This window comes from Ornithorhynchus anatinus, chromosome 11 (genome assembly GCF_004115215.2).
Source record: "Ornithorhynchus anatinus isolate Pmale09 chromosome 11, mOrnAna1.pri.v4, whole genome shotgun sequence".
Taxonomy (NCBI): Eukaryota; Metazoa; Chordata; class Mammalia; order Monotremata; family Ornithorhynchidae; genus Ornithorhynchus; species Ornithorhynchus anatinus.
Window position 1 is genome coordinate 49,778,126 of NC_041738.1, and position 260,536 is coordinate 50,038,661.

The 260,536-nt window shown below is 48.1% G+C and overlaps 4 protein-coding genes across 6 annotated transcripts in view; 1 reads left to right on the forward strand and 3 right to left on the reverse strand.

Annotated features, from left to right (window-relative positions):
- The window catches only part of LOC100077007 (arylamine N-acetyltransferase, pineal gland isozyme NAT-10-like), a 9,345-nt gene extending 9,312 nt beyond the window's left edge, over nucleotides 1–33 (reverse strand). For both annotated transcript variants that reach the window (XM_001508252.3, XM_007671645.2), the window contains exon 1: nucleotides 1–33. This exon is cut by the window's left edge and continues 139 nt beyond it. The gene's annotated coding sequence lies outside the window, so the exon portion shown is untranslated.
- A 25,388-nt stretch (nucleotides 34–25,421) lies between these two features.
- On the reverse strand, nucleotides 25,422–51,308 carry HSD17B2 (hydroxysteroid 17-beta dehydrogenase 2). The gene is made up of 5 exons (XM_007671644.4): nucleotides 50,857–51,308; nucleotides 40,673–40,885; nucleotides 39,649–39,834; nucleotides 26,911–27,048; nucleotides 25,422–26,109 (listed from the first exon to the last, which is right to left on the reverse strand). Exons 1-5 carry the CDS (start codon nucleotides 51,131–51,133, stop codon nucleotides 25,751–25,753), a joined length of 1,173 nt encoding a protein of 390 aa, XP_007669834.2. The 5' UTR covers nucleotides 51,134–51,308; the 3' UTR covers nucleotides 25,422–25,750.
- A 38,946-nt stretch (nucleotides 51,309–90,254) lies between these two features.
- SDR42E1 (short chain dehydrogenase/reductase family 42E, member 1) lies at nucleotides 90,255–104,112 on the forward strand. Of its 2 annotated transcripts, none has more exons than XM_029076154.1 (3): nucleotides 90,255–90,306; nucleotides 101,070–101,171; nucleotides 102,768–104,112. In XM_029076154.1, exons 2-3 carry the CDS (start codon nucleotides 101,104–101,106, stop codon nucleotides 103,873–103,875), a joined length of 1,176 nt encoding a protein of 391 aa, XP_028931987.1. In that variant the 5' UTR covers nucleotides 90,255–90,306; nucleotides 101,070–101,103; the 3' UTR covers nucleotides 103,876–104,112. The 2 variants fall into 2 exon arrangements, with proteins under 2 accessions (XP_028931987.1, XP_001508136.1); XM_001508086.4 differs by lacking the exon at nucleotides 90,255–90,306 and adding an exon at nucleotides 91,564–91,741.
- A 10,056-nt stretch (nucleotides 104,113–114,168) lies between these two features.
- Nucleotides 114,169–240,162, reverse strand: PLCG2 (phospholipase C gamma 2). The gene is made up of 33 exons (XM_029075533.2): nucleotides 240,107–240,162; nucleotides 235,605–235,870; nucleotides 194,247–194,390; nucleotides 191,560–191,653; nucleotides 188,515–188,562; nucleotides 180,366–180,450; nucleotides 178,183–178,266; nucleotides 175,695–175,738; nucleotides 174,926–174,998; nucleotides 173,192–173,293; nucleotides 171,529–171,647; nucleotides 168,559–168,644; nucleotides 165,992–166,112; nucleotides 164,818–164,986; nucleotides 161,615–161,719; nucleotides 160,015–160,104; nucleotides 158,369–158,544; nucleotides 153,752–153,952; nucleotides 152,532–152,651; nucleotides 148,597–148,777; nucleotides 146,687–146,755; nucleotides 145,043–145,152; nucleotides 142,191–142,287; nucleotides 140,974–141,040; nucleotides 139,208–139,365; nucleotides 134,587–134,689; nucleotides 132,680–132,889; nucleotides 131,474–131,619; nucleotides 126,852–126,966; nucleotides 122,663–122,830; nucleotides 120,439–120,527; nucleotides 116,437–116,621; nucleotides 114,169–115,449 (listed from the first exon to the last, which is right to left on the reverse strand). Exons 2-33 carry the CDS (start codon nucleotides 235,795–235,797, stop codon nucleotides 115,407–115,409), a joined length of 3,795 nt encoding a protein of 1,264 aa, XP_028931366.1. The 5' UTR covers nucleotides 235,798–235,870; nucleotides 240,107–240,162; the 3' UTR covers nucleotides 114,169–115,406.
- Nucleotides 240,163–260,536: the final 20,374 nt, after the last annotated feature.

Consider the following 260,536-nt stretch of genomic DNA (forward strand, 5'->3'; position numbering starts at 1 on the left):
CTGCGCTCTTTCCACTGGACTCCGATATGTCTCTCGACAGATTTATTAAGTTAATAGGGTAAACAGCAAAGGAGAGGATAGAGTTTCTCATGTGACTGGATTTGAATCTATTACATTTGTCTTTTAACAGAACGAACGAAGTCCAAAAGTCAAATATGTAGGTCCAGTGGACCGATGGTGCCATAAACTTGAGCAGAATTAATGCAGAGGGGTGTTTACGAGCTTCTACATTGCTTCCTGCAAAGTCATGGGTTAGCTTTGTGGGCTCAAAGAAATGACTTTTTTTGTTCATTTAGGATTGGAGGCAGTCATGGGGATGAGAATAAAGGTTAACATAGCTGTTTGTGTCTACTTCTTTTTTCTTTTCATGGTATTTCTCAAGTGTTTACAATGATCCAGGCACTGTACTCCACACTATACAATCAGACTGGATACAATCCATGTCCCACATGGGGAAGCAAAATGGTCTAGTGGATACAGCTCGGGCCTGGGAGTCAGAAGGACCTGGGTTCTAATCCTAGCTCTGTCACTTGACAGCTGTGTGACCTTGGGCAAGTTTATTCAATCATTCATTCATTTAATCGTATTTATTGAGCGCTTACTGCGTGCAAAGCACCATACTAAGAGCTTAGGAGAGTACAATATCACAACAGACACATTCCCTGCCCACAGTGAGCTCACTGCCTAGAAGGGGAGAGAGACATTAATATAAATAACTAGATGTCACTTACCTTCTCTGGGCCTCAGTTATCTCATCTGTTAAATGGGGACTAAGACTCTGAGCCCTATGTCAGATAGGGACTGTATCCAACCTGATTAGCTTGTATCCACCCCAACATTTGTTCATTCAATTCATTCAATAGTATTTATTGAGTGCTTACTATGTGCAGAGCACTGTACTAAGCGCTTGAAATGTACAATTTGGCAACAGACAGAAACAATCCCTGCCCATTGATGGGCTTACAGTCTAGTCGGGGGAGACAGACAAAAACGATAGCAATAAATAGAATCAAGGGGATGTATACCTCATTAACAAAATAAATAGGGTAATAAAGATATATACAAGTGAGTAAATGAGCACAGTGCTGAGGGGAGAAGAAGGAAGAGGGGGAGGAGCAGAGGGAAAGGGGGAAAAGGGGCTTAGCAGAGGGGAGGTGAAGGAGGGGGGCAGAGGCAGCAGAGGGAGCAGAGGGAAAAGGGGAAGCTCAGTCTGGAAAGGCCTCTTGGAGGTTGTGAGCTCTCAGTAGGGCTTTGAAGAGGGGAAGAGAGTTAGTTTGGCGGAGGTGAGGAGGGAGGGTATTCCAGGACAGCAGGAGGACGTGGGCCAGAGGTCGACGGCGGGATAGGTGAGAATGGGGGATGGTGAGGTGGGCGGCAGAGAAGCAGACCGTGCGGGGTGGGCAATAGAAAGAGAAAAAGGAGGTGAGGTAAGAGGGGGCAAGGTGATGGAGAGCCTCGAAGCCTAGAATGAGAAGTTTTCATTTCGTGTGGAGGTTGATAGGCAACCACTGGAGGTTTTTAAGGAGGGGACTGACATGCCCAGAGCATTTCTGCAGGAAGATTATCCGGGCAGCAGAATGAAGAATAGACTGGAGCGGGGAGAGGCAGGAGAAAGGGAGATCAGAGAAAAGACTGACAATAATCCAGCCGGGATATTATGAGAGCCTGTACCAGTAAGGTAGCCATTTGGATGGAGAGGAAAGGGGCGGATCTTGGCGATATTATAAAGGTGAGACCAGCAGGCTTTGGTGACCAATTGGATGTGTGGGGTGAATGAGAGAGCGAGGCAAGTCAAGGATGACACCAAGGTTGCGGGCTTGAGAGACGGGAAGGATGGTCGTACCGTCCGCAGTGACGGGGAAGTCAGGAAGAGGACAAGGCTTGGGAGGGAAGATAAGGAGTTCAGTTTTGAACATGTTGAGTTTTAGGGGACAGGCAGACATCCAGGTAGAGATGTCCTGGAGGCAGGAGGAGATACGAGCCTGAAGGGCGGGGGACAGCACAGGGGCGGAGATGTAGATTTGCATCATCTGCATAGAGATGATAGCTGAAGTTGTGGGAGCGAATGAGTTCACCAAGGGAGTGAGTGTAGATGAAGAACAGCAGAGGGCCGAGAACTGACCCTTGAGGAACCCCTACAGTTTGAGGATGGGAGAGGGAGGAGGAGTCCACGAAGGAAACCGAGAATGAGCGGCCAGAAAGATAAGAGGAGAACCAGGAGAGGACGCAGTCCATGAAGCCAAGGTGTGGAGGAGAAGGGGATGGTTTACAGTGTCAAAGACAGCTGAGAGGTCGAGGAGGATTAAGATAGAGTAGGAGCCATTGGCTTTGGCAAGAAGGTGGTCATGGGTGACCTTTGAAAGAGCAGTCTTGGTAGAGTGTAGGGGATGGAAGCCAGATTGGAAGGGTTCCAGGAGAGAATGGGAGTTAAGGAATTCTAGGCAGCGAATGTAGGCGACTCTTCCTAGGAACTTGGAAAGGAAATGTAGTAGGGAGATAGGGCGATAACTGGAAGGGGAAGTGTGGTAGAGAGAGGGTTTTTTTAGGATGGGGAGACATGGGCATGTTTGAAGCCAAAGGGGAAGAAGCCATTTTAGAGTGAGCGGTTAAAGATAGAAGTTAAGGAGGGGAGGAGGGAAGGGGTGATGGTTTTCATAAGGTGAGCGGGAATGGGGTCTGAAGCACAGGTGGAGGAGGTGGCACTTGCGAGGAGGGAGGAGATCTCCTCTGGAGATACTGCAGGGAAGAATGGGAAAGTAGAGGAGAGGGTTGAGAGCGGGGGAGATGGAGAAGGGGGAAGGGTGACTTTGGGTAGCTCAGACCTGACTGTGTTAATGTTCGTGATGAAGTAGGTGGCCAGATTGTTGTGGGTGAGGGTTGGGGGAGGGGGAGGAACAGGGGGCCTGAGGAGAGAATTAGAGGTCCGGAACAATCGGCGGGGGTGACGGTCATGGGCGTCAGTGAGGGAAGAAAAGTAGTTTTGCCTGGCGGAGGAGAGGGCAGAGTTAAGGCAGGAAAGGATAAATTTGCAATGGATAAGGTCGGCTTGGTGCTTGGTGCTCAGCATCTCGAGCATAAGAGCGAAGGAGGCGGACAGAGGCAGAGACCCAGGGCTATGGGTTAGTGGAGCGAGAGCGGCGGAGGGAAAGGGAGGCGAGTGAGTTGAGATGAGTAGAGAGGGTGGAGTTGAGAGAGGTAACCTGATCGTCGAGAGTGGGAAGAGAGGATAGGGAGGCAAGGTGGGGAGAGATGCTTTTGGAGAGATGGATGGGATCGAGAGAGCGGAGGTCTCTGTGGGGGAGCAGTACAGATTTGCAGGGGGAGACAGTGTGAGAGAGGAGGCAGGTGAGAAGATTTTGGTCTGAGAGAGGGATTTCAGAGTTGGTGAGGGAGGAGATAGTGCAGCGGTAGGAGACGACGAGATCGAGGGTGTGACCGAGTCGGTAAGTGGGCAGGTGTGGTGGAGCAGGAGGTCGGCAGAGTCGAGGAGCGATAGCAGGCGGGCGGCAGAGGAGTCACCGGGTACATCCATGTGGATGTTGAAGTCTCCGAGGATCAGAGTGGGCAGGGAGAAGGGGAGAAGGAAGGTGAGAAAGGGGTCGAGGTGGTTGAAGAAGTCGGAGGTGGGACTAGAAGGGCGGTAGATGACGGCCATAAGTATCTGGAGGGGGTGGTAGAGGCGGATGATATGGGCTTCAAAGGAGGGGAAGGAGAGGGAAGGCGGGGGAGGGATAGTAGGGAAGCGGCATCAGGGTGAGAGAAGGAAGCCGACGCTTGACACATAGTAAGCGCTCAACAAATACCATCGTTATTATAGGGCTCACAGTCTTAATCTCCATTTTATAGATGAGGTGACCGAGGCACGGAGGAGTTAGAGACTTGCCCAGGGTCACATAGCAGGCAAGTGGAGGAGCCGGGATTAGAACCTAGGTCCTTCTGACTCCCATCCCTCATCGTATCCAAAGTCAGCCGGCCACATCCGTTTGGGCTCAGGTAGGTGTCCTACCTTCCCAAACTGCTCCACCAAGCTCATCATGGTCCCGGGGGCTGAGCGACTCAGTTCTGAACAGACACAGCGATGCGACTGCACACGAACTTCCTCAAGAGTTTATCCCCCCCAACTGGTGAAGCAGAACCAGCTTCAGCGAATTACAGACGGATTCCGGGTAGTCGTCCTACTTCACCCTGATTACTGGATCTCTCTCTCGGACTCAATCGATATTGGATTTCCATCAGGGCCTCTGTGGTGATGGCATCACCCAGTTCACGGCGCCCCACCTCAGAGCAGGAACGCACCAGCTGTAAATTGATAAGACTATCAATATCGGGGGCCTGGACCATAACGACAACAATTATGGCATTTATTAAGTGCTCACTACGTGCCCAGCTCAGAGGTTGATAAAGTACAATCAGATCAGACAAAGCCTCTGTCCCACGTGGGGCTCAAAGGCTAAAGGAGAGGGAGAATAGTGCTTTAATCCTCATTTTACAGATGAGGACATTGAGGTACAGAGAAATTAAGTGGCTCAACCAAGATTATGTAACAGCCAAGTGGTGGAGGCGGGATTGGAAACCAGGTCCCCCGATTTCCAGACCTGGGCTCTATCTACTAGGTCGGGGTGCTTTTGTCCCAAACTCATGGCACTTTTGCTTCCCACTTGGAGATTCTGAGAGGAGGACATTCTGGGCTATCTCTAGTACAAAAAGTGGTTCAGTTTAAACTTATTTTGGTAATGACCGACTTGTTCATTCCAAGCGCTTAGTACAGTGCTCTGCACATAGTAAGCGCTCAATAAATACTATTGAATGAATGAATAATGGGAACGTCAAGGAAGGGGCATTCATCCCCAATACGCTCCCCAAGGCCCCTTTTTGGGTGAAGTTGGGGTGATCTGGCAGAACTGGCTATTTTCAGGCCAGCAGTCGTGTCCTGCCACCGGGCAACCCCCAGAGCCAAAACCTTCCCCAAAGTAAGGCCACAGACATCTCAGTTGAGTGACAGACACAACCGCTTCTTAAACTGTGGTATTTGTTAAGTGCTTACTATGTGTCAAGCAGTGTCCTTAGCACTGGAGTTAGATATAAGATAAACTGCTCAGACACAATCCCTGTCCCACATGGACCTTACAGTCTGAGTAGGAGGGAGAACAGCTATTGAATCCCCATTTTTCAGATGAGGGCCCCTGTTAATCGGTTAATCGGGCCAGATATAGGCCTTGTCCCCCATGGGGCTCACCGGCAAATTACAGCTATTAAATCCCCATTTTCAGCTGAGGGAAATGAGGCGCAGAGAAGTTAGATGACTCGCCTAAGGTCACGTAGCAGGGAGGTGGCAGAGTCGAGATTGGAATTTAAGTCCTCCGATCCCCGGGGCCCTGCTTTACCCACTAGGCAACAGTGCTTCTCTCTAGTTGCCTGGAGAAGGGTACCAGTGTGGCTCAGTGGAAAGAGCCCGGGCTTGGGAGTCAGAGGTCAGGGGTTCGAATCCCAGCTCTGCCACTTGTCAGCTATGTGACTGTGGGCAAGTCACTTAACTTCTCTGGGCCTCAGTGACCTCATCTGTAAAATGGGGATTAACTGTGAGCCTCACGTGGGACGACCAGATTACCCTGTACCTACCCCAGAGCTTAGAACAGTGCTCTACACATAGTAAGCACTTTACAAATACCAACATTATTATTATTATTAAATATCTCTTGGTGGAGGGAGAATTTATTTAGCACTTACCATGTGACGAGTACGAGTATTAAATCCTGCGAGGGAATGCATAGGTGGTAGCATGGTTTAGTGGAAAAAACAGGGGTCTAGAAGTCAGAGCACCTCATTTTTAATCCTGGCTCTGCCACTTGCTTGTTCTCTGACATTGGCCTAGTCACTTAACTACTCTTTGCCTCAGTTTCCTCGACTTTAGGGATTCAATATCTGTTCTCCCGCCTATTTAGACAGTGAGCCCCCAGTGGGACAGGGACTCCGTCCTACCCGATTAATTTCTATCTACCCCAGCACTTAGAACAGTGCTTGACACACAGTAAGTGCTTAAATGTCGTTAGCATTATTATTCCTATCCTTCTTGTCTTCTCTTATGCCGTCGAGTCATCTCCGACCCAGAGCGACGCCATGGACACATCTCTCCCAGGACACCCCACCTCCGAGGCATGGAGTGAATTCTCCGTCACCGCCTGAGACAATCCATCGCAGCCGTTCCTAGACCGACAGAACAGTCCAGCGCAGTGCTAACGTTTGGACCTGATGGCCCCATTGATGGGACATAATATTTACTTAGCCACTAGATGTCATTGTAAAAGAGCTTAGGCCCAGAAAAGAGGAATTATTATTATTATCAAGTGCTGTCGAGTCGTTTCCGATTCACGGCGATTCTACGGATCTATTTTCTCCAGAACGTCCTGTCTTCTGCCAGAATCCGAAATCTTGCTAACGGTCCTTCCGTTACCGGTGTTACGGTCTCTATCCATCTGGTTGCCGGTCTGCTCATCCGTGTTTTCCCTGGACTTTTCCTAGCATTAGTGTCTTCTCAGATTAGATAAACTGCTCAGACGCAATCCCTGTCCCACATGGACCTTACAGTCTGAGTAGGAGAGAGAACAGCTATTGAATTCCCATTTTTCAGATGGGGAATATAAATTAACGTTCATCTTCCCCAGTTAATCGGTTAATCAGGCCAGATATAGGCCTTGATCCCCATGGGGCTCACCGGCAAATTACAGGTATTAAATCCCCATTATCATCTGAGGAAAATGAGGCACAGAGAAGTTAAATGACTCGCCTAAGATCACATAGCAGGAAGGTGGCAGGTGGAGAACTAGTCCTCCTGATTTTGTGTCCAAAATATGCTAACCTAAGTCGAGTCACTTGGCCTTCCAAAGACCGCTTTGGCTTAATTTGCTCAAAAATCCATTTATTTGTTTTTCGGGCAGGCCATGGAAGACGAAATTAATGTTCTTGCCGTCATATGCTTGCTTGGTTTTCCTGTAGCGGGAAGGAGGAGAAGGTGAATAATTAGAATCTGTGACAGTGAGATGTTCGTGACATTTTCTGGCTTCAGGTGGTGCTTAATTTGCATCGGCTGGGCCTGGGGGGTGCATTCGATATTCATCCCATCCTCAATTCCACAGCACTTATGTACATATCTTTAAATTATATAAAATATAATATTAAATATTTGTAAATTATTCACATTATTGTCTGTCTGTCTCCACCTCTAGACTGTAAGCTAATTGTGGTCAAGGAACATTTCTGCCTACTCAGTTGTGAAGCAGTGTGGTCTAATGGATAGAACGTGGGCCTGGTAGGCAAAACGTTCTGGGTCCTGGTCCCAGCTCTGCCACTTGTCTGCTGTGTGACCCTGGGCAAGTCATTTAACTTTCCTGTGCCTCAGTTAGCTCATCCCCAAAATGGGGATTAAGACTGTGAGCCCCATGTGGGACACGGACTGTGCCCAAACTGTTTAGGTTGTATCCACCCCATTGCTTAGAACCATGCCGGCCACATAGTAAGTGCTTAACAAATACAACACAATTATTATTATTTGTCTCCCAAGCGCTCAGTACAGGGATCAATAGATACCATTGATTGATTGATTGATTCTTGATAGGATTGAACCATCCCAGTTTGCTACTCCCATGACAAAAGGCTTCTTGGAAATCTTTACTGTGTGGATTCTTCCAATTCTAGTATTTGCTGCCTCAGCCAAGACTCCTTCGTCCGAGCTCACCAGAGTATTTGCTCGCCCCAGATCCATTTGGTCACCTCACCTCCTCCCCAACGCTTCTGGGGCCGGCCAGGAAGGCGCAGGGACTCCTACAGGTCCCAGTTCTGAGCTAGGATGGTCCATCTTCTGTTTTTAAAGGGGCAACGTAGTTTTCGGACGGTCTGTCCCCTGCCAGTAAGAATATGGTTCCTTTATCCTGGTAAATAAAATGAATTTATTCCTGGTATCCTTTGCGTGCTTTATTTGTGCCGAGCACTTTACTAAGCACTTGGGAAAGTACAATGCAAGAGAGTTGGTAGATATGATAACAATAATAATAATGTTGGTATTTGTTAAGTGCTTACTATGTGCAGAGCACTGTTCTAAGTGCTGGGGTAGACACAGGGGAATCAGGTTGTCCCACGTGGGGCTCACAGTCTTCATCCCCATTTTACAGATGAGGTAACTGAGGCCCAGAGAAGTTAAGTGACTTGCCCACAGTCACACAGCTGACAAGTGGCAAAGCTGGGATTCGAACTCATGACCTCTGACTCCAAAGCCTGTACTCTTTCCACTGAGCCACGCTGCTTCTCTGATCCCCACCCACAAGTAGCTTACAGCCTACAGGGGGAGATGGATATTAAAATAGATTACAGATAGAAGAAATAGTAGAATATAAATATAATCTCTCATCTTTCCATCATACTTCCTTCCCTAAAGCTTATTCCCTAAGCATTTAGATACCCCCTTCTTCCCACCTCTCCCCAAAGAAAGTGCATACTTTTATACTTTGCTTGCTTCCCCTGTTTTCATTCATTCAATAGTATTTATTGAGCGCTTACTATGTGCAAGAGCACAGTTTTATCGTCGTCATCATCATCAGCGGTGTTTATTGAGCTCTTACCTTGTGCCGACCACTGTACTAAGCGCTTGGGAGACTACAAATCTACAGAGTTGGTAGGCCCATTCCCTACCCACAAAGAGTTAGCATGGCTCAGTGGAAAGAGCATGGGCTTTGGAGTCAGGGCTCATGAGTTCGAATCCCAGCTCTGCCACTTGTCGGCCGTGTGACTGGGGGCAAGTCACTTAACTTCTCTGTGCCTCAGTTCCCTCATCTGTAAAATGGGGATTAAGACTGTGAGCCCCACGTGGGACAACCTGATTCCCCTATGTCTACCCCAGCGCTTAGAACAGTGCTCGGCACATAGTAAGCGCTTAACAAATACCAACACAAGAGTTATCTGTAGCAAGTGTCTTTCTCGCTAGACTGTAAGGTCCTCAAAGGCTGGGATTGTATAGAGATACTAACTCTATTATTTTCTTCCAAGCACTCAGTACAGTGCTCTGCACTCAGTAAGTGCTCAATAAATACCACTGAAAGATTGCTCTTTATTTTCAGCTCTCAGCTTCCCCGCACCATGGCTCCTATGGTCGAGTTCGGCAGCTTGGAAGCGGTGCCTTGTGTTTACACAGACCTGGGAGGGGAAATGCAAAAGCTCTGGTGACAATGGGGGGTTCAGAGACTCCCCCAGTGAAACACTCTAGGTTTGGGAAAGCAGGGCTGCGAACCTGGGGTCACCCATGTGATATCACTTGCATCTCAATGTCTGGTATTTTTGAGACCTGTCAGTGGCCAGTCAGAGACCTGCCAGAAGCCACTCTTTGCTGAGACCCATCCCAGATTAAGAACAGGCTATCAATCAGTCAATCGTATTTCCTGAGAGCACTGTTCTAAGTGCTTGAGAGAGAACAATATAACTAAAAACAGATAACATTCCTGGCCCACAAGAAACTCACAATCTGCAATCTAGTGGGCAGAAGCTCCGCTATCAGTGAAGGCATGAGTTCAGCTGCTGGCCAGGGTGTTGTAAATCCACACGAATAACCACCCTGTTCCAGTCTTCCACATATTGGTCCCAGATAACCTCCTTCTACCTGAATCTGCTCACGTTTCAAAACCTGAGGGGGGCGGGGGGAGTCCAGGCCAATGATTTGCATCCAAATGAAGCAAAAAGGAAGGGGAAGAAGACTGCTCACTCAGTCTGTTAATGGTTAGGGAAATCAGAGATCAGAAAGGTTTGAAAGTTATGCATGAGGTATTAAAAAGTTAGGGCAGAGGTGAAATTAGCATGCAGCACTCACGGGAGCCACGGGAGTGTAGGAGAAGAATGAAATCCTTCGGAGAAGGAGAGAAGAAAAGAGGGGAGTGAGAATCAAGGTGGCTTTGAGGCTGCCTGTGGGGACGATAACTCCCTCCTCCAACACACCCAGGCCCTGCCACTTGGAAGTGAATGTGGGAATGATCCAGATATTCCAGGGCGTCCATGGTAACCCCCTTAGACACCCCATCAACCTCAAAGGATGCGCAAGCTAGGTCTGGGGCCGAGACTTTCCCACCTTCAGCTATTCCCTTGACGATTACTTGAAAACAGAAATGAGACTGAACTCATCAAAGAAACTCATCACCCAGAATTCATTCACCCGAGGTGCTCTAGAAGGTGTTGAACAAGGTGCACGGAACACAACAGCCAAAACCAGAGTGGGGATCAAATGGATCTCTGCCTTAGGCCCTTTGGTAAAGGGGACAGACACCCCCCTCCCTCCTACCAAAAGTGTGACTGTCTGGCCAAATTGGGACATCTGGTCACCTTGTTCAGCCATTTCCTCTCCCTGCTTTCAGGTTGAGGGCCCTGTATGGGTGTAGGCTAATTAGGCTGTGCTCCTCCCTTTCTCCACCCCACTTTCTCAGGAGGAAGCGACCCCAGCCCGGTTCAGGATTGATAGGGTCACACAAGTGAGGCGCCCCCATCTGGAGGGCCACAACTCGCCCCACTTGAAGGCCAATCCTGGTATCAAAAAATCCCTTGAGCAGTGTCAGAACCACAAGGGCACCACGCTCCTGGGAACCGAAAGAAAAATGTCGGTCCCTGCACTAAATGCCTGTAACAGACGATCTACCCATTATTTGGGGAGGAGGGCAATTGGGAGCACTCCATGTGGTGGGAAAAGTACATAAATCACTCCGCAACGTGTTCAAAGTAGCGGTGATCCTCCGAGTGACCGCAAAGACCGACGTTTGCATAGCGGCGGCTCCGTGACACGGAGCATTCTGCCTGCCCCACCCGGGGTAGTTGTCCTGTAGCGAGCTTCAGTGCTAGGAGGCGGCTTCCGGTCCAGTACTTTTGTTTATGATTCTGCCCAGACATCTGCTGGTGACGAGAGCCTGTAAAAGATGTTAACGGAAATGTTCAAGCAGTCCCTCAGTGTGGCTCTCCTCTTCTAGATCGGAAGCTCAGCTTTGGCAGGAAATGTGTCTGCCAACTCTGTTGTACTTTCCCAAGCACTTTTTACAGCGGTCTGCTCATAGTGAGCACTCAATAAATACCGATGATGAAGATGATGATGATGATGATGATGATGATGATGATGATGATGGAAGACACACAGAGCCAGTCCCAGCCTGCCTCACTTGTGGCTTGAAGGGTCAGACACTGCTATGCTGCTTTCAAGTCCACCTCTTTTTTTAACAGTATTTTCATTTGTTCATTCAGTTGTATTTACTGAGACTTACTGTTTGCAGAGCACTGTATTAAGCATTAAATGATTACTATGTGCCAAGCACTAAGTACTGGGGTAGATACAAATCAATCAGATCAGGCACCTGCCCTGTCCCACATGGGCCTGACAATCTAAGTAGGAGGGAGAGTGGGTACTGAATCTCCATTTTACAGATGAGGAAACTGAGACACGGAGAAGTGAGTGACTTGCCCAGGGTGACACAATGGGCCAGTGGTAGAGTCAGAATAATAACCCAGGTCCTTTGACCCCGAGGCCTTGACTCTTTCTAATGTTTGCAGCTTTCCAGAAGTCACCCCGTTCCCTGCCAAGCTGACATCGGGTCTGGCTGACCCAGTGGTTTCCCAGCAATTTGCAACTCTCTCCCAAGAGTTGGAGTTGTACCTCGCAGAATTTTCCAATGCTTTCTCCTGCCCTCCTGTCTTGCAATCCCCAATCCACCCATTCTCTCTCCCTTCTCCCCTAACCCTCCTTTTATTCCCTCAGCAACTTCTCAGGGTGGAAGGTTGAGCCAACTGCATCAGTCGGATTGAGAATCTTGCTTTTACCTGGGGAAAAGTGTTTGAAAACCATTGACTCTGGAGACCTAGGTTAACTGTTTATCTTTGCCTAAGAGAACAGAAAATCCCAAAGATAATGGGCTTATCATCAAAGGATGATCTTTACCCAGGTTAGAGAGGTCAGTAGATAATATATTGAAAAGCAGGGTGCCTAGTGAATAGTGCAGGGGCTGGGAGTCAGAAGAACCTAGCTTCTATTCCGAGATCCATCACTGGCCTGTTGCTTGACCTTTAACTTTTCTGTGCCTCAGTTACCTCATCTGTAAAGTAGGGATTAAGAGCGGGAACCCCATGTGGGACATGGACTGTGTCCAACCTGATTACCCCAGCCCTTAACATAGTGCCTAGCACATAGTGAGTGCTTAGCAAATGTCATTTTTTTTTAAAAAAAAGCCATCTTCCTCTGGAAGTTCCTCAAGTTAAAACACTTTTCCAGTTAAACCAGATCTCCCTCCAGTTTCTTCTATAGCAGTGAGCTACTTCACTTTCTATAGAGTTGGGAAGCGTGGGTTCCAGGAAAGGCGTAAAGTGTTGGCCTCTTCTCCCGCCTCCACCTGCGAACACAGCTTGTCGTGGGCAGGGAATGTGTCTACCAACTTTTTCATATTCTATTTCTCCCAAGCGCCTAGCACACTGCTCTGCATGCAGTAAGCACTCAATAAATACAACTGATTGATTGACTGCCCAGGATGAGAGATGGACAACGAACACTAGTGCTGAACTCTCACCTTGCCCATCGAGATAGTTAGAGGCCCTAAGCAGTGCTCAATCAGGGTAGGGGTTCATCTCCCCAAATAGTGAGCATTTTGGAAATATCAAGTTGGATGGTCAACCTGAAGAGTCAACTGACCTTAAAGCCAAAATGGAAGTGGAGGTAGAAAAGGAGGAGGAGGAGGAACAAGAGAAAGAGGAAGAGAAGGAGGACAGGGATGATGAAGAGGAGGAGGAGAAGGAAGAGGAAGCATAGCCTAGTGGAGAAAGCACATGCTTTGGGAGTCCGTTGGATCTGGGTTCTAATGTCAGCTCAGCCATTTGCTTGCTGGGTGACCTTGGCCAAGTCGCTTAACTTCTCTGTGTCTCAGTTTCCTGTTAGCCATCCTACTTAGATTGTGAGCCCCTTGCAGGACAGGGACTGTGTCCAACCTAATTCATTTTTACCTTCCCCAGTTCTTAGAACAGTGTTTGTTACATAGTGAGCACCAAAAAAGCATATTCATAAAAAAAAAACAGGAAAAGGAGGAGGAGAAAAGAGAACACCCTTACCTTCAGGGGTCACCAGGGGCTCACTCTAGCTAAGCCACTCTCTTTCCTTTCTTGTTCCTGATTTCCCAATCCTGACAGCCAGCAGACCGTGAGCTCAGTCAGGCCTCCATATTGAATCCCTCCTCCCTCTGGTTCCTTCTCCCCACATAATCTCTTTCCTCCTTAAATTCTTAGTTTCTGTACTGAGGATAGGGGCAGGAAGGAGCTAGGGGTTTTCATAGATAGCTGCGAGGGAAGGGGAGAAACAGAGAAGTAAAAAAGTGAGAGAAGAGGAAATGAGTGAGGTGACTGAGGAGAAGATGGAAGGGAAGATCGAAAGAGAGACATTAAATATTTGCCCCGATTCATTCGTTCAGACATTCATCCATCAGGATTTTGGGGGAGGCCTATTGTGCGTAGAGCTAGGTACAAAGTGCTTGAGAACGTAGAATAGAAATAACCCAATATGGTCCCTGTCTTCAAGAAGCTTAGGAGAGTTGCTGAAAGTAACTAGTGGAGAAAAAAAAAAACCTGTAACCCTCCAGGACACACCAAAGGGGGTGATGCAGGAAAAAAAGGAAACAAAAAATGATATTATTCAAAATTATTCAGGGGGAAAGCTGAAAGGAGTAGTCGGGTAGATTTACCTTTACTTAAGAAAATAGAATCAGAGAGAGTTCTTCAAGACATTTCACACCAAGAATCAGCTTTGCTGATTTTTGGAGGTTTAGTACCCCACAACCTGATGTTGGTGCGCTGAGCTTTAACTTTCTTTCTCCTCCCATCAATCTCTTTAAATTTTATTTATAGTCTCTCTACATTCATTTTTGGCATGAAAACTTTATCCTTTCAGAAAGAGAAACAGGCTGAAAGTCCTAAAGGGGTTTGACCTGGATGACCCTCCCTTCTGCTTTAAGACTATATATTGAGCTCATGCTATGTATAGTGCATGGTACTATTGCTTGATGATATTGTACCATCTAATTGGTTTATGATATTTACTGAGCACTCACTGTGTGCGGAGCACTGGGCTAGATGGTTCGGAGAGTTCAATAATGTCCGTAGATACATTCCCTGCCCATGAGGAGCTTATAGTCTAGAGGAGTCTAGAAAAATCTGAAAATTATAATAATTCATTCAATAGTATTTATTGAGCGCTTACTATGTTCAGAGCACTGTACTAAGCGCTTGGAATGTACAAATCAGCAACAGATAGAGACAGTCCCTGCCCTTTAACGGGCTTACAGTCTAATGGGGGGGATAATAATAATGATGGTATTTGTTAAGCACTTACCTTGTGGCAAGCACTGTTCTAAGCTCTGGAGAAGATACAAATTCAGGTCAGGTCAGTCATAGTCCCAGTCCCACATGGGGCTCACACTCTTAATCCCCATTTTACAGATGAAGTAACTGTGGCACAGAGAAGTGAAGTAACTTACTAATAATAATAATAACAATAATGGCATTTGTTAAGCGCTTACTATGTGCAAAGCACTGTTCTAAGCACTGGGGGGATGCAAGATGATCAGGTTGTCCCACGTGGGGCTCACAGTCTCCATCCCCATTTTACAGATGAGGGAACTGAGGCACCGAGAAGTGAAGTGACTTGCCCAAAGTCACACAGCGGACAAGTGGCGGAGCTGGGATTAGAACCCATGACCTTTGACTCCCAAGCCACATAGTGGCTCTTTCCATTGAGCCACGAGCAGACGAGTGGCAGAGGCGGGATTAGACTAGAGGTCCTTCTGACTCCCGGGCCCTTGCACTATCCACTAGGCCAAGCTGCTTCAAAATGAGTCGACAAAAATCTCTGAGTTTAGCACTCCTCCTTCCCCCCAGAACAGTTTACCACCCGGGGAGTTATATCAGGTGATTCTGGGATACTTTGATACTTTGATCTTCCCCATTTGAAAACCAGATGCTTCCCAGAATTTGTTGTCCTTCCTAGAATCACATTCAGCTCCATGCCAAGATCTTTCTCAATCAGTCAGTCGGTCACATTTATTTAGCATTTCTCATGTGCTTAATAACTGTACTAGGTGCTTGGAAGAGTACAGTGTAACAGAATTGGTAGACATGATCCCTGACCACAGGAGCTTACAGCCTAGAAGGGGAGAACGGCACTGTTATAAATCTATACACTTGTATGTAATATCCAATAATATTATAATATATGATGGCAATTATTAATAATATATAATATTCAAAATGTACATAAGTGTTGTGGGGTTGACAAAACAATCCAACTGCAAGGGTGGCACAGAAGGGACAGGGAGTAGAGGAAATAAGGGCTTAGTCAAGGAAGGCCTTTTGAAGGAGGTGGGATTTTAATAATAATAATGGTACTTCTTAAGGGCTAATTATGTGCCAAGCACCGTTCTAAGGCTTTGAAGGTGGGGAGAGTGATGGTCTGTCGAATGAAGGGGCAAGGGAGATCCAGCTCAGAGGCAGGATGTGAGCGAGGAGTTGGCGGTGAAACAGATGAGTTTGAGTTACTTTGGGTAGGTAGGGATTAGAGGAGTGAAGTGAGCGGTTTAGGTTGCAGTAGGAGTTGCGTGAGGTAACATAGGAAGGGGTAAGGTGATTGAGAGCTTTGAAGCCAGTGGTAAGGAATTTCTGTCTGAGGGGGAGGTGGATGAGCAGCGATTGGAGGTTCTTGAGTTGAAAGACATGGACTGGAGTGAAGAGTGAAATATGGACTGAAGGCAGAGAGGTCAGCAAGGAAGCCGGTGCAGAATTCAACATTGGTATTTGTTAAGCGCTTACTATGTGCCGAGCACTATAGAGTCCTTCCTTGCTTAGGATAATGGGAAAGGCCTTTCCTATGTCCTATGGCCTCTGTTCATCAACTAATGACACTCGGAAGAGAGCATTTTCCCAGTGTATGTTGAGATGGTGTTACTGCGCTCAGATCTGTGCCTGGGCACCATTTGGCCCCATAGAATCCTCTGCACGTGTGTCTAGCAAAAGCAGCATTATTACCATTGGAGTACTGCTAGAAGTACAGATAGCAGCAGAAATTCTATGGTATTGGTTAAATGCTGACACTGTGTGAAGCACTGTTCTAAGGGTTGAGGTAGAGCCCAATTAATCAGGTCAGACACCATCCCTGTCCCACGTGGGGCTCACAGCTCAGTTTAATGGAAAATGCCCAAAGCCTGGAGTCAGAGGACTTGGGTTCTCATTCCTACTCTGCCATTATCTGCAGTGTGACCTTGAGCAAGTCACTTTCTCTGTGTCTCTCAGTTCCCTCATCTGCAAAATGAGGATGAAATACCTGTTCCTCCCTCTCCCCTAGATTGTAAACTCCACGTGAGACAGGATCTGTGTCCAACCTGATGATTTTGTATCTACTCCAGCACTCAGAGTGCTTGGCCCATAGAAAGCGCTTAACAATCACCACATTGTTATTAGGGAAGGGTGGGGTAAAACAGAAACCTATAGAATTTTGTTCTAGTGTGTTCTACTCTATCTCCTCGACAGATCCAGCCTGGGCCAGCTAATTTTCACAACCAGAAGATGTTTTCACTCAGCTGGACACCCCCAGGTCTGACAAGGTTATCGGTCTTGCGTAAAGCGGGGGAGATGTGGAAATAGTGGGAGGATCAGAGGTTCAGTGGGTGAGCTGGTATGCTTTCCCAAGCCCTCGGGAGAGTTCATTCAATAGTATTTATTGAGCGCTTACTATGTGCAGAGCACTGTACTAGCGCTTGGAGAGTTGAACTGATCAAGTTTTTAAAAAGGAGAAAGTTGGTCAAGAGCTAATGCCAGTCAGGGCTCCTTTTGCCTGGAGCCTGGCCATATTCATTACCAAGGACTGAGCCAGATGTTGGGAAGTAAATGTGAATGTGGGTGCTTAATTTATTAACATTTTCTTTATTTGGCATGACATCCATGACTCTGGCTTTCTGAGGGAAAAAAAAAAAACTGCATGAACTGATTTTATTAAAAACTAAGCAAATGAAAATGCAACTTGAATATGAGGAAGGGAATCCAAAAGGGACATTCAGGTTAGGCTGTGTAAGTAGAGCATTTAATGAGCAGGTACCACATTTACATTCACGTAATTGCCTCCCTTAGCATAACTGCCCCACCTTGACTCTTCAGGGAGAAATAGATTTTTTGTGTGTGTTGCATAATTTGAAACAATGTAAGGGATGGTTGCCGGAGGAGGAGGATGAACATGTGACAGTGCGGCAGAGAGGAAAAGTCTCTTTATTTAGAGGGAGAAGCCAGGGGATGAGGAGAGTGGTGAGAAACAACATGACCTAGTGGATAAAGCATGGGGCTGGGAGTCAGAGGACCTGGGATCTACTTCCAGTTCTTCCACTTGCTAGCTGTGTGACCTTGGCAAGTCACTTAACTACTCTGTGCCTCAGTTTCCTCAACTGCAAAATGGCGATTCAATACTTGTTCTCCCTCCTGCTTGACTGGGAGCTTCATGTGGGGCAGGATTAAGTGGTAGTTACTCCAGTGGTTAGAACAGTGCTTGACATATATTAAGCACTTAATTACCATTTAAAAAACCCAGGACAAAGCAGCTGGTAGGGGGCTATTCACTGAATTATATGCAGCATTCGAAGGACGGCAAAAGAAGAGATGCAGTCTTTAGAACCCTATTACCTTCCTTTTCCTTCTCCCCTCTTTTCCTCTTCTCCCCCTTATTGCTAGACTTAATTCTTATATGACCCACACAATTGCCCCACCCACATCTGAATATGGGCAAGTCACTTCACTTCTCTGGGCCTCAATTGCCTCACCTGTAAAATGGGGATTAAGACTGTGAGCCCCAAGTGGGACATGAACTATGTCCAACCTGATTACCTTGAATCTACCCCCGGGCTTAGAACACAGTGGGGCACATAGTAAGTGCTTAACAAATACCATTAAAGGAGAATTGGAAATGTCAGGAAATTGTGTTATATTTGTAACCGATTGATTAATTGGTGGGGTCCAGGTGTGGGACCAGTGGCACCAGAAGAAGGCCTAGGAGATGTGTTTATCAGGACAGGAAGAGATCAGCTGTCTGCCTTGATGATAATGAAGCTCATCTGGATTTCTGGAAGCTCCTGAGTTGGATTGCAGTAGTGACAGAGCTGCAATCCATTTACCCCCTGGGAATCTGCTCCTCCAGGTAAAGTGTGGCACAGACTTCAGCATCAGAGGTCAGAACCCAAACATAATTGTTTGGTCCAAAATTACACCCAGACCATTCGTGCTACCTGGCTTTCCCTACAGGGAAACAGAGAGGTAGACAATATCTCTTCAGGGTCCTGATTTCAAGTGGCCTTAAGTGACCCAGAGACCCTGGCTGCCCCAGTAGCACTTTGTGTACTTTTCTGCTAAACCTCGGCCCATCCAGATAATCGAGTTACCTGGATATGTGGAGGCAGACCAGAGGCATGGCGTTTTTCCCTTACAGGGAAGTTCAGCGATAATTTTCTCAGCCAAAAAATACAAGTGGATTGCAGGGGCAAAGCCAGGCTATTTGCCTAATAGCTGAAGAAGGTGGAAAGAGCTCCGGGAAGTGGGTGGGAAAAAGTGGGTCTTTGCTCAGAGCTTCCCTGGGGGAGTCAGGTAAAAGGTGGGTCTTTGCTCAGAGCTTTCCCGGGGGATACCAGTTTCTGAGTCGATTCTGTGTATGTGAGGCAGGTTGTGGGGTTGTAGGACACCTTGATGGGCGTTTGATGGGACGTTAGGGTCCTCTCAGCTTCATTCACCCATGAGATGGACAGAACTGAGGCTACTCCTTGGGATTCTCTCCTCTTGGGTGTGGGGAAGCCACTGCCTGAACCATTCACCCATTTTTCTCCCCAAGGCTGGGGCAAAGGGTGGACGGAAAGCCAAATCAGGATTCTCTTTGTGGTAGGACAGACTCCAGTGAGCAGCTGACTTTGGGCAACCCTGCCCACCTTGGGCCTATTTAAACTCCTTCCCATCCAAGGGCCCACTAAAACATTGTTGAGGTTGGGATCGGGTTACACTCTACCGCATTGCAGTTCGCTTCAATTCTGGCCGAAGATAATCATTCAATTCATTCAATAGTATTTATTGAGTGCTTACTATGTGCAGAGCACTGTACTAAGCGCTTGGAATGAACAAGTCAGCAACAGATAGAGACAGTCCCTGCCGTTTGACGGGTTTACAGTCTAATCGGGGGAGACGGACAGACAAGAACGATGGCAATAGAGTGGAGGGGAAGAAAATCTTGTAAAAACAATGGCAGCTAAATAGAATCAAGGCGATGTACATTTCATTAACAAAATAAATAGGGTAATGAAAATATACACAGTCGAGCGGACAAGTACGGTGCTGAGGGGATGGGAAGGGAGAGGGGGAGGAGCAGAGGGAGATGGGGGGAAAAGAGGGTTAAGCTGCGGAGAGGTGAAGGGGGGTGGTAGAGGGAGTAGAGGGAGAAGGGGAGCTCAGTCTGGGAAGGCCTCTTGGAGGAGGTGAGTTTTAAGTAGGGTTTTGAAGAGAATCAGTTTGGCAGAGGTGAGGAGGGAGGGCGTTCCAGGACCGCGGGAGGACGTGACCCAGGGGTCGACGGCAGGATAGGCGTAGAATCGAGGTAGGAACAGCATAATGGTTATAATAACTGGCATTTGTGAAGCACTTACTACGTGCACCAAGCACTGTGCTATGCACTGGGGTAGAAATGAGATTACAAGAAAAGGAGACTGGATCCAGTCCTTGTCTCACCCGGGGTTCAGTCTAAAATCAACTCATCAGTCAATCAATGATATTTATTGAGTGCTTACTGAGTTCAGAGCTCCGGACAGGGTGGGGAGGGGCACGTAGAGTTAAAAGCGATCAAATAAAATCCTGTTGTAGAGAGGCGGGAGGATACGGTCTGTTGGAGCGAGGGAGAAAGGGCACAAACGTGGTCTTAGTCCATCATGGAAATGCAGCTGCATCAGGGTGGACCAGGCACCGCTGGCCGGTTCCGCAAGACCGTGTTTACCTCAGATGACACCAGGTGAGACGGCTCAGGCTGGTCTGGGGCTGACCGCCGGGGTGCTGGCAAGCGATCCAGTGGTGTCACAGACCTCCCTGGCAGCAGCCCGGGCTCTCTCAGCAGGGGAGTTCCCTGGCTGTGCTGGGGAAAGCCCTGGAAAACCTACTGTGGGATTAAACTTCCCCAGAGGGAAGAACCAGGATGCCTCTGTCTACCAACTGGAGCTTTAGAATTGGGGACCAATTCTTCCCCGGGAGAGCAATGATGCTTGGGGAAGCCAAGGGGCGTGGGGGAGGCACCGTATGGGCTCACTGGCTCGGGCTGCCACGGTGACTGTGACGTAGACTGTGGTGATCCTGGGCTGGGCCACTGGTGGGGGTGGGGGTCCCCCGTGGCCCAGGAGCCTCCAGGGACACTGTGGGGAGTGGGTTGGACCAGTACTCCATCTTGGTGACATCAGTGCAAGAAAAAGGGACCGGTCACTGTTGGTTCTTCTCTTTAGACCAGTTTGTCTGGAGAAGGTGAGCTGGGAAAGTAAGCCCAGACAGTCGAAACTCTGTGTCTGACTTCCTCACGGACAGTCCCCGACTTGTGGAGAGCGAGAACGGACTTTTGGTCCAGGGCCCACCAAACCTCAGAGATTTCTAGGACATTTGGGTTCCCAGCTGCTGGGAGGGAAGGAAAGCATCGAGGGGGGATTAGATGGGGGAGAGGACACCCACATATGGGCAAAGAATGGGGCTGGGGCCACACTCTCCAGGGGCACTGCCCTGTATTTGCAGAGAGTTTGCACGTATACAGTGCTCTTCCCTCCTGCTCAGAATTTGACTGTGAAACTGTTGTACTGTACTCTTCCAATTGCTTAGAACTCAGTAAATGCTCAATAAATATGAGTGATTGTGATTTACTCATAGGGACTGTGTCCAACCTGATTATCTTGTATCTACCCCAAGACTTAGACTAGAGTCTGGCACAGAGAAAGAGCCATAAAAATTATGGGAACATGTCTACTAACTCTGCTATATTGTACTCGCCCCAGTGCTTAGCACAGAACTCTGCATACAGTAAGTGCTCAATAAATACAACTGATTGATCGACAGTATTATCTTGTGTCTACCCGAGGGCTTAGTACAACGGGGTTATCTTGGAATAATCACAATACCTGAATGTGTCCAATCTGATTATCTTGTATCTACCCCAGGGCTTAGTTCAGAGTCTGGCACATAGCCCCTAACCAGTACCACAATAATTACGGGAGCATCTCTGCCAACTCTGTTATATTGTACTTGCCCGATCACCTAGCATAGCTCTGTACCATGACTGATTTGACTGCTTATTATATTCCTGCCACCGAGCTCACCACCGGCACACAAGCCCATCGTCCAGGCTCAGAAATGCCCCAGGTGCCCCAAAGCAACCTCCCTTGACCCAAGTCACTCAGTCAGTCAGTCATATTTATTGATTTCTTGATGATGTTGTCTTGTTTTGTTCTGTTTTGGTTGTTGTCTGTCTCCCCCGTTTAGACTGTGAGCCCGTTATTGGGCAGGGATTGTCTCTATCTGTTGCCAAATTGTACATTCCAAGAGCTTAGTATAGTGCTCTGCATATAGTAAGCGCTCAATAAATATTAATGAATGAATGAATGAGCACTTCCTGTGTGCAGAGCACCGTACTAAGCGGTTGGAAGAGTAGGATATAACAATACAACGGACACATCCCCTGCCCACAACGAGCTTACAGCCTAGAGGGGGAGACAGAAATAGAAGCTAGCCCACCACTCAGTGTGGGGTGAGGGCTGAGGAGCATCTACTCCTTCTAAAATGGCTAACTTTCCGGGCAACTAATTGGGCCCAGCCCATGAGCCATTAGGACTCAGCACCTGTAGACTGAGTCCTACCTATTCAGGCTCTTGCCATAGGCCGGTGAGTTATGGACCGGTCAGTCCCTGCCTGTACCTGCTCTCCAATTGACCGCACCCCCATCCTACGCCACTTACAGCCCCCTGGTCTCCCCCTGGACAGGGCAGACATTTTTAAATTGCTTGGGAATTCCTCCTCCATGGCTCATCGCGCTATCATCTCTTGAAAGAAAGCTTTCATTACATTCTAAACCCTCACTGCAAACCATAAAAATAACTCATTTCTATTGGATACTTCACCTATAATTTTTCAGATAAAAGCTTCGAGAAACACAGTGAACGGGAAGCGAGATGTCCATAAAAACTAATTGCTTTATTATTCAACAACACAGTGCATCAGCAGATCAAACTCTTGCTGAATACAAATCAGCATTGGGTAGGGTCACATAATACTTGAAAATGTGGTTTTCTTCCAGGAAAAAGGAAACAGACCGATAAATTCCCTGTGCCTAGGAAGAGAAGGGTGTTCTGTGCTCTCTCGCCATCCAACCCAGGCCAGGACACGATTCTGTGAATCTGGTGACCCCACAGAAGGAGCAGATAGTTGAACACCTCACCTTTACCAAAACCCCATCATCAGAATGATTTCATTCATTCATTCAATAATATTTATTGAGCGCTTACTATGTGCAGAGCACCGTACTAAGCGCTCGAAATATACAATTTGGCAACAGATAGAGACAATCCCCCCCAGTGACGGGCTACCAAGAGCCTGCTGACATCTCACAGACCGTTGTTCTAGAGGCTTAGAAATTTACAGAAATAATGAATCAGACAAATTCCTTGTCCTAAGGGAGTTCAAAATCTGTAAGAGAAACAAACTTGGAAACAATAAACAGCAAAATGTTCCAAATTCAAATTTTGAGCATTAAACAGATATGAGAACAAGTGATGCCTGCTGAGCCCCCTCAGATCTAAACCTTCACGTTTTCATGCTCATAGTCCAGTACATCATAGTTTTACCACGTTGATCTAAAGTTTATGCAGGCTTAGTCCTGTGAAGAGGAAGTCATCTCTGAGAGGGAGGCCAAGATCACAGAGCCCCCATTCGACCCATCACCTATTAGAATGCAAGCTCGTTAGGGATCAGATCTGTTTTTAAAGTGCCCCCTTATTTAGATGTAATAGATACCTGATGATGAAGATGTACTCAACAATCAACAAGGATAGATTAAATCATGAGGAGTCAGAAAAAGATAGGTCATTTTCTAAGACAAGGTAAAATTCCAGATGTCTTTGAGAACCCCAAATCATCTTCAATCATTTGGTTTCCAAAAATTGGATTGGGGTGAAGTGGGGAGAGGGGGTCGTCGGGGGAGAGGGTCCGCATCCCGCTTTCCTCCAGCATGATCTCATCAGACATTTTTGAGAATGCCAGGTATCATTTCACTAAAAGTATCCAAGGAGAGGGAGAAAAGTAGAGTAAAGCCTCTGGATCCCATTAAGGAGAATTCATTATCAGTCAGCCTGAAGGAAATTTATTCTGATTTTTCTATTTGTGAATATCTCTAATCTGGTCTCCTCCATTAGAATGTAAACCCCCTGTGAGCGGGGACATGTCTCATAATAACGGTGGTGTTTGTTAAATGCTTACTATGTGCCAATTGAGAAGCAGCGTGGCTTCGTGGGTAGAGTACACGCCTGGGAGTCAGAAGGCCATGGGTTCTAATCCCTGCTCCGCCACATGTCTGCTGTGTGGCCTTGGGTAAGTCGCTTCACTTCTCTGGGCCTCCATTACCTCATCTGTAAAATGTGGATTAAGAGCGTGAGCCCAATCTGGGAAAGGGACTATGTCCAATCTGTCTAATTGCATCTACCCTAGACTATGTCCAATCTGACTAATTGCATCTACCCTAGAGCTTAGAACAGTGCTTGGCACATAGTAAGCACTTAACCACTACAATTACTATTATTACTAAGCTCTGGCGGAGCTTCAACCTAATCAGGTCCCAAATGAGCCTCACAGACTAAGTAGGAGGAAGAATAGTTACTGAATCCCTGTTTTACAGTTGAGGTGACTGAGGCACAGAAGAGTTAAAAAGACTTGCCCCAAATCATAGCAGATTAGTAGCACAGCCTGGGTTAGAACCCAGGTCCTCGGACTCCCAGGCCCGTACTTTTTCCATTATACCCTCGTCATGCTTCTGTTGAACTGTCCCAAACATTTAGCGTAGGGCTTAGTTTAGTATTGACTTTAGTAATATTGTATAATAGTGTATAACATCACTACAGCTGTCACTATTACTACAATGATTACTACTTTGGAAAGCATTCGGGGCCTCCCACACAGGTCGTCGTCACTCAGTTTCCTAACACACTGGTTTACGCTGCACCCGTTTCGTCTGGATCTCTAAAGACTGTAGTTTCACTCAGCCTTTGCAAATCCGTGTGAAGAAAGAGGTCACAATTAGCACTTCCATTTCACAGATGAGGAGATCAAGAGAGTCCAGTGACTTTTCCAAGGTGAGGCAGAGGAAGCACCGGGATGAGAATCCACGCTTCTTGATCTCCAAGTCAGAGCATTCGGAACTGCGTCTAAACTGCCTTTCCAACTGATCCGATCCCAACTGAGTCCAAGCATAAGTCCATCATCAATGCACAGGCATCGAAGACAAGAGCAGAGCCTGGGCCAGGAGTTCTTTTTCCTACAGGGACCCTTCCGACCAGCTATAGAAGAGACCGTCGTAAAGACAGATCTCCTTTTCCATAGGTGGGGAAACTAGAGTTTCCTCAGAGCAGACCGTAAGCTGTTCTAGTCAGAGCAGGGAATGTATCTGTAATATTGTCGTGTCGTACGCTCCCAAGCGCTCAGTACAGTGTCCTGCACACAGTAAGCAGTCAAATACTATTAACTAACTGATCGCTTGATTAGGAGGACATTAACAGAAAGTCCACCGAGAGACCCTCTGCACCAAACTGAGAGCCGACTGCCAAGGCTTTCTTCATGGTTCTTGAAAAGTATTCTAGAGAATACTTAGAGAAGCAGTGTGGTTCAATGGAAAGAGCCCCAGCTTGGGAGTCAGAGGTCATGGGTTCTAATCCCAACTCCACCACTTGTAAGTTGTGTGACTTTGGGTAAGTCACTTAACTTCTCTGTGCCTCAGTTACCTCATCTGTAAAATGGAAATTAAAACTGTGAGCCCCCCGTGGGACAACCTGATGAACTTGTATCCCCCCAGCGCTTAGAACAGTGCTTTGCACATAGTAAGCACTTAACAAATGCCATCATTATTATTATTATTATTTAACTTCCCTGGGCCTTAGTTACTTCAACTGTAAAATGGGGATTAACACTGTGAGCCCGTGCTTCGCACATAGTAAGCGTTTAACAAACGTCATCATTATTATAATTCTAGACCATAAATTCCTTGCAGGCAGAGCTCGTGTCTACCAAATCTACAAGACTACTCTTCCAAGCATCTGGTATACTACTTGGCACACAGTTAAGCATTCAATAGATACCATTGATGGATTTTTTTTAATCTTAACCATTTTGAGGGTACAGGGGAGGAAAGCAGCACTAATACAACCTCACGGGAAATCTCTCTCAAAGGTGTCCACCCGACCGAGGTCCAACAATCTCTATAAGAAAGAAGGCTCCGTTCAGGTTCCTCTGGGAGCCTGGTTCCGTCACCTAACTCTACCAGCCCACCTCTCCTCAGCTTAAATCGATCCCAAGCCATCGATAAGGAGCATAGGTGCAAACAACTCATTTTGATAGCAAGTTCCATTTGATTAAAATAAATGTTCCAAATCTCTGATCAGTCTCTTTGGGAGTGGATCCTCGCCTAAAGTTTTTTATTTGGAGGATCCGGTTTTTGCAAAGCTTTGGGCACTAGTTTGAAATTGAAGATTGTCTTAATTAAGGCATCAGAAACCCAGATGGGGAAGAAAGAAGAAATACAGAGGAACAGATAAGAGTTTTTCCCCGGAGTGTATAAGGCGAAAGAATGCTTGGACAGGATGGCATGGAGAAGATCAAAGAGCACTGGCGAGAGGTCAGTTATGGGGTACTTGCTCATTGCTTTTAACAAATTTTTCAGGGCTTGAATATAGCCTATGCCATAGTCTTCCTTGACATCTTCTTGGAGGTTCTCCAGGAGGTCCTTTTCGAGTGCATCCCACAGTTCCGGTGAGCCATGGATACCTGCAACACCACACTCCACACGGTGAGCAAAATCACAAGAAGGGACTGTCCGGGACCCAGCATCACACCATCCATTTAAACAAATGAACCTAAACAGCCACAGCCCGCACGTGGATCCCGTGACTGATGACTGGCTAAGCTTTGGACTCATTACTAACTGTTAAATGGGTCTGGGGCGGGCGCAGATCTCCCAGTTAAAGACCCCGGGTTGGCCGGATAATAATAATATTAATGATGGCATTTGTTAAGCGCTTACTATGTGCCAAGCCCTGTTCTAAGCGCTAGGGTAGGTACAAGGTAATCGGGTCGTCCCCCGTGGGGCTCACAGTCTTGATCCCCATTTTCCAGATAAAATAACTGAGGCACAGAGAAGTTAAGTGACTTGCCCAAACTCACAGAACCGATAAGTGGCGGAGCCGGGGTTAGAGCCCACGACCTCTGACTCCCAAGCCAGGGCTCTTTCCATTGAGCCACGCTGCTTCTCAAGGCACAAAGCTTGCCCTTAGAGCGGGAGTCAGCAAGGGGACAGGGAAGAAAGGTCATAATGCATTACTTCGTCCCTTTCCTAGCAAAAGCCACAATTCCCCAACAGCTCCTCCCTGATGGATTTTGCCCTCTGGTCCTTGCTGCTCCGGGAAATAATGCAGGCGTGAGGGTTGGGCCTTCCGGAGACTTTATCTGAAAAAATCAAGGGACCGGTGGTGGTGTCACCATTGATATCTGAGGAGGAGCCTGTCTCTTACGTTGCAACCCACAGACCCAGTGAGACAACTTTGACCTGTCCAAGTGTATGCCACTTACTTGTTCTGAAGCCTCCTGGTTGAATTAACACTACCTTTACCCCCCATCTGGAAAGCTCCTGTCTTAATATGCCCGAAAACATGGTCAGAGCAGCCTTCGACGAGCCATACGCGCAGAGATATGAAAATGGGGTGGCTCCTGCAGAAGCGATAGAAACATGAGAGAGTTCATCCTCACCTTTGGCTCAGACAACGCAGTTTCATATCTACGATTTGAGAAGCGTCATTGCCTAGTGGATAGAGCATGGGCCTGGGAGTCTGAAGGCCCTGGGTTCTAATCCTGACCCGGCCTCTTGTCTGCTGGCTGATCTTGGGAAAGTCACTTCACTTCCTACGTCTCAGTTTCCTCCTCTGTAAAATGGGGATTAAGACCGTGAGCCCCACGTGGGACATGGACTGTGTTCAACCTAAGTAGTTTGTATCTATCTACCCCAGCGCTTAGTGCAGTGTCTGGCATATAGTAAGCATTTAACAGATACTATAATAAAAAAAAAACCCTGAAAAACAGAAAGACTAGAGCACTAAGGGAAAGGTTTCGGGTCTTCCCAAGGTGACCAAGCTGAATCCAGGGAAATCATGTGTCCCTGAAAAGAGTTTCATATGAGCAGTGGCTCATATGAAGGTGGGCCAAATGATCTTTATTTGTAAGTGCAGGTTGCAAAATTTGCACTTCAGGGCGCTGGCAAAGCGTGGGACTGTAATCGCAGTTCTGGGTGGCAGGGAAAATCATCAGGGAAGACTTTCAGCAGAGGAAATATTTACTTCAGCAGCAAGATTGGGTGCGGGAAGTTTTGCAGGACAAAAATAGGAGTGAGAGGGCAAGGATGGTGTCTCTCCAGGGAATGACAGCCAACTCGCCGAAAGAGATGGGACCCTGAATGGGCACCTTAGAACTCCAGGCAATGGCTGAGTTCCCCCTGAGGGATTTGGCAAGCTTTTCAAACTCTCTGCCTGTTTTCCCATTGGCCAACGGGAAAGATAGCATCCAAAGAATAATAACCTCAATCTGACCATCGTTATGACTTAACTTACTTCAATCAATCAATCAGTGGTATGTATAGAACGCTTAACCGTGTGTAGAGCTCTCTGTGAAGTGCTTGGGAGAGTACAATACAACAGATTTGGTAAACACATTCCCTGCATATAAGGAACTGCCGATCTAGAGTGGGAGACAGACATTAATATAAAACAGATAAGTTACAGACACGTACTTAAATGCTGGGGGGAGAGGGTTGGGTGAATATGAAGTGCTGAAAGGAGATAGATCCAAGAGGACTTAGGGGAGATGAGGGCTTAGTGGGAAAAGAGGGCTTAGTTGGAAAAGACCTCTCGGAGGAGACGTCATCTCAGTAAGGGTTGGAAGGTGAGCTAAAAGCACTCAATCAGTTCGCACCCTCCTACTTTACCTCACTATTTCCTACTGTAGCTCGGTCCACCCACTTCACTCCTCCAACACCAGCTGGCCTCACTGAGCCTCGATCTCGTCTGTCTCCCTGCCAACCCACCTCCTACGTTCTCCCTCTGCCCTGGAACTCCCTTCCCCTCCAGATATGATGGACCACCACTCCCTCCACCTTTGAAGCCTCTTGTCTGTCCGTCTCCCCCGATTAGACCGTTAGCCCATCAAAGGGCAGGGATTGTCTCTATCTGTTACCGATTTGTCCATTCCAAGCGCTTAGTACAGTGCTCTGCACATAGCGCTCAATAAATACTATTGAATGAACCTCTCTTCCAAGAGGCCTTCCCCAGTTAAGGCCTCTTTCTCCAACTCTCTCTCCCTTCCGCTTCACTTATGCAATTGGATCTTTACCCTTTGAGCCTTTGATAGTCATCCCACCCTCAACCCACATTATTTGTGTATATGTCCATTATGTGTTCATTTATATTAATGTCTATTTCCCCATCTAGAGAATAAGCTCCTTGTGGGCAGGGAATGTGTCTTTCCAACTCTGTTGTATTGTACTCTCCCAAGCGTTTAGTCCAGTGCTCTGCAAAAGGTAAGTGCTTAATGAATACCAATGATTAATTGATTGACTGATGAAGGGGGAGGGAGTTCCAGGCCAGAGGGAGGAGCTGGGCAAGGGGTGAGCAGTGAGTCAGACGAAATGGAGGTACAGTGGCCAGGTTGACGTTAGAGGAAGGAAGTGTGCAGGCTGGGCTGTAGAAGGAAATCAGCAAGATGCGGGAGGGGTGAGCTGGCTGATTGATTGCTTTAAAACCAAGGGTAAGGAGTTTCTGTTGGATGCAGGTCGATGGACCACTCCAGGTGGTTCTCGAGAAGCGGGGTGACATGAAAAATGATCAGGCAGCAAAGTAAAATGAGGACTGGCGTGAGAAGAAACAGGAAGAAGCGGGGAGGTCAGCGAGGAGGCTGATGCAGGAGCCAAGGTGGGCTAGGATAAGTGCTTGGATCAGCATAGCAGCAGATGGGATGAAGAAGGAAGGCAGATTTTAACGATGCTATTACCGTAGAACTGACCGGATCTAGTCACAGAATGAATGTGTGGGCTGAAGGAGGGAGATGAGTCGAGGATAATGCCAAAATTACAGACTTGGATGACAGGAAGGCTAGTGGCGTTGTCTACACTGATGGGAAAGACAAGGTGGATAGGGTTTAGATGAAAAGGTGAGAAGTGCTGTTTTTTGTGTTGCTTCTTGTATTGTGCTCTCCTGAGCACTTAGTTCAGTACTCTGCATGATGTAAGTGCTCAATAAATACAATTGATCAAGTGATCGATTCCCTCTGAGCCCAAAAGAGTGCAAAAATGTACCCTCCTGGGCATGGAGGAGAGAAGGCCGTGGACCGTTAAGAAGCTCAGCTCTATATTGGCCCAGTACACTGAGGTCCAGAGGAAGCAAAGAGCGGTTGTTGTCCAGGGAATTCAGGCAGCAGCCCAGGCGATCAGCCTGGATGATTCAGGCCTAAGACCCGCCCTCATTATCTGGGAAATTCAGGAAAAAGCAGTCTGTGCACCTGAACTGTCCCAAGATCTTTCCTTCGCCCACAGCTGTTGGAGAAGAATCAAGGGCAGCCGCCCTCATCCCAGCTCAGATAATAGCTGCATTACCAAAAGTGAAAAGTGCTTCAGCAGGGATCAGCTGGGATAATAATAATAATGATGATAATGGAGTTCGTTAAGTGCTCACTACGAGGCCAGGACTAGGGTAGATACAATACATTCAGATTAGACACAGTCCCAGGATTAGAATGCAGGTCCTCTGTCTTCCAGGCCCATGCTCTTTCCACTAAGCCACACTGCTTCTCTACTCAAGAACAGGAACAGGGAGAAGCCAAGTGGCAGTAAGTGGCAAGATCGGTCGTGGCTAAATCGGATTGCCCGTCCTCTTACCCCAGGATTTCAGAGGCCCCTAAAAGAATGAGGCCCATCCTCTCCTGGGACTCCCTCTACCTTCTTTCCCTCTCCACCCATCCCCTCTCCTCCCTCCGGACTGCCCTGGGTTCTCCACCCAGCAGTTCTCGGAGAATAGCTTCGGCGGCCGTGCAGCAGCTGAGAAAAGTCCCCTTTCCTGGCTGGTTCAGAAAGAAAGGTAGTTACAGACAGAGCAGCTGGGGGATGGGAATCATTATCAGAAGCGGAGGGGAGCCTGTGATCGAATCTCTAGAGCCTTGAGCATCCTGACTCCAACTTTCTAACAGCCCCGCCATCACAGCCCAGTGAGACTCCGGGCCTCGGAGTCAGGGGATCTGGGTTCTAGTCCTACCTCCGCCCCTTGCTGCATGACATTAATCAAGTCATTTCACTTCTCAGTGCCTCATTTTCCTCATCTGTAAAATGGGGATTTGATGCCTCTGCTCCTTCCCTCTTGGACCATGGGACAGGGGCTGTGTCCGATCTGGTCATTTGCATCCACCATAGTGCTTGGCACACTGTAGGTGTTTAATAAATACTAGGATTATTATTATCGTTAATATAACAATCATTATTCCCGGCACAGGCTCTGCAGGATACCTGGTGGTACATGGCCCCAAAGGTGTTACCCTCCTCCCCTCTTTGTCTCCTTTAGCTCTGGATGTTAAGATACGGAGCAATTTGCAATCAGAAAACCCCTTGCAAAAAATATGCTCACCTTGTGTACCCCAGCCAACAGATATCTTTTGACCTAGTGATGGCCTCAGAGAACCTAGCAGAAACCCGGAACCGAAGCTGTTTCTGGCACCGGCTCGATGGAACACTGGAACTGCTCATTGTAAAACCTCGGCTTTAAATGGATTCCCTGACAGCCTATGCCCTTTCCACGCTCCTTAGCTGTCATCCAAATTTATGGGTGAAAATTACTAAATTCATGAGAGTGAATGGAAGTAATAAAATGTGTAATGGCCCCTTATGACTTATTTCTCCTCTCCACAACCTCAGAGATGAATGAACCACTTGGGGTGGGTCCCTGTGAGGCGTGGGTATCTCTTGAGATGATTTATTCACATCCGATCCTCTAGACTGTAAGCATGTCTCTACTCCGTAAGCTTGTTAAAGGCAGGGAACGTGTCTACCGCCTCTGTTGTACTGAACTCTCTCAAGTCATAGTACAGTGCACCGCACACAGTAAGCGCTCAATAGACACCATTGAGTGATTGATCGAACTGCGTGGGGTGGACCGAAACCCTGGCTCCAAATGGAGGTGTCGGATAGGCTGAGCGTCATCCCGGGAGGGGCCTCTGTTTACAGAGACCACCTACAGCCTCCCCCCATGCCCAGATAGAAGCTTTTTCAATGGTGTTCAATTATGGTCGGGCAACCATATATTTGGTAGCCAAAAACTGGCCCCAAACCAAGGTGAAGGATGGATTGAAAAAAGGATCGAAAGAGGTCATATGCCCGGAGTCTTGCACCACATAGCGTGTCCCTCACCATGGGACACCTGATGATGGCAGGACCCATGATTGCCTGAGAACATTGTGGGTTTCTCCAGGTCAAGTGGGAGGAACACAAAGTACCTAATCCCCTAGCCAGGAAAGCCCAGGGTACCCTCAATCCAAAGTATACAGCCAGTCAAAACTGCATCCCACATGCACAAAAAAAAAATTAATTAATGGAATATAGCTTTTTTGTTGATTAAATATGAAAAGAAACTACTTCTGGTTGTGCCATTTGGTTCACCAGCTTTTTTATTTCCTCATGAGCCATTGTGTACGTGTGTTTCATAAATTAAGTACTCGTTTTGGAAATGTGGGCCAATTAGAAGAAGCAAACGCATTAAAGTGTTATCTTGCTGGTATTTTATCCAGTTCAACTTCAATGAAAACTTGTATCAGGAAATAGTTCAGTAGTACTGGGTGAGATGAAGAGGCTGGGAGACAAGGGGATAAAAGAGGTAATATGGTCTTCCCTCCTAGTTTTACAAAACTCCTTAATCCCTGGACAGTCTGTTCTTTGTACATTCAATAACAAATTATTTTCTCGATCCACCCAAGTGCTGAATCTGCAAATTCATTGCAGAAAATCTAGGTTAAATATTTACCTTGCAGCCCTGCTGGTAATGGGTTAAAAGCTACAGTATTTGTTTTAGAGAAGGTCAGCAGCCATGTTATTTTCAACTGAAAAACGTTTTTCTCTCTATTACTTAACCAGTCTTTAAAGGCTAATCTCCTTGTTGGCATGCAGCATGACCAAGTGAAAAAACACACAGTTCTGGGACTCAGAGAATCGGCTCTGCCCTTTGCTTTCTGTGTGACCCTGGGTAAATCACTTAACTTCTCTGGACCTCCGTTTCCTCTTCTGAATAGTGGGAATTAAATATCCGTTCTCTTTCCGGCTTAGACTGTGAGCTCCCTGTGGAACAGACTACAGTCCATCAGATTATCCTTTATCTGCCACAGTGCTTGGCACACAAGAATCACTTAAAATACTATTATTATTATAGTTACTGTGGTATCCATTATGGGAGTAAAGCAGGAGTGTGGTAATACAAGTACACAGCACATCCTCCTCCTCCTCCTCCTCCTTCTCCTTTTTCTAAAGGGAAAATTCTTTCTTTCAATAGTATTTATTGAGCACTTACTATGTGCAGAGCACTGTACTAAGCGCTTGGAATGGACAATTCGGCAACAGATAGAGACAATCCCTGCCCACTGACAGGCTTACAGTCTAGACAGGGGAGACAGGCAGACAAAAACAACAGCAATAAATAGAAGCAAGGGGATGTACACCTCATTAACAAAATAAATAGGGTAATAAAGATATATAGAAACGAGGAAATGAGCACAGTGCTGAAGGGAGGGGAAGGAGCAGAGGGAAAGGGGGGAAAGGGGGCTTAGCAGAGGGAAGGTGAAGAGGGGGCAGAGAGGCAGCAGAGGGAAAAGGGGGGAGCTCAGTCTGGGAAGGCTTCTTGGAGGAGGTGAGCTCTCGGTAGGGCTTCGGGGAGGGGAGGAGGGAGGTTGGGAGGGAGGGCATTCCAGGACGGCGGGAGGACGTGGGCCAGGGGTCGACGGCGGGATAGGCGAGAACGGGGGACGGTGAGGAGGAGGGCGGCGGAGGGGCGGAGCGTGCCGGTTGGGCGGTAGAAAGAGAGAAGGGAGGAGAGGTAGGAGGGGGCAAGGGGATGGAGAGCCGCGAAGCCCAGAGTGAGAAGTTTTTGTTAATCCACGTTCTAGACTGTAAACTCCTTGTGGGCAGGGAACACGTCTCCCAGTAATGTTGAATGGTACTCTCCCAAATGCTTACTACAGTGCTCTGCACATAGTAAGTGCTCAATAAATACCACTGATTGATTGCACATTCCAAGCACTTAGTACAGTGCTCTGCACATAGTAAGCACTGCTGAATGAATGAATGAAAGTAAAATATATCAATCCTGGACCTCCAAGGTCACCTACCCTAACAAGCCTCATGTCTCAGGTTTTGTTCATGTCGTTAATTAGCGTGCGATTCTATTTAAAGAATAACGCACCGATGAACCAACTACTCTGAAATCTTCACTACTCAGAGAGATGAACGCATTTCATTTTTATTATGTCTTCGCTCTCAAGGACACAGAGGACAAGTTTTGAGTTTCCCTATCAAAATAAAGAGGAATTTCTAACCCCATTCAATCACCGGGGCCATAGAGATACCCTCCTATTCCAATGACCCAACATTTCCCAAATCCCGCTTCTAGAACTGTGGAGTGAGCTGAAGCCGCTGATATTCACTGGGGCAAGGGGACAAGCATTTAACAACTACTGGCTGGCGCTAACACGCTCCCAAATCTGTAAAAGGACACAGGAATCGATGCCACTGACCAGTCCGATAATCAGTTCCGGACACCGCCCTCTCAACCCCCTCGAGGTCGGCAGGATTCCGGCGACTTCTGACCACGGCCGCTTCCTCACGGAAGCCAGCCAGCACGTTCCTCGAGACCTACGGTCCGGTCACCGCGAGGCTCGGCTAGCTGAATGGGATTCCAAAAAGTCTCCTTCACTTCCGCCATTTTGGTTTTATCAAGCGCCCGGCACTGTTTCGTCCTATTTCTCTCCAACTGACCTTGGACAGAGTCAAATCTCTGAAATAACTTGCTCTCCTATAACCCACTACCTGAATCTCATCCTTTTTCTTCTACGAGGGTCGCAGACGTTGCTTGACCGAGAAGCAGCGTGGCTCAGTTGAAAGAGCACGGGCTTGGGAGTCGGAGGTCATAGGTTCTAATCCCGGCTCCGCCACCTGTCAGCTGTGTGACTTTGGGCAAGTCACTTCACTTCTCTGTGCCTCAACTACCTAATCTGTAAAATGGAGATTAAGACTGTGAGCCCTATGTGGGACAACCCGATTACCTTGTATCTACCCCAGTGCTTAGAACAGTGCTTGGCACATTATAAGCACTTACCAAATACCGACGTTATTCAAGCACTCGGTACAGTGTTCTGCACACGGTAAGCGCTCAACAGTTATGACTGAACTGAACTGAATTGGAAATACTGTATTTTTTCTGCTGATTTTTAAAGTCCGTTGATAAATGCAAGGTGTGGGCTGCATACAAAGGCAGTTTCAGCTGAGAAAGCACGGAGAAGGCAAATTGCAGCGTGACCCTCCCAATATAGCTCTTATGATACAAAGTGCTTTAAGAGTAGATTGAAGCTTGATAGAAGACATTAGTGTTTTTGAGCATAAGCTTAGGCTGGGCTCATAATCAAAACACTTAGCCTACCCACTCAAAGTAGCATGGGAAGCTGAACGATTAGCCAATGTACTCAGCCAATCTGAACAACCCAAGCTTTTTCTCCTCGATGGCATATATTCGGGCCTGAAACATATGAATAATTACCTAAAATCTCTAATTCACATTGTTGGTAGAGATGCTAGCCGTAGCGACCCTACAGTAGTAACCAGAGACATAGTAATAATAACAATAATGATAATTTCGGTATCTGTTAAGCGCTTACTATGTGCCAGGCATCTTACTAAGCCCTGCGGTGGACGCAAGCACATCAGTTTGGACCCACTCCCTTTCCCACGTGGGGCTCCCGGTCTTCACCCCCATTTTACAGATGAGGTAACTGAGGCCCAGGGAAGCCAAGTGACTTGCCCAAGGTCACACAGCAGACAAGAAGCAGAGCCGGGATTAGAACCCATGACCTTCTGATTCCCAGGTCCAGGCTCTAGCCACTGCACCATGCTGCTTCCAATCAGTGCACATGGTCTCTCCAGGGAGGACTACCGGGGGGGCCAGACTGGAGCGATCCCCTCGTGCCAGGCTTGAGGGAAACGGGCCCTGGTGGCTGGCTTTAGAATCCAATCCTTTTCCCCTGCAGCCCAGGTGTCTACCAGCATTTCCCGAAGGGGTGGATGGGGATGACTGCGGTTGCCGTTCCGTCCCTTTTTCCCCTTCCTCACCCTCCTCATCAATTTGTTCCGTTTTCCCCAGCAAATCCACCGCTCTTCCCCTCCCCCCTCCCATTCCCACCTCACACCTGTCAGATAAGAGACCAATAATCAGTTAGGATTTGAAAACTTGAAAACACTCTTCTCTCAAATCAACAATAATGGGCTGCCAAGAACTCCAAACACTTTTCGGTTCCCTGAGAAGTGGGCACAAGTGGCAATTTTCCCAAAAATCAAAACAAATTCCATCTGCACAGGCGTAGGCCTTTAAAATGGAGTGCGATTAATGGCACCGGGGATGGGTATCAAAGTTGGAAATAACGCAGCGCAGTTCCCAAGTTATTTCTCTTTCTGGGCCTCTTTCGCTTTTTTTCCCCTTCAATCAGTCGATCCATCTACGGTAGTAAGGGTTTATTGTGGGCAGAGCACGGTACTGAGGCCTTAAGGAAGTACAGAAGCACTTGGGAGAGTACAAGGAAATTCCCCCTTCCAAGCAAACTCTCCCTAGCCGGTTGGCCGCATCTGGGAAGTCGGTACTCTTTCTCCAGAGGAAGTTGGAGCAAATTCTGTTGACAACTAAACAGGGCAGAATAAACCGAGAAGAAGTTTAACCTAGGAGACCATGGGATTCACCTCCATCTAATTCCTTTCCTGTCTGGTGAAAATTGGTCTGGCCAAACGGGAAATATCTCCCTGATAACGGCACCAAGGATTTGAAGACCTTTAAAAGGGGGATTTAACGGGGCGGTTTAGAAAGTCTCAATTAAATTCCCATCAAACCCCACGTCAACACAATATCACAGCACGAGTCCACCCACGTCCCCAATTTGGGGGAGAAACGGACACCCAAATCCACCTGACACACACCATCCACTCAAGTCAGTGAAGCCTCGCGTACGACGGACCGGCACCAACGCGCTGAGCTCCTTCTCCGAGCTGCAAGTTCGATGTGGGCAGGCAATGTGTCTGTTTATTGTTTCGTTATACTGTCCCAAGCACTTAGTTACAGTGCTTTGCACACAGTAAGCGTTTCCGATCACTGGCCCAAAAAAGCATTTTCCAAGTTCCGAGAATGTATTTGTGAGATTTTCTTTGATCTTCTTGCTCTAGACCGGGGACCCCAAAAGTCTGCATCTGTCTTGCTGGTACGGACACCAGGGTTAGGCTACCCTCCCGGAGCCCTGGTCAGGACAGTTGAACCTTTCGGGAGAGAGCCCCTCATCTTCTCTCCCAAACTCTGTCCTCTCCCTGACTTCCCTGTCGCTGCGGACGGCACGACCATCCTTTCCGGCTCACGGGCCCGCAACCTTGGCGTCGTCCTTGACTCGGCTCTCTCGTTCACCCCACACATCCAACCCGTCTCCAACACCTGCCGGTCTCACCTTCACAATATCACCAAGATCTGCCTTTTCCTCTCCATCCAAACTGCTACCGTGCTGGTACAAGCTCTCGTAATATCCCGACTGGATTATCGTGTCCTCTCGGACCGGGTTCAACCTCATTAGCTCATTTCCATCCCAGTAATTAGTACAGGGTCTGTTACATAATAAGTGCTTAACAGATCCCATAAAAAACTGGGTGGCTTTCAAGCTGCGGGGTTGAGGAGACACGAGTCATTGGAAAATGGAGGATTGTTCCAATCAAGTCACCTGGGTTAATGTGTGCTGTATGAGTGGCTCAGCGCACCAACTGCTCAAAATTTCCCTTTCATTTGACTCTTCTGCCAAAAATGTTGTTGACACCTACTCTGCGACTACCGTGCTCATGGGCCCTAGCAAGATACGCCGAAAGCCGTGAATCTGTTCCCAGCTGTCCTTGCCAAATTGGGACCTACTGACACCCTACTTATTTTTCAAGGGCTTAGTACAGTAAGCAGCATGACCTAGTGGCAGGACCACAGGTCTGGGTGTCAGAAGACCTGGGTTCTAATCCCAGATCTGCCACTTGTCTGCTGTGTGAATTTGGGCAAGTCACTTGACTTCAGTTACTTCATCTGTAAAATGGGGATGAAGACTGTGAGCCTGTATGGGATGAGAACTGTGCCCAATATGAATATCTCATATTTTTCCCCAGCACCTAGGACAGTGCCTGGCACATGGTAAGTGCTTAATAAATTCAATTTTAAAATAAATAAATAAATACCATTGATTGAATGATTTCTAATATTGCTGCATAAAAATCCTGCGAAAGAGTGGACAGCTCGGCGTACCTATCCATAATTGATTGTAATGTCTGTCTTCCCTTCTAAACTTTAGGTTCTTAGGGAGCAGGGAATGTCTCTATTGTTATATTGTACTCTCTCCATGCACTTAGTACAATGTTCTGCACACACTACGCGCTCAATAAATACCACCGATGGATTGATCGACAGTATCTTAGCTTTTGACCGAACCAATATATGCATTCAGCAGTGATGGCTAGAACGATGACTTGACTGATTGAGAATCTATACAGTTCTGGTCCAGACTATAGCAAGGTGGGGCTCTGTGGTCAGCTGGGCCGCATGGCCAATAATAATAATGTTGGTATTTGTTAAGCGCTTACTATGTGCAGAGCACTGTTCTAAGCGCTGGGGTAGATACAGGGTAATCAGGTTGTCCCACAGGAGACTCACAGTCTTCATCCCCTTTTTACAGATGAGGTCACCGAGGCACAGAGAAGTGAGGTGACTTGCCCACAGTCACACAGCTGCCAAGTGGCAGGGCTGGGATTCGAACCCATGACCTCTGACTCTTTCCACTGAGCCACGCTGCTTCCCAAATCTGAACGGCTGCTTAGCAAAGGCCAGGGGACCAGCCTGGGGTGGCGGGTGGGGTTGGCTGAAGGACACAGCTCAGCTTCTAAGCAGTTGCCCTTCCTAAACAGGGGAAAGCCATGGAGGGGCAGGTGAGGGTAAAAAGACCGGAGATCAGAAGATGAAAGTTTCTGGGAGGGTTTTTCTCCCGGATGGCTGGCTGCAGACAGGGTCAATACGCGAGGCATTCGGGTGGAACGACTGAGGTCCGGTGATGCATAAGAGTCGTGGAAAGTTTTGGAGAACCTGGATTCCAGTTCGTAAAGTGACACAAAGCGGGGGACATGTAAGTGGTAACAGAATTGAATTTTTAAATTATTATTATTTTTACAATACTAATAATAAAAATTTGACATTAGTCAAGCGATTACTATCTGCCAAGCACTGTGCTGAGCGCTGGGTTTAATACAACCCAATGACAAACACAGTCCCTCATTCATTCAATAGTATTTATTGAGTGCTTACTATATGCAGAGCACTGTACTAAGCGCTTGGAATGTACAAATCGGTAACAGACAGAGGCAGTCCCTGCCCTTTGACGGGCTTACAGTCTAATCGGGGCACTCAAGGTCTAAGGGGGAAGGAGAATAGGTATAATGAGGAAACTGAGGCACAAAAAAGTTGTGACTTCTCCAAGTCAAGGGGAAAAGCCAGGGAATAGGACCCAAGTTTCTCGACTCCTAAGCCTGTGCTGTCTCTTCATTAGACCCCACTGCTTCTAATGTCAAAGTAAGGCTTTTGCTTCCTAAAAAAAAACAAACACCAGTTGGCACAGCCCATTTTCAAAGAGCCCTCCAACTTCCTCACCAACTTGGGAAGTTGTTCAGTGAGTTAGGCAGGTTCTCCCCCATTGCAAAATAAAATGCAGATTTCCAAAATTTCAACCTACCCAGATTTCACTCAATATTGAAGCTAAAGGGCAGAATCCCTGCTAATTACCAAAGGGGACATGCCCTGAATGCACAGATGTAAATTTAGGGCTGGACTGAAACAGCATCGACTTTAGGTTGAAGCTGTTCTGTAGTATGGAAAATTTCATCGCCATGCATTTGGAAAGACAGAAATGAGTGACATGTAAAGAGAGTCTACGTGTGTTCGTGTTGACTAATCTGCCAGTTCCGAGGCCACTCACCTGCCATACTGCTCACATTTATAAGCCTCCCTTTGGCTTTCCGGAGTAAAGGTAAGAATGTCTTTGTGACCTCTATGGCTCCAAAGAAGTTCACCTCCATGCACTGTCTGAAAACATTCATGGAAGTTAATTCACCATCTCCTACGTATCCAATTATCCCAGCATTGTTGACAACTGCCCAAAGTCCTGGAGATGTGAAGGAAAAGATTAATTGGGTCTAGATTACATTCTTGGTTCATCCAGAGGTTAACTAAGATGGTTTTGACTCATTGAATCTGCCTCTGCTGTGCATTTGTGTACACACACCGGACCACTGGCCAAAAACGGGTCGGCAAAATGCCCTTTGACCTCTCTACCCTTTCAAACAAGTGGCCCCATTTCAACTCCGTGTCTCTGTTTGTCCACCCCACTTTCAGCGACAGATTAAACAAGAAAAGGCCGCAGAGTGATGAGCTAATAGTGAGGAGACACCCAGCCCGGAGGTCAGGAGAAGAGGCGATCCGGCCCATTTCTCGTGGGTCTGACTTAAAAAGGAAATGGGGGGCTCCAAATGTGGAGTTTGGGGAGACTGGTCTTCCTGGCCAGGTCAGCCTTAGACAGGAGTGAGCTCCAGGAAGAGACAAGAGGGGCTCTCACTTGGCCCATGGCCGAGAGCATAAATCTACTCTCCACTGCCTGGTGCATCTCTCGGACTTGACCAGCGGCCCAGGGGAAGTTGATCAGGGCACCAGGATTGGGGACGAACAGGTCAGAGCTGCTGGACGGGCACCCCGGGCACAGGGTGGGGGCTTCAGGTGGTGCATCTGGACAGTCGAGCTGGTCAGAGTGTCCCTCAACTTGGGGTCTTGACTGCCTCCATTCTGGGTAAAGAGTGCTTAAGAGGACGTAGATGATTAGCTGCTGACTTGGCTCGCTTCCAACCTGCAAATCATTCCTCCTTTCTTGCTCACTTCTTCGACACCCTTTCGGGATTACGTTCTGCTAAGGAAACGGCCCCTTGACCGGAGAGGTGCTGTTTTCCTACCTGTGTCCTGCACCTTTTCCAAAACTCGTCTGTAAGCTTCCTTCACCTGAGCAGGTTTGGTGACATCCATCTGGAGAACCGTGAGTCGCTCGGAGCTGCTCCTTCTGAGTTCTTCTGCTCCGGGTCCTCTTTCATTCAAAACACCAGCAAATACTATGAACCCCAACTTATCCAGCAGTTTCGCCAGTGCGTGGCCAAACCCGGAACCTCCACCTGAAATCCAGCCAAACAAACAGGCAGTGAGCACCATCATGCACTCCCCTCGCCCGGCTCCAGGAATTCCTTCCACCACCACATTGACTTCATGCCTAAGACACTTAAGAGGAAGGAAACATTAAAAAAGAAAGAAAAGCCAAAACCAACCATAAAATCATTCCTCTATTCTGAGAGGACGGTAAAGGCAGTAATTTTCCATGTTTGCCAACTGGCCAATTCGTTATTTGCCTTTTTAATCTTTAAAGAACAGGTGGAATCTGTTTCTGTGGCCACATGACCCAGGAAAGAGCATGGGGGAGGGAATCAACTAACCTGGGTTTTAGTGCCAGCTATGTCACCTACCTGCTGGGTGACCTTAGTCACCCAGAGCAGTCACTTAGCTGCTCTGTGCCTCGGTTTTCTCATCTGTAAAAGGGAGGTGAAAATCCCATTCTCCCTCCCTCTGAAATGGGGAGCCTTTGTTGGGGGTGGGCTGGGTGTGATCTGATTATCCCCCTCTAGTCTGTAAACTCGTTGAGGGCGAGGAAAATGTCTACTAAATCTGTTCCACTGTACTCTGCATACAGTAAGCGCTCAGTAAGTGTCACTGGACCTGCATCTACCTCCAATGCTTGACATATAGTAAGCACTTAACAAATACCATCGTTATCAGTCAGTTGTATTTACTGAGCGCTTACTAGCAATAACAATAATGATGGCATTTGTTAAGTGCTTACTTTGTGCCAAGCACTGTTCTAAGCGCTGGGGTAGATACAAGGTAATCAGGTTGCCCCACGAGGGGCTCCCAGTCTTAATCCCCATTTTACAGATGAGGTAATTGAGGCACAGGCAAGTCAAGTGGCTTGCCCAAGATCACACAGCAGAAAAGTGGCAGAGGTGGGATTAGAACCCATGTCCTCTGACTCTCCAGCCCGTGCTCTTCCCATGTACTGAGCTATTGAGAGAGTATGGCATAACAATGTAACAGACACATTCCCTGCCCATCACGAGCTTGCAGTCTAGAGGGGAAGACAGACATTAATATGAATAAATAAATAGTAATAATAATAATAATAATGTTGGTATTTGTTAAGCGCTTACTATATGCAGAGCACGGTTCTAATCGCTAGGGTAGATACAGGGTCATCAGGTTGTCCCACGTGAGGCTCACAGTTAATCCCCATTTTACAGATGAGGGAAATGAGGCACAGAGAAGTGAAGTGACTTGCCCACAGTCACACAGCTGACAAGTGGCAGAGCCGGGATTCGAAGCCATGATCTCTGACTCCCAAGCCTGGGCTCTTTCCACTGAGCCACGCTGCTTCTATGGATATGCATGGATATACATATGGATATGTCTACTTATGGATATGTACATAAGTGCTGTGGGGCTTGGGGTGGGTGGTGAAAAAAGAGAGGAAGTCAGAGAGATGTAGAAGGTAGTGAGAAGAGAGAAATTGAGGGCTTAGTCAGTGAAGGCCTTTTGGGGGAGGGGTGCCTTCAAAATAACGCTCTGAAGGTGGGAAGAGCAACTGTCTGTCAGATAGAGAGGGAGGGCATTCCAGGCCGGAGGCAGAACATGGGTGAGAAATCAGCGACGAGATAGATGGGACTGAGGTACAGTGAGTAGGTTGGCATTAGCGGGGCTAAGTGTGTGGGCTAGGTTGTAGTAGGAAAGTAGCGAGGTGAGGTAGGAGGCCTTAGCTATCCTGCCTCCAATTCCTAAATAGTGTCAATTACAAGGTCCTGATCACGTTGCCCTGGAAGTGACCGAATGGGCAAGAATGTTGACATCTCGCGACCTGGTTTCACCTCCTCCACCTGGTTTTTCTCTGCCTTTTCCAGTCCCACACTTTCATTGGCCTGTAGTCCTCCGCAGAGGAGGGAATGCACTGATGGAGACCCGCGAGACCTGTGATAATCCCCCATATGAGCTGTGGGCAATACTGGAATGTGAATCAGGGCGACTCCTTACTCGCTACTGCGTATCCCTCCCCATCCTATTGCCACAGGCTTTCTGCTCGCTGCTTCGGGGATCTCACTGCTGAAAGGAGGGCAGAACGAAGGTTCTCTGGTGCAAGTTTTGGAATAGGAAAGCAGCTCTTATCATTATTATTTTTTCTTTTTTCTTTTATTATTATTCATTATTTTTCTTTTTTTTTCAATATAGCATTTGTTAAGTGCTCAGTATGTGCCAGGTATTATACTAAATGCTGGGGTAGATACAAGATCATTAGGTTTTAATCCCCAGTTTACAGATAATAATGATATCTGTTAAATGTTCTGTTGAAAGCACTAGAGTGGATACAAGCAAATCGGGTTGGACACAGTCCCTGTCCCACCAAAGTCACACAGCGGACTTGCAGTAAGAGCTGCTTCCTATTCCAAAACTTGCACCAGAGAACCTTCTCTCTGCTCTGCTTTCAACAGTGAGATCCCCTCTCAGGATCGGACCTGGAGAATTTCCAGTCCTCTACCAGCCTCGACTATAGGAGGGAGAGTCACGCCGAGGCCTACCCATTCCATTCCTAGCTTGGGCAGTGGCTAGCGAGAAGAAGGCAATTGCTGCTAGTCAAAAACTCACCTGTTCTGGACAGCAGCGGCACGGAAGAGAGTCAAGGGTGGATACTCAAGTTTCCTGCGCGGAAGGAGGCAGTGGTAAACCACTTCCAGATTTTTACCAAGAAAACTCTGTGGATCCACTACCAGAACAATTGCAGATGAATTGGGGCGTTCTGGGAGAGATGCATCCATGGCGTCGTTATGGGTAGGAGATGACTCGACAGCAAAAGAAAAGACTAGTAATAATAATAATATTTGTTAAGTGCTTACTATGCGTTAAGGACAGTACTAAGCATTAGGGTAGATATAAGATAATCAGGTCCCACATGGGCTCACAGTCTAAGTAGGAATGAGAACAGAGATCGAATCCCCATTTTGCAGATGAGGGAACTGAGGCTCAGAGAAGTGAAGTGACTTGCCCAAAGTCACACAGCGGACAAGTGGCGGTGTTGAGATTAGAACCCAAGTTCTCTGATTCGTAGGACAGTCGTCTTTCCCCTAGGTCACACTGCTTCTCCAGCTCTTGTTCTCGAAGGAGGACGGAAGCTTTGCAAGGGGCCTTCATCTGAGCCACCGGCCAGCACTGGGTAGAAGGAGGGCCCTCGCTGCTGGCCTCTGAGGTGAAGGGGAGATGGCGGGCTGTCTGCCCGCCTGCCCTTTCTCAGCCACAGCAGGCCCTGGGCATTTAGGGCCTGGGCATTTACAGGAAACTCCCAACAACCTCCATAACTGAGGATCCTAGTTCCCAGGAGTATTCCATGATCTATTGACTTGTAACTTTGGTTGGTATCTCATAGCCGATACCCTTTATCTCACCTTTCCCTTCCTCAGTTCCTTCTCTCACCGTGATAGGTTTTCTTTCATTCCTTTCTCTCTGTTTCTTTCTCTGTTTCTCTCTCTGTCTCTCTCTTTTTCTGTCTCTCCATTTCTGTTTCAAGGATTGCGCCCCATCTCGCTCCCAGGGCAAGAAATCTTTCCCTGCATCCTCTTTTTTTTTTAATATAGCATTTGTTAAGTGCTTAATATGTCCCAGGCATTATACTAAATGCTGGGGTAGATACAAGATCATTAGGTTTTAATCCCCAGTTTACAGATAATAATAACAATAATAATGATATTTGTTCAATGTACTGTTGAAAGCACTGGAGTGGGTACAAGCAAATCGGGTTGGACACAGTCCCTGTCCCACCTGGAGCTCACAGTCTCAATCTCCAGTTTACAGATGTGGGAACTGAGGCACAGAGAAATGAGCCTAAGCTCACACAAGCAGACAAGTGGTGGAGCAGAGATTAGAATCCCTCTAGACAATAAGCTCGCTGAGGGCAGGGAATGTGTTTATTGTTATATTGTATTTTCCCCAGCGCTTAGTACAATGCTCTGCACACAGTAAATGAGTACGAGTGAATGAATGAAGTTCCTTCTGACTCCCTCGCTCTATCCTCCAGGCCACAGAGTTCACTCTGCAGGGTCCCCTCCCAGCTTCTCCCACTTGCCCCCTTCCATGGGACAGGGCCAGGAGTGAGACAAGGTCACCAATCCTCCAGGGAGACAGAAATCTAAACGTCTCTCCCGGGAGTCATCTGTCCTGACTGTGTCCCCAGGGCTCACATGGGATCCTGGTTCCTGGGGCCACCCGCCTGGCATCTCTGACTGACAGGAGAGAGATTAAAATCTTTCTGTTTGCATTGCATTTATGCGTATGGCTGCTTGAAATTTACAGCAAATACCGTGACTCTTGGCATTGAGTTGGCCTCATCAAATCCCTTCCGCTACAGTCAGCAGAATGCTCGGCTCATTATAGACTCAGCACTCTGGTTCAGCAGATAACTTCCCCCAGAACCCAAGAGAAAATCAAAAAACACTTGAAAAGAGGGGCTGGAAAGTTTCCTCCTCAACATCATGGGCCTGCAAGGCCAAGTGTAGCCTGCTGTCAGTTTGCCATCCAAGCTACCCCCCCCCCCACGAAGCTAAGCAGCGTGGCCTAGTGGAGAGAGCAAGGGCTTGGAAGTCAAAAGTCGTGGGTTCTAATCCCTACTCTGCCACTTTTCAGCTCTGTGACTTTGGGCAAGTCACTTAACTTCTCTGTGCCTCAGATACCTCATCTGTAAAATGGGGATTAAGACTGTGAGTCCCACGTGGGACATCCTGATTACCTTCCATCTACCCCAGCACTTAGAACAGTGCTCGGCACACAGTAAGCACTTAACAAATACCATCATCGTCATCATTTTCTCTCTTCCCAAGGATACTCTTCTCCAGCCACTTGGGTCTGTCGGAGGAGGCCAGTTGTCAATGCCACTTGGGCCCCAGAGTACATCTCCTGCCTTTTTTCTGCTTAGTGGTATTAATCGAGTGCCTAATATTGTACTAGATACTTGGATGAGTACAACAGAAGGACTCCAAATCCACTGTTTGATCTAGGGGTGCCCTAAAGAGATGCATCTTCTCCTTCCAATATTAGAATCCAAATGACTATGACCTTGCTGGATAGGGCCTTATCTTTTAGTTCAAGGAATTCTGTTTGCTTGTTGTTTTTTCCTGAGCCTTCTCTGTAACTTACTCCTGATAGCCTGAAAGGAATAATACAATCTCAAATGAAAATCCAGAGCAGATAAAACGATATCACTCTTATCTTACAGAAGTAAATTTATGTAGAATACATAGCAATACATGAAAAGCCTCCGCCACTTGTCAGCTGTGTGACTTTGGGCAAGTCACAACTTCTGTGTGCCTCAGTTACCTCATCTGTAGAATGGGAATTAAGATTGTGAGCGTCACATGGGAAAACCTGGTTACTCTGTATCTACCTCAGTGCTTAGAACACTGCTTGGCACATAGTAAATGCTTAACAAATATCATCATTATTATTATTATTACTATTAAGAGCAGCCTATGTCCTGGGGTTAGGGATCTAGAATTGGCAAAAGGATCTAGAATTGGCAAATATACACTATCGACATGGCCATGAATTTGCATGGCCGATATGCAAATCTACTTCAGCGTTCAAGTCTAGTGATGCATCCTGAATCTTAAGGTGCTCCAAATCATAAATGAAGCCCCAAAAATTTAAATGAGACCCAGAATTGTACTTTAAGGAAGTAATCAGGTTCTGCTCTTAACCCTTTTCTGCATCACTTTGAAACAACAACATTTCATGACTGCGATGGACAGTTAACAAACTATTTACTAAAGAGTTTTCCTACACAGTACGAAAGTCTTCAAATTCCCAAGGGTCTCACATGTCTCTTGACATTATCTGGGGATGAGGAAGTTGAGACCGTGCTTCAACAATACTTGCCAAAAATATCCCCAGTTTTCTGACTTCATTATCCTACAGTTATGGCGTGATTTAGACACTATTTCATTCCGTTTAGGCATGTTCATTACAAACTCCAGTTAAAAATTCCCAATTCCTGACACTGGAATTTTGGACCGAGGAAAAAAATTGGTTACACAGTTCATCAGACATATACGGATTATGCATATCATTATATATCCAAGATGGCATGGTGCTCAATACGGTGTTCTGCCCACGTGAGGCGTGTATTAGGGTCAGAGAAGCAGCATGGCCTGGTGGCGAGAGCCTGGGCTTCAGAAGGAGCTGGGTTCAAATTCTGGCTCTGCTACCTATCCGTTATGTAACCTTGGGCAAGTCACTTTGCTTCTCTGAGCCTAGTTCCTTCATCTGTAAAATGGGCATTGACTCTCCTGCCCTCTCCTGCTTCTCCTCTTATCTCTCTAGCTGTACATTCTCAGTCTCCTTTGAGTACACCTTCTCTGTCTCCCATCCCTTGTGGGGGTCCCTCAAAGTTCAGTTCTGGGTCCCCTTTTATTCTCCATCTACACCCTCTGCCTTGGTAAATTCATTCATTTCCATGACTTCAACACCACTTCTATGTGGATAATACCCAAATCTACAAATCCAGCCCTGATCTCTCTCCCTCTCTTCAGTCTCGCATCTCCTGCCTTCAAGACATCTCTACTTGGATGTTCTCTCGCCACCTCAAACTTAACATGTCCAAAACAGAGCTCCTTATCTTCCCACGCAAACCCTGTCCTTCCCGTGACTTTCCTCTCTCTGTCGATGGCACCACTATCCTTATTGTCTCATAAGCCCCTAACCTTGGTGTTATCCTTGACTCCTCTCTGTCATTCAACCCACATATTAAATCCACCACTAAATCCTGTCGGTCCCACCTTCACAACATCATTAAAATCCGCCCTTTCCTCTCCATCCAAACGGCTACCCTGCTAATCCAATCACTCATCCTATCCCTCCGGGATTACTGCATCAGCCCCTTGCTGGCCTCCCAGCCTCCTGTCTCTCCCCACTCCAGTCCATACCTCGCTCTGCTGCCCGGATCATTTTTTTACAAAAATGTTCAAGACATACCACCCCGCTCCTCAAAAAATTCCAGTGGTTGCCCATTCACTTCACTTCAAACAAAAACTCCTCACCACTGGCTTACCCCCTCCTACCACTTCACTTCTCTCCTTCTACAACCCAGCCCACAAACTTGGCATCTCTAATGCTAATCTTCTCACTGTGCTTCGACCTTGCCTATCTCACCGCTGATCCTGAGCCCACAACCTCCTTCCTCAAATCCTACTCTCCCCACCTTCAAAGCATTATTGAAGGCACAGCTCCTCCAAAAGGCTTCCCAGATGAGGTCCCATTTTTCTGCATCTCCCACTCCCTTCTGCATCACCCTAACTTGCTTCCCTTTGTTCTCCCCACCCACTCAGCCCCTGGCACTTATGCACATATCTGTGATTTTATTTTATTCATGTGTACTGATGTCTGTCTCTGCGGCCTCTAGACTTTAAGTTCATTGTGGGCAGGGAATGTGACTGTTTATTGTTGTAATGTACTCTCCAGAGTGCTAAGTACACTGCTCTGCACACAGTAAGCACTCGATAAATAAAATTGAATGAATGAATGAAGACTGTGCACCCCATGTGGGACAGAGACTCTGCCCGCTTTGCTTATATCTGCCCCACTGCTTATTATAGTGCATGGCACATAGTCAGTGATTAACAAATACCACAATTACTATTATTATTATTCTTGTGAAGTGCTGTGGAAGGAAGAAAGGAAGGAAGAAAGGAAAGAAGGAAAAAAGGAAGGAGAAATGAATGAATATGTCACCTAGAAACCTTGATTGGGGAGAGCCTCTGCAGAAGCAGTAGCTTGAGCAATCTACTGCTCCCCTTACAGATGCTCTCCGGGGTCCAGCCTTGAGGGAGAGAGACTGCCCCACTTCCAGGTCGCCAAGGCCGTCACCAGTTCTGGCTCCAGCTCCAGCTCAGGGAAGAATCAAACAGAAGCAGCCTCATAAGTCATCCACTGCTTTCCTTACCCCATCCCTCATTTCACGGAATGCCCATTGGCCTCTGCCCCGAACCTGGAAAGGCCTCTGTTTAAAAGGTGAGATCACCTCAACTTCCAAATTGGTGCAAAGAACACTGTCAGAGCCACAGCTGTGGTGGTCTGCGCCATGAGGAGTCTGTTGCCGCTTTCATGTTTTGCTTTCTCTTTGCCCTTCATATTTTTGTTCACCTTTCTTTTCATTTCCATCACTAAGCTCCTCCTCACCGTATTCTTAGTAGGTGAGCCCCTTGAAGAACGGGGGTAATGCCTATGTCCCATTCAGTTATTTCTTTTCCAGTGCTTAATAAAGTACTTTAGACACAGTAGTTACTTATTAAATAGTATTTCTACTACTACTGTTGTCTAAATCTGTAAAAAGAAGCAAAGACTATAGGAGATTCAGGTGAGGAGGGAATATGTCTACCAACTCAGTTGGATGGTACTTTCCCAAGTTCAGTGCTCTGCATATAGTAAGCGCTTAATAAATACCCTCGACTGAGTGATAAGTAAAGCACGTATTGAAGGAAACTGCAAGCCCTCAGTGTACCTCTTTATGAGGTATGTAATTCTGTTTTAAGATAAATTCCCCTCTCTCCAAAAGAGTCCTCATTCTGCCTCAGTTCTTATTTATTAGGCTCATGAATGCTGCTGAAACTGGGGGCATGCAGAGCATAAATTCTGAATCATTCTGTGCCTCCTTCATCTTAATTGCTTTAAAGTAAACGTAATTTTAAGTCTTTGTCGCACACTTGAAAAGTCGCAGGCACCTCTGGGGTTCTCTGAATTGTTGCAAAATGGAAATCATAAATCATCGAAAACATCTGTCTTCTGAGGTTTGACTTCCCTTTCCCAAGATCAGAAGCCCTACATGGGCTTTCATTGAACACGCTGCAGCGAAATTGGAGACTCTTGCCCCTGTTCTGTCCAAAGCATCCACAGTATTAACCAGAGAAGACTTTTTGCTGTTTTGAAAAACCATAAAGTATATAAATATGCATATAAAATACCATATATGTGTGTATATATGTATGTATATATGAACATATATATATATATATATAATTTAATGCATAATGAATGGGAGTACACTTTTCCAGAATCATCTGGGGAAGTGCGACTTTCATTAGCTGGTTGAATTGAGATTCTCACTAGGTTAAACCAGTTTAGAGCAAATTTCTCTAACCATTTATCATTTTCAGTGAGCACTGCCTTCCCATTCACTGCTTCTCTCCTTCAGGTTAATCTTCCCTGGATAGAGCAGTCAGGTTGTCTGAATGAAGGAAACAGAAATTAATCTGATGCTGATGCTGTTACGTTTCTCATCTTTGCTTACCTAGGATAACACTTGGTAATCTTAATTAAATTACTATCCATGCTCAAACTTGCAACCAAACAAACCAGTTTTACAACTCAAAGTAATTTAATCTAGCCTTAGAATTGCAGCTAAAAAAAACACCAGAGGAAAGAAAAGCACATCTCTGCACACAAGCAGTGTGAGGCAATCCCAGAATGACCTTATTAAGCAAGCAGAAAAAAGTTGCCGTAAAATAAAAGAGAAAAATTCTCGTATAGAAAAAGAATTTCTTCAAAAGACAGAAAAAGCATCAGCACTTTCAGGGGAGAGGAATGTACTCGATATTTATAAGCCACAGAAGGAAAGAAATCGTACTTAAAAGAACCTGGTATTACCATACAAACTTTCCAGCACATGTGGAAAATGAAATGCCATTAAGTCACAGGGACTGTTAAAAAGACTTGGCTATCACTGCTACTTGAAAAAAAAAAGACAATGCTACCCTCTACCTCTTTTTGATAGAAACTTTAACACAAACACTTAGGGTTTCAAAATGGAAATGGATGTTAATCTCCCCCAACGAATGGACAGAAAATGACCAAAGAGCACAGAGCAGTGAAAAACATTTCAAATGACTCTGGTAAGTGTTTGAGTTGACTTAATTGCAAGTATCAGTCCTCATGGAGGAAAAATAAACACACATTTAAAACTTAGGAAATGTAAGCGCCAATTTGTCCTGAGCCAAGATTTCGTGTTTCTTACCTGTGATTAGCACTGCTTTTTGATCCACGGGCAACATTTCTTGACCTGATAAATAGATGTAGGAGATGATGCATACCAGGGAGAACAAACTGAAGCCCCAAAAATATGATAGGCAGGAAAAGCAGTAGACTTCACCCAAGAAAAGGAGAGTTACGCTGTAAGCAACCTTATTCCCTATCTTGTCATGGTTATTCTTCTGTTTGTACAGCACCAGTCCTCCAAACACTGCAACTGTAACCAAGGAAAGCAATCCCTCTTCAGAGAAGAAAGTGATCATTCTCTCTGAGGGCAAATTCACATGCACAGCCTGAGCAAGGGAGGTATGCGAGGCAGCTCTGGCTAACAGCAGTGAGTGCTATATGAAGAGGGGGAACGGGAAGAAAAAAAAGGGCACACCTTTTATGGGCATGGATTAAAGAAAAAATTTCTATATTTAAGAATGGGTTCTCTAACCTCCAATGGCAATTCTATAAATACTAAAGCACTTGCTCATCTCTTCTTTTTTTTAAAAGAGAAGGAAACTCCACCTACAGAGAGATAGCATGGGTTGGATAATGATTGATAGAATCAGCATTGACCAATCACTAACAAACCCTAAGCTAAGAAGAAATGGGACTGCTCAGCTTTAAAGTCCTTCGCTTTCCAAAGGGAGCCTCTGTGAAGAAAAATGTTGAGGCATGGACTGAATGAATCTTTCCCCACAGCCTGGAAGCACAATACTCCCACACACAAAAGCAGTAATAAGGGCATTTATTGAGCGCCCGCAGGATTTGAGGCACCCTACTAACCACTTGGATATGATTTCCACGAGGAAAACAAGCCAGGGTCTAGGAAGTCAAAACCCTTTCCTGATTCAAATAGAACTGTATCCACCAACTGAACGGGGTAGTTCTTCTTCTTTCAAATCAGGGGGAAATCTCCTGATAGCTCAGCCCCTCTGACCTGCTCCCTGTACCATTTCTGTGGGACCAAAGGAAAGAGAGCTGGAATGTACGCCTTCAGAAAGCAAGAGACCACGAAGGATTAGTTCTTTGACCTACTAGTGATGTCTCACTCTCTCCCTCCCTCACCTGACTCGGTGAGATGATAGATATGAGGGCCCTCTGGGAAATAGAAATTGCTGTTATTATTTTCATGGTGTTTATTAAGCATCTTTATGGTAATTGTTAAGTGCCTACTATGTGTCAAACACTGTTCTAAGCACTGGGGGGCACTATCCACGAGAGCACACTGCTCCTCTAGGTGTCGCTTGCTATGTGCCAAATTCTGTGCTCACAATCAGACACAGAAAAACTGCGGCTCTTGAGCCCACTTTACTTACATAGAATCAATCCATCAATTGAATTTATTGAGCACCTATTAGTGCAGAGCACTGTACTAAGCTCTTGGGGGGCATACAACACAACAATAAAACAGACACACTCCCTGCCCAGAGCTACCTTACAGTCTAGAGGGGGAGAGAGACAATAATAAAAATAAATTAGGGATGTGTAGAGCATGTCAGGGTGACACTGAAGGGAGGGGAAAAAAAGAGAAAATAAGACCTTAGTCAGGGAAGCCTTCTTGGAGGAGATGTGTCTTCAATAAGGCTTTGAAGGGGGGAGAGTAATTGTCTGTCAGATATGATGAGGAAGGGTGTTCCATTCCTTTCATTCACTCGTTCGATTGTATTTATTGAGTACTTACTGGGTGCAAAGAACTGTACTAAGTGCTTGGGAGAGTACACTATAATAACAAATAGACATATTCCTTGCCCATAATGAGCTCACAGTCTAAAGGAGGAGACAGACATTAATATAAATAGATAAATAAATAAATTACAGATATATACAGATACATAAGTGTTTGGCGATGGGAGGGAGGGAAGGAGCAAGTAAGAGGGGCACAGAAGGGAGTGGGAGAAAAGGAGAGGAGGACATAGTCAGAGAAGACTTCTTGGAGGAGATGCACCTTCATTAAGGTTTGGAAGTGGGGGGAGAGGAATTATCTGTTTTAAATGAGGAGGGAGAGCGTTCCAGGCCAGGGGTAGAATGTGGGTGAGAGGTCAGCAGGAAGATAGACAGGATCAAGGTACAGTGAGAGGGTTAGCATTAGAGGAATGAAGTGTGCAGGTTAGGTGAGGTAGGAGGGGGCAAGGTGATTAAGTGGTTTAAAGCCAATGGAGAAGAGTTTTTGTTTGATGCGGAGGTGGATTGACAACCACTGGAGATTCTCAAGGATTTGAGAAACACGGTCTGAAAATTTTAAAAGGAAAATGCTTCGGGCAGCAGAGTGGAATATGGACTGGAGTGGGGAGAGATGGGAATCAGGGAGGTCAGCAAGGAGGCTGATATAGTAATCAAGGTGGGTTAGGATAAGTGCTTGCATTAATGTGGTGATAGTTTGGATGGAGAGGAAGGGGCAGATTTTGGAGATGTAGAACTGACAGGATTTAGTGAGGACTTGATTATGTGGGTGGAACAAGTGAGAGGGGTCAAGGATAATGCCAAGGTTATGGGCTTGGAAGACAGGAAAGATGGTGCTGCTGTCTACAGTGATGCGAAAGTCAGTAGGAGGGCAGGGTTTGGGTAATAATAATAATAATGTTGGTATTTGTTAAGCGCTTACTATGTGCCGAGCACTGTTCTAAGCGCTGGGGTAGACATAGGGGAATCAGGTTGTCCCACGTGGGGCTCACAGTCTTAATCCCCATTTTACAGATGAGGAACTGAGGCACAGAGAAGTTAAGTGACTTGCCCACAGTCACACAGCCAACAAGTGGCAGAGCTGGGATTCGAACTCATGAGCCCTGACTCCAAAGCCCGTGCTCTTTCCACTGAGCCACGCTGCTTCTAATAATAGTAGTAATAATGATGGTACTTGTTAAGCGCTTACTATGTGCCAAGCACTGTTCTAAGCACTGGGATAGATACAAGGTAATCAGGTTGTCCCACCTGGGGCTCACAGTCTTAATCCCCATTTTACAGATGAGGTAACTGAGGCAGAGAGAGGTTAAATGAGTTGCCCAAAGTCACACAGCTGACAAGTGGTGGAGTTCTATTTCGAATATTTTAAGTTTGAGGTGAAGGGAGGACATCTAAGTAGAGATGTCCTGAAGGCAGGAGGAAATGAGAGACTGCAGAGAGGAGGAAAGATCAAGGATGGAGACGGAGATTTGGGTATCATCCACATAGAGGTGGTAGCTGAAGCTATCGAAACAAATTACTTCTGCAAGGGAGTGGGTGTAGATGGAGATTAGAAGGGGACCCAGAACTGAACCTTGAGGGACCCCCACAGTTAGGGGATGGGAGGCAGAGGAGAAGGCCGCAAAAGAGACTGAGAATGAACAACCAGAGCGATAGGAGGAGAACCAGGAGAGGACAGTGTCAGTGAAGCCAAGGTTAGATAATGTCTAGCAGATGGGAGTGGTTGACAGTGTCTAAGGCAGCTGAGCGGTGAAGGAGGATTAAGATGGAGTAGAGGTCACTTGGTTTGGCAAGAGGGAGCCCATTTGTAACCTTTGAGAGGGTGGTTTCTGTGGAGGGAAGGGGACAGAAGGCAGATTGGAGAGGGTCGAGGAGATAATTGGATGAGAGGAACTTGAGACAGCAGGTACAGACAACTCGCTCAAGGAGTATGGAAAGGAATGGTAGGAAGAAGACGGTGTGATAACTGGAGGAAGTCGTGGGGTCAAGGGAGGGTTTTTAGGATGGGGAGACATGAGCATGTTTGAAAGCAGTGTGGAAGAAGCCATTGGAGAGCTAACAGTTAAAGATGGCGGTCAGAGACGGGGGAAAGTGTTTTGATAAGGTGCGCAGGAAGGGGGTCAGATGAACAGGTGGAGGGAATGGATTTTGAGAGAAGGCAGGAGATCTCCTCTAGACATACTGCTGGGAAGGATAGGAGAATTGAAGAAGGGGCAGGAGGAGGGAGGGACTGGATAGGAGTAGAGGAGATTTTAGGGAGGTGACACCTGATAGTTTTAGTTTTTTCAATAAAGTAGGTAGCCAGGTCATTAGGGGTAAGGGATGGGGAGGCAGGGAGAGAGGGGGTTTGAGGAGGGAGTTAAACAACTTCAAAGTGGGTGAGGGGGCGAGATTGTACAGTGTCTAGAGATGATGAGATCAAACGTATGTCCAAGTTGGTCAGTGGGAGAGGTGGGGTGGAGCCGGAGGTCGGTGGAGTTGAGGAGTGACAGAACCTGGGGAGCAGAAGGATAGCCAGGAACAGCTATGTGGATATCAAAGTCCCCAAGGATCAATGTTGGGATGGAGAAAGAGAGAAGAAATTCATTCATTCATTCAAATCATTCAATCATATTTATTGAGCGCTTAATCTGTGCAGAGCACTGTACTAAGTGCTTGGATAGTACAATTCAGCAAAGAAAGGGATCAAAATGGTTCAAAACGTTGGAGCTGGGGTCTGGGGGGTGGTAGATAACTGTAAATAGTATCTGGAGCGGGTGGTAGAGGAGGATGATATGGGCTTCAAAGGGAAGGAAAGAGAGGGATGGGGGAGGTGGAATGCTATGAAAGCGGCACTGGGGAGTGAGAAGGAACCCAACTCCTCCCCCTTTCCCACTAAATCCTGGGGAGTGAGTGAAGATGAAGCTCCCTCATCTAGAGAGAGAAGTAGGGGAGACCGTAACATCTGGAGAGAACCGGGTTTCACTGATGGTGAGGAGGAGCAGTGATTGGATCAGGAAAAGGTCAAGGATGAAGGGAAGCTCTCCCATCATGATGCAGGGCTTCCACAGATAGCACTTGGTTGAAGCTGTGGCAGCGGGAGGGGAGTCTAGGGGAGAGGAGAGCGTGAGGGGTAGGGAGGGGTTGGATGGGAGTGAGCTATTCGGGGCTGGCCTGGGGGGGAGGGGAGGGAGGGGTGTCACTGGGATAGGATAACAGGGATGGGATGGGGGAGTGGGCTGGGGTGGTACAAAGGGTAGGAAGGATTGGATGGAGGCGGAGAAGAGGGTGTGCTGGGAAGGGCTGAATGGAGGGTGGGGACTGAAGGGTCACGGTTAGGTTAGAGAAGTTTAAGGATAGTAGGTGAGGTTGTAAACAGCAGTAACTGCTTGATCCGGTGTGAATTTAATTAATCCTGAGTGAATTGTTGAACTGTACGCAGGTGCTTGGGTCCTTAAGAGTGAAGAGGTGAGAGTTGAGGAGTAAACCCGAGGCTGGGTTGATGTGAAGGTAGGCAGCTGTTGATGTGTAAAAATCTGGGTCCTCATCACCCCTGCATCAATCAACCCCATCTGTTCTGTGTTCTCCAATGTGGATTCAGGCTGGGCTGCAGGGAAAGGGGGAAGAAGAGAAAATGGCCACTTCCTGGCATCGGAGGCTTCGTGGGTGGATGGTAGGCAATGGTTCTGATGGCCAATGACCTGCTCTGGTGGAGGCTGCTCAGCAGAGAGACCTTGGTGTCCTCAGGTAAGTCTCTGACCTGGGCGATGTTCAATGGTCTGGGATGGTTTCTGGCCTCACAGTGGAGAGATATCAGAGTCCTCTGGCTGGTCTTTGTCCGGGGTGATGTTTGATGGTCTGCATCTGTTTGTGGTCTCTCCACAAAGAGTTCTCAGTGTTCTCAGGTAGATCTCTGAACAGGGCAATGTTCGATGTCCACACAAGTCTGTGGCCTCTCAGTGGAGAGATTTCAGTGTCCTCAGGCAGGCCTCTGACCTGAGCAATGTTCAAAAATAAGAAATGAGAAAATGAGGCTCAGCGGAGGTTGAGACTTAGCCAGTGTTGCAGAGTGGGTAAGTGGCACCAGTGAGATTAGACCTGAGATCTTCTAACTCCCAGTAAATGTTTTTTCACTAAGACACACTGCCTCCTTACAAAAACTTGTTCAGTCATTCACTCGGCAGAATCCATGGAGCATCCACTGTAAGCAAAGTACTGTAGTAGGAATTAGGGAAAGTATAAAGATGAAGATGAGACCTGGTCCCTCAAGAAGCTCTCCATTTATTGAGGAAAACAAGATTAATACAAAGATGGAAATACAAATACCCCAAAATCAACACTGTTGGCATAAAATTAAAAATACAGTAAAATGCCATGTCATAAGTCAATATAGCACTCACTTCTTGACCGAAACCACACTGAGTGGGCAAAATATTTCTTCTGACACTGCACCTCAACCAGATAGACATACCCCACTGACAGACAGTTTCCTAATTCCCTTACAGCGTTCTACCTGAATGGCATAATGAAAACATATATTACAATATTTTCTGGTTAAACGAGTGCTTTGCTGGAGCTGAAGTGTTTGCTGAGAGCTAGAGGGGCTAGTTCTGGATTGATTCAAAGAGAAAATGGGTTGCTAACAGAATCCTGAAGGAAGAAAGGTATGTGGTTTAACAGGATGTTTCTTAAAGAATCAGAATCATGTTCTAATACTGCATTTCAAATTCCTCAGCATATAGATGCATAGGGTGAGATTGGACCTAATATACAATCCATTTTTACTCCATTAGGGATGGGAAAATGATGATTAAAGACCTTTCCAGTTTTGACACAGCCACCCATATCAGTGTGGAGTAACCTTAGGGTTCGATCAACTTCCCAAAGTAGCCAAATTCGTTTATTGCCTGAGCCCAGATCGTAAGGTTTAGAAACACTATGCAAAGATTACAACTGTTCTCTGCTCTTCTTTAGCATCTGAACAATTGCAGAGATTGTACCCACTGAGACCCAATGTGGTCTGAAGCCACATTAACAATCTGGAGGAATCTGGTCAGCAGTGTTTTAAGTAACAAGTCCAGAAAGACCCTGGCTTGGTTCTTTTACAAGGAACAGAGAAGCAGCAAGGTCTAGTGGAAAGAGCCCAGTTCTGGGACTTAGAGGACCCAGGTTCTAACGCTGGCTCTTCCATTTGTCTGTTGTGTGACCCTGGGTAAATCATTTAACTTCTCTGGGCCTCAGTTACCTCATCTGTAAAATGACAAGACTATGAGTTCCCATGTGGAATGTGTCCAACCTGATTATTTTATTATTTTATTTGCAGCTACTATTTGTAAGCTCGTTGTGGGCAGAGGATGTGTCTACCAACTCAGTTATTTTGTGCTCTCCAAATCAATCATTTGTATTTATTGAGTGCTTAATATGTGCAGAGCACTGTACTAAGCATTGGGAAGAGTACGATACTACAGAATTAGCAGACACTTCCAAGCACTTAGTACAAAGTGCTCAAAAAATCCAATTGATCGAATGGGTCCATATATACCAAGGTGTGCATAGAGTCCTTGGTTCGGTTTCAGTCTGCCCAGCTTTACATCTCTGACCTTGGCATCCCCCCTTTCACTGAACAAGTGTGATAAATTTCCATATGTTGTTATTTGGCAACTTGGTCTGTACGTTACTACATGTTTCGAAAAGCAGCCCTTTCATCGAGATTTTGAGTAACTGCAAGGTGTTGACAATGTACTGCTTGGTTGATTGTGAGTGTTTCTTTGATCTTTGAGTCATTCTCCTCAAACTAGACCGATACTGAATGCTCTGAGGGCCTTGAGAGCCTGTATTCTTCGTGGCTCCTAATAATGCTATTTTCTAAGCACTTACTGGGTGCAGAGTACTAAACTAAGCACTGGGAAAAAAAATACACCAATAGGAAGCTGGTGTGTGTGTGTGTGTGTGTGTGCGCGCAGGCACCGCGGCGGGGGGGCAATCACAATTTAAAAATAAGTAATGGAACCTCCTCTAGAAACACACATTATATTTTTCCATTGGTAATTTGGGTCGGCTGCTTTGTTAATGTCAAGAAGCTTGCCAGTATCATCATCATCATAACTGTGGTACAGAACTTTACCATATAACGACGTACGGAATATTCATCACACACGTTCAATGAAAGGGGGGATGCTAAGGTCAGAGATATAAAGCTGGGAAGAGTGAAACCAAACCAAGGAGTCTATACACCCCTAAAGAGTATATATGGACCCACTCAATTAATTAATTGGATTTTTTGAACATTTTGTATTAAGGGCTTAGGAATATGTTTTAAGTGCCAATCAATCAATCAGTGGTACTTATTGAGTGCTTACTGTGTGCAGAGCACTATACTAAGCACTTGGGAAAGTACGATGCAAAAGAGTTGGTAGACACAATGATTTAGAATCTAGACGAGGAGAAGGGCATTAATATAAATTATGGATAACCTGACTACACTTGTCTGCTCTGTGACCTCGAGCAAGCCATTTAACTTCTCTGTGCCTCAGTTACCTCATCTGTAAAATGGCAATTTAAGCCTGTGAGCCCCATGTGGGACATTGTTTACAATCTGATTAGCTTGTATCTAATCCAGGGCTTAATACGGTGCCTGACACAAAGTAAGTGCTTATCGAATACCATACATTCACGTGTGTGTGTGTGTGTGTGTTGTGAAGATGAGGGAGGGACTGAAGAGAGGTTCAAAATCCAACAAGGGAGTGGGAAAAGAGGAAATGAGGGCTTAGTTTGGGAAGGCCTCTTGGAGGAGATGGGATTTTAATAAGGCATTGAAGGTAGGGAGAGTATATGTCTGTCAGATATATAGAAGGGAGTTTCAAGTCAGAGGAAGGATGTGGATGAGGATCAGGGGTGAGATAGACGAGACTGAGGTATAGTAAGTAGGTTGTTCTTTTGTTTGTTTTTTTTTGTTTTTATGGTATTTAAGTGCTTACTATATTCCACGCACTGTACTAAGAATTTGAGTAGATACAAGGTAATCACGTTGAATAGAGCCCATGTCCCGCAAAGGGCTCACACTCTTAATCCCCATTTTACAGATGAGGTAAATGAGGCACAGAGAACTGAAGTGACTTGTCCAGGGTCACACAGCAGACATGTGTGGGGCTGGGAATAAAACCCAGGTCCTTCTGACTCCCAGGCCCATGCGTTTTTCTTAAGGCCATGCTGCTTGTCTTGAAAAGTTGGCATTGGAGGAGTGAAGTGTGTTGATTCTTTGTTATAGTAAGAAATCAGGGAGGTAACGTAGAAGAAGGTAAGGTGGTTGAGTGCTTTAAAGTCAATGGTTGGCAACGTCTGTTTGATGCAGAGGTGGATGGAGTTCTTGAATGGGGAGACAAGGACTGAATGATATTTTAGAAAACGATCTGGGCAACAGAGTGACATATGGGCTGCAGGGGGGAGAGACGGGGGGCAGGGAGGTCAGTGAAGAGGCTGATGCAGTAATCGAGGCGGGATGTAAGTGCTTGAATCAGTGGAGTAGCACTTTGAATGGAGAAGAAAGGGCAGATTTTAGAGACAATGTGAAGATAGAACTGACAGGATTAGGTGGCAGATTTAATATGTGATTGAATGAGTTATGGGTTGAGAATAGTCTTCTAATTTGGATGACTACATTTATGAAAATGTCATGTGGGATAGAATCGAAACGTCTGAAATTTAGATCGACTAACTCAATTGCTTACATGATCTATAAGTCTGCCCCTTTAGACCGTGAGCTCCTCGAGGTCAGGGAACGTGCCTATGTATTCTCCTGAAATATTCTCTCCCAGGGGTCTGATATGGTCCTTGGTACCGAGTAAGCATTCAATAAATACCAATGACTGGCTGATGGACTGAGTGATTCTATTTATTGCTATTGTTCTTGTCTGTCCGTCTCCCCCGATTAGACCGTAAGCCCGTCGAAGGGCAGGGAATGTCTCTATGTGTTACCAGTTTGTATATTCCAAGCGCTTAGTGCAGTGCTCTGCAGATAGTAAGCACTCAATAAATACTATTGAATGAATGAACCAACGTCACAAAACCATGGTGGCGGTTCCTTGTGAGTTAACGAAGACTGTTGGACTCTATGTTCCCGGTGGGCAGGGAATGTGTCCGCCAACTCTGTTATACTGTACTCTCTCAAGTGTTTAGTATAGTGCTTCTGCAAACGGTAAATGTTCAAAAAATATGATTGAGCTAGTGCTTCTTCCTGATAGTTTCAAATTGATTGTTTGGTTCTAATCCCTAGTTCTGCCATTTGTCCGCTGTGTGACCTAAATGTCACTTCACTTCTCTGTGCTCCAGTTATTTCATCTATAAAACGGGGCTCAAGACTGTGAGCCCCATGCGAGACAAGGACTGTGTCCAACCCAATTTGCTTGTATCCACCCCAGTGTTTAGTCCAGTGCCTGGCACATAGTAAGAGCTTAACAAATACCACAATTTTTTTGAGTGTCACAACATCTTTGCCCTTTTCCAATCTCCAGGCACTCCTCTACGAATTCTGAAAAGAAATGGATAAAAATCTATTATAACTTCTGAGGATCCTAGGCCCTACTTATTTGAATAGAGAAGCAGCGTGGCTCAGTGGAAAGAGCCCGGGCTTGGGAGTCAGAGAGGTCATGGGTTTGAATCCCAGCTCTGCCACTTGGCAGCTGTGTGACTGTGGGCAAGTCACTTCACTTCTCTGGGCCTCAGTTTCCTCATCCGTAAAATGGGAATTAACAGTGAGCCTCACATGGGACAACCTGATTACCCTGTATCTCCCCCAGCACTTAGAACAGTGCTCTGCACATAGTAAGTGCTTAACAAATACCAACATTATTATTATTACTATATAATCCATTATTTAGATCCAGGACTCGATTCCTTCCCTGAGCAAATTTGGTTTCCCAACCTCCTATCCCAAGCAGTAGTTTCTCTGGGCTATTAAACCCAGCTGATGTTTTTTACGAAGAGAGAAGAGACTAAACGATCCCATCCTATCCAGTCCTATTTCTGCCGCTGACCTGCTGCGTGTCTTTGGACAAGACACTTAACCTCTCTGGTTCTCAGTTCCCTCATCATAAAACCAAGGCTAAGAAACCTGTTCTCTCTTACAACTTGGATTGTGAGCTCTATGTGGGTTGGGTACCTTATGTGATCTGATTATCTTGTTGTACCCTACAATGTCAGCACTCAGTAAATGTCATTGCTAATTACTAGGTTTGGACTAATTATACTGATAATAATGATGGTATTTGTTTAGCACTTACTATGTGCCAGGCACTGTACTAAGTGCTGAGGTGGACGCAAGCAAATCGAGTTAGACACAGTCCTTGTCCCTCGTGGGGCACACAGTCTTAATTCCCATTTTACAGATGAGGTGAGTCCTCCAGAAGCAAAGTGACTTGCCCAAGGTCACAGAGCAGACAAGTAGCAGAGCTGGGATTAGAGCCCATGACTTCTGACTCCCAGGCTTGTGCTCTATCCACTCTACTAAGCTGCTTCCTATCCCAGTTGGATCAATCAATCATGGTATTTATAGGACACCATTTGTGCAGCAGAGCATTGTACTAAGCACATGGGAGAGTACAACACAACAGAGTTGACGGGCAAGTTCCCTGCCCACAAAGAGTTTACAGTCTAGAGGGGGAGACAGATATTAATATAAATGAATTACGGTGGTGCACATCAGGGCTGTGGGGCTGAGGGTGGGGTGATTATCCAATGCTAAAAGGGTACAGATCCAAGTGTGTGAGTGATGCAGAAGAGAGAGGGAATAGGGGGAAAGAGGGCTTAATAGGGGACGGATACACAAATTCCCATGAGAGCTGGACTCCACGTGGAATTACCAGAACCAAAATGCTCTTGTAAGGGGGAATTCAGGAAAATAAGTTCATCTGACTTCTCCCAGGGCAGAACTCATGGGCAAGACTTCATTTTCCTTTCTGCCCTCCAGAAAAGTGCACATTACCCTATCATTCAGCAGGCCTTTGCCTGATTTCTTTTTATCAATCAGTAATATTTACTGAGGACTTACTGTGTGCAGAGCACTGTACTAAATACTTGGGAGAGTACAATATGACAGTGTTGGTAGACACATTCCCTGCCGACAACGGGCTTACAGTCAGACAGGAATATAAATAAATTACAGAGAAGTACATCAGTGCTGCGGGGCTGAGGGAGGGCTGAATAAAGGGAGCAAATCTAAGTGCAAGGGTGACGCAGAAGGGAGTGAGAGAAGAGGAAATGAAGGCTCAGTCAGGGAAGGCCCCTTGGAGGAGATGCCCTTTCAATAGGACTTTGAAGGTAGGGCGAGTAATCGAGTGTGGGATATGATAATAATAATAATAATGTTGGTATTTGTTAAGCACTTACTACGAGCACTGTTCTAAGCGCTGGGGGAGATACAGGGTAATCAGGTTGTCCCACGTGAGGCTCACAGTTAATCCCCATTTTACAGATGAGGTAACTGAGGCACAGAGAAGTTAAGTGACTTGCCCACAGTCAAACAGCTGTCAAGTGGCAGAGCTGGGATTCGAACTCATGACCTCTGACTCCCAAGCCCATGCTCTTTCCACTGAGCCACGCTGCTTCTCGAAGAGGGAGGGTGTTTCAGGACACACACAGGACATGGGCGAGAGGTCAGAGGTAAGATAGACAAGATCCAGGTACAGTGACTAGGTTGGCAATACAGGAGTGCAGCGTGTTGACTGGGTTGTAGTAGGAGAATAGCTTAGCAAGGTAAGGTAGGAGGGGGTAAGGTGATTAGGTCTTTTAAGGCCGACGTTAAGGAGTTTCCGTTTGATGTGGAGGTGGATGGGCAACCACTGCAGGTTCTTGAGGAGTGGGGAAACATGGACTGAACATTTTGTATAAAAATGATCCGGGCAGCAGAGCGAAGTAAGGATCGGAGTCGAGAGAGACAGGAGGCCGGGGGGTCAGCAAGGAGGCTGTGATAGTAATCACTTATATTAATAGTAATCAATTGTAATAGTAATCAAATTAGGATAAGATCAGGGTTTGGGGATTAACACGGTAGCAGTTTGGATGAAGAGGAAAGGGTGGATTTTAGTTATGTTACGAAGGTTGTACTGACAGGATTTTGTGACCGACTGAATACGTCGGGTTTTAGGTAAATCCTATCCTGTGGGTGAGTCAGTGAATTTCCGAGCTGGGTGATTTTGCCACGATGACGAGAAGATGAATGAAGATCAGAAGAGCAAACCTATAGGACAAAATATTAATAACACTGGAGTGAATAAGGACCGGAGATGAGTGTATGTTTCATAGATTTGACTGATTTTGAAAGGAAAATTTTAGCTGGTTAACAGATGAAACTTAAAAACTGGCCTATGGTACACTAACAATTGACAAAGGAAAATAGACTTTGTGCCAACAGCTCCTGGCATTCTCTACTGAAGCATCATAGTGAATCTTATCTTTATTGACATATTCCTTGAAATTTGCTATTTGTTAAAGGGATAAAAATTAAATCTAGAAAAAAACTTTGAGAGCATAGCACCATCAAAGAACTGAGAACTTTGATTATTCATTATCTATGCCCCACGTTCATGCACATCTTAGGACTGGTATTTGTGTCTATTTATGCATATAGTTCACGCATTCTACACATAACTCCTTCTTTCACCCCATTTGCATTTAGAATACTATTTCAACAATCAGTTCATAATCTTGCTCATGGTGAAAACTTTTGTCATCTATCTTTAAATGTAGAATGGCACAGATGATCACAGAAACACTGAAGAAATCAGGGTCCCTGTCTGCTATCCTGAGAGACTCCATTAAAGCTTAGGACTGCAAGGATCATTATTATTATCATTATGGTACTTGTTAAGCACTTACTATGTGCCAAGCACTGTACTAAGTGCTGGGGTAAGTACAAGATGATTAGGTTGTAAGCAGTGGAGGATAGGCATTAGATAAACTCCATCCCTTTAATGTCTTTCCCAGTTAATAGACATTTATTTCAGCATCTTTTAAAGGACATTTTTAAAGGTATTATCAACTGTTTTTTAATTGAAAAATATATAAGGTACCAGTACTCTGTAAACTTTCAACTCTTCGAAGGCAGGGACCATATCTTTGTGAGACAAAGTTTCTACAAGACAGAGAACATGTTTACCAACTGCACTGTTACTCTCTCAAGCATTTAGTACAGTGCTCTACACACAAGCACCCCCAAAATACCACTGATTGAATGATTTTTCATTTTATTTAGCAACAAGTACCAGGTTCTCACTATGGCAAAGTGGAGGGCAAAATTTAACATCGCTTTTGAAAAGTATTTTCAAAACTATACTGAATGTCACAAAGATTATTTTTATTCTTGCCTACTAAACAATGGTATTTATTTATTTTTTGTGCAGCGCACAGTACTAAGCACTTGGGAGAGCATAACACAACAGAGTTGGTAGACACACTCCCTGCCCTCAAGGATCTTACAGTCTAGAGGGGGAGACAGATATTATTAATAATAATAATAATGATGACGATGGTATTTAAGCGCTTACTAGGTGCCAAGCACTGTTCTTACAAGGTAAGTAGCCTGTCCCACGTGGGGCTCATTCATTCATTCAATAGTATTTATTGAGCACTTACTATGTGCAGAGCACTGTACTAAGCATTTGGAATGTACAAATTGGCAACAGATAGAGACAGTCCCTGCCCAGTCTAATCGGGAGAGACAGACAAAAACAATAGCAATAAATAGAATCAAGGGGATGTACATCTCATTAACAAAATAAATAGGGTAATAAAAATATATACAAATGAGTGGATGAGCACAGTGCTGAGGGGAGGGGAAGGGAGAGGGGGAGGAGCAGAGGAAAAGCGGGGGGGAAGGGGCCTTAGCTGAGGGGAGGTGAAGGGGGGTAGAGGGGAAGCAGAGGGAGCAGAGGGAAAAGGGGAAGCTCAGTCTGGGAAGGCCTCTTGGAGGAGGTGAGCTCTCAGTAGGGCTTTGAAGAGGGGAAGAGAATTAGTTTGGAGGAGGTGAGGAGGGAGGACATTCCAGGACAGCGGGAGGACGTGGCCCAGGGGTCGATGGCGGGATAGGCGAGAATGGGGAATGGTGAGGAGGTGGGTGGCAGAGGAGCGGAGCGTGCGGGGTGGGGAGTAGAAAGAGAGAAGGGAGGAGAGGTAGGAGGGGGCAAGGGGATGGAGAGCCTTGTAGCCTAGAGTGAGAAGTTTTAGTTTAGTGCAGCGGTCGATAGGCAACCACCACTGGAGGTTTTTAAGAAGGGGAGTGACAGGCCCAGAGTGTTTCTGCAGGAAGATGAGCTGGGCAGCGGAATGAAGAATAGACTGGAGCGGGGAGAGACAGGAGGAAGGGAGATCAGAGAGCAGACTGACACAATAATCCAGCCAGGATATTATGAGAGCCTGTACCAGTAAGATAGCCGTTTGGATGGAGAGGAAAGGGCGGATCTTGGCGATATTATAAAAGTGAGACTGGCAGGCCTCGGTGACGGATTGGATGTGTGGGGTGAATGGGAGAGCAGAGTCAAAGATGACACCAAGTTTGCGGGCTTGAGAGACGGGAAGGTTGGTCGTAACATCCACGGTGATAGGGAAGTCAGGGAGAGGACAGGGCTTGGGAGGGAAGATAAGGAGCTCAGTTTTGGACATGTTGAGTTTTAGATGGCAGGCAGACATCCAGGTAGAGACGTCCCAGAGGCAGGAGGAGATACGAGCCTGAAGGGAGGGGGAGAGGACGGGGCAGAGATGTAGATTTGTGTGTCATCTGCATAGAACTGATAGTTGAAGCCGTGAGTGCGGATGAGTTCACCGAGGAAGTGAGTGTAGATGGAGAACAGAAGAGGGCCAAGAACTGACCCTTGAGGAACCCCAAAAGTTAGAGGATGGGAGGGGGAGGAGGAGCCTGCGAAGGAGACCGAGAATGAACGGCCAGAAAGATAAGAGAACACCCATTTTACAGATGAGGTAACTGAGGCACAGAGAATTTAAGTGGCTTGTCCAAGGTCACACAGCAGACAAGGGCAGAGCCGGGATTAGAACCCACTTCCTCTGACTCCAAGTCCCAGCTCATTCCACTAAGCCACGCTGCTTCCAAACTATGGTGGTGTACATAGGTGTGGTGGGACAGATTGGGGTGAATCCCAAGTGTCCAATTAATAGACAAGTGTCCAAGGGGTACAGATGCTGTTCTTCATCACTCAAGTCAGTTGCATATTAGATTTTTAAATAAAGGTTAAACTGTCGACTCAACTTGCAGGTCTTTCCCCCAATGTCGCCTGCTCTCTTACTAGGGATTTGAACCCAGACTTTAGACAAGACCTGTTTTCTAATTCAGGATGATCCAGGCAGGGAACGTGTCTGCTAATTCTGTTGTACTGTACTCTCCCAAGCACTTAATACAGAGCTCTGCACTTAGTACAGTGCTCTGCACATAGTAAGCGCTCAATAAATACTATTGAATGAATGAATAGTAAGCCCTCAGTGAATGCAAAGGATTGATTGATTGATGGATCCCTTTGATACCATTCCTATCTCACGGGATGTCAGCATCCTGGTTCAACCTCGTGCCACCTGCAAATGGAACGAGAATATTTTCAGTTCCCTCGTTCTCACGCAGAGTAGCTTAGTGGAAAGAGCACGGGAATGGGAGTCGGAGGACCTGGCTTCTAATTCCGGCCTTGCTAACTGCCTGCTGTGTGACTGCAGGAAAGTCACTTATCTGGGCTTCAGTTCCTCGTCTGTAAAATGGGGATTTAATACCACTACTCCCTCTCACAAAGACTGTGAGCCTCATGTCGAACAGACACTGTGTCCAAGCTGAATACCCCAGCACTTATTACAGTGCTTGGCGCATAGTAAACAGTTAACATATACCATCGTCATCATCACTGGGCAGGCCCTTGATAAAGTTACAATGTAAATTTTCAAGTCCCATAAAGGATTTCAGTTCTGAGTTCCTCAATTATCCCCGCTCATCCCGCACAGTCCTGGGATGATGAGGGTGATCACCCCCACAGCTATTTCGAGCAGGGCTCCCAACTCTGGAATTTCCCATCGAGCACAGAAAAGGCCTCAGATGGTGACTTTCTGACCTGTTGGCTTTTTGAAGCTCGTTCTCTCCCGGCCTCATCCTCCCTTTCTAAAACCCTCGCCCCCTTATCATCCCTTCTGCACGTACAGCCAGATCGAGCCAATCCCCAAAGTGACGATGAGCCTCCCTCTTCTAGAAGAAGAACTCTAGGGGCGCCGATTCAGCTGTGCATCCAGCTGGGGGAGGCAGGAATCCTGGGCCCCCCTTCCCGCTCAGGCTGTTGTCGGGGTGAGAAGTCGTGGAAGGCCAGGACACGGCCCAGAGTCTTTGCCCTCTTCTCGGGAGAAACCTTTCTTCTCCCCCTCAGTGGTGGGGACGGACACGTGGACGCAAGGTTCCTGGGGCAGACCCTCGGGGGTGGCAGCAGACATCTGGACACGGGCTTCCTTGGGCAGGCCCTCGGGGCCGAGGGCAGATGTGAACACATTGAGGGCAGGGGACGTGTCTGTTTATTGTTGTAGTGTACTCTCCCAAGAGCTTAGTACAGTGTACTGCACATAGTAAGCGCTCAATAAGTACAACTGAATGAATGAACGAATGAATTATTGACAAGGAGTTGTTGCAATGGGCTTTCAGGTGCAGGGGGAAATGGCACATGTCTCTGCCCGGGTCAATGGCCGATAAAATCGACTTGATGTCGAGGACGGGTCTCTTGAAAGCGGATCCTTAGAAAGATGGAAGTTTTCTCCTCCTGGAAAATGTCTGGGCAAAGGATGAGTGGCAACATGGCTTCCTGTTGGGAAACGGGCAGTGGGAGCAGTGGGTTCGGTTCACAGAAGGCGGCGGGCGTGGAAGCGGCGGATGGGGAAAGAAGGCAGAGCGGCGTCCGCTCTGGGGAGGCGGGCCGGGGCCTCTGCAATATAAAAGTCCCCAAACCGAGCCCACGCCCTCACCCACACCCTCCACCTGAAGCTCTTGAGTCCGGACAAGCTCCTGTGACAAGATGAGCCCGCCATTCGCTGGCTAGGCTCGGAAACCGGTCCGAGCGGAGGAGCCCCGAGCGGGCCGGCCCACAGCTCACGGGGGCAGGGAGGGCAATCCGGGGGGTGGACCTCGCCCCCCGTTCCTGACATCCGACAGCCAGGCAGACTAAAGCCCCAACCTCGGCAGAAGTTGGGGAGGCGGGGGGAAAGACGGAAGCCACTTCCACCGCGTTTAGATGATTATGCAGGGTCTTACCAAGAACTGTTGGCCCAGAGCCGGAAGCTGCCTGAACACTGCTCTCTTCAAGAATTGCTCAACTTATCTGTTTTTCTGTTGATAGATTTGGTCAGGGAACGTATCTAACAACTGTTCTATAGTCTACTCTTCCAGGTGCTTAGTAGAGTGCTGTGCACACAGTAAGCGCTCAATAAATACAACCGACTGGTTGAATAAATTGTGGAATTTTGACCTGTTTTTTGCTATTAACCGTGACCTGCTCTCATCACTGCCGACGTCAATCTTCTGCTCACCAAACCCCCCGCCCCAACCCACCCCTAATGCCTGGAACTCCCTCCCCGAACCTATCTGATAGACTGCAGAGGTAGGAATCAGAGCCCTTCTGAAATCATGTCCCCTTCCAGGCCGCCTTCCTCCTCTACTTTCTCATTTCTCCCGCTTATGTCCCCATCTACTGCCTGTTCAACACACCTGCACCAACAATTCAATACATCTTCCAGGAGCACCTGTGTATTTATTCATTCACTCATTCAATCGAATTTATTGAGCACTTACCGTGTGCAGAGCCCTGTGCTAAGCCCTTGGGAGAGTACATTTCAACAATAAACAGTGACGTTCCATGACCACAACGAGCTTACGGTCTTTGAATAACTCTTCTCCCTCCTACTTAGACTGTGAGGCCCACTTGGGACATGGCCTGCGTCCAACCTGACTAGCTTGTCTCCACCCTGGTGCTTAGTACAGGAGCTGGCACAAAATAAGAGCTTTACAAATACCATTTAGAAAAAAAAGCGGCCAAGACACGACGCGAGAGTAGAGGAAGGCGGCCTGGGGGACGGGAGCTCTGCAGAACCAACCTCCTCCACCCAGGAACAGCCTCCAGCCTTCCGCCAGCTCACCCAAGGGCCGGTTCTGCGTGTTCAGATCCCGCAGCACCATCCGCAGCTCACCAGATTTCTTTTGGCCCACCACGGTCTGGCCGCCATTACACATCTTACCAGCCCTATTACTGCAGCACTGACTCCCATATATGTCCCTTTCCCTGCTATCCATAATTTTCTTTTAATGGCTGTCGCCCCAGCTAGAGTGGAAGCCCCTTGAGGGCAGGGATCATGCCTTCTGACTCTATTGTACTCTCCCAAGCGCTTAGTACCTGATCTGCACACAGTAGGAACTCAATTAATACAATTGATTTGGTCTTCCAATCGATTAATCAATCAATTGCATTTATAGAGCACTTAATGTGTGCAGAGGACTGTACTAAGAGCTTGGGTCAGTACACTATAACAGCATTAATATACCTGTTCCCTGCCCACAAGATGCTTACAGTCTAGAGGACTTCCCCAGCTCGGCCTTTATTTCCTTTTGTCCCGTTCCTTTCTGAATCATCCTTGCATGGATTTATGCCCCTTAATGACCACCACCTTCACCCCACAGCACTTACGTATATATTCATAATTTATTTCTTCATATTACTCTCTCCCCCTCTAGATGGTATCCTTGTGGATAGAGAACGTCTACCGTTATATTTTACTCTCCCAAGCGCTCGGTATAGTGCTCTGCACCCAGTAAGAGCTCAATAAATATGATTGTTTGATTATGCTCTTACTGTTCCATGTGCCTGTCTTTTCCACTTAGATTGCAAGCCAGGGACAGACCAGCGATGGCATTTTAATTTCCACATCATTACTCCAGCACTTAGGACAGGGTCTTCCACGCTGTGAATGCAAGTATAAAAAAAGGTCGCTGTTCCCAAGCCCAGATTCCCCAATCTCTAACCCTTTCTGCCTAGCCCTACTCTCTGACCTCAGCCCCACAGCACTTTTGTGCATAACTGTAAATTATTTCTTTCATATTAACATCTGTCTCCCCATATAGGGTGTAAGCTCGTCGTGAGCAGTGAAAGTGACTACCAACTCTGTTGTGTTGTACGCTCCCAGAAGCTTAGTACAGTACTTGTAAACAGTAAGCCCTCAGTAAATGCCGCCGATTGATCGGTTTATTTTGAGTTACTTTAGAGAGTGGGCAAATGTCCCCTGGCATGGCTCGATCGATAACTATTGGACAAGCCTGTCAAGGGGAAAACCAGCATCAACTTGTAAATATTTTGCAAAAATCTATGTTGAACGTAAGAGACCAAATACTATCTGGCTCATTTGCCAGGGAATGAGAAAGGGATTTGTTCCTTATATTTTGGTCACATTTCAGCCCGGAAGATCTGAATATCGGTTGATAGAGCTAGCACATCTTCGGTTTTGTTTGGCTTTACAGGGTTTCTTTGGGGTTGGTCCCTGACTGATCTAAAGGTTCTGAGAACTTGTGGGAACCGGCGTGGCCTAGTGGAAAGAGCTTGGGGCCTAAGAAGCCAGATGACCTGTGTTCTAATTCCAGTTCTGCCGCTTGTCTGCTGTGTAACCTTAGCCACGTCACTCTACTTCTCTGTGCCTCAGTCACCTCATCTGTAAAATGGGGATGAAGACTGGGAGCCCCAGGTGGGACAGGGACTGTGTCCAACCCAATTACCTTGTATCTACCCCAGCACTTAGTACAGTGCCTGGCAGATAGAGCTTAACAAATACCACAATCATCATTATTATTAGAGGGACCTCTCAAATGCAAATTTATCCAAATCTTTTTTCAAAAAAAGGAGTGTTACCTAGTGGAAGGAGCATGGGCCTGGGAACCAGAGAAGCTGGGTTCTAATCCCAGCTCTGCCACTTGCCTGTTCTGGGCCTCAATTTCCTCCCCTACAAAATAAAAATTAAGTACCCGTTCTCCTTCTCAGACTGTGTCTGATCTCCTTGACCTCCACATCAAACAAAAACCCCTCACCATTGACTTCAAAGCACTCAATCATCTTACCCCCTCTTACCTCACCTCACTACTCTCCTACTACAACCCAGCCTGCACACTTGGCTCCTCTAATGCCAATCTTCTCACTATTCCTCGATTTCGTCTATCTCACTGCTGACCCCTCACCCATGTCCTGCCTCTGGCCCGGAACACCTTCCCTCCTCAAATCCGACAATTACCCTCCCCCCTTCAATGCCTTATTGAAGGCCCATCTCCCCCAAGAATCCTTCCCTGACTAGGCGCCCCCCTTTCCTCTTCTCCCACTCCATGGTTTGCTCCCTTTATTCTCCCCCAATCCCAGCCCTACAGCACTTATGTACACATCTGTAATTTGTTTATATTAACGTCTCTCTCTCCTTCTCTAGACTGTAAGCTTATTGTGGGCAAGGGATGTGTCTGTTTATTGTTCTCTCTCAAGTGCTTAGTACAGAACACTGCACACGGTAAGCATTTAAAATGATTGATTGAATGTGGAAGGACTGTACCCAACGTGATTACTTTGTACCTGCCCCAGTGCTTTGAACAGTTCTTGGCACATAGTGAGCGCTTAACAAATACCACAATAATTATTATTGTCAGTTTGTGTTTGAGAGGTCCCTCTAGGGTAAGAAAAATTAGGATGGGGATCAGTTCCAGAACTGTTACTCTCTGGAAGGACAGAAGCCACTATCTTACCTGGTGAAGGTCCCAACTCTCGAGGGGCAGATTTGGAAACCAGAAAGATGGCTCGGGCCAGCTTTTAATGGAGACAGTTCATTTAACTCAGCTCACCTCCCCTCCAGGCAACTCTGACATACATCGGGGTCCAAAAGTCAAAGGCTTTCCACTCATGACCCTGAAATACCCCTCCAGCTAACTTGGCTGTCACCTGATTGCTCCATTATGTTTGATATGCCCTGACCTCACCTCAGAGCACAGAAACTTCATAACAATAATGATGGTATTTGTTAAGCGCTTACTATGTGCCAGTCACTGTACTAAGCGCTGGGGAGGATACAGGCAAATCGAATTGGACACAGTCCTCCTCCCATGTGCAGCTCACAGTCTCAATCCCCATTTTATAGATAAGGTAACTGAGGCACAGAGAAGTGAGTTGGTCATCGTCATAGAGCAGAAAAGTGGCGGAGTCAGGATTAGAACCTATGACCCGACTCCCAGGCCCGTGCTCTATCTATTAGGCCACGCTGTTTCATTCCATTTACTCTGGCACTTCGCAATCCATCACGTAACAACTTGCCTCCTGATTCACAAATCAACCTGGAGTCCCGCAGGTGAGTATGGGCCTATGTGCTCGGGTCCTTTGGTCCATATGGCCGGGAAAAATTAAAATGAGATGAGGGACTTAAGAAAACCAAGGGCAAAGTTCACAAGAAATGTGATCCAAGTCACTGCAAGGAAGTGGTGGGAGAAGGCCTGGCGGAAAGGGGCAGGCAGGTCATTCGACAATTCATCCATTCATTCAACTGTACTTGCTGAGCACTTACTGTGTGCAAAACACCATACTAAGCACTTGGGAGAGTACGATACAACAATACACAGACGCATTCCCTGCTCACAACCAGCTTACGATCTAGAGGGGGAGACAGACATTAATAAAAAATAAATGAATTACGATATGTAGATAAATGCTGTGGGGCTGGGATGGGCGGTGAATAAAGGGAGCAAGTTGAGGCAGTGCAGAAGGGTGTGGGAGAAGAGGAAAGGAGGACTTAGGGAAGGCCTCTTGGAGGAGATGTGCCTTCAGTAAGGCTTTGAAGGTGGGGAGAGTCATTGTATGTTGGATCTGAGGAGGGATGGCATTCCAGGCCAGAGGCAGGACGTGGGCGAGAGTTCAGTGGTGAGATAGACGAGACTGAGGAATAGTGAGAAGGTTGGCATTAGAGGAGTGAAGTGTGCAGGCTGAGTTGTAATAGGAGAATAGCAAGGTGAGGTAGGAGAGGGCAAGATGATTGCGTTCTTTAAAGCCAATGATAAGGAGTTTTTGTTGAGGTGGTTGGGCAAGTGGGAATTTGAGAAGTGGGCAAACGTGGTCTGGACGTTTTTGTAGGTCAGGGCAACCACTGCCATCCCTGCCTCTAGGTTGGGCTGCTGCTCCCCTACCTTATGCTGAGGGCACACAGTAAATGCCATTATTGGGCTGTCATCACAGACCCCCGCCCCCCCGAGGCTCCTGCCATTCATGGGGAGACATTGTGAGCAGAGACGGGGGGAAGGCAGACCTTGAGCAGCCAGGTTTCAGGGCAGACAAGCAGGAAGAAGCGTGGTGGCTGGCACAGGCCTCGGACTCTTCCAGTAGCCAGAGGCTTGGCGTGCCAGTGAGGACCGAGTGACTTGCTCTCCAGGGTACACAGGCCTGAGGTTATCGGGGCCCGTTGACCTGTGTGTTTTCAGGAAATCTGCACTGCAAGGGATCAAGGGTAACTGATTCCAGGGCTGTTGTGAGGCTCTTCTGGGGCCTGAGAGAGCAGGAACCGTGTCACCAAGACAAATGTTCACCCTCTCTAGGTCTTGCCTAAGGCCTGGACGGGCCTCTAACCCCTCTCTCTCTGCGACAGCCAGGGTTATCTTTAGATAAAGCGGGTGTTGTGACAGAGTGAGAGGTGGGGAGAGGTGATGGTGTTTTGGGGTAGATTCCAGGGGGCAAATCGAGGTAACAGGTGCCGGGCAGCTGTCCAACTCACCCGACAGACAAAATAACCCCATTTACTGTTGGCCCACTTGTGCTCTTGGTATCGAGTTAAACTCTCATGGGAGTGGATCCTATAATTGAGAGCTCACCTCCTCCAAGAGGCCTTCCCAGACTGAGCTTCCCCTTTTCCCTCTGCTCTCTCTCTGCTCCCTCCCCCTACCCTCCACCTCCCCTCAGCTAAGCCCCCTTTCCCTCTGCTCCTCCCCCTCTCCCTTCCCCTCTCCTCAGCACTGTGCTCATTTGGATAGATTTTTATTACTCTACTTATTTTGTTAATGAGGTGTCCATCCCCTTGATTCTATTTATCGTGATTATGTTGTCTTGTTTTTGTCCTCCTGTCTCCCCCGATTAGACTGTGAGCCCGTCACTGGGCAGGGATTGTCTCTGTTGCCGAATTGTACATTCCAAGTGCTTAGTACAGTGCTCTGCATATAGTAAGCACTCAATAAATACTATTGAATGAATGAATAATTCCCTTTAAGAGCTTCATGTCCCAAGGGAAGGAGTAGGAGGGGAGCAAATGGGCTAAAAGTAGCTGGAGGGGCAGGGTGAGCACATATGGCCCAACTCTAGATTTGCAACTCACCAATGTGTACAATAGCTTCCATGGAGAAGCAGTGTGGCACCGTAGACAGACCATGGGCCTGAGAGTCAGAAGGACCTGAGTTCTAGTTCCAGCTCCACCATTTGTCTTTTGTGCTCATTTACTCATTCAACTGCATGGGTTGAGCACTTACTGTGCGCAGAGCACTGTACTAAATGCTTGGGAGAGTACAAAATAATAAACAGACGCATTCCCTGTCCACAACAAGCTTACAGTCTACAGGGGGAGACAGACATTAATATAAATAAATTACAGCTATGTACACAAGTGCTGCGGGGCTGGGAGTGGGAATGAATAAAGGGAGCAAGTCAGGGTGATGCAGAAAGGAGTGGGAGATGAGGAAAGAGGACCTAGGGAAGGCCTCTTGGAAAAGATGCGCGCCTTTAATTAAGCTTTGAAGGTGGGGAGAATAATTGTCTCTGATTTGAGGAGAGATTTGAGGACAGAGGGTGTTCCAGGCCAGAGGCAGGATGTGGGTGGGGGGTAGGCAATGAGATAGACGAGGCTGAGGTACAGTGAGCAGGTTAGCATTAGAGGAGCGGAGTGTGAGGGCTGGGTTGTAGCAGAGTGGCAAGGTGAGGCAGAAAGGGGCAAGGTGATTGAGTGCTCTGAAGCTACTGGTGAGGAGTTTGTGTTAGAAGCAGAGGTGGATGGGGAACCCACAGAGTTTCCTGAGGAGTGGGGAAGCATGTGCTGAATATTTTTGTAGAAAAACATTTTGCAGTAGAGTGAAGTATAGACTGGAGTGGGGAAAGACAGGAGGCTGGGAAGGAAGCAAGCAAGCTGATTAGTCATCAAGGGAGGATAGGATAAGTGATGGTATTAACGGATGATCTTGGGCAAGTCACTTATAGAAATAATGATCATGGTATTTGTTAAACTTTTACTATGAGTCAAGCACTGTATTAACCGCTGGGGCAGATTCAAGCTAATCAGGTTGGACACAGTCCATGTCCCACATGGGGCTCGCAATCTTAATCCTCATTTTACAGATGAGGTAACTGAGGCACAGAGAAGTGAAGTGACTTGCCCAAGTTCACACAACAGACAAGTGGCAGAGACGGGACTAAAACCCAAGTCTTTCCGACTCCCAGGCCCGTGCTCTATCCAGTAGGCCACCCCGTTTCTCAAATCCTACTTCTTCCTACTTAGATTGTGAACCTCATGTGGGACTCGTAATGTATCCAACCTGATTAATTTGTATCTACCCCAGTGTTTAGTGCACACAGGGCTTAACAAATCCAATAATAATAATAACGATAATATCACCACTGATTATGGTCAAAACAAGACTGCGTACAGAGAGATAATGTTGAGGGAAAAAAAACTATATCCAGGATGACTAATATATTTCTATTTTTCTAATTTTGTATCTACATAGATTATTCCACTTACTTTCCCCAAGATTAGTTCTAATTAAGTCACCATCTACAAAATGATCTCTGGAAGAGAAACTATAGGTTTATTTCTTTTCCTACTCCTTTCAATTTTGGAAAGTAGCTGCCCCAAATCCAAATCCTTCCTCCACACCTTTCCACAAGCCACGCCAAGAATACACTTTAACTTCTGGTTACTCAGGATTTGTATTTGAAAACACATATTCCCGAGTTAAGCTTGTACAGAACTTTAGTGAAATATTGCATAATGAAATGACAACATCCACGAAATGGCCAGTTACAGGAATTGGTAGAAAATCTGATGAGTTAAACTGCTGCATTCCCAGGAAGACTCTGGATATTTTCCTTTGGCATAAATCCTTTCTGGACAGGACCTACACTCTGAAAATCAGAAAAGAAAATATAAATTTCAGGCAGTTGTATTTTGTGACACTAATAGAAGCAGCGTGGCGCAGTGGAAAGAGCACGGGCTTTGGAGTCAGGGCTCATGAGTTCGAATCCCCGCTCTGCCACTTGTCAGCTGTGTGACTGTGGGCGAGTCACTTCACTTCTCTGTGCCTCAGTTCCCTCATCTGTAAAATGGGGATGAAGACTGTGAGCCCCTCGTGGGACAACCTGATTCCCCTGTGTTTACCCCAGCGCTTAGAACAGTGCTCTGCACGTAGTAAGCGCTTAACAAATACCAACATTAACATTATAGGTCATGAGTTCGAATCCCAGCTCTGCCACTTGTCAGCTGTGACTGTGGGCGAGTCACTTAACTTCTCTGTGCCTCAGTTACCTCATCTGTAAAATGGGGATGAAGACTGTGAGCCCCTACGTGGGACAACCTGATTCCCGTGTCTACCCCAGCGCTTAGAACAGTGCTCTGCACATAGTAAGCGCTTAACAAATACCAAATACCAACATTATTATTTCACGACATCACCACCATCATCATCACGGTTTGCACACGGTAAGCGCTCAATAAATAGGATTGAATGAATCACCATTCAATTTCTACATATAAAAATGTGGTCTTTTTGGTTGGACATGTTATATGAGCAAGGGATTTCTTTATACACACCAGAGGTTGACACCCTTGATCAGAACTCAAAGGTAGTAACGGGAAGAGGTTGCAATACTGTTAAACGACAGCAGACACAAAGTCACTTGGTCACAAGAAGTAACATATAATCTCCCCCGCTAGACTGTATGCTCGTTGTGGGCAGGGAATATTTCTGTTCATTGTTATATTGTACTCTCCCAAGCGTATAGTACAGTGCTCTGCGCACAGTAAGCACTCAATACGACTGAATGAATGAATTTCAAACATAACCAATTTTTAATCAAGTCCAGCGCAGGTAAGTGAAAAAGATAGGTAACCTACACCAGTTTTCTGTGTTATCACCTTCTCCAACTTAATTACAGCTCGAAGGCAGCACAGGTAAATTCACCTTTTCTCTTACCAATCTATGGATAGGGTAGGCAACAAAGAGGGAGCAAAAGCAAGAGAAATTAAGTCCAAAAATGAGGCGTTAAATATTAATTAGCTATTACAATGGGTATGTTTCCAATTCTACATATCAGTGCAGTTGAATTTTGTACAGCCAAAGGAAACAGCAGGTGACTGCCATTTGATATCTTGATTGTCATCAAACTCATGAGTGAATAAATCGACGATATTGATTGGGTGCAGAACACACCAATTGTACCTGGGAGAGTTCAAAAGAATCACTTCAAGAGGAATGCTTTTAAGGAGTTTTCAGTACATTAGGGGAGACGGACAAAGTTTCACGTAGGAAGAAGTAATAGAGTGGAAGATACGTAGACGCTGGGGGTAATGAGTACTGAAGTCCTTAGGTAGCACAAAAGTGCAAACATTGCAACTGGGGATATAAAGTTAATTTCCCACTCCCATCAGATATTCCCTTGATTCCTGAGCCAAATTTACTTTCCTCTACTACTCTGTGGCTATTAATCCCTTCAAATCCCTTTCTCAATTCCTACACTTCTCTCCCCAACTAGACTCCTCGCTGCTCATTCCTAACTCCTCACTGCTAAGATTTATCTAAGCATTTACTATTGCGAGGCACTGTACTAAGTCCTGGGACAGATCTTTAGCTAATCAGGTTGGACACAGTCCCTAACCCACATGGGGCTCACTGTCACAATCCCCATTTTACAGGAAAGGTAACTGAGGCACAGAAAAATCAAGTGATTTTCCCAAGGTCACACAGCAGACGAGTAGCAGAACCAGGAATAAGAACCAAGGTCCTTCTGACTCCTATGTTTGTGTTCTATCCACTAGGCCACGCTGGTTCTCAATTAATCTTCTAGCTCTTCCTTTCTCTTCAGACAAATGCACCCTCTCTCTGCTGAACTTGTTTCCTCCCCTTTATCAGACTGTCTGATCATAATTCTCTTATCAAAATTAGACACCTGAAATTGTTTCCCAAACTTAGCCATCAGAAATACGGTCGATTCTGTGTGGTTCCACCAAAAGATAGGATGAATAAGAAATAATAATAATAATGTATTTACTTTGTGCCAAGCACTGTACTAAGCACTGGGGGAGATACAGGTTAATCAGGTCGGATGCATTCCTTGTCCCACATGGAGCTCATAGTCTAAGTAGGAGAGAGAACAGGAACTTCAGCCCCATTTTACAGATGAAGAGATCGAGAACCGCAGAAGTGACTTGCCCAAAGTTACACAGCAGGCAAGCGGTGGAGCAGGGATTATACTAAGCTCTTCTGACTTCCAAGCCTGAATTCTTTCCCCCGGGTCTTTCTGCTGCCCCACCCCGACTGCCACATCCCATGCCTATACGGTGGGGTGGATTGCTGAACCACATCGACCGGAAAGAAAAAAAGTCGATGCAATTTCAACGCTGTGAGATAGCACTCAAATGTGAGCTCCAGGAGGCTCTACCGCCATGAAAGGGATGACTCCTAGAAGGTGCATAGATTTGGTTTTGACTCTGCTGAGTTGGCCGGGGGGGCCCCAGTTCCCGGGGCCAGGGCTCTCCAGCCCCGCCGGGACCCTTCCCAATCCTACACAACGGGCTTCCTGCAGCTTGGTAGCGTGAGGTGCCCGCAACCATACGCAGTATCCCCAGAATGCTGTTTGGGATTTCACCCTGCACTTCTGAGAAAGACAGCCAGTTCCACTGGGAAGTAGGGGCTTCTGGAAGAGTTGGGGAGCCCCAAGCCCTTCGGTCAGGAAGCAGGTGGTGGGAGAGATTGGAAGAAATCAGACCCTGCTCGCCCTTGCAGAGAGTGACTGCCATAGAGAGGCCCACCTCCTAACCCATGTCTAGATTCTGACCCAACCTTCCTTCCATCCAGGATTCACCTGCTGTGCAGAGCTTTAAAAGCCAGGAGTGCATTAGTAAAGCGAATTGGAGAACTGAATGAATTTCCTGGAAGATTCAAGCCCAGCTTGAAACAACTTTTGTCTCATTTAACTTAGCTATTTCAAGCAAATGTGCTGTATTGCCCGAAATACCCAGATAACTGCTTCACTGCTCCGCTATACGCTTCGGTGGACAGGGATCTTGCCTACCGACTCTATTGTACTGAACTCACCCAAGCACTTAATATAGTGTTCTGCTCATAGTAAGAACTCAATAAATACCATTCATTGACTGAGAGTGTAGGTCTACTTCTGGGAATGATTGCTCTTGCTCGCTCCTCTCTTTTCATTATGCCTATTACGCCTTCTTGCTCTTCCCTTCCATTTTCACTTTTATAGCAATTGAAAACGCTTAATTTTTAAAGGTTATATATACATAGTGCTTACAATTCTCTCAGGAGAAAAAAAAAGCCCAAAGGGAATCTATGAAATTAATCAAATTTTCGGCATCCAGGAGGAAATTAAGAGTAGTACTTTCATCTTACTAAAAGTATGACTCAGACTCACAATTCCCTTTGCACATAGTGAAGTAATAATGATGCCATTTGTTAAGCGCTTACTATGTGCGGAGCACCGTTCTAAGCGCTGGGGAGGATACAAGGTGATCAGGTTGTTCCGGGGGGGCTCACAGTCTTCATCCCCATTTTACAGATGGGGTAACTGAGGCACAGAGAAGTTCAGTGACTTGCCCACGGTCACACAGCTGACAAGTGACAGTCGGGATATTAATACCAGGAGTTGTGCCGAGACCAAACCCAAGCAGGCGACTGATGGAATTTTGGTCTGGATGGCCATTTCTTATGGTCTCGGTAATTCGATTCTGCGACTTGGCAGAAATTTAAGAGAAAGAATTTTGCCATTTCAAATCCAAAAACAATCGCAGCAAAGCAAGTATTCCAGGAAGCCCAAGGTGGGAAGAGGGGGCTCCCACAGTCGCTTCTACCCACAGATCACCCATCTTGGAGATTTTAGATATCTAAGGGAAACTGTCTTTAAGTTCTCCATCCCTCAGGGGTACATCCATCTTTGTGTGTCACTACTGTGGGTGGCCCAAGGCAACTGAGGGTCGCCTTCGTCGTCTCCACAGTCAGTCCTGGAAGACGGGAGGCAGACAAATGGGATCTTCCTGACCAGGGCAGTAAAACGAAACTAACTTACTGACTTTGAATGAGAACAAAGAACTTGGCCATCTTTTTTTACATCCTGCAACAAACAGGAGCTACACATTCGCTGCTTCTGAAGGGCACTGTTGGTGTGGAGTGGGAAAGCCCCAGTGAAAGAGAGCAATGGAAGTAATCCATTCTTGCAAACATGCTTTGAAACGTTCTTCAACTTCGTTACTTTCTCTTCTGATCATCGGCGTGAAGAAAATATCTGACTTACGTAGTTTAAGAAGTTCTGACTCTGAATGGATTTTTCTAGCGTTTTTTGAGACTCCTCCAGCACCTGGACACAAGCCTCTGAAACAGGAAAAAAAAAGAACATTAGCATGATGCTCTCAATTTCTCTGCTTTCTTTTTTTGCCTCTTTTCACATCTGATTTTAGACCACTTACTCAGAAAACTCATTCTCGCCGCTAAATGGACAACCGTTGGCATCACAGATTTTTTCTAAGGAACTAATGGTCAAGTTTGCTGACTTGCCCAAAGAGCTAAGATCCAAAAGAATATGTGGAGGAGCGACAATGTCAAGAACTAAAATTTCCACTGGCTCTGGTCATTTTTATTAATATAATTGATAAAATTTGTAGTCCTGTCTATCAATCAATGGCATGTATTGAGCGCTTACTGTGTACAGAGCACCATACCTAGAATCTACTCACCGAATCCTGAAACTTCCAAGGAAGAAGTCCAAGCCACAGCATTCCTGGAGCCTTTGAGGACAAAATTGGTCTCCAAAGACATCCAGGCAAATCACAATGCCGTAGGAATTGCCCCCCCCACTGGTCCAAGCACTGGTCACATCTGGCCTCGACTACCTTATCGCAGACCTCCCTGCCTCCAGTTCATACTACACTCTGCTGACCGAATCATTTTTCTAATGCAGTCATTCATTCATTCAATAGTATTTATTGAGTGCTTACTTTGTGCAGAGCACTGTACTAAGCACTTGGAATGTACAATTCGGCAACAGATAGAGACAATCCCCGCCCACTGATGGGCTTATAGTCTAATGCATCATTTTGTGTGCATCTCCCCATTTCTCCAAAGTCTCCAGTGGTCGCCCTTCCTCTCCACATCACGTAGCCGGTCTTGACCCCCGGCTTTAAGGGACTCAATCAGCTTTCTCTCCACTATTTATCCTCCCACAGGTCGCCCGCTTGGCTCTTCTCAAACCAACCACACCAACCAACTCGGTCTCTTCTCTCTCACCATCAACCTCTTGCTCCGGCCCTCCTTTCGGCCCGGAACTCCCTCCCCCTTCCCATCCACCAGCCCGCTCCTTGCCCTCTTTCTGCAATCACGTCTCCTCTAGGAAGCCTTCTCTGATTAATCTCTCATCTCCCCACGGCCGCTTCGGCGCCTCCATTCCAAATGAACAACTGTGTTCTCACCCCAACTCCCTGAAGCACTTTTATTTATCTTGATACTCGATTTCTTTCCTTATCTATAGTTTACTTTGGTGTCTATTTCCTCCACTAGATTGGAAGGGCCTTCAGGGCAGGGTTCCTGACTGCAATCTTTACAGTACTTTCTCAGTCTCATGAATTTTTAAAAACAGCGCTCTGCACAGCATAAGTGTTCATTAATACCACTGACTGAATATTCACAGTACGAAGACACTGAAGGTAAGCGGTATGGCCTGGTGGGAAGAGCCCGGGCCTGGGAGTCAGAAAATCTGTGATCTAATCCCCGCTCTGCCATGTGTCTGCTGCGAGACCTGGGGCAAGTCACTTAATTTCTGTGCCTCAGTTTGCTCAACTGTAAAATGGGGACTCAATACCTGTTCTCCCTCCTACTTAATAATATAATAACAATGTTGGTATTTGTTAAGCGCTTACTATGTGCAGACCACTGTTCTAAGCGCTGGGGTAGATACAGGATGATCAGGTTGTCCCACGTGAGGTTCACAGTCTTCATCCCCATTTTTACAGATGAGGTAACTGAAGCCCAGAGAAGTGAAGTGACTTGCTCACAGTCACACAGCTGACAAGTGGCAGAGTCAGGATTCGAACCCATGACCTCTGACTCCCAAGCCCAGGCTCTTTCCACTGAGTCACGCTGCTTCCGTATGGGACAGAGTCGGTGCCTGACCTGATTAACTCGTCTCTACCCCAGCGCTTAAAACAGTTTTCCCCCTTTAGACTGGAAGCTCCCTGGGGGCAGGGAACACGTCTACCAATTCATTCATTCAATCGTATTTATTGAGCACTTACTATGTGCAGAGCACTGTACAATTCTGTTATATTGGATGCTCCCTAGTGCTTAGTACGGCGCACTGCGCACAGTAAGCGCTCAGTAAATACGCTCCAGTCTATTCTTCACTCTGCTGCCAGGCTCATTTTCCTGCAGAAACGCTGTGGGCATGTCACTCCCCTTCTTAAAAACCTCCAGTGGTTGCCTATCGACCTCTGCACGAAACTAAAACTTCTCACTCTAGGCTTCAAGGCTCTCCATCACTTTGCCCCCTCCTACCTCTCCCCCCTTATCTCTTTCCACTGCCCACCCCGCACCCTCCGCTCCTCTGCCGCCCACCTCCTCCCCGTCCCCCGTTCTCGCCTATCCCGCCGTCGACCCCTGGGCCACGTCCTCCCACTGTCCCGGAATGCCCTCCCTCCTCACCTGTGCCAAACTAATTCTCTTCCCCTCTTCAAAACCCTACTTAGAGCTCGCCTCCTCCAAGAGGCCTTCCCAGACTGAGCTCCCCCTTCTCCCTCTGCTCCCCCTGCTCCCCTTCTACCCCCCCTTCACCTCCCCTCAGCTAAGCCCTCTTTTCCCCCCTTTCCTTCTGCTCCTCCCCCTCTCCCTTCCCCTCCCCTCAGCACTGTACTCGTCCGCTCAACTGAATATATATTTACATTAACCTATTTATTTTGTTAATGAGATGTACATCACCTTGATTCTATTTATTTGCTATTGTTTTAATGAGATGTTCATCACCTTGATTCTATTTATTGTTATTGGTTTTGTCTGTCCGTCTCCCCCGATTAGACCGTGAGCCCGTCAAAGGGCAGGGACTGTCTCTATCTGTTACCGATCTGTACATTCCAAGCGCTTAGTACATTGCTCTTCACATAGTAAGCGCTCAATAAATACTATTGAATGAATGAATGAATTGACTGTTACTCCTACCACAAACAGGGTAAAAGAAAGAAAATTAAGGATAATTTTTCCCTCGATGGATACAAAGGGAAAGCTGGTAATTGTTTACAAATAACTGCTAAAGAGCACTTATGCAAAGGCTTCTGCAAACACCACAGTCTGCTCGAAAAGCAAATAAATGAGTTTTGGCACAAATTAAGACAATGTGATCTTTGGAAGGCCAAATGACTCGACTAAGCATATTTTGGACACATCATCAGGAGGACTAATTCTCTGGTGGAGACGCGAATGCTAGGAAAAGACCAGGGAAAACACAGAAGAGGCAGACCAGCAGCTAGACGGGTGGAAACCATAACAACGATTCAAGAAGAACGCTTAGCAAGGTTATAGATTATGGCGGGAGATAGCAGCGTGGCTCAGTGGACAGAGCCCAGGCTTGGGAGTCAGAGGACAGGGGTTCGAATCGTGGCTCCGCCGCTTGCCGGCTGTGTGACTTTGGGCAAGTCACTTCACTTTTCTGGGCCTCAGATACTTCATCTGTAAAATGGGGATTAAAACCGTGAGCCCCACGTGGGACAACCTGATTACCTTGTATCCCCCCAGTGCTTAGAAACAGTGGTTTGCACACAGTAAGCGCTTAGCAAATGCCAACATTATTATTATTATCCGTAGAGTCGCTGTGAATCAGAAACGACTCGACGGCATTCGATGATAATAACTGTAATACCTATCTCCCCTCTAGACCGTATGTTCGCTGCGGGCGGAGAACATGCCTACCGATTCTGTTTTCTACACTCTCCTGAAGCGCTCCAATCAATGCTCTGCCCTCAGTAAGCCCTCAGTAAATACGATTGATTCTTACGCTTTCTGATCAAATTCACCTCTGTTCAGATAACTCTGTTTGGTGGCACTTACCTCTTCTAGGAAAGAGGTGAGGTCACTGGGGACTCAGACAATTAGCAATGTGGTCTTACGCAACAAAATACTTTGATCCTGGAATGACCTAATCTTATCACGTTACTTCTTTCCTTGTCCGTTGCCTTTTCAATTGTGAATCATCTCTGGAGCAGAGATGGTATCTGAATTATTATTCTTATTTTTCTCCCCAAAAGCTGAATACAATATTTTTTACAAAGTGCTTGACATGCCTCAAATAATAATAATGATGAGTTTCAAGAGATAAACACTTGGGGGTGGGGGGGGGGAAATCGAACACCAAAACAGACTACCAAAGGGAATGTCTAAGCCTTGCCTGAAAGATCTTTTAAAAAATACAACTGACAACCATCAGTCCCCTAAGCGGGGAATTGGGCAAGCGATTTTCTGCAGATTCCTCCCAGTTCTCTGATTCTAGTCAGTCTTTGGGGCAAAATCATCTTTGCCTCAAGTCTGTCTGAATTCCAGAAGCCCTGGGACTGGGAGGATGGGAAAATCTGGCTGCTTCCCCGTACCTCAGTTTCCTTACCTGTAAAAGGAGGGACAAAACGCCTCTTCTCCCGCCCCATTAGACCATGCGCACTGTGCGGAACAGGGCCTGTTTCCAATACGATTATATTGTATTACCCCAGCGCTCAGCACAGGGCTTGGCACATTGGAAGAGCTTAAAGAATCCCAAAGATGAACGGGATGGGAAGCCAACACCTTAGGGTGGGCCGGTGTTGGTGTTACCACCCTCCTGCCCAGACCACCCTCCTACCCTGCTGAAATCCTCATGCCAATCAATCAATGGTATTTATTGAGTGTGCACTGTGTGCAGAACACTGTGCTAAGCACTAGGGACAGTCTACTACAAGAGAATTAGCAGATACGGAAGCGGCATGACCTAGTGGATAGAGCACGGGCCTGGGAGTCAGAGGACTGGGTTCAAATCACGACTCTGCCACGTACCTGCTGTGAGACCTAGGGAAACGTCACCGTGCCTCAATTTTCTCAACCATAAAATGGCGGTTCAATCGTACTTATTGAGCGCTTACTATGTGCGGAGCACTGTACAAAGCACTTGGGAGAATACGGCAATAAACAGACGCAACCCCTGCCCAACAATGATTGTGTCAGCCTTCTCTCTGACCTCCCTCCTGTCTCTCCCCGCTCCAGTCTATTCTTCATTCCACTGCCCGGCTCATCTTCCTGCAGAAACGCTCCGGGCATGTCACTCCCCTCCTTAAAAACCTCCAGTGGTTGCCTATCGACCTCCGCACGAAACAAAAACTTCTCATTCTGGGCTTCAAGACCGTCCATCCCCTTGCCCCCTCCTACCTCTCCTCCCTTCTCTCTTTCTACCGCCCACCCCGCACGCTCCGCTCCTCTGCCACCCACCTCCTCACCGTCCCCCATTCTCGCCTATCCCGCTGTCGACGTCCTCCCACTGTCCCGGAACGCCCTCCCTCCTCACCTCCGCCAAACTAATTCTCTTCCCCTCTTCAAAGCCCTACTGAGAGCTCACCTCCTCCAAGAGGCCTTCCCACACTGAGCTTCCCCTTTTCCCTCTGCTCCCTCTGCTGCCCCTCTACCCCCCCTTCACCTCCCCTCAGCTAAGCCCCCTTATCCCTCTGCTCCTCCCCCTCTCCCTTCCCCTCCCCTCAGCACTGTGCTCATGTGGATATATTTTTATTACCCTATTTATTTTGTTAATGAAGTGCCCATCCCCTTGATTCTATTTATCGTGATTACGTTGTTTTTGTCCGTCTCCCCCGATTAGACTGTGAGCCTGTCATTGGGCAGGGATTGTCTCTATCTGTTGCCAAATTGTATATTCCAAGTGCTTAGTACAGTGCTCTGCACATACTAAGCGCTCAATGCTATTGAATGAATGAATACCTGCTCTCCTTCCTTCTTAGATTGTGAACCCCACTTGGGACACGGCCTGCGTCCAACCGATTAGCGTGTATCTCCCTCACCTCTTAGTACAGTGCCTGGCAGTGTATCGTGATGTGTATTTATCGTGATGTGTATTTTAAGGAGTTATGCATTTGTATTTAATTTCTTTCAATTTGCAAAATGTCCCGCTGCTATCCTGGTTTTCGGCTTTTCTGAGGTGGGGTGTGGGTGGCGTGTGTATTGGCAGAGCCAGTAGATGTAAAGTTAAATTTTACTCTGCTCACTTGATCTTTGGAGGTCTTATCTCTGAAATTTCTTTAGAAAACCAGTACTGCAGGAAAATATTTTCATTTAGGAAAAGTGAAAATATTTACAAAAATACTTATGAAAAGACGTAAACTTTTAGAGAAGCAGCATGGCGTAGCAAACAGAGCAGGGGTCTGGGAGTCAGAAGGTTATGTGTTCTAATGACCCATGAGAAGCAGCGTAGCTCAGTGGAAACAGCACAGGCTTAGGAGTCAGAGGTCATGGGTTCTAATGCCGCCTCCGCCACCTGTCAGCTGTGTGACTTTGGGCAAGTCACTTCACTTCTCTGGGCCTCAGTTACCTCAATCTGTAAAATGGGGATTAAGACTGTGAGCCTCCCGGGGGACAACCTGATTACCCTGTAATAATAATGATGGCATTTGAAAAGTGCTTAAATACCAACTTTATTTTTATTATTATTATTAATCCTGACTGCCACTTGTCTGCTGTGTGACCTTGGGCAAGTCATTTCACTTCTCTGGGCCTCAGTTACCTCAATCTGCAAAATGGGGATTAAGACTGTGAGCCTCATGGGGGACCACCTGATTACCCTGTATCTACCCCAGCGCTTAGAACAGCGCTCGGCACATAGTAAGCGCTCAACAACTACCAACATTATTATTATTACTCTCGACTCCGCCACTTGTCTGCCGTGTGACCTTGGGCAAGTCAAATCACTTCTCCGGGCCTCAGTTACCTCAATCTGTAAAATGGGGATTGAGACTGTGAGCCCCATGTGGGACAAGGGGCAGTGTCCAACCCGATTTGCTTGTATCCATCTCAGCGCTTAGTGCAATGTCTGGCACAGAGTAAGCATTTACAAATACCACACTTATTATTAGACTTTAAGCTCGTTGTGGGCATGAAATGTGTCTACCAACTCTGTTGTTTTGTACCCTCCCAAGTGGTTAGTACAGTGCTCTGTACACAGTAAGCGCTTTATAAATGTCATGGATTGATTGGTTAATAAGCGCTTAACAAATACCATTAAGGAAAAAAAAGCAAGGGGAGAGGAGATGATCCAGCAGCGGTGGGGACCAAGACAAGACGCGAGAGTAGAGGAAGGCAAGCTTGGGGACAGGAGCTCTGCAGAACCAACCTTCTCCACCGAGAATAATAATAATTATCATTATGATATTTGTTAGGCGCTTCAATGTGCCAGTCACTGTACTAAGCGCTGGGGTAGATACAAGTCGGGTTGCACACGTCCCTGTCCCACGTGGGGCTCACAGTCTCAATCCCCATTTTACAGATGAGGTCACCGAGGCCCAAAGATGTTCATTCAGTCGCATCTGTTGAGCGCTTACCGTGTGCAGAGCGCTGTACTAGGCGCTTGGAAAGTACGATTCGGCAACAGAGACGATCCCAACCCAACAACGGGTTCACAGTGTAGAAAGGGGGAGACAGACAACAAAACAAGTGGATAGCCATCAAGAGCATCAGTATAAATAAATAGAATTATAGGCAATACACATCGTGAATAAAATAAATCGAATTATAGATATGTAAATATATACACAAGTGCTATGGGGCAGGGAGGGAGGGTAGATCAGAGGGAGGGAGTCCGGAGACAGGGAGGAGAGGAGGAGCAGAGGGAAAGGGAGGTTTCAGTCTGGGAAGGCCTCCTGGAGGAGGTGAGCTCCTCCTGAAGAAGAGAAGCAGCGTGGCTCAGTGGAAAGAGCCCGGGCTTGGGAGTCAGAGGTCATGGGTTCCAATCCCGGCTCCGCCACTTGTCTGCTCTGTGACCCGGGGCAAGTCACTTGACGTCTCGGTGCCTAGGTTAACTCATCTGTAAAATGGGGATGAAGACTGTGAGCCCCAGGTGGGACAACCTGATCACCCTGTATCTCCCCCAGCGCTTGGAACAGTGTTCGGCACAGAGTAAGCGCTTAACAAATACCAACATTATTATTATTCTCTGGGCCTCAGTGACCTTGGGGATGAAGACTGTACGCCCCACGGAGAGAAGCAGCGTGGCTCAGTGGAAAGAGCCCGGGCTGGGGAGTCAGAAGTCATGGGTTCGAATGTCTTCTATGCCGTTTGTCAGCTGTGTGACATGGGCAAGTCACTTAACTTCTCTGTGCCTCAGTTCCCTCATCTGTAAAATGGGGATGAAGACTGTGAGCCTCTCGTGGAACAACCTGATTCCCCTGTATCTCCCCCAGCGCTTAGAACAGTGCTCTGCACATAGTTAAGCACTTAACAAATACCAACATCATTAATTCATTAACCTGATCCCCCTGCCTCCCCTCCAGCGCTTAGAACAGTCCTTTGCACATAGTCAGTGCTTAACAAATACCAACATCATTAATTAACCTGATCCCCTTGCCTCCCCTCCAGCGCTTAGAGCAGTGCTTTGCATAGTGAGCGCTTAACAAATACCAATATCATTCATTCATTAACCTGATCCCCTTGCCTCCCCCCCAGCGCTTGGAGCAGTGCTTTGCACATAGCCAGCGCTTAACAAATACCAACATCATTAATTCATCAACCTGATCCCCTTGCCTGCCCCCCCAGCGCTTAGAGCAGTGCTTTGCACATAGCGAGCGCTTAACAAATACCAATATCATTCATTCATTAACCTGATCCCCTTGCCTCCCCCCCAGCGCTTGGAGCAGTGCTTTGCACATAGCCAGCGCTTAACAAATACCAACATCATTAATTCATCAACCTGATCCCCTTGCCTGCCCCCCCAGCGCTTAGAGCAGTGCTTTGCACACAGTGAGCGCTTAACAAATACCAATATCATTCATTCATCAACCTGATCCCCTTGCCTCCCCCCCCCCAGCGCTTGGAGCAGTGCTTTGCACATAGCGCTTAACAAATACCAACATCATTAATTAACCTGATCCCCTTGCCTGCCCCCCTCCAGCGCTTAGAGCAGTGCTCTGCACATAAAAAGCGCTTACCAAAGCTCACCCTCCTGATGATTATTACGAGGGTCTCACCGAGGCGCCGGCTGAGCGCGTCCAGCTCCCGCAGCAGGGGCCGCAGCTCGGCCGCGCGCGCGGAGCCCGCCATGGCCCGGCCGCCGTCCACGCAGGCGCGAAGGAGCCGTACGGCGGAAGCGGCCGCCCAACCTCCCTTATGGGGGCCGCCATCTTTCCGTACGGAACCCCCCCCCACGCCCCGCCTCCCGCGCGCCCCCTGCCGGAGGCGGGCCCAACCTGGAGCGCTCCGCGGTGCACCTGGAGAGGGGGAAAGCAGGTAGGGACCCCCGGGGAGCCAGTGGGTGGGCGGATGGACGGAGCATTTCATTCCTCCCTCCGCACCCACCCCCGGAGAAGCAGCGGCAAGAGCCCGGGCTGGGGAGTCAGAGGGCTGGGTTCGAATCCCGGCTCCGCCGCTTGCCAACTGGGTGACTTTGGGCAAGGCACTTCTCTGGGCAATAACACTAATAATGCTGGTATTTGTTGAGCGCTTACTCTGTGCAGAGCATCGCTCTAAACGCTGGGGTAGGTACAGGGTCATCGGGTTGTCCCACGGGAGGCTCACAGTTAATCCCCATTTTACAGAGGAGGGAACTGAGGCCCAGAGAAGTGAAGTGACTTGCCCAAGATCACACAGCTGACAAGTGGCGGAGCCGGGAATCGAACCCACGACCTCTGATTCCCAAGCCCGGGCTCTTGGGCAAGTCACTTCTCTGGGCCTCAGTTCCCTCATCTGGAAAATGGGCGTAAGAATAATGTTGGTATTTGTTAAGCGCTTACTACGTGCAGAGCACTGTTCTAAGCGCTGGGGCAGATACAGGGTCATCGGTTTGTCCCACGTGAGGCTCACAGATAATCCCCATTTGACAGATGAGGTAACTGAGGCCCAGAGAAGTGAAGTGACTTGCCCACAGTCACACCGCTAAGTGGCAGAGCCGGGCGTCGAACCCATGACCTCCGATTGCGAAGCCCCCGCTCTTTTCACTGTGAGCCCCACATGGGACAAGCTGAGCGCCTCGTATCCTCCCCAGCGCTTAGAAGAGTGCTTTGCGCACAGTGAACGCTTAACAAATGCCATCATTATTATTATTATCATTAATAAATCCACAGTTTTGAATTTGTGCCCGAACTGGAAAATGCTGTGAGCGTCTGATACCTTGTGCTTTGATCCCATGCGTTCATTTATTCATTCATAGCTATTGAATCATTCATTCTTTCAATAGTATTTATTGAGCGCTTACTAGGTGCAGAGCACCGTACTAAGCGCTTGGAATGAACAAGTCGGCAACAGATAGAGACGGTCCCTGCCGTTTGAGGGGCTTACGGTCTAATCGAATCATATCTATTTTAATGTTGGTATTTATTTAGCGCTTACTCTGTGCAGAGCACTGTTCTAAGCGCTGGGGGAGATACAGGGGGGGTCAGGTGGTCCCACGCGAGGCTCACACTTAATCCCCATTTTACAGATGAGGTCACTGGAGCACAGAGAAGTGAAGTGACTCGCCCACAGTCACCCAGCTGACAAGTGGCAGAGCCGGGAGTCGAACCCGTGACCTCTGACTCCGAAGCCCAGGCTTTTCCCCCTGTTGCCTGCTTGACCGAGCCGCGATCCCTCCTGCTTAGACGGCGGGACAAGGGCGCTGTCCGAACTAACCGCTGAACCTAGCTCAGCGCTTGGAACAGGGTTTGACCCCCCACTAGGCGCTCAACAGGTACCACTTTTTCCCAACCGCCTGCGATCCCCTGCACCCTCTTGGATCTGCGTCGTACAATTTGCGGGAGACGTTTGGGTTTGGTGCGTGGGAAACGGAGAGAAGGAGGAGGGCAGCGAAGCCTCCTCTCTCGACTCCCGGAGTTGGACGCGAAGGATTTATCCCTCTGGTTTCTGCCCGCGGATCCTGCTCCGGTCGCTCGTGATCGTCGTCCCCCCCCCCCCCCCCCCCCGGCAGGAGGATACCGCTCATTTGTCTCTATTCTTTATTACCCCATTTCTTTTCTTAATGAGGTGTCCGTCCCCTTGATTCTCTGTATCTCCATGATGTTGTCTTGTTCCGTTTTGCATGTCTCCCCCTCGTAGACTGTGAGCCCGTCACTGGGCAGGGATGGTCTCTGATGCCGAATTGTACATTCCAAGCGCAATGATAGTGGTATTTGTTAAGCGCTATGTGCAGAGCACTGTTCTAAGCGCTGCGGGGGCAGGCAAGGTGATCGGGTTCATTCATTAATGATGTTGGTATTTGGTAAGCACTTAATATGTGCAAACGACTGTTCTAAGCGCTGGGGGAGGGGGGAGGGGGCGGCGGGCATGCAAGGGGATTAGGTTAATGAATTAATGATGTTGGTATTTGTTGAGAAATAACCAAATACCAGTGGAAAAAGCACGGGCTTTGGAGTCAGAGGTCATGGGTTCGAATCCCCCTCGGCCACTTAGCTGTGTAAAATGAGGATTAATTCATTCATTCATTCAATAGTATTTATTGAGGGCTTACTATGTGCAGAGCACTGTACTAAGCGCTTGGAATGAACAAGTCGGCAACAGATACAGTCCCTGCCGTTTGACGGGCTTACGGTCCGATCGGGGGAGACGGACGGACGAGAACGATGGCGATAAATAGAGTCGAGGGGAAGAACGTCTCGTAAAAACCGATGGCGACTAAATAGAATCGAGGCGATGTACATTTCATTAACAAAATAAATAGGGTAATGGAAATATATACAGTCGAGCGGACGAGTACGGTGCTGAGGGGATGGGAAGGGAGAGGGGGAGGAGCAGAGGGAGAGGGGGGAGAAGAGGATTAAGCTGCGGAGAGGTGAAGGGGGGATGGCAGAGGGAGTAGAGGGAGAAGGGGAGCTCGGTCTGGGAAGGCCTCTTGGAGGAGGTGAGTTTTAAGAAGGGTTTTGAAGAGGGGAAGAGAATCAGTTTGGCGGAGGTGAGGAGGGAGGGCGTTCCGGGACCGCGGGAGGACATGACCCAGGGGTCGACGGCAGGATAGGCGAGACCGAGGGACGGTGAGGAGGTGGGCGGCAGAGGAGCGGAGCGTGCGGGGTGGGCGGTAGAAAGAGAGAAGGGAGGAGAGGTAGGAAGGGGCAAGGGGATGGAGAGCCGCGAAGCCTAGAGTGAGGAGTTTTTGTTTGGAGCGGAGGTCGATAGGCAACCACTGGAGGTGTTTAAGAAGGGGAGTGACAGGCCCAGAGCGTTTCTGCAGGAAGATGAGCCGGGCGGCGGAGTGAAGAATAGACCGGAGCGGGGCGAGAGAGGAGGAAGGGAGGTCAGAGAGAAGGCCGACACGGTAGTCTAGCCGGGATATAACGAGAGCCCGTAGCGGTAAGGTAGACGTTTGGGTGGAGAGGAAAGGGCGGATCTTGGCGCTATCGTAAAGGTGAGACCGGCAGGTCTCGGTGACGGATAGGATGTGTGGGGTGAACGAGAGAGACGAGTCAAAGATGACACTGAGATCGTGGGCCCGAGAGACGGGAAGGATGGTCGTGCCATCCACGGTGATAGGGAAGTCCGGGAGAGGACCGGGTTCGGGAGGGAAGATGAGGAGCTCGGTCTCGCTCGTGTTGAGTTTTAGGTGGCGGGCCGACATCCAGGTGGAGACGTCCCGGAGGCGGGAGGAGATGCGAGCCCGAAGGGAGAGGGAGAGGACGGGGGCGGAGATGTAGATCTGCGTGTCGTCTGCGTAGAGATGGTAGTCAGAGCCGTGAGAGCGAATGAGTACCCCGAGGGAGTGAGTGTAAATGGAGAATAGATTAAGACTGTGAGCCCCACGTGGGACAACCCGATTCCCGTGCGTCTACCCCAGCGCTTAGAACAGTGCTCGGCACATAGTCAGCGCTTAACAAATACCAACATTATTATTATTAAGGGTTGACTATGTGCAGAGCACTGTTCTAAGCGCTGGGGGGGCAGGCAAGGTGATCAGGTCAATTAATGATGTTGGTATTTGTTAAGCACTTACTATGTGCAAACGACTGTTCTAAGTGCTGGGGGGGGGGGCATGCAAAGTGATCAGGTTAATGAATTAATGATGTTGGTATTTGTTCATTCAATAGTATTTATTGAGCGCTTACTATGTGCAGAGCACTGAAGTCACTTAACTTCTCTGTGCCTCAGTTACCTCATCTGTAAAATGGAGATTAACTGTGAGCCTCATGGGGACAACGTGATGACCCTGTATCTAGCCTAGCGCTTAGAACAGTGCTCTGCACATAGTAAGCGCTCGCTAAATACTATCGAATGAATGAATGATAGGAGGGCGAATCCTGTGGGGGACTATTGCTTAACTCTGTGAACGTAAAGATATTTTTCCTCTTTGGCTACAAGTGCAATTCCGGAGTGGGCTGCCTGTTGCCGAGGGATAGGGAAAGGATGTGAGTCGCAAGCTCTTTGAGAAAACACGTTGCGTTATTAATCAGTCAATCGGTGGTATTTAGTGAGCATTTACGGTGTGCAGAGCATTATTCTAAAGCTTGAGAGCGCAAAAGACTTGGTAGACGAGTTCCCTGCCCACGAGGAGCTTTCGGTCTAGAGGGGAAGACACTCATTAAAATAAATTGTGGATCTGTACATAAGGGCTGTGGGACTGGGGCCTGGGTCAGAGTTGATGGACTTTGGGGATTCAGCTACCTGAACTGCACCTTCTTTCAGGGTACCGATCCGAGTGGAGAGGTGATCTAGAAGGGAGAGGGTTTACTGGGGGAAGGCCTCTCCGGGGGACCTGTGATGTTAATTGGCCGTCTGTCTCCCCCGATTAGACTGTAAGCCCATCAGTGGGCAGGGATTGTCTCTATCTGTTGCCAAATCGTACATTCCAAGCGCTTAGTACAGTGCTCTCACATAGTAAGTGATCGATAAATACTATTGAATGAATGAATGAATTTATAAGGCTTTGAAGAGGGGGAGAGTGGTGGTCTATCAGAAACGAAGTGGGAGGGAGTTCCAGGCCAGAAAGAGGACGGGGGCAAGGGGTCGGCAACGAGATGGACGAGAATGAGGTCCACTGAGTTTGTCGATGCTAGACAAGTGAACTCGCCGGTTGTAGTAGGAGAGTAGCCAGGTGAGGTAGAAGGTGGCAAGCCGCACGAATGCTTCGTAGCCGATGACGAGGAGTCTCTGTTTGATGCAGAGAGGGAGGGATGGGCAGTCACTGGAGATCCTTGAGGGGGAGACATGGCCTGAATGGTATTTTAGAAAAAGTTGCAAGCAGCAGAGTGAAGAACTGGAGTAGGGAGGTCAGCGAGGAGGCTGATGCAGTTGTCAAGGTGGGATATAAGTCCTTGAATCCGCATGGTAGCAGTTGAGATGGAAAAGAAAGGGCAGATTTTAGTGATGTGGGTGTGTGTGTGTTTAAACAAGGGTTCTCATTACTCAGCCAAAGGAAAGAGCTTTACAGCCATTTATATTAGCCCTGAATCAGCCAACCAATGAGTAAGGTCAGCATTATTCTCCCAGGTTATCATTAGTGACTGTTGGTATTATTGAGGGAACCAGAATTTTTTTAAAATAACCAAATAACCTTAGGGTATATTCTTTTTCAAAACCTTTCTTAAAAGACTACCATGTGCTGAGCACTGAACCAAGTGTTTGGGGGAATTCTTATATTCTAAAACTTCCCCTGTCTGTAGTTTATTTTAATTTCTGTCTCCTGTAGAATGTGAGCTCCTTCTGGGCAGCAAACCTGCCTATTAACACTATTGTATTGTACTTTCTCAAGTGCTTAGTACAGTGCTCTGCACACACTGATTAATTACAAAAGAGGTGAAAGACAGAGTCTCCCATCCACAAGAAGGTTACAATCTTACAGGAAAATAAAAGGCAAGCACATTGGTAGGAGGAGGAAGCATAAAGATACAATTGAAATAACAAGTGTTAGGAAAGATAAAGGGAATAAACTGGTAAATGAAAAAGTATAGCGCTCAGTGCTTCATTATCCCTGTAATAATAATTGTGGTATTTGTTAAATACTTACTATGTGCCCAGCACTGTACTAAACACTGAGACACATGAGATTTAATCAGGTCAGACACAGTCTGTCCCCCACATGGGGCTCACCGTCTAAATAGGAGGGCGAACAGGTATTTAATCCCCATTTTACAGGGGAGGAGGCTGAGGCTCAAAGAAGTTAAGTGGCTTGCCCAAGGTCATACAGCTGGCAAGAGGAAGAGCTGAGATTAGAACTCAGTTCCTCTGACTCCCAGGCCCTTGCTGTTTTCACTGGATACTCTGCTTTGTCATTATAATAATTATTCTTATGGTAGTTAACTGCCTACTACGTGTCACGCACTCAACTAAGCACTGCTTCTCATATCTAGGTTTGTAATACGTCCCAAAACGCTGTGAAATATTAGCCTGAGGCTGGGAGAAGCAACCTCTGAGAAGGAAGCCCTCCTCGCTGACCTCCCTGTCTCCTGTCTCTCCCCACTCCAGTCCATACTTCACTCTGTTGTGCGGATCATTTTTTGACAAAAACATTCAATCCTCAAAGACCTCCAGTGGTTCCCCATCCACCTTAGCAACGAAAGAAACTCCCTACCACAGACTTTAAAGCACTTACTACTACTACTAATAATAATGTTGGTATTTGTTAAGCGCTTACAATGTGCCAAGCCCTGTTCTCGGTGCAGGGGTAGAAACAAGGTGATCAGGTTGTCCCACGTAAGGCTCACAGTCTTCATCCCCATTTTACAGATGTGGTAACTGAGGCGCAGTGAAGTGAAGTCACCCAGCTGACAAGCGGCGGAGCAGGGGGATTAGAACCCATGACCTCTGACTCCCAAGGCTCTTTCCACTGAGCCACACTGCTTCTCAATCATCTCTCCCGCTCTTCCCTCGCCTTGCTGCGGCCCAGCCCGGCACACTTCGCTCCTAGAGCACCAGCCGGCTCTCTGTGCTTCGATCTCATCTCTCTCACTACCAGTCCCTTTGTACAGTGCTCTGCACATAGTAAGCGCTCACTCAATACTATTGAATGAATGAATCCTCCTCCCTCTGGCCTGGACCTCCCTCTCCCTCCATATCTGCCAGACCACCACTCTCCCTACCTTCAAAGCCTCATTACGGTCACATCTCCTCCAAGAGGTCTTCCCCGGTTAAACCCTCTTTTCCCTTCTCTCTCTTCCTTCTGCGTCGTCTACGCACTTGAATCTGTACCCTTTAAGTCCTTGATATTCAGCTCACCCTCGGCCTCACGGCACTTATGGACCTGTCAGTAATATATTTGAGAGCTCACCTCCTCCGAGAGGCCTTCCCAGACTGAGCTTCCCCTTTTCCCTCTGCTCCCTCTGCTGCCTCTCTGCCCCCCCTTCACCTCCCCTCAGCTAAGCCCCCTTTCCCTCTGCTCCTCCCCCTCTCCCTTCCCCTCAGCACTGTGCTCATTTGTATATATATTTTATTACCCTATTTATTTTTATTAATGAGGTGTCCATCCCCTTGATTCGATTTATCGTGACTAAGTTGTCTTGTTTTTGTCCGTCTGTCTCCCCCGATTAGACCGTAAGCCCGTCAATGGGCAGGGATGCTCTCTATCTGTTGCCGAATTGTACATTCCAAGTGCTTAGTACAGTGCTCTGCACATAGTAAGCGCTCGATAAATACTATTGAATGAATGAATGAATAAATATTTATATTAATGACTGTCTCCCCCTCTAGACTGTAAGCTCAGTGTGGGCAGGGGACATGCCTACTAATTCTCGTATTGTACTCTCCCGAGCGTGTAGTTTAGAGTAAGGGTTCCAAAAATACTATTGATCGATTGCCAAAACAGGCCTGGCCTTTAAGCCAGAGTGACCAAGTTGTCGTCCTACTAAAATCCACCTGATGGACCTCGCTCACCTGGGCATTCAAATAAATTCAAGCAGGTTTAATGGAGATCAGGGAGTGGGGTTGATAGAAGTCAGGAGGCGGGGCTACAAGAAGTGGAACACGTTCAGTCCCTCCTTTGACTATGTACATCGGAGGCAGCGACGTAGCGCCGATTCTCCTAATCAGGAAAAGCGGGGTGGCCTAGTGGAGAGAGCCCAGGCCTGGAAGTCAGAAGGACCTGGGTTCCAATCCCAGCTCCGCCACTTGTCTCCTATGTGACCTTGGGCATGTCATGTAACTTTCTAGACTTTGACCCCATTGCCGGGTAGGGATTGTCTCTACTTGTTGCCGAATTGTACTTCCCAAGCACTTAGTACGGTGCTCAGCACACAGTAAGCGCTCAATAAACACGACTGAATGAACGAACTTCTCTGTGCCTCAGTTGCCTCATCTGAAAAATGAGGATTGATTAAATCTGGCTACTTCCTACTTAGCCTGTGAGCCCCAGATGGGACGTCGACCGTGTCCGACCCGATTAGCTTGTATCTACCCCGGGCCTTAGTACCGGGCACATAGTAAGCATTTAAATACCTTAAAAAAGCAATGTCTCCCGGGCAATTCTGGAGGTACTGGGGAGATTCTAGTGTTTCCTTACTATTAAGGGCTTCAAAGGGAGGCAGCGCTGGTAAATATGGGCCAGAGCCAGCTGGAATTTAGGATAAAGCTGGGGGTGTCAATTCAGGCCCCCCCCCACCTTCCTGACCTGAAGGGAATGGGGGGGTCAGGCTCGAGGGGTCCTGCGGGTCTCAGGGAGGCTGGACCCACAGTCACACTTTTCCCAACATTTTAAAACTTGGACATACCTTGCTTTAGTAGCGTGGCTAAAGAAGCACGGAAAGAGCCCGGGCTTGAGTCAGAGGTCATGAGTTCGGATCCCGGCTCTGCCACTCATCAGCTGTATGACTGTGGGCAAGTCACAACTTCTCTGTGCCTCAGTGACCTCATCTGTAAAATGGGGATGAAGACTATGAGCCCCACATGGGACAACCTGATCACCCTGTATCTCCCTCAGCGCTCAGAACAGTGCTCTTCACATAGTAAGCGCTTAACAAATACCAACATTATTATTATTATTCCACTCTGCCCTCCCTCTGTTGGGCTGGAGAAGAGGCAGCTGGGAGTCAGGATGGTGTGGGACTGGGCAGGCTCACTCTGGCATTAAAGGAGCAGCCTGACCTCATAGTGCCTCTTCATCCTCTCTTAACCAAGTGAATTTATTGAGCACTTACTGTGAGCAGAGCACTGTACCTAAGAAATTGGGAGAGTATAATACAGCAGAGTTGGGAGAGACATTATTACCTGCCCACAATGAGGTTACGGTCCATAGCCCTCTCTCTGCTCAGTTCTTCTTTTTGCCCCGATGTGGGTGAGCCAGTGCTAATTGGAAAGTCAAATAGAAGTGGGGGCAGTGAGGGGAACTGATGATCGTGAGAACTATTGGCTAAACCGGGCACGAAGAAGAGAGGTGGAATAGGCTTATCTCTAAATACTCCCAATTCCGTCTTCCCTCTCGTATGCTCTCATTGGACAGTCTCTGCTTTTCATTTCCACATTTTCCCTATTGGAGTACTTTCTCCTCCTTCCTTTCCAATTTCCTCATCTTCCTATCTAATCCTGTTAATTGGGTTGATTGTATCATTTTGCTCCAGGACAGCAGCCTATGAAGGATTAGAGGTTGTGCGTAATGATGGGGAGCTGAAAGAGGTCCAGAAGATTCTGGGGCCTCCTTTGTCTTTTGAAATTGTAGTTTCCTCCTATTAACCAAGTATGCTGTGCAGTCCTGACACTGAAGGATTGAAAGTGAGATTTGGGGTTTTGCGGGGGTAGGGGAGGATTAATACTGATTGGCAATTGGGTGGTGTTTTTTAATTTTGCCAGCTAAAAAGCCTGCATTTTCTTGGCCTCTAAATTAGCGTTGCCTCCCAGACCTCCAGAAAAATGTCTTTCCAAACCAGTCATTTTTTGCTCCGGCCTCGCAAAGAATCGTCTCTCGTTGAATTTCTTCAGCAAGTCGGGCTGACCGATATCAGCCTCCAGAAGGCCACTGTCATCTTTGTGCTGCCGTCGTTCAAGCTGTGTGATCTTCACTCTCACAGAGTGGCGATCCTTGCTTTTCCAAATTTGCAACATCAGAAATGGCGGGTGAAGCTTGATCAGTCAATCGGTGATATTTATTGAGCACTTACCGAATGCAGAGCACTGTACTAAGCGCTTGGGAAAGTACAATACAATAGACTTGGAAGACTCAATCCTTGCCCACAAGGAACTTACAGGTCACCCCAATCTATCAATCGATACTATGTACTGAGTGCTTAGCCTATGCAGAGCACTGTATTAAGCATTTGGGAGAGTAGAATAGATTAAGTAGGCCCTCAAGGAGCTTACCATCTAGAAGATTGTCCTTCCTTCCAACTCCCGTTGCCTCACTGGCTTCAAGGACTTTTTAAAAAATAATATTTAATTATTAATAATACTATGGGTCGAAGACTGTTCTATGTATTGGGGTAAGTACAAATGAATGAGGTTGGGCGAGAGAGAACAAGTATTTAAGCCCCATCCTCAGCACTTATGTAACAGCCCTTCACTTATCTCTTCTGTAAAATGGGGATGAAGTCTGTGAGCCCCATGTGGGACACAGGCTGTGCCCAACCTCATTATCTTGTGTCGTGCGCTCAGTAGAATGCCTGGCACCTAGTAAGAATTCAACAGATACATTTTAACAAAATTTTTTTAAAAAGAGGGATCTAACGAAATGTGCCCTTGAAAAATTCAAGTAGGATTAGAAAATTGAAATATACCCTCTCTCATAGCGGCTTTCCACTGGAGTTCCATTCTGAGATGACACATCTGGAATCCTAATTTACTGACTCTTAAAGAAGGTGGGAAAGTGAGACGCTAAATTCAAATCCCGTGGTGAAAACATGGCTTAACTCCTCTGTGCTTCACTGTCGGCCATAAATAGAATGGGAATAATACCCGTCTCTCCTTTCTTCCCAAGGATGATGAGTGACGATATCTGAAGCCCTCTGAAGCCCTGGCGAGGAAACCGTGATATAAATCCAAGACATTGTTGCTAAGTCTCTAGTCCCGGGCATAGAGAAAAGGACAACCCACCAGCACTGATAATAATGTTGCAACTCTCATGATGTATTTCTCTCTTTCTTTGTCTCTCACAGATATCTTTGCTAAAGTCACTCTGAGGGCGGAAAGATGGATCCGGAAAAGAGTGCCAAGGAAACCGTTCTCATAACGGGAGGAGGTGGTTATTTTGGTTTCCGGTCAGTGCCCTTGTTTAAAACATTCACAGCTCCGTTGCATGATTCCTGACAGTTGCTTTAATGGAAGTTAAGTAATACATCTGTTAGGATGTATTCATTCTTTCAGCTGTACATTCCATTCTCCTTTAAATGTGACGATTGCATTTCTACCAAGCAGTGGAAAACAGCATGGCCTAATGGGAGGAGCACAGTCTGGGTTCTTCTCCTGGCTCTGCCACTTGACTGCTCTGTGACCTTGGGCAAATCTTTTAACTTCTCTGGGCCTTAGTTTCTTCATCTGGAAAATAACTTCATTCGGTCAGTCGTGTCTATTGAGTGCTTACTCCGTGCAAAGCAGTGTACTAAGCACTTGGAAGAGTACAGTCTAACAATAAACAGACACATTCCCTGCCCACAATGAGCTCACGGTCTAGAGGGGGAGGGAGAGCCTTTGTGGGATAGGGACTGTTTCCGACCTGATTGCCTCTGTCTATCCCAGTGCTTAGTACATTGCTGGGCAGTGATTAACAAATACCACAATGATCAAACCCCACAATGAGGAAAACTCACCTTCTAGCTCATAAGCTTTGTCAAACTCTGAGTGTGTGCGCACAATCATTTCTTCCAGCCTCTCCTCGCATTCTATCCAGATAGATGTGTCAGAGCATGTCCCCTGCGTGCCCCACCAACCCCCACCAATTCCCTAACAGCCTCCTATCCAAAACAGAATCAGTCGATCAATCAGTGGTGTTTACTGAGCACTTAAAATGTGCAGAGCACCAAACTAGCAGAGTACAGTGTAAAAAGTTGGTAGACACCCTGCCTGCCCACAGTGAGATTACAGTTGAGGGACTGAAGAGACAGACATGGATATAAATAAGAAGAAAAGAAGAATTGAGTGTATTTATGTGCCTTCTATGGGTGGAATACATTATTAGACACTTGGGAGCATTGGATCAAAACGCAAGTCACGGTCCCTGTTCTCAGAGCACTTAAATCTAACGGGAGAGACAGGCAGATGTAAGTAGCTTCCGTTCGGAAAATGTATAGCCCTTAATAAATCCAGATGGGTACTCTCTACTAAGGCTAGTGCTTTGTACTCTCCCAAGCTCTTAGCAGAGTGCTCTGAGCAGAGTAAGTGCTCAATAAATACCGTTGATTGACTGAATGATTGATACAGCTATTAATGGCAATCCTGTCCCCTGGATGGTCAACTCAGAAGTAAGCTATTTCAGAGACTTTTTAAAAAATGGTACCAGGTAAGTACTTACTGTGTGACAAGCACTTTCTGAGCGCTGGGGTAGATACAAGTTAATCATGTTGGACGCAGTTCACCGTCCCACATGGGGCTCAGAGTCTGAATATTATCAATCAATCAGTCAATGGCATTTGTTAAGCGCTTACTGAGTGCAGAGCACTGTACGGAGCGTGAAGTTATAAGAAACAGTTTATACTCTGAAATGGACATCCTACCGGATTCTATCTCTATCCCCGGTGGATTGTCCATTTCAGAGTATTAAGAAGATCTAGAGATCCTGGGTCAGTTGTAATGCCAGTCGTGCTTCCGCCAGGGAAAACCCAGCCACGGATCCACGTAACGCCTCACCTTCATTTTAGTTTAGGTTGTACTCTGCACAGGATGGGAGTGGACATCATCCTGTTCGATGTCCAGAATCCCCCTCAAGAAGTCCCGAAGGGGATGAGGTTCATTCAGGGGAACATCTGCTGCCTCTCCGAGGTCGAGGAAGCCTTCCAGGGAGTCAGCTGCGTCTTCCACATCGCTTCCTACGGCATGTCCGGGCGGGAGCAGCTGGACCGGAAGCTGATCGAAGACGTCAACGTGAAAGGGACGGAGAACGTGATCCGGGCTTGCAGGAGGAGGGCGGTGCCGAGGATGGTGTACACGAGCACCTACAACGTGGTGTTTGGGGGCCAGGTTATAGAAAACGGGGATGAGTCTCTTCCCTATCTACCTCTCCACCTCCACCCCGATCACTACTCGCGCACCAAGTCGGTGGCCGAGAAGAAGGTGCTGGAGGCGAACAGCTCGGCCCTGGACGGCGGGGAGGGCGTCCTGAGAACCTGCGCCCTGCGGTCGGCGGGAATCTACGGGCCCGGGGAGCGGAGGAACCTCCCGAGAGTGGTGAGCTACATCGAGAAGGGACTCTTCAAGTTCGTGTACGGGGACCCGAGGAGCTTGGTGGAGTTCGTCCACGTGGACAACCTGGTTCAGGCTCACATCCTGGCCTCGGAGGCGCTGAAGGCAGACAAGGAGCACGTGGCCTCCGGCCAGCCCTACTTCATCTCGGACGGCAGGCCGGTCAACAACTTCGAGTTCTTCCGTCCTCTGGTGGAGGGCTTGGGCTACCCGTTCCCGACCCTGCGCCTGCCCCTGTTGCTCATCTACTCCCTCGCCTTCCTGACGGAGATGGTCTACTTCCTCGTGGGCCGCCTCTACAACTTCCAGCCCTTCCTCACCCGCACAGAGGTCTACAAAACCGGAGTCACCCACTACTTCAGCCTGGAGAAGGCCAGGAGAGAGCTGGGCTACGAGGCCCAGGTCTTCGACTTCCGGGAAGTGGTGGAGTGGTTTAAAGCCCAGGGTCACGGCAGGAAGCTCAAGGTCTGTTCCTTGAAGGATCTCTTTTGGAACGGGGTACTGGTTCTGCTCCTGGCTACAGTCGTTCTGGCCTGGCTTCCGACCGCTCTGGCGCTGCCGTTTTGAAAGGAGATGGGTCGGTTGGGTCGGCAGAGGAGGAGGCTAAAGGGAAGGACTTTCCGAATCATTCGAGGAGGCCTTAAGAAGACCGCACAGTTGTCCCCCTCCTATCACGTGGCCAAGCTTATGACTCTCGGAGCCGCTCGACAACAGCCCATCTTTGACGTCTAGCCTGGAAGCTCCCTGTGGGCTAGTAACGTGTCTGCCAACTCCCCCAGGTGCTTATAATAATAATAATAATAACGTTGGTATTTGTTAAGCGCTTACTATGTGCCGAGCACGGTTCTAAGCGCTGGGGTAGACACAGGGGAATCAGGATGTCCCACGTGGGGCTCACAGTCTTCATCCCCATTTTACAGATGAGGTAACTGAGGCACAGAGAAGTTAATTGACTTGCCCACAGTCACACAGCTGACAAGTGGCAGAGCTGGGATTCGAACTCATGACCTCATACTCCAAAGCCTGTGCTCTTTCCACTGAGCCACGCTGCTTATAAGTACGGTGCTCTGCCCGCGGTAGACACTCAATATGTACCCCTGATCGACCGGTCCCGACTCTGTGAAGCAGCATGGCGTAGTGGATAGAGCACGGGCCTGGGAGTCAGAAGGTCACGGGTTCTAATCCCGGCTCCGCCACTCGTCTGCTGTGTGTCCTTGGGCAAGTCACTTATCTTCTCTGTGCCTCAGTTACCTCATCTGTAAAATGGGGATCAAGACTGTGAGCCCCACGTGGGACAGGGACTGTTTCCAACCTGATTCGTTTGTATCGCCCCGGCGCTTAGTACAGTGGCTGGTACATGGTAAGCACGTAACAAATACCCGAATTATTACTATTATTATTAGAAAAGGGCAAGATAAGCCATCTGGATTTGCACTTCTTGCCTCACTTCCGTTTGAGCTAGTAGGGAAAGTGCTTAATGACTTCAGACTCTTGATTCGTGAGCAGGTATTTCCCTTACGAAGAGGGTCGCTGCCCGAGAGCACTTTTTCAGAGTCGGACCGCCCGCTCACTTGAAATGGACTGAAAACCTGAACCCTCAGAGGCAACAGAGAGCAGCACCAGGTGCGACCTTGAACCTACACAGGATTTGCAAAAATTCCAGAGAAAGAGAGTGGCCAACCCGGTTCCTCCCCAGGCAGCTGTCGGAAGAGGAAGTGGCCATTTCTACGTTGTTAGCCTTGTACAAACGCCTGGATGCGGGGCCCTGGCTGTTGCCCACCACCCCTCCAGACGTTTTACCGGGCTCTTTCTCATTTTTGCCCCCAAAGACCAACTTGGAGTGGTTTTGAGGCTCTAGAATTTGGGAGATGATGGTGTTTCTCAGAGCAGGGGAGAGAGGGCTCTACAAAGAAGTTTAAAAGGGGTTCATGGAGATGAGATCTGGGGGAGACCTGATAAATGTCTTTATCTCCTTCCTCTCTCTTCATCTCCCTCCCTATAATTGCAAAGAGTCCTGCACTTGACCAGCCTCACAGTTGTGGGTTGTTGTTTTTAATAAGCCTTTGATCATTTTTTTCTCACAATGGCCAATATGCTAGCAATGATGCTTCTGGCAGCAGTCACCCCTGATTACAACCAGAAGCTAAGCACTGAGATTTAGGATGTATATTCCATTGTGGTTTGGGGTTTTTTTAAAAAACTTTTACAACCGTTTTGCCTCTATATAACTAACGCTTTTCGGTCTCTGGACCAGCTCCAGTTTACACAATTGCCCCAACTCTCTGGTTTCCTACAGGTTCCAGTGGCTACTATTGGCCAATAAGCAGGGTTGGCCACCTCCCTCAACATTTCCATCCTTACCTGCAGGGTGCTTGGAACCCTGGAATTCCTCCAGGGAAGGTGGATTTTCTCACGGAGAAATCAAGATTAGTGCAGAACACTATCCCAAAGGGACGGCCTTGCCCAGTGAGGTCAGTCTGTCCCCGACAGGGCAGCCAACCGCTGAATTAAAAACAGTAAGCACAAAAATTCCTGACTTTCAAACCTGTAGCGGCCATTCAGAGAGCAGGAGGCAGAGATGACTGTTTATGTGGAAACAATGGGGAGACTCCTGTCAAACTCTGTAAAACTGTTTCCCAGCCACTGCCCCTGACATCCAGGTGACCGCTGTCTCAGTGAGGAGACTGCGATGTCGATGGCCCTGGCATCCTTCCTGCATGACCTCGCATCTGCCTGGTCTTCTGGGCCTCCAGATTGTTTTTTGGGGCATGGCCAATTGTAAGTGGTTTTTACAGCCCATCTGTGAATTTACAGGTAGTTGGTGTTACAGGTACAGGTACAGTTACAGGTAGCCTCACTCTAGGCTTCAAGGCTCTCCATCACCTTGCCCCTTCCTACCTCTCCTCCCTTCTCTCTTTCCACCGCCCACCCCGCACGCTCCGCTCCTCCGCCGCCCACCTCCTCGCCGTCCCTCGGTCTCGCCTATCCCGCCGTCGACCCCCGGGCCACGTCCTCGCGCGGTCCCTGAATGCCCTCCCTCCTCACCTCCGCCAAACTGATTCTCTTCCCCTCTTCAAAACCCTACTTCAAACTCACCTCCTCCAAGAGGCCTTCCCAGACTGAGCTCCCCTTCTCCCTCTTCTCCCTCTACCGCCCCCCCTCACCTCTCTGCAGCTTAACCCTCTTTTCCTCCCATTTCCCTCTGCTCCTTCCCCTCTCCCTTCCCATCCCCTCAGCACTGTACTCGTCTGCTCAACTGCATATATTTTCATTACCCTATTAATGAAATGTACATCGCCTTGATTCTATTTAGTTGCCATTGTTTCTACGAGATGTTCTTCCCCTCGACTCTATTTATCGCCATTATTCTTGTCTGTCTCCCCCGATTAGACCGTAAGCCCGTCAAACGGCAGGGACTGTCTCTGTTGCCGACTTGTTCATTCCAAGCGCTTAGTACAGTGCTCTGCACATAGTAAGCGCTCAATAAATACTAATGATTGAATGAATGGTGACCTTGACCGTGTATCTTGACCAGCAAGAGATTTAAGGAGCAAAACACTATGTTTTTGCCCATAATGTTCCACTGAGGCCGTTTTTGTGTGCATTCTAGAGATGTGGGGAACGGTGAAAGGTTTGAGGGATAGCTACTTGAGCCCTAAACATTGTTGGGTGCCTTTAACGGCAGTCTGTGTCTTCTTCTGATCTTTTTGATGCTTCTTTACCGATCGAGAAATAAACTATTTGTTTCTTAGTTTGCTTTGGCAATTTTTTATTTATTCAAAGGGAATGCAAAATCTTGGATTGTCATATTAGAAACCCACACCTGCATGGGTCAGCCTGACCCCGAGTCAATATCAAATTATGATGAAACCGGGCACCCAATCACTTTTATGGCCACTAGGCCACACTGCTTCCCACTCAGTAAGCATGATAAATAATAAGCAGTAAGTATTCAGTAAAATACCACTGATTGGTGTTTTGTTTGGAATGTGCAATTCAGGTAGCTGAATCCCTAAGGTCCATCAACTCTGATCCCTGGATAGGAGTGGGGTTTTGGCTGCAGGACTAGTAGCCATAGTAGTAGTAAGATTGCTTTCTGTGTGCCGAGCACTGTCCTTAGCACTGGGCGCTAAGATACGAGTGGGAATTACACTGGGTCCCTGTCCCTCAGGCGGGCTCAACTTACAGCCTTGTTCAGAAGCCCCCAGTGGCCCCACCACCTCCTTCTCTAACCCTTAGCACCTGAGGACCTCACCAAAGACTTGGTTGGTAAAGTAAAAACCATAGGCTTGACCTTTCCAAAGTCTCTCCATTGCCTCCGTGCCACAAGCCCCTCTTCCCTTGGACAAGCCCCTCGGACAAGCCCCTCTTCCCTAGCAGTTCCTCAAGAAGAAAGTCCAAGTGCCACGCAAAGATAGCAGAGGCGTGAATAACATGGGCAATTGGGATATGCCCCAGTCGCAAAACTGAGGGTTTACTCCGCCACTTGTCTGCTCTGTAAGGTTGGGCAAATCACTTCACTTCTCTGTGTCTCAGTTTCCTCATCTGTAAAATGGGGATTAAGACTGTGAGCCCCATGTGGGACACTGATTGGGTCCAATCTGATTAGTGTCTATCTACCCCAGCACTTAATACTATGCCTGGTATAAATTAAGCGCTTAACAAATACCATAAAAAAAAAAAGAAAATGACCTTATTTAGGAAAATGAGAAAGAGGGAGTGACCTAAAAAACAAGTCAGCTCAGAAGTTGCTCTACCACAGCATCTTAGAGGCCACGAAAGAAAAACAGCTAGGCAACCAGGTAGAAAACATGCATGGCTAAGAGCAGGGTAAGAGAGATCACTGGAGGATAAAAGGTCATCCTATCAAATGTGGAAAGATTCACTTAAGAACACAGAAGTTCCTAAAGGGTAGCAGGTCAAGGGCAAACAGGAAGTTAAATGCATTTAAAAAAACAACTTTGAAGAGCACCTAGCAAAGGAAGCTAAAGTTCATATAAAAATTTCTTCCAATAGTCATTTCTGCCCTAACACGGTAGTTGTGTTTCCGAGAAACCTCCTAGTTTGGAAAAATCATTGCATTGTACCCAGTGGTTCAAAGGGAATTAATGGTTTAGGAGGTAGATGACTTGAAGCTACCGTCGTGACTAGAATCTTTTTTATACATTTTTCTGATACTATGTTAGCAAAATGCTTTCCACCCAGGCCACATGATGCTATCGTATTAAATATCTTAAAGTTGTGAAACCACACGGAAACACAAAGTTACAGCTCAGGACAGATGAGACAGAGGCTAGGAAGCACAGCTGTGTCATTCCTTAACCAATGCCTGGGGTATGTGTGCAATCGTTCCTTCCTACACTGAATATGTGAATTCACTGAATTCACCCAAGTGCTCAGTACAGTGCTCTGTACACAATAAGCGCTCAATACATACCATCAATTGACACCGACCACTTAAGCATTCAACAGATACCATAATTAAGTGCATGTACATGTATATTCAAGTTTCCCTAATCAATCTTGTTCATTTCCAACTAGTACTTTGCATATCCAGGCTCGATTTTCAGTATAACAATTTGGCCACCAGGATATACAGTTTTGAAAGTAAGCCTGGTTTCTTTTGGCCATGGCTAACATCAGTCATGTCAAACAAACCGGTAGTGCACTCCTCCGCTGCTTCCAGGCCAGGGATCACACTGTACTCCTCCTCGACAGTATCAGTACGTCACTAACGTTATCTAGGGAACGGGTTGTGAACTGCTGAGGGGCGCGTGGTGATCAAGGGCACGGCCCCAGCTAACCAAAAAGGTTAAACGGCTTCTGTTGCTGATTTCCCTTGCCACTTTTAAAAAGCACAATCATTTCTCCTCTAACTTGGAGGCTGCGCTCCGAAAGAAACTCCCTTTCCCGAGCCTCAGGCTGGAGAACTCACACCAACCTCAATGCTTTGCTTATGGGCCAGGGATGGTTTCTAGTTTGCCCTAGTGAAAGTATGCGGTTAGGGCAGAATTACTGGATTACTTACAGGTTTAGAATATTTCCTAACCCCACCCCGTGCATCTCCTCAATTTCCCCATGATCGGAACCAGATAACAATAATAACAACATTTGTTAAGCACTTACCTTATGTGCCCAGCACTGAATTAAGTGCTTGGGCAGATACAAGTTAATCAGGTCAGACACAGCCTCTGTCCCATATTGGGCTCATTTTCTAAATAGGAGGGAGAAAAGGTAATCACCATTTTACAGATGAGGAAACTGAGGCACAGAAAAGTAGAGTGATTTATCCACGATCATACAGTAGGCAGTGGTAGAGCTGGGATTAGATCCCAGGTCCTCAGGCCCACGTTCTTTCTTTTAAGTGATGCTGCTCCTCAGCCTGGCACCCTCTGTGCTCTAAATCTTTGGTCTTACCACTTACAGTTTTACCAAATGCACTTCCTCTCAGGAAACTAACCCTACAGTGGTCAGGGAAAACTGGACTGCATTAATCGTTCCAGTTGAAGATGCCATTGCTGTCATTGAGATTGTACCTCTAGAATATTAAACCCGGTTCCTCCACTTGTCTGCTGTGTGACCTTGAACAAGTCACTTAACTTCTCTGTGCCTCTGTTCTCCCATCTGTAGAATGGAGAATAAGACTGTGAGCCCCAAGGAGGACATGGACTGTGCCCAACCTGATGAGTTCATATCTACCCCGGCACATAGTACAGTGCCTGGTATATAGTAAGTTCTTAACAAATATGATTAAAAAAAAGTGGATTACGTCTGCCATTTGGTAAGTCCAGCGCATGGGTGGCATTGGTGAACTGCTCTACAAGTCAGCTGTGGTAGGGCCAGATCTCACAGCCAGCTCTCTCCCTCTTACCTACACTCACTCCTCTCCCACTTCACCCCAGACCACACACTTTGCTCCTCGAAATACCAAACTACTTACTCTAGTCCCTCTCGTTGATGACCCCTTGCTCAAGTAGGAGGGAGTAGTCCAAGTAAGTATGCTGCCTAGGTAGCAGAATTCACTGCCCACCTTCCGCACTGAGCTGCAGATAGAGATCCTCAAGGGAACCTAGGATTTGCCAGGTGCAGGCTGGTACATACACTTCTCTTCTTCAGGATAAATATCACTCCCTAGCTTTTTGCCGATTCGGAGAAGCTATCATCATCTGCCTGTCTTCTTGTGTGCCATTTTCCCAAAAGGTCTTCAGTAGATCACTTTCCATAGCAGTGATTCCCGAGCATTCCTGAAATGTTCTTGAACACCTGAGTAGTAGGGGCCCCAGAGCATCGGAATTGTATTCAGACATCTGCTTCCAAATTCCTCAGTGTCCTTATGCATGGCTGCATAGGAAGGTTGATTGCCCGCACCTGTTACGCTGCTTGGCTCCACTCTGTTGGAAATGGAGAAAAAATGGGCCAAGGACTCTGCAGTTCTCACCAGGGCCAGTCCCCTCATCAGGGAGCCGCTTTAGGATCTCGATAAACTTCTCAGGTCAGCCCAGCTGATCCGCTACAGATGCTCCCGCTGATTGGGTCCAGTGCTTTGCTCAGGACTGCCGACGTCACCCAGAGGCTTTGGTGTTACTTCCAGGACTTCCTCTAGATCTGAAGTGTAGGAAAGATCATCTCCCTCATGCGTCACTGAGGTTGGAAGTTGCCCTGAAACTCCAGGAGAATGTGATAGATGCCCTACATCAGTTTGTCCATCTGATCCCTCTAGGGGGAACCAATCAGGGCAGGGCGGCTCACAAAGCGATATTTTAGTCGGTGGCTTCTCATCCACAGAGTTCGCTGGACGCTTAACGTAACGCAGCAAGCCATAGCTAAGGAAGCCACAGACCTGCTGCGGACTCTAGCTAGGATTTGGTTAGCAGAGACCAGGGAGACTCCCATGGTTATATCTGTGGCCGGTTCTCCCACCGTGCCTCTCGAAGAGGACCCGGATGGTAGGATCGTCAAAATCCTACGGCGTCTCCTCTGCGATCTGTATATTGAGGGAAAAACCATGAAGGCAATTGAGATCACTTTCCCTCCCCCTTAACCCTCACCCTTGTCAGTCAGTTCAGTGTGGGCAGGTAACACGTCTAATTCCGTTATATTGTACTCCCCAAGCACTTAGTAGAGTGCTCTGCATAAAGTGAGTGCTCAATAAATACCACTGATTGATCTCAATGGGATGACCCTTGACAGTTGGCCACAGAAATCTGTTTCCTCAGAACTCCTGCCCACTAATTTGATGTGAATTTTTTCCCAAGCTTTTCCAAGGGGTTGATCTTTGCTTTGGGCATATTCACATGAATACAGATAATTAAGTTAATTAACTCAACTTGAGCAGGCACATGCCTGAAGGTTTTCCATTTTCAGTATTCTGTAAAATTCCGAGGTATGGGTAGAAAGTGAAAGCTAAAAAGGGTATGAAAATTACGGCTAAATTTTTAAAAAGATAACTGACACGCTTGAGAAGTTTCTGTTTATACAGCATTTTGGCAGTGGGGTGGAAAGTGGAGGGAGAGAACCTTAAGATGGCAATAAAATCTGAGCAGTTGAGGTCGAATAAAGCAGAATAACCATTTTTTTACACAACACAGCATTTTAATTCATCACAACAGAAACTGTAACCCAGTGTCAGTGAAGCCTATTAATTCACTCATACTTTTGATATGTACACGAGCACTGTATTTATAAAAAAATAAATTAAGTTTTAATGACCAATGGGATACATAAGTTTACAAATGCAACTTCTTTATGCCTAAAGAAAAACTTCCGAGATTGTCCGCCCCTCATCATAGAGGTTTCAGAGTGAAGATGATACGCTAATTTCATACACGCCACCTGGGTAATCTAGCAACACACAGTGAGATACTACAAAAAGCTCTACACTAAACTCGCATCAGGCCCTATCAAGCTGCCCGGATCCCAGGCAGAGTTAGAAACCTTTTCAAGGTCACGGGTCTATCTACATCTGAAGGCGGCTACTGGATGGACTCCAGGCCCCGTGGCTCTAAACGAAGGCAAGGGGAAAGGCCAGTGAAAAGTAATCTGACCCTGCCCTTCGGGCCTCGCTCATCGCTGTCTTGTGTGTGCTGGATACAGCTCCGGCCTTCCTGTTTTTGGTACTCATGCTCTGAAGCTGTCCTGCGTATTTCCAGCGACTCCTTGAAGATAATAATTACGGTACTTGATAAGCGCTTGCTACGTGTCGAGCACTGTACTAAGTGCCGGGGTAGACGAAAGACGATCAGGTCCCACATGGGGCTCACAGCCTAAGTTAGAGGGACAACAGGTATTGAATCTCCATTTTGGCAGATGAGGCCCAGAGGAGTGAAGGGACTTGCCCAAGGTGTCACAACAGACAAGGGGTGGAGCCGGGATTGGAACCCAGCTCCTCTGGCTCCCGGGCCCGTGCTCTTTCCACTAGGCCACGCTGCTTCTCTAGCTCTCCTAATTCCCAGGCGGAGGTCCGCAGAGGGAAGTGGAATTCGGCTCCCTGTATGGAAAACTCCACACCAGAGTGGCTGACGGTCCAAACTCACCGGGCAACTCTAAAGCATTCGCCCCCCTCTGAGCTGCCATCAGTCAGCCTGGCATAACGATGCTCTACATACAATCGTGGCACTTACTGGACAGTACAAGATTTGATGAAAGAAATTCTCGGTGCTCAATTCATTATGAATGGCAGCTTATTAAAAAGTCCTGACTCCATTATTCCAGGATGTAGTCCTCTGGGAAAAGCGACAATGCTGATTACAAGTTGTCATCTTTATCAGTATCTTCAAAGGGGAATGATCTACGGATACTAAATAAAAATAAATTGTGGTATTTGTTGAGCGCTTACTATGTGCAAAGCACTGTTCTAAGCGCTGGGGGATACAAGGTGATCAGTTTGTCCCACGTGGGGCTCTCAATTTTAATCCCCATTTGACAGATGAGGTAACTGAGGCACAGAGAAGTTAAGCGATTTGGCCAAGGTCACACAGCTGACTAGCGGCGGAGCCGGGATTACTAGTGGGAGGTAACGTCTTCAGCCCATCACGTTATCGATCAAGTACAAGCATCCACCTCTCTTTACCCTGGCATCCCGACGCCCGTACATCTAGAAGACAGTACTAACGTACGGCCTTCAGCACAAACCTCTGCGGTGGTAGAGGCACATTTCTTCAAAAATGGAGAAGCAGCATGGCCTAGTAGGTAGAGCACAGGCCGGGAAGTCAGAAGGATCTGGGTTCTAGTCGCGGCTGGCTACTCGTCTGCTGTGTGACCTTGGGGAAGTCACTTCACTGGACCTGTTACCTCATCTGTAAAATGGGGATTGAAACTGTGAACCCCATGTGGGACATGGACTGTGTCCAACCCGATTAGCTTGTATCTACCCCAGCGCTTAGAACGGTGCCTGGCACATAGTACGAGGAACAGTATGGCTTGATGGAAAGAGCCCGGGCTTGGGAGTCAGAGGTCATGAGTTCTAATCTCGGCTCCACCACTTGTCAGCTGTGTGACTTTGGGCAAGTCACTTCACTTCTCTGTGCCTCAGTTACCTCATCTGTAAAATGGGGATAAGGACTGTGATCCCCATGTGGGACGACCAGATTCCCTTGCATCTACCCCAGCGCTTACAACAGTGCTTGGCACATAGTAAACGCTTAACAAATGCCATCATTATTATAGTAAGTGCTTAAAAAACACCATTTAAAAAAAAATGAGTCAGTGGAAGTTAGCCAACAAAGAACAGGCCTGGGGTGCACTGAATTCCCTTGCTGGAAAATTATTTCAGGGGCGCTGCCTGCCTTTCCTCTAGCCCAACTCTTTGTGCACATTAGTTAAGTAACTTAGAAAGCTAGAGAACAATAGGCCTTTTACAGCTTCCACCCACTTTCCTCAAGTAGCACAAAGGACCTCGGGGAGAGGATGAGGAAAAAAAAAAAAAATCAGAAAACCACTCCAAGCAGTTCTCAGGCCACGCCATCCCAAGTCTCACCATGAGTCTGTGCACTGCTGGAGGGTGAGTACGGTGAGGTTCCCCCCGAAACTGGGGCCCCATCCCTGATGTGAAGAAGAGTTTCACCCGCCCCTATTAAAGGGGTGCCCACCGCAATGGTGGCCCAGTCCTCAGCAAGTGGCCGACCCAACTGCTGAGCTCAGTCACAGGCTATCGCCATATGGGGGTTCGAAGCACCTATGAGCCGTTCACGGGACGGGGGAGGTTTGAAGGAAGTTTGGCTTCTGTTACTTCTTCTCCTCTGCACCGCAGGCTCTCTTGAAAGCTCCCGGTATCCAAGGGTTCAATCTCTGCTGAAGTGATCCCGCCCCGCCGTCGGTTCCGGAGGGCCTGATGAGCCAGCCAGTTATACCACTCCAGCAGGCCAGCTTCTGGCTAACTAGCAGGGCCAGTTCCGCCCCATAACGCCCCCTCCTCCCACTGCCGGTTGGTGAGCTTCCCTCGGAGACCAGGCAGGGCGCTCACCCGGCAGCTGGAAGGAGAGGGCAGTTCTCTGGAGGGCTGATGCCCGCCGTCACCCAGGGTCCCCGCTTCAAGCGGACAGTTTGGGAGTGATGCTCAGCCAAGAGGATTCCGGCTACCGGCCTGCATCTCCCCTACAATAAGCGGAGCTTTTGCGTCGACAAAATCCTCTCAGTGGGTGAAAGATTGGGAAGTGAGGGCAAAGTGTTCCTTTTTCACAAAACCCTAATTCTTCCATCTGACCAATTCAGCGCCGACCATCCTTGATCATTTTTGGTTGGAATCAATGAATCGCGTTCGCTAGAATAGCCTTAGGGAAGAGATCAAAACTTCCTTCGCCATGTGCTGTTCCCAAGGAGTTTTACTGATGGCACTTTATAATTTCCTTGATTTCTGATACTTTTGGCCCCAGGGGGCCAAAAACGAAGAAACGGGATGTTTGTTTTACAACAGGGAATATAACTTAAAAAAATAAAATAAAAAGACCTCATGGGACAGGAAATGAAATGACTGAGTCCTCGCATAACATCGCTGGGGATAAAAGCTCGGCAGCGGGGGTGGGCGCCACAGGTCGCTGTCTTCCGAGGGACTTTGGAAAAGGCAAACACACATACACACGCTCCAAAGACGCAGCTTCGTTCTATGAGTAGAACTTGCTGTTACTGACTCTCTTCTCCCTTAATCTTCAAGAAAATAAAATGGAGTCAGTGATTTGACGATTAAAACAACACACATGCACCTGTACACTCTTTCCCAGCACTTACTACAGTGCCTTGCACATAGGTCACACAATCAATATTACTACTGCCCTTACACACATATATTCTTGCCCCACGGGGGTAGAATATTATATTCTCCCCAAAACTGCGTACCGTGTGCTGCATACAGTAAGTGCTCGATAAATTTCCTGATTTGCTACTACGACCCAGCACCCTCATTTTACTCCTCTAATGCCAAACTGCCCAATGTAGCTCCAGCTCGACTATCTCACCGCCAACCCCTTGCCCATATCCTGCCTCTGGCCCGAAACTCCCTCCTCCTTCATAGTCAACAGAAGACCACCTTCCCCTCCTTCAAAGCCTTATTAAAACCACATCTCCTCCAAAAGGTCTTCCCTGATTAAGTCCTCATCTCCCCTATTCCCGCACCCTTCTGCATTACTCTTGAATTGGATTTTCACCTTTTATTCACCCCACCCACCCACTTATGAACTTATTTGTAATTTAATGCCTGTCCCCCCTCCAGCCTGTAGGTTCTGTGGTCAGGGAACATATCTACCAACACTGTTATACTGGACTCTCCCAAGTGCTTAATACAGTGCTCTGCACACAGTAAGTGCCCAGTAACTATGACTGATTGATTAAATACCACTGATTGATTACTCGGAAAGTTTCCACATGGGTTAAGTAAACGATGAATTATGTTTCACAGTTTCTTAATGTCTACCCAGCCCCGGGTGTTGGATGTAGCAAATAGGCCTTTGAATTCCTATTTGGCAACAGAGGATACTGAGTAGGAGTCGAAAATCAGGGAGGCAAGAGGAAAACTGCCGAATGGGGCCGTGTGGATGGGGAGCACTTTCATGCAGGGCAGGGGGGCAGAGGGGACCGACCTTTCTCCCCTGAGAGCTCCTCCCACTCAGGCCCCCAGGGAAGTAGGTGATGACCTACCTCCTGTCGCACCTCTCCTGATACAGCTGCAGCTGATTCTCATTTACATTGAACTCATTTACCAGAGCATCTCGGTTGGCGTTTCGCAAGTTTTGGTGGGTGTCGTAGAGGAAGAGCTGGTTGTTCAGTTCTTCTTGCCGCCTTCGGAGCTGGCGGCATGAGGAGTAGAGCTCCTCTTCGCTTTCCTGCAGGGCAAGGGGAACCCTGTCATTGTTGAGGCCTGTCAGTCAGTCGATCAGATTTATTGAGCACTTACTGTGTTCAGAGCGCTCTATTAAGTGCTTGGGAGAGTGTGGGTCCCCGAGCCCTTGCAGTGGGGGGCAAGCAGTGCCCCCGTCTGTTCCGGGCACCGGAGTAGGAGCCTCCTCCTGTGGGGAGGAAGCCAGGCCAGCTGTGCCACTCAGGGTGGATGGACTGGCCTTTGGAATGTGTGGGAGTGAAAGAAGGTGACCTCTAACTCCAGTACACGAAATCAGTGGCGACTGCCGGAATCCAAATCTGCGGACGTGGCCCACCCCACCCCCCCAGGCCCAGCTAGGTGGTAGGGGATAGGAGCCGGGGGTGAGGGAGAAGACCGAGTCCACCACTTGGAGACCAGCTCAACCCAGCTGGACAGCTGCAAGTGAACAAATAACCCAGGGAGGCGAGGGCGCCCGAGGAGCCAGGGAACTTGGCAAGGATGCACCTTTGCCCCTTCTTTGGATGACCCTCCCTCCAACTCTCACTCCCCACCTCTGCTGAGTTACTTGAGCAAAATCCTGTCCAGGGGCGAAATCCGATGCACAGGTCACCTTAGGAAGAGCTGGGAGAACAAGGTGAATGGGGGTGGGAGACAGCTCCAGGGGCAGCGTCCCTTCCTTCCATTACCGGAAACAATCAAGAGTGGAAACAATCAAAAGCGGGACAGCCCTTGAGGCAGTCACTACTGGGGGATTGATCACAGGGGCTGGTGATCAGGGAGGAGCTTGCCTTTCTTCCATCGGGACCCTGCACCCAGGATGCCCGCCATCAGCATGTGGGAACAAAGACGGATGAAACCAGAGCTGCACGGGTTTAGAGGTATTTTCCAGCCAAGATGGGACGCAGGCAGGAAGGATCAGCAGAGCAGCCACCTTAGGTAAGCTGCCCTTGAGGTAGATGGATAACTACCTGGATAACTCATCCCTGCATCACCTAAGTCCCAGGAGTAGGGTTAGGGTTTGGGGCACTTCCCGGGACTTGTGCCCCGGCACCAGCGTCGGGGAGAGGTCTCCTTGCCCCACTGCTCGGCCACCCCGTGGTTTGGAGGAAAAAGAACGTGTCAGGAATCCCAGCTCTGCCACTGTCCTGGTGGTGGTCTTGGGCAATAATAATCATAAATAATAGTATTTGTTAATCACTTATGTGTCAGGCACTGTTCTAAGCACTGACCTAGATACAAGCTAATTAGGTTGCATCCCTGTTCCACATAGGGCTCACAGTCTTAATCCCCATTTTACAGATGAGGTAACTGAAGATCAGAGAAGTGAAGTGACTTGCCCAAGATTCCACAGCAGACAAGTGGCAAAGCTGGGATCAGAACCCAGGTCACCAGTCCTCAGTTTCCCTATCTGTAAAAGGGGGCTAAAAACATCTGCCTCTCCCTACTCACAGGGATGTCTGTGAGCAAAAAATGAGATCACCGATGGGAAAACGCTTTGGAAAAATAAAGGGGTTGGACCCAAAACACGATGGTCGTAGTAGAAGTCCCTGTCCCCAGCTGCTTGCCGAGTGGCACCAGGGGCTCCTACACAACTATAATAATCCAGAATTGATAACTGTGGTATTTGTTAAGGCCTTACTATACGCCAAGCCCGGGAGTAGCTTCAATACAGTCAGATCAGACCCAGGCCCTGTACCACATGGGGTTTCCAGTCTAAGTAAGAGGGAGGGAGCACAGATATATTAACGCCCATTTTACAGATGAGGAAACTGAGGCACAGAGAAGTTAACTGACCTGCCCAAGGTGATAAGGCAGACACGTGTTGGAGCTGGGATCAGAACACAGGTCCCCTGATTCCCAGTCCCACGCTGTTGCTCGGGTCTGCTATCAGTGACCACGTGCCCCTGCTGCAGCTCCCTTTCGGACCCAGCAGAGCAGCGGCCCGTTCAGAAGACGGAGGGGGCGGGGGTGGGCCGACCGCACCCAGCACCGGCAGCTCCCACCTCAGACCTTCCAGCCCCGCCCCATTCCCCACAGGCCAGTGGTAAGGATGGTTGCCAGGCTTCCCACGGTGAGAGAGAGGGGTCCTACCCTGGGCCTGGCCATGCCTACTGGAACCCTCAATCTAACCTTGAGGTCCCCACTCGCTTCCAAGGACAGTCCACCTCCCTGGAGGAGCAGGCTGCCAGCTGAAGGAGAGAGTCATTACTTTAAATTTCACACAGAAAAGTTGCCCCTGTAATGTTTCTTCCAGTTACAGCCCAGAGAATCACTAGTGAGAAGATGAAAGTTGGGGGAGGAGGAGAGACAGAGACACAGAGAGAAAAAAACGTATCCCGGGAATCTTTGGGAATGACTGAAATCAAGGTGCGGGAGATGGTTTTGACGCACTTTCCCATGAAATCCTTGGTCGCGGCCGCTAACAAGTAACAAAATTGGCTGATAAGGGTTCCCTCCTTTCCCCTTCCTTGAACCGCTCTCCAAGGGAGGTGCTGACAGACAGCGAGCCTGCCAAAAAGTAGGCAGCAAGGAGGAAGAAAACAGAAAGTCTTCAAGCACCTCTGCTGGATAGAAAGTCTCATAGGTCCTGATTCTCCTGTCAGAGTCTGACCTAACAAGGAATTTTAGAACTGATCTGGGCACGCTGCATTCGGAAGCACCAGCGCGGGTCCCACGCTCTGAATAAAATCTCGTTTTAGTCATCCTAAGGTTGGAAGCGATTTTTCCAAAGGAGCATTTTTATGGAGAGGAAGAGCTCATGAAACTGTCACTGTAGGGCTGTCCCATTCAGGGGAGGCTGGCGCGATGAAATCTTTCATGCAAAAATCACCCTAGGGGCTCAAACTTCTAACTGGTCTCTCCATTTGCCCAGCAGGATACCTCAGCTTCCTCCCCGAAAGGACAGGCACCTCTGGTGAACTCTCATGCTCAGAATCTAGTTCTAACACCTCACGGCATCGGTCGGCCCGCCAAGGGGACCCCGCTCAGAAGAAAAACCAAAGGAGTCTGATTGGATCCCAACCCCCGCTCATGGCTCGAGGAGGTGGGGTACGGTTCTCGATCCACCCACTGAGGGAATCTGCAACCATTATCTGCCCGGAGACCACTCCATGATGGAGCTGCCTCCCTCCCCTATTGGCCCAGGAGTTCAATCTCCTGACAGCAGGAAATGGACTGCCTGCCCTTCACCTCTGACCTCACCACTCATATGACTAGATTCTGGAAGCTGAACTGAGCTCAACCCAGAGGTTGAAGGGCAGGGGAATGGTGAGAAAGGAATTGTTTGAGGGACCATCACTGAGCTGCTCTCTGTCGATCAGATGAATGTGCTGTCATTGGGGTGATCTTGGGGCTCATGCTTATAATGTGTAGCTCCTCCTACCACCTACCTGACATGAGCAGAAATTAGACACCAGAAAATTTTCTCTGAAGGGATCGCAGCATAGCCTAGTAGTCAGAGGACACGGGTTCTAATGTTGGCTCTGACACTTGATTGTTGTGTAACCTTAGGCAAGGCCCTAAAGTTCTCCTACTCCTCACCTATAAAATGGGGATTCAATTCTTGTTCCCCTCCCTCTTAGAATGTGAGCCCAACAGGGACATGGAGGCGGGTCTGAACCGATAATCATATATCTACCTCAGCATTCAGTACAGTGCTTGGCACATAGTAAGCACTTCAAAATACCACCATTATCATGCTGAGAAGCAGCATGGGGGAGAGAGGGGGAGACAGGGAGACAGAAGGTAAAGAGAGGGGGATGGAGGGGGAGAGAGAGAGAAAACAGAGACATAGAAACAGCCATGATCTGAACCACACTTACCAGAACTGGACGCATTTCACAGAAAACCAACAGGGAAGCTAGCTCGATGTCCTCACTGTAACCATTTTTGAGAGGGACTGACCTGAACCCTGGCCCACGTGGTCGAAAACAAACACAAAAGCACATTAGATTGAGAGTCAGAATTCTGTCAACAATTCAGTACCCAGGTCCTTCCATCTGCCCCACCAACTTGGTCTCCAGGTCCTGACCTTGACCTTATGAGGGATCGTGTCTACCTCCTCTATTATACTGGCCCCTCCCAAGTGCTTAATACACTGCTCTGCACACAGCAAGTCAATTAAAACCATCGACTGACTGACTGCCTGATTGAAGCTGGTTTCCTTGTGAGACTAGGACTTCAAACCAAGCAGAGTTCAGATTTGGAACCTTCCTGGGAGGCCTGAGAAACAGCTAAGAAATGCTGTCAACCAGCAAATGTGCACAGCAAAAGGAGAAGGAAGTGGAATCCATCAGAGGAACTTATCAAGCACCTACTGTGGGCAGACCACTGTACTAAGCACTCGGGAAAGCACAACCTAACAGAGTCGGTTTTCGCAATCCTTACCCATAATGAGCTTACATGGGGGACAGACATTAAAAATAAATTATAGTGAGGGGAAATGGCAGAGCATAAAGATGTGCACCTGAGTGTTGTGGAGCTGGGGTGAGAATCAAGTGGACAGAAAGGGGGCCCCAGGTCCCTGGAGGTGAGGGGGGAATGTTACCTCACCATCAGGATAACTGGCCCCGAGGGGGTGAAACCAGTGATTCTGCTCCCAAGTTTTGGTGGGCAGGGTGGGCAGCTGAGGCCAGCTCACCCTACTCTGTGCAGCAGGTTGGGAATGGACTAGAAGCGTGGCCTCTAAGACAGACAAGCACCCTCTCTATTTTGCCTTTGAGGAAGGCGATCCCACTCCATCTCCCTGGTTATCTCATTCCTTCACACCCACTCTCAGGAAGTTCTTTGGGATTTCCACACCACAGTCTACCAGGAGTGATTTATACCTCTTCCTCTAGTCCTCCTCTAGGCAGAGGTGGAGCACCTCTAATCATTCAAGGAAAAAGAAGAGGAGAAGAACAAGGAGGAGAAGGAGAAGAAGGGTGAAGATGAGGAGGAACAGAAAGGGGAGGAAAATTAACCAATTGTATTTCTTGTATGTAGAGCACTATGAAGTGCTTGGGAAAGTACAAAATTACAGAGTTGGTAGAAATGTTTCCTGCCCAAGGAAGCTTATAGTCTAGAAGGGGTGATAGACATTAGTATAAACAAATTGTGGATCTCAATCATATCTATTGTGTGCAGAGCACTGTACTAAGCATCTGGGAGAGCACACTACAAGAGAGTTGGCTGGAGAGGAAAGGGTGGATTTTGGTGATGTTGAGAAATTTGAACAAATAGAATTTACTGGCATTGAATATGTGGGTCGAATGAGAGCGACGAATTGAAAATAACGCCAAGGTTACAGGTCTGTGAGGCAGGGAGGATGGTCGTGCTGTCTAAAATTCTTGAAAAGTCTTGGGGAGGAAAGGGTTTGGATAGGAATATGAGGAGTCCTGTTTCGGATGAGTTAAGTTTGAGATGTTGGCGACAATCCAATTAGAGAGGTCCTGAAGGCAGGAGGAAATACAAGACTGCAGAGAAGGATAGAGATCAGGGCTGGGGTGATTTGGGAATCATATGCACAGAGATGGTACTGGAAGCCGTGCGAGTGAATGAGTTTTCCAAGGGAGTGGGTGCAGATGCAGAATAGAAGGGGACCCAGCACTGAGCCTTGAGGGAGTCCTTCAAGTCTCCTTCAAGAAAAGGAGGAAGAAAAGGAGGAGGAGAGGGAGGAAAAGGATGAGGAGAAGGAGGAAGATGAGAAAGGGGAAGATGAGAAGGAGGAAGAGGAGGCACTCGAAATAGCCAGCCAGGTTTAGGCAGAGAGGTCAGAACTGTGTTTAGCCTTTCACATCTGTAACAAACCCATCTGAAACTTTCGTTCACCTATCGCCCAGGCAGAGCATGGTCCCCCAGACCGCCTCTCCTCCGCATAGCATTCCTGCCTCAGCAACAAGAAAGGAAACAATCGGGGGATGGGGCGGAAGAATGAGGGGACAGAGTCCAAGAGAGAGAGGCACTTCTCTGTACAGCCACAGACCCACCAGGTAAGCAGACCAGCAACAGTGCACAGTGACTTTCAGTCAGACTTGGCCTTTGCTTTTTGACCAATCTGACACTTACCTGATTTGATTCCTTTGATGGGGTATGTGGCATGAGCAAGGAAGTTGGGATCACTGAACATATCTTCCTCATAAACCACAAAACGCAGAAAGGCCAAAGTGGGATCGTAGATCTCAAATGTCACTTTCTCCTGTGTGGGAGCCCAGACGGGATTAAGGCCATTATCATCTGAAAGGACACAAAAGCTCATGAGAGACGATTGGGAAACCTTCCCTGGGACCCGATCTCAACTGTATGCAAGTTTTCAGTGTGCATGGTTAGAAAAGCACAGCAGGGTCTGTTGCGGGGGACAGTGCAGAGAAACGCCAGATCTGAACCTCAGGGGACACCCATACCCCAACTAACCAACTGGTGATGGGAGCTATTGGTTGCAGAGAGTGAGGAGGGCTCAGGGCAACCCCTCACCCATCGTGAGAAACAACTTAGGCGCACGTCCGTGGGTCACCCCGTTAATCACGCCAGCATGACGGAGTTTAGTCTCCACGTGTCCACGATGGGGTTGAGACTGAGTCCCACAATAACCTTTCTGGAACCAAGCGCCCTCTTTTCAGTTCTGCCACCACTCGTGTCTTCTTTGACTGTGAAAGACAACTATTCGAAGTGTAATTTGGGACATCATTACGAAATCAGCCCAAATAAGTCCATGGGCTCAATTCTCCATCCACACTGGAACTAAAGGGTGGGAGAGCCTCCTCAAACCCCGTCCTGAAACTCCCTTCTACAAAGAATTTGCTTTCTAAACTGACGGCTGCTGGATGAGCGGGTCTCCTACACAGAACCAGTGTGGCCTAATGGACAGAGCTAGGGCCTGAGAGTCCGAAGGACATGGGTTCTAATCCCAGCTCCGCCACTTATTCATTCATTCAATAGTATTTATTGAGCGCTATGTGCAGAGCACTGTACTAAGCACTTGGAATGTACAAATCGGCAACAGATAGAGACAGTCGCTGCCCACTGACGGGCTTACAGTCTAATCGGGGGAGTCGGACAGACAAAAACAATAGCAATGAATAGAATCAAAAGGATGCACATCTCATTAACAAAATGAATAGGGTAATAAAGATATATACAAATGAGCAGACGAACACAGTGCTGAGGGGAGGGAAAGGGATGGGGGAGGAGCAGAGGGAAACGGGGGGAAAAGGGGGCTTAGCTGAGTGGAGGTGAAGGGGTGGGTAGAGAGGCAGCAGAGGAAGCAGAGGGAAATGGGGAACCTCAGTCTGGGAAGGCCTCTTGGAGGAGGTGAGCTCTAATGTTGGTATTTGTTAAGCGCTTACTATGTGCACAGCACTGTTCTAGGTGCTGGGGTAGATACAGGGTAATCAGGTTGTCCCACGTGAGGCTCACAGTCTTAATCCCCCCTTGACGCTGTTTAGTGCCATTGTTCTTGTCTGTCCGTCTCCCCCGATTAGACTGTAAGCCCGTCAAACGGCAGGGACTGTCTCTATCTGTTGCCGACTTGTTCATCCCAAGCGCTTAGTACAGTGCTCTGCACATAGTAAGCGCTCAATAAATACTATTGAATGAATGAATGAATCCCCATTTTACAGATGAGGGAACTGAGGCACAGAGAAGTGAAGTGATTTGCCCGCAGTCACACAGCTGACAAGTGGCAGAGCCAGGATTCAAACCCTTGACCTCTGACTCCCAAGCCCGGGCTCTTTCCACTGAGCCATGCTGCTTCTCTATCTGCCGCAAACCGTCTTGGGCCAGTAAGTTCACTTCTCTGTGCCCCAATTCCCTCATTTGTGAAATGGAGATTAAGACTGGGAGCCTCATGTGGGACACGGACTGTGTCCAATTTGATTAGCCTGTATCTACCCCAGTGCTGAGTACAGTGCCTGGCACATAGTAAGCACTTAACAGATACCATAATAATAAAAAAAAAAGTGCCACTGCTGAAGAGATTTCAGGCTTTCTCTGCTTTCTCTTGGGCGTAGTATTGTGCTTCCTACCCCACCTCTGGGAACTGTCCCGAATCAACCTAAAGTTATTTGGCATCTCAGGGCTAACACTAAGTGGGGGAAAATTTTTCTTCCATTTACTATACCATCACAGCCTTAGTTTCCCTCTTGGGGGGAAAGCTGGGGAGAAGGGAGCATCAGGCTGAACCTGCCGGGCATATTTACCAATAAGGTAGCTCTGGGCCCGTTAGAATCTTGCAAAGTTACAGAACCACTTGGGCCTGAGACAACATGCCGGTGGTTGAGGCCGTGCCTGTGTCTTCTGGATTTGCTAAGGAAGAACATCCATGATCCCAGGCAGATGGGAAGTGAACTGGGGCCGCACAACTACGTTCCATCACCTCTATCTGGGACTTAACTGAATCCTAGCCTGAATGCCAGGAAGGTGGATAGATGGAAAGTAGGTCACAGGCAGGAAGATTTTTTTTCTTCTTTTTTGTGCTCACACGAGAGAAAGTAAGCCTTAGCATGTAAATATTAGAATCCTTCAGTTCCTGAGGGAAAATCTCAACCCAGACCCCAATCTGGCTGCGTTAACATTTCATGGTTAGGAGCGTGTGAACCTCTCGTACCAAACCGGCGTAATTTCCACTGTTCAGGTTTCCAGAATATTTTGCTGAGCTTGGAACCCCTACATTTCATGTTCCCTTAACGTGGAAGCTGTCCCGATCGCTGACTGACCCCAGACATAGGATGAGGCGAGGCCACGTGGTCTAGTTGTTTCCATAGAAACAGAAACGGGCCATTGGACTCATTCATTCATTCAATCATATTTATTGAGTGCTTGCTGTGTGCAGAGCACTGTAATAAGCACTTGGGAAAGTACAATTCAACAATAAACAGATACATTCCCTGCCCACAATGAGTTTACAGTCTAGAGTCAAACAGAGTCAAACTTCAAGCTACCCCCAGGTCAGGCTCCTCCCCTCATCACTGAGACTTTCCCCTAAAGTGAACACAAAGTCCAGAGGAAATGGCCCTCAATGTCATGTTTCCCTCAAAAAATGATGCTTTTAAGCAAACTTCTCTCAGTGGAGAGGAGTCTCGGCAGCAAAACATCCTGTAACAGATGAAACAAGCACTCTCCCTCACAGTTAAGATGGGAAAAAATAAAACCTACTACATAATCAGAAAGAAAGGTAAAGAGTAAAAAAAAAAAAAACCAGTTTGCTTTATTTCCCTGCTCCAAAGTGCCAGGTTGATCTATGCACAGGAGGATGATCTGCACCCTTCTGCCTAACGGATGCCTGGTTTTTACTCCATTTTCAGGTATTTTTTTTAAACTGAAATTAATCAATTCCCTAAAATAAAACCCAGCTCTTCCAAAATGGGTGTGAAGTTTGAACAAATACGTACACAGGGATTGTGTCAATCTAGGCATGTGGATTATTCATGCACACTTTCCTCCAAGCAGGGTTCAACGGGGACTTAACCTCCATGTTAGAGGTGAATCGGGTGTGCTCCGAATACATGGAATCAGAAAGTTTATCTGATTTCCTCTTATGTCATTTGTTTTTGGAGAATCCCAAAGGATTTTCTGGGATAATCAAACAAAATAAATTTTTCCCTGGAAGCTTTTGGGGGCAACTAATCTTTCCAGATTATTATCCAAGGACAAAGAATATCCACCTTGCTAGACTGCTGTCCTCAAAATTGATACCCAGGATAGCAAGCTCCACCTAGAGCACTTCTTCCAGATGGGAGGTTAGAAAAAGTGGCCTGCAGGTGGGAACGAGGAACCGAAAATGGCAAGAGGTAGTGAGAAGGACAGAGTTGGGAAAGAACCTAAGAAGCAAAGCAAAGAGAGGAGGGTGTGGAAAAAAGCAGTATGATGGCATGGGGTAGGGATAAGGGAAGAGATGAAAGGGAGGTAGCGGAGATCAGCTTGATGCTGGAGGAGGTTGAAACTACTAACATGAGGGATATGGGGGATTATCAGTGATTTCCCTTAACCAGAAACTCCCGTCTGTCATTTCAACAGATAATCAACAGTTTAAGAATGGCCTTGTCTCTCCTTCCCAGATTAACAGCAGGTACGTTCATGTGCTTCTAGTCAAAACACTTAAAGCACGCTGAAGGAAACATCTGTCAATAGAGATTAACTCCCATCATTTACTCCTCTGACGGTCTGGATAAATTTCACATACTGAGCATTCAACAGCACCCGCCACTGATCCCATGTTGGTTCATTCAAACCGAAAGAACAAGATTACTCGGATACTCACTCACAACCGTTGTCTTGAATTTATTGTTATCGTACTCGGCCCCGCAGATTTCCACCTCTACAAATGGGCAGGCGATGCTTCTGCCGAGCTTGGGTAAGTGGCGAGCCCCAAGGACCTAAAACCGCAACAAGGAGTTCGTGTCAGTGTGTGCTATTGTGACAGATACTGAGAGTGCCTGTCCCGATCAAACTCCGGATAATCTTGTGGCCGAGACGGTACTTGAGAGAGATTATTTCACAAACCAGAAATTGCAGCATCAATTTGCTTCCATTTCTAATTTGCCATGTATTTTCCCACTAAAATCATTCTTAATAATAGTGGTGCTTGGGAGGCAGCGTGGCCTTCTGGAAAGAGTCCAGACATCAGAGCACCTGGGTTCTAATTCCTGGCTCTGCCATTTGCCTTCTGGGTGACCTTGGGCAAGTGACTTTTCTATGCCCCAGTTTTCTCATCTGTAAAAATGGGACTTCAAGACCTGTTCTCCTTTCCCCTTAGACTCTGAACCCACCTTAGACAAGGGCTGTATTTGACCAGATTATTTTCTATTTATTCCAGAGATTAACATAGTGCTTCACACAGAGTAAGCACTCAAATACTATGATTTTTATTATGCCTACTGTGTGCCACACACTGTGCTAAGGGGTGGAGCAGATATAAGATAAACCAATCAACCAATGGTATTTATTGAGTGCTTACTGTGTGCAGAGCACTATAATAATGATGGTATTTGTTACGTGCTTACTATGTGCGAAGCACTGTTCTAAGCGCTGGGGAGGATACAAGGTGATCAGGTTGCCCCACGTGGGGCTCACAGTCTTAATGCCCATTTTACAGATGAGGGAACTGAGGCCCAGAGAAGTGACTTACCCAAAGTCACACAGTCGACAAGTGGCGGAGCTGGGATTTGAACCCATGACCTCTGCCTCCCCAGCCCATGCTCTTTCCACTGAGCCACGCTGCTTCTCTATATTCACTATATATTCACTATACATTAACTATAGTAAGCACTTGGGAAAAATACAATATAACCAGATTACACAGAGTCCCTGGCCCATATTCGTTTTGTACTCTCCAACTGCTTAGTACAGTGCACTGTCTCAGGTGGTGTTTAATAAGTACAACCGGGGAAACCGGGTGCCCATTTCCTCTACGCAGAGATCGTGTCTACCACATCCACTGTACTCTCCCAAGTGCATAAGGTAAGCGCTCAATAAATACCACTGTTTGATTATTTTGGGCCTCCTAGGAGGAAGAAGGGATGGAAGAAGGCTGCTGAAGACAGTGGATGTTTTCTACTTCTCTGTAGGCCTGCTTCACACACCTGGCCACCTCCTGAGGAGAAGGGAGGGGAGTGTCCCTCTGCAGCACCCAGTGGGGACCATGTTGAATGTCCCAAGGGCCTGCTCCTTCCTCACTGGGCAGCCCCTGCTACATCGGAGACACAAGAAGATCAGGGTTCGAGCCTGAGGCTCCCCATAATTCATTCATTCATTCAATAGTATTTATTGAGGGCTTACTATGGGCAGAGCACTGTACTAAGTGCTTGGAATGACAAGTCGGCAACAGATAGAGACAGTCCCTGCCGCCGGACAGGCTTACAGTCTAATCGGGGGAGACGGACAGACAAGAACAAAGCAGTAAATAGAGTCGAGGGGAAGAACATCTCGTAAAAACAATGGCAACTAAATAGAATCGAGGCGATGTACATTTCATTAACAAAATAAATAGGGTAATGAAAATACATACAGTTGAGTGGACGAGTATGGTGCTGAGGGGATGGGAAGGGAGAGGGGAAGGAGCAGAGGGAGATGGGGGGAAAAGAGGGTTAAGCTGCGGAGAGGTGAAGGGGGGTGGTAGAGGGAGTAGAGGGAGAAGGGGAGCTCGGTCTGGGAAGGCCTCTCGGAGGAGGTGAGTTTGAAGTAGGGTTTTGAAGAGGGGAAGAGAATCAGTTTGGCGGAGGTGAGGAGGGAGGGCGTTCCGGGACCGCGGGAGGACGTGGCCCGGGGGTCGACGGCGGGATAGGGGAGACCGAGGGACGGTGAGGAGGTGGGCGGCGGAGGAGCGGAGCGTGTGGGGTGGGCGGTAGAGAGAGAAGGGAGGAGAGGTAGGAAGGGGTAAGGTGATGGAGAGCCTCGAAGCCTAGAGTGAGGAGTTTTTGTTTGGAGCAGAGGTCGATAGGCAACCACTGGAGGTGTTTAAGAAGGGGAGTGACAGGCCCAGAGCATTTCTGCAGGAAGATGAGCCGGGCAGCGGAGTGAAGAACAGACCGGAGCGGGGCGAGAGAGGAGGAAGGGAGATCAGAGAGAAGGCTGACACGGTAGTCTAGCCGGGATATAACGAGAGCCCGTAGCGGTAAGGTAGCCGTTTGGGTGGAGAGGAAAGGGCGGATCTTGGCGATATCGTAAAGGTGAGACCGGCAGGTCTCGGTGACGGATAGGATGTGTGGGGTGAACGAGAGAGACGAGTCGAGGATGACACCGAGATCGCGGGCCCGAGACACGGGAAGGATGGTCGTGCCATCCACGGTGATAGGGAAGTCCGGGAGAGGACCGGGTTCGGGAGGGAAGATGAGGAGCTCGGTCTCGCTCGTGTTGAGTTTTAGGTGGCGGGCCGACATCCAGGTGGAGACATCCCGGAGGCGGGAGGAGATGCGAGCCCGAAGGGAGGGGGAGAGGACGGGGTGGAGATGTAGATCTGCATGTCATCTGCGTAGAGATGGTAGTCAAAGCCGTGAGGGCAAATGAGTTCACCAAGGGAGTGAGTGTAAATGGAGAACAGAAGAGGGCCGAGAACTGACCCTTGAGGAACTCCAACAGTTAAAGGATGGGAGGGGGAGGAGGCGCCCGCGAAGGAGATCGAGAATGACCGGCCAGAGAGATAAGAGGAGAACCGGGAGAGGACGGAGTCCGTGAAGCCAAGGTGAGATAAGGTGTGGAGGAGGAGGGGATGGTCGACAGTGTCAAAGGCAGCAGAGAGGTCAAGGAGGATCAGAATGGAGTAGGAGCCATTGGATTTGGCAAGAAGGAGGTCACGGGTGACCTTAGCGAGAGCAGTCTCGGTAGAGTGGAGGGGACGGAAGCCAGATCGGAGGGGGTCCGGGAGAAAATGGGAGTTAAGGAATTCTAAGCGGCAATTGCAGACGACTCGTTCTAGGATTTTGGAAAGGAAGAGTCGTAGGGAGATAGGGCAATTAACTAGAAGGGGAAGTGGGGTCGAGAGTGGTTTTTTTAGGATGGGGGAGACGTGGGCATGTTTGAAGGAAGAGGGGAAGGAGCCATTGGAGATTGAGTGGTTAAAAATAGAAGTTAAGGAAGGGAGGAGGGCAGGGGCGATGTTTTTTATAAGGTGAGCGGGAATGGGGTCCGAGGCACAGGTGGAGGGGGTGGCACTTGAGAGGAGGGAGGACATCTCCTCTGAGGATACTGCAGGGAAGGATGGAAAAGTAGGGGAACGGAACTGTTCTGAGCATGTTTTTGCCTTAAAAAATGGGGGAAAAAAAATCTCTCTCTCCCCTCCCACCCCACAACCTTGGAATTCACTGTTTCATGCAGACCCATCCTATCCTCCCTCTCCGGCCTCATGAGATAATCATACATTTTCCTCTCCCACAGGTCTTTCAGGTGTGAAGGAATAGGGGCTTTTTGTGTAGAATAATATGCTCCCTGCATCTCAGATTAAGACAGAGAGCCTCTAGCCACCCGAAACCATGTGATTTTCGATGAAAAACTCTCTCCCTATAAAAATGAGATTCTGGGAGAAGGGAATACAGAAATAGCCAGGTTGATGGTTTTTTTTTTAAAGAAACTTTAAGGTGTTTTTTAAATTCTCTCACAGTGATCAAGTCGTCCCTCGGGTGATTAGGGTACCTATAATATATTAGGGACTTAATCAATACCATAATCATTACTATGCTTAATTATCACTAAGCACTTATGTGCCCAGCACTCTGCTAAACTCAGGGGGAGGTAGAGGATAATCAGATCCGACACAGGCTCTTCCCATTGACAATCTAAGAAGGAGGGAGAGAGAATGGAGTTCTTAGCTCCATTCTGCACCTGAGGAAACTGAGGTCCAGAGAAGTCAAGAGACTTTCCCGGTGTCAAACAGCAAGCTGGCAACAGCAGGGTGGCAACAGGACTGGGATTAGAACGCAGGTCTTCTGACCCAGGCTCTTTCCATTAGGCTGCGTTGCTTCCATGGAACTATAAAAGCTGTTTGTGTTGTTCTGAATAAAGCATCATTTCAATTTACCCTCTTCTCTGAAAAAAAAACAGGACTGGGGAGGTGTAGGTAGTGTGTGTGTTGGGGGAGAGAGGGAGGACAGATGGCACGTGCGTGTGTGGGTTTGTTTTTCCTCACTTCCCAAATCAAAGACAGCCCTAGCCAGGATCCCTCAAAGTCAGGATTTTCCCCCAAGGTTGGTTTCACCGGGAGAGAGCAAAAGCATTTTCTTTCTTAAAAATCAGCAGAGGTAGCTGTGTGCCAAATAAACACTGATCATTATCGCCAACCTACCTCCAATATACTACGGAGCCCTTAGAGAAAATTCAACAAAAGATTTGGGATTTGTTTTGTTCTTTCAGCCGGAGAGCCCGCGGGGAGGCAAGAACAACCAGATTTACCTTCACCGTCAGCGTCATGAGCATTTTTCGCTGCGATTCCGGTGGCGTCGGGTCATAGTTCTCATTTCTCATGCTTTCGGGCTGCAGGACGTATCCGGTCCGCCCGTTGAGGGAGAATAGGGCGTGGTTCATCTGCATGTATTTGTCTGGGGAGGAAACGAAGCAGCTATGAAGAGGGGCAATGGGAAGGAGTCGGGTTTGAATAATAATCCAGAAGGAGCTAAAAGTTTATCTCACGACCCTGAAAAGTGTGCCTTTCTGTGTGGCCCTGGAGGAGAGGAAGGCAGGGCTGGGCCCCAGGTATTTGATTCAGGCCCTCTTGGCCTATGAGTCTAAGACTCAAACAAGCAGCTGGATCGAGTCCATTGTTCTCTCTGACGTCCTGTCAAACTGAAGAAAGGATTTGGGGGACTGGTAGGATGGGCCACTCCAAACCATCCCCAACACCAATCATTTGAGTGCTTACTATGGGCAGATCACTGGACTAAGAACTTGGGAGAGTACAATATAACAAATATGGCACTCCCTGCCTACAACGAGCCTAGGGATCCAGTTCCCTTAACAGACTCTGACCTTTTCTCTAGTCCCTCTGCTGTCAAAATAGCGGCATTCATGAATGCCAATCATTGAGGGTACTCTTCTGCAGAGGAAAGGAAGCGGTTTTGAACACTTGGAGACGGGCATGACTCCAGCTCCTATGCAAAGTTAGACCTGCCTGCCTGTGCCAAAGATCTAACCTAGTGAAGAGACCACGGGCCTGGGAGTCAGAAGGACCTAGATTCTAATCCCGCCTCCACCACTTTGCTGTGTGACCTTGGGCAAGTCACTTGCCTTTGCTACGCCTCGATCACCTCATCTGTAAAATGGGGATTAAGACGGTGAGCCCCATTTGGGATAGGGATCGGGTCCAACCTGATTACCTTGTATCTACCCCGGCTTGTAGTACAGTGCCTGGCACTTAAATACCATTAAAAAAAAACATGTGTAGCTCATCAGAGGTGAGTGAACCTGCCCTGGGGCTCCCCACAGACTCCAAGGGGCTAGAAGATACGGTCTGTCACCAACAGTCTGGGCAAGTTTGGGCCTGGACACTCACCCAGTTCTTCGCCCATGCTTGACACAGAGTAAGCGCTTAACAAATGCCATTATTAAAAACAAAAAACAAAGATACAACAACAAAAAAAACAAACACATGAGGCCCATCACCTGCAGTTTGGAAATTCAAAGCCACCATCTGAGCACCGCAGAGCCACAGACGAAAGGGGTCGTAATTGGAGGAGTCAACTCTTTGTCCTTTAGGGTAAACTCGGGTCAGTCCCTTTTGATTGTATTTCAAGAGCTCATTTGCCCTCTGCCTGACGATGGTGTCGGCCTTAGTTTCCACAAAAGAACGTATTTCCCGGAAGTCAGGATTTTCTGCAAAGAAAAGAAGGGGGAGTGGGTAGCGGAGAGAATAAAATCACTTTTCCCCTGTGAAGCTCTCTGCTCCTTCCAGACAACAGTTCATCCGTGCACACAGCTCTTTCCCAAACATTATTCAGTGGCCGGATGCCAGGTTTGCAAAATAAAATCAACCATCGCTCTATTTGACAAGAACATTCAGTTACCTATGACAGTGTCATCTCAGGCTCTCTGCCCTTTTTATTTTATTACAAGATGCCCATAGCTCTAGGGCTCTGGGATAGAAATACTGTATAGCGTAATGAACACTGAGGCCTATTTGACTAAAACCCTATACTACCGTTATTTGGGGATATGTGGCAATGAAAAGTCAGATGAACTTGAGTTTATTTGAAATTCAATCTCACCTCCCTGAATACCAGCTTTAAGACATTCTAGGGGCCCTTAGCATCTAAAAGTAGTTGTAGAAATCCCAAATTACGGATGACCAGATTTTATTTCTGTGACAAACCCAGCAACTTCCAGTGATTTGGAGGGTGGGAAATGGAGCTTGCGGGAAGCATTTCTTGCCCCTAAATTCAGTGACTTGCTCTCCAGAGAGGAGAAACGGGAAAATGAGATTCTGTCTCAGCTGCTCCCCTCCTCTTCAAACCAAACAAGTTGCGGCACAATGTCTGTTCTCATTAAGCTTGGCCTGGGGAAGGGTGATTCTTGAATGCTGGGATCAGTCACAACCTATTAAGTAAATTACACAATTTCTCCCCAGGAGAAGTAAATTCCCTGGACCCACCCTGTCAGAATATAACCTAAGCACATCACTGGAATAATGGAAGGGATAGAAGAGAGGAAACTAGGCCATTCGGAAACCCGGGTCTACCTCCTTTGGAACTGATCTCTTGTGCTTCTTTTAACCTCGCTTCTCAATTTCCATCTTGGATTTCATGCGGCCTTCCATTCTGACACGGTGAGAGGTCACCTCAGTACAATTCTGATGAGCCCCTGGATCTTCCATATCATGGTGTCCCTGAAGTGCAAGGCCAATTTGCCTCCAAAAAACCGGTCCCCAGGTGGAGGGGCTTAGGGCACAAGGGCATCATCTGCCCAGACCAATGTGGGAATGTGGAGCCTAACCAACTCTAACTCAGAAATCTCTCTAAGCTCCTGGGCCTGGTTCCAGGTCAGACCAAAGCTAGAATGCCAGGGTAGTGTGGCCCAGTGTAAAAAGCACAGGCTTTGGTCTCAGAGGACCTGGGTTCTAATCCAGGCTCTGTCATTTACCTGTGTAACCTTGGATAAGTCTCTTAACCTCTCTGTGCCTCAGTTTCCTCAACTGAAAATAGGGATTCAAAACCTCTTCTCCCTCCTACTTAGACTGTTACCCCCATGTGGGACCTGATTATCTCGTATCTACACCAGCACTTAGGATGATGCCTGGCACAAAGGAAACATTTAACCAATACCACAATTATCAATATTAGTGTTATTATTATTATTATTCTTATTAGTTTTTGCTGCCAAAGCAGGGGGGAGAGAAAGGGGAGGGGCTTCTCCCTTCCTTCCTGGCTTTCATGGACCATTGCCTGCGTTCCCATGACCCCCTGGAACTATCCCTGGGAACAGACAACGTTCTGATTCCGATTCCCCAATTTGGTCCCGACTCTTACTTGCAATCGGATCTGGCCAAAGAATCCAATTGGTGAGAGGGAAATTACCTAAATTATCCTTGGTTTTGCTAGTCGGTTTGCAGTAGACGACCAGGTCGGACAGTTCTATGGCAATTGACTGGTTCTTCTCCCAGTACTTCATGTTGTTCTCCTGTTTGAAATAAGATGTCTCAGGTTTATGTCTTTTTGAAAGTTGCGAGTACATTAAGCTTAGGGCCGGCCTTTCCTACCACCTCTCTCCCCCTCACGGGGGAAGAAGTCAATGACTGGAAAACAGTAACATTCTCTGGAACCTGGTTTCTTCTTTGAAACTGCACGCCCAGGCATCGGTTTCACACAATTACTCTGCCCCGTGGGTACCCTGAAGGGAGACGAGCCAAACTGCCCAACCGAAGCTGAAATTGGCGTAAGCTTATTCTCAAGAATAATCGAAATGTGTGTTTCTAAACCAGCCTAGGCAACAAACTAGCACTCTGTTTTTCCCCTAGCCATTTCTACCTTTAAGCTTCTGGCCTCGATTCCCTGAAGAAATATGGGTCCAGGTTTTTCCCTTCCAAATTTTTATTTTCTTACGTCCCACAGCCTGACTTTTTTCAGGGTCTGCCTAATTATTTCAGGTTTGCCTCGTTTGCCTCGTCAGACTAAGTGGCTCTTTTCCTCATTGGGAATGCAGGTATAAGGGCGAGGGCATCGATCGGCTCTCCTGCCGGTGGTTTCTTAATTACTGTTGCCAGGTAGGCCTTGCAGACATTGACAGCCCAAGAACTTTCTTTTCTGCCCTTTTAGAGGCACGTCGAGAGTGGTGACTGCTCTAGGAGAAGCATCATGGGAAGAGACTAGGGCTGGTTTCTGTTCTTTTCTAACCCCGGCTCTGTCACTGTTTTTTTTTTAATATGGCATATGTTAAGCACTTAGTATGTACCAGTCACAGTACTAAGTGCTGGGGTAGATACAAGCTAATCAGGTTGACCCAGTCCATGTCCCACATGGGGCTCACAGTCTTAAATCCCATTTTATAGACAAGGTAACTGAGGCACAGGGAAGTTAAGTGATTTGCCCCAAGTCACCTAGGAGGTAAGTGGCAGAGCTGGGATTAGAACTTGGTCCTCTGACTCCCAGGTCTATGCTCTTTCCACTGGGCCATGCTGCTTGCCATTTACAAGCTGTGTGACATTGGGCAACTGACCTAACCTCTCTGTGCCTCTGTTTCCTCATTTGTAAAATGGGGATTCAATACCTGTTCTCCCTCCCGCTTAGATTGGGAGCTCCATGTGGGAAAAGGGCTATATCTGATCTGATGATATCGGATCAGCCTCAGCACTTGGAAAAGCACTTCACATATATTAAGTACTTAAATATCATAATAAGTATTATTATTATTATCAAGACTAAAATCTGGTGGCATCCTAACTACCCACATGGTCAATGTGCTGAAGCATGAGAAACAGCTTCCAAGGAAAAAACATTTGTGAAGTGGGTATGTCCAGGAAGCTCACTTCTTTTGGCACAGGATGAGAGGTAAGGGGATGGTGGGTTCTGTAGCCTGTCCAGGCTATAAGTCTTAGGAGACACGTCGCATGGTAGGCTCAACCTCATGAAGCTGGGGAAGCTGCAGGCAGGGCTGGCCTCAGCCCATTACTGATTAAGGGGAAATGGGGAGAATTGGAGTGGTTCAGGATACACAGCGATCTGGCCAGATGCAAAATGTTGAATAGAAATCCAAAATCCTCTGCAAGTGGTCTCTCGCTGCAAACTCTGGCCATTTTAGAGATTTGAGAGGATGTTCGCATCGGCCTTCTGATCCTCACCGAGAAGGTGAAGCTTTTACCGCCCTTTCCAGAAAACCTTCAGAATTGCAAAATCTAAAAGAGCCCAAGTGAATCCAGGTACTACATATCCTATTTTGTCCATCAAAACATATTTCTAAGTTGCAGAAAAAAAGCGGCAGGAGAAGCAACAGGTGAAAAGAAGAGCCTTTGAAGCAGCTAAGAGTATGAGGACCTTGTGGGCAGGGACTGTGTCTCTTCTTAATTCTGGACTCCCTAGTCACCTAATACAGCGCCCTGCCCCAAGTGGGTGCTCAATAAATGCTACTACTCCATGTACGGAACTAAGGAAAGTCAGCATGGACCATAACTATCTGACTTAAAAATGTGTGGTGCTTCATTGTTTCCCTAAGTTTGTCTTCATTCCAGAGCCAGAGCTTGAAATGACCAAGGGATTTTTTTTTTTAAAGTTACCTGCTTCTCTTTACCACCTGAGATTCCCATTCTCTGACATCAACGTCAGCTTCCAGGGACATGGTTCAATCTGGTGGTAGAAACTCAAGGGCAGACTATGCAGATGAACCCTACTTCATCAAAGAGAGAAAAAGGAGAGAAGAGAGGGAGGGGGATAGGCAGACAGAGAGGGATAAACACAGAGAGACACAGACATCCAGAAACTGTAGTATTAAGAAAATTATTAAGAAAATAACTCCTAAATTACCCTTCAGGATCATAAACACCTCAGACAGATCCAACAGAGATACTGAAGCATGTGAACGTGTGCTCCTGTATGCGCGCACACACATACACAAACACATATACGTATATACACATATATACGTACACAAACCTTCCCCCAAACCTGCAGTTGATCTTAGTGTGTTTCCCCTGCTAGATTGCAAGCTCCCTGAGGTCAGGGATCTGGTCTAGTAACTCTATTGTACTTCTTCCCCTTCCCAAGGCTATGGAAGATGTCTACCAACTCTGTTATATTGTACTCTTTCAACTTCTCTTGTACAGTGCTCTGCACGCGTTTATTGAGCACCTACTACGTCTGATTGAAGGGCTTAGTACAGTGCCTGCGCAAAGTGATCACTTAATAAATGACATCGATTGACTGGCTGATGTCGGCAGTGATAACCTGGACCTACTTATTTGGGCCAACGTGGCAGAGACCCAAAGGAGTGACTGAGAACACGTCAGAGCTATTCTGAGGCTCTCTCCCGGCTATAACTCTTAGGAGACACGACGCACGGTAGGCTCAACTTCATAACCGTTTCCAGAAGACACCTATTTTCCTTAGCTAGATTAGGCGCATGCTGTCTGGAAGCAGAGGGAGGGACTAGATGACCCTCCAGCCCTGTGACCGATCTTCAAGATGGGAAAGGGAGAGACTTCCCAGCACACTCTTCAGTCCTTGCTTTTAAGCAACAATTCTCACACTTCCTTTTGGAAGAATGGAACGTTTCTGGAAGCAATTCATTCTCGGTGGACTTGCGTGTTCTGCCTCAGCAGAAGAGCAGAGCTGAGGAGGTCATTCTGCAGAGAGCTGTGGCTCAAGTGGGCAGGTTTCAGCCTACCAGCCTGGCCCGGCTCTTTCTCCTGGAGACCTGACCCGGTAGTTCTGGCTGTGAGGGGCTCCCTCATGGACACCCTCTCCCAAAAGAGCCAGTTCACTTCCTCACCGGCACCCTCTTCCCCTGACTTTAGTGGCTAGTGCTGGTCAGTGGCCATCATTAAGTCCCGTTCAGGATTCAGGATGAGGTGCCACCCTGCCTGTACAAGATGGTGGCACCTCATTCCTGAGTCCTGAATGGGACTTAATGACGGCCATTGACCAGCACTAGCCACTAAAGTCAGGGGAAGAGAGTTCCACCCTGCTTGTACAAGATGGTGGCAAACAGCCCCGCCAGTCGCTGTTGGATTCGCCAGTCACACAGCCACCCAAGAACTTGAGAATGGGAAGGACCTTTCAGTTCCCTACTGACAGGGCTCCGGTCCTTGTCTTTTCCAGTACTCTCGTCATTCTGACAGAACCCGGAAGACGGTTCTAGCTCTACTCCAGAATGGCCTATTCTGAAGAAGAAAGAGAAGCAATGTAGCCTAGTGGAAAGAGCGCCCAGGAGCTTGAAGACCCGGGCTTTAATCCTAGCTCCATCACTTGTCTGCTGTGGGATCTTAGAGAAGTGGCTTAACTTCTCTGTGCTTTACTTTCCTCATCTGTAAAATGGAGATTAAATCCTACTCCCTCCTACTTAGATGGTGAGCCCTGTGTGGGACAGGGACTGTGTCCGACCTTATTATCTTGTACCTACTCCAGTGGTTAGTATAGTGCTTGGCACCTAGCAAGCACTTAATAATAACATGGTATTTATTAAGTGCTTTTTATTATTCTTAATGATGTACACGCATTTTGGGCAGGGAACGTGTCCACTAATTCTGTTGTACTGTGCTCTCCCAAGCGCTTAGTACAGTGTTCGGTGTATGGTAAATGATAAATATACACCACTGACTGATTAACAACAATAACAACGAAAAGAAATTGGGACATTAATAGCAATCCTGGGACAACAGGACATAACACTGACCATAATGAAGTCTGAATCACCACCCACTTTAAGGAAGGAAGATAGAGGAAGCCACTGAAACTGACTGAACGAAGGAGATAATGTGGCCAGAGGCTTTCCCTGACCTGGAAACACATTGTGTCTTTCATCAATCAATCAATCAAGGATATTTACTGAGTGCTTACTGTGTGCAGAGCACTGTACTAAATGCTCAGGAGAGTACACACTATATTTTCTCCTACACTTTGTACAGGGTTCTGCACACAGCTGCTATTTGGTTGACCGAGGGATAGAGAGTAAACACAAAAAGAATGAAACATCGGTTACATTCCATACCACAGTTGTATTCTTCCAGGTGATCTCTCGGATGCTTTGATACCACTCGAACAGTTCTTCCACTCTGTCAGTCGCAAACACGACTGGAGGGTCATCGGGCTTCTTGGGGTCCAAGATAAAGACAAAAGGCTTTTCATTTCTCCCTTGTGGTTCTTTCACTTTTCAAGAACAAGAACAGAGGAATCTTTTGAGAGGCATGAAATAATGGTTACAAGAATCTGCGTTATCCAAGCTGAGCCCATTGTAAATCCAAACTCACAGGATTAGATTTCCCAAACAGCTTTCAGTTTTGTTTAGAAATAAACCTGCACGTTCTTAAACACTTTAACATCTCCAAAGACTGTTCAACTTTCTTTTCAGGAGGAGGAAGAATCTAGCTCAATGTTCCTAAATTTAAGAGAAGTTCTAGATTGACGTGAGTGCGCAACTAATGAAATCTGTGTGCTGAAAAATAAATTAGGTGTCTCAGGTGATTTTTCCCCTAATGTCCGCTTACGATTACAAGGCACGTCTGCTGAAAGCAAAGCAGCAGCATGACCTAACTGAAAGAGCAGGGGCCTGGGATTCAGGAGGCCTGCGTTCTAATTTCGACTCCGGTACTTGTCTGTTCTGTGACCTCGGGCAAGTCACAACTTCTCTGGGCCTCAATTTCCTTGTCTGTAAAATGGGTATTTTAATATACTTCTCCCTGCCATTTACACTGTGAGCCCCATATGGGACAGGGATTGTGTCCAACTTGATTATCTGTATTTACCTCAGCACTTGGCACATAAACATTTGATATCATTATTATTATTATACAATTGATTGTAAGGTCCTCGATGACAGAGACTTCTACTTTTCTAGTATGTTCCCGAGTCCCTAGTCTAATTCTCTGCTCCCACTGGGCCCTCAAAAAATCCAGATGATGATGTCGACAACTGCATGATCCACAGACACACCCTTGCAGACATCAGTCATCGCACTATTCCTGGTCTGCAAGGGGGAAGGCCCATTCTTTGAGCCTCTATGGGGTAAAATGACGTCAGCACACCTCCAGATGGACAGAGAGTAGGTGAGCCACAACCACTGGGCTGGCAGCTATGTCAGAGGGGCGGCTCGGAGCTGCCCCTGCCCTCCCTTACCCTCCCTTCTCTCCCCCTTTCCTTCACCCCCAGCAGCAGTGGAGAAATCAAGCTGACTCCCAGCCTCCTCAGAGGGGTTGATCGAGCACCTAGTTTCATGGTGCAAATCCTCCTCCGTGTGGAACCAAGCGAATGACTTGGACCGGAATTGGATTTGACTCAGAATGATGACAAATGACACTGTTTCCCAAACTTCTTTCGGTTGGAGGGAAGGGGGACCGGAACCCTGATGGACTATTATAAAACATAGGTGCTTGGGAAGCAGCATGGGGCCAGTGTCCACCAATGTCCTAGGGCCCTTGACTCTGTCCCTTCATTCCTCTCCTGGTTCCTCTCCTGGGACAGCCTTGGGAAGAAAAGACAGGTAGTCCGGATGGCGGAAAAACCTAAAACTGAGGATTCACAAATGCCGGCCTAGGCGGGCCGGCCAGCTAGGAAGAGACGGGACATCGGATTCTGAAGGACGGTGGATGGCGCCTCCCGTGCAGGTGGTCCGGCACCTAACAGAGATGCCCACCGTGACCTCGAGGCACTGAAGAATCCTCGAAGGGGTCTGAGCTAAGGTCAGAAGTGGGGTCCACCCCACAGGGGGCCCCAAAGGATCCAGATCAGCAGAAAGCAATGACGGAAAGGTTCACGCACCAACTTTATAGGCATGGAGGTCCAGAATGCCCCTGCACAGAGACCCTAAAGGATTGTCTTCGATAATCTGTGGAGAAACGAGGAGCTCTCGTCAGTATAAGATGAAGAGACGATTCATGTTATTTTTAAGTATAATGAAAAGGCAGCCGGATTCAAATGCACATAATTTGACAGCCACTGCCCATGGCGCTGCTTAAAATTCATTTTTATTTCAGGAATCTATCCACGGGGAGAGAGATAAATAATGAAGATGCCGGTGACCTTGTTGCGGGCGTCTGCCAACATCGTTAAAAAGGTTTTGTTTTCCAACTTGCATAAATAAGCCCTACCCATTTGGGGAATAAAATGCAATGTTTAGGCTCTTTCTCTCCAGTTGGAGGAAGCCCCCCAGGGCCTGGCTGCCCCCATGGGAGTTAAGCCCCTCCCCATCCACCCGAAGCAGAGCCCAGGTAAAATCTGGCCACGTCACCTCGCCGCCACAAGTTCTAGGGTTCGAGGCAGGGCCACCTGAGGGGAGAGGTAACCCCTCCCGCCTTCCCTGACACGGTCCCCGCGGGACCCGAGCCTGGAACAACCATCTGGACAACGGGAAAGTCATGGCTATTTGCCTGACACACTGGGAGTCTGAAGACTGCACCCTTCAAGTTCTGTTTTACCCCAAATTCTTCAATTTGCTTATCTTGTTTGTCATCTCCTGTTCCCTGTTATTCTTTCCTCCTTTCCATGGATCCGATTATATCCCCCTCTTAGGAGATGAAGCCCTGTGGCACAGGCGATGTGTCTTAATTGACCATAGCGCTTCATTTCCCGCACTTAGTACATTACTCTGCCGAGAGTAAGTGCTCAATCAACCCCATAATAATAGCTCCAAAATTTCAAGTTTTTAAGATGTAGTCAGACCTCCTTTCCCTGTGCAGAGCCCTCCCACCTCATACAGACCAGATCTCTAATACTAACACTCCCAAAAGAAATTCTTTTCACTGCGAGGCAGCTGTTTAACCACAGGATTCATTTTCGGTAGGTTCATCTTCGTCCTGAAGGTCATTTCTCTTGCACATTACACAAGTCTTTCTCTAAAGCAGGACTGCAACCCCACCGGTCCTCCTCAGAGGGTTTGGGTGAATAACCTGGGGTTGCTTTTAACTAGACCCCAAAGTGACGTCAGGATCACCCGAGGACTTAAGTCAACCTACACTAAGAAAAAGAGAGGCGCTTACCTGCTTTTCGAGCTCTTCAAAGTCAACTGTTGATATGTCTTCAACATAATTTGCGGGAAAATACTGCTGAAGCCGTCCACCATAGTCCCCTTTCCACCTAAATAGAATTCGGGGCAGTCAGGGACCTCCAAACAAAAGACCCAAATAATGCAGATACAATATGCCGTAAATATTCCACCCGCGCTGTCCTCCCCGACAGATATCCAAGGAGAGGCAGGTGACAGGAGCGATTGTTTCGCTGAGGAATTTTAAAGAGCGTTTCAGCGCTTCTAAATGGAAATGGATGATTTACAGCAAACCTCTTTTGCTCTCCCTTCTGTCTAAAATGCCGTCTACCGGTTGACTGACGGGAAACACCTGGAGGACATCAAGTCATTGAGCAGAAACGAAAACCATAAGCCAGGAACGCAAAATTCGGATTAAGGCTCTTCATTCGTCATTTTGCCACCCGGACCAGAAGTAAGGGAGCAAATCAAGAAATGGCAGACCGTTGGTACCCACTAAGGTGCACCGAGTGGCTGCAGTGAGCACGTAAGTAATGCAGGGCTCCAGTTACGCTCGCCCCAGAAAACACCGATAGCCTGAAAAAAAGACTTCCTTCACCTCGGTCACGGTCCCCTTTACAGTGTCCTTGAATGGCGAGGAATGGACCGAGGTCCACAGCCCAGCAACTGGGGGGCTGGTAATAATAATAATGTTGGTATTTGTTAAGCGCTTTCTATGTGCAGAGCACTGTTCTAAGCGCTGGGGTAGATACAGGGTAATCAGATTGCCCCACGGGAGGCTCACAGTCTTCATCCCCATTTTACAGATAAGGGAACTGAAGCCCAGAGAAGTTAAGTGACTTGCCCAAAGCCACACAGCTGACAAGTGGCAGAGCCAGGATTCGAACCCATCGGGGCTGTTCAAGTGGGGTGCAGGGCAAGCCATCTGTCACCTGGAGGGGGAGGAGGGATGCCAATCCAGTGGTAGTTTAAAGACTGGAGCTACTTAAACCATTCACCTTCCACCTACCTCTATCAAACTTCGGTAGTGTTGCTTCTAGGGTCTCTACTACTGTGTGACCTTGGCAAGTCACTGTACTTTTCTGTGCCTTAGTTTTCTCCCCCGTACAAAGGGGATTCAGTACCCTACCCCGAAAAATGTGAGCTCCGTGAGGGACAGGGACTGTGTCTGATATGCACATTCTGTGTCTACCCCAGAACTTCGTACAGTGCAAGGCACAGAGTAAGTGCTTAACAAAAAACACAACTATTATTACTTACCACGAGGGAAAGTGGAACTGCTTGGGGTACGGGCTCCAAAGAAATAACCCCAAATTCTGCCCCCCTTAGGCAGAGCCTTCCATACAAACACACACATATATACACAAACACACTGTAGTTTTGCGGACCTACAACACCCAGCAATCCACGGAACAACTGCGATCACAAGGTACTTCCGGTTTCAAATGGACTGGGAAGATCACTATTCTCTAAACTTGGCACAGGGAAGCTATTTGGGCCCCAAACAGAATCCGCCTCATGCCATCCAAACCAAGACACTAAAGAGTTCAAATGGACTAATGGACCTAATCTATCCAAAGGAATAAGAAGGAAGGAGAGTTGTAACTTGAATCAAAGAAAATTTTTGAGCACTTTCAATGCCAAAATGCAGTGTGTCAAGTGCTTGGGAGCGTACAACAGATGAAACAGACAGGGTCCCTATCTTCAAGAAATTTACAATCCAGGTGGGGGACTGATATTAAAATAAATTACAGGGAGCAGATTATTGCCTTCAGAAGGCAACCCCACTACTGAGCAAGTTGGATGGAGGCCTGACTCTGCAGAAGACCCCCGCAACCCAGAAATGGGGGGGGCATTAGGACTGTAAGCTCATCGTGGGCAGAGAACTCTGTTTTATGGTACTCTGCCAAGCCCTTAGTACAATGCTCTGCACACAGTAAGTGTCGAATAAGTACGACTGACTGATCAACTGACTGCTCTTGGCAGGGCGTCCACAGGCACTTTTAATAATAATAATGTTGGTATTCGTTAAGCGCTTACTATGTGCAGAGCACTGTTCTAGGCGGTGGGGGAGATACAGGGTAATCAGGTTGTCCCACGTGAGGCTCACAATCTTAATCCCCATTTTTAGTAATTCCCACATTGGGAAAGGGACCCTGCCCAACTACAGAGAGGAAGCTGAGGTATGGAGAAGAGCAATGACTTGCCCAGGCCCACACAGCAGGCAACAGGCAGAGCTGGGATTAGAACCCAGGTTCTCTGTCTCCCAAGCCTGTGCTCTTCCCATTAGGTCACGCTGCTTATTTACACTCTCCTTAGCATTCCTGCAAACAGTTCCATTTAATTTCTCAGTTCTCTAGATTTAAATATCTTTGCCTCGAGCATAAGCTCCTTCTGGGCTGGTAATGTGTCACTCAGTAAGAGAAGCAGCGTGGCTCAGTGGAAAGAGCCCGGGCTTGGGAGTCAGAGGTCATGGGTTCGAATCCCAGTTCCACCGCTTGTCAGCTGGGTGACTTCGGGCAAGACACTTAACTTCTCTGTGCCTCAGTTACCTCATCTGTAAAATGGGGTTGAAAACTGTGAGCCCCACGTGGGACGACCTGATCACCTTGTATCCCCCCAGAGCTTAGAACAGTGCTTTGCACATAGTAAGCGCTTAACAAATGCCATCATCATTATTATTATTAATTCTGGTCTTCCCGAGAACCTAACAGCGCACCAAGTGAGCACTCAATAAATGCTGCTACTGCCAGCGTCCTTGATGTCCAGGGCCGACCGAAAGCGGGGGGTCCAAGTCCCGAGACAATTTCCACCGGAGGCTCTCCAGTCGGGGAGCTCCGCACTTACCAGCCTCCTGCTTCCTTCAGGACATTGTGAATCAAGGCTCCCCTGCAAAAGCTCAGTTCATCTTCTTGTTTAGCTTTGTAGTCATATAAAGCCTTCACAGTTCTCTGAGGCTTTCGGGGGGGAAAAAAAAGAAAAAGTCAGGCATGGAGCAGCTTACGAATTGGTAAATTCAAATTCCCCTTAAGACATATTCCCTCACTCTGGTTCCTCGCTCCCAAGACTTGGAAATTTGAACACTGACAGTCCACGGTGACATCTACTGGGAAGAATGACGGCAACATTTTTCAAGCTGAGGCTATTCTGTCCCCACCGCAAATACACAAGGAAATGTATTTGCGCCCCGCCTTACTGAAACGGGGACCGTTAATACGACACACCGAGGAAAAGAGAGTGAGGCTCACTATGTGCAGAGCACTGTACTGAGCAAATCCCTCTAGACCATAAGCTGTATTATGCACCCAAACTAAGTGCCTCTAATAATGATGTCGGTATTTAAGTGCTTTCTAGGTGCACAGCACTGTTCTAAGCCCCGGGGGAGATACAGGGTCATCAGGTTGTCCCACGTGAGGCTCGCAGTTAATCCCCATTTTCCAGATGAGGGAAGTGAGGCACAGAGAAGTGAAGTGACTTAATAATAATAATGTTGGTATTTCTTAAGCGCTTACTATGTGCAGAGCACTGTTCTAAGCGCTGGGGTAGATACAGGGTCATCAGGTTGTCCCACGTGGGGCTCACAGTCTTCATCCCCATTTGACAGATGAGGTAACTGAGGCACAGAGAAATTAAGTGACTTGCCCACAGTCACACAGCTGACAAGTGACAGAGCCAGAATTCACACCCATGACCTCTGACTCCCAAGCCCAGGCTCTTTCCGCTGAGCTACCCTGCTTCTCTAGACTGTAGCTTGTTGTGGGCAGAGAATGTGTCTACCGACTCTGTTACATTGTACTCCCCCAAGCACTTAGCACAGCGTTCTTCACACATCGACCGATATAATACAATAGAGTTGAAAGACCCTCAAGCAGTCTATAGTTTGCTAACCACCCCCGAGCCCCAGCGGCCCCAGATCGAGCAACAGACGCGTCCGAGGTGTCTTCCCACCAGCCTATCATCTTTTGGTCCCACTGAGCTGAGTCGTGTTCAAAGTACCAACAGAAGTTGGCCGACGAATGAGTCCAGGATGGGCTTGAGGTGCATCCTTTACAGGTCTGAACAATCACCTCCTCCATCTGTCTGCTATATTAAAAGACTCAGATCCCCTCAGCTCCGGTCCGCCGGAAGGCTCTACTGAGCAACAAACAGGGTCCAGAGACCGTAGAAGATTCGGGATTTGGACCATGTTCCTGCTCAGCGGACCCGGGCCGAAGCAAGTGGCATAGGCGGCTGGTAGGGGTGTTAGATATTAAAAGGGAAATGGAGCTTTGGGGGATGCGTAGTAACTACAGGATTCCAAACAAAGGCTTAGAAGAGTTATTTTTTACAGCTTTTAATGATTCACTCTTTACCACAAAGCTAGCTGGTCAAAACTGTGATTCCAATTATTTTTCCCAAAACCCTTCCCTCCCCAAAAGAACTTCGCTAATTCTAATCATCCACCGAGGTCTTCACGTCGCAAAGTATACCGAGTGAAAAAAGGTACAATACCGTTGAAGGATTAATCTCACTAGGGTCCACATACATCCTGAGGTCATAAAGTGAGTTTATATCCCTTTCCTTAGAAAGAAAGAAAGAAAAATCAAGGTAAATACTTAAAATTCTGCAGATGCACCATACTACCCCGATGGGATTTCTCTAAAGGAGGACTTTTCAAAGCATTTTTAAGTGTGGAATGGGCACGGCAACGATTCTGGAACATCTCTTCTCCCTAGACATGGGTCACAGAGAGTAAGAGGGTCAAAAGGGAGAGGGGTGAGGGGAATGTGGCAGAGAAGGCAGTCCTGTGCAGAGAGGGCTCAGATTACCTCAGCCAAAAAGCTGAAAGAAAACTCACTGAACTTTCAGAAGGGAGAATAGTCTAAAGGGGGTAAAGTCATCACACTTATCGGTGGCGATCACACATAGGAGGAGGAGGAAGTCCAGATCCAACGTGACCTCAGTCACCAACGCTAGGATACCCGAAAGCAAAGCTTTCAAAATACAGATTGGGTCAGAGCGCTGCAGCGGCCAAGAACCCACATCCTGACATCTCGTCTGAGACGGAGGCAAGAGCTGGTGGGGGTGGAGGCCGGGGGGAGCAGGGGACTGGGAGGAGAAGCAGAGAGCCCGACTCAAACGGCAAACACACCAACACGGATGTTGAAAGACGGCTTCTCGACCTTGAAAGGTGAAATGCCACTAGGAGCCGGTGATGCAACCAAAGATGAGAATGGCTGATGCAAGTGTAGAAGCCGGGTCTGAGCTGTTAATTTTTTATTTCACCAAGTGTGACGCTGAGGCAAATTAATACACCGGCTTAACGGTATTTCAGTAGCGTACTTCAATTTCTCAGTAAATCACATTTATGCTCATGGTTTCCGACAATCGGGTTTGTACTGTCATTTCGCACTCCCGGAAGGATAACATAGAGAGCCTCATCTAAAAGACTTGTTGTGCCCTAAGGGGAATTTGGAAACAACCCCATCTGTCGGGCCCTGCCAAAATGCGACTAGCTTTCACGCTCCTCCGGGGTGCTGCGGCCCACCCTTTCATTCTCCTCCCATGCACCCGGGGCACGTGCAGGCTGGATGGGGGGTGGCCAGCACTTTGGAGAGTGCTGTCCAAACCAAAATGTCCTTTGTAAATGCCCGGTGCCTGCCCTCAAGGAGTTTCCCTCTTGAGAAAACAATAACACGGGCACTGGCACAACTAAGCATGGGCAACTGCACAGAATCTGGAGTGTTTACATCACTGTGCAAATGAGCAGTGATGAGGCTCTGATCAAAAAATCAAATCTGAATGCACCTACCCCTCTGGCTCCATGTTATTTTCTGTCCTACGTCCCTCCTGTTTTCTCTAACAACAAGACCTGTTTCACATGGAGAGGGATATCTGGAAGCCATTTCCTTTCTTTATTCTCACAGGTCAGCACCACGCTGGTAAAGCGACAACACCCTCTTCTTTCAGGCAAAGGACTCAATAGCCTTTAGTCCCTTACACCTGTCATCTCCGTTCTTCCAAAGGGTTTTTGGCCATTTTGTTCGTAATCCTGACAGGTTAATCCTTTTCTATTGTTTCCCCTTTTCTCCTAAAAGCAGTATACCATTTCCCAAGCAGAGTGTGCCAGCTTTAAAAGAGAGGAACAATCATGGACGGTCTTCCTCCCCGAGAGCTGTTTGGAGCCGAGCAATTAGAGAGCAATATTAATATAATGGCTTTCTGACCCAGGCAATGATCCCATCACACTTTCCTCCTGGCTCCTTCTTGCCCCACCCTCCACACCCGCCTCCACCCCTCCACCCAACCTGATTTAAGATCCTTCTGAGGCGATTCATTATTCCCAGCCATTTTGACCAGATTCATCTGTGTTGATGACTGTCGTTCTCTTTCACGGAGTCTCTACGGGGATAATCACTTGCCGTGTTATAACGCTCCAGCAGCTCCTGAGTCACTGGATAGCGCAGCTTCATTTTTCTGTAGAGTGCGTGCTTTTCATAGTAGTTTACCAGCTCCACCAAACTTTCAAAGTAGGCTGAAGTTCCCAGCACAAAATGGCGCCCGTCTTGATTAATCCGGCAGTGCTTCACCTTTCCCTTTGCCCTGGAGAAACAAAGAATTCACAGGTGGAATCAGCAGGGATAGTCCCCTAGTCACGGCTGCCCTGAGGTAGTTCAGTATCTTAATGATAATAATGGCATTTGTTAAGTGCTTACTAGGTGCAAAGCACTGTTGGGATACAAGGTGATCAGGTTGTCCCATGTGGGGCTCACAGTCTTGATCCCCATTTTCCAGATGAGGTAACTGAGGCACAGAGAAGGTACGTGACTTGCCCAAAGTTACACAGCTGACAAGTGGAGGAGTCGGGATTAGAACCCACGACCTCTGACTCCCAAGCCCGGGCTCTTTCCACTGAGCCACGCTGCTTCTCAATCGGTGGTATTTTTTGGATGCCTCCTGGCTGCAAATCACTGTACGATGCTTGGAAGAACACCAAAAGAACAAGGCATATGTTCGCTGACCTCAAGCTGCTAACTGTCTATTAGTGGCAACTGAAACACTGGCAGGTAATGGAGGCGACTGGGGCCACGGGGGGAGGTTTATTTAGATCAGAGACCTTGAAGGAGGAAAGAAATGTACGTGAGGTGTCTGAAGAAAACTTTTTAGATTTTCCCTTCCTCTGCATTTTGTCGACTAGCCTCTTTCAGGGGCTGGTGTGACTGTTCTTTTCTCTGAGAGAAAAGGCCCGTGTCTACGAACTTGTATGGTCTGTACCGGACCGGAATAATGGAAGGACCCAATTGTATGGAGAAGCGGAGAAGCGGCATGGTCTAGCGAATACAGCCCAGCCCTGGGAGTCAGAGGACCTGGGTTCTCTTCCCAGCTCAGCCACTAGCCTACTGAGTGACCTTGGGCAAGTCACTACACTTCTCTGTGCCTCAGTTTTCTCATCTGTAAAATGGCGATTAAGGCTGTGAGCCCTCTGTGGGACACGGACTGTGTCCAATCTGACTAGCTTGTATCTTCCCAGTGCACAGTACAGCGCCTGGCGCATGGTAAGGGCTTAACAAATAGTATATTAAAAAAATGGTCCCGGGAATTCGTGTCATAGAAATTACACAGCTCTGGGAAGTCAGGAGACCTTGCCACTGCTGAACTAGGGCAAATCATTTAGCCTCTCTGGGCCTCAGTTTCCTATAGTTTGCATAATGAAGCTAATCAGCATGGCTCAGTGGAAAGAGCCTGGGCTTCGGCGTCAGAGATCATGAGTTTGACTCCCGGCTCTGCCACTTGTCAGTCGTGTGACTGTGGGCAAGTCACTTAACTTCTCTGTGCCTCAGTTACCTCATCTGTAAAATGGGGATTAACTGTGAGCCTCAGGTGGGACAACCTGATGACCCTGTATCTCCCCCAGCGCTTAGAAGAGTGCTCTACACACAGTAAGCGCTTAACAAATACCAACATTATTATTATTACCACCTAAGGATGTTATGAGAAGAGAGGAGAGAAATGACGTGAAAGGCTCTTTGCAAACTTAAAACACCATTCTAATTCAAGGCGTCATTGGTATGATTCCAGAATATCCTGGAGATGAGTTTAAGTGGGCAACATTGACGTGTTAACTCTGCAGGGCCCTGCCGATATCATGAATCTATTTTCAAAAAGGAAATTCCTGGTCACTTCAGAGGAATTCCATTCTTCTCTAAATACAGTCACACGCTGGAAACTTTCACTTCTTTCTTTGTGGCTTTAGAGACCGTGAGACACGGCCTTTTTTTGGTCTAAAGATACATTTTTAGAAAAGCAAAGCTGCGGGAGATTTATAAATTTCTTTAACAGATCCTTCCCCAGAAGGAAGCTCGTCGGAGCTAACTGCAAAGGCAGGGGTGCACAGTAAGTGACCAATGAATAGAATTGATTGATCGATTGATTCGGGGACCTCCAAGGGAGAGGACGCTATTCAAAAATGAGCAAATCGATCCACACAAGATAACCCAATGAATCTGCTCTCCTGGATAGTTGTATATTTTGCATTGCCACGCATTTTTAAAATAGTACTAATAAAATAACTGCATTTATTAAGCACTTACTATGAGGTAAGCACTATACTAAGCGCTGGGTAGATACAAGATAATCAGATCGGGCATAGTCTCTCTCCCACATGGGGCTCACAGTCTAAGGAGGAGCATATTTATAGGATTCAATGGAGTGTGACTTTCCCTAAGAAGTTGTTCAGTTAAAAAGAAAAAGGCCTATTGCTTTAAAAGTCGTCCTCCCAAACACAAACACCAACCATCAAATCGCAGAGAGCCACATTTGAGCCTAGACTGGTGCATCTCACTGTACTGTGAAAGGCTCACTAGGGTTGACCTGCGGGCATTTTCAAATTGACTCCGCCCCCAGAGGCCTCAGCAACAGGTAATTAAGCAAACACAGGTTATCCCCCCTTATCTGAGCAAACACAGGCTACCTTTCCTTGGGCACATGCCAAAACAGTGACTGACTCCACCACTGTCCTGAAGGAATGAGGTTCCCCTCATTTTTCTACTCTTCTCTGAGAGCAAGGTAAATCTCCCTTCACGAACTTCCTCTTACCAAGAATGGGAGGGGAGAGGAAAGGCGGGAGTGACTCTCACCCATAGGGTTACCATATCCCGGAACAAGGTAAAAGCCTGTGGGCCTGCTGGGAGCGACCCTCCGAACGTGGATAATGCGTGCAAAGCGTGGAGGTGGGAGTTTGTACTGTACCCCAGGGCCAAGCCTAGGAGGGAAACGAGGCTCGGGAATAGTCATCCAATGCGGGGTTGTCAGCTGAGGGGAGCGAGGGAAAAATAAAAGAGGAGAACTACTTCCCGGGACAGGAATTCCACTCTTAAATCCCTGCCCCGACCTTGGGATGACCTTTTGGAGATACTGGTTCCAGGGACGATCTGGGCCTGCCCCAAATAACTCGGTGAAACTAAAATAAAAGTACCCAAGACACAGCCCCACACCCCCCCGCCTTCTTCTGACAGTACGAGATAGAGCCCAGACTGGCCAACAGTTCAGTGTGGAGGAGTCTCAATCGACAAATGCTATTTACTGAGCTCTTCCTTCGGGCAAAGCACTTGGGAGAGTACAAAATAACCGAGTTGGTTGACACGCTTCTCCGCCCACAAGGAGCTTACAGTCTAGAGGGGGAGATGGACATTAACCTAAATAAATTATGGTTATGTACATAAGTGCTATGGGGCTGAGAGTGGGGTGAATATCAAGTGCTTAGAGGGGACAGAGCGGGCAGCGAATGTGTCTGTTAGCACAGTGCTATGCACACAGTAAGCGCTCCGTAAATAAGATTGATTACAGAGCTAAGTGTTGTTAGGGCTGGAGGAAAGCCAAGGTAATCGATAACGTTTCCTAGATAGTAAATAGGGCAGCCTTGCACGCTAAGTCAGAGCTGATCTGAAGGCAATGCCAGCTGGAAAATGCCCTACCAACCAATCGATAAATGGTATTTAGCCTAGCTTTCCCTTTGTCCTAGAAAGAAGAGACTGTCTGCAAACCCTGGGAGCCCCACTGGGACGGGGACTGTGTCCCACCCAATTAAAACTGTATCTACCCCAGCACTTAGCACAGTGCTCGACACCCAGTCATCAGTCGGCAAATTCTTCTTCAAATGTCGTCGAGTCGTTTCCGACCCATAGACTCCATGGACCCGGCCTCTTCAGAACGTCCCACCTTCTGTCAAAGTCGTGCTGGCATGGGTAGCAGAGTTTTCTCGGGAAAGATACGGAAGCGGCTTACCGTTGCCTTCTTCCGTGTTTAGCAAATACCCTGACAATAATAAACCCATCCAACAACACTGCTCGACGCTGACCTGAACGTAATGGCGTACGAATCTGCCCCTTCTCTCTTCCTAATCAGAAAGGCTCCATCTCGGGGAATTCGCATCAGCATGTCTTCAGCTTCTCCTCGGCTCAGGCCGTCATAGTACCAGCTACGGGGAGGCGGTGGGAAGGAGAAAGGAAAAAAATATCTAGTGAACAAATAATTGGGAGGTTTGTCAAAGTGTCTCTCAGCAAGAGGAACTGGTGCCCGCTCCTCTTGATTTGGAAGCCTCGCAAATTTCAGGATACATTATCTGTTTGATTTTTCCCAACTTGTCACACATGACAGCGGTTTACAGAACAGAATGCTGCAACATATCAAATTATGTGGGTTCAACATCAGCAGAGCTTGCCCGCGTACGGCAATGCAGACTAAATCGGCTCATCTTTACATAACACGACACTAAAGCAGCCAGGCTGGTTCCTGCAAAAGTGCGGCGACTGAGTTGCACGTTTGGCAAATGCGGTGTGCGGTTACTAGGGGTTTTCAGGGATAGGAGCCTGGAGGGGAGCACAGAGGGAAAAAACACAGAGGACACCTGCTGCATTGTAACAAAGAGGGAGATACTGCAGGTATAATTTAGGATACGTTCAATAGCAACCCACATTTCAAAAATCACTCTCCGGACTGTGTTTCTCCCCATTTCCGATATTCTCATTACAAAGCCAAAGCTGATTTTCCCTTTTGTTTTCAAGGTGAACAATAACGAGGGACTCTAACAGCAGAGGACAGTATGCTGCTCTGCCCAAATGAAAAGAAAATGAAGCCTGGAGCTTTGGCGGTTGTTAATTAAAAAGAAAAAACAGGTTGCTGTTGGGAAGGTGCTGGGTAAGACTAAAAATGACCCCTGGAGAATTAAAAGAGAATCTTCTTCAGGGGCCTTTAACACAGAGCTCACTTGCTAAAGTCTCTTAGCCCTCGCCAATCACAGAGTTAAAAGTTCATAATTTTCCCCAGTAAAAGAATCTGTTCCTCATTCAATCACTTTATTCAATCAAATTTTACTGAGCACTTACTGTGTGCAGAGCACTGTACTAAGTGCTTGGAAAGTACAATTCAGCAACAGAGACGATCCCCGCCCACACCGGGCTTACATGCGTCCACCACCCTAGCCTCAGCGGCGGGCTCTGGACAGACTAAAATTATGAGCCCTCCTCCCCCGTAGGTCTGACCGAAGACCTGAACTCCACAGGACCCAGGGGGACGTACGGTTTAGATTCATGCGGGTTAGGTTTGGGCACCGGATCGGTCAGGCGCAGCTCGAACTCGGCACACCGCAGGTGGGCCTCCCGATAGTGTTGGATCAAGTCGTAGATGCTGCTGAACATGAGGTTGTCAGTCAGGTAGTACTTCATGATGCCGCCCTCTACGATGGACCGAATGCGGCAGTGCTGGACTCGGCCCGATCTCCTGCGAGGGTGGGAAGGGGAGGGAGGGGAGGACGATTGGTGCTGCTTTTAGTTCCATTACTTCCTCGCTTCCCCCATTGGCCTTCATCGGTAAAGGTCGGAACCCAACAATTCACTGCTTAAGAACACTGGCACCAATTCTGCCCGCTCACTTAACCACTCATTCTGCTTTGGCTCCATCCAATCAATCAGTGAGTGGTATTTACTGACCACTTACTGTGTGCAGAGCACTGTATTAAGAGTTTGGGAGAACTGAATGCAACAGAGTTGGTAAACACATTCCCTGCCCACACTGAACTTATAGTCTAGAGTGGAGACAGACTTTAGTAATTTATATTAATAAATGATTACCTTCCCACGAGCATACATCTTCCCCAAATTGCAGAAGTCATTCCTTGACCCTAGCAATCCCTCCAGCCATCATCCCAGCTCCCTGTTCTCATTTCTGTCCAAATTCCTCTACAGGGCAGTACTTAGCCTCTGTCTTTGCCTTCCACTAACTCTCTTCCCAAGTGCCTGGTTCAGTGTTCGGCACAGATAACAGACGCTCAATACATATTACCGATTGACTGGCTGACTTCTTTTATCTGGTTTTCACTCCCTTCACTCCACTGCTATTGCTCACCAAGATCTCCAATGACCTCCCTTAGGCTAAGCCTCACAGATATTACTCTATTTCTTACCTATCACTCTCTTATCCCACCACATACCAGCTCGCGCTCCACCCAAACGGATCTTCTAACTGTGCCTCATTCTCAAGTCTCCCTTCTCTGACCCACTGCTCACACGTCAATCCCTTCCCAATCAAATCCAACAGTCATCTCCTTCCCCATCTGCAAAATCCATCTAGGAAAGCACTTTCCCCACGAACCATTCCCCAACTCATCCCCACTTTCCCAGCCCTGTCATCACGGGCATCTCAATTAATCCCTTTGATGACCTATTTTTATAATAATCTTTCATATCCGCAACATTACTCTTTCACCTACTCTATGTTGGAAATTTGGGTCTGCTTAAATTGTAAACCCCTCGAGTATATCTTTTACCAGTACCTTGTGCTAATAAAGTGCTCTGCACACAGCAGTCCGTGTTGCTGATGATTTGAAAACATGAGTGATGATGGTGGGAAAGAATTCCATTCTGCAATCTTCCGAATGATCCTGGATTTGGGCCAACTTCAGGCCAAGCTGAATAACTGACAGTTTGGCTAAACGAGCTGAGCCGCGCTTACTGCCTTAGGCAATTAATCAGTGATATTTATCGAGTGCTTAGTGTGTGCAGAGTAAGCAGCGTGACTCAGTGGAAAGAGCACGGGCTTTAAAGTCAGAGGTCGTGGGTTCTAATCCCCGCTCTGCCACTTATCAGCTGTGCGACTTTGGGCACATCACTTAACTTCTCTGTGTGCCTCAGTTACCGCATCTGTAAAATGGGGATTAAGACTGCGAGCCCCACGTGGGACAACCTAATTACCTTGTATCTACCCAGCGCTTAGAACAGTGCTTGGCACATAGTAAGCACTTAAATGCCAAAATTATTATTATTATTATTATTACTGTACTAGGCATTTGGGAGAACACAATACAACAGAGTTGGTAAACCCGTTCCCTCCCCCGTCAGGAGCTTGTAGTCCAGAAGGGTAACAGATATTAAAACAAATTACGGATACGTACATAAGAGCTGCGAGTTTAAAGGTGGTGTGAGTTTCAAGTGCTTAATGGGTACAGATGCAAGTGCAAAGGTGAAACAGAAGGGAGTGAGAGAATAGGGGAAATGAGGGTTTAGTAGGGGAAAGCTTCTTGGAGATGTGATATCAGGAAAGTTTCTAAAGGTAGGGAGAGTGGTGGTCTATCACATAAGAAGTGGGAGGGAGATCCAGGAGAGAGGGAGGACTTAGACAAGAGGCCAACGACGAGATAGAAGACTTTGCGTTACAAGAGCAAAGTGTGTGAGCTGGTTTGTATTAGGAGATCGGCGAGGAAACGTAGGAAGGGAAGAACTGATTGAGTGCTTTAAAGCCAATGGTAAGGAGTTTCTGTTTGATGCGCGGGTGACTGGGCAACCCCTGGAGGTCCCTGAGGAGCGAGGAAACGTGGACTGAACGTTTCTGTAGAAAAACGACCCGGGCAGAGAGTGAAGTATGGACTGGAGTGGGGAGAGACAAGAGGCAGGGAGGCCAGCAAGGAGGTTGGCGCAGTAATCAAGGCGGGAGAGGATAAGTGCTCGGATCAGCAAAATAATTGCTCGGATGAGAGGAAAGGGCAGATTTCAGCCATGTTGTGACGGTATAACCGAGAGGATTTGGTGACAGATTAAATATGTGGGTCGAATGAGAGAGTTGAGGATGATAATAATAATAACGTTGGTATTTGTTAAGCGCTTACTATGTGCCGAGCACTGTTCTAAGCGCTGGGATAGACACAGGGGAATCAGGTTGTCCCACGTGGGGCTCACAGTCTTAATCCCCATTTTACAGACGAGGTAACTGAGGCACCGAGAAGTGAAGTGACTTGCCCAAAGTCACACAGCTGACAAGTGGCCGAGCCGGGATTCGAACCGTTACAAGTTTGGGAGCTAGAGAGAGAGTGGTGCTGCCTACAGTGATTGATAAGTATGGGAGAGGACAGGGCTTAGGTGGAAGATGAAGGATTCTGTTTTAGACACGTTACGTTTAAGGTGTCGACGGGACATCCAAGTAGAAATATGGCGAAGGCAGGAGGAAATGTGAGATTGTAAAGGTGATCTTTTGGGGGACTATTTGTGCCTAGTTCTGGTGTAAAGAGCCAGTCGGCTGGGTTATCGGTCCTTCCCCGAAATCACTGGGGGTCAGGAGGTCTGGCTTCTAATCCTAGTTCTGTCACTGGCCCACACTGTCACCAATCTGCTGCGTAATTTAGGGCCAATCGCTTGACTTCTCTGTGCTCGTTTCCTCATCTGTAAAATGGGGATAAAATACCTGCTCTCCCCACCTCTTGGCCCATGAGCCTCATGTGGCACAGGAACTCTTCCACTACCCTGTAATTAGAGAAGCAGCGTGGCTCAGTGGAAAGAGCCCGGGCTTGGGAGTCAGAGGTCATGGGTTCGAATCCCGGCTCTGCCACTTGTCAGCTGTGTGACCTTGGGCAAGTCCCTTCACTTCTCGGTGTCTCAGTTCCCTCATCTGGAAAATGGGGATTGAGACTGTAAGCCTCACGTGGGACAACCTGATGACCCTGTATCTACCCCAGTGCTTAGAACAGTGCCCTGCACATAGGAAGCGCTTAACAAATACCAACATTATTACTATTATTATAATTCCTTGTAGGCAGGGCTTGGGTCTACCAACTATATTGCACTGTGCTCTCCCAGGGGGTTAGTACAGCGATCTGCACAGAGAAAACACTTAATAAATATCACTGATCACTGAATGACTGTGTCTGAATCGATTATCTGTACCTACCCCAGCACTTAGCAGAGTGCTTTAGCACATTTAGAGTGCTAAATAAATACCATCAACTCTTAGGGGCTCCTTATCTCAGCACCCAAACAGATTCTGTTCCCACAAGAGTCAAGTCCACAGAAGAAAGGAGCTTTGTTCTACGAGGATCAATCGGGGCACATTCATTCATTCATTCATTCAATTGTATTTATTGAGCGCTTACTGTGTGCAGAGCACTGTACTAAGCACTTGGAAAGGCAGCCCCAGTGGTCCCAAGCCCAGGTGGGCAGTGCAGGCTGTGGCATCTGCCCCAGTCCCTCCAGCCTGAGCACTCAAAGCATCCATTCATTCATTCATTTATTCAAGCACCATATCGAGCACTGGGGAGAGTACAATACGACAATAAACAGACACATTCCCCGCCCACAACGAGCTTTGCGTCTAGAGAAGGGGACCGCAGAGCCACAGGCAGAGCAGCCGCTCGGCTCCTCTCCCCAACTAGAAGAGGGGCTTCTTTATCTTCTAGACACGGACTCCTTCTCTGGCCTTGGGCTCCACACCTTGGCAAGTCGTGATTTCCACTTTGCTGGCTGCCCAGCTTCCACAACTATGGAGGCACCGGTAGTCTGGCCCATGGGCTGATGGGGGGAGGAGTAGATGGGCAAGTGCAGTCGCTGCTGCCCATGGGAGCTCTGAGGCGGATGGGGTTTCAGTCAGGAAACCACCTTCCCTCTGACCAACACACACACACACACACACAGACACACACGTGACTGAACGCTTGGCAGACTGTATCCACCTCCCCCTCACCCCACCCCCCACCCCCCCCAGCCCCTTTATCCAGTCTAGAGAAGGTCTGGGGGACCCAGGATGGATTACGGGAAAACCTAGATCATATCCTAAAGCAGAATTCTACATCTTTTCCAGCTTCTTTAGCTTTGAAGAGATGAAGGAAAAAAGAAGCCATTTCAAAATGAGGGAAGGGGAAACGCTAAGTTATACCAGAATGACAGCGTGTAGTCATTGGGATACGTTTCACTTTCACGGACTAGGAAGGTTCCGTCTTTGCTCCCCGTTTCCGCGCAGTATTCCTGGAGCAGCTTCTCAGCACTTGTCCTCTTCTCCATCCTCTTATGAAACCACTTTTCGCCAAAATGCAGATCAGTCTGGGCCACATCCTATATCACAAAAAGAGTTCAAAATTTTTTCTTTACAACTCTGCCCAGACCCTCTCCTTCTGATGGCCTGCTGTAACAATTGCCCCGATCCTTTGCACGCCCAATCCTAGGAAAGGCATCTCGTGGCTTGCCTGTGGGGCTGAGGTAATCAAGTCGAGTAGCTCCTTAATTAACTGTCCAACTCCTGATTTCCATAGGTCTGGACTCATTCGTTCCACTCCGTTTTGGATGATGGAAAAACTCAGAAAGCATAATCAACTTGGACCACAATTAAACCCTAAAAAGCACTGGCAGGCAAACATCCCAATTTTCCTTGAGACAAGCAGCCTCTTCCCAGCATCAGTGACTTTTCAAATTTCAGTGGGGGAATTTCCCATTAGACTTAATATTTCCATCGAGTGAATCCACAGAAAGTTACAGTCTTTTCCTGGTTTTCTAACCCGGCCTGGATGAGTGCTGTAATGAGGACAAAGTCTCCATTATGGAGGAATTTATGCCCGTTTTCAACAAACTCCTCAAAATCTTGAAACAATTCAAACTGGAGTCTGTTTCTAACCTAGTGTTTTCCCTTCCCCTGAACAAAGATCTTTGCCAGCTCCTTCGGCCACATAGAAAATGCACACAGATGTTAACGTGATTCTTTTAAAGTGGCTTGACTTTTGGCTGCACCCCCAGATGGGAGATGGGATGTAATTCCTAGCTTTTCCCACATAGACCACCAAATTCCAAGACCTAAAGTGGGGCCTGAAGAGACAGAATAACTCAGCAGGGAAGGATGGATGGTGGGGGCGGGAGGGTCCCTGCAACCACTCCACTATCTTTAAAACAGCGCTCAGCGCTTAAAACAGTGCCCGGCACATAGTAAGTGCTTAACAAACACCATCATCATCATCTTCTAGGAGTTAAATCTGTACCTTGGGATAAGCCATTCCACTTCCCCAATTCTACAACTGAGAGGACAGGGAACCTTCCTTTCCTCCCACCAAAAGAGCAGTGCAGCTGATGGGAGTTTTGAGGTGCCCAGCAAGTAGGCACTGATGACTGTTATTCTTGTTGAAAGGTAGATGGTGGGGGTGTAGGGTGACGCTTTAAGAGATGGACAGTGTCACATATTGGAGTCAAACTATAGTTATGCTCTCTTGTCTATGGGCTCTCCCAAGCGCTTAGTACAGTGCTCTGCACCTAGTAAGCGCTCAACAAATATCCCCGATTGATTGATTTAGCAGAAGCTTGACCGCAATTTCAATTTTCTCCCATGACTTTTACGGCATTTCAAATTTGTCCCGGAACTGTAGAAGGATGATTTCCTTCTCTATCTTTACTCCCAAGTTGGAAGTGATCCAACCCAGGGAACAGAGGAAGAACAGGGACAAGGTGAACCCCGGTGTACACGTCCAAACCCGTGCTGAAACGAATCGGATTCCAAAGGAACAGTGTAAGTGAATGGGAGGAGGAGAAGAGACTACAGACCTTTGGGGTATCTTCCTCCGCGCTCTGCTCTATATCGTCACTGAAAGAAAGCTTCTCATCTGCGATGGCACAATAATGCCGATACCATTTCTAGAACACAAGACCAGCATTATCAGTCTTCTTAAGAAGGAAGCAGACACCCTGAGAGAAGCAGCGTGGCCTAGTGGAATGAGGATGGGCCTGGGAGTCAGCGGACCTGGATTCTAATTCTCTGCCACTTTGCTGTGTGAACACGGCCAAATCACCTAACTTCTCTGTGCCTCAGTTATCTCATTTGCAAAATGGGGATTAAGAGCCCACCGCGGGACAGACGCTCTGGGCAGCCCAACTATCTTGTATCTACCCCAGTGCTTAGTACAGAGAAGCCGCACGGCGTAGTGGATAGGGCACGGGCCTGGGAGTCAGAAGGTCGTGAGTTCTAACCCCAGCTCTGCCACTTGTCTGCTGTGTGCCCTCGGGCAAGTTGCTTCACTTCTCTGTGCCTCGGTTTCCTTATCTGTAAAATGGGGATTGAGACTGGGAGCCCCATGTGCGACAGGAACTGTCCCCATCCCAATTTGTTTGTACTCATCCCAGTGTTAATACAGTGCCTGGCGCACAGTAGGCATTCAACAAATGCCCCAGTTAGTACAGTGCCTGGCGGAGAAGCAGTGTGGCTCAGTGAAAAGAGCGTGGGTTTCAGAATCAGAGGTCATGGGTTCGACTCCCGGCTCTGCCACTCGTCAGCTGTGTGACTGTGGGCAAGTCATTTAACTTCTCTGTGCCTCAGTTACCTCATCTGTAAAATGGGGATTATCTGTGAGCCTCGCGTGGGACAAACTGATTACCCTGTAACTGCCCCAGCACTTAGAACAGTGCTCTGCATATAGTAAGCGCTTAACAAATACCAACATTATATAGTAAGCACTTGAATACCATTCAAGAAAAGAAAAGTTAAGAAGTCTACATCCAACATGGTATTCCACGGGTCAGCCAAGCAGCGTGGCTTAGTGGCAAGAGCACGGGCTTGGGAGGCAGAGGATGTGGGTTCTAATCCTGGCTCTGCAACTTATCTGCTGTATGACCTTGGGCGAGTCATTTAACTTCCCTGTGCCCAAGTTCCCTCATCTGGAAAACGGGGATGAGTAAGCACTTAACAAATACAGTAATTATTATTATTATTATTATTCCAGCCTGGGGGAAGGGATGCAGCAGGGGGTTTGGGCTGACTGAAACACACCTTCACAGGTTTGTGCCGTGGAGCCAAGATTTTGGATCATGGGACAAGCCTAGTCAGAGGCCCCGCCTACTTGGTGGTTGTGCCCTAAGACACAACCGTCTCTTCACCAGAGGTGCCTAAACAGCTGCCACAATCAGTGGCCTTGGATACCCTGGAGGGAATGAGGAAGGAGGGTCTTCTTCTCTCCATGCCTGGGAATGAATGATCCCTGAGTCCTCCCACCTACTGGAAAAGACATCAGCCTCACAGTTCCCTTCTTCCTTAAGCCTCAGCTGCCTTAGAGCTTCTTCCCACCTCAGGACTGATAGGAAAGATTCTTCACCCCATAATATTTTCTTTACAGGACATCTTGATTCACAATGAAATCAACTTCAATTGTACCTGATCTATGGAATCCCACATGTACAGTTCCCCTTGTTGCTTCTTCTCTTCTTTCTTGTCTTCTACGTTGACATCCACATCTCCTCTTGGGCCCAGCTTTTTATGCTAAGAACAGAACAAACACAGGGTCACACACTGAGGCAAGAATTACATGGGTGGGAACCCTTCCTCTGCCTTGAAGGAAGCAGGCACCTATCTCCCTCCAGCTCAAAGACTGCATTTGTTTCAGCTTTTCCCCGGAGTGCACAACTGCTCTGTCAGAGAGAAATGTTTCCCTTGTTTTCTTTTAGTGATATTCTCCCGCCTGCTGAAGGCCCACTCCATGCTGTCCCTCACACAAGCCGGCCCCCCTGTTTGGGACATATCTAGATTCTAAAGGATAAAGCACAATGACTAGTGTGTGATAGCACAGGAGGCCTCACAAGGCAAGCACCAACGAGGAGGAGACAAGGAATACGGAATACTGACCGCCAACCCCCACACTGTTCCCTCTGGGGGTCTCCCTCTCCCCCGAATCACTGGAAATGCTGCTTTCCACTATCATTACCAACAGGAACTGAAAACACTTCCCTACTTGGCCCACGCTGACAAGCTAGCCAAGATCTAGAAGCAAACACCTCAGTTTTGGGGACAGAAAAGGAGCGTGCCTTTACATATTCTATTTATGAAGCCAATATAGAAATTTTAGAACAATTTCAGACAGCTTTGAAGACAGATCCCTGCCTCGGCCAGAGCTTGGTCACCGAGGGATGAGCAGGGTGAGTTGGACTCTGGCCCCTACAAAGCCGGGGCCCACGACACCAAGCACACAAGGATCGTGCAGACAAATCGTGCAGAGAACAATTTTACGTCCCCAGAAGCCTGCTAGGCAAACCGCACATGACAATCACATCTTTCCCTTCTCCCCCACACACCTAACTGTGGCTCAACCTGGCTGGGCCTCTGGGTACAAATCCCAGAAGTGTGGAATCCATCAATCAGTGTTATTTATCAAGTGCTTACTGCGTGCGGAGCACTGTATGAAATGCTTGGGAAAATACAATTCGACAGAGTTGGTAGACATGTTTCCTGCCCAAAAGGAACTTATAGTCTGGAGAGCGGCATCCAGTCGAGAACTCTGCTCATTCCAAACCAGGCCCATGCAGGCTCAACTGTGGAGGCGGTTTTGGGCAGGGAATGAATCTACCAATTCTGTTAGATTGTACTTCCCCAAGCGTTTGGTACAGTATTTGCCCCAAAGAACTTAATGAATACCATACCCAAAAAATGATTTCAGGAAAACCCATTTTCAGATTAACAAATGCAAATCCCAGGACGATTAAAATGAGAATCTGCCGTAGGGTTTCCTTCATTTAGTCCAGTCAGAGACCAGCAGTAGGGGCATGACATAACCAAGCTGGTAAGGGAAGGAAAATCTCTTGGGAGAAAATTGTCATCCACCCACCCGTCACCAATACTGATTGAGCACCTTCAGTCAGAAGCAAAAGCAAATGGATCGCCTGCCCTCAGCTCAGGTTCTAAAACTTCCTCTAGACCATCTCGATGCCTCAAATGCAGTCACCAAATAAACAATGATTTGGTTCTCACTGGTATCAGTACCTCCAGTGGCCAATTGACGCCGGGCCTACGACAGATTGCCCACCCAAAGGTGTCTATAATTAGGACCTTTTCGGAAAACCTATTGTGGTGAAAGGGGGTGGTGTGGGGTGACAGGAAATCCAAACAGCTGCCCCAGAATTTCCTGAAATGTCAATCTTCTAGATGGAGACACATTTTCAGTTGACCTTTCCGAGCCATTGTCCCAGTCGGAACTTAGACCACTGGCATTCACGGGAATGTAATTTATTTATGTAATTTTAATGTCTGACTCCCCCTCTAGACCGAAAGCTCGTTATGGGCACGGAATCCGTCTGCTTATTGTTCTCTTGTACTCTCCCAAGAGCTCAGTACCGTGCTCTGTACATGGTAAGCACTCAATGAAGACAACTGACTGACTGACCTCTGCTCAAAAGCCTCAGGCCGGAAGGCGCCGCGGGACTCGGTTCCCTTGCCCTGCTTAAAGCCCTTCTAAAAGGTCCCTGCCTCCTTTTCTCTCCAAACACATCTAGAGCAGACAATTCCCTCAGCCTTCCTCGGTCACTATTCCACCATTCTTGGTAGAATCCAAGTCTCGAGTGTCCATTCCCTCCCACCCAATCTTCACGCCCTCGGTCTCGTTCCCCTGCGGCCCTCCTTTTCCCTGAGGATATCCGGCAGCCCGGCCCTTTCTCCAGCTGCCAGATCACTTCTGTGGTGAGTGGAGAAGGGGAGAGATTCAGTGGGAGTCTGGGGTGGGGAAAGCTGAGTGTCCAAGGGTGAGGTCTGAGGTAACCGTCTGTCTCAGCCGGTGTTTGCCGGGGGGTGGAGTCAATGACTGTGGTCTGAGAAAGATGTCTGTGGTCACGGTGCCAGAAAAGGTCATTTCATATACCTGATGGCCTTGTTGTTCACAAGGTTTCTATCCACTAGCCACAGGTGCCCGGCCCAAGGGGACCCTGGGGGTGATGGTCCTCACAGCTGGGTGACCCGGACTCCCGGTCTTACTCATCCCAGGTCTCCAACCAGATTTGAAAACTCCCTGTCAGGGCTGAACAGACCCTGAATGGTGACTTTCTGGTTCGTCAGCAGTCTGAAGCCTGTCCGCTCCTGGCCCCCATCCTTTCTGAAAATTCCTGCCCTCTATTCGCCCCCACCTAAACCTCTCATCTTTTCAAAGAGCTGAACAATCAACTGGGGGTTTAATATCCTACTAACAGAAGGAATGCTAGTGGTGGGCTTTAATTTCCAGAATTTTCTTCCTTATCTTTTGCTGGAGACACCCACAGTACTTACTAGTCCTTGTCCTGCCTCTGGCTACTGCAAGGGGGCAAGGGCACGGACCTGGGAGCCAGAGAACCTGGGTTCTAATCCCAGCTCCACCACTTATCTGCTGGGTGACCTTGACCAAGTGACTTAACTTCTCTGTGCCTCAGTTCCCTCATTGGTAAAATGGGGATTAAAACCGCGAGCCCCAAGTAGGGCACGGACTCTGTCCAACCAATTATCTTGTATCTGCTCCAGCATTTAGTACGGTGCCTGGCACGTCGTAAGTGCCTAACCGATGCCATTTTTAAGAAAAGTGCCGGGAAGCTTCCGGGAGCACTGACATATACGGTGAGCCATACCTTGATGATGATTTTCTCTTTCAGCTGGGTCGGGGACGGCAACTGATCGGCACTGGCCTCGGTTGGCCGCACGAGGAGGGCATCCCCAAACACCTCCTTGAACACCTTGGCCATGTGGCGCTGCTGCTCCACACAACAGTGCTCTTCGATGGAGAGGATCACGGGGAAACTGAGGGAAAGAGAACCATAACGGTAGTATTCCAGTTTTCCTTCCTGAAAAATACCGTTCTTGGCACAAATTAAGTGCTTAATACATGCCATCATTATTCAGTAGTACTTATTGAGCACTTACTGTGTGCAGAACACTGTACTAAGCGCTCGGGAGAGTACAATATAACAATAAACAGACACATTCCATTATCATCCCTAGTCAACCTACTCTTTGACTACGTAAAAACAAATCTGAAAAGCAAACACAAATCTTCTCCAGTGAATGTCAACCATGCTTTTGGAGAAGCAGCGTGGCTCAGTGGAAAGAGCCCGGGCTCGGGAGTCAGAGGTCATGGGTTCGAATCTCGGCTCTGCCCCTTGTCAGCTGTGTGACTGTGGGCAAGTCATTTCACTTCTCTGTGCGTCAGTTACCTCATCTGTAAAATGGGGATTAAGACCGTGAGCCTCACGAGGGACAACTTGATTCCCCTGTATCTACCCCAGCGCTTAGAACAGTGCTCGGCACATAGTAAGCGCTTAACAAATACCAACATTATTACTTCCAGCGCTTAGAACAGTGCTCGGCACATAGTAAGCGCTTAATAAATACCAACATTATATTTTGGAGGAGCGAAATGGCAGTTTCCTGGCTCTTGGTTACTGAGCAAACATCTGCTGAGCAAGTTCTAGGAAAACAGGAGGCTGAGTCCATGAGCGGGGAGAGAGTCACATCGAATTCTTCCAATTCTGCCCTTTTCCTATTCCTCTTTTGGAACCAGGGCTAGGAAGGGGAGTGGGTCTGGAGCCATCTAGAAATAGTCTCAGGTGCAAAATCAGCCAGGCCTGTGATCCGTCAGCTCGCCTATCTGCTGGAAATCTTGGGTTCAAACCAGAAGCCTGGGCCTTCCCTGAAGGTAACTCGGGCTGGGCAGGGGAGAGTGAAGAAATGATGGTCTTTATCTCTGAGATTCTTGTTCTGTGGTCACACCCCCTCGACAAGTCTCAGAGAAAACTGAAAACCTACTCTGAGGTCACAAAAGCATGGTCTTTGATGGCCTGTACCACATCATCGAACTTGATCTTCGTGGTCCGCGTCCATCCATGATAGATGATTGGCTTTCCATCAGGGCCGTCCCAGCAGTCCACTGAGGGGAAAACAGAAGGGTTTTAATGCTCCTTTTGCTTGCTTTTATAGAGCTCAAGAGTTCTTCGCCGCCCACAGAGAAAGGACACAAGATCCACAAAATAATCACGGTTTAGATGCTCTTAAATTTCAAGCCCAACAGTTACAGGACGGAAGGGTTGTGGTGCGAATAAGTTTTGGTGTATGTGTGTGGTGTACACGTGTGATAGGGGACAGGATGTTTAGTGCATCTGTTTGCAGTCCACCTGCAACTGTACTCGAGGTTTTGGAACTTTTACAGTTTTGCAAGGATAACGTGTAAAATTAACCTCTCCGCCAGTCCTGCTTTCCAAAGGAATGACCCTGCCCAGAGGCAACCTATCAAAGGACCGCCTGGAAAACCCTGCTGGGGACGCTGAAATCCCAAGCATCTGACTAAGCAGCACGGCCTAGTGGATGGAGCAGAGGCCTGGGAGTCAGAAGGTCCTGGGTTCTAATCCCAGCTCCGCCACTTCTCTGCTGAATGATCTTGGACAAGTCACTCCACTTCTCTATGCCTCAATTCCCTCATCTGTAAAATGGAGATTAAGACTGAGTGGGATATGGCCTGGGTCCACTCTGATTAGTTTGAATCTACCCCAGTGCTTAGTACAGTGCCTGGCACATAATAAGCGCTTAAAAAATACTATTTAAAAAAAAAAAGACTAAGCAATTAACTGACAGGTCCAGCCCCCTGGCCAATCAGCACAGATGAACTGGCGTGAAAGAACACACAGAGAAGCAGCGTGGCTCAGTGGAAAGAGCACGGGTTTAGGAGTCAGAGGTCATGGGTTCTAATGCCGGCTCCACCGCCTGTCAGCTGTGTGACTTTGGGCAAGTCCCTTCACTTCTCGGTGCCTCAGTTCCCTCATCTGTAAAAGGGGGATGAAGACTGTGAGCCTCACGTGGGACAACCTGATTACCCTGGATCTCCCCCAGCGCTTAGAACAGTGCTCGGCACCTAGTAAGCGCTAAACAGATACCAACGTTATTACAAAGGGGCTTCCTTTGCCCGTCAACAAACCGATAAAGCGAGGTTTAACTCGAGGACTGCAGCGCTCCCACAACTCATTTCGTTCTGGGAAATGGAGGCTCCAGGAGAGCAGGAGGCCTGCTTCCCCCCCCCCCCCCCACGGCGAGAAGCAGCGTGGCTCAGCGGCAAGAGCCCGGGCTTGGGAGTCAGAGGTCATGGGTTCGAATCCCAGCTCTGCCACTTGGCAGCTGTGTGACTGTGAGCAAGTCACTTCACTGGGCCTCAGTTACCTCATCTGTAAAATGGGGATGAAGACTATGAGCCTCACGTGGGACAACCTGATTACCTGTATCTACCCCAGCACTTAGAACAGCGCTCTGCGCATAGTAAGCGCTTAACAAATACCAACATTATTATTATTACTGGGCCAGGGTGGGGGAAGAAGTCTGTGAGGGGATCCCCACTGTTCTTTGTCCCCCTCTCTCCAGCATGCCCTCATCTTATCTCCGTGGCTGGGGGGATCCCACGGGACCCGTAAACTGCACCCAACCTGGTGGATAGAGGCGGGGAGGAGGGAATAGCCCGGAAAGGCCCAGGTGTAGTGGTGAGAAGGGGGACACCAAGGGGGAGGCTTTTTCCCTTTTGTTGTTGTTGTTTTGTTAATGGTACTTGTTAAGCACTTCCTAGGTGCCAGGCACTGTTCTAAGCGCTGGGGCAGATACAAGCTATGCAGGTTGGACACAGTCCCTGTGCCATATGGGGCTCACAGCCTTAATCTCCATTTTACAGATGAGGCACAGAGAAGTGAAGTAACTTGCCCAGCTCACACAGCAGACAAGTGGTGGAGCCGGGATTAGAACCCAGGTCTTCTGACTCCCAGGCCCACGCTTTAACCACTAGGCCACGCTGCTTCGGAATTGCGGGCAACAACAAACCGCGGGGAGAAGGGAGTGAAAATTTTAAAACGAAACCTCACCCAATCAGGCCCACCCATAGGCTTCTTTTTTGAGAAAAGAAAATAAAGGGCTTAAGTCTGTCTAGGCTTTTTTAGATAATTAATAGGGGTGATGCACATTGTAGAATTCTGCACTATTGTTGAAAAATACACTTGCAAAATAACAGTTGGTGTGATGGCGATTTGATGGCTAGTTACATTCTAAAGACATTAGAAGAGCTTTATTACTTAGGCATAATTGACTGAGTCCCAATTCTGGGAAACTGGGTAGCAAATCTTGGTTCAAAAACCACTCCCCTCTTTAGAAGACCGTTTCCCTGGGAAAACTGGTTCCAATTTACCACGCTTCAATTTAAGACGCAGTTTGCGGGAACCAACTGGGTCGCGAGTCCAAGCACGGCCCGGAAGACTTCCCTACGACAATCCGAAAGGGAACTGAGCCCGAGAGCGCCTACCTGTCGGACTGTCCTCCACAAGAGCCGCACAGCCCCGGCTACTTACACTCGATGCATCGGCATCCCATCCGCAGGCACCTGATATAGGCTTCCGGGGAAGATTCGCTTCGCAGCTGGTCCCCGGTGAGGTACCTAGATGGGTGGATGAAGACAGTCAGGCAGCTCACGGTGGCCAGTGGCGAAGGGGGCCAATGGCCCAATTGTGACTACTGTATTGGCAGTTGTGGGCCTCTGCAGAGAGGAGCCTCCTATTAGATTGAGAGCCCCATAAGGGCCAGGGGCCAATGTCTATCGATCGATCAATCACTAATATTTATTGAAAGTTTACTAGGGCCAGAGCCCTCTACTAAGCACTCGGGAAAGTACAGTAGAAAAGAGTTGGTAGATACGCTTCCTACCCACAATGAGTCCAGGGTTGAGGCGGAACGGACATTTGTGACTCAGTGGAAAGAGCATGGGCTTGGGAGTCAGAGGTCATGGGTTCGAATCCCGGATCTGCCGCTTGTCAGCTGTGTGACTGTGGGCAAGTCATTTCACTTCCCTGTGCCTCAGTTGCCTTATCTGTAAAATGGGGATTAAGACTGTGAGCCTCACGTTGGACAATATCTACCCCAGCGCTTAGAACGGTGCTCTGCACATAGCAAGCGCTTAACAAATACCAACATTATTATTAGGAGTTAGGGGTCATGGGTTCTAATCCCAGCTCCGCCACGTGTCAACTGTGCGACTCTGGGCAAGTCACTTAACTTCTCGGTGCCTCAGTGACCTCATCTGTAAAATGGGGATGAAGACTGAGAACCACCCGTGGGACAACCTGATTACACTCTATCTTCCCCAGCGCTTAGAACAGTGCTCGGCACATAGTAAGCACTTGACAAATACCAACATTATTATTATTAATATGAATAAATTCACAGATACGTACATAAGTGCTATAGGGCTGAGGGTGGGGTGAATTCCAAATGCCCAAAAAGAACAGATCCAAGTGTGTGGACTCATTCAATTGTATTTATTGAGCTCTTACTGTGTGCAGAGCACTGTACTAAGAGCTTGGGAGAGTATAATGTAACAATAAACAGACACAATCCCTGCCCACAGCGCACTTAGAGTCTACAGAACGAGCTTCGGTCTAGAGGAGCCAGAAAGGAGACGGGGTCGGGGAAGAGGGCTTAATCGGGGAAGGCCTCTTGGAGGAAATGTGACCTTAATTAGGCTTTGAGAAGGTGGGGAGGGTGGTGGTATGATGTATAAGGAGGGGGGGAGGGAGTTCCAGGCTACAGGGAGGATGTGGCAAAGGGTTTGGTAGTGAGACAGACGAGATCAGGGCACCGTGAGCAAGCTGGTGTCTAATTTCCACCTCTGTATAATTTTCCAGTGCTTAAAACAGTGCCATGCACACAGTAAGTACTTAATAAATATTATTATTATTACTACCGCTGCCTCTAGAGGAGGGGACACAGCTGAATAAGTTGGCCTGGATGTATTTGTATAGTCATGCTGAGTGGCTGACCCTACCTGGAAGAAACACTTATTGAATACCCACCAGAGTTCTACAGGGGACATTCCCTGTCTGGTTATAGTGGGGCTCAGAAGATCTGCCTTTAACCTGAGTGGTTGTGAATACACTAGAGGCAACGGGGCTTAGTGGAAAGAGCCTGGGACCGGGAGTTATCTTGTCTATTGCGAGACCTTGGGCTAGTCATTTTACTTCTCTGGGGCTCAGTTTCCTCATCCGTCAAATGGGAATTCAATAGCTGGCCACCTCCCCCCTTAAAGTCTGAGCCCGTGTGGGACAGAGACTGTGCTTGACTGACTACAGGTTTTAGAAAACACATGGTGAAATAGGGGCAGGGGAGAAAAATGGATCTAAAATAGGAGCCCATACCTGAAAAATGGCTTCCCCGCAGTGGTTACTGAGTTCCAACCTGGTTCAGAACACTATTCCAGCTCGAAATTGTTTCTGGTAATTTTGTCAGGTCCACTACCCAGTATCTAACTCCAGGCCTCCCAGGAATTTACATTCATTCATTCAATCGTATTTATTGAGCGCTTACTGTGTGCAGAGCACTGTACCAAGCGCTTGGAAAGTACAGAGCCAGGGTAGGGGCTCTTTTTTTTAAAATGGCATTTGTAAAGTGCTTGTTATGTGCCAGGCACTGTACTAAGCGCTGGGGTAGATATAGGCTAATCAGGCTGAACAGAGTCCCTGTCCCACTTGGGGCTCGTAGCCTTCATCCCTATTTTACAGATGGGGTAACTAAGGCACAGAGAAGTGAAGTGACTTACTATTATATAGGTTTCAACAGCAAAATCACTGTACCACAGAATCTTAAGATAGATCTGGGAAAAAGCACCCATCCCTCCTTGTTGGCAGGGAACATGTCTACCAACTCTATCTTCTACTCTCCCAAGTGTTTAGTACAGTGCTCTGCACACAGTAAGTGCTCAATAAAATGGCTGATTGACTTGCTCCTGATCTAACTCTAAGGTTATGGCCCCCCGAAACAGTGCAACACTCAGTCAGTTCACTCCACTGACCTTCAGCCTTCTGGAAACCCGCCACTAACACGCGCCAACCCCCGCCAGAGACTTACTCCTCATGACCTGGGAATTTTTTGCCTCAATTTCCTAATCCCCTCCTTCTGCTCAATTCCTTCCCTATACGTGGCTGAGTTCCAGCTCATGTCACAGGTGAGTGACTGACAACCTGCGTTACGACCGTTTTTCCTCTGGAAGGGGTCCAGAGGACCCTGCCTTAGAAATTTCTGGGTCTTTTCCCTTTCTTTTAGTGAGAGGCTAGCTTCGCTGGGACCATCCCAAGGCAACACGATTCCAGTTCTCCAGAAGCTCACAATCAAAGAGGGGAGAGAGGAGATGGACTCACGGCCATCAAAGCCACCCAGACCTAGAGCACAAGTGAGAGGTGAAGGAGTGAAGTCACAGGAGAGCATATCCAACAGAAATCCAGAGACAAATCAGACACAAACATCAGGGTTGAAATGCCGTGGAAACTTACGTGTTATGCGATGAAGAAATCCAATAATGAGATAAAGGATTGTTCATATCCTGAACATCTACCACATCGTACTTTTCATCCCAGATGCTATTTTCTTTTGAAAAAAGGTAGGTGAGGAACTAAAATAAAATCGCAAGAAGAAAGAGAAATGACATCACGGGGAGATCAAAAGGAATAATGTGTGGAAGTGGGACAGACACCTCTCAACTTTCTCAGAACTGGAGGAAAAAGCTAACCTGCAGATGACACAAACCTTCTATTTAGGGTTTTAAACTGCGCCGGCTATATCCCTCCAAACTTGATAGAGGACCAGAAACGTTCAAGCTTTGCGTTCCTCTCCCTGCCAATACCCACCTTCGAGTGAACAGATAAAACAAGGGGGAGTTTCCGATCTCAAGTCAGCTTTTGTTCACCAGTTCCCCTGGCCCTCCGCTCTGCTGTGATTTTTCCAGGGACGTGAGCCAAAAAAGCTTCATGAGAAAGTGAAGGAGGATGCAGTGCCGACCCCAGGCCTCTCCTCTCACCCCACGTGGCTTCAGGTCTTGATGGGGGCCGGGCTGGCTTCTGGGGTCCTCGCCGGACTCAGAAGTACCCACATCAGTAGGCTTAGCTTCTGTTCCGGGTTACGGACAGGGAATGCGTCCACTAATTCTGTTGTACGGTACTCTCCCAAGCACTCGGTACAGCAGTCTGCATAGAGTAAGTGCTCAATAAATACCATTAATTGACTGACTGATCGAATCAATCCGACGGGGCCAGGCAGTCGAGGCACAGCTCAACAGTTCTAGTGGCCTCAAGGAATCTTGGTGGAGGGAAAGGTGGGGAAGAGGCAGAGGGAGAGGAGAGGCCGGGTCCCCCCAGGCCTCGGAATCCCCCGGAATCCCCAGGGCTGCGCCATAAACCAGAGCAAAGCACTCGCAAGCTAGAGAGGCCCTACCTCTCCCCCACCCCAAAGCCAGTCCCATTCCCACCCAGGAGAGCTTCCAACTCAAGATGAAACACAGCAAGCTAGTGAGTGCAAGCTGGGATTCCTTGGTGGCCCCCCAAAAGGGCCACAGTGATCTGCCTCCCTTACACAAAATGAACCAGACAAAAAGCAGAAGGGAGGAGGCGGAAAGGAAGGGGAGAAGGAAGAAGAGGAGGAAGGAGGAGGCGGAAAGGAAGGGGAAGGAGGAGAAGGGAGAGGATGAGGCAGCAGGAAGGAGGAAGAGGAGAGGAAGGAGAAGAGGGGTAGAGAAGAAAGGGAAGGAGGAAGAATAAGAGGAGGAAAGGAAGGAGGAGGAGGAAGGAGGAGGCGGAAAGGAAGGGGAATGAGGAGAAGGGAGAGGATGAGGCAGCAGGAAGGAGGAAGAGGAGAGGAAGGAGAAGAGGGGTAGAGAAGAAAGGGAAGGAGGAAGAAGAGGAGGAGGGAAGGAAGGAGGAGGAGGAAGAAGAGGAAGCAGAAAGGAGGAGGTGGCAACAGGAAGGGGGAGAAGGAAAGGAAGAAGGGGCAAGGAGGAAGAGAAGGAGAGATGGCAGTAGAGGAGGAGGAAAAGCATACTGCACCAATCACTCAGTAATCAAAAGCTGGGTGTGGTGTCACCAGCTAGCCTCTTGGAACAGAATTCAGCCCCTCAAAAAGCCAGAGGTCGTATAACTTTGCCGACACGCTTCGTTCACTAACCTCGTCAACAAATAAGAAAGGCTCAGCCGTTTCTCTCATAGTGTCGTCAATAAACTTTGTCATCCGTTCCCGGACTTTACTGAGATCCTGTGCCCATTGTTCCTGAAAATTTTTTTTAAAGAATTCATAAAATACATTAGGACAATGCAATAAAATCCATCATTCCTTAGTTTACAGTACTACCCAGAATAGCGTACTACAGCCCAACAAGCTCTCTGCCTTCCTAACTTCAGGCAGCTCCTGAAATCCCATCTCTTCCAGGAAGAAAGCTCTCTCTGGCTCACTAGGAGATGGACAGACATCTCGGCCTCACCCGATACAAACTAGTCCCTCTGCTAGTGAGACCCTCCGCTCACCCGTATCCGCTTAATGAATTTATATAATCTGTTAAAAGTTTGTTGTTTGCATGTCCTGAAATTGCCCACCTAAATCTAGGTCATCTGTCAAATTATAAACTCCTAATCTGTCAGATTAGCAAACTACTTTTGGAAAGCCCAGAAATGCTCTTAGCAACCACTGACACCCTCCGATCATCCCTTTGAGGAACAGAGAATTCGGCCAGTAACTCTATGCTGCCTTTGGCCTTTGTTAGCCATTTACGTACTTTCTGTTATTGTTTGTATGTCCTGTTATTTTATTCCTCTATTACTTCTTTCTATTATTTCTTTCTCACCAGTTTGCACCTCTCAAGTCTTATCATGTGCCATTCTTGACTCTCCCATCTCTAATTCCCTGGAACTCCCTCCTTTAAATCCACCCAAGCACTGTCTTCATATTCAAAGCCCTCCAAAAATCTACCTGAGTGGGGATTTTCAAAATTTTCCGCCTAATCCCAACCCCCTCATTGTGTCATCACAACTAACACCTTTAAAAGATATACATAAAACATATATATATATACACAAGCAAATAAGGGGAGTGCTGGACACAGAGTAAGCTCTTAAATACTAGAATCAACACACACCAACACATCTGTGTTAATACCATAATCAAATATGGTGTATATCTATATCCATAGATAAACACAAACATATATGAGATTACGGCATTTGTTAGATGCTTACTATGTGTCATGCCCTCCACTTATTTGTTTTGTTCAAGCTTTTGGTAATACCAGTTATAATCGGCTTTTTCTCCAGCTTCCACTCTCTGCAAACAATTTATGCCTACTTATTTCTCCTATTGGATAGGAAATGCCTCAAGGGCTCTGTCTTGCTTCCATTTCTTTTTTCTCACCAGTGGAAAGAAATGGGACTGGAAAGTCAAAGAACTCAAGTGTGAGATCCAACGCCCGTGTGACCTCGGGTAAGGCACTTAACCTCTCTGGGCTTCAGTTTTCTCACCTATAAAATGGTGATTCAATGGATTATGAGTCTAGTGTGGGACCGGGACTGGATGTAATTTCATAACCTTGAATCTGCCCTAGCACTTACTAAATGCCATTATTTTTATGTTCTATTACTATCATTGTACAGGGCTCTGCACCCCGTACTCAATAGTGCTGGGCACATAGTAAGCGCTTAACAAATACCACCAAAAATAAATCAATCAATATGGCCAAATGGCTGCAGGAGCCAAAGTGCCCCCCAAAACCTTTCCAACATTCAGCGTTCGAAATCGAGGGTCACCCAAGAGATGGCCGTCCAAAACCTTTGGGGGATCCTGGCAAATGAGACCGAGCCTGAGGTTCAATTTGAGGCAGTCCGATAGTCCAAGGTCCTGATCTTGACTCACCTGCTGTTCAGTGTGCAGAAACCTCTGGAAGTCATGAAGGTGGACAGCTGAGGCATCCGGCCGGTCCGTATTTCTGCCCCCGAAGAAAAACAGAGAGGGCAGCGTGAGAGAGTTCCCCAAGGAGCTGCCCGCTGTCAGCAAAGGGGCTCAGCTGACGAGCCAGGACTGTCTTGGAGGTAACAAAAGAACCGAAGCAGTGGCCATAGTACAGCTAAGTCTGGGGAAAGGAAGACCAAGACCTTTACTAACAGATCTGGTCTTGGCCTCGTCATCTGGCAGAGATGTGTACCCCTCCAGTGCTGAGGGTCAATCCTTGGAGCTGAAAGGGCACCTTCGGGACGGCCTGCCAGATACCCTCTGAAACACCAGTCCCTCACCTGAACGCTGCCTTCCACCGAGAACAGCCGGGACCTCGGTGTACGGCGAACCCACTGACCCCACAGATGGCCTAGGGGTTCTGCTGAAAAGGGAGTCAACTGCAGGCTCTCCCTCCACTGATCAAACTCAAGCTACCCTTTGGAAAGTACCACTTGACCTGGAAATGGTATGTTTCTTCTGCCCAACAGCAAAGATCTGTTCCCTCGATATAGGGAGCCGGTGGGGGCCTGCCACAATTCAGGGAGGCCAAAGTCTCGAGGGGTGCCCTCTTTCGCGTGGCGGGAAGTGACGCTGAGGAGATCAGGGACCTCACACCCCGGCCCCATAAGACGGGGGAGTCTGGCACCCCTTTCTCGCACAAACCCCGTTTATCTTAAAGGAGAAACCTCACCCCAGGATGAAGACCGAAGAATCCTTTTTGAATTCATCAAGGATCTAAAAGAAATGGACAAAGGACAAAAAAGGACGCTGCGTTAGAAATACAATCTAGCCGTTGGCTGGGGCGCTGGAATTTTGAATCTGGCCATGTTCCAGCTAAGAGATAAATCCGGAGCCTTCCATGTCTGGCAATGTCCCTTGCAGTGTGAAAATTCGCCCAACAAAATCCAGGTCGTTTTGACATTTTGGAGCAAACCATTGACCTGTGCAAGTCACGGAGCGAAATTAATGGATGTCACGGTACCAAGCTGATAGATACGTGACGAGTGAGGAGCCAACTTCTCATGGGATCCAGGTGGCAGGCCTTTGGGCAAGCTTCAGCAACTCTTTCAGGCTAGTAGAGCAATAAAAATAGTATTTATTGAGCACCAATGGAGGGCAAAGTACTGTTCTAAGCATTTTAGAAAGTAGAGCCAAAATTAGACCGCCATTTACCCCTGAAAACTTTTCCCTACCGCACAAATCCCTGGGAAGCCCTTTCCCAAGAGAGCCAGAGAGGCATCTGGGATTTCATCTTAGACCCCGCGCTCCTGTCACAGCAGTGAAGTAGCCCACTAATAAAGGGTATTTATTGAGTGCTCACTGTTGGCAAAGCATAATACAACAGAGTTGGCAGACACGGTCCCTGCCTTTGAGGAGCTTAAAGTCTAGTGCAGTGGCCAGAAGTTGGTCGAGACTTCTCCAGATAGCCCACGACTGAAATGGCCAGGCACCTGGGGTCACTCTGATCTGGATCCACACCCTTTTGGTGGCCCCAGGTTCGAGCTGGAGCATCAGATGGATTGGTCACTCACAGACATTTTAAATTCTCCCCCTTGGGAATTTAATACTTTGGGCAGAGAGAGTCCTGGGGTAGCCTGAAAGAATTAATGCTGTTTCCAAAGAGCCTTCCTGGCCGTTGACATCTGGATGTTAGGCTCTAGCTCAGCAGTTACTACAACTGATTGAAGCGACTCTTTTTTTTAAAAAATGGAACTTGTTGAGCACTTACTCTCTGCCAGGCACTGTGCTAAGTGCTGGGGTAGCTACAAGGATGTCAGGTTGGACACGGTCTCTGCCCCACATGGGGCTCACTGGCTTAATCCCCATTTTAGAAAGGAGGTAACTGAAGCCCAGAGATGTGAAGTGACTTGCCCAAGGTCACACAGCAAACAGGAGGCAGAGCTGGAATTAGAACGCAGGTCCCTCTGACTCCCAGGCCCATGCTCTATCCACTAGGCCATGCTGCTTCTCCAGGGATTCCTGACAATCCTTCCAAAAGGTTGGGGAGGAGAAGAGGGAAACAAATCTCACCTTGAATTACCTCTGGACTGCAGCAAGGAGAGATTGGAAACAACAATTAACAGGCTAACTGACATTTCTGCTGGTGTGCTGGATATGCAATCAGGAAAGTGAGCGAGAAACAGATTCAAAGGTATCAACAAGCACCAGACATGGTGGCTACAGCAGTGGGGCGAAAGAGGATCATACCCGGTGGGGAAGGAAGGGTCAGACCCAAGGAGGTCTTTGAAGCAACTTTCTACACCTGTCCCCCAAGTTCCCACTGTCGGGGGAGCGTCATCTGGGAATACCACAATGAGATGCAGAGAGCTGGACCAAAGGATGTTGGATCTGATGTCCCCAAACTGCTGTCCCTTTCCTACCCAAACCATGGACAATTACTCATGATCCTGGGAGAGAGGGACTGAGTGTGTGATTGGCTAACACTTTGAGCCTATTTCTGGATTTCAATTACGGCGACCTCCTCCCCTTCCTATCTTTTGCCCACACGGGCTAGTAACTATGAAGACTTGCTTGAGTTTCATCTCTGTATTTCTCTGGAAGGGGCTTGTGAAATGCAAAATGGCAGAAAGGCTACATGTAGAGGGAGAAGTGAAGGAAAGGGCCTGGATAATCCACAAATGTGAGAAAATGCTTTTGCTGACTTGTTCTTAGGGTAAAAAGCACTCCGTTTCCATGAATCCGCACAGATCTGGAAGCTTAACCAAAACACAGAAGACTCCCATTTCAGATTTTTTGGTGGGGAAGGGTTGGAAAAGGGGGTTAATGCAAACTAGCTTTGGTCCAGAAATCCCACCCAAATAGGTACCCCGATGTTCAAATAGCTTTCCACTCAACCCGTATTAGCCACCCTGGTTTAACAATGGAGAGAAATTAAATTTATTGGCTTAAATGAGTGTGGATTTGAATTACCCAGGTTTTCCCCAGGTTTCATTAGCCCAGATAATTGAGAGTTGATTGTACAGTCATTAGTTTTAGAAACTCTGGGCACTGTTCTCATTACCCGAGAACAGGCAAATGAGTCTTAGATGATAACCTTAAGGGCAGAGTTGGTTAGACTTTACCTTCTTCGTAATATAACCTAGCACGGCAGGCAGGATGAGGATGGGAAGGAGAAAAAGGAGGTAAGAAAGAGTATAATATGAGAATGATGATCTTACTGATTTTTGTTGTTCAAACATGAGTTTTTTATAGAACAAATGGAACTGTTCAAAGCTAAGTTCGTCCTTGTGAGCTCCTATTTCCTGCAAAAATAGAAAAGAAAAAATTACTTTTGGATGGGCCCAGGAAAAAGAAAAACACATTTACAGAATTGACATGATTGAGATGAAACACTACACTGAAATATAACCTGCCCTCTAAAATGCAAATTTCTATTTCTAACTCCACACATCACCAGAGGCTGACAGTCACTGCCAGTAAGGAAGCAGCTACACCCTCGAGGAGGATAGTGGCCATCCTGTAGACGGTCGAGGTAAGAAAACGTTTTCCAACCCAGCCCTCCCCTTGTAATAGGAGTATTTACTGAATGCCCACTGGGTGCCATACACTGTACTACGCATTTGGCCTCAGGGACGACTGGGGAAGAGCCACTTCCAAAAAACTGAGAAGCATCTGGCTCACGGTTTCTGAATAAGGATGGTTTTGACTGGCCCTTCTCTGCGAAAGTATGTGTGAAAACAGACTCTAAAGAGCCGATGATTTCCTTGGGATCCTCTGCCCTCAACCTAAAAATGTTGCTGACCACATCTGGAATTCTAAGACCCGCTCTTCGCTGTCGGCCTCCTCTGCTGGACAGGCACTGCAACTTCCGTGATGTTTCTCAAAAGTAATTCCTTAACAGTGTCTTTGAGGTAGATGTTCAGAAGGGTGGGAGTGGGACCAAAGGAGGGTCCCTTCCACTTTCAACATCTGGTCTCAGAAGTCGAGTCAAAGGCCACAGGGTTGGTTCTCAGTTCACTTTCTCCTTTCGCAGGAAAAGGAAGTGATCCGTGGAAGTGGCACAATGAGATGGCCGGAGGTTGGTCTCGGGGTCTGCTGGGGAGTGAGGAGGGTCCTCGGGACCAACAGGCAGCAAAATCGACAGCACGGGTCGGAGTGCGGAGGAGGGCGTTCTGGAACCAACTTGGTCTTCCAAGGATCTCCAGAACAGGGACGGCCAAGCGTCTGCCAAGATGTCTGCTGCCCCCCAGGATACTCCCAATGCATCTGGACCCCACTGCAAGTTGGCATCAAACAGCCGTTCAGCTAGCGGCTCGCTGTGCCGCTTCTCTTCCTTCCTCTCTCCAAGGGAGCGGACCCCCAAAGCCTCTTCTTTCCAGACAGGCCCGTTGTTAGGTCTGCGTCTTCTACCCTCTGGAAGGAAGAGATTCTAGACAATCTGGCCACTGGAGTAGAAGTAGTTGTACTATTTATTGAGCACCCACTTGTTGCAGCACACTAGACACTTGAGAAGTAACAATAAAGAATTGACATATTCCCTGCCCATCAGGAGCTTAAAGCCTAACAGAGAAGAATCCCAGTCGGTGGGTCCCGGATGGAAGTCCTCCCTCAGGGTCTGGCCAAGGGAAACAAGGTAAATTTTAAGTGGGGAAGGAACACTCCCTTAAGCCTCGATGGTTCTCTTGACTGGATTTGCTTCGTAATAAAACCACCCAGTGACGTCATGTGGAGAATCTAATCTCCAATCTATCTTCCAAAGAAACTGTCAACTGAACTCCCACCTTTCAATTTTTGCAAGGACACTGCCATATACTCCACCCCTGCTCACTTCTATCATCATAAGATTCCATCAAAGTGCCCAGCCAACCTTATCTGCTTTGTAACAAAAAATCCAAAGCTCGCACCTGTCGCAGTATCACATAGACACCACTAACTGAACTTCCAGGTGCCAAAATAGATGTTCTTCCAGACCCTCAGACCAAATAGGTTTGTTTGGTTATTGTCTTTTTAATGGTATTTGGCAAGAGTTTACTATGTGCCAGGCACTGTACTAAGCACTGGGGTAGGTACAAGATAATCAGGTTGGACACTGTCCCTGTTCCACATGCGACTCAAAATCTTAATCCCCACTGTACATGTGAGGTAACTGCGGCAGGTAGAAGTTAACTGACTTGGCCAAGGTCACACAGCGGACAAGAGGCAGAGCCAGATTTAGAACTCAGGTCTTCTGACTCCTGAGCCCATGCTCTTTCCGCTAGGCCACGCTGCTTCCCAGTTGGTTTTTATTTAATAGTTTAACTTACTCCTATGGTTTTGGTCCCAAAGCTACCCACAAAAGACCGCAGGTTCTTTTCTCTAAACAAATGCTTAAACAATTCAAGGAATCCCACGCAAAATTTACCATAAACTTATCCTTCAGGAACTTGGCACTGCCTACTTTGAAGTTTACTAAGGGAAGTATAGTCTTCATTTCTCGGAGGCTGATGCTGGAAAACAAGTGGGGGAGGGGGTAAATATTTCAGTGAACATTAGTGATTTCCAACAATCCTCTTGTGCAATAGATAATCACTTGTTAATGAAATTCAAAATAGATTTCTCGAGACTCATTACCACCCAACCGATTACTTTCTCAAGGTATTTTACATGTTATTTTATAACTGGATAACTGCTCCCATCTACTTGAGAGCAAAAATGCAGAACCAATCTATTTTTTCAAGCCTAAATGCTTTTGAATACTTGAGTGCTTTTTGCTAATAAAGGTTTTCCAAAACGCTAGAATAGTTATGTAAATGATGGCAAAACTATCCACTGAATTCATTGAGCACTGGGGGAAGAGCACTTTACTGGCTCTTGAGGAACAAATTAAAGATACTTGCCCTCAAGGAGTTTAAAGGCTAACTGTTGTAGTATAGACCGAAATGAATATATATGCCATCATAAAAAGTGAGAGAATAGAGAAAATACAATAGATGAAAAGTGAATAAATAAAAATCCACTGAACAACTGATGGAATAAAACGACCGGGATGGCGGGGAGACTAGCCAGAGAATGCTTTCATTCATTCATTCATTCATTCAATCGTATTTATTGAGCGCTTACTGTGTGCAGAGCACTGTACTAAGCGCTTGGAAAGTACAATTTGGCAACAGATAGAGACAATCCCTACCCAACAATGGGCTCACAGTCTAAAGGGGGAGTCAGACAACAAAACAAGTAGACAGGCATCACTACCATCAAAATAAACAGAACCATAGATAAATCATCAATAAAATAAATACAGCAATAAATATGTACAAATATATACAAGTGCTGTGGGGAGGGGAAGGGGGTAGAGCAGAGGGAAGGAGTAGGGGCAATGGGGAGGGGAGGAGGGGCAGAGGGAAAGGAAGGACTCAGTCTGGGAAGGCCTCCTGGAGGAGGTGAGCTCTCATTAGGGCTTTGAACGGGGGAAGAGAGTTCGTTTGGCAGATGTGAGGAGGGAGGGCATTCCAGGTCAGAGGTAGGACGTGGGCCGGGGCGGACAGCGGGACAGGTGGGAACGAGGCACAGTGAGGAGGTTAGCGGCAGTGGGGCGGAGTGTGCGGGCTGGGCTGTAGGAGGAGAGAAGGGAGTTGAGGTAGGAGGGGGCAAGGTGATGGAGAGACTTGAAGGCAACAGTGAGGAGTTTCTGTTTTATGCGAAGGCTGATAGGCAACACCTGGAGATTTCTGAGGAGGGGACTGACATGCCCAGAGCAATACTGCAGAAAGATAATCCGGGCAGCAGCGTGAAGTATAGACTGAAACAGGGAGAGATAGGAGGATGTGAGATCAGAAAGGAGGCCGATGCAGTAGTCCAGTCGGGATATTTTGAGAGATTGAAGGAGGAGGAAGCAACATTTTATAATTTTGAAGGAAGGGAGACTGTGACACGGCAAAGCTGTGGAGAAACACCACTATAGGTGAGGGCAGATAGGAGTGAGTGATGGGTTGGACAGCTGAATGTGAGTGGGTCATCTTTGCATTTTGGATTCAACTAACGAAATGGTCACACAGGGGCAGTGATCGCGTGGTGCCAGGTTGGCCATCCCAGATACCCAGAATCCTCTGGTGGATGAGCAGGGGAAAGGGGATTTCCGCAGGCATTTGGGTGACCAGACCGAGAGCCTTTGTAAAAACTCCAGGTCTATTGTTAGGCAACCCAGAATGGAGAAACTAGCACTTCTTAGTTGGCACCTCAGTCTTAACTAAAGTCACCCTTTCACCCACTGTCTGCCCAAACTACTTCCTCAAAAAGCCACAGTGTGCTCTCCTGTTAGAACCAAAACTCTTTATGGGCTCATTAGCTGCAGGGCAGGGAATCATCTGGAAATATTTGTCTTAAATGACATGACTAAATTTCTCCTCACCAGGTCTTCATACCCACCCCCACTCCTCACTCTCACTCAATCCCCTCTCCCCTCCCTAAAGATCTGCCGCTTTTAAACAATGTTAATTTGAAGATTTGCCCTCCCCTTCTTGATATCATCAGAAGGGGACCTGGGAATGGAACTTTTGGGCATTTCCCTTCTTCCTGTTGTTTAGTAACCGGCTCCTATTGGAAGCAGGTGTAACAGAAGGAAGGAGCCGGTCTTTCCCCGCATGTGAAATTCGGATGACTCACATCACAGAATAGAAAAGTCTTTCCAAGCCCACGATTTGGGAGTCCAACTCAGTTCCCGGCCCTGGGTGGGCCTTTCAGATTTTCACACAATTCCCGGCTCTGGTGCCGTGAATAGCTGGAAAAGCTGTTCGCTTCCTGAAATAACAACATCCACTTGTGCGTAGTTGGCGTAGGATCAGTTTGCCAAAATGCATGTTTTCGCTTCATATTCCATCCAGAACACTGACAAGAATTGTGGGAGCATTCTTCCTCAGTGTGCGGTTGTTCAAGGGAATGCCACACAACATAGGGAGGAACATTCTGACATTTTTCCTGACTGTGTGGTTGAAGAACTGACTTTCTCCTCTTTGGCTTGTTGAAGAAGAATGAAGTTGATACCTTTCCCCTGAGCTGACCCAAACGAATTAATATTAAAGCTCCCTTAAGTCAGGGACGAGACAAAAGGGAGACGATGCTGATTTGTGGACGGGAGCGGAGGAATGAAGCTGCTCCCCGAGGTTTCTGGGTCCTGGTGAGTGGTTTCCGTAGATTTGAATCGGGGAGGGGAGGGATAGGTTCTCTTTGCTGAGGGGAGGAATTCAACCTGGCTTGTGTCCAGCCTCACTATTCCCTCATGCACCCAAGGGGACTGGGAGGGAGAGATGGCCCTTCGAGGAGGTGCTTTCTTCCATTTCATATTGGTCTCAGGCACCGGTTCCGCCACCCAGTCCTCAAGGGTGGCCATCACTTCGGGGCAGAAGGAGAAACAAGATTGTGTTGCTGGAAGATTCTGCTCTGGGTGCTCCCAGACCCCCCCCCCGTGAAGGCCCATAGCTGGAGATTTTTACTTTTAAAGGGGAAGCAATACTAGCCATTAACTTAGACCTAAGGAAGTCTTCGGACCCCATCCACGAGACATTCACCTATTTCATCTCTCTCTAAGGTCTATCTTGCAGCCAACCCCTCGAGATCGGGGGTTTCTGACAACCCGTGTGCTCCCAACTTTCTATCCCGCCTCAATTCTACTGATCTGCTCCTCCCCACCTCACCCACTCACCAACTTTGACACACACTCCATCTTACCTTTAGGCACTGTACACTCTCCACCCTCACCAACTCTGAAATCCCTCTAACCAACCACAACCTACTCATTCTGCCTTCTCTCCGACACACCACCTCCCCGAAAATCTGTCCCGTTCCCCACAGACTTCCCACCTTTTGACTCCAATCCATTTTTCTCAAGTCATCCTGCCAAATTTGGTCTCCACACCTAAAATACCTTGCCTAGACAACCAAACTGACAGCCTCATCACCATCCTCTCCATTGAACTCAAAGACTCGCTCCCCTATCCCTTCACCAATCTTGTACCACTAACCCAAAGCCCTGGATCACCTCCACAGTCCTCTCCCTTCGGTCCTGTGCACGAGCCACAGAGCACTGCTGGCAGAAATCTAGGTATCAGGCTGAGCTTGCTCACCTAGGTTCATCCTTGCCTGTTTTAACTCTGCCCTCTCCTCTGCCCATCAACATTATTTCTCCATACTTATTGACTCCTATGCCCACTGCCTCTAACAGTTCTTTCAGATGTTTAACTTCCTCCTCAACCCCTTGTCCCCTTGCCCCCCACCACCTCTTGCCCCTAATGACTTAGTCACGTACTTTATTGAGAAAATTGAAACCATCAAGTATGTTCCCCAAAATCTCTCCTGCTCCTCTCCAGTCCCTCCCTCCTCCTCCTTCTTCAACCCTCCCATCTTTCCCAGCAGTATCTCAAGAGATCTCCTGCCGCCTCTTAAAATCACCACCTGCACCTGTGCCTCGAACCCCATCACTTCACACTTTAACGAAGTGTTTGCCCCCTTCCTTCTTCCCTCCCTGATCTTCAACCGTTTGCTCTCCAGTGGCTTTTTCCCCCACTGCCTTCGAACATCCCCACATCTCCACTATCCTAAAAAAAACCCTCCCTTGACCTCCGACATCTCCCTCTAGTTATCACCCCATCTCCATCCTACTATTCCTCTCCAAACTCCTTGAGCAATTGTCTACACCCGCTGTTTCCATTTCCTCTCCTCCGATCCTCTCCTTAACCCCCTCCAATCTGGCTTCCATCTCCTTCACTCACAGAAACTGCCCTCTCGAAGGTCACCAATGATCTCCTTCTTGCCAAATCCAACGGCCTCTACTCCAACCTAATCCTCCTTGACCTCTCGGCTAACTTCAACACTGTCCACCACTCCCTACTTCTGGAAATATTAACCAACCTTGGATTCAGTGACAATGTCTTCTCCTAGTTCTCCTATCTCTCTGGTCACTCATTCTCCATCTCTTTCGCAGGCTTCTCCTCTGCCTCCCACTCTTTAACTATGGGAGTTCCCATCAAGGCTCAGTTCGGTCTCCCCTTCTATTCTCTATCTGCACCCACTCGCCTGGAGAACTCATTCGCTCCCATGACTTAAATTACCACCTTGATGTGGATGATTCCCAAATCTACATCTTAATTATGGTATTTGTTAAATGCTTATACTATATGCAGAGCACTGTTCTAAGTGCTGGGGTTGATACAGGGCAATCAGATTGTCCCACGTGGGGCTCACATTTTTTAATCCCCATTTTTACACATGAGGTAACTGAGGCCCAGAGAAGTGAAGTGAGTTGCTCAAGGTCATACAGCAGACAAGCGGCAGAGTCGGGATTAGAACCCACGACCTCTGACTCCCAAGCCCGTGCTCTTTCCACTAAGCCACGCTGCTTCTACATCTCCAGCCCTGATCTCTCTCCTCCTCTGCAGTTTTGCATTTCCTCCTGCCTTCAGGACATCTCTACTTGGATATCCTGCCAACACCTCAAACTTAACATGTCCAAAACAGAACTCCTTTTCTTTCCACCCAAACCTCATCCTCCCCATGACTTTCCCATCACTGCAGACAGCACCACAATCCTCCTGTCTCACAAGCCTGTAACTCTGGCGTTATCATTGATTCCTCTCTCTCATTCAACCCACATATTCAATCTGTCAACAAATCCTGTTGGTTCAACCTTCACAACATGGCTAAAATCCACCCTTCTCTTCCCCAACCAAACTCTTACTATGTTAATCCAAGCTCTTATCATACATATCCCACCTTGACTACTGCATCCGCCTCCTTGCTGCCTTCCTTCCTCCTGTTTCGCCATTCCAGTCCATACTCCACAATGCTGACGGAATCATTTTTCTACCAAATCATTCGGTCCATGCTTCCCCCCTTCAAGAACCTACGGAAATTGCCCACCCATTTCCACAAACAAAAACTCCTTACCATAGGCTTTAGAGCACTCAATCACCTTGCCCCCTCCTACCTTACGTCCCCGATTTCCTACTACACCCTAGCCTGCACACTTTGCTTCTCTAATGTCAACCTACTGACTCTACCTCAATCTCGCCACTGACCCACATCCTGCCTCTGGCCAGGAACGCCCTCCCTCTTCATATTCAACAAACTATCACTCTCCCCATTTTCAAAGTCTTAATAAAAGCACATCTCCTCCATGAGGCCTTCGCTAAGCCCTCATTTCCTCTTCTCTCACTCCCTTCTGTGTTGCCCTTGCACCCTTTACTCACCCCTCACTCAGCGCTCATGTATCTCTCCGTAATTTATTTATTCAGATTAACATCAGTCTCCCCCTCTAGACTGCAAGCTTGTGTGGGCAGGGAACGTCTCTACCAACTCTGCATACTATACTCTCCCAAATGCTCAGTACAGTGCTCTGCACACAGTAACAACTCAATAAGTATGATTGATTGATTACCCCTCACCCACATTCTGCTTCCGGCCTGGGACTTCCTTCCGCTTCATATCTGAAAGACCATCACTCTCCCCACCTTCAAGGCCTTGTCAAAATCACACATTCTTCAAAGGCCTTTCCTGATTAAACCCTCAATTCCTCTATTCCTCTCCCTTCTGCCTCACCTTTGCACTTGAATTTGCACCCTTTAATCACCTCACCCCTCGGCACCACAGCACTTAAGTACATAGCCATAATTTATTTCTATTTATGTCTGTCTTCCCCTTTGCTTCTTGGGGGCAGGGAACGTGTGTACCAGCTCTGTTATACTGCCCTCTCCCAAGCACTTAGTACAGTGCTCTACACACTGATGGCGCTTAATAAATACAATTGATTGACTGATTCACCCAAGCACGCTGAGGAAATACGGCTTGGAAAGGCAGGGTGCACAGTCGGCTCGAAGCTACGCCTAAAAACTGGGGTTACCGGCAGATTGGCATTGATTTGGAGGAAAGCATCAAGAGACAGCGGTCAGACACTGGTCTTGGGGGACCATCCTAGGCTATAAGCGCCTTGTGGGCGGGGATCATGCCTACCAACCCTGTTATATTGTACTCTCCCAAGCACTAGTCCAGTGCTCTGTCCAGAGTAAGTTCTCAGTATATACGATCGATATTTTTGTAAATGACAAGGCAAGGCAACTGAGATTCTGGTCACGAAGCTTTCAGAATGTGGCCCCTAATATGCCTCATGACAGGGATGGAATTCAGAGATACAATGATTAATTGGAGAAATGAGCCATCGAAAACAAGAATAAGAAGAATAGAGGCAAAGTGTTGCACTTAGCAACCAAAACAAACACCCACACAAACAAGAACAAAAACCCCCTATATGCACTATTAATGAATGAGGAAGATTTGGGCATATATGCACTTGAAGGAGAACTAGGGGTCCTAGTGGACCACAAGCTGAATTGCAGCCAACAATTCAAACAAATCTGCCATGATACCAAGGTGTTTTTTTTTAATGGGGAACCCAACCATTATCTCCACCCCTTAACTGAGTGGGAGGTGATTACCTTCCTTGCCTGCCTTCCCAATACCTTACTCACCCACTCCTCAACACAAGGCTCATGAACCTCAAACAAAACCATGCTCTGATTGAGTCTTCATTTATTCACATCTTGTTGTCATACCTCCAGAATCCTCTGCTCCCGTCCTCTGCTCCTTCCCCCTTCCCCCCTTCACCTCCCCTCAGCTAAGCCCCCTTTCCCTCTGCTCCTCCTCCTCTCCCTTCCTCTCCCCTCAGCACTGTGCTCATCTGTATATATTTTTATTACCCTATTTATTTTGTTAATGAGGTGTCCCTCTCCTTGATTCTATTTATCGTGATTATGTTGTCTTGTTTTTGTCCGTCTCCCCCGATTAGACTGTAAGCCCATCATTGGGCAGGGATTGTCTCTATCTGTTGCCGAAGTGTACGTTCCAAGTGCTTAGTACAGTGCTCTGCACATAGTAAGCGCTCAAATACTATTGAATGAATGAATCCCACTACTGCAGTTTGGGGCATTTTTTCTGTACATCCTTCTACATGCCAGCCTATAGTGGGGGTTTCCACTCTAATCATACATGAACAGATGGTAGGGATCACAGCTGTTTCATTCGGTATGCCCCGCACACGCACGCCCTGCCCCAGGAGGTGAACACGCACAACAAAAATGACTTGATGGAGACGGTGAGTAATTTCCTTTCTCGGAAGGTTTTACAAACAATAACGCCCCAGAACAAAATTTCAGAACTCTCAAACTCTAAAATCCCTTTCGAGCTCCGGGCTCTAATCCGTCAACATTATGGGATGCCCTCCAGGCACCAGATGGGATTTTAAACTACACTGGAGCATTATTTCCAATTTATCAATTGGCAAACGGTGTGAAAAGCTGGCACTCTTTCGATTTACAACCACAAATCACTTTCTTCCTCCGTAAAAGGTGCATCACTCACTTGATTGTTAAGAAAATTAACCGTCCCTCAGAAGTCCGGTTCATTTACTAGGGGTTGGATGGCAGATGCCCCATAAAGCACAGGTTATAGTCCTCTGTGAAACTTAAAGAATGAAACCAGAAAATGGCAATGTAATAATCGGGACATAAAATATGAAATAACCTTACCTGTTTCTCCTGGTTTGATCCACAGAATAAATCTGCTTTCTTAGCCAGCTAGAAAAATTAAGAAATAATATTGATGAAACAGATGTGAGCTAAGTTCTCCTCAGAACTTCAGCTGAGGAAAAAAAGGAGCTGTCAAATTGTGAGCCACATGTGGGACAGGAACTGTATACAACCTGATTGTCTTGTGTTTACCCCAGTATTTGGTGTAGTGCCAGGCACATAAAAAGAACTTAACAAGAACCATAAAAAAAACCAAACAGGAGAAATCAAAAAATTGACAATGGGGCCAAAATTAAGACATGTACCACTCCCTTAAAGGGGGTGGGGAGCTAGAAGGAGTGTACAATCAATGATGTTTATTGAGCCAACTGTGTGCAGAGCACTGTATTGAGTGTTTCTGTACAAGCACGGATAATCTTTGTCACATAAATGTGTAAAAGAGACATATTTACAGTCTCCAAGTGGAGTTTTCTAATTACTCTGACTCAGAGCTGGACTTAGAAATCTAAGTGAAACACTGGTAAAAATTAAATACTTCCTTTTAATTGCAAAAATTCCAGTTTCAGCATAATGAATGATTAGCACCAGTCCTTCGAAGTTTTTTGCCACTCCAGAGCAGGATGACTGGAAGCAGGATCTACTGCTGGAGTCCAAGATCCTTTTGCTCACTTTTTTTTTTTAATGACATTTATTAAGCACTTACTATGTGCCACAAAATGTATCAAGTGCTGGGGGAGATACAGGCTAATCAAGCGGGACGCTGTCCATGTCGTACATGGAATTTACAATCTCATTTTACAGATGAGGCAACTGAGGCACAGAGACCTTAAGTGATATGCCCAAGGTCACGCGGTAGACAAACGGCTGGGCCGGGATTAAAATCCAGGTGTTTCGGACTTCCGGGCCCATTCTCTATCCACTACGCCGTGCTCTTTCAACTAGGCCAAACGGTTCTTGGACTAGGCCTCGTGGAGCCCCTCGATTAATCCATTAGGGAAGTGTAGCCTAATGCAAGGAGCACGAGCCTGAGAGTCAGGGGATCTGGGTTCTAATCCCAGCTCACCCACATACGTGCTGTAAGATCCTGAACAAGTCACTTAACCTTTCTGTACCTCAGTTACCTCATCTACAAAACGGGGATTCGATACCTGTTCTGCCTCCAGCTTAGACTGACAGCCCCGTGTGGGACCTGATTATCTTGTACCTACCCCAGTGCTTAGTACAGTGCCTGGCACAGAGTAAGCGCTTGACAAATACCACAATTATTATGATTATTATTAGCCAATCGGCTCTTGATTTCCAAATGTCCTTTACGACCTCCCACCTGGCCACTTCTGCCTCCCGACTCCCACCATATCCCCCCTGCCTGGCCCTGCTCCCGAGAGGCAGGAAAGATGGGGCTCTTTTGAGTCACAAGAGGCGATGGCGGAAACAGTGCAGAATCCCAGGGCTACGGGAGAGATGGCGACCACGAGCTGTCACCTCCAAGGCCTGCTTGTGTCCCCATCCTTATCGCCAATGGCCAATCCCAGGATCATGTAGCAACACCAAACGCAGCCAGGGCCAGTGTCGGTAAGCAGCGTGGCACAGTGGAAAGAGCCTGGGTGTGGGTTCTAATCCTGGCTCTGCTGCTTGCCTGCTGTGTGACCTTGGCTAGGTTGCTTTCCTTCACTGGACTTCAGTTTCCTCATCCGTATTTTGTTAATGAGATGTACATCACCCTGATTCTATTTATTTGCTATTGTTTTAATGAGATGTTCTTCCCCCGATTCTATTTATTGCCATTGTTCTTGTCTGCCTGGCTCCCCCGATTAGACCGTAAGCCCGTCAAAGGGCAGGGACTATCTCTATCTGTTACCGATTTGTACATTCCAAGCGCTTAGTACACTGCTCTGCACATAGTAAGAGCTCAGTAAATACTATTGAATGAATGAATAAAAAGGGGATTATATCCCTGCCCTCGCTCACCTCAGGCTGTGAGTCCCATGGAGTGATTGTATTTATTAAGTGCTTACTGTGTAATAAGCACTGGGAAAAAATACACAGGTGGAAATTCAACACTCTCCCTGTCCCTCTGGGGCTCACAGTGTAAAAGTTTAGGTGGAGGTGAAGGGATCACGTGGCACTGGGACTGGATCCAACCTGATTTACTTGTGTCCGTTTCATAGTAACGTCTATCTCCCCCTCTAGACTGTAAACTCGTTATGGGCAGGGCATGTGTCGGCTATGTTATTTTCTCCCAAACGCTTAGCACAGTGATCTGCCTACAGTAAGTATTCAATATTTACGATCGATTGATTGTCTATCACAGCACTTAGTAGAGTACTTGGCACATAGAGCGTGGCACATAGAGCATAATTATTTCTACTGATAGTATCATCATATCTTGGATTCACTCATTTCAGTAGATCCGGCCTCCATTTCCTCCTCTAACGCTTTTTAAATGAATGGTGCTGACTCAATTGCAAATCATCAGCTGGATTGAGTGTCAGCCCCAAGTTACAATAGGAGAGCCATTATCTTCTGCAAAGGCAGCTTCTTCTAGAGCAAAATGCCTGGTTTTAAAATGAATAGATTTGCTTCATAATAGCTACTGCTTACGTCAGTAGCCTACTTTAGAGTTCTCGATTTTTGCATATTTACAGCATGGTCTTGTGCACAGAGCTCGGGTCTGGGAGTCAGAGGACCTGAGTTCTGATCCCGGCTCGGCCACATACTTGCTGTGTGACCTCTGACAAGTCGCTCAACTTCTCTGGATTTTGGTTTCCCAATCTGTAAAATGGGGATTTAGAACCTGTTCTCCCTCGCTCTTAGAATGTTAGCTCAACGTGGCAAAGGGACTGTGCCCCATACGATTAACCTGCAGATACGCCAGTGCTTAGAAGAGTGCTTAATACATTGCAAGCACTTAATAAATACCATAATTATTATTTATTCTCCAGTTCTCAGCACCTGCCAAGCTGCCAACAGTTTTCTCCTCTCCCCAGCTTCCCAGCGCCCATCTTGACAAAATGGGCAGAGGGGGAAAGAAATTCAAAATGGTACCTCTCTGTAATCGCCGGCGTCGACGCGTTCTTGACTTCCGTGGTTAAGATCTTCAAGCCGCAGAGCCACTTCAAGGCATCCTCTTTGGAATCAGCTGAAAAGAGGAGCCAGAGCAGTGTTGTCATGATCGATTCCCAGGTCAGAATCAGTCACGGCTAGCAATGCCCCTTGGGAGGCTCTGAACCCCAAACGCTGGCCGGCCAGGTGGCAGCACAGACCCTCCCTCCATTTCAAAGGACGATCAGTATGCCGGATCCGTCTTGATGCACCGGTGGAGCACATTCCCTCTTCAGCTGTCACCGGTCGTCTCTGTCCCTATCCATCGTCACCTCAACAGGTATTCTCTGAGCTGCTGACACCCCTTCTGGAAGGGAGAGGCCCCAAGATAATCAATAAATCGGTCAATGGTACTTACTGAGCACTTACTGTGGCCAGAGCACTGGACTAAGCACTTGGGAAAGTACAACATAAAGTTGGTAAACACGTTCCCTGCCCACAGTGAGCTTACGGTCTAGGAGGAGTCCCCTCTGTTTTGGGGACCGGTCGACCTGATTTAAGAGAAGCCGTGTGGTCTAGTGGATTGAGCACAGGCCTGGAAGTCAGGAGGTCCTGGTTTCTAATCCTGGCTCCACCACTTATCTGCTCTATGACCTTGGGAAGTCATCTCTGTACCTCAGTTCCCTCATCCGCAAAATGGAGAATAAAACTGTAAGCCCCATGTGGGAGAGGGCTTGGGTCCAACCTGATAAGCTTCTCTCTACCCCAGTGCTTACTACAGTGCTTGGCACATGGTAAGAACTTAAATACCATAAAATTAAACCAAAAATTAAAAAAAGATCCAGCAGTGAAAACCGCTCCAGTGATTTCCACTCGTAATGCCTTCCTCTCCCTCTTGCGGAGATTGCCATCTCCTCGGAACCGGATTGGTCCCAGCCAGCATGCCAGGTCGAGGACAGTTCCAACCAGCCGGTCCGGGTTTGGATCGGGCCCTGCTGTGGGTTGGATCAGCTTGGCCTTTGGAGTGCCCTGGTTCCCCCCTAAACCTAAGCAGCCCGCCTTGAACCAACCTGAGGAAGGACAAGCTGAGCCAATATTATTAAAATGATTACGAGCCAACATTCAGAGCCCGGGTCCTCAACCGATTCACGAGAGAAGGAGCATGGCCTAGCAGAAAGAGCATGGGCCTGTGATTCAGAGGACCTGCATTCCAATCCCAACTCTGCTACTTGTCCGCTGTGTGCCTTTGGGCAAGTCACTTCACTTCTCTGGGCCTCAGTTACCGCATCTGTAAAATGGGCATTAAGACAATGAGCCCTACGCGGGACCGGGATTGTGTCCAACTTGATTAGCTTGGATCTACCCCAGTGCTTAGGACATTGGCCGGCACATAGTAAGTGCTTTACAAATACCATAAAAAAAAAAAGAATCCTAAACATTTCTCAAACCCAACTGCTTAAGCTGAACTCCCTTGTGTTGCCAAGGGTGGGAAGGCTCAGCCACACGGGATAGAAGACAAAAATCTCAAACGGGAGAACTAGTCCCTTTCCCACTGGCTCAGAAGCCTGTGGCCCGGGAGAGAAGAAGGTTGCCCAACCCCTCTAACACTGATACTCCCAGCGGTCGGTGGCTGAGCCTGGGAAGGATGAGGAAACAGAAACAGCAGCAGCAGCAGCAGCAGCAGCAGCAGCAGCAGCAGCAGCAGCAGCAGCAGCACAGCAGCACTGTGAAGCCCCCTCAGCCTTTAAAATGTTGCAAAACTATGGCTGCAACTCAGACCACTGTCAATTTCAGACTCCTCCATTGTGAGGAGCCTGAAACTCCGTTCCTCTAGCCCCAATAAGCCCATTGCTCTTATTGTATTTAACACTCTCCTTGTGCTCTTTGATCTTCTTTGTCATATTTCCGCTTTCCTTTGTATCACCCACCCCCCTTCCCTGCCCCACCTTAATCTTAGATCGGTAGCTTCTGTTGGATTAAGGGCTTTCGAGCTAAGAGACACGTTTCGAAGACCGGCGGGCCGGCGGTCTCTACTGCGGGGTCATAATTATGCCCTGCATGATTATGTCTGTAGGATCGTCATGCTCTTCCAAACGCAAGCCGCGACAGTCAGCAGTCCCTATAGCAGAGCAAGGGATCATGGTGGTGACCACCTCATTTCCTTTTTTTTTAATGGTATTTCTTAAGCACTTAGTATGTGCTACGTGCTGAGGTAGATACAAACTAATAAGGTTAGATACAGTCCTTGTCCCACGTGGGGTTCACAGTTTTTCATCCCCATTTTACAGATGAGGTACCTGAGGCAAAGAGAATGATAATAATCGTGGCATTTGTTAAGCACTTACTGTGTGCCAGGAACTGTTCTAAATACTGGGGCGGATACAAGCAAATTGGGTTGGATGAAGTCCCTATCCCGCATGGGGCGCACAGTTTTAATCCCCATTTTACAGATGTGGTAAACGAGGCCCAGAGAAGACCAGTGATTTGCCCAAGGTCACCCAGGAGCCAAAAGGCAGAGGAGGATTAGACTCCAGGTCCTTCTGACTCCAGGGTCGTACTGTATCCACTGAGTCACGCTACTTCATCATTCAACTCCACCAGTTCAATGGGGTAAAACCATGACAGATCATACCACGTGGCTGTGAGCACGAAGCTCTAGGAGAACGGGGAAGGAGAAAGCACAAGAGTACCTGCTAAACTTAGTGTGTTGAGAACAAACTGGGTGCCGTAGAATATAGTGAAGCAGCAGTCATCCTTCTGGCGGGTGGCTTTCCCGCGCTCGAAGTCCTTCGCGTTCTTCCCCGGACGGATTTCCTTGATTTCGATCAGATCCACTACAAGAAAAGTTTGACACGAGGGTAAGAATACTGCACATATTTCTTAGGAGCTGCACACCCACCTCACCCCTACCAGGACCGGTCTCCGGTGGGCAGCAGTGGAGAGAATAAATTTTGGCCTCCAGCTGCCCCCTCAGAGCCAGTCAAACCTGAGAATTGGGACTTCCCATTTCTGGATAGGGCAAGGATCTCACCTGTTTCCACACGCGTGGTTCCGATGGGAAGCAGTGGACCTGGAAGTCAGAGGATCTGGGTTCTAATCCCAGCTCCGCCACTTGCCTAACTTCTCTGTGCCTCAATTCCCCTATCTGCAAAATCGGGATTCAATTCCTGGTCTCCCTCCTACTTAGACCGTGAGCCCCACGTGGGACCTGATTATCTTCTATCTACCTCAGTGTGTAGCACAGTGCTTGGCACGTGGCAAAAATGCTTCACAAATACCACAATTATTATCCTAGGCAAGGCCAGGTGCCAGTAGGCCCTCAAGTTACTTCTCTTATTATTTATTTGCCCTAACTCTAAAAAAAAGTTTTCTGACAAAATCCAAGCTGAGGGGATTTCAAACTTTTCCTACATCTGATTGATAAACACCGTGCACCTGAGATGAAGTGGTAATCTCTGATTTCAGTGCCAGTCTCTCCTGCTGTATTATAAACTCTTTGAAGACAGGAACCATGTCACTAACTCTATTTTACCCTCTCAAGCACTTAGTACAGAGCTCTCCACACAGTAGGTGCTCAATAAATTGCTATCGATTAATTGACTGATGTAGCTACTGACCCCGCGGCAGTACCTCAACAAATAACAAAAGAAAGCAAGGGGCAACCTCACAGCCAATCGTATTTATTGAACACTTACTGGGTGCAGAGCACTGTACTAAGCGCTTGGGAGAGTACAATATAACAATATAACACACACATTCCCTGCCCATAATGAGCTTACGGTCTAGAGGGGGGTACAGGCAATACTGCAAATAAATTCATTACAGATATGTACTTAAGGGCTATGGGGCTTGAGTGGGGGGGATGAATAAAGGGAGTCTTGCACTGCATTTATCTTGAAAAACATGGTTCAGCCTACAGCGATTTAATTTGATCAGCTAATAATAATACTCATTAAGTGCTTACTATGTGCTAAGTACCATCTTAAGTTCTGCTCAAGATACGAGATGATCAGTTGGGACACAGGCTCACATCTTTAACTGAGGGTATTTAAACCTCATTTTAGAGAGGGAGAAACTGAGGTAAAGAGGAAGTTAAGGGACTTGCCCAAGGTCCCACAGCAGGCAATTGGTGGAGCCAGGTCTCCTAACTCCCAGTCCCGTGTTCTTTCCGGTAGGCCAGGTTGCCTTCCCTTGTTGCCCACGCCAAATGGACAAGGGCTGACCAATCCAAACAACTCTGTGTCTTGAATGAACATGCCCATCCTCTCCACCTCTTCGGCCGGCGTAGGGCAGGTCATCTCTTGCCCGGATCGATGTGACCTCCATAAATATTTCCCAGATCTACCCCTTCCTCTCCACCCAGGGTTCAAGCTCTCATCACCTCCTGGAGGGGGTCCTGCATCAGTCCTCTCAATGGTTTCCCAGCCTCCAGCCTCTGCCCTCCTACCCTCAGCTGCCAGATCAACATGCCATTCGGAACCATCACTCCACTGCCCCCAGACATCTTATGGCTCCCCATCTCTCTTGGGATCCCGCAGAAACTCCTGGCCGTTAGTTTCAAAGCTCTCCACACCTTATCTTTCCACTCGCTTCCCTCGCTTACCCCTGCTCACGCTCTCTGCTCCCCCTCAACCTACCTTTCGGCATTGGCCTTTCTCAACTCCAACCCCATCGCTCACACTTTTTCCTCAGGATGAAGCTCCTTCCATGGTCAAATCCGATACACCACATCCTTCCTCATTTTCAAAGCCTCCTATAAAGCCGCCTTCTCCAAGACACATTCTCTGGTTAATCTTCTCCCGTCTAGTCAGCTCAATCTATCAGCTGGCCTTAATAGTAGTGTACATGTGCATAATTATTGGGGTATTTGATAAGCACTTACTGTGTGCCAAGCACTGTACTAAATTCTGGGGTAGATAAGATATTTAGGTCACCACACAGTTCCTGTCCCACCTGGGGTTCAGTGTAAGTAGGAGGGAGAACAGGTATTTCCAGTAGAAGGGGCAGTATTCCACACATCCTTCCTTCAATCGTATTTATTGAGCACTCACTGTGTGTAAAGCACTGTTCTAATCACTTCATTTTAAGATGAGGAAACTGCGAAGTGAAGTGAAGTGACTTGTCCACGGTCACACAGCAGATAAATGAGGGGACCCAGGATTAGAACTCAGATCTGATTCCCAGCTCCATGCTCTTTCTGTTAGGCCAAATATTCATTATATTTATTCAATTTTCATTTGTTTTATTAATTGTTTCTATGCTTTTATAATGTTTCCACAATACACGATTTCAACCTACGATGGCCTATTTCCTCCATTAATTAAAGAATAAGTTAAGGGCGGGGACCCTGCCTTGCTTTTTTTTTTGTCCCCTCCCAAGGGTCTAGGACAGTGCTCTGCAAAAAGGGCGTGCTTGATAATACCGTGACAAATGAATCAATCGATCAAATAATGAATCTCCTCATCAAATCCCCTCACCTCCAACCCCGTTCCCCTCAGATCCTGCAAACGAAAATCTTGAGAGGAAGATGCATTTCCCCACTGCAGGTGATGAGCCGATTTGGATTCTTAATGTTACATCAGCCGAAGGGGATGACGCGTGAGCCCTGGACCCAAGGGGCTGATTATAGAGTCGGAGGCTCGGGCCCAGCCGCTCACATTCTCTCGTCCTCACCAGTCAAATTCCTGCCCGACAAGGCGGACGGAGGTACAAAACACTGTGAAATACCTGCATGGTCTTGGCTCACATTAGAACTCGGGTCTCCTAGTTGCCAGAGGGGTGCTCTTTCCACAGGCCCTGTGTACAAGTCCTCAGGGACACAGAGAGCAGGTGTCCCTCTGGTCTGTGAGCTCCTCGTGGGCAGAGATCGTGTCACCTACTCAGTAGTGCTCGTTTGGTGTCTGTTAAGCACTTACTAGGTGCCGGGCACTCCGCTAAGCACTGGGGTAGGTACAAGCTAATCAGGTCGGACACAGTCCTCGTCCACATGGGGCTCACGGTCTCAATCCCCATTTTACAGATGAGATAAATGCGGCACAGAGAAGTGACGCGACTTGCCCAAGGTCACACGGCAGACAAGTGGCAGAGCCAGGATTGAAACCCAGGACCTTCTGACTCCCAGGCCCGGGCTCTATCCACTAGGCCACTGCCATATTGTTCTCTCTTAAGTGCACAGTACAGTCCTCGGCACATAGGAAATGTGTCACCATTCTCCAGGTGTTCCGATCTGAGGCTTCAGGATGGTATGATTGGCGCCTTGGTATCAACCAAACGTCTTGCTGGAGCAAGCTGGGGAAACACCCTTCCAGTAGAAGGGACAGTATTCCATATATCCTTCATCCATTCATTCATTTGTATTTACTGAGCACTCACTGTGTGCAAAGCACTGTACTAAGCACTTCCAGCCCTACGGTCAAACCCCAATATCCCAGTGCAATTTTACAGTTTAGATTCCGGGCCTTTCTCTTGTTCAGCAGTAGAGATATTGTTGGCAATTCTGATCACGGGCCCTGTAAAACACCACTAAATTAGCAATTAATCCTATAAACTCTGGCTCCATATGCTAGGTGAGCCCCTTACTTTACTGCTTTATAAAACAAGAGAGGTAATAGATCAGCCAGAAAAATGACCAGCGTTTAACATCTCCACTTCACTCTCCCGAGGCTTCGTCACCCACTGTGTCCATTTTGCTCCGTGCTGATGATTTGGCATTTTCATTTTTCCATAGTGCTTTCCTACAGTTGTTTCACTCTGCCCATCCAACCTCCTGGGAGGTAGGGAGGAGTGGCTGATTTTATCCTCATTTTGCAGATGAGGCAACTGAGGCCCATATAGGTTAGTCGACTTGCCCATGGTCACACAGCAGGCCCGAGGCAGAACTGGAAGTAAAACCCAGGTCCCTTCCCAGATAGACCCCACCGCCTCCCTTCCATGCCCTCTTGCTTCTCGTTGCCGCTCCATATTTGTCATACTGTGAGTTCCTTCCGAGGTCCATGCCCAATTTAGTCTCCACCTCCATCTCTGCTTTCACTTCCTCCTCCTTCTCCTCTCCCCCTCCTTCTTGGGGTTCCCACTTCCTCTCCCTGCCCAGTCAGGCTGCTCCACGCATCCCTGTCTGCCGGGAGTCCCCAATCCTCCCCAGCCTTCACGTGCAGTGGGCTTCCCTGGGAGAGGCTTGGACCTTCTCCCCCACCACGAAGGAGGCACTCAGGGGGCCGAGAAAGGACCGAGCCTCGAGCCACTTTGGCCTCCTCTCATCCGTTCTGCCCTTTCTTCCGCTTCACCTTTGGGCCTTGACTTCCTCCTCTGGGCTGGTTTCACTTTAACTGTGTCAACTCCCCTTTAGGCTCTCAACTCACTCAGAGAAGCTCCCTCCCTCGAGATGCCCACACACGGCCTCTGCTTTAACCAACATCTCATGATCCTGGGTGATCACTGTGGTATTTTTTTTTAACCCGCTTTCTACGTGCTAAGTGCTGGGATAGATACAGGATAATCAGCTTGGGCACGCTCTCTGAACCACAAGGGGCTCTCAGCCTAAGGGGAAGGGAAAACAGGTATTGAATCCCTCTTCTACAGAGGAAGAAACCGAAGCACCACACAGTGAAGTGACTTGCCCACGGTCACACGGCAGACAAGCGGCGGGGCCAGAATCAGACCCCAGATCCGCTGACTCCCAGGGCCCGGCTCTTTCCCCTAGGCCACATCGCCTCTGGGTCTCTACGCTGTAAGAAAATTCCCGGCTGGAATTGGTATTCCGGGTCCGGGCTCCCTTCTCGGCACGGCAGTGGGAGAGCACGCTCTTATCTCGGAGCCTGCTAGAAATAGAAATGTATGTGGCCCCCCGATAAAGTGTTCACAGGCAAACCAAGGAAGTGGTTTCCACCCAAAGCTTCAGCTGGTCCAGGCTTTGGGGCCACTCCAAATACTGAACGGTCAAACACTACTCTTCCTGTATAGGAAATGAGAGAAAGGACTACAGGCTGTGAAAAACTGCTGCTTCTCCATGGAGTCCGGCTGGGATCCAAAGAAGAACAAAAAGTTTCTTCTTTTTAATTCGGGTGCTTTGGTTGAGAAGTAGCACGGTCTAATGGATAGAGCAAGGGCCTGGGAGTCAGAAGGACTGGGTTCTGATCCTGGCTCCGCCACTTGTCTATGTGACCTTGGGCAATTCACTTCACTTCTCTGTGCCTCAGATCCCTCATCTGCAAAATGGGGAATAAATCTGTGAGCCTCATGTGGGACAGGGACTACTGTGTCCAACCCGATAAGCTTCTATCTACCCCAGCACTTACCAATAATGTTGGTATTTGTTATGCGCTTACTATGTGCAGAGCACTGTTCTAAGCGCTGGGGTATACAGGGTAATCAGGTTGTCCCACGTGAGGCTCACAGTCTTAATCCCCATTTTACAGATGAGGTAACTGAGGCACAGAGAAATGAAGTGACTCGCCCACAGTCACACAGCTGACAGGTGGCAGAGCCGGGATTCGAACCCATGACCTCTGACTCCCAAGCCCGTGCTCTTTCCACTGAGCCACGCTGAGTGCCTGGCATGTAGTAAGTGCTTAACAAATACCATTAAGAAAAAAAAAAGCCCTGAACTGGCTTCAGCCATCCTTTTGTGGGAAAATAGTATTTCTCAGTGAAAGAGGAGCTGTAAATTGTGGAGGATTATCAGGAAGGCCCAGTGGGGCGGGAAAATTGCTCCTTTTCACCTTGAAGGGCAGTCCCCAAATTTTTCACTACCCAATTATCTCCTATCAATAAGCTTCGTAGGTGGCCAGCAGTGGCACTGAAGAGAACCCTAAGCCAAGGGGCACATGCCATCACACACATCTGGCACCAGGCTCAACTATATCACCGATCAATCAATGATGCCCAACAGATACCTTTTACGGAAATCCAGCAGAATCCGCTTCAGCCTAGAGTGTTTCTCTGGGGCAACCCGATCCTGCCACGACGGTTCCAAATTCACCACATTCCCCCACCAGGTTGCTGTGATAACAGCTGCCTGCTTCAGTCCGGGCAGGAGCTGTGCCCGATCTGATTATCTGGCATCTGACCCAGTGCTCTGCACGGGGCCTGGCACATAATACTGCATAACAAATACCACAATCACTACTATTATTATTACTATTATTGTTACTATTGGCTGCATGTGGCAGAAGTCAAGGGGGAAGGAGGCTGAACACCGAAAATAAAAATCCCAGCCAGACCAGTTGAAAACCAGGCAGCGGACCACGCTAACCTACAGGAAAGAAACCCATTAGTCCGGCAAGGTTTCTACAGCTTCGGGAGAAGGGAGACCAGAAGTCCTTGCCAATAGCTAGCAAATTCCTTTGTCGTGAGAAATACTCTTATCGTGCACTGGCATTTAAAACGAGCCATTCTCATTTCATCCTTTTCCTTATTCTTTGCCTCCTGCTACAGCATTATCCTGAAATAGCTACAGCTGCCAAGTACCCATTCTTTCAAACACGGGTCATTCTAAGCCTGATTTTAAAAACAATAACATTTATCTTTCTAAGAGACGTTACTTCATCGGCAAACATTACAGCGTTTGTCCAAACAGCTCGGAGAGCAGTGACCCATTGGATCTCGAGGGGTTTAAGGTCCTACTGGAATATTTGGTACAGGGCTTTTCAGAGACCACAGTCCATAATAATAATAATAATAATGTTGGTATTTGTTAAGCGCTTACTATGTGCCGAGCACCGTTCTAAGCGCTGGGGTAGATACAGGGTAATCAGGTTGTCCCTCGTGAGGCTCAGAGTTAATCCCTATTTTACAGATGAGGTAACTGAGGCACAGAGAAGTGAAGCGACTCGCCCACAGTCACACAGCTGACAAGTGGCAGAGCGGGGATTCGAACTCATGACCTCTGACTCCAAGCCCGTGCTCTTTCCACTGAGCCACGCTGCTTCTCTAAGTCCATTCGATGGGTGTCTGTTCATCAATCCAAAATTCTGGCCAATGAAGGAACTAATCCACGGGAAATTAATTCCCTCAGGTCCCAACTCCAACCCAACCCACAGGAGGGGTGAAAACAGAGTGTTTTGTTGTTTTTTTTTTTTAAAAAAAGGTATTTGTTACTCATGTACTATGTGCCAGTCACTGTACTAAGCAATGGGTAGACACGAGCTAATCAGTCTAGATACAGTCCATGCCCCACATGGGGCTCACAGTCTGAATCCCCATTTTACGGATGAAGTAACCGAAACACGGAGATGTTAAGTGACTTGCCCAAGGCCACGAAACAGATAAGTGGCAGAGACAGGATTAGAACCCAGGTCCTCTGTCAGGCCCGTGCTCCTTCAACGAGGCACGCTGCTTCTCAGCTGAAGGTTCCCGCCTCAGCTCAGGACTTTGGGAGTCAACTGGAGGCTCCCCACTGCTTCTCTGCAGTCCTGGGGGCTGTGAGCCCAAGAACCCCTCCGCTGCCCACACGCCACCCACCTTCCCCCACCCAAATCAGGAGGCAGGGGGATCTAAAGGGCAGCCCTGGACACTGGCCTCAGCCCCCGCCACAGGTGAGGGAATGAAAAACTGAGCTGAGCAGAGGCCAGGCTTGGGTCCTCCCTCTACTTTGGGTTTCCTAGGGCTTCTTTTCCAGGGACGGGGAGGTACGGCTGGTCAGAAACTGGAAGAGGACGCTGCCCCCAGCAAATACGTTGCTGCTCCCGCCTGGGGCAGCCAACCTTTCATTCTGAGCACCGGGACAGCGCTTGCGGGACTGGGAGGGACGTAGCTCGCAGGGCAGAAGCGTAAAAGGTCCCGGCTGGCCGCAGAGCCTCATGCCAGGGGCAACAGCCCCTGGCCAGCAGGGGGCATTACTAGGCCTCAGCCAATGTCACAACTGGCTGCAGGGCCAAGGGTCCCCTCACCTGAGTCCGGCCCCGTCCCCTCCCCGCCTCCCCCGTCCCCCTCGGGAGGAGGTCAGAGCCTCCGGCTCCTCACGGAGCCCCAAGCTCACTCGCCAGAGCGTCCGCTGGGTTCCCAGCTGGGGTGAACAGAACTTTCCTTTCCAAACCCTTTCGACAAAGTTAAAAATCCAACTTGTCTAGACTGCAGCTTCGCCAGTTCTCTTCCGCAACCACTAGCGGAACTCCTGAAATCCGGACAAGGAGACGCACGCGATGTCCCAGCTGGGCAAGCAGAGGAACGTGATGATGTCGCAGGTAGAGATACGCCTGAGTCTGACATTTCTCCGTGGAGGGACCCGGGCACCTCCCCGGCCCTGACCACCGGCTCCACTTCCGTCGCCCGCTCCCCCGGGTTCCCTTGGGGTCCGGTGCCGCGACGGAGCCACGGAACTTGGCAGACAGAGTGGCTGCAGGGAGAGTCTTAAAATTGAACATTTTTCACTCTGCATCTTCTCTTCTCAGCATTCTACACAAAGCAAGCCCTTAGTAAACATTTCGACCATTACGCCTATAAACCGGATAGATAAGCATCTTAATGTATATAAGGTCTGCTGTGTGATCTTGAGCAAGTCACTTCACTTTTCTGTGTTTCACTTACTTCCTCTGCCAACTGGGGATTGAGACTGTGAGCCTCACATGGGACGGGGACTGTGTCCAACTCCATTCGCTTGTATGCATCCCAGCGCTTAGTACAGGGCCTGACACATAGTAGGAGCTTATCAAATACCATCATCATTATTATTACTATTATTATTACCATCAGGTCCATCCATCTGAAAACCAAATGAGGGGCAGCCCAACAGGGCCAGGTGGCGGGGACACACCGAGGTCCTCCCGAAGCACCGGTAATGAGGATTACAAAGACGCAACTCCCCAAACAGGAGAGACCTAACAAACGAGTGAGGGATGAGGTACGCGAAGCCCATAGGTGGGTTGACAGGGCCGGAAGAACGTAGCAGAAGAATGCTTATCCGGGACAGCGATACTTTTAATAGTCATATTAAGAATAATAGTATTTCTTCAGCATTTACTACATGCTAAGCGCTGTACCGAGTGCTGGAACAGATGTAAGACAATCAGGTCAGACCCAGGCCCTGTGTCACACGGGGCTCACCGTTTAAGTGGGAGGGAGAACGGATATTCGATCCCCATTTTACTGATGAGGAAACTGAGGCACCAAGAAGTCGAGTGACTCTCCCAGCTCCCAGAGGAGGCAAGCGGAGGAGCCGGGATTAGCACCATTAGAACCCCGGGTCTCTGCCTTCCAGGTCTGTGTTCTTTCCACTAGGTTACACTGGTTCTAAAAGAGTAGGCCATGCTCTCCATTCTCTCTGGTCGGGAATTCCCCAAAGCCCGTCCTTACGCACTTCCCTAAGTGGCGGAGGGCCCAGGGGGGCCCTGGGTGCCGCTGGCGGAGCCGTCTTCTCAACCCCACCCCACGGCACTCCCAACAAACCCCGACGCTCCAAGGCCGCGGAACGGAAGGGATACAGGTTGCTGGGCAAGGAGCCTAGCAAGATCCTTCTGCCTTTCATTCTCATTACCGTTCTGCGCTTCATTCATGTCTACCATTCCTTCCCCCAGCTCAAGCAGTCACACCTTTAAAACGTCAGCCAGCCACTTCTCCTACACATCTTGCGGGCACCTCTGTTGTACTCCCCCAGGGACTAAGTATATTGAATGCAGAGCAGTAAGTCCTCCTTTGCTACTGATGGAATTCTAATAAACAGGAGAAATAAGAGCAGGAAAACCAGCCTTTTCCTGAGTTACTCCCCTCTCTCAATCAATGGAACGTATTGAGCACTTACAGTACAAAGCACTCGGGAGAGTTCAATCGAATTAGTAGACACAGTTCTTGCCCACAAGGAGCTTCTAGCTCTCTTTGCGCATTACCTTTTTTCTCTTCCGGTCTTTCTTGCCAGCCCTCCCTTCCTCTACCCACTGACCACTGCTTCCTCTGTTGGCTCCAACCTGCCTCTTCTCGCCCAACACCCATCTCAGTCCCTTTCCGCATTCCTCTGCTCTCCCTCTACCCCCTTGACCAGCTGATGCCCCTCATTTCCCCTTATATTCCTTCTCCTCTGCCGCTTCGTGTTCCCGTTTCTCTGACCTCATGGTCCCTCGTCCGTCTCTATCCTTTCCCTTCCCCATCCTTTGGCTTTTCCCTGTGTCCCTTTATCAATCAATCATACATACTGAGTGTTTACTTTATGCAGAGCGCTGTACTAAGAGCCCGGGAGGGTACAATATAACAGAGTTGGTTGGCACGTTCCCTGCCCTCAACGAGCAGCGGCCCAGGGAGAAGCAGCGTGGCCTAGAGGACAGAGCTCAGGCCTGGGAGTTAGAAGTACCTGGGTTTTAATCCAGGCTCTGCCACTTTCCTGCTGTGTGACCTCGAGGAAATCACTTAACTTCTCGGTGCCTCAGTTACCTCAACTGCAAAATGGGGATTAAGCCTGGAAGTCCCATGTGAGACATGGTCTATGTCCAACCAGATTAGCTTGCATCTACCCCAGTGCTTAGTACAGTGCCCGGCACTTAACAAACGCCATTTAAAAAAAAAAAAACAGAGCTACAGTCTAGTTCATCTGCTGTCCTCCCCTTGCCTGTTCTCTTCCTCCTTCTTCTTTCCCACCCATTCTCTCATTCCTATCCTGTGCCCGATCAGGAATAGGCCTGCTCCTCTCCCTGGCTCCTCCCAAGACATTCCCCTTCCCGGGGACTCCCAATCCTCCACCGCCCTGCTCTCTCTTTGGAAGATTTGGTCCTGGGAGTCCATCCCGCCCACCGCCCCTCCCCACCCCATGGTGAACCTCAGGGCAAGACGGGGGCAATCCCCAACCCGAAGCCCAGGGACCCAGTCCAGGTCCCCAGCGCAGAACCCGGCAGTCACTTCCTCCAGGGATGCCCGGCTGATCCTTGCCGCGTCGAAAATTCGAAGGGCTATTATCCCCTGTACACACTTGAGGTCTTTTTCATTTATCCTGTTAACAGTTCACAGGCAGACAAACTCCTAACTATGTGGGAGAGTAAAAGCTTAGACGGCGTTTCAGTGCAAGCCACAAAATGGCCCATACGGAGCCCAGCAGCGCCTCGACTCAGACCGTAGCGATGTAAGAAGTGTCACAGAGCTCTGCTCTGTTCCTCTCCGATTAAACCACTCTTCTACCAGCAGAGCTCTCTTCCTTTTTCTCTTTGGAGAAACGTTCGAAGGAGGAGGCCCCCGGCAAGGCGTCCGCGTGCTGGGGGGAGGCTGCAGCCCAGGGGCTCCACCTGCCCCGGCTCTGGACCCAGAGGGGGCCGGGTCGGCAGCCCTCCGCTAGCTGTTGCAAATACTTTTCACTGTGGTTAGCGAGACAGTGACTTCATTTTCACTTCTGCAAACTGAGTTTTGCAAACAAAGTGGGTGGGCGAGCGTAGCCGCCGAAAGCCAAGCGTGAGCTCGGGGCCGTTGCCCGGAACGAGACAGCGACTCCGGGCCTCGGAGACGCCTCTTAAGGCTGCGGGGACACGGGACCGATTACCCGCCCTTCGCCGACTCCCAAGGATCTCGGGACGGTCTGTTAGCGGCTTACGGGTTTGGCACCCCAAGACTAGCGTGCGAAAGCCGATCACCTCTGGAGGTTGCTCCGGCCACGCCGGTAACAGGGGAAGATGGGAGAGAGACCCCAGTTGGGTTCTCACTGAGCCTCTACCACAAGGTCTCCTCACCCAAGCCAGGAGCAACTTACGCTCAAATGTCGTGAGAAGGTGTGGATGTTTTGGGACCTCTGAACCTCGGAGTGGAGGGGGTTTGGTCTTAACGAATGGCTTAAATAATGAGGATAACTGTAATATCTGTTAAGCGCTTACTGTGTGCCAAACACTGTAGGAAGCACCAGGGTGGCCACAAGGTAGATATACAGTTCCTCTCCTACACAAGGCTGACAGTCCAAGGGAGAGGGGGAACCGGTACTGAATGAATCCCCATCTTCCAGAGGAGGAAACCGAGGCAAAAACAAGTCATGTGACTTGGCCGCGATTTCCCAGCAGACAAGTGGTAGAGCCGGGGTCGGAGGTCATGGGTTCGAAGCCCGGCTCTGCCACTTGTCAGCTGTGTGACCGTGGGCAAGTCGCTTAACTTCTCTGTGCCTCGGCTACCTCATCTGTAAAATGGGGGTGAAGATTGTGAGCCTCACGTGGGACAACCTGATGACCCCGCATCTACTCCAGCGCTTAGAACAGTGGTCTGCACATAGTAAGCGCTTAACAGATACCAACATTATTATTATTATTATCGTCTCCCCTAATGCCCAGATCCATGTGCTTTTACTAGGTCAAACTACTACTTTATAGGCCAATCGCTGTATTAATTGGGCCCTTACTGTGTACAGAGCACTGTACTAAGCATTAGGGAAAGTACAATGCAACAGAGTGGTTAGACATGATCCCGGCCCTCAAGAAGCTTATACAAGTCTAATAATTACGGCATTTGTTAAGCGCTTACTATGTGCTCAGCACCATACTAAGTGTTGAAGCGGCACGGCTCAGTGAAAAGAGCCCGGGCTTGGGAGACAGAGGTCATGGGTTCGAATCCCGCCTGCCACTTGTCAGCTGTGTGGCAGTGGCAAGCCACTTCACTTCTCGGCGCCTCAGTTACCTCATCTGTAAAATGGAGATTAAGACTGTGAGCCTCACGAGGGCCAACCTGATTACCCTGGATCTACCCCAGCGCTTAGAACAGTGCTCTGCACATAGTAAGCGCTTAACAGATACCAACATTATTATTATTATTCAAGATAATCAAGGCCCACATGGATCTCCCAGTCTAAGCAGGACGGAGAACAGTTATCGATTCCCCATTTTTGCCAACGAGGGAACTGAGGCCCAGAGAAGTGCAGTGACTTATCCAAGGTCACAGAGCAGGTAAGTAGCAGAGCTGGGATTAGAAGTCAGGTCCTCTGACTCCCAGGCCCGTGCTCTTTCCAGTAGGCCAGGCTGCTTCTCACCAGCATACAGGCCGCTGTCGGCTCTGGCCTTCAAATGGGGATATATTGGTGACAGACCTGGGAAAACTTCCTGGCACCCTCAACCCTGGTGATGGTGGAATTTGAAGGAATTTCTAATTTTAGTATGTGCCGGGTGACCCTGGTGAAAGACCACAGGACCCCAGTGACCCAAGTTCTGGTCCCAGCTCTCCCGGTGGCCTTGCTGTGTGATCCTGGGTAAGTCACAACCTCTCTGGGCCTGTTTCCCCATCTGTAAAATGAGGATACGACAGATCGTGAGTCCCGTGAGGGACAGGAAACCTCATAACCTTGTAGTAACCCCAGGACTTAGCACACAGTGTGCGCTTCATATCTATTGAACATCTAAATGAAAGACACCGTACTGGACGCTTGGTACACTTAGCTAGAAGTCAAGAAGCTACAATCTAGAGGAGAAGACATTCACCAGAAGAAACTGCAGATAGGAGGAAGTAGAAAAAGAGGATCTGAACATTAATTAGTGCTTAAGTAATAGGCTATGCAATGGAGTTACAAAAGTGCTCCAGGAGGTTGTGAGTATTAAAGTGCTTAGGCGAGGCAAAAGTGCAAAGACAACAGAGGAGATATAAACCAGGAAATTAGTAATTATCCAGGGATAACCTCCAATAGGAGATGTGATCTCAGAATGGCTCTGAAAATGGGGAGAGCTGTGTTCTGTTGGATATCAAAAAGGAGGGAGTTACCACAGTGTGCTGCTGAGTACTCTGGGGCTCCACAGGGAGAAACGAGGTCCCCAAGCTTTAGGCAAGAGGAGAGACAGGGAGAAATGTCCCACCACTACTCATGGGAAGGAGACTCATTGGGTCTCTTCTTCCCCTAAGGGCCTGAGAAGGACATCATTATGGGCACGGCAGCAGCAAGGCGATCCCCGTCCAGACTGGGACATCACACATTCCAGAAGCAGAAGCGGCGTCGCCAAGTGGATGGAGCACGGGCCTGGGAGTCGGAAGGACCTGGGTTCTAATCCCGGCTCCGCCACTTGTCTGCTGTGTGACCTGTGCACGTCACTTAACTTCTCTTGTGCCTCGGTTACCTCCTCTGTAAAATGGGGATTAAGACTGAGAGCCCCATGTGGGACAGGGATTTGTGTTCAACCTGATTAGCTTTTATCTACCCCAGGGCTTAGAAGAGTGCTTGACACAGAGTAAGCGCTTAACAAATATCATCATATTTATATATATATATATATTCCCCAAGCCACACAAGCCCTGCCTCATCTGGCCGGAGACGACTGGGCCACTGGCAGCCATGGTGGACTTGGCGTCTCTCTCCTCATACATGACCCGCGTCTTCCGGGAGAACCAGTCCCAGCAGCACATGCTGACAAAGGAACAAGAGCGTTTCACTGCGTGAACACGGCCCCTTACCTTCCCGCCCGGGCCTCTCGGGCCCTGCTCACCCCCTGCCCGGAGGCACGGGGATGAGGGAAGACCGGGGAGGTGAACGGCTGCCGAGAGGCCAGTGGCTGCGGCCAGCCGGGCCCTCCCCAGCCTGCCTCTCTCCCCAGCTTGGCAGAAGGACCCAAGAGAGTCCCAGCTCCACTGTCGCCCCTCTGAGATCGGCTGGGTCAGCTCTGGCCCCCGGCCCTTGGATGGAGCGATGGGGGGTGAGGGAGAAGGGCGCACGCCATTGACAGTTGGGGGAAACTCCTGCCACAAGCCCTGGTTGATTGCTGACCCCGGCCAACCAACCCGCTTGCTACGAAACAGTCTACGACAAGGGTCGTTTCAGCCACGCCCGAGGAAAACCGCCGCAGTCCACGTCACATCCAACGGCACGGTGGGAACACGGCAGATACACGACGGGCGGCCGGGCGCACGGACCCTTCCCTCCTCCTTTTCTCCCTCCCCTCCTCCCTCGCCCCCACCCTATTCCTGGAATGACCGATGTTCCCCTTTATATCGACTTCCACCCTCACGAACTCAACACCAGCTCTCTGGGGCGCCTTTTCTCCCGGAGAAGTCCCCGTCCCCTCACTCTAACTCCTCTGCAAAGGGGAACCTGGTCGGGGGGAGGGGGAGAGGGCATGGGAGTCATGCGATCTGCCCAACTCCCTCGCTTCCACCCAGATCTATGCCCCTGATTCCTACAGACAGATTTCCTCGGGGGTGAGAGCAACCACTTCAGCTGAGATTTGAAGCGTCCCGAAATCAGCTTCGGGGTCGACGGGAGGAGACCGCAGGGCTGAAACCTGTCACACTTGGAGTGGCCCTGACAAAGGCAGGCCGCTCCAGGGCCGCGGCATCGTGACTCTTTTGCAGGGCGAGGGAGCGGGAGAGGGGATGAGTGATGGCAGACCTGTGCCCGGGGACAGAGTTTCCGACCAACTGGGTAAGACATCCCAAACCAGACTGGTCCCCGGCCCAGCGCGGTCCCTGCTGCAGACAGAGCTGGCAGCAGCAGCAGAGGGGGCGGGTGGGCACTCACTGACTGGGCTTCACTGGAGCCAAAGGGGGCTGGGGAGACGGATCAACCTGCCAGGGCCTCAAATGATAATAATGTCGGTATCTGTTAAGCGCTTACTATGTGCAGAGCACTGTTCTAAGCGCTGGGGTAGATACAGTGTCATCAGGTTGTCCCATTTGAGGTTCACAATCTTAATCCCCATTTTACAGATGAGGTGACTGAGGCACAGAGAAGTTAAGTGACTTGCCCACAGTCACACGGCTGACAAGTGGCAGAGCCGGGATGACGACGACGATGATGATGGTATTTGCTGAGCACTTACTATGTGCCAAGCACTGTACTAAGTGCTGGGAGGGATAGTAGCAAATTGAGTTGAGCACGGTCCCTGTCCCATGTGGGGCTCACAGTCTCAATCTCCGTTTTATAGAGGAGGTAACTGAGGCGCAGAAGTGAAGTGACTTGCTCAAGGTCACATAGCAGACAAGCGGTGGGGTGGGTTTAGAACCCGTGACCTACCGACTTCCAGCCCCATGCTGTAACCACTACGCCACACTGCTTCTCCAAATCCCAGGAGGAGAAATCCTCCCTCTGGGTTTTACCAGCTGAAGCCCCAAAGCTAGGGCTGATGCTCCCCGCAAACCCCTTAGCCCTTACGTACTGAGTGCTAGGTATTTTATACTGGGGTTGACTTCCCTTCCCTTTAATTGATTTAGTGTCTGCCTTCCCGGCTAGATCTTCGAACTCACTGAGGGTCCGTATGGTATCCGTGATATCTAGGGAAGCAACGTGGCTCAGCGGAAAGAGCATGGGCAGAGGTCATGGGTTCTAATGCCGGCTCCGCCACCTGTCAGCTGGGTGACTTTAGGCGAGTCACTTCTCGGTGCCTCGGTTACCTCCTCTGTAAAATGGGGATTAAGAGTGTGAGCCTCACGTGCGACGACCTGATTGTCCTGGATCCACCCCAGCAACTAGAACAGTGCTCGGCAAATAGTAAGTGCTTAACAAATACTAACATTATCATTATTATTACTGTCTTGTACGCTTCTCAAGTGTTTAGTACTGTGTTCAGCACCCCGTATGCACTGAATAAACCTCAGTCATTCATTCAATCGTATTTATTGAGCGCTTACTGTGTGCAGAGCGCTGTACTGAGCACTTGGGTAGTACAATTGGGCAACAGATAGAGACCATCCCTACCCAACAACGGGCTCACAGTCTAGAAGGGGGAGACGGACAGCAAAACAAAAGAAGTAGACAGGCATCACTACCGTCAAAATAGATGAATAGATCCACAGAAAAATGCACATCATTAATAAAATAGAGCAATAAATATGTACAAATATATGCAAGTGCTGTGGGGAGGGGAAGGGGGTAGAGCAGAGGGAGGGAGTAGGGATAATGGGGAGGGAAGGAGGAGCAGAGGGAAAGGGAGGGCTCAGTCTGGGAAGGCTTCCTGGAGGAGGTGAGCTCTCGGTAGGGCTTTGAAGAGGGGAAGAGAGTTTGGCGGAGGTGAGGAGGGAAGGCATTCCAGGTCAGAGATAGGACGTGGGCCAGAGGTCGACGGCGGGACAGGCAAGAACGAAGCACAGTGAGGAGGTCTGGATTGATTGTGATCGCTCTGTTTATTCACCTTCCCCGAAAGCGATGATAATCCGAGTGGCGTCTCTCACATAGTGCAGTATAGGCTGCTGACGGAAGCCAGTCTAGAAGCAGCATGGCCTAGTGGATAGAGCACGGGCCTGGGAGTCAGAAGGACCTGGGTTCTAAACCCAGCTCCACCACTTGTCCGCTACGTGACCTGGGGCACGTCACTTCAATTCTCCTCATCTGTAAAATGGGGATTAAGACTGTGAACCGCATGTGAGACAGGGACTGTGTCCAGCCCGATTACCTTTCATCCATTCATTCACTTCATTCAATCGTATTTATTAAGCGCTCACTGTGTGCAGAGCACTGTACTGAGTGCTTGAAAAGTACAATTCGGCAACAAAGAGAGACCATCCCGGCCCACGACAGGCTCACAGTCTAGAAAGGAGGAGGTAGACATCAAAACAAACAGGCAAAACAGGTTCCTTCTGTCTTCCTCAGCGCTTAGAACAGCCCTTGGCACATAGTAAGTGCTTAACAAATAAGGTAATTATTATTATTATTAGAGCTGGACTAAGTCTCGAGTCAAATGCCACAGTCTTCCCTAAATTAGGTCCCTTCCTAATTGAGCAGGGCGATTGCAATCAGAGGTAAGTCCCATTGCTTGCACCCTGGGCATGGCGGGAGGGGGAAGAGGGGAGAAGGAGGGCAAAGGAGCACATTCATCCCACCAATCTGCTCCTCCAGCCCTCAACTGTAATTGTCGCTACCAAGCTGACCTCAAACCCAGCGTTAGGACGCAAACTTCACAGAAGAGCCGATAAGCGGGAATGAGGCCGTGAGGCCTCAGGTAATAAAGAGCGGAAAGGCGTCAGAACCCCCACTCATCTCTCTTGGAAAACACATTTCTGACCCATCGGTCTCGTCGGCTGAGAGGCGGCAGACTCAGAAGGCTCAGCCACCGGACCGGACACATTTCCGGGGCTTTACGCCGGCCGTGCAGTTACCGGGGCAGAGACGGAAAGCTGGCCGTGTCAAACGAACGCCTGTCCCCGAGGCACGGAGCCAGCTTGGCCGGCAGACGGGCTGCCGGAGCTTCTGAAGCGAGCTACCGCAGAAGGAGCTCAGGGTGCAATCTGAGTCACCCCTACTCCCAATGGGCCGGCACATCACGGCATTTACGTTCGCAGACACCATCTGCCTTTCGGATCACAATGCAATCATTTTACCCGCCACACTTTCGTGGGAAGGATCCTGTCCCCGGAAAACAAATGCCACAGAACAGACCTGCCCCCTCCCGCCTCAACCCGACACGCCACGGCCCTCCCCCAAGAACTCGGCGATTGTACCCGTGGCCGGCCAGAACAGGAAATCTGCCATTTGTATATTAGCAGTTCATTTTCTGTTTGGGACTTCACTCGAGCGAGGGAGGAGGGGAAGAAGGGAGGAAGCCTTTGGGGAGCTGCTGCAAAGGCCGCATGTGTTCATCTCTGTACCTGACCACAAACCAAACCCAAAACCAGGTCCAAAAAAGGACTCCAAAGCACCAGTGCGTCCCAAGAGCCAGGGCTAAAATAAGTCTCTGCGACAAACCCCCGGAAAATAAAAGTCTGCAGGCTGGTGAATTGCTGTTTCAGAGCGACGTTGCACCCCCGAGCTGGCGGTTTCAAGGGGCAATTTTCCAATTGTCTGGACCTAAGAGGGAAAGGGTTTTTTTAGGGATATTACTTTGGAAACATCTGTTAGTGGGGAGAAGGAAGGAGAGGAATTTCCTTTTCTTTCTCGACCACAGACGACATCTTAAGAGCAGCCCCAAGGACTAGAGAGGAATCGAGGCTTATTTCCCTCGCTGGATTTTGGCTTGCTTGCCCACTCACTATAAAGCCGGCCAAACCTAACACCCTAGCTGCTTCACGCAGGTTGACCCTCTACTTCACGGGGGAAAATTAGGCAAAATATTTGCCCCTTCTTCCTTCCTTCCCCTCCCTGGGGGTCTCAGTGGAGAGAAAAAATTTATTTTAGCTCTTCAGGCTCCAGTGGGCTGCTCACACTCCCTGCCTGCTTCCACTTTTCACCAGCTCATGTTCAGAAATGGCAAGCCACTTCCGGAACTGAGACTGATGCAAGGGGCCGTCACGGCCTGGCCAGTTCTGAGCCCGGGCTCGACGGAGGGGATCAAATAGCACCAGGGTCTGGGCACAAACGAAAACTTCCAACTTGGAGGGGTACGAGCGTGGGACAGCCCGTGAGGTCTATTTCAAACCAGAGCCCACCGGAAGTGGACTTTTATACACTTCTCTGCTTTATTGGCTGGCTGTTAAGAAGGAAAGGAACAGGCTGGCTTATCCCTCTGCAGCTTCAACAGCAGGTGTGAGTGGCTTTAAGAAAGATTGTCAGTATTGCCTAATTAAAAAAAAATACACATCCTTATGATTTCTTTGGTAGTTTAAAAGACATTCTGTTACACTCCTGTAAAGACGAGGTGACCTGAAGTGCCAATCTCTGTGGGACAGTCCCACCTCCCCCAGGACACCCTAGTGTTTTTAAATGCCCCTCTGACCGTCACACTAACTATTCAGCTTTTGCCCCTCTATAGGTAAGTTTGTTGCCCCTTTACGGCTCTCCTGCCCCCACCCTTGAAGGGAAGGAAGGGATGGATGAGGGATGCTGCGGGGAGTCCACCTGGCGGGCTGGGTGCAGAGAGCCAAAGAGCGAGAAGGAGGTCTGCTGGAAGAGAAGGGTGGAAAAGAGGGGCCGGAAGGGACGGGAGGGATGAGCTGTCTGATGCTTAGCTGTCTCTGGGTATCCCTCTCTCTCTCTAAGCTCAGTTTCTCTGTCATGCCCCTGCCTCCCCGCTTTTTCCACTCTTCCTCTATCCACTCCATCAGCACCGCCCCCGCCAACGCCCCACATGTATCTACCTGGCCCCCATCAAGTCCAGGGTGGGCAAAAGAATGCCATGCTCCACCGGGAACCGGAGAAAAATCTGGTCCGTTCATGTGGAAAGAAAGCATTATTGTTTGTGTTTCTCCATATAAGGAGGAGAGAATAAAGGTAATAAGGATAGAGGACACCCGACCTCAAACAATGTGGTGAAAGGGAGCCAGCTGGTCGACAGTAGGAGCCACACTCCAGCCTGGCACATGCCAGTGCCCGGCAGGGCGTGGAAGAAGCTTTGAAAAACCAACAGTTACCAAGAGTCCCACAACAAATGCAGCACCACAGAAAAGAATAGTTTCTAGAGACACCAGACCCTGGGGAGTAGCAGTGCAAGAAGGTAACAAGGATTGCTGAGTGCATAAAAACAGGCTTCCAAGAACTCCCAGGCCAAAGAGCCACCCACCCTGAAGGATGATTCTCAGGAACTGACAGAGCCCTGGGAAGAGCGAGTTTGGGAGTCCAGCTCACACAGCACAGGGCGGGGGGGGGGGGGGGGGGGAGGCGGGGGCAGTGCACCCCAGCAGGGGAGTGGGCGCCTATGGCCAAGAGAAAGCGTTAACCATGTCCGACACAAAGAATTTACTCCCTTCAGGAACATCATGTGGAAGCACGAGCAGTGTACGGAGGAAAATCTCAGTTTTCCGGCTCAAGTCCTGGCTCAGGCAAATCCCCGAAACCAAAAGATCTGGGTTTTCAAAATTAACATGCCTACCCACTCTGTTCTATTGTACTCCTCCCCAAACCACTTAGTACAATGCTCTGCACTCCACTGCCTGGATTATCTTTCTACAGAAACGCTCTGGGCATGTCAGTCCCCTCCACAAAAAACTCCAGTGGTTGTCTATCAGCCTTCGCATGAAACAGAAACTCCTCACTGTTGGTTTCAAAGCTCTCCGTCACCTTGGCCCCTCCTACCTCACCTCCCTGCTCTCCTCCTACAGCCCAGCGCGCACACTCTGCTCCTCTGCCGCTAATCTCCTCACTGTGCCTCGTTCCCACCTGTCCCGCCGTCAGCCCCTGGCTCACGTCCTCCCGCTGTCCTGGAATGCCCTCCCTCCTCACATCAGCCAAACTTACTCTCTTCCCCTCTTCAAAGCCCTACTGAGAGCTCACCTCCTCCAGGACTTCCCAGACTGAGCCCTCCTTTTCCCTCTGCTCCTCCTCCCCTCCCCATTCCTACTCCCTCCCTCTGCTCTACCCCCTTCGCCTCCCCACAGCACTTGCATATATTTGTCCATATTCATTGCTCTATTTTATTAATGATGTGCATTTATCTATGTTTCTACTTATCTATTTTGATGATATTTGTCTACCTGACCTGTCTGTTTTGTTGTCTGTCTCCCCTTCTAGACGGTGAGCCTGTTGTTGGGTAGGGATTGTCTCTATCTGTTGCCGAATTGTACTTTCCTAGCACTTAGTACAGTGCTCTGCACACAGCAAGCGCTTAATAAATATAAGTGAATGAATGAATGAATACTATGGATTGATTACCATACTGAAAGACGACACTGAGGCATGCTTGCTTGGGTGGCCCAACTGAGCCAGGAGGCTTCCAGACTTCGCTGTGCGGTTCCCAGAAGTCCTTCCAACTGATGGGCGGCTCATCCATCCCCAAGACTCAGCACCCGGGAAGGCAGTGAGCCTCTCCGCCCTAAACACCACCACACTACTGGTCAGTCAGTCCCTCTGCCCACCCCTGCTCCAGCCTCTGGGTCCAGCATTCTTGACAAATCTCCACTGCCAGACTTAAAACAGGAAGTCCATCATCTGGGGATGACCCCCCCCCCCCCCCCGGGTCCAATTTATAATAATATCAATACAATAGTAATTGTGGTTCTTGTTTAAGAGCCTACAATGGGGTAGGATACAAGATCGTCAGATCGGACACAGTCCCCATCAACAGGGGGCTTGCGGCCTAAGTAAGAGGGAGAACAGAGACTGAATCCCCATTTTGTAGATGAGGAAACTGAAGCAATGAGGAGCAGTGTGGCCTAGTGGAAAGAGCACAGGCCTGAGAGGCAGAGGACCTGGGTTCTAATCCTGGCTCCACCACGTACCTGCGGTGTGACCTTGGACAAGTCACTTAATAATAATAGCAATTATTATTCTTATTGTCACTGTCCTAGATGAGAACTCTTCTTGAGCCTTCTAACTTCTCCCCCTAATTACTCATTACGGATCTCTCATCTATGAATTTATCCAAACGCCTCTTGAACCTACTGAATTATTCTCTCTCTACAATTTCTCTAGGGAACTAAATCCCACAGTTCAGAAAAAACCTTATAGCTACTTATGGGCAGGGGACATGTCTAGGAATTCTATCATATTGTATTCTCCCAAGTGCTTAATACAGTGCTCTGCACACACTAAGTGCTCAATAAATAACACCACAGAATGTAGGACAGTGATAATGGGAAGCAGCATGGCGTAGTGGATAGAACACGGGCTCGGGAGTCAGAAGGTAGAAGGTCATGAGTTCTGGTCATGTGTTCTGATTCCGGTTCTGTCATTTGTCTGTTGTGTGACCTTGGTTGGACAAATCACTTCACTTCTCTGGACCTCAGTTCCCTCATTTATAAAATGGGGATTGAGATGTGAGCCCCACATGGGGCGGGGACTGTGTCCACCCCAATTTGCTTGTATCCACCCCAGTGCTTAGTATAGTGCCTGGCACATAATAAGTACTTAACAAATGCCACAATTATTATTTTTATATCATTATTATTATTGTTACTACCAATCAGGGTCGGGAATACCCCCAGACCTAGACATAAGCCGTTCAAACATGTGCAAAAATCTCTTTGGTATGGGTCCTTTGATGACATCACATAATGTACATGCCATCATGGACCGGCACAGGGGTACCTGGATTTCTATAGTGTCAACCTAGTAGGCAATCAAGTGGACAGTTGTCCTCCTCTGTATCATTTACGACTAGGCCCTGTCAGAAACGCAGTGCAAGAATTCCATGCGGATTTTCACGTATGGACGTGACTTGTTTTCAAAGTGGCAAAGCGAGACCTTTTTTTTGATTTTGTTTTGGGCACTTTTCCTCACGATGCCTGGCATTTTGTTGGCTTGGGCTACTGACTTGAAAGCGTGGACAAGTTTTGAAGGAACAGTGAACAACGACTACCAGGTGACTTTCTTAAGTCTTAATTGGGAGCACTGTACTCCCATCTTATCTATCTCACCTCACCACCGTGAGGGCACCCACGTCCTGCCTCTGGCTTGACATGCCCTCTCTCTTCACATCTGACGGATGATCCTCCTCCCCATCTTCAAAGCCTTATTAAAAGCACATCTCCTCCAGGGGGTCTTCCCCGACTAAGCCCTCATTTCCTCGTCTCCCACTCTTTGCACTTGGTTTTGTACCCTTTACTCACCCCTTCCTCAACCCCACAGCACTTATTTACATATTTGTAAGTTCTTTATATTAATGTCTGCCCCTCTAGACTGTCAACTTTTTGTACGCACAATTGTGACTAAGGTGTTATATTGTAATATCCCAAGCACTTAATATAGTGTTCTGCATGCAGTAACAACTGACTGAATCCATCACCAGGGAGTTGCAGTTGGATCACTTTCCCCACACGCTTCCCCTTTTGAATCACACTGAAGTTCACCCATCATCTTCCAGCTTGGTGAGGTTCTTTTGACCAGGGCTTCATCTGCCCAGAAGAGCTAAACAATAATAATAATTTTGGTATTTGTTAAGCGCTTACTATGTGCCAAGCACTGTTCTAAGCGCTGGATAGATACAAGGTCATCAGGTTGTCCCACTTGGAGCTCACAGTCTTAATCCCCATTTTCCAGATGAGGTAACTGAGGCCGAGAGACGTTAAGTGACTTGCCCAAAGTCACACAGCTAAGTGGCGGAGTCGGGATTAGAACCCACGACCTTCACACTATCATCTCTGAAGGTGTCAATCCAAACTGGTTCGAGGGCTGATTTCCAGGGGGACGCCGCCAACCCTCACTGTCTGCCCTCTTCCATACAGAGAGGAGGCTCTTTTCCCTACCTCTGAGTCAGTTTCTTAACAAATTCCATTAAAAAAAATATATAAGTTCTTACTATGTGCCAAGCACTGTACTAAGAACTGGGATAGATACAAGGTATTTAGGTTGGACGCACTCCAGTTACCACATGTGGGGATCCCAGTCTTAATCCCCACTTTACAGATGAGGTAGCAGGCTCGGAGACCCACCTAAGGTCACACACCGACACGTGGAGGAGCTGGGAAGAGAACCCAGGTCTTCCGACTCCCAGACCTATTCTCTTTTCACGAGGCCAAGCTCTTTGCAGCAGAACTTTCTTCCAAACCCATGTTAACTCAGGGTTTGGGGGGTTTTGCTGGGCTTTTTTACGTGGGGAACACCATCAAAGGATCTTTGAAATTTCAAATATATCATACCCGCTGGTCCCCCACTAGTCACCTATCGACCCCTTCAAAGCAGTCAGCATGTTGCCTTTCCCCAACTGGTGTATTTAGCTAAGGACCTCACTGATCGTCTGCTTTATGAGACCTGACCAGTTTGTCAAATATAGAAGTGAAACTTACAAGTCTATAATTCCCAGGATCCCCTCTGAAACTTGCTTTGGAGTTAAATTGGCAGCCGGCAGACAACGATAACGAGATAGCACAAATCTTTGCTTGAATTTCCGTTCCTTCCCTGCTACGTTTCTCCAGACGAGATTCTAGCCTCAGAGCATCTTCTGAATCAGCCCCTTCATCCCCATCCCAACTGCTATCCCCGGGTCCAAGCACAGGAGAAGCAGCGTGGCCTGGGGGAGAGAGCGCTGGCCTGGTAATTCAGAAGGACCGGGTTCTAATCCCGACTCGGCCACTTGCCTGTTGTGAGACCTTGGGCAAGTCACTTCACTACTCTGCACCTCAGTTACCTCATCTGTAAAATGGGGATTAAGATTGTGAACCCCACGCAGGGAAGGGACTGTGTCCAACCTAAAAACCCTGTTTCTACCCTAGCACTTAGTACCGTTCCTAGCACATAGGAAGCACTTAAATATCATTAAAAAAGCAATCGTCACATCTCATCTCATCTCTGACCTCCCTGCCTCCAGGCTTGCCTCTCTCCAATCCATTCGTCACTTTGCTGCCAGGATCATTTTACTTAAAAACAAACCGCCCTACATGCAATTCCCCACTCCTTAAAAACCACCCATGGTTTCTCACCTATTTCAGCATCAAGTAGATAGTCCTCACTCTCAGCTTTAAGGCATTCTATCGGCCCTCTTGCTCCTTTCCCACCGTAACTCATCTCACACACCTTGCTCCTCTAATACCAACCTACTCACTCTTCCTCACTCTCATCATCGACCCCTTGCTCGTGGGCCAACCTGATTACCCTGTATCTACCCCAGCGCTTAGAACAGTGCTCGGCACATAGTAAGCGCTTAACAAATAGCAACATTATTATCCTTCTGCCTGCCTGGAACTCTATCCTCCTCCACCACTGATTTCCTATCTGACAGACTACCCCCTCCCCATTTTCAAATCCCTACTAAAAATAATTCCCTTCCCTGACTAGCCTCTCATTTTCCCATCCTGTTTTGCCTCCTCCCACATGTCACCTATGCACTAGAGTCATACCTGAACCTTGGGCAGGCATTCCGGATCCTTGGGCAAGTCACTTAACTTCTCTATGCCTCATTTTCCTCAACTGTAAAAATGGAGATCGAATAACTGTTCGCTCTACTATTTAGACTGTGTGTCCAACATGATTAACTTGCATCTGCTTCAGCACTTAGAAGAGTGAATAACACCCAGTAACGCTTAGATACCATAAAAAAAACTGGTGAACAGAGGGTCTGGGGAGAGAGATTCCGCCCTTGGGTGCAGCGTCGACCAGGATTCTCGACCTGCCTCTCAGGACTGGCAGTGGAGTTTCACAGTTCCCAAAAAGTTCTGTTCTCCCAGTGTGGGAGAAGGGCAGAGGGAATTGAAGATACTAAGGAAACGAGGAAAAAAATGAAGGCAATAGAGAATAAGAAAAACCATTAAGACAAACAACCTCTGAAGATGGGGAAATTGGCATTCAGTAGTAGTGAAGGCATCAATTTTCACTGCAGACAGTGGCACAGTGTACATTACTCCGTGGGGGTTTCACACTACAAGGGTGGGGGAAAAAAACCATAGCCAACAGCAGCAAAACAATACCAAGAAACTCTCATGCTTTCACAGAGACTCCCTTCGACTTTTACCGGGCCACTAAGAATATCCTACTCAAATATGGCTTTGTGAACTGGGTGTGGGCATTGTGGTGTCTGATGCTGAGGTCTCAGAGCTATTCCGTTCGGTGACCAATCAATCGTATTTATTGAGCACTTACTCTGTGCAGAGCACTGTACTAAGCACTTGGTAGAGTTCAATAAAAAAGCTGGTAGACACATTTCCTGCCCACAAGAAGCTCACAAATCTAGTGCTAGACAATGCTGTTGATTATCTTTACAAATAGAAATATTGTAAAATTGTATTTGCTAGTTTGAGGGTGAGATTTAATCTAAAGTGCAACTCCTGTGCTTGTTTCGCCTCTTCTCTTCCTCCCCATGCCAGATAATGTAGAGCTCAACTCTTCAGATTTTTCTAGAAGTCCTCGGTACTTCACAGCAAAACATTATGACAAAATCCACTGGGATCTGTCCCACGCCTATTGATATTAAGAGGATGGTCCTGAGATCAATCATTGGTATTTACGGAGCACTTACTGGGGGCAAAGCACTGTAATAAGCGCTCGGGAGAGCACAAAGCAACAGGATTGGTAGGCATGTTCCCCACCCACAAGGTGCTCACGGTCTAAAGGGGGAGGCAAACATTAATAGAAATTATGGGTATGTACATAAGTGGTGTGGGGTTGATGGACATTAATGTAAATCATGGATATAAACCTGAGTGCTGTGGGGCTGAGGGAGGAGTGAATAAAGTTTACAGATCTAAGTGCAAGGAGACAAAGAAGGGAGAGGGAGCAGAAGAAATGACTAGTCAGAGAAGGCCTTCTGGAAGAGATGGGATCTTAATACGGCTTTGAGGGAGGGGAAAGTGGTGGACTGGCACATATGGGGGGGGGAGGGGATTTCAGGCCAGAGGGAGGCCGTGGGAAAGGGGTCAGCGGTGAGTTAGACGAGATCAGGGCACAGTGGATAAGCTGGTGTTAGAGGAACGAGTTGGACGGGCTGGGCCGTAAGCAGGAGATCAGTGAGGTAAGATGTGGCGGGGCTGGGCTGATTGAGTACTTTAGAGCAGATGGTAAGGAGCTCCCAAAGCAAGAGGAGTCCATTAACAAAAACTACAAGGAATCCCGCATGGGTTCCAGCCCATTATAAGATTAAGAAATTGGGAAAACTTTCCAGGACCGCGTTCATTTTTTAGCCAGCCAAGTAGGTTCATGCAGCTAGCGGAGAGGAAGGGAGCAGAAGCCAGCCGCAAGAAGAGGGGGATCCTGGAGACAGTTGGACTTCGTTCAAACCAGCACAGAGGGTTTGCGTAAGAGGACTGGGCTGGTCTCCAACGAGCTACACTAAATACAGAGTGGGGGGGTGTCACCAAGGAACCCCTTGAAACCCAAAGGAGAGAGGAGGAGGATCTCAGCAAGGAAAGTGTAGAAATCACTGTGAATAACTCAGAAACTAGCGAACCTAGGGCGTGAGGAGTGCTCAGGGTTAGAGGAGAGTTTCGGCCGGGGCCGGGTCCGCTGCGTCCTGTCCATCCGAGGGCCGCTGAACCAACAGTAAGCTTCCTTAACCTTTGCACACAATCAGCATTTACAATACGGAAGTTTTAACACCCGGGTCAAGGAGGGGACGAGAGAGACAGAGAGCCAGTTTAGCTATCCTTCCCCTTGGCTCTGGTCCTGACTGCATGGGACAAGACTAATAACCAGTTGGAAAAGAAGTCAAAGAATCCACTTTGGAGTAAGCGCTCAATAAATGCAATCGATTGATTGATCCCACTGAAATAATGTCAAAGGCGCATTTCATTCATTCATTCGATTGTATTTCCATTGTGCTTACTGTGTGTAAAGCACTGTTCTAAGTGTTTAGGAGAGTACAATAAATAGACACATTCCCTGCCCACAATGACCTCACAGTCTAGAGATGGAGACAAAGATTAATATAAACTACAGGTATGTTCCTCTAATGCTAATCTTCTCACTGTACCTCGATCTCGTCTATCTCGACGCCGACCTCTCGCCCACATCCTACCTCTGGCCTGGAACGCCCTCCCTCCTCATATCAGACAGATAATTGCTCTCCCCGACTCCAAAGCCCTACTGAAGGCATACCTCCTTCAAGAAGCCTTCCCTGACTTCCCGTCTCTTGTATTCTGCTCTCCCAGGTGCTTAGTACAGTGTTCTTCATATAATAAGTGCTCTATAAATACCACAGAGGGATCGATTCTGCTTTGGCAACTTAAGGAGTCTAGAACGCCCCAGAAAAGTAAAATCCTGCCACGTTCTAGGGTTGGAGCAATGGACATGGAGCCGACACCAGAAATTTATTCTGTCGGGGGAGCCTGACCCTCTGGGTCCTCCATTCCCCCACCCTGACACCACTGAGGAAAGCCCACCCACGAGGACAGAAAATAGACGGGGATCACAGACAGCACACTGTCGAGGCTGTTGCCGGAACATTGCAAAAATATTACTGGAGCGGGGAAAATGAGAGAACAAGACACTATCACCGGTAGGGGAGTAGAGAGACGCTGGTTCGAGGAGGCTCTGACCACGGCCCACTCCCTCTTTGGATGTTTCCTTTGGTTTCCATTCTCCTCCGATCAGACTGTGAGCCCGTCATGGGGCAGGGATTGTCTCTATCTGTTGCCAAACTGTACATTCCAAGCACTTAGTACAGCGCTCTGCACATAGTAAGCGCTCAATAAATACTATTGAATGAATGAAATGAATTGCTGCGGAAAATGAAACACGCACGTATAACATGCCCCCTTTAGATGGTAAACTCTAAGAGGTCACAGACAGAAATGGCTCTATTTCTTGTTGCCGCCCCAGCCCTGACTACAGAGCTCTGTGTAGCTAAGAGGGGGGACTGAGGTGGGGAAACAGCCCCTGCTGCCGTGACTGCACACCAGTTGACCCCAAGATATTGAGCCTCTTTGGCTCCTGCTTCCTCATCAATGACAAAGGAGATAAAATCTGGCCCTTCCCTATTTCACACCTAATGTTTCTGCCCATTAGAACATCTGAACCCGGCATCATAAAGTACTCCTAGTTCCCCAGAGAGGGCCCTGGACCTTAGCCTTCCACGCCCAGCACTTCCACCTCTCCATATCCCACAGGTTCCCGGGCTCAGCCCAACTCTCCTATGCCAGCACGGTGGATCCTCTAGAGTACAGTGCTCTGCGCACAGTAAGCGCTCAATAAATATGATTGAATGAACTGCAGAGCCAGTTCTTCCCACCCCTCCCTCCCTCTGGAGAAGCAGCGTGGCCTAATGGAAAGAGCACAGGGTGGGGAATCGGGAGAATGTGGTTCTGATCCTGGCTCCGCCACTCATCTGCTGTGACCTTGGACAAGTCATTTCACTTATTATTATACTGGTATTTGTTAAATACTTACTATATGTTAAGCACTGTTCTAAGGACTGCGGTAAATACAAGCTAATCGGGTTGAACACTTTCCCTGTCCCACATGGGGCTCGAGGTTTTAATCCCCATTTTACAGAAGAGGTAACTGAGGCACAGAGAAATTAGGTGACTTGTCCAAGGTCACACGCAGCTATGTGTGGCTAAGACTTCGTTTAGGCTATATGGGTAACCCCAACAACAATGAAGGTCAAAGGATGCTAAGTCTGCGTCGCATCCTGTCACGTGCCTTCCTAGACTCATGAATTAGGGACTTGGCCCAAAGACCAGTTCCTTTTGCCGGCCCATCTCCCCGTCCCAGAACTTCACAGAGGTAGGAGAAACCATTCTGATTATCCTCTACCCCAGCACTTAGCACAGTGCTTGGCACACAACGGATAACGGTGGCATTTGTTAAATCCCTCACTGTGTGTCAAGCACTGTATGAAGCACTGGGGTAGATACTGGATAATCAGGTTGGACATAGTCCCTGTCCTACTTGGAGCTCCCAGTCTAAGGAGGAGAGAGAACACGTATTGGCTCCCCATTTTACAGAGGAGGAAACTGAGGCCCAGAGAGGGTAACTGAATTGTCCCTGTTCACACAGCAGTCCAGTGATAGAGCTGGCATACGAACTCAGGTCTCTTCACTTCCAGGCCCACGCTCTTTCCAATAGGCCCTGCCGTCCCTCAATCAATAGTATTTTTTGAGCATTTATAAGGTGCGCAGCACTGTACTGAGCACGTGGGAGAGTACAACACAACAGAGCGGTAGACACATTACCTGCCCACAAGGAGCTTACAGTCTAGAAGGAGAGACAGACATTAATATAAACAAGTGAGTTTCAGATACGTACCTAAGTGCTGTGGGGCTGAGGTGATTATCAAGAGCTCCAGGGCATACGGTAAGCACTCAACAAATACCACCACAACTAATAATAGCGAATAATTCTCTTCTTCTGGCACAAATGTGTGTAGCCAAGCCACCTGGTCTACTTCTTTCAATGAGCAAGGAAAAGGGGATCGGGCCCATTGTGTTTTATAATGACAGTCAACTATTTCTCTTACAATTTCTTCATTCACATCTACCCAGAAGGGGGAAAATCAGATGCCAAAACATCTTCATTTTCAAAAGAGATGGAAATTTGATATTTACACAGGCATCTAGGAGTCAGAGCACCTTGGGCACGTCACTTGACATCTCTGTGCCTCAGTTTCCTCGTTTTTAAAATGGCATTTAAGTGCTTACTATGTGCCAAACACCTGAAAATGGGGATTCTACACCTGTTCTCCCTCCTACTTACACTTGGACCCCCACGTGGAACAGGGACTGTGTCCAACCTGATTAACCTGTATCTACCTCAGCATTTAATATAGCTCTTGGCCCCAGTTATTAATATTTCCCATGCACGGTCATTCTCAACTGGATGGTATCTGGCGGGGCCCAACCTCCTCTTGAAAGAGGACAAAAACAGGGAAATCTACTTTCTTGAATATGTATTTCTTTGATAATTGAGATCGGGATGCGGAGAGGGATGGGGAGCGGGGAAGGTTGGTCCCATCCCTCCCTCTCTCCTCTCCCTTTTCTCCATCCCCCTCCAACCTGGGCCTGGCCCACACCCCCTGCCCCAAAGGGAGGATGGTCAGCCACCCGCTTCTGAGCCAGAAGAAGGAAAATAGCCAAGGCAGAGGTGACTACGAAAGGCGATCGGACATAGAGACTTGCATGACCCACAACCTACTCACACCGGCTCACCTGGACACGCGGCTGGGGAAGTAGATTTTGCCTGTGGGTGCGGGGCTGTTTGTGGGTGCAGGTGGGTAGATTTAGCCTGCAGAACCCAGTTGGGCAGAAGAAAATACAGGTGTGTCCGCCCCACCTCCCTTGCTAGCAGGAACACATCAGAACTTGTCGTCTAAGTGGGAAGGGAAGCTGCCTTATCGGCAGGTTGCTCCAGCCTGGAGGGAGGTGGCGGGGTGGGGAGGGGCTTTGAAAGCGTTTGTTCACGGTTTCCGAAAACTGCAGTTCCAGATATCAAATCCATAATTCATTTATAGTAATGTATATCCACAATTCATTTCTATTAATGTCTGTCTCCCACTCTAAACCGTAAGCTCGTCGTGGGCAGGGATCACGTTTTTCAACTCTGTTATACTGTACTCTCCCACACACTTAATACAGTGCACACAGTAAGCGCTCAATAAATAATATTGATTGCTAGCAACTTAAGATCCCTAAACATCAATCGTATTTATTGAGCGCTTATTGGGTGCAGGGCACTGTACTAAGCACTTGGGAGAGCACCACACGATATACCCGAGGCATTCCCTGTTTGCCACCTTACCCTCGGTGGTGTCATTTCACGACTTTGGGTGAGGAGACGGCAGGTGGTAAGTGGAGGAGTTCAATCAGCATTCACACTTTGCAAATAGACGAAGCACTATTGTGCTCGGTTTTTCCCTTTGTTCTGTGGGGATCCCCGAGTCCTCCTTTCCCAGGAACAGAAAGGAGGAAATTCTCTCACTGCTTCCTGCCAAATAAATTGTTATCACTCTTCATAATCCTAATAATTTACAACAAGCCTCACAAAAGCAAGCAAATCTGACTCAAATCCAGGCATACCTTCATCTTCACAATTTACAGTATGCCTTCAGCAGTGCGGTCCCCTATCATTTCCCATATCCTGCCTATATTTTGGTTATTCATTGCTTCCGAGCTGAGACTAACTCACTTTCCTCATAAACCCACCTCTAGTTTGCATTCTCGCAGCAACTTGCATAATCATTTTCATGAACTATGACACAGACACCCAACCTTTAAGAAGTACGATGAAAACAGCAGCTGCAGCCTCCTGTATTGGCATTCAAATCCAGCATTCCCAGTGGGACCGATGGCAGGGGGACAGTCTTCCTGGGGCTAGTTAGAGACTGAATGGGGGGAGACCGGTGTGCCTGGGACGGAGGAACTGAACTAGAGATCTTATCCAGAAGCAGTAATAATGATATTTTTTGAGCACACACGGAGGGCAATGCCCGGCACTAAGCAATGGAGATAACACAACAGAAGCATGAGACATTCCTTGCCCACAAGGATCTGACTCTTTTATGAAACTTGTGGTTTCTGAAAAGGCCTAAAAGGAAATCAAAGGGGAGCGAGGCTCAAATCAGCTCGTGCTGCTAATTCCACAAGGGTCCGGCCTGAGATCTGACTGGGGTAGAAGGCTGAACATGCGGGAGCAAGGAATTTGGGGTTTATCTGTGGATTTCTTCAGCCTCAAGGGCCCCAGGTTCCCTGATTCCAGTCTTATCTTCCCTCGGGCTCTGTGGCCCTTAGCTTTGGAGACAACCCGACCCAGGGCAAAAACCAAGAGACAGCCAAAGGAGGCTCTTTTTCCCTCCGAGCTCAGAGTTCGCATTCCCCGATGTCGAGGGGAGAACCCAGCTCAGAAAAATCACTCATTCCCACTCCCTCCTTTAACTGGTCACAGTGGAAGACTATTTTATGGGGAAAAACCTGAAGCCACTTTACTATTTTGTCATGAATCCAATGAATTTCTTTTAAAGTCTAACCTTCTCCACTCTTGACATCTTGTTATTCACCACGAAAGAAGAAATTTCCAGAGGGAATTAATGAATGACTGGGTGTGAAATCGACATGGACACAAATGAACATCCAGATCTCTTCATTATAACTTCTACCAGTACAATGAGGCAGCATTTGAGGTTTCATACCCAATCGATTACCGAAAATCGAGACAAAACAGAAAGACAACTCAAAAAAAAAAAAAAAAATTCTCCCAGAGAAGGAAAGGCCCCGAGAAGGCTGCTGGGCAGTTTCGAACTCCCACTCCCCGCCAATCCCCCATGGGATCCTCCGGCTGGGCCTGTCACGTTACCCAAATCTTGTCCAGATTCATGTTTCTGGAGCGGTTCAGAGTTCAAAACCCGGTTTCTGACTTGAAAAAGACATGCCCTGGATAAGCCCATTGCACCTGCCGTTTACCACAAAGCAGAACTCACACTGACGCAGCCTCGCTCTGGAGCAACCACCCATGGCCCACGGAACACCTGGCCGGGCACGGGGGTGGGGGGACGCTGAGGGCCCTCCCGGCCCCGGCAGCTACTCTAGCTAAAGAACAATACGTCGGCCATTTCTCAGGCCGCTCGGGAGAGCTCAGGGAGGAGCCAGGGAGAGCGGGACAAATGGGTGAGAGATGGAGCCCGGGAGACAACGATGATTTCAATCCTCTCACCCTAATTAATCAAATTTATTGAGGGCCTACTGCGTGCTGTCTGTACTAAGCACTGGAAAGAGTACTGTACAACGGAGTTGGTAGACTCTGCCCAACAAGAGCTTAAAATCTCCAGACCGTCTTTGCTCTAGCAAGTAAGTGATCCTTATTCTACTCAGTGGTTACTTTCACTCCATCCAGTAATACTCAGGGAGCATCTACTAGGAGTAGAGCTCTGTACCACGTGCCTGAGCGAACAACCCTAAAGCGGAAGACACAGTCCCTGCCCTCAAGGAGAATCTCCAGTAATAATAATAATTGTGGTATTTGTTCAGCGCTTACTATGTGATCGACACTGTGCTAAGAGCCGGGATAGATACGGTGTAATCAAATCAGACCGAACCTCTGGCTCACAGTTCAAGGAGGGATAGGTACTGAATCCCCATTGTACCGAAGAGGAAACTGGGCCCAGAAATGTTAGGTGATTTGTCCAAGTTATACAGCAGGCAAATGGTGAAGCTAGGATTAGAACCTAGGTGCTCTGACTCCCAGACTTTTTCCACTAAGCCGCACTGCTTCTCCAGTCCCGGAAGCAAGTTCTCAGAAGCTTTACAGAGCTCCCGGTATCCTGGGAAAGACCGATGAGAAAGTAAGGAGCAGCATGACCTATTGGAAAGAGCACGGGCCTGGGAGTCAGAGGACCTGGCTTCCAATCCCGGCTCTGCCACCTACCTCCTGGCTGACCTCAGGCAAGCCACTAAGCTTCTCAGTGCCTCAGTTTCCTCATCTGCAAAAGCACCTGCTCTGCCTCCCACTTAGACCGTGAGCCCCATAAGGGACAGGGATTGTGTCCAACCTGATTTCTTGCATCTACCCCAGGGCTTGCCATATGATAAACGTTTAATACCACAATCATGGTCATTATTGAGAGGATGTCCAAGCTCTAGGCCTCTCAAAAACGCTGAGGTTTGAGGGCATTCGGAGAGAGAATAATAAAAACAGTGATTATTATTATTATGGTACTTAGCACACAGTAAGTGTCGAGCACTGTTCTAAGAAGTGAATCCGGTTGGACACGGTCCCCGTCCCACATGAGACTCACACTCTTCATCCCCATTTTGCGGATGAGGTAACTGAGGTCCAAAGAAGTGAAGTGACTTAACCAAGGTCACACAACAGACAAATGGCGGAGTCAGGATTAGAACCCATGACCTTCTGATTCCCAAGTCCATGCTCTAGGAGATGCCTGTCCACTATTTCTAGACGCACCCGGCAGCGTTCTGGGCAATGAATGGCCTCTCTGCTCCTGCAGAGGATCACCCAGAGTGGATAGAATGGTTGCAATGGAGCGGTGGGGGTGGGATGGGGGGCGTTTTTGGGGAGGGGGGCAGACTCCCAGGGTCGGGGTCCATGCCTGAGACAAGGGAGCCGAAGCTGAGGACTAAAAGCGGGAGGAGGAGGATCAAGGAAAAGAGAAAGGAGACTGGATGAGAAAAGGCCAAGAGATCAATGAAAGGAGAAGAAAGAAAAAGAGAATTTGAGGGGGCAGGAGGAAGCAGAAGACTAGTAGGATGTACAAAATTGGAAAAAAAAGGCCCTCTCTGGGGCCATATGCAAATGGAAGGCTGATCTACTGAGGCTGACAGTGGGGAAGTCAAGGCCTGTAGCTTCTTGGTACTATTCTGGGAAACTCCCTTCATGGTTTTCCCTCATATTAATCTAAAGGAGCATCTACGATGAGCTCGATCAGTTTCTGAGGGCCCCAGGCCCTGGCTCGACGGGGGGAGGGAGAGAGGGGCCGGGGGGAGGGTACCAACTCAACCAACTGACCGAGGAAACCCCACTCGGGGTCCGCGCCTGCAGGTGGGGCGGGGCGCTTCCTGCACGGTTTTTCTAACATGGCCAGGAAGGTCCCCTCAAGGTAGAGCTCGGCAGCTCTGTACAGGACAGAAATTCAAAGCGCAGTCCATCCGGGCACACTCAGCCTGCAGCGTCCTCATGCTGAGCTCAACTGCCCTTTATGTCCACCTCCATCTGTGATTTGTTTTAAGGTCTGCCTCCCCCTCTAGTCTGCAAGATCCTTATCGACCCACCCTATCGTACTGTATTCTCCCAAGGGCTCGGTACAGTGGTTGGCCCACAGCAAGCACTTGTCGCTGAATTGTACTTTTCAGCACTCTGCACACAGTAAGCGCTCAATAAATACGACAACGAATGAATGAATAAATGTCATTGATTGGCCAGACACTGGGCCAGTTCTGGCTGAAACAGGGAGATGGGGGATCACTTCCAGGGGACAACTTTGCACGCGTGCGCTGCCCCGGTGGGCTGCTGGGATATGACTTCCAGGATGCCGAGGGCTCCTTGCACTTGGATTGGGTCCGACCCCTAAAACCAGAGTCCTCCCAACCTCCCCCCGTCCACCTTGTATCCCTCATTAGACTGGAAGCCCCATGGGAGCTGGGAACACGTGTGCCTTGCTGCTGAAGTACAGTGCTTTTCACTCAGTAGGCACTCAAATACCAGGGATTCATGAAACCAAGCGGCGTTGGTGAAACAACTCACCTGGGTTTGGCCTTGTGCTGTCTAACCTAGCCATGGGGACCTCAGACCAACCCCCCTCCGAGCTATCAAATCCGCAGCCCTCATCCAATCGGTCAGTGGAGTTACTGAGTGTACTGAGTGGCTCAGTGGAAAGAGCCTGGGCTTGGGAGTCAGACGTCATGGGTTCGAATCCCGTCTCCGCCTCTTGTCAGCTGACTGTGGGCAAGTCACTTAACTTCTCTGTGCCTCGGTTACCTCATCTGTAAAATGGGGATTAACCGTGAGCCTCACGTGGGACAACCTGATTACCCTGGATCTCCCCCAGTGCTCAGAACAGCGCTCTGCACATAGTAAGTGCTTAACAAATACCAACATTATTATTATTATTATTATACAATAGGGTTGGTAGACACGAACCCTACCCCTATGGAGCTTACAGAGACGTAGCACTCCGAAGATTGCTTCAATATTACAACAGAGTTTTTTTGGGCGGGTGGGGGGTTTTGTTTGTTTTTTAATGGTGTTCATTAAGTGCTTAGTACATGTCAGGCACTGTATTAAGCGCTGGGGTAGATTCAAGATCATCAGATTGGACACAGTCCCTGTCCCACATAGGGCTCAGAAGCTTAATCCTCATTTTAGAGATGCGGTAATTGAGGCCCAGAGAGGTTAAGAGACTTGTCCAAAGTCACTCAGCAGACAAATGGCAGAGACGGGATTTAGTCGGGCATCCTAGATTGAGCGGTTAAGTTTCCCTTTTCCTCTACGACCCTTAATCTCTTGGCCTGGGAATCCCTCGGAAACAATTGGGATTCCCAGCTATTCCCCCATCTCTACTTCCAGAGTAGCATGCGAGGTGAAAGCAGGGCTTCGCTACAGCCGATCACACAGGAGAACTACTTCTACCCAATTGATGCTATTTATTGAGCGATTCCTGCGTGGAGAACACTTTACTAAGTGTCTGGGAGAGTTCAACAGGCAACGAGAATTCCTGGTCATAATGGCAGCGTGCCCTGAAAGGGGAACCTAAGCCTTAAAAGCAGCGTGGCCTAGCAGATAGAGCCTAGATCAGGGGGTCAAAAGGACCTGGGTTCTAATCCTGGTTGCGCCTCATGTCTGCTGTGTGACCGTGGCAAGTCATTCAACTTCTCTGTGCCTCAGTTACCGCACCTGTAAAATGTGGATTAATATTGAGTGCCGCAGGTGGGGCACTGACGGTGTCCAACCTGATTAGACTGTATCTAAGCCAACGCTCAGTACAGGGCCCGGGCACATAGTAAGCGCTTAACGAATACCTTAAAAAAAAAGCCCGGACAGCTACCCGACAGCTCCTTCCACAAATGCCGACCATCAGCATCCCTGCATGCTTTCTACTTTTCATAACCAGCTGAGGAGCAGAAAATTGAAAGCGCAATGCTGCAAGACATCAGAAACCAAAGATGAAGCAGGGGAAGGAAATGGAGAACTCATTTCCTGGCCTGCACGGCCCAAGCAGTGACCTGCAAGTGACCAACTTCTCCAGGGTTTGTCTGGCTAAATGACACCACAAGTGCGATTCACTTGCGGGGGCTCAACACGCAGCAGGCTGGCACGCAAAGTTGCGAGTGTAGCCTCTGCCCTCTCAAAGATGAACGCATGGGACCCGGCTGCACGGGATCTGATATTCCTTCGGCAGACTTGTGAGGGTGCTTTGGGAGACAGAAGAGGAAAATCTAACTCCTTCCAAATGGTTGTCGGCTTCCATCAGCTGGTGAATTTCACTATTTCATCTCACCCCAGAGAAAGCATTGGGTTTGGAATTCTGACTCAGTGGAATTACTCATATTTGAGGCTAACCACAGAAACCAACAAGCTTAATTACCTGGGCAAACAAGGGGGCCAAGGGAAGGAAGTTGAACTAGACTTGCCTGAGGTGTTAAAAGCTTTAAACACCTCAAATCTCAGGCGAGGGCCCAGCAATCCCAACCCCTGAACTGGATTCTCCCCACTCCTGCTGCAGAATGCCCGGTCACTGGTACAGGGAGGAGAAAAGCCACCTCCGCCCAGTCCCCCGCTGACTCACAGTAACACAGCTTTAATAATAAAAATGATGATAATAATAATTGTGGTATTTGTTAAGCACTTTCTATTTGCCAGGCACTGTACTAAGCACTGAGGTGGGTACGGGCAAATCCGGTCGGACATAGTCCCAGTCCCATGTGGAGCTCACAGTCTCAATCCCCATTCTACAGAGGAGGTAACTGAGACCCAGAGAAGTGAAGTGAATTGCCCAAGGTCACACAGCAGACAAGTGGTGGAGCAGGGATTAGAACCCACGACCTTCTGATTCCAAGACCCATGCTCTATCCACCACGCCACGCTGCTTCTCATGGTTTCCCTACCCTGCTCCCCAAACAGGGAAAGGTGCAACAGGAAAAACTGCATGACCTAGTGGAAAGAGCACAGGCCTAGGAGTCAGATGACCTGGGTTCTAATTCTCATTCTGCCATTTGTCTGCTCTGGGACCTTGGACAAGTCACTTCGCTTCTCTGGGCCTCAGTTTCCTCATCTGCAAAATGGGGATCCTACTTAGACTGTAGGCCCTACATGAAATAGGGACTGTGCCCGACCTGATGATCTTGAATCTACCCCCAGCTATTGGCAGTGTTGGCACATAGTAATCGATCATTCAGTGGGATTTGAGCTTACTCTGTGCAGAGCACTGTACTAAGCACTTGGGAGAGTACCATAAAAAAGATCTGGTAGACATGTTCCGTGGCTCAGTGGAAAGAGCCCAGGCTTGGGAGTCAGAGGTCGTGGGTTCTAATCCCGGCTCCGCCGCTTGCCAGCTGTGTGACTTTGGGCAAGTCACTTAAATTCTCTGGGCCTCAGTTACCTCATCTGTAAAATGGGGATTAAAACTGTGAGCCCCACGTGGGACAATCTCATCACCTTGTATCTACCCCAGCGCTTAGAACAGTGCTTGGCACACAGTAAGTGCTTAACAAATACCAACACTCATTTTTTTTTGTAGATAACCAGTTTACAATCTGGCAGGGAAAGCTTCGTAGGCACATAATACCACTATTATCACTATCATCGTGATTATTAGAGCATTCTGAGGTTCTGCCCCCAGAGCTGACATTGTGTCCGAGTGGGCCTGTGTCCCAGTGAGGAGAGATGGGGAAAACTGTGTCCTCTCCCCAACCCTTTCCACCCCAGAGAAATGCACTCTTTCCTTGGGGAGGCTTTCAACCGCCACGCTTTCAGGTAACTGAGCTGAACTTGAGTTCTGAAAACTACTCTGATTCAATACGCTGCCAGTGCATAAATGACCAGCAAGTGCTCTTACCCCCCACATCTACACTCGGTCAGCGATCAGGCAAAAACACAGCTGCGATAAACAGCCATTTGATTATTGCTGCGCGGCAACCTCCGGTGCTAAATTAAAGAGTTTTCACATTTCGTTTAACTCATCTCCCTCATAAAGTGAGCTGAGAAACCTGAAAGAGTACAGTGAGACTTGTTTGGTTCTTTAAAAGGCAGTCTGCTGTTACCACACTTTAAAGCGACACATTCTTAACCATTACGACAACAAAATATTGACTGCCTATACTCCCGACTTGCTGTTCCTCCAGACGAATGGGTTCTTGATTTACTTTAGAGAAAGAGTAATAGTCAATGTTACTACTTGGCAGGAGAGCCAGTAGGTAAATCCAAATTTCCAACACATTCTATACAGAGGGTAGTTAAAACGCATCCACTCCCTGGAACGCCAATCATTCTCTAATGTCAGAAATCCAATCCTTGTCCGAGGGAACCCTTTATCCTCTTGGGAAATCCCTTTCTCCTTGTTCCAAATCTCCAGTGAATTGTTGTTAAGGTGAGGATTTTATTTTTTTTTTAGTCACTGTTGGACACAGAAGCAGCAGAGAGCTCTCTTCCTAGGGCTCTTTCTTCTTTAAAAATAACCAAGTCTAAGTCTTTTTTCTTCTGCCTCTCACTTTATCTCAACCTGACTACATTTCTGCAGTCAATCTACTGGCTGGACTTAGGAGAAAATAGTGCAGAGGTTAGAGATAGGAGAAATTCAGCTACAGTGACCAATCCAAGATCTCAAAAACACATCCACACTTGGCAAAAAAAGAGTAGGAAGATAAATGTCATCTAACACTTTCCCCATACTGCAAGCTCTGACCACAGTGCTCTGCAAACAGTAGGTGCTCAATTAACACCTTGACTTATCATACTGAGAGTAACAATTGAGACCACTGGTGTTACTTATTCATTCATTCAGTAGTATTTATTGAGCGCTTACTATGTGCAGAGCATTGTACTAAGCGCTTGGAATGTACAATTCGCAGGTTGAAGGTGCCGAAGCCTTTTGAAAATGGAAGAGCTTCAGGGGAGGTTTTAGTTGAGCCAAATTTTACCTGTGGTACAACCCGCTATACCCAGTCATATATGTTAGCCTCAAGAGGTGAGGCAGTAGACAGGATCAACCAACCTTCAGAACCTATTCTGGAGAGCAGTTTTGGTCCCAAATATGCCCCCTCCAAAATGGATGTTCTAAAATCCAGTTCCTGTTTTCTCACTCAGACCTGTTCAGCTGCAGCCCCATGAGCTTTAGCCGTCCTAACGCTTTGAGGCCTCCTTCAAAAACAAGATCGGAATGAGACCAACTTTCTCTTCATCCCTACTGAACTACTCCCCACGGGGACCAGATAAAATCCATTCACAAAACCCAGAGTCAGAGGCCTGCACAGCCTCACCACAGTTGATGCCAGCCCCTCCAGACAGCTCTCCTACTTACGGAACCCTTCGATCTTGTCCGCTGTCTTGCTCCAGGCCACCTGCCTTGTTTCCATGATGACCTGGACCGTCCTCCGCTCCGGGCTGGATTTTTTGAGGCTGAACACCGTCATAACCGTCCCCAGTTCGAGGGTCCTCTTGATCTGGCTCTTCTCATATTCGGGCAGGGCTTCACAGTCAATGGTGGTGGCCATTTTAAATTGGGTCCTCCAAATAGGAGGGAGAGGATGAAGGAAAATAAAACACGCAACCAAGTTGGCTGTCGGGCTGAAAGAGGCAAAAGAGAGTTACCAGGTTTACTATTAGTTTGAAATACAGGGTAAATTCCTTAGTTCCTCTATATTCCACAGGAAACAGACCCAGATATATATGCTCTTTTCATTCTAACCGGTTCTCCGATGAACCTCGGGGCCAGCTCTTGCTAGTCTATGGGAATTTCAAGGAGAAGTTTTCCTGGAATAGTGGCAGGGGCAATTAACAATATACCACTCAAATGGAGGCTTTTTGAAGTCAACTCTAGACAAAGAGTGGGCGGGGCAACATCAACAGTCAATCAAAAATGAGCTCAGGTTTTGAATGTCAAAATCAATATTAAAATTGATCAGCTGCCACTACAAAAGGCTAATTCACTCCTCTTTTCTCCTGCTTAGCTTTTTTCAGAATTTCTAAAGTCCTAACTAAAGCTTAAATTGTGTAAGCTTCTAGTTTTCTCCATAATTATTAATATTGATAATAATGTTTCCTATATATAAAGTGCTAAGCCATCCTTGACATCATTCTTCAGGATGGTTATATATATGAGAAAAAAGAAATCTCAATCATCAGTGTGACCACGGTGGCTTATCTAATTTCAGGGATCACCAAAAACCCTGAAAAAGTGCCCTGCCCATGCTCCAAGTCATTATTCAGGTTGGCACCCAAACTTTCCGGCAGCCTATCTTTCAGGTCCATTTCTGGCTTGTCAAATGGCCCGTGACTGATCTTCAACACCCACAGTGAAGACAGTTCCTTCACTGGGGAGCTTATCTTCCCAAACAGCAGTTTTCAAGGGCAGCCGGCTGGCCATTTTGGTGTGGCCTCCAACAAAAGGGTCAAAATCATATATTAGTCACTCAATAGTCTATCCTTCATGGATTTTATTTACTTTTTGTTTAGACGCCTTAATCTGAAAATGGCAAAAACTTAATTTCCAAAAGTGCAGTCTCAAAAATGTCAACGGGCACAAGATGGGTCCACAGCCCTGATCTAGAAGCCAGACCACAGTTAATCCAGGGAAAAAAAAAAGATTATCTTATAGCATTTTATTTCTATATTCTCCTTGGTTCGCTCCCTTTTTGAGACTCACCCCTCAGTCCCCTGCTAATTTTTTTAAGCTCTTTTTCTCCTTTCTACACATCCTGCTGGTTTCATTCATTCATTCAATAGTATTTATTGAGCGCTTACTAGGTGCAGAGCACTGTACTAAGCGCTTGGAATGAACAAGTCGGCAACAGATAGAGACAGTCCCTGCCGTGTGACGGGCTTACGGGTTTACAGTCTAATCGGGGGAGACAGACAGACGAGAACAATGGCAATAAATAGAGTCAAGGGGAAGAACATCTCGGAAAAACAATGAGTGGAGCAGGTTCTGACACCTACACAAATCTGCAAGATGAAGAACCACGAGTGCCAGACAATACCTAAAAACCCTCCCAATTCCACCACCTACTCTTCTTTAGGCCTCAGTCAGATGAAACTGGTCTAATCTTTATCATCCGGGGGGGCCTCTGGGAAAAGGTTAGAAGAACTGAATTTAGATGAGATGGTTCTTATCCAGATGAGGGTAACTGGCTATTTTCCATCACCACTGGGAACAGGCCATGAGAGGTAGGCTTAAATTGCAGGGTCTAGGTTAGACCTAACGTAAATCTAAGGTGTTACTCTGCAACAGGCTAAGGAAGGAGGTTTTGTGTTTTATGGCACTTGTTAAGCATTCACTATGTACAAGGTAAAGCACTGGGGGATATACAAGCTAATCAAGTCGGATACAGTCCGTGTCCCATATGGGGCTCACTGTCTCAGTACCCATTTTATAAATGAGGTAACTGAGGCACAGAGAAGTGAAGTGACTTGGCCCAGGCCAAACAGGGGTCTAGTGGTGGAGTCAGAGAACCCCAGTTTTCTGACTCCCAGGTCTGTGCTCTCTCCACTAGACCACACTGCTTCTCATTGAAGTTTGAAGAATCCCTTTCTCAGAACAGATCTCCCATTTAAACATCGTCCTGTCTGAAAGCCACAGGGAGGTTGACGATATGACCTCTCGTGAGTCCTCTTAACCCTTCGATTTTTTAGCGGCCTATGGAATTAAGGTCCTAGGCCGGTGGTAAATGTAATACAAGTATGGGCAAAGAAGAAACGATCTCTGCCCACCAGGAGTTGGTTCTGCCCAGAACAGGGGCAGAAAATAAAAACACACCTGTTAAAGAAACATGAGCTGCCAAAAAGTCCAGACGGAAGGAGTCACGCAAGGGCACGTTAGCTTCTTCAGTCACCGGGCCAGAAGAGCTCTCCTGTCCCTGATCCAACCTGACACGATGACCCAGGATTAATCCCAGCACAGCAACAAAATCGACCATATTTCGGGGGGAAAAGGGTCCATCTCAATTTTTCTCGACCTTTTAATGTCAGAAGTCCTAAGGTGGAGCTGTGTCGGATAGGAAGTGACCTGGCCAACTGAATTATCTAGTTCTGTGCCTTGCCTCTTACAGGACTCACCTGGAACTCCTCTACCAAAGTAACCCCCAGAAAAGCATTCCAAATACCCTCACAATATGCGATTTTCAAGTCACGGAGAAAGGGGAAAGAACGGTTTACACTGGTCCCTGCTTAAATTAGTGCTACAAAGGGGGTGACCTAGACGTTAATTGCGGGTTAGTTTCATAGATGCTCCCGCTGCGAACTCGAAGCACGGGCACTCTCCAAAATGAGGATTTCTCATATCGGGAGTGGAGACGAAGCAGCAGCGGCTGGATGAAGTGCTGACAGTGGCTGGGTGTGGGGGACCCTGACAGCCGTGAACTTCCTCGGAGAGGTGGGTTTCGAATGAGGGAACTTGGAGATTGGAAAACAGAGCTCACTTCAAAGCAAAAATACCATTCAGGGGAACACAAAGGCGGGGGAGTCAGAAGGAAAATGTGGAGGGCTGGGAGAAGATAGAGGGGCAAGGTGGGGGGGACGGATAGGGAAGGACAGACGGGGTATAAGGGAGAGGAGGTGTGCTCCTTGGGGCGGCCTGGCTGAGGGCTGGGGGCATTTGTCCGGGTCCCCCCACCCCCATTCTGGGGCATTGGTCGTCTTCTTCTCCAAAGACCGGCTAAGTCCCCCCCAGAGGCCTGCCCGGGGGGAAGGGCGGCCCTTGTTCACCCAACTCCGGGGGGCGGCTGGCCCTGGCTCTGTCCAGCCTGAAGCAGACCTGGGGGAAAGGGAAGGGAGGGGAGAGGGTGGGGAAGAAGGGGAAGAGGGGGTGAGGGAGGGGAAGAGGGGGTGGGAAAAGGGAGGAGGGGGTGAGGAAGGGGAAGAGGGGGGTGAGGAAGGGGAAAGGGGGGAGGAAGGGGAGGAGGGGGAGAAGAAGGGGAGGAGGAGGGGAGGAAGGGGGGGGAAGGGAGGGGGGAGGAAGGGGAGGAGGGGGTGAGAAAGGGGAGGAAGAGGAGGAGGGGTGAGAAAGGGGAGGAGGGGGTGAGAAAGGGGAGGAAGAAGAGGAGGGGGTGGGAAAGGGGAGGAGGAAGTGGGAAGGTGGGGAGGAAGGGGAAGAGGCGGTGAGGAAGGGGAGGAAGAGAAGGAGGAGGTGGGAAATAGTAATAATAATAATGTTGGTATTTGTTAAGCGCTTACTATGTGTGGAGCACTGTTCTAAGCGCTGGGGGAGATACAAGGTAATCAGGTTGTCCCACGTGAGGCTCACAGTTAATCCCCATTTTACAGATGAGGTAACTGAGGCACAGAGAAGTGAAATAACTTGCCCACAATCACACAGCTGACAAGTGGCAGAGCCGGGATTCGAACCCATCACCTCTGACTCCCAAGCCCGGGCTCTTTCCACTGAGAGGGGAGGAGGGGGTGAGGAAGGGGAAGAGGGAGTGAGGAAGGGGAAGGGGGGGGTGAGGAAGGGGAAGAGGGAGGTGAGGAGGAAGGGGTGAGAAAGGGGAGGAGAGAGTGAGAAAGGGGAGGAAGAGGAGGAGGGGGTGGGAAAGGGGAGGAAGAGGAGGAGGGGGTGGGAAAGGGGAGGAGGGGGCGGCAGTGCCCCGGACGAGGGCAAGTTTGGGGCAGGGAGCGGCCCCGCCGGGCTTCTTCTTGGCCGGGTGGAGGCTCCGCGGACCGGGGGGTCCGGGCGGGGGGGTCCGGGCGGGGGGTCCGGAGAGGGCTGGGCGGGCCGGAGCCGGGGGCGGGGTCGCTCCGCCCTGGACCTGCCCGGCAACCCCGTCCCCCAGCCCGTCCCCCCCGTGCCCCCGGACCCCGGACACTCACCTGCGCAAGGCAAGGCGCCGCCCGGGCGGGGCGGGGGGACGGAGCCAGGTGGACGAGCGGCGGCGGCGGCGGCGGCGGCAGCGGGACGGGGACGGGGAGCAGCAGCAAGAGGAGGCAGCGGGAGCGGGACGGGCACCGGGAGCAGCAGGAGGAGGCGGCGGCGCCCGGGCGAAGGGTCTGCCGGGCGGCGGGGCGGGGGGGGGGACAGCCCGGCTCCGGGGCTCCGGGGCTCCGGGGCTGCCGCTCCGGGCCGGGCCGAGCCGAGCGGAGCCGAGCGGAGCCGAGCCACCTCCGAGCCTACTTCTGCCCCGAGCCCAGCCCAGCCGAAGCCGCTCTGCAGCCGCCGCCGCCGCCGCCGCCCCCACGTGACGCGCGCCCCCTGCCGGCCCCTTCCCCGCCCTCCGCCCCGCCCCGGGCACGCCCCCTGCCGGCCGCCGCTCCGCCCCGCACGCTGACAGCCCGCAGCCCCCTCCCCTCCCCTTCTCTCTCCTTCCCTCTCCTTCATCCTGCATCATTCATTCATTCATAGAAGCAGCGTGGCTCAGTGGCAAGAGCCCGAGCTCGGGAGTCAGAGGTTCATGAGTTCATTCATTCATTCAATGGTATTTATTGAGCGCTTACTATGTGCAGAGCACTGGACTAAGCGCTTGGAATGGACAATTCGGCAACAGATAGAGACAGGCCCTGCCCACCGACGGGCTTACGGTCTAATCGGGGGAGACGGACGGACAGAAATAGTAGCACTAACTAGAATCAAGGGGATGTACATCTCTTACAAAATAAATAGGCTAATAAAGATAAATAGGCTAATAAAGAGGTCATGGGTTCGAATCCCGACTCCGCCGCTTGCCAGCCGTGTGACTTTGGGCCGGTCACTTCACTTCTCTGGGCCTCAGTTCCCTCCTCTGGAAAATGGGGATGAAGACTGGGAGCCCCACGGGGGACCACCTGATCACCTTGTATGACCCCGCGCTTAGAACAGTGCTTTGCACATGGTAAGCGCTTAACAAGTACCGTTATTATTATTATTCATACATTCGATCGTATTGATTGAGCGCTTGCTATGTGCAGAGCCCTGGACTAAGCGCTTGGAATGGACAATTGGGCAACAGAGACCATCCCTGCTCGACCACAGGCTTACAGTCTTAAAGGGGGAGACAGACAGCCAAGCAAAAGAGAACAAAACAAAACATCATCAAGATCAATAGAATCAAGGAGATGTGCCCCTCATTAACAGAATAAATAGGGTGATAAATAACCTATACAAATGAGCACAGTGCTGAGGGGAGGGGAAGGGGGAAGAGCAGAGGGTGGGGGAGCAGAGGGAAAGGGGGGGGCTCAGTGTGGGAAGGCCTCCTGGAGGAGGTGAGCTCTCAGTAGGGCTTTGAAGAGGGGAGGAGAGTTAGTTTGACCTTCCTCGCGGGCCGCCCGCACCCAGCGAGCCCCCACTCCTTGGGGGCAGGACTCACATCTGCTAACTCTCGTCCTCTCGCAACCCATTACTTCCAGCTCTGCTCCCTATAATAATAATGATGGCATTTCTGAAGGGCTTACTATGTGCGAAGCACTGTTCTAAGCGCTGGGATAGATACAGGGTGATCCGGTTGTCCCACTTGGAGCTCACAGTCTTGATCCAGGCATTTGGAGCCAGATGTCCTGGGATCTAGTTCCAGGTCCACCACTTGTCTGCTTTGTGACCTTGGAAAAATCACTTCACCGCTCGCTCTTTTAATCACTTCATCTGAAAAATGGGGGTTAAGACCGTGAGCCCTATATTCATTCATTCAATAGTATTTATTGAGCGCTTACTATGTGCAGAGCACTGGACTAAGCGCTTGGAATGGACGAGTCGGCAACAGATAGAGACGGTCCCTGCCGTCGGACGGGCTCACGGTCTAATCGGGGGAGACGGACAGACGAGAACGATGGCGATAAATAGAGTCGAGGGGAAGAACGTCTCGTAAGAACAATGGCGACTAAATAGACTCGAGGCGATGTACATTTCATTAACAAAATAGATAGGGTAATGAAAATATATACAGTCGAGCGGACGAGTACGGTGCTGAGGGGATGGGAAGGGAGAGGGGGAGGAGCAGAGGGAGATGGGGGGAGAAGAGGGTTAAGCTGCGGAGAGGTGAAGGGGGGATGGCAGAGGGAGTAGAGGGAGAAGGGGAGCTCGGTCCGGGAAGGCCTCTCGGAGGAGGTGAGTTTGAAGTAGGGTTTTGAAGAGGGGAAGAGAATCAGTTTGGCGGAGGTGAGGAGGGAGGGCCTTTCCGGGACCGCGGGAGGACGTGGCCCGGGGGTCGACGGCGGGGCGGGCGAGACCGAGGGACGGTGAGGAGGTGGGTGGCGGAGGAGCGGAGCGTGCGGGGTAGGCGGTAGAAAGAGAGAAGGGAGGAGAGGTAGGAAGGGGCAAGGTGATGATGGAGACCCTTGAAGCCTAGAGTGAGGGACGGAGACTGTGACCAACCCGATTATCTGTATCTAGCCCAGCATTTAGTACCGTGCCTGATACACAGTAAACCTTTAACAGATACTATTCTTAAAAAGCAATCGGTAGTATTTACTGAGCCTTTTCTGTGTGCAGAGCTCTGCACTGAGCGCTTATCACAGTCACCGTGGAAGGATTTTAGGATCACGTCTACCAAGTCTGTCCTATTGAACGGTTCCAAGATTTTAGTCCAGGGCTCTGCACAAAGCAGATGGTCAAGGAGAAACCCGCGTTCTAATTCCAGGTCTGCCACTTGTCTGCTGTGGGACCTTGGGCAAATCATCTAACTTCTCTGTGCCTCAGTTCCCTCATCTATAAGATGGGGATTAAGACTGTGAGCCCCATGTGGGACAGAGACTGTGTCCAATCTTGATTCTATTTATTGCTATTGTTTTTGTCTGTCTGTCTCCCCCGATTAGACTGTAAGCCCGTCGATGGGCAGGGATGGTCTCTATCTGTTGCCGAATTGTACATTCCAAGTGCTTAGTACAGTGCTCTGCACATAGTAAGCGCTCAATAAATACTACTGAATGAATCTTACTAGCTTGTATCTACACCAGTGCTCAGTATAGTGCCAGGCACGTAGTAAGTGCTTAACAAACACTATATAAATAAAATAAAGTAAATACCATTGATCGTTTGATCCAGATCCTGCGGCTTCCCTCGTCTTTAACTCTTCCAACCTCCTTCTATCGCCCCCATCCCTGTCCTGAGGTTTTGTTCCCTTGTTCAGCCTTGTCGGCCTGGGGTTCAGAAGGGGTTGACCAAGGAACTTCCCCTGCCCCACCCAGGATACTATGCTGGCTCACTAAAGCTGGCAATAGGCAAGATTGCGATCAATCAGCCAATACATTGGATCGAGCGTCTACTGTGTGCAGAGCACTGTACTGAGCACTTGAGAGACTCCAGTAAGGCTAGAAGACACCACCTCTGCCCTCAGGCACCTTAGGGTCTAGTGTAAAATTAAAAAGACCCTGGTTTCCCCTGTAAAAAAAAAAAAGTTCAAGGTGGAGTTCCCCCACCCAGGGCTTTGAATATACAGGGCATTTCGCAAAGCCGTGCTTGGCCCGGCCCGGCGTGGGCCAGGGGGTGTCCGGGACAGTCAGGACGAAACTGAAGCTCAGAGCAGTTATATTTGCTGGGATGGGGACAGGTCATGTAGAACGGTGCAGGCAAATACCTACCCCAGACCAGAGTCAAATGCAGAACCCTGGACTTCTCTTCCCTGCAAGCTAAGCCCGACCTTTTTGAAAGAGAACTTCACCTGCAGAGAATAAAGGGGAAAGCTTTACAAGCTCAGCCTGGGCTTTCTGAAAGAGAACTTTACCTGCAGTGAATGAAGAGGGAAGCTTTACCGGAAGGAGCGGGGAAAAGGTTGAGGGACTTGTTCAAGCCCGGAGAGAAGTACTGTTTAACAAGACCCTACTGCAAATTCCCTTTTTCAAGGGGCCTCATCCACTGTGAGAAGCACGAGCTCTCTCATAGGGAGAGTTCTTCCCTATGGGACCGGCAACGGCCTGAAAGTGACTCTATCAATCAATCAGTCACATTTATTGAGTGTTTACTGTGTACAGGACGTTATACTAAGCGCTTGGGAGAGTAGGATAGCATAGTAATGATAATGACGGTATTTGTTAAGCGCTTACTATGTGCCAAGCACTGATAACAGTTCTTGTCTGTCCGTCTCCCCCGATTAGACTGTAAGCCCGTCAAACGGCAGGGACTGTCTCTATCTGTTGCCGACTTGTTCATCCCAAGCGCTTAGTACAGTGCTCTGCACATAGTAAGCACTCAATAAATACTATTGAATGAATGAATGAATAACAGACACATTCCCTGCCACGACTTGATGCAAATAAATTAACCAAATAAGAGAAGCAGCGTAGTTCAGTGGAAAGAGCTCGGGCTTGGGAGGCAGAGGTCAGGGTTCGAATCCCATCTCTGCCACTTGGCAGCTGTGTGACTGTGGGCAAGTCACTTCACTTCTCTGGGCCTCAGTTCCCTCATCTGGAAAATGGGGATGAGGGCTGTGAACCCCATGTGGGACAACCTGATTACCCTGTATCTACCCCAGCGCTTAGAACAGTGTTCTGCACATAGTAAGTGCTTAACAAACACCAACATCATTATTATTATTATTATTATTAAGAGTAGATTTGTAATACCAGGTCGGATTATCTGGCCAATACCTCCCCGCATCCCACCCCTAAACACACACATCTGAATGCCTGAAACTGTCAGATAATTCAGACTAGAGTCATGTGGAACTAACTGGATGGTTTATAGGTGTGGACTGGATTTAAGTGAACAGCTCTCACCCCACTGAAAGAATTCGCCACGGTATTTTGAGAAGGGCTCAGTAAATGCTCAGAAGAGAAGCAGCGTGGCTTAGTGGGAAGAGCATGGGCTGCGGAGTCAGAGGACAAGGGTTCTGATCCCGGCTCCACCACTTGTCTGCTGTGACCTTGGGCGAGCCACTTAACTCCTCTGTACCTCAGTTACCTCAGCTGTACAAATGGGGATTAAGATTGTGAGCCCCACATGGGACAATCTGATTACCCTGTGTCTACCCCAGCACTTAGAACAGTGCTTGGCACAGAGTAAATGCTTAACAAATATCATTATCATTATTATTATTATATGCTGCTACTGTGATGAGAATGGCGGAAGGAACATCATTTAGTCCCTGGCCCTCTGTTTTTCCTTTTCTAAAAGGGGAAGAAGAGCCCATTGTTGCTTCACGCGCACACACAAACACACACGCTCCCTGACTGACTCCAGTCAGTGGCCAGGATATCTTCCATTTTGTCCAGGGATAAGTCTGGTTGGACCTAAGAATCCAGGAAGATCAGTCAGTGGTATTTATTGAGCACTCATTTTGTGCAGAGCACTGTACTGTACTGCAGGAGAGCACAATAGAGTGAGTAGACATGATCCCGGCCCCACAGGAGCTCCCGGTGTAGCGGACAAGGCCAGGCCCTCGCTCTCAACTCTCCCACCTTGAACCCCGCACTAAATGCTGCCTCCCCCTACCCCGCAACTTGGAAATCCCTTCCTCTCCAAATCTGACATTCTACGGCTCTCCCCAAACTCAAAGTTTTAATGAAATCTCACCTCCTCGAATAAACCTTCCCTGATAAATTCTCGGCATCCCCATCGGTCATCTAAAGCAATTAGAGACATATTTATTTCCATCCTCAGCGTTCATTCAATTCAGTAGTATTTATTGAGCACTTACTATGCTGTACTAAGCGCTTGGAATGTACAGTTTGGCAACAGATAGAGACAATCCCTGCCCAGTATCGGGCTCACAGTCTAAACGACAGTCTAAAGTCTCTGCACTTACATAGGCTGCTTGAAAAGCAGCGTGACTTAGAGGAAAGGCACGGGCCTGGGAGTCAGAGACCCCAGATTCCAGTCCCGGTTCTGCCACTTGCCTGCTGTGTGGCCTTGGGCAAGCCACCTCACTTCTCTGTGTCTCAATTTCCTCATCTGCAAAATGGAGATTCAATACCTGTTCTCCTTCCTGTTTAGACTATGAGTCTGATGAGGAACCTGGACTGTGGGTCCAAGCTGAATAACTTGTATCCATCCCAGCACTTACTATAGTGCTTGGCATATAGATTGTGCTTAACAAGTAGCTTAGTTATTATTATTCATTCATTCAATTGTATTTATTGAGCGTTTACCGTGAAGAGCACTGTACTAAGCGCTTGGAATGTACAACTCGGCAACAGATAGAGACAATCCCGGCCCAACAACGGGTGCGAGGTTCCGTCACCAACACCTGCTGGTCTCACCTTCACAGTATCGCCAAGATCCGCCCTTTCCTCTCCATCCGAATGGCTACCGTGCTGGTACAAGCTCTCATAATATCCCGACTGGATTATTGTATCAGCCTCCTCTCGGATCTCTCTTCCTCCTGACTCTCCCCACTCCAGTCTATTCTTCATTCTGCTGCCCAGATCATCTTTCTACAGAAACGGTCTGGGCATGTCACTCCCCTCCTCAAAAGCCTCCAGTGGTTGCCTATCAACCTTCGCACGGAACAAAAACTCCTCACTGTTGGCTTCAAAGCTCTCCATCCCCTTGCCCCCTCCTACCTCACCTCCCTTCTCTCTTTCTACTGCCCACCCCATACACTCTGCTCCTCTGCTGCTCACCTCCTCACTATCACCCATTCACACCTATCCTGCCGTGGACCCCTGGCCCACGTCCTGTCGCTGCCCTGGAATGCCCTCCCTCCTCACCCCCGCCAAACTCTCTTCCCCTCTTCAAAGCCCTACTGAGAGCTCACCTCCTCCAGGAGGCCTTCCCAGACTGAGCTCCCCCTCCCCTCCACCCCCTGCTCTTCCCCCTTCCCCTCTCCTCAGCACTGTGCTCATTTGTATCTATTATTTGTCACCCTATTTATTTTGTTAATGAGGTGTATATCTCCTTGATTCTGTTGATCTGGATGATGTTGTCTTGTTTTTGTTTTGTTCTGTTTTGCTTTGCTGTCTGTCTCCCCCGTTTAGACTGTGAGCCCGTCACTGGGCAGGAATGGTCTCTATCTGTTGCCGAATTGTACATTCCAAGAGCTTAGTACAGTGCTCTGCACATAGTAAGCGCTCAGTAAATACTACTGAATGAATGAATGAATGAATGACAAGAACCCAGATCTCCTGATGCCAAACCTGGTGCTCTTTCATCCAGATCCAAGGGCTCATTCCGGTGTCCTATACCCAGTGGGTGCTCAATAAAAGCTGTGACTAGTTCTGTAACTAGAGAATTCTGTCTGTGGCTGAGGCATTTCTGCTATGGAGCTCACCATTCATTCAATTCATTCATGGTATTTATTGATTGCTTTCTGTGTGCAGAGCACTGTATTAAACGCTTGGGAGAGTACAATACAGTGATAAACAGACACATCCCCTGCCCACAACAAGGTTGGTGTGCACTCTCTCCAGTTGTTCTCTTTTCCCCTCATGACCTCAGCACTCCCCATCTTCACCTATGACCTAACCTGGGTCTGGGGAGGGTGCAATTACACGGTGGTCTCGGAGGTGATGGGAGCCCCCGGTATCTGTCCCACTCGAGCTGGGGAGCCCAGGGAGGGCAGAGGCCCTGAATTTACAGCTAGCTGCCTCTTTGGCACAAAGGAAAGTTAATTGCTCAATGATTTATGGCCTAGTATTGAGATGCAGCATGGCCTGGGAGTCAGAGGACCTGGTTTCTAATCCCTGCTCCACCCACTTGACTGCTGAATGACTTTGGGCAAGGCGTTTAACTTCTCTGTGCCTCAGTGCCCTTATCTGTAAAATGGGGATTAAGAGTGTGAGCTCTATGTAAGACAAGGGACCGTGTCTAACCTGATTACCTTGTGTCTGCCCCAGCGCTTAATAAAGTGCCTGGCACCTGGAAGCGCTTAACAAATACCATTAAATAATAATCATGATGATGATGGCATTTATTAAGCCCTTACTATGTGCCCAGCACTATTCTAAGCACTGATTTTTTTAAAAATCTCCTACTCTAAGAGGAGTTGCCTCATCAGACACAAACATTCTTTATCTCCAATTAAAAATGTCTCATTTAATTTCATAGAGGTCACTGAATCGGGAACTTCACTGGACCACACAGTTCAGAATAACTGATCAACGGAGACATTTTATTCATGACAACTACTCAGTGGCTTCCCATCCTACAAGGCTTCACTAGCTTCAAATTACAGCCATAAAATCAGTTTGGAGAAGCGGGTGGATGGGGAATTGTGGGGGGATAGACATCTCAAAGATTTCTCATCAGTTTAGAAGATCTTGCCTTTTTTTTATTACAGCATCACAACTCTTGATCCTAATTAGATTGTGTCTATGGAAATAAAGGAAATTGTTCTGACAACTTTGTTTTTGTTTGGTATCAATTATGTTGTCAGCAATCAGTGAATAAAACAAAATTTATAAAAAAAATTCAAATAGGTGAGAAGGGCAGGAGTTTGTGAAACAATTTTGAACACCAGGGAATCTTAAATTTCTCTGCTGTAATGTTTATTGGCAGAGAAATAGAAATTACCATGATAGACAATCTCTTTGTAAAATATGATCATTTATTCTAGGAATTCTTAATAATCCAAAGTCCTATCTATTTGACAAAATACTTCATAACAATATCTCTACCCCAATGATCACTATGGTTTACCTTCAAGAACAACATGCATAAAAAGATAAAAATTAATTCAATCTATCCATGGTATTTATTTAGCACTTACTGTACGCAGAGCACTGTTTAAACCATTTCTGAACTGATTCAGGGTGATAAAATGTTTTCTGTTCCTTTGTTTTAGTTTTTCTGTCCATATCAGGTCCAGGAGAAAGGAAATGATTTTATGACCATATGATTCATGGTTCCCATTTTAGAGGGAGGAAGTATTTCTGGAAGGTGACTTGTTTCAGGAGAACTAGAATCCTCAGAAATCACCTTTAAATACTAAAGCTTAAGACTGAAAGGTGAGCGTTCGGGGGTACATTAGAGGAGGTGACAGGAGAGACTTAACTGAAGCAGTGGCCAAAGTGAAATATCACCTTGAATTTCTTTCTCCATGTTTCCAACTAAACAATGACCTATCCTTTGAGGAGAGCCGTGAGGCCGAACCAGGTTCTAAGATTCTGCTAAACTTATCAATCAGTCGATCGATCGATTTATCGAACATTTGCTGAGTGCAGAGTACTCTAAGCTCTTGGAAGAGTACGATGCAACTGAGCTGGTAGACACGTTCCCTTCCCATAATGAACGTACAGTCTAGTGGAAATTTGGCAAGTAACTTTTTAGTTGGTATCTTATCTCAAAGGAAAAAGACTCAGAGATCAGAGTGACACACAAGCATCACTATGACTCAGTGATGGAATAACCATTATTAAAAATCAGGGTGTAAAATAGGAGTATAACATGCGAGAATGGCAAAACGATCCTTTCTCAGTCACCAATGTCACTGACTCATTGCCAAACTACCTTTGGGTGAGCAGCTCCACTGGGGGTGGGACGGGGCACCAAAATGATTGTCCCGCCGATGACCTACCTGACTTCCACTGCTACTCCTAGAAGAAAAATTAAATAGCAAATTTGAATCTTTTCTGAGATCAAAAGGCAGATGGGCAACAAGACAGGAAGCGGGATTGTACTGTAATGCATTATGAACATCACCTAGATTTTCATAAACAGGAGTTCACAATGGACTCAGCCATCAAAGCCACCTTTTCAGCTTACTGATTTCCTCTAGCCTGGATTCAAAGGTGACCTCTGTTAGTTGATAGAAATAGAGCGTTATTATTGAGGGAACTAAACACTGGCCACTGAACAGGGAACAGTTTTGGACACACCTGTCAGAGTCCAACTCAGCTTTGCAAATGAGAAGAAAATGCAAACCCACATCAAAACCTGACTTAGGGAGCCATGCAAAATGAAAAATTTTCACATATCCTCCCTCCTCTACGTCAGTCATTCTGCTAAGGGCTTAGTCCCTGGAAACCTCAGATACAAGGCAACTCAATGAATTGATTTATTGTTCCTAATCTGGCCTCTTCCTCCTACAAACCTCCTTACACGTCAAATATTACAGCCCTTTTTTTTCCCGAGTCACACGATCGGAATCTCCCGTGAAAGCCTCACCTTAATTTTTCTTCAGTCCGTAACAATGCAGGGTACCGCAGACACTGGGTAGCTCAGATCTTCCTTCTGAGAGGTATTACGCTAGGTTCTTCGTTTCTCCATTTCGCCATTTCCTAAAACTAAGGCAGTTACCAGAAATTCAGAATCTTCGCTCGGCTTGGTGCCACTCCTCTGCCCGCCGTTTCTCCCCTCGCCGTGGTACGGTGTCTTCATCCATGTCGGCGGCCTCAAAGACGTGCATTGAGGGTCCGCGCCGAACTGTTGGTGTCATGATTCGAAACAGATATACGCCCTACCTGCTGGCAGGTTCCAATTCAAGACAGACCCTGCAGTCATGGGTAATCACTTAAAACAGACAAACTACAGATTCTGTGCTATTGCAGAAATGGAAAAAGTGGGCTTGTTCATCATTATCACCATCAATGATATTTATTAATCGTTCCATACTAATAAGCGCTCCATACTAAGCGCTTATTCAGCTCAATTCTCCCCCTCAGAGCCACCATGAAAACACTCTCCACATGTTCAACTGGCCCTGATTGAGGGATATGGGTCATTAAATTCCTCTCTGAGACCGCGAACTCTCCTCCTGACCTGGGCTGAGATTAAGCAATCAACAATGAACAGCTCTGCCAGCAGTTTGTGTTAGATTTTCGAGGCACTGAAGAGATCCCTGAGCAGATAACTGAAGAAGCTGTTGAACTGGGGAGGCAACTGAATTTAGAAACGGACGATGCAGATGTCGATTAGTTAATCGCATCACATTCAGAGCAATTGTTGCCCAACGAGAAGCTCAACGAACCTCGACGATCCAACACCTCGTTGCAAGGGGCTGAAACAGAAGAAAAGGAAGTTATAGCTTATCCACCGCCCACTAGTCGATCGATAGTATTTACTGGACGCTCACAGTGTGCAGAGCACTGTATTAAGTGCTAAAATCTTGAGATTAAGGCGTTTTCCATCAATCTTTTAGAAAAAAAGCCTGGCCTAGTGGCTAGCGCATGAGCCTGGGAGTCAGAAGGATGTGGATTCTAATTCCGAAATTGGCACTTGTCTGCTGCGTGACCTTGGGCAAGTCACTTCACTTCTCTGTGCCTCAGTTACCTCATCTGTAAAAGGGGGATTAAGACTGTGACCCTTATGTGGGACAGGGACTAGGTCAAATCGGATAAGGTATACTATAGAGGCAGGGATTCAAACCCATTCACAGAGACCCTGACGCTGAGACTTCGAACAAGTGGGAGCTCCAAGTGAGCCTCCTGCTTCCTGCACCCCTAAAACCATCCCTGGGAGCAAAACGGCCATTATTTGGGTGAGAACAGATTCAGACCTGAATCTGCTATATGGAGAACTAGAAGGGGGTGAAGCAGGCTTTTTTTCCCCCTTCCCCCTTCACAGCTGACCCATCGCTACTCACGCCATTTTCAAAGCCTTTCTAAAAGCCCATTTCCTGCATGGAAGCCTTCCCTGATTACTCTCTACACTCCCCACCTTATTTCCCTTATTTCCCCAGTACTGCCTCTCTAGCACTTCACCAAAGCGCTTAGGATACTCACCCCCTCCTCCTCCTGTAGCATTTATGGACACATCTTTAAACTCTGTCGCTCCCCCCCTATATATTAATTATTTTAGCACCTGTCTTCATGACAAGACTATCAGCTCTTTGAGGGCAGGAATTGCCAGGTCTCCTAACTCTATCGGATTCCCCTGAGGGTTTAGTACAGTGCTCTGCACAGCCTGTGAACTCAATAAATATCATCGATTGAGAGTTTTTCATCAAGCTCACTGATCAAGACTTCACGGGGTAGGCAGAGTTTGGGAACCTGGATGGGACCAAACTAAGCTTTCGCATCAAGGAAACGTGGACAGGTTGCTCCGTGCAGCGAAAGATGCGGCTGGTTCTACCTTGGAGCCGCCGCCAAAAACACTCATGTCACCACATCCCCCTCCCTGAAAGATTGTATTCTGGGCACTTCAGCAGCCTTTTTCCCTCCTTGGTTCCCCCAGTCATCGCTATCCCTTTACCCCCTTAATATTTTGAGAGGCCTCCCCATGGTCCCGGGTTGCAGGCAAAATGGCAGAGGGGCATAAGGGAGAGAGTCATGCTCGTGACTCCCAGATGGAGACGTGATAGGAGGCGGGGCGGATTGTCACACCTGCTGCTATCGCCACCATCCTTCCTCCAGATGCAAAAGAGGCAAACTCAAAGAGAGAGCTGTTTTGCTTAAGAGGACAACAGCTTCACCTTTGTCTGTTTTCTGTGACCACGCAGGGGTGCTTTGAATATCAAATATGAAGGTCACAATTCCTTTGCGGATCAGAGCAAGAGAATTACAGCTTTTACCAATCAGACTGGTTCCTCGGCCAATCGGGAGGCCCGGAGGAGGAATCACTCTTACAGTGGAAAAAGCTGTGGATTTCACCTTTTCTTACCAACCGGCAACCAGAAGGGTTAGTGGCAAATCCCCTTCAATTTCACTGTTTCTTAGTGACATAAATGTTGGTGCCTTGTTTGTAGTTGAACCAAAGGGGATCAGCTGGAGAGGCCGGGGATAAACAGGGTGTGCAGCTCACTGAGGTCTTGGTTAGCCCTTGGAGCCTTTCTAGAGTTTAGGGTTAGGGGACGGGGACTCACCAAGGCTTCTGAAAGACCTGCTTAGCCACTGCTCTCCAATGCGTCGCTTACTGGTTCCCAGTAGAAACCACTGGGCATTCCTCTCGTGTAGAGCCACCCATTCATTTGTTAGCTACAATTTGTTATCCACCACTTTGATCTGTCATTTATTTAGCTCCTGACTCTTGGTTTTACTACTCTTCCTCATGCTGTATCTTTGACAATTTCATATCTGCCAGTTGGCCCCATTAGGTTGGGAGCTCCTGGAGAACAAGGTTGTGCCTTTTTATTTCTGTTGTGTGTCCTCAAGTGTCTAGTAACTCCCTCTGCTCCCAGTGCACTGAGTCCTGAGTAGGTCTTTAGTCAAAGCTGCCTTTGAAGCAGCGTGGACTAGTGGCTAGAGCACGGGCCTGGGAGCCAGAGGACCTGCGTTCTAATTCTGCCTCTGCCAACTGCTTGCTGTGGGACCTTGGGAAAGTCACTTAACTTTTCTGTGACTCAATTACCTTATCTCCAAAATGAGGATTAAATCTTCCTCCCTCCAATTTATACTATGAGCCCCTGTGGAATAGGGGCTGTATCCCACCTGATAAACCTGTATCTACCCAGCACTTAGAACAGCGCTTGACACAAAGTAAGCACTTGATAAATGCCAAAAAAATTAAAAACTAAAATTAAAAAAATGTCTAGTCCTGGTTCCACCACTTGTCTTCTGTGTGACCTTGAACAGTCACTTAACTTTTCTGTGCCTCAATTGCCTCATTTGTAAAATGAGGACTCAAGCTGAGTCTTCCAACCTTATTATCTTGTATCTACCCCAGTGCTTAGTACAGGGTCTGGCACATAGTAAGCACTTAACAAATACTAAAATAAAAAGATGGTGTTGAGGATATCAGTTGCACAGGGAGGTTTTGGTGCCTCTGGCAATTAGTCTATTGGACTTAAACTCAGAAAAGGATTTGAGAACTCAGTGGTCCCCAGCAGTGGGGACCTTGTGTGTGTCAGTGAAGGTCGATGGGCAGTCGACCAAAATTAAAGCTGGATCATTAGAAGCAGCATGGCCTAGTTGAAAGACTGGAAGTCAGAAGGACCTGAGTTCTAATCTCAGTTCCGCCACGCATCTGCTGTGTGACCTTGAGCCGGTCATTTAACTTCTCTATACCTAAATTACCTCATCTGTAAAATGGGTATTAACACTGTAAATTCCATGTGAGAAATGGACTGTAACCAATCTAATTAGCTTGCATCTACTCAAGCGCTTAGTACAGTGCCTAGCGCATAATAAACACTTAGCAAATACCGTAAAAAAATCATTACCTACAAGCAGCAGAATCTTTAATAGCCGATGGCCATGTGACTCGTAGGCTGTCAACCTTGCAGTGAGTGAGACACCCATCGTTTTCCTTGTGATGGTCCCTTCTCTTAAGTCCTTGGTGCTGGTTCAGATAAGATGGCTGCTTCCCCGCCGTAGCAAGTGGGAAGAAAAGTAATCCAAGCCATCAGTGTCATACCCGCAATCTCTCTGGACAGAGTTGGACTGCAATCCAGACATCTTCCTTTTCCTTTGGGCAGGAGGGCAGTGACTGGCCTCTCCATGAGCAAGGCAAGAACCTATTTTGATTTCCTTTGGAGAGGAAGAAGAGTTATGCTCAGGATAGAGGAAGAAGAGTTGTGCTCAGGATATCATTTCTCACTTCACTCCCCCTTTGCACTCCTAACTAGAAGGCCACATACCATTTGAAAACGTCGAAGGACCGATTCTCCCCTTTCCTCTCTCCCAGACGGAGTGTTGCTTAGAAACCGCAAGGGTAACCTCTGACATTACTGAACCCTAAAACGACGCATCACACTGAGACCACTATCTCCTGTCCCAACAGCCTCAGGAAACATTCTCTTCCCAGTCATCTGATTGAATGGGGCCCTAGTCCCAACTGGGTAGGATTCCCACTGGCTCTTCCCCACCTCTGCTCCCCATGCCACTCACCCCACGAATATCCATTCAATCAATCATTCCATTAGTGGTATTTACTGAGTGCTTGAAAGAGTTGTGCTCCTGTTCTGCTCTCGGCATATCATTTCTCAATTCACTCCCCCTTTGCACTCCTGACTAGAAGGCCACATACCATTTGAAAACGTCAAAGGACTGATTTTTCCCCTTTCCTCTCTCCCAGACAGAGCATTGCTTAGAAAGAGCTTAGAGAAGCAGCGTGGCTCAGTGCAAAGAACATGGGCTTGGGAGTCAGAGGTTGTGGGTTCTAATCCCGGCTCCACCACATGTCAGCTGTGTGACTTTGGGCAAGTCATTTGACTTCTCGATGCCTCAGGGACCTCATCTGTAAAATGGGGATGAAGACTGTGAGCCTCACGTGGGACAACCTGATTACCCTGTATCTACCCCAGCGCTTAGAACAGTGCTTCTCACATAGTAAGTGCTTAACAAGTACCAACATCATTACTATTATTATTATTAAAGAATAAGGGTAACCTCTGACTTTACTGAACCCTAAAACTACCCATCACGCTGAGACCACTATCTCCCGTCCCACCAACAGCCCCAGGAAACATTCTCTTCCCAGTCAGCTGAGCTCCGATTGAGTGGGGCCCTAGTCCCAGTTGGGTAGGATTCCCACTGGCTCTTCCCCACCTCTGCCCCCCACGCCCCTTACCCCACGAATAGCAATTCAATTAATCATTCCATTAGTGGTATTTATTGAGTCCTTGCTGTGTGCAGAGCAGTAGTGTACCTTTAAGCACTTGGGAGAGCACGGTACAGTGGAGGTGGTAGACGCAGTCGACTTTGAGATTAAAAACTTGAAGCCAGCAATGGATACCGAGAGCTACTACCGTGTAGAATTTCTCCTCCTAAAAAGGATTTAGTGTTCATGCCCCAGGCTGCTTGGCTACTTGTATAGACTGGTGTTGGGGTTTTCAACTCTGGGGCAGAGCTATTTTATTTTGAAGCAGTTCTGATCATTCCATTCTGAGAAAATTACCAAAGGTTCCCTTCCAAGGAGATGACAGCACCAAAATGGAAAGATTCATAGAATAAAAGAGCTGGGGAGGGGTACCAAGTGATGGATCGATCAATCAATCAGTCAACTGATGGTATTTATTGAGAGCCTACTATGTGTAGAACACTGTACTAAATGCTTGGGTGAGTACAGTGCAACAGAATTAGCAGACATGTTCCCTGCCCATAACGAGCTTATCGTCTAGATGGAGAGATCTCTTAGATTGACTTCCTGACTTGCCTCCTGCCTCTCCCCAGGCCTACCCCTAACCCAATTACTTTGGGGGTGCCAGCCAGGGGAAACTTGACCTTTAGCTGTAATATTGGAAACTCTTCCAGTGAGGAGAGGGAATCACTAATAGAACCAGAACGGGGGTGGAAAAAACCCCAGGAATTCTCTACAGCCATGAGGCAACAAGTGTATGGGTAACTGAAAGCCCAGTTAATCCAAACATTTAATTTGGCCAATTATTTGCAAGCTGGCCCTAACTAAATCTTTTACCAGAGCTGAAAACAAGAAACGTAATGGTCCTTTTTTTTCTTCCTGGTCATTTCCATCATAGAACTCAAAGGGACTCCTAAGCAGGCTTGGCTTCCCCAGACTTGACCTGGGTATGTCCAGTCGGACTGAAGCAGACACTAAAGCTTCTCAAAGCCTAAAGGTATAGATGAACAGAGAGGCCTAGAGGAAAGAGCATAGAACTGGAAGTTAGGATAGCTGGTTTCTAATCTCAGCTCCATATAACTTGGGACAAGTCACTTCACTGCTCTGTGCCTCAGTTTCCACATCTGTAAAATGGGGATTAAATATTTGTTCTCCCACGCTTTTAGATTATGTGCCCCATACGGGTTTTATGTCTCCGTGTCTCTAACTGCACTGTACTTACACCAGCATCTTGCATGGTTCTTGGTAATACTAAGCACTTAACAAATCCCATTATTATTAATTTGGGGACAAGGAACCTTGACAGATTCTGTTCTGGACACTTCAGTTCTCATTCATGTGGCTGTATCGATTCACAGTGTCGGCTGTAGCGACCCCCAAGGAAAAGAGGAAGTGAACGGGAGAGAGAGTAGAACAAGAATCTTGAAACAGGACGTGTCCCAACTACCAACTGCCCGCCCCTCCCCCCGCCCAGGGAGAGGGAACCAAACAAGAGAACTGGCCGGCTGAAACCTTCCCTATAATACAAACTAGATTTCAAGTTGAAACCATGTTAAAGTTATCAAAAAATATTGCATCGAGCACTTGGTCCAGCCACTTCTATGCTTCCAGAAGCCAGGGGAGTCCCAAGGAAGGAGAATCACCTGGGGTCTTCAGATCATCGGTATCCTTTGGAAAAAAATTAAGGTTGTCATGGGATTTCCAGCACGATGGTCCTCATCTGGAGGCTGGTGGAGGCAGAGGAGGGAAACTGGCTCCCACTTCCCCCAAGCAGCCCCGTTTGGGGGGAAGAGGGCAAAAGGGAGGTGTCCCACCACCCATATTGGTGCCCAGAACTATTTGGGAGCAAGACCAGGACTGAGCTGGAGACCATGGTGAGCTGGTCGCCATTTTGAAGCTGGTACCCCTGCCTGGCCCTAACAGTGCATGAAGGGCTTCTTCAGTGGAAACTATGATATCATTTGTCTGGTTTTACACCAAATAGTCCAGTTCTCAGTTAGTCAGTCCTTGGACCAGTAGTGATATGGCACCAGACAACTTCATGTCTGGTATTTTAGTCTCAACAGGCAGTGTCCACCCAGTGTGTCCCAGAGCTCAGAGGCAGTGCCCAAGTGACCAAGAAAGGGATCCCCACAATTCCGTAGCAAAGGCGGGGAGAGGTCAGAGGATGGGTCCCCCAGTGAAATGCTCTAGGTTCTGCAGATTTTCCCAAGAGGATTCACATGACATCATCATCATGTTACCCTGCGTAACTGCCATAAGGCTCATAGCGAAACGTACATCTGTTGGGAACAGAAAGTGCCTAATAATTCAGAACCTACAGGGTCGCCAATTCTTTCGTATTTATTCTGCCTGATAGGAATGTGAGCGTTATGCAAATGACAGATGGGGGTCATAAAATGTCCAAGATAGGCAGGCCCTGGCCCCCAAACCCACAAATATACATTGCTGGATGTGTCAGAAAAATCCTTGTTATAGCCGGAGGAGCAAAGAGAGAAGGCTGGAAGTCGGTTCTGGTCTCTTTCACAGAGGGCAGTTGCGAAGATGAGATTTGTCATGGCCTGTTTTTAAAACTTCCAATCAGCCACCGTGAACCCTAAAGGGTTCCCTGTAGTTTGGCAAAGGCACATTCCTCCAAACCACAGGAGAGAACTTGTTCATTCATTCATTTGTATTTATTGAGCACCTACTGTGTGCAGAGCACCGTACTAAGCATTTAGAAAGTACAGTTCAGCAGTAAAGAGAGAGAATCCCTGCCCACAGTGGGCTTACAGTCTCGAAGGGGGGAGGCAGACATCGAAACAAGTAAACAGGCATCAATAGCATCAATTTAAATAAATAGAATTATAGATATATACACATCTAAACAAGTAAACAGGTATTAATATAAATAGAATTATAGATATGTGCATATATACACCAGTGCTGGGGGGTGGGGAGCGGGGGTTGAGCAAACTTGTTCTTCCCCTATTCACCGCCCCCTCAGTCCCACAGATTTTATATACAACTCTGTAATCTATTTATATTAATATCTGTCTCCCCTCTAGACCGCAAGTTCATTGTGGGTAGGGAAGGTGCCTACAAACTCTATTGTTTTGTACTCTCCCAAGTGTCTAGTACAGTGTTCGGCACTCAGTAAGCACTCAGTAAATACCACTGATTGATTAGCTATAAGGGTAAACGCAGCATGTGCAGCTTTTCTACTTCAGGAAGTTTCAGCGGCAGACAGGAAGTGCTGGGGGGAAAGGCAGGGAGCCGAGAGCAGCAGCAGAAATCATCCAACCTTTTTTTGGGGTGTTATTCATTCAATAGTATTTATTGAGAGCTTACTATGTGCAGAGCACTGTACTAAGTGCTTGGAATGTACAAATCGGCACCAGATAGAGACAGTCCCTGCCCACTGATGGGCTTACAGTCTAATCGGGGGAGACAGACAGACAAAAACAATAGCAATAAATAGAATCAAGGGGATGTACATCTCATTAAAACAATAGCAATAAATAGAATCAAGGGGATGTACATCTCAATAACAAAATAAATAGGGTAATAAAAATATATACAAATGAGCGGACGAACACAGTGCTGAGGGGAGGGGAAGGAAGGGGGGAGGAGCAGAGGGAAAGCGGGGGGAAGGGGGCCTAGCTTAGGGGTGGTGAAAGGAGGGGTAGAGAGGGAGCAGAGGGAAAAGGGGAAGCTCAGTCTGGGAAGGCCTCTTGGAGGAGATGAGCTCTCAGTAGGGCTTTGAAGAGGGGAAGAGAATTAGTTGGGCAGAGGTAAGGAGGGAGGGCATTCCGGGACCGTGGGAGGACGTGGCCCGGGGGTCGACGGCAGGATAGGCGAGAACGGGGGACGGAGAGGAGGTGGGCGGCAGAGGAGCAGAGGGTGCGGGGTGGGCAGTGGAAAGAGAGAAGGGAGGAGAGGTAGGAAGGGGCAACGTGATGGACAGCCTCGTAGCCTAGAGTGAGAAGTTTTTGTTTCGTGCGGAGGTTGATAGGGTGTTATACGATCGGCATCGCCCGGCCTGAAGTATTAGAAAAGTAGCACCATCTGGGCCATACCAGGAGAGAATGGGTACCAGCAGAGAAGCAGTATAGCTTAGTGGATAGAGCATGGACCTGGGAGTCAGAAGGACCTGGGTTCTAATCCCATCTCCACCATATAGCTGCTGTGTGACCTTGGGCAAGTCACTTAATTTCTTTGGCCCTCAGTCACCTCATCTGTAAAATGGGGGATTAAGAGTATGAGCCCCATGTGGGACAGGGACTATGTCCAACCTGATTAGCTTGTATCTACCCCAGCACTTAGTACTAAGCTTAGCACGTAATGAGCACTTTGCAAGTACCATAATAATTATTACTGTCATTAGCGCAAACCCAGACTTGTCTAAATTTAATTTAGCCTGGAGCTTGGGGACACCTTGGCTGCCTCGATTTCGTTGCCTGCGTAATGTCTGTCCACTTACTTCCTGAGAAGCAGAATTCAGTTGCCATATCCAGCAATCACTCCATCAATCAAGTGGAATTTAATGAGTGCTTAATGTGTGTAAAGCACTTGCAAGAATGCAACAGAGTAGGTAGACATGATCCCTACCCTCGAGGCGCTTAATTAAAATAAATCAATCTATTGTATTTATCGAGTGCTTACTTTGTAAAGAGCACTGTACTAAATGTCCCCTACCCAAAACAAGCTTACAGTCTAGAGGGGGAGACAGACTTTAAGGTGAATAAATGTATTTATTATTGTTATTAGGAAGCAGGAGAAGAGGAAACGAGGGTTTTGTCAGGGAAGGCCTCTTGAAGGAGATGTGCCTTTAACGAGGCTTTGAGGAAGGAAAGGGAAGCAACAGAGACTCCATTATAGTCTCCGATGAGGTCAACTCCTGGCCTAAAAACTTTGGCTGACGTACAAGGTGCTTGAAGGTGAAGGAGCTTCTGAAGGTTTGGAAATATTGTAACATTCAGCCTGCCTTTGATCCAGTTCCCTCACCCTGGCTGTGCATCCTTGGT

Bases quoted from the DNA above. Each gene is read 5' to 3' on its own strand.
- PLCG2 (XM_029075533.2), bottom strand. From the start codon at position 235,797: ATGGCCACCACCATTGACTGTGAAGCCCTGCCCGAATATGAGAAGAGC. The intron at 132,890-134,586 runs GTAATTTCCCTC...TTTTCTTTGCAG, and splicing joins CAAAACCAAGGATAATTTAG to AAAATCCTGACTTCCGGGAA. The intron at 126,967-131,473 runs GTAAATCTGGTT...TTGCGGTTTTAG, and splicing joins TCATGACGCTGACGGTGAAG to GTCCTTGGGGCTCGCCACTT.
- HSD17B2 (XM_007671644.4), bottom strand. From the start codon at position 51,133: ATGATCACTTTCTTCTCTGAAGAGGGATTGCTTTCCTTGGTTACAGTT. The intron at 27,049-39,648 runs GTGAGTGGCCTC...TCGCTTCTGCAG, and splicing joins AAATGTGAGCAGTATGGCAG to GAGCCACCCCATTTTCATAT. The intron at 26,110-26,910 runs GTAAGTGGCATA...GTGGTGTTGCAG, and splicing joins ACCAGGAGGCTTCAGAACAA to GTATCCATGGCTCACCGGAA.
- SDR42E1 (XM_029076154.1), top strand. From the start codon at position 101,104: ATGGATCCGGAAAAGAGTGCCAAGGAAACCGTTCTCATAACGGGAGGA. The intron at 101,172-102,767 runs GTCAGTGCCCTT...CCTTCATTTTAG, and splicing joins GGTGGTTATTTTGGTTTCCG to TTTAGGTTGTACTCTGCACA.